At 38.3% G+C, this 265462-nt stretch overlaps 8 protein-coding genes and 1 long non-coding RNA gene across 9 annotated transcripts; 4 read left to right on the top strand and 5 right to left on the bottom strand.

The window, feature by feature from the left end:
* Positions 1–70099: 70099 nt before the first annotated feature.
* LOC139713322 (anoctamin-8-like) lies at positions 70100–87211 on the bottom strand. Its single transcript, XM_071625067.1, has 15 exons — positions 87110–87211; positions 86018–86261; positions 85096–85234; positions 84216–84429; positions 81508–81638; positions 80923–81084; positions 79734–79927; positions 78930–79080; positions 78091–78165; positions 77506–77695; positions 76530–76630; positions 75895–76086; positions 74811–74942; positions 72775–72885; positions 70100–71728 (listed from the first exon to the last, which is right to left on the bottom strand). Exons 1-15 carry the CDS (start codon positions 87162–87164, stop codon positions 71396–71398), a joined length of 2424 nt encoding a protein of 807 aa, XP_071481168.1. The 5' UTR covers positions 87165–87211; the 3' UTR covers positions 70100–71395.
* On the bottom strand, positions 87205–94701 carry LOC139713323 (uncharacterized). Its single transcript, XR_011709632.1, has 3 exons — positions 94611–94701; positions 90449–90516; positions 87205–87290 (listed from the first exon to the last, which is right to left on the bottom strand). It is a non-coding gene; the product is annotated as an uncharacterized lncRNA (long non-coding RNA).
* Positions 94702–102352: 7651 nt separating this feature from the next.
* LOC139713317 (MAM and LDL-receptor class A domain-containing protein 1-like) lies at positions 102353–140918 on the bottom strand. Its single transcript, XM_071625063.1, has 20 exons — positions 140786–140918; positions 139779–140135; positions 121678–121836; positions 119966–120234; positions 118524–118611; positions 117209–117361; positions 116464–116747; positions 113637–113727; positions 113106–113273; positions 112392–112654; positions 110800–110890; positions 109242–109430; positions 108513–108787; positions 107736–107829; positions 106904–107074; positions 106251–106525; positions 105182–105437; positions 103784–104052; positions 103133–103229; positions 102353–102597 (listed from the first exon to the last, which is right to left on the bottom strand). Exons 1-20 carry the CDS (start codon positions 140916–140918, stop codon positions 102353–102355), a joined length of 3927 nt encoding a protein of 1308 aa, XP_071481164.1.
* Positions 140919–148078: 7160 nt separating this feature from the next.
* Positions 148079–153902, top strand: LOC139713316 (ileal sodium/bile acid cotransporter-like). Its single transcript, XM_071625062.1, has 4 exons — positions 148079–148270; positions 151669–151862; positions 152244–152448; positions 153462–153902. The coding sequence occupies exons 1-4, from the start codon at positions 148079–148081 to the stop codon at positions 153900–153902; spliced, it is 1032 nt and encodes a 343-aa protein (XP_071481163.1).
* Positions 153903–157837: 3935 nt separating this feature from the next.
* LOC139713315 (ileal sodium/bile acid cotransporter-like) lies at positions 157838–169224 on the top strand. Its single transcript, XM_071625061.1, has 4 exons — positions 157838–158026; positions 161753–161946; positions 163355–163559; positions 168775–169224. The coding sequence occupies exons 1-4, from the start codon at positions 157838–157840 to the stop codon at positions 169222–169224; spliced, it is 1038 nt and encodes a 345-aa protein (XP_071481162.1).
* A 9532-nt stretch (positions 169225–178756) lies between these two features.
* On the bottom strand, positions 178757–215541 carry LOC139713310 (aryl hydrocarbon receptor nuclear translocator homolog). The gene is made up of 16 exons (XM_071625055.1): positions 215360–215541; positions 209083–209145; positions 202777–202824; positions 196504–196542; positions 193652–193809; positions 192584–192663; positions 191727–191819; positions 190888–191005; positions 189609–189638; positions 188634–188831; positions 186962–187148; positions 185965–186071; positions 185084–185234; positions 182163–182694; positions 181299–181455; positions 178757–180551 (listed from the first exon to the last, which is right to left on the bottom strand). The coding sequence occupies exons 2-16, from the start codon at positions 209127–209129 to the stop codon at positions 180244–180246; spliced, it is 2253 nt and encodes a 750-aa protein (XP_071481156.1). The 5' UTR covers positions 209130–209145; positions 215360–215541; the 3' UTR covers positions 178757–180243.
* A 5848-nt stretch (positions 215542–221389) lies between these two features.
* On the top strand, positions 221390–226968 carry LOC139713314 (uncharacterized). The gene is made up of 3 exons (XM_071625060.1): positions 221390–221432; positions 223523–225376; positions 226559–226968. Exons 1-3 carry the CDS (start codon positions 221390–221392, stop codon positions 226966–226968), a joined length of 2307 nt encoding a protein of 768 aa, XP_071481161.1.
* Positions 226969–231914: 4946 nt separating this feature from the next.
* Positions 231915–232403, bottom strand: LOC139713313 (uncharacterized). The gene has a single exon (XM_071625058.1). It carries the CDS (start codon positions 232401–232403, stop codon positions 231915–231917), a length of 489 nt encoding a protein of 162 aa, XP_071481159.1.
* Positions 232404–233337: 934 nt separating this feature from the next.
* LOC139713309 (N-alpha-acetyltransferase 35, NatC auxiliary subunit-like) lies at positions 233338–250348 on the top strand. The gene is made up of 16 exons (XM_071625054.1): positions 233338–233375; positions 235974–236044; positions 237045–237141; positions 238091–238280; positions 239132–239299; positions 239805–239915; positions 240955–241005; positions 241515–241598; positions 242010–242148; positions 243383–243561; positions 243899–244135; positions 246544–246642; positions 247511–247689; positions 248273–248480; positions 249191–249454; positions 250208–250348. Exons 1-16 carry the CDS (start codon positions 233338–233340, stop codon positions 250346–250348), a joined length of 2256 nt encoding a protein of 751 aa, XP_071481155.1.
* Positions 250349–265462: the final 15114 nt, after the last annotated feature.

The raw sequence follows: 265462 nt of genomic DNA, 5'->3' as shown, positions 1-265462 counted from the left end.
TTTCTATGTCAGAAGCAAAGAAAAGAGAATGGCTGAATCAGTCACGAAGAAAAGGGATGAAAATTTCATGATGACATCCAGAAAGACATACTGTCCTCCTCGCATATGAATATGTTGGACTTGTTAGTGTTCCAGTGAATGATGGTAATGATACAGATTGCAGCTTTTGAAACATATTCTCTCTGTCTTTTACTCTCATCCTTCTGGCTAAGGTATTCCCATCTGGGACATTGGTTGTAATCAAGAGTTTATCCACTGAGAGACTACCGCCTGACAGAACACACAGATAGTGATTGTAATTAGAAACTGAAGGGATTAGTGCTGTGCGTTATTGCATATTTTCAAGATTGTACCGTATGTCCCCAAAAAAACTACAATGGGACCCTCCGCAATGATATCTTTAAAAAATAGTAAATCAATCCAAGTACAAATTCAGGGTATGAAACTGTAACTCATTGCCCACATCTTACAGAAAACCCCATTCGATTTGCTTTAGTGGTCAAAGAGAAATGAGGAATTTTGTAGATGTCAAGAATCTCTTCCCTCCAAGTTCTGTCTATCGTTTTCACCAACAAAAGCAACAAAGTGCTAAACTTGGAAGAATCAGACTCACCACATACTTTACAACATTCCACATTTCTCTGTGACCGCTTCACCAAATTGATTGGGGTTTTCTGCAAAATAGAGCTAAGATGTTATAGTTTAAGACCCTGAAAGAGCATTTAGACAGTTTAATAATATTGGGTGTTATCAATGTGAACATTTGATTGTAATTTTTGTTGGGACATACTGTAAAACAAGGTATGACATCATGTACTTAAGTAGTATTTACAGTCTCCCAGGAAACAAGGAAACCACAGATGAACACATATTCTCCAGTCATTAATCCAAGCGTAATGTTCATCTAGTATTGGTCTGCTCTGACATTCAGAATCGTTATTATCATTTTGTTATGATTGTAACAAATGTTTTAATATGCCTGTTTTAAATTGTTTTGTTACTTGAATTTGCTTGAGTATACCAGAGTGGTGGGTGAATGTTCTTTCAGCAGAAGATATGTTAATAACTTTTTTCATTGCCAACAAATTTTGTTTCTCATTCTTTTTTAGGGGGTGGAAGTATGGATAACTGTTCTTTTATTTATAGTGTTTTTGTATATTATCAATGTAGAGTGTCATGTTTTGGTTGGAGTTTATATATTTTCATGCTGCTGTAGGTAAAAAGGAATCAGGCTGGTACAAAATTTCAATAATTTTTTTTTAGTTAGTTTTAAGGATGCCAGACCCCAGTGCACTTTGGGAATTTGATTCTTTTTTTTTTCAGAAATGAAGCCTTTTGAATATAATATTAGAGTATTTATTTTGCTCTTTTTGGATACAATGAATTGGTCAAGAAATGGACCCCTAAGACAATCTCATACAAATATGGTTGTGTCAGATAACATATTTGGATCCAGCCATAGTTTTTGTTTGTTTACATAACAGGGAGTGAATTGAAACAAAACCATCACATTTGGTGTATGATAAGCAATTTGACAAGCTCTAATAATGTGATTGTGATTGAAATGTATTTCTTCTTTTTCATGTATATAGCTAGGAGAATAAATGAAAGCCAAAGACTTCTGCATATGTGATAAGATTTTATGTGGAGACATTTTTCAGCTCACTAAAGAGGCTTTAAGATTTTTGTTGTCTGTGTCTGTGTCTCTCTCTCTGTCTGTCTGTCTGTCTCTATCTCTCTATCTTTCTCTGTCTTGCTCTCATATATTTCTATATTAGTGTAGCACAAAACTTGCCTAGGGTTTGTGATATATGTTTCCAAGTGAAGTATAAATAATAATCATGCACAGTATAAAGGAGCACAATTTGTGATGAAGGTGGTGTGGGATGTTGAATGTGTAGTGGCACATGAAATGTGTCTTTACACAGCTAGTATCATGTACCAGGTAGTCTTGCAATAATGTGCTGTAGTCTTTCATGTTCTCTGTTGATATTTTATGTGAGTGCTCCTTAAGATCTGTATGTTTTTCACTGCATGTAACATGCTCTGTTTCTCAGATGTAAGTTTTTGACATAGGCTGTCTTTTATGGTCAAGAATGGAAAAGTCAAAGTCAAATCAGAAATTCTGCTTCCAGGATTTATTGTCAATAAGTGCACAAGATAAAATGTATGGTTAGAAATATGTCATGTGTGTGGTGTTAACATGTTCAAATACAACCCATTACCATGGTACTCTGATGAAGCCACAAATGTTTGGGCGAAGAAAACACCAAAGTTGATGATTTGGATGAAAAGAAAAATTGATCTGTGTTTATCATAGTGTATATCACAGTTTGTTGGAGTCCTGGAATATTTTAATTTGGAAAAATAGTTTGGTTTCACACACAAAAAAATGAATAGATAAATTGCTGTGGCATTTCAGTCAACGTATTATACCTAATTTCTAGCACAGGTGACTATATCTAAAAGTGAAAGCTGATTTTCTCAAAAGTATGTAAATTCTGTGGTCCAACTAATTTTAAATTTCTAGAGAAAGTTTATGGAAGTATTATCAAGTGATACCAGGTAATAGTGTGTGATTAGAAAACCAACAAATCAGGAGAATGTAAATATTTCGGAATCAGAAAATCAGTGCTCAGTGACTCTATCAGACTTTCATGGCAATGGGCCACAAATGGCAAAGGGTACATAATGGAAGTGGTTTGAATTCAAACAGATTTTGTTCCCTTGGATTGTGTATGTCTATATGAGTATCTACCATTGGTGGCTGGTACGTTTGTAGACATGATGTAGCTCATTTTGTGGCCAACCTATTTCAAAATTTGTTTTACAATCCTCTTTGTACATTTGATTGAAAATTAGGAATATATTCTACATATTGCTGAGCTGCATATCTGTCACACAGTGAAATGAATGACTGTATTATGCTCACCACATAATTCTGCACACTGAATTTATGATTTTTAACATGACATTTTTGTTGTTTAAGCATATATTTTATCAAAGAGATAACAAAGCATTTCTACTTATATCAATCAACATCAGTACTAACTAGACAGATGCAAAATATAGCATGTTTTCATGTGAAGCAATATCTATCATAAGACGAAGAATAATGAAATTTTGTATAACTTTTTTTTATTTCATGTTTTAATCCAGATAGCAGACATGTGAATGTGATGACAGTAGTGGAAATAGATGCGAGTATGTGTAGTGGAAGTAGATGGGAGTATGTGTATTCATCTGACAGAACAACAACAACAATTTGATCCACATTTTAGTTTGGAGCTCTTCAAGCTCTTGTAGCTTTGGACATATGAAAGGAACTTGCTACAGTTTCTACCGCGCGCATGTGAAAATTAAAAGATTAATTTTGATGCTAGTTGGGATTTGCTCACTACAATATCATTTTGCTTTTTCTATGTCAGCTATATTTAATTGAACAGAATCACACATAACAATATCATGACAATTCTGAAAGGTATGAGTCATTCTCTGTAATTGAGGATTACCGAGGGGACATTGCCTCCCACCCCCATCTCCTACTTTCTGCAAGGAATGCTACAGGGGGCACAAGGGCAAGGTCCTGAACCACGGTTTATTACCACTTGGTGTACTATCAGATGGTCTACTTCCCAGTTCGTCTAGCACCACTACGGCTAAACTCATTTGGTACACTGTCAATTTCGACTAATGCCCGTTTGGCCTAATCCTCACTTAGTTTAATGCCCAGTTTGGCTAATTATCAATTTGTCTAATAACCAGATGGTCTAATTGCAATTTTGTCTCCTTGGGATTTCCCCCCTTTTGGTCTCAGAAATTGTGGGTAGTAGATGAAATGGGCATAGCCAATCTGGAAGTAGACCATCTGGTGATGAGACTAAGTGGCAATTGGACTAAATGGTTATTAGATGAACTGGTTGTAGACAAAATGGGATTAGACCATGTGGGTTGAGACTCAATGGCTATGGGACGAAATGGGAGTAGACCAAGTGATGGATGACCCTGAACCAAACCCGCTGTATACTTTCTCAACAATGTCTCTATTTGCCTCTATCAAATAAGGGCAGCTCTGTTGCCATAATGTCATCAGGTCCACCGAATAGTAAAGAGAGGTGTTTTATACCCTCACCATTGTTATCTGTTTGCATGTGAGATATCTCCAAGCCATTGCTGCATATTGAAAATGTGAAATACATTGTTGTGACGTATTGAACATATTCTTATTGTTGGGATTTTCAGTCTTTGTAAAAGCTCCATGAATAAGCCGTACATTGACATTATTTTCTGCAGTGATTGTCTATTTAATACCAGTATTGAGTTGTCAAAGATTCCACCAACGTGACTACAAATCACTGGCCTAATGTGCCTTGTAATTTTTGTCCCTTTCATATGCACTTGTTTAGTGCTACATGAATGTGTGTTAGTCAGGCTTTGAGCTGGGTGTGTTATTATTGTATTTATATTCATATCAAAGAATCATATTATTCTGTAGAATGATCATATGCACGGGATGCTTTCCTAGCCGTGGTAACCAACAAACCTATGTAAACATATATGTATATTTTGTTCCAATGCAATGTACAAATTTGCAATATATCGTCCTGACATGATTGTATTGAGAGGTGTGAGATCCTTGAAAAAAAGAAAAGAAAATGTATGCCTTATATTATGCCATAGTGAAAGTGAAGTAGAATTCCAGTGAAATTAAACGAGCAAACTACAGACAGGGTACTTATGATTACCCGTCATTAGAAATAAAGTGCTCAGTATTTTAGATGTTATTTCAGTGATCAAATATAATAATTATCTGAATTGTTTCTATGCAGTTCACATTCATACTGTGGATAGGATTGGATAGTTAAAATCATTTGAAGAGAAGATGGCAGAATCTTTTTCTGGCACAGCCAGCGGAGATTTTATGTGATACCAAGTACCTCCTTGATGAGACTATGGACCTACTTACTGCACACAGACTCATAACGGAGGTTTTTCTTTGACCCCATCACCACTGCTGCCACGGGTGCACGTCACAAGACCAACACCCACCTGTCATACAGCCCATGAGTTCGACACTAAGCTAATAAGGCCCACGAGACCGACACATTAAGCCCTGTGTTGTATCTGTCGAACTCGTGGGCTGTTTTTACCTAGTGTCGAACTCATGGGCTATATTTGCCTAGTGTCGAACTCATGGGCTGTATGACTCGTGGGTGTCGGTCTTGTGGGATGACCCCGCTAACACCTGACATTATGCGCATCTTGATAAGTACATTCAGATATTTGGACAATGACAATTGTATAATAAGCATTTCCATCATTTCGGTCTTTATTGGCTAAGGTGCCTTTTTAGACTTAACTGCCTTTGTATAAACACCAATGATTGGGAGCAGCAAACCTTAAACCATGACAAATTTTGTGTAACAAAATTGGTAATTACTGAAGTGGACACTTGTGGACGTGCATGTAACATTGCTAAGCGGTAAGACATTCATCTTTTCTACTGTTACTGTCCATGTTTACTCTGAAACAATGTGCAAAAAAAAGCTAAACAAAAAGCAAACAAATACTAGACAAGTCATAGTCAACCTGCCAACATTTTTCTTTCATATGTGCATTTTGCAAATGAATTTGCTGGACGGATGATTTCCCAATATACACTACAACTGCACATGCATTTTTCATGATTTGTGGTGAAGGGCATATGAGCTTACCCTTCTTTGGGAGGGATTTTTCAAATATTGAGATGTGGATCTTACAGACTGCTGTATGGAAACTAGCCTAAGCTTCATCTATGTAAAACAACAACAACAACAAAACACAAAATGTCACACACACACATACACACACACACTTTTTTTTCAGATTTTGACACACACACACACACACACACACACACACACACACACATGTTGGAGGTTATTCGAGAGCTTTAACCCATTTCCTACGGGAACCTGGTGGCTTATGTATTACGTCTATGGGGATTTCAGAATCCAGTATGGAATGGGTTGATATTGAGTTTTAACAATGAATCATCTCAAATGTGACCATGGCTTATCAAATGCCAGCAGTAGTCATACATTTTAAAACAGTATAGGTATACAGTGCCCTTTCAAATACAAATAATATTTCGTGTGAATCTCAATCATAAAATAAAGTATTTTTATTAGAAACTGTGTGATGTATAGTGTATTCCATGTACCTGTTTGTCTTTTATGGGTGGTGACATTAGTCAGTCTTTTAAGTTTGTATCTATCGGATCAGAAAGCTGCAAATGTTTGACCTCTAGAAGACAGAGATAGATGAATAGATAAATAGATAGACAGAGAGAATGATAGAGATAGAGAGAGAGAGAGAGAAGGAGAGATTGAGAGCTGTGATCTTCCCATTGTATTGGCTTGAAGTACAATAATATTGTTTCTGATTCACAGTTTAAGAGAATGTAAAATTTAAGGCAAAACTGGAATTGTGTACATGGAATGCACATGGCCATCCCTTTCACAATGTGATGACTAATGAGAGAGGATGATACCAGTATATTATACTAAGATATCTCAATCTCGAAATTGCGCCACCTTGGGCGTCCAAACAATCGATCAACATTTATAAAACTGCACAGTATTTTGAATACAGATCTCATCTGGGTCATTAGGCCTAGGCCTATAGGCTGTCATGGCAAAACTAGAATAACTCCCCATAAACCTTACAGGACAAGTCCACCTTGATATACACGTGGACTGAGTAACTGCAACAATATAATTGGTACAACACATCAGTGAAAGTTTGGGGAAACTGTTCAAAAGTTTTGAGTATTTTTAATGTCTGCACAGTCACTACAGAGTGAGAAGACTACCACAGTGTATGATGTAACATGCATAGAACGATATAAGGGAAATAGAATTTATACAAAGAATTTCACAAAATTAATTTTTTTTAAAGTGCATATTTCCTTGACTTGTCACTGACGTATGTTAAGAGTAGGCCTAATATTATATCCCCTGGCTTCTGAAAGAGGCTAGTCAAGTGTTCTTTTATTATGCTAGACAAGTTAAAAGATGTTGAATTTTCTTTAACGTTCTACACATGTGACATCACAAGCTGAAGCAGTTATCTCATCCAGCAGTAACTGAGCAGAAACTTCAAAACTTCATAACTTTTGAACGATTTGTCTGATTTTCCTCAAACTCTCACTGATGTGCTTGGCTAATATTGCTGCATTCACTCAATCCACATGTCTATTTATGAAGGTGAACTTGTCCATTAACAACACGTTTGAATAAGATCCTGTGGCTGATAAAGCACACACAAGAAATGTGACCTGGCACCAAAGTCGGAGCACTGAGGGCACCATCTCCACAAACTGATATTGTTTCCTACATGTACATAAACCGTCTAATAGAATGACTATCCATACACCTCCTTAGCAAGTCTGGGGTGTTTCACGAAGAATTTAAGTCAATCTTAAAAGTTAAGATCTACTTAAAATCATGTTAGGCCGTTGGCTTCTCGTTTTAATCTTATCTAATGTTTTCAGGATCCATTAAATTGTTATCGAAATTTACAGCAAAAAATGTCTGTCCCTTACTTTAATTTTGTTGATTAATGCTTGAATGAAGAATCTCAAAAATGTTCATTCTTGTATGAAGGTTAGAATATTGAAGTCACACACAGACTACCATAATTTTAAGTTGATCTGAAAGTTTCAGATCGACGTAAATTCTTTGTGAACCCCCCCCCCCCCCCCCCCCCCTTGAATAAAATCCGACGAGAAATGAGGCTGGTATAGCAATATAAAAAGATTATGACATGGCATCCTTTAAAAGTCGAAACAATGAGGGCGCTGTCAATGAAAACTTTTGTTACCTATAATAATCCCCACAGACCTCCACAGCAACTTTGAATGAAATTCGACAAGAAATGTGGTTGATAGAGCATTAATGCATACGAGAAATGTGACATGGCATCCAGGTGGGAACACTGAGGGCGTTGTCATCACACACGGTTGTGTCCTCTCCATCCCACATGTAGCATGACCTCTGTGAAGTAACAATTACTCGAAGTTGTTGAATAAATTAGCTTTTTTTTGGTGCAAATTTTGACCTGATGGTAACCTTTGACCCTGCTGTAAAAGGTGGAACAGTGGGAGCAGCATAACCAATAGGTATAGGTATCTGTACTTGATTATTATGATAAACTTACATACCAAATTTGAAAAAAAAAAATCGCTCAAGAAACAAGTCTGGCATGGCACACACAAGCAGACCCTGAAAAATTTACCTTTTTGTGTGTTAAGATGGAACAAGCGAAGGCACCATCACCAAAAGCACGTCTTTGATGTCTTTTGATATATATATATATATATATATATATATATATATATATATATATATATATATATCAAAAGGCATCAAAAAGTCAAATTCTGAATGATAATATTGATAATTGATATGATTTATATAGCGCCAAATCCACTCTGCAGAGTGCTCTAGGCGCGGAAGGAAAAGAAAGTGAAGGAGATAAAGGACATACAAATATCAAATACATGCAATGAATAGTCAAATTGAGGCTTTAAACAAGTGAGTTTAAAATGCCAGGTATAACCCAGGTATAACCCCTTCTATAGATGCCAGCAATTGGTTAGTCAGTGATTTATGTGTAATCTAGTGCCTATTGTAGTCTTTCATTATTTTGATGGATGGTTGATTTGTTGATTTTGATGTGTGTAGGGAAATTTAAAAAATTGCCAGCTCGAGGGGACTTGAGCCGCTCATTTGACTGCATGACTGTCCTTTTTTGGTATTGAGGTAACCATTTTAGTGACTTTATATTTCATTTCAGAGCACCATGCCACAAAACTGAACGAAAAACGAAACGAAGGAGCTTAATGGATGTACTCCATGCGTTTGTTTTGGAGAAAAAAATAAAAACAGAAATTAATGCAAAATTATAGAAATTAATTTTTATTGAAACGTCAATAGCCCACTTATAGTCAGAGTAATGGCACATGACGACTGTGGGGGGGGGGGGGGGGGGGGGCTGTAGAAAATGTGCGTGTGTGTGTGGGGGGGGGGATTCACCCCTCCCCCCCCCCCCCGCCGTAAGTTTAGGGTAAGGGATCCAAACATAGTTCACGACCATAATGTTGACTGCAACAATAAGTAAAAGTTGTTAATCAGTCAGATACAGGGCACCGTTTCATGATCACAGCACGTTAAAACTATGTTTATAACGTCATCCTAGTTACCACGGCAATTTACACAATTCTGATAGGTAGACCCTATGTGTAGGTGATTGGGAGGCGAAGAGAAATAACATTTCCGTGTAATCTAGGGTGACATATTCCATGCAAGGGTGTTTGGTAGCAGGGTTTATATCGTGCTTACTGTCGTGGACAAGGAGAACATGGTGCAAATCGAACTATCAATTGAAATTATGGTGTTGCATGGTCTTATCCACAAAACTACAGCCGCGCTGAACAAAAAGTGGAGTTCCACTTTGAGATATCTTGACGCCATCCGGAGGCAAAAAGAAAAAAATTGCAAACACTTTGATGAACTTTACCAATAAAGTTACACGTACTGATGGCATTACACAGAGAAACTTCTTAGCAACTTCACGCGCTCATGAAGTGCTAATGAGAAATGACTGGCGCCTGTCAGGTCGGCGGTGAATGTAAAAATCAACACCAAAACAGGGTTGTCATAACAACACCTAAATAAACATGGTTAAAAAAAAACAGATCAAAGTAAAACAAAGAAAATGGGTAGGCTTTTGGCTATTGTCAACGGCTGCATTTTCTTCCATCTTCGAGAGTGGAGAAAGAAAGTTGGAAACAGAAACAAACAAAACAAAAATTAACGTATTCTACGGGAACATTATGTTACATGAAATCATTTTTCTTAGCGCGAAACTTGTAGGAAATGGTCTTTCCAATGTTTTTTTTTTTGTTCATTTAAATGAAACAGATTAACTTTGAAATAAAGAATCAGTAAAGTAAAGCATAATATAGTATAGTATTGTATAATAGGAAAGGTACAGATGATTTTCTTTCTGTAAAGCTATTTCACTCACCTGACCATTTTCTTTTTCAAGGTTTTAAACAGTAAGAACATTTTGGCAATGTGACCAGAAATATCTTATATCAAATTCAATAACTCCTGATTGTATACTCAAAAAGTAGCTACCACGAGCTAATATACAATTTTGCCAAGATTACCAAAAGTATTAAAATGCATTCACACACAACATGTGTGTGGGGCGGTGAGATATCTCAGGCGGTGACCAAATATTGAACTCGGTTTAAGTTTCTAGCAGAATACGGGCCAGAGAAGGTCCTATCTTTTGGCAGGGAGCTATCAAATGTGGCGAAATAATAACAATAATAACTGTCTCGCATTGAACTATCCTGTCGGTTTGAATGAGAACGCTGATTGCGACTTCAAGGTGGTGCTTTCGGTCAAAAATACATGACCTATCTGCTATAGTATCATTCTAAAAATGATATTACATTCATCACTGCCGAAAGCTGGAAACTTCGTCTCTGGTAGGAAAGAGAACATCCTTCCTTTTAAGTTACCATGTAAAACCACAAAATAATGCAGCAATAATAAAGAAACTTGGTGCCGATCTTTCAGTCAAAGCATATCTTTCTTAATGCAATGAGAAACTTCGAAAATGATTATGATAAGGAACTACCTTTTGCTATCAAGTTTGGTAAAACATGTACATAGCATTATGCATCGGCAAGAGTTGGAACTATAGTTGAAATGAATGTAAATTTGCCAGTTTTTGATCCTAGCTTTTATTATCTTATCTATCAGATACATTCATTAAGAAAGTTACACTATAACTTTGCTATTCACAGAGGAACGAGAGTGTTATAAATATAGCACATTCATATCTCATATACGTTCATTAAAAAGTTGCAGCTAATCAAAAAATATTTGATTATTTCGTTTGACGAAATACATCAATCTCGAGCAACGGCTTAGGCGCATCATACATAAAGCGGTCACCTGTCTCTCAAACTACAGTCTCAAACACCTTTAATATGAATTCTTTCTTGATTTCAGTCTCTTAACTTTAAGCCAAAAAGTTAATTTGCATAATTGTGTTGTTTAGAATTAAGGCCATCGTGGGAGAAAAGTTGAATATCACGCTAAATTACGAGCACGTTTAGTAAATAGTTGAATTTGCCGCTTTGTCTCAACGTGGTACTCACAGGGAAAAAAGATACTTAGGACGTACTTTACCCAAAAGGTTACATTATAATAACATTCAAAGTGAGGGAACGTTTTACTCTATCAAGATCACGCGCTCATGAAGTTCTAATGATAAGTTCCTGGCTACTATCAGATTGACTGTGAATGTAAAGTATATGAACACGTATCATGGTTACAACGGCACACAAACATGAGTTAGCAGTAATAAGGAACAAAATGCTTGCTTTCTTTTTCAGAAACTCAGAAACTTCGAAAGCATTTACAGCCAGCCTTGCTTTGACTTTGGTAATCAGTAAGGGAAGAAATCTCCGATGACGGTAGTCAGCTCGAAGGTATAGGTTCGCTCGCTGGAGGCAATTCTCTGTCACAGCTTACATAATGTATAGATATTATTCTATATCCCCATGGTCTATTGCTCTGTATATATATCAGGAATATCTGTAAAGATATCATATTTATGTCAATGTGATTGATATGATAATTCATGTTTGACTATGAAAATTGATTTCGTCCTGCTCTTCTCGTGTTTCCCGCAGTTTCCCATGAAGCCACGTAAGTGCCCTGTTACCCCCTAACCCCCCCCCCAAAAAAAAAAACAACAACAAACAAACAAACAAAAGACAATCAGATAAAGCCTTGCTAAGAATTCGGTGATTTGATATGTTATTATGCTCAAATTCATTACAGATTCTTTTATTAAAGATCCGTCCTGAGTTTGAGGTTCCACAAGTTCTCGTGTTGTGGATTTGCCCTCTTCTACTCTGCTCAAAAGCTCCTTTGGGTAAGTCTTACAAATCCTTTTTGGAATAATATGTTCATCCTGTGAAAGATTTAGTTTTAAGTTGGATATACTTTTCGAATTGGTAGGTCTGTGTGTTCATTTTGTGTCAGGTTATGATGACATTGCAAAATGTAAAATGTTTTGTTGTATAAAACGTATGCATGCTTTCTGAATTCTATAGAGGATTTAAAGAACAGCTGTGCCATTATGCAAAGCCTGCTATAAGGCTAGGACAGATATAGTTATGTTGGAAGTTTCTTTATGAATTACATTCTTCTTTGTTCTCGTTAAGTCTTTCGTAAAAAAAAAAGATATCAAAAACTTTTACAAAGTAATGTACCAAGCAAGAATCCTCGTTTCTGTCATATTACAAATTTGCAGGAAAAGTACAGTGTCTATATTCATTAAATGAGATGAGTATTTAGAATTGCCAATTATTTTGGATTCCATGTAATATGGCACTTTCCATTTTTTACCCCATCTACCACGACTTAGTTGGGTGGAAAGCAAAAACAATATTCTTTGCAATGTTAATGTGTTTGAATAATTCACAGTGTGCCTTCGAATCTCACGAAAGCAGTGCCAACATGAGAGCGACAATTTCTCTGGTGATTGTCGGCATTGTAGGTGAGCCTTTTCTCATTATCTTACCCCAGCTCATATCCATGAGTTGTTTAATTTTCAATGAACACTTCCCCTCCTCACCCCCCAAACACATAGGCCAGGACATCAAAAAGGAAAATCAAATCGAGTATATGGATTATGTTTCGATTTCGCAGACGACATTCCTTTATACGCCAAAGACATCCTATCCATGCAGCAATGAACGCTTTATGCATGAATGCTTTTGAAAGGCAAAACTGTTAGAGAAAGAACTGCCACAATTTTTTTATTTGAGGGCATTGGGGGATTGCAAGCCTAACTATCTATTAATTAGTATACAATTAATGAATGTTTATGGGTGCAATGGTCAGTATATTTCATGAGGTCAAAGATGAATGTTCCATTCAACTCGGCTGCGCCTCGTTGAATGGATCAATACTATCATCTTTCTAGATTTCATGACGTCATATTTTGTCCACACAATATGATGCCGTAAATTCAAATAAACTCAAATATAGTCTCCTCATGCAGCGGTTCCAACACCAAAACTTTAAAAATGCATTACTTTTGCATCGATTGTCCGATTTTCCTCAAACTTTCACTGATGTGATGTTCTACTAATGTTGCTGCTTTCACTCAATCCCCATTTCTCTTTGGGGTTTGGTTTCTTTTAAAGCTTAGATGACACGAAAGGACCGTGGAGGATATCATCTATGTATTTGATTGACTGTTTGTATGTTTTCGCCCTTCCATGAACGACACGTTTGGGACGCACAGTGGGTGTGCGGTATCTCGTTGCGGATTCTGCCTCATGCCAACTTCTAATCGGCGCAGACGGTAGTGAATTTGAACCCGTTGTAAAGCGTATGAATCGGCCGCCCTTTCGGGAACTCGTCTCATGTCAGCCCAGACGGAAAAAGCCCGCAGGTACGCGTAACACAAAACATGAACAACATACGAAACATGAAAGAACATGACAGAACATGACATGAAATGGCAGGAAATGAACCAGACAAAACTACTCCTGTATGTATCTGGTGGTGAATAATCAAACAATTATTCTGTGAAAACCAACTGATTAGTGGAGACAGACAATACTAGGTGTTACAAAAAACATTTCCCACTTTTGATCCTTAATAGTTCGAAAACTACAGTGCGTATCAAAAAAAAAAAAAAAAAAAAAGGTAATCCAACTTTGGATGGCTACCATTTCTTAATTGTCAGCCATGGAGAGCACAATGTTGGTTGTAAAAAAACAAAGAGGCACTCTTCTTCTTTCCATTGGTACCTAATTATGTTGAAAAATGTCTCACATGACTGAGCACATGAACTCTAAAGACAGCAATGACAAATTGCACTTTTTCCAAGTTTGAGTGAACAATGAATGTCTCACTGAATGGATGAGATCTGTCAATGAAGTGTCCAAATAAACAGGCCAGCCTGTACGAATGCACGTTTGTCTTTAGGTTTGTGTTCAGGATTTCTTCTAACATTTTTAAAAAACCTGCCACATGGCCACGTACCCGTCTGATAACTTGGTCACTCCCACTACTAAGGCCAAACCCACACAGTCAATTTCTCTGTTCATATTCAACACATAGCTCGTATATAGCGACAAACTATGTTTTGAATATGAAGGGAGAAAATAGATCATGGGCTAACCTTTGTGGGAGTGACAAAGTTATCGAAAAAAACAAACATGGCCATGTTGAAAGTTATTGACGATATGTAAGAGGAAACCCTAAACAAAAACTTGCAGTCATGCATGCTGGCCTGTTAATCTGACTACTTTCATTGATAGATCTCATCCATCCGGTGAGACATTCATCGTTCCTTCAGTGACACTCAAACTCGGAAAAAGTGCAATTAGTCGTTGTTGACTTTATTAAAGTTCATGTTCTCAGTCATAAATTTTTCTTGTCAACATAATTACGTACCAATGGAAAGAGGAAGAGTTCTTCTTTCCTCACAAGTAACATTGAGCTCTTCATAGTTGAGAATTAAGAAATATAGTAGCCCTCCAAAGTTGGATTACCCTTTTTTATGATACGCACTGTATACATCAGATAACAATGTCATTGATACGAGTAATAGCTGAATAGCGTACAATTTAGTTGGAGGAGATTTGAATATGAGACCATTAATCAGTTTCGTTAAATTCATGATTAATTTTAAAGTTCCGGATTTTGGTCAAATTTGAACCCTCTACACAAGAACCAATGATGTGCATGTGAGTGTGTGCTTACAATGACCCTGAACAATAGACATGAACACCACGAATACCACCATTTATTGATCCACACATACTCCGCATACACAAATTACCTCTTCCTATAGTCTGACTGGCCCCTAGCATTTTCGACGACTCATGTCCCACTAGTACTAGTATTTCTCTTTTAAACTTGGGTATATATTGTTTTCCGTAGTACATGTATTACTGCCTGTTAAGTTTCTTCTCCCCCCCCCCCCCCCCCCCCCCCCCCCGTTGATTTCATGTATGTGGCACAACCAGTGTGTATCATTTAAGAGCAGCAATTAGTAGTTGCTCTGATTTGTTTTCGTTAACCCAGGTAAAAATCACACAGTCTTATTTTTTCTTTGGTTACAACAAAGTTAATTATGTCCATAAAGACATATGTGACACAGTTTTTATTTCTATAACCTTTGCCATAGCCATACAATCACACAAACGTTTTGCATTCCAATCGTCATTCTGTGTTCATGATTGTTTACAGTTTTGTTGAAAAAAAAAATAGATGCATGGGGAAAACACTTTGCAAGGAAAATCTGAATATGAATAATATTGCAAGAAAAAAACCACAATATACCTACTGATGAAACGGGTTGATGGGTAGAGCGAGTAGATTTAGAAAGTTAGATATTAGAAAGATTTCGCAAAATCTTTATGAACCATATTGTGTTTCAAAAACAAAATATTTGTCCCACATCGACAGGGCAGCAAATCACTGTCCGAAATATTAGCTTGTCAATTGAAGAAACCCGGAATAGTCCATGGGCCAAGACCCGAAAAATGGGTTGTTGGTACCATCTGAGGTGGCACAACCTTGTTGGTGTCATTTTGTTTGTCGGGCATAGATATGCTTATCAAGCTATGATAGCATTTCCAAATGAGTAGCTTAGTCATAATAAATGCATTTTTAACCAATTTGGTCTCGTATTTATATCCCTATACTTCTGAATCGAAACTAAACCGCTATACAAAGAAGAGCACTGCCTTCTGTATGTCCACAGGTGTTCTGTTGTAAACGCGGTGCGCTTATTCTTTATTCAAGGCAGCGAAGGGAATATCCAAAGGGTTATGATGTCCACAGCTGTCACGCAGTGCGCTTAGTTCTTTATCTAGACCAATGTACCGTTATCATATCTAAAGTTCCTCATAAAAGGGATTATCTATACTGTTTTTATACTACCCTATCAACAAATACATCAGTTTTAAACAAAAATCACTCTGTTCATTTACAATATCATTCATTATAATGTATCGTAGTGTACCGGTACATTGTTTTTGCATTATCTTATAATGTTGGAGGGAAATAAAGCGACATTGGAGTGATATCAGCGTTTCCACCGTAGCGTTTTCACCGGAAAATGATAAATGATTGATAAATACGGTAAAATTCACTAGGAATTGCTTTTGTTGTTGTTGTTGTTGTTTTTAGATAAAAGGATATACACTGTATCATACGCTTTGGATATTCCCTTCGCCGTCTAGAATATAGACTAAGCGCTGTGGACATCATAACCTTTGGATATTCCCTTCGCTGCCTTGAATAAAGACTAAGCGCACCGTGTTTACAACAGAACACCTGTGAACATACCATAGAGCTGCATTTTACAGCTCTATGGAACATACAGAAGACAGTGCTCTTCTTTGTATGGCGGTTAGTTTCGATTCAGAAGTATAGGGATATAACAACGAGACCAAATTGGTTAAAAATTCATTTACTATGACTAAGCTACTCATTTGGAAATGCTATCATAGCTTGATAAGCATATCTATGCCCGACAAACAAAATGACACCAAAAAGGTTTTGCCACCTCAGATGGTACCAATATCTGGCCTGGCCCATGGACTAGAAGTGGAATGAGAAAGAGGAGACTTTTTTTTTCGCTTGTTAGCATATAAACCCGGAAGTGGGCCCCACTTTTGAAAACGTGGCGCCGGCGGTGTATATCTGTTTGTAGTTTTAGTAAGTCATTATTCCTTCTCTTATGTATTTTCTGAGGGTCCCATATCGTACAAGCTTTGCTTTTTAGTGGTACCCTCTATTTCCATTCTCATCCGTATTATGTATTATGTATATACCTTAAAAGATACAATAAGGGTGGGATTTCACGGAGCACGCGAACGATTTGCGAAGGACGCGAATGACAAAATCCAACATTCGGAAAAGTTTTTCTCCGAATGTTTTCCGACAATGAAGCCGAAAACTATTCTTGCGCAATTTGTGCGACGTTTCCACGACGTATGTGCGAATGTCGTGTGTATCATTGCTAAAGTACAGCATGTTACGTACACGAAGAACACGCGACGGAAATGCGAACAACGAAAGATTTTCAATAATCATGGGAGAAAATGTACCCGAGGAGAGGTGGAAGCTGTCTTGAGTTGAATTTTTTTCTTTCCTCTATTTCTCCTTTCTTGCTCTCTCATTTTTCTATCGTGTGCTTGCCTACATTTTTTTTTTCCTAGGACCTATCTCCACTAGTAAAGCATTTGATTTTTTTTTTCAGTTCCTCCAACACATAATCTCTATAGTTCAAATGAAATTTTGCATACTTTAGATTAACATTAAGTGTATTCTGCAATTTTTTTGTATATCAAACATTTCTTTCTCTTTGTTAGTCTTTAATTTCTTTTGTTACTGTAGTTTTTAATAATTGTTTGATGTTTAGATGTATGCTAAGATTTTTATTTGTAGAAAACGTATAGGTCATACATCCCCCAAACGTGCGCTATACGTTCGCGAGAATGTCTCAAAAGGTACGCGAACAGTTTGCGATTACGTCGTAAAATGATCGGAAAAACTTCGCAGATTTCGCGTAACATACGCGAGACATTCTCCAAAGTTTCGGAGTCTGTTTGGGGTTTCACGAACATTTTGCGAACATCGCGCGTGTCTTGCGAAGGTCTTGCGCATATGACGAGGCTTTAAAGACACTTTCGAGAACAATTCACGAGCAAATCACGACCAAGTGTGCGGAAAAGGTTCGCAGAAAATTTCAAACTTTTTTGAAATTCTCGCCGAAGTAAAAACGACATTCTTAGGGTGGGATTTCACGGAGCACGCGAACGATTTGCGAAGGACGCGAATGGCAAAATCCAGCATTCGTATTTTAGTCTGCAAAAGTACGCCAAACGAACGTGAGGGTTCGGAAGCGTCGTCAGTTGTTCGCGAATGTCGTTTTTACTTCGGCGAGAATTTCAAAAAAGTTTGAAATTTTCTGCGAACCTTTTCCGCACACTTAGTCGGAATTTGCTCGTGAATTGTTCTCGAAAGTGTCTTTAAAGCTTCGTCATAGGCGCAAGACCTTCGTAAGACACGCGCGATATTCGCAAAATGTTCGTGAAACCCCAAATAGACTCCGAAACTTTGGAGAATGTCTCGCGTATGTTACGCGAAATCTGCGAAGTTTTTCCGATCATTTTACGACGTAATCGCAAACTGTTCGCGTACCTTTTGAGACATTCTCGCGAACGTTTACCGCACGTTTGGGGGATGTATGACTTATACGTTATCTACAGATAAAAATCGTAGAACACATCTAAACATCAAAGAATTATTAACAACTATAGTAACAAAAGAAATTAAAAACTAGCAAAGAGAAAGAAATGTTTGATATAATATATAAAAAAAATCGCAGAATACAAGTATGTAAAATTTCATTTGAACTATAGAGATTATGTGTGGGAGGAACTGCTAAAAAATCAAATGCTTTACTAGTGGAGATAGGAAAATGTGGGCAAGCACACGATAGAGAAATGAGAGAAAAAGAAAGGAAAAACAGAGCAAAGAAAAAAAATTCAACTGAAGACAGCTTCCACCTCTCCTTGGGTACATTTTATCCCATGATTATTGAAAATTTTTCGTTGTTCGCATTTCCGTCGCGTGTTCTTCGTGTACGTAACATGCTGTACTTAAGCAATGATACACACGACATTCGCACATACGTCGTGGAAACTTCGCACAAATTGCGCAAGAATAGTTTTCGGCTTCATTGTCGGAACACATTCGGAGAAAAACTTTTCCGAATGTTGGATTTTGTCATTCGCGTCCTTCGCAAATCGTTCGCGTGCTCCGTGAAATCCCACCCTTGATTTTGTCATTCGCGTCCTTCGCAAATCGTTCGCGTGCTCCGTGAAATCCCACCCTTAGGGTGGGATTTCACGGAGCACGCGAACGATTTGCGAAGGACGCGAATGACAAAATCCAACAAGGGTGGGATTTCACGGAGCACGCGAACGATTTGCGAAGGACGCGAATGACAAAATCCAACATTCGGAAAAGTTTTTCTCCGAATGTTTTCCGACAATGAAGCCGAAAACTATTCTTGCGCAATTTGTGCGAAGTTCCCACGACGTATGTGCGATTGTCGTGTGTATCATTGCTAAAGTACAGCATGTTACGTACACGAAGAACACGCGACGGAAATGCGAACAACGAAACATTTTCAATAATCATGGGAGAAAATGTAGCAAGGAGAGGTGGAAGCAAGAAAAAAATCAACTCAAAAAGCTTTCTTGAGTTGATTTTTTTTTCCCTGTATTTCTCCTTTCTTTTTCTCTCATTTCTCTATCGTGTGTTTGCCTACATTTTTTCCCCCTAGGACGTATCTCCACTAGTAAAGCATTTGTTCTTTTTTTTTTTTTGCAGTTCCTCCAACACATAATCTCTATAGTTCAAATGAAATTTACATACTTAAAGGGAAGGTAAACCCAAAGAACAATGTGGAGTGAGTGAAAGCAGCAACATTAGTAGAACACATCAGTGAAAGTTTGAGGAAAATCGGACAATCGATGCAAAAGTTATGAATTTTTAAAGTTTTGGTGTTGGAACCGCTGGATGAGGAGACTACTAGAGGATATGACGTATGAGTGGACAACAATACAAAGAAAATATAAAGGAAATTCAACAAAAATTCACTTTTCTAGAATTATGAAAGAGCAATGGACCAACCGCTTTCAGAAAGAAGGAAGAATAATTGCTACCCTTAACATATGTCAATATCAAGTTGATGGAATTTGTAATTTTCATGAAAAATGGATTTTTGCAGAATTTTCTTTATATTTTCTTGGTATTGTTGTCCACTCATACGTCATAACCTCTAGTAGTCTCCTCATCCAGCAGTTCCAACATCAAAACTTTAAAAATTCATAACTTTTGCATCGATTGTCCGATTTTCCTCAAACTTTCACTGATGTGTTCTACTAATGCTGCTGCTTTCACTCAATCCACATTGCTCTTGGGGTTTACCTTCCCTTTAAGATTGATTTTAAGTGTATTCTGCGATTTTTTTTTGTATATCAAATATTCTTTCTCTTTGCTAGTCTTTAATTTCTTTCGTTACTATAGTTGTTAATATTTAATTGTTTGATGTTTAGATGTATACTACGATTTTTATTTGTAGAAAACGTACAGGGCATACATCCCTCAAACGTGCGCTAAACGTTCGCGAGAATGTCTCAAAAGGTACGCGAACAGTTCGCGATTACGTCGTAAAATGATCGGAAAAACTTCGCAGATTTCGCGTAACATACGCGAGACATTCTCCGAAGTTTCGGAGTCTGTTTGGGGTTTCACGAACATTTTGCGAACATCGCGCGTGTCTTGCGAAGGTCTTGCGCATATGACGAAGCTTTAAAGACACTTTCGAGAACAATTCACGAGCAAATCCCGACTAAGTGTGCGGAAAAGGTTCGCAAAAAATTTCAAACTTTTTTGAAATTATCGCCGAAGTAAAAACGACATTCGCGAACAATTGACGACGCTTCCGAACCCTCACGTTTGTTTGGCGATCTTTTGCAGACTAAAATGCGAATGCTGGATTTTGCCATTCGCGTCATTCGCAAATCGTTCGCGCGCTCCGTGAAATCCCACCCTTAGGAAGAGAGAGTTTTGTACGAAGTAAAAAGAAAAACAAAATATTGGACGAGACCAGCGACCAGGCTACGAACTTACGAACGGTCTATGAACGGTCTACGAACGCTGGTTTCGTACGGCCGACTTAAGAAGATCTTACGAAATTGTCTAAAAATCGTTCGTACTGCGTTCGTAGCAGTTTATTTGTGACCGAGCCATAACAAACAATCTAGTAACGAAAACTATGAAAGGGAGGAAACGGACGTAAAGGAAATGAGAGCAAAAAGGGCAAGAATAACAAGTAAAATACATCAGAACATAACGAAATAGCCACCTGTAATGCGCTTGCAAGATTCCTCGTCACCCGAGCAACATAGTTACGTAACTGTAGGAATGCGCAAAAGTGCACATGATACATAATGATTCAGAAATTCGGGAATAGCCTTGACATGAACGACTCTGTCAGAAGAATGAAAAGCAAACCCGGAATACCTTTTAAACAATTATCGAATCTGATAAAGTAAAGGAAGTTCGAATAAAATTGCATGCTATATGATTAAACATAAGCCTTCACGAGGATTTTTTTTAGTTTACGTCTAAAACAATTCAGTGATGTATAGAGTCATGGTTATTCCAGAATGTAGGACCTGTGTGTACTATTGTTTCAAGCGCAAATGCAGTTCTTACTGGGGAAAAGTGGAATGAGTTTTCCTGTCTTGTAGGGTAGGAATGTATAACTTTATTCTTTTTAAACAAACATGGGAGTAAAAGCACAAGGTAATTCGTCTTTAGTTAAATGGTACATAACTATCCCAAGGAGTAAGAATATATATAGGGTCTATCAAAAATCTTTAATTGGTTATTACTTTTGAAAAGTGGGCTTGTTGGTGCTAAACAATTTGTACATTATTGGTAATCCTTATATCTCGCTTTTGTATTCTGATGATAGACTCCATGCGTATTTTGGAACGATTCCCCCAGGCTTGTATGCTATAATGGAGATACGGAAGTAATAAAGTCGAATATAAAGTACGTAATATATATATATATATATATATATATATATATATATATATATATATAATGTAATATATATATATATATATATATATATATATATATATATATAAACATGCTTAAACTGCCGCATAACACCCACATTTCTTGACAGTAATTTACATAGATGATTAAATTTTGTTGGTTCCTGCCAGTATTTCACTAAGTATTTCACTTATAGTGTCCCGTCTAAAAGACGCACAGTAGGAATGAGAGGGTCAAGAGTGTCGAAAACCAAAGCAAACTGTCGGAAAATCAAATCAAACCGTCGCGTGCCGTTTCTCTGATCTTTTCTTTTTTAATCTCTGAATTCGTTGTAATGGTTTTCTCTTTGTGTCACAAAAAACAGGGCAGCGCCTCTTCTTCTTGGATAATGACGAAGTCAGGCATATGGCAACACACACAGACTTTTTGGGGGATAGAAAAGTAAATATCAAGAAAGGCTTGAGGCAACAAGACCTGGCTGTCTCATGCCACACGCTATTTGTTGTTGGTATCGGTGAAAAGAGCTTAAGGGTGGAGGTTTTCACCAACCCAATGACTGACCAGCCGGGTGAACTTGTGACCTTACCAACTGGCGTCAGCTCCGACACCGCTAGCATAGTCGTCTCATGTGAATGATAAATGTAACGTCTGCAGAAGTTGGGCAATCTCTCATTGATCACCACGATCAGAATACATCATTGAATACCTGTAACAAAATGTACAAAGCGTTTTGGCGAGTATACGACTCTAAATTTTGATTCAAGGACATCATATCGCTGTCATGTATCGAGTAAAACTAGATCCTCATCGACGTAGATGTACATGTATATCATTATTTATTGTTATTGTATGTTTATCCACATATTACACAGTGGGGACGCCGTATGTGGCATACACAGTATAGTGGATAAGGCTATAAAGGATTCCCGATCGGAGGATCCTTGTTCGATTTCCGCTCAGTGCTTTTAGTCCTATACGACAAGATATAATTATGTTTTTACCCATCATGCCCCTCTTGATCCTTATGTTTATAAATGGGCACCTGGAAACGCAACAATGAAGAATCAATACCTGGATAGAGAAAATATGATGATGATGATGATGATGATGATAATGATTATGATGATCATGATCAAGATCATGATTATCATCATTATTATTCACTTATTAGTTTGTACATAACAAGAAATCGTCATTTTCTGTTAAGATTGAAGCCTTTTGGAATTAAATTATAATATATACATTGTTCATACAATGTAAAAGTTATTTAATGTAATGGAATGTTGCTCACAGAGCATTTGCATAAAATCCATTTCGTAATAAGAAGCTGCTAATTGTGTTTCTTGGACATTTCGTCGACTGATTAAGTCCAATGTACTGTGGAAATGTGTACCTGTACAAAGATGCACCTGTATAGCTGAAGACAATTTTCTTTTATCGATATCTGAGAAGAATTTGCATAAACAGAATTGAAGATTACTGGTTAGTCGATAAACACGTAGTCTTGGTGTAAGGTGTGTACACATTTTCACTTAAAGTTGATGAAAGTCTTGTAAAACCATTGCATTGTTTTTTATATTTAGTTCCAGCACATTTATTTTCATATTTCACTTCACATTGATGAAATACAATCGTTTACTAGAAAAAAAAAGACAAGAAAGCAAGACAAAAAATTTAATAAAGTAGACAGTGGATCATGACTAGAAAGTTTGTCAGCTTCCGGTATCTCAAGAAGATGTGACATTTAACAAAGGAGCCGGAAAGCGAAACTCTTGTAATCGCAAGTTCCAGGAACAAAATAATACCAATACGAATATGTGAATATGTCTTGCAATGGGGATATGACACAAAGTAGGCCTACCGGGGCAAAGTATTGATAACTTAACTATCACAAAAGCTAATGTAGCAAGGTGAAAATGGCAAAAGAAGTAAAATACAAGTAAAAGAATAACATCATCAAAAGAAAAGAATAAGAACTATTAGTGAAAAAACGCCTTGCCTATATGTATTCGATCATACCTACCACCGAGTTCATAGAGAATTCGAAGTGTGAGAATTAATGTTATGATTATGGAAGCATAAATGATGACACTATACAGAGGAAATGAAAGTGTACTCATCAAATTGATCGGCCATGCATCAAGAGAGGATGATATAAGATGACCGATTAAAGGATAGGTTTCTATGTCAGGCATGTCATTATCATTAAGTACCATTAATCTAAGTTTTTATTTGAAAATAAACAGAGGAGAATATTTGATTAAATCTCCGGGAAGGTCATTCTAGAATTCGGGTACGCTGAAAACAATTGTTTTCTGAACTAAGAGTGGAAGTGGAAGGTAAATTTAATATCTCTGTCTTGTGTAGTTAAGCATTGACCTCAAGGTTTTTCTGAAACACGACCCGTCGTGTGTAAACACGCCAGGAAAAGTCGTTGCCAGATATCAATATTGATACATAATGTTCCTCAGTTGTGTAAGAACAAATCAGCAATCTTGCGGAATTTGTTTTCAAAGAAGAAATGATTATCGTGCGAGTGAATATCAGCTAATAGGTTGACTGAACGAATAGCCCAGTTGTTGTTGTTGTTGTTTCTTCTTTTTTTTAAACTCTCGATATGTGTTTTGCACATTTCCCCAGGCAAGTACACGTCATTACAGATGTGGTAAAATAAACGTGGAAGATACATTTTTCAAAATATACTTGCAATGCTTTGGGAAAAATATCTTCAAATTCAATTGTCCCTGGTCAAAAAGGTTGTACATCAAAAGATTTCAAACCTGCCAAAGTGATTCCAGTCTATAGAGATGGTACTGAAATATAACCGATAGATATTTGTTATTTTTATACGTTGTCCATGGTATCAGTAAGCAAGATTAAAGACCCACAAACATTATTATATGAATGAATAAATGTACATTCATTACCTGCTATCCTGTAATCGATCTGGTTTTCGAGACTTACATTCGATCTACGCATTATTGCATTTTTGTTACAATGTGTATACATTATCGTATGAATGAATGAATTTACATTCATTACTTGCTAGTAATCAATCTGGTTTTTGACCCTTAAATTCTACACATTATTCCATTTGTGATATAACATTATTGTATGAACTGTACATCATTGTATGAATGGATAAATGCACAGTCATTACTTGCTATAGTAATCAATGTGGTTTTATTTTGTTTACATTATTGCATGCTTGATATAACCGAGTATATTCTTCAGAACATGAATGTAGGCCCCTTCTGAGAAACATAAACTCCGAGTCCAGACTAACATGCGCTTTAAAAGTCAAGGGTGGGGTGCTAAAAAAATTCAAAACAATCGCTAAAGCGCGTAAGCGCAAACGATACGCTCCAAAATCAAGACATCCTTTGTGACGTCATTAACACATCGTTTCTACAACGGAGTTGTTTTGAAGATGCTGAACTGGTGCGGGGCGGTAATACAATCAACTGGCTATGCAAGATTAATGACAAACACTAAAGTACGACGAGAAAGTATAGAAAGTATAGCCTGTTTTAAATTCTGAAAGAGTGACCGAACCTCATCTACTCTGTCGCAATGTAAAGAGGGTGACGAAGGTGTGTTAGTGCCGACATGCAGTAAAGACTGAACAAGGTAAAATCGCCTGTATTTTTTGTTTTTCGTTTCTCCATTTGATTGTTATCTATCTTATAACACTATACAGTCACAATGTAATCCTCTTGTAGATGTTTGTTAGACATGTTAGATGTCACAGTCTGCTGTGTGAAAGAGTATTAGAGCACTAGACACTCGCTGAAATACCATACAGCACTTGAAGTGGCTTCTATGATTGTCGACTGGACAATAAAATTTGAATATTGTATAATTTGATTAGAATTAGATTCCTTTGGGAAATTGGACCTCTTTTTTGTACTGTGTGCAAAGGGAAGGGAATTAATAATGACTTTAAGAATTGAAAAAAGCCCCCCAAATGACGTCTGCGTTTTCATTCAATCTACACATGGAAGAGCAATCTTTCTCCAAGTGGATCACGATAAGAATAACCATCCTGGATATTTACTTTGAAGGTAAATAAAAAAAAAAACACGCAATAATCCATAGCACTGCTATTATTCCAAAATCTCCTTGGTTTCTCTTTTCAATTCGGACGGTTGTAGATGCTGGAATTTCCCAAAGCAATACTGAGTTCCGTGCTGTATGTCTTCGCCGTGTACTGGGGCATCCTGGATGCCGTTTTCTCCCTGGTATTTCGCCGTGAGGTTGAGCCGACGGAACGGTGTACCATCTGCTACGTCAAATCGACCACTGCAGGGTTTGTGGGGCAGAGGCTTGCTCAAGCGCGCCAATGGTTCCCAAGGGTGAGTTTTCGTGTGATATACGCTTCTATATATTGCACTCTCACTAACACACATGCACAGCTACTGACATTGACTGATACAGCAGCAAAGAAAGAAAATGTGTACCGAAACAAAAGATCAAGCAAACACACACACACACACACACACAAATCCAATAGAACATATCCCCACGATTAATGTCATCATACAGGTATAAAATTATGTTACAAGGGCACAATACTTTCAGAACAATAATCAATTTTCGAATGAAACCAGCCTCCCCCTCCCCCCCCCAAAAAAAATATATATGTATTGTTGTCGATGTTAAATCACTTAACATTTCTAACAATGTTTGTTTGTTGGTTCATTTCCATCTGAGAAGATGGCTGGATATCCCATATTCAGCTACGTTAAGCTGGTCTTCCATGGCATGGGGTCTACTTGGATGTGAGGTGGAACCACTTCACCGGGTTAAACACCCCGCTCTTTGCGATGAATGAATGAAGCGGGATCTTCACGTGCATGAGTTGTTACTCTCTCAAACACGGGACCCCCATTTTATGTCCTATCCGAGGGACAGTGTGTTTTGCCTCTTGCTAGAGGGGACGGTATGCTTACACACGACATTGCTCAGTCCAGACTCGGGCTCGAACCCGGGCCCTTAGGATCGTGAGGTATATAGACGCGCTACCGACTGAGCCAACTCACCGCCCTAAAATAATGGTTAGTGCTCATGCTTACATGACAAATTTATATTTTGCCTGAAAATTAAATCTGACACCTTTTATGACCAATGATAAATGCATTTCTACTTTTCAGTGGTGTCTGTATACTTTGACTTTTTACTTCAATTTTGAGACACATTAACAGAAAATCCAACTTCAATGCAATTCAACTCAATATTTCTGCTGTATATTCCTTTAACTATTTGAAGTCTGTGCCTTTATGTATAAGCAAACATCTTTACAGCGTTATTTAGGAAGAAAAGTTGTCACACTTAAAGTTAATTTTTGTGTGTTTATAAATTTACAACAGTGTTTGTTTGTTGTTGATGTTGTGTCTGTCGAAAACTGATTACTATTCTTGAAATATTATGTCATGACACTTTTCTCAGACGGTATCAGGATATCACAATCCCAATCATGGCCTATATGAAAATAATCATTGTTTCTTCTTTTTGTGTGTCTTTTCACTGTCTGCATTATTGTCCCCGCCGAACGAGTCCGAGCAGGGGACTATGAAACGGGCTCCGTACGTGTGTGTGTCTGTGTGTCCGTCCGTCTGTCCGTCCGTCCGTCCGTCCGTCTGTGCGTCCGTGTGTGATCAAAATGTTCAATTTGCTACTTCTCTGTCATTTATGAGCCAATTTTGATTCTGTTTGATTTATATGATAGCACTACATGGGAGCTTTGAAACTTCTACACTGAATTTCAGTTGTGACCTTTGACCTTGACCTTTGACCTATATTGTACATTTTGCTTCAAAATGCTACTCCTTCGCCATTTCTAACCCGATTTTGATTCCGTTTGCTTTATGTGATGGCACTAGGTGAGGGCTTCAAAACTTCTACACAGAATTTTGACCTTTGACTTCTTTGACCTTTGACCTTGATCTTTTTACCTATATTGTACATTTTGCTACAAAATGCTACTCCGCCATTTGTAACCCGATTTTGATTCCGTTTGCTTCATGTGATGGCACTAGGTGAGGGCTTCAAAACTTCTACACAGAATTTTGACCTTTGACTTCTTTGACCTCTGACCTTGATTTTTGACCTGTATTGTACATTTTGCTACCAAATGCTACTCCTTCGCCATTTGTAACCCGATTTTGATTCCGTTTGCTTTATGTGATGGCACTAGGTGAGGGCTTCAAAACTCTACACAGAATTTTGACCTTTGACTTCTTTGACCTTTGACCTTGATTTTTTTACCTATATTGTACATTGGCTGCAAAATGCTACTCCTTCGCCATTTCTAACCCGATTTCGATTCCGTTTGCTTTATGTGATGGCACTAGGTGAGGGCTTCAAAACTTCTACACAGAATTTTGACCTTTGACTTCTTTGACCTTTGACCTTGATCTTTTTACCTAAATTGTACATTTTGCTACTAAATGCTACTTCCGGCGGGGACATATATTACGCACCGCGTAATTTCTACTTTTCCTTGTTCTTATACTTTTTCACTGGAACCTCAAGACTTGCATGATGGGATGACTATAGTACATGTAGCTCATAATTCGTGATATCTAATGGTTGATTAGGTCCATGATAAAATTATTCTAACCACGCGCTCTACACCATCACTGGTAATGATGCGGTAACCTATGAATTGATTTGCGTAGTGAATAGTCCTCGTAATGTTCGAACGGAGATTTCAAAAACAACAACAAAACGATATTGTGTATCTATCTCTTTCTAGGCACAAACGGGCAGCTCGAAGGAGTCTAGCAATACTTGCCCAGATGTCACACAATCACATTTGCAGAGCAGAGAGGTCGAGCTCGATGATGACAACGACGATGACATCGATGAAGAATACTATGATGAAGTAGAGCCGCCAAATCAGTCACAGCCTCAGCAGAAGTACGCGATACGATAATGAGTAACAGTGCATTCAAGGTCACGTTCAGATACAGTAACACAATCATCGAAAACATTCTATAGTGTATTTTCGTCCCAGTCTTTGTCCATTTCGCTTTCTCATTCACTCCCTCTCTATCCCTCGCTCTCACTTTTAAGCCTTCTCTCTATCTGTCGATCTATTTCCGTCATCCCTATGCCCCAGTCACATAGACATCCCGGATCACCCGGACCATCCCGGATCTGATCCGGATGTGATCCAGGGAGAGATCCGTGTTGACGCCTTGGACATCCTTGGACATCCGTGTATGTCCGTGTAGATGCGGGGACATCCGGGAGGCCAACACGGCAACTTTTGGATGTCAAAAACATCCGGCGTCATCCGGGGATTGCCGTATTGGCAGAGCAATCCAGGATGGTCCGTGTGGATGCCGTGTAGCTGCCGTGTTGATCCGTGTAGATGCCGTGTGCGTCCGTGTAGACGCCGCGCTCTTCCGTCCTTACCCGTGTAGCTGCCGTGTTGATACCGTGTGTACAGTCATACCAACGCTCGTCGACACTCCATAACGAGGTCGAAACTATCCCAGATCTCCCCGGATCTTCCCGGATCACCGTGTAGATCCTTGAGCATCCCTGTTTATAAGTGACTGGGGCATTACATCTGTAATAGGACATGTATTGTTTGCAGCTTTCCCTTCGCATCGTGTTTCTTTCGTTTTTTGATGAGTGTTCCCTTTCGGCCGGTTACCAAGAACTCAAACATCGTTTAGTTTTCTCTTACCCGTCTTACTGGTAACTGCCAATGGTCAGAAGCGTTACGAATTTTATGTCCATGTAAGATGATTTTGCGTATAATGATTTTAAAATATCAATGTCATTGCACAATATGTTACGAAACGATTGTCTATGTTATATTCATGAATTGTTCTTGTACAGTAAACTTAACTCTAAATTCCATATTCAAGTTGATTTCATTAACAGGAGTAAATTCAAGGGAACATAATGTAAATATAGCAGCCAAGTTTCTTGAAAACAGACTAAGAAAGTGAGTATTCGACAATTCGACGTTCGCAAAGGTTAGGCTTGGAAAGATCCCATGAAAAATAACATATTAGAGATCACACTTTTCTTTATATTTTCAAACAATGAAACAACACCATTGTCCTTGATGATATGAAATTTATTCCTTCAGCTCTTACCAGGTTACCCTGGCCAGCACTTTATCTGTTTTAAAGAGGGCCTTTCTAAACCCCTGGAAATCGTGTGGCAACGTCGTCAGCTTTGGCGGGAAAATCTACCGCCGCGTACGCCACTCTGTCGTCTGCCAACTGCAGCAGAGGGTGATAACACCCATGAGAAAGGTTTCAACGTTAGCGGCGGACAAATGTCGGGCTACTCTGGGGTTAAATTCCGCACTGTCGGCTCCGAAGGAAAATGCAGGGTTCTCGGGAAAGGATAAAGTATCAGCTGGCATTGCTCTTCGAAAAATGGGATCTGAGATTTTGCGTAAGACCAGCAGTCACCTGCCGGAGCCAGGAAAGGTAGATAGGCTGTTCCTGTTTAATGACACACACTACTTAAATTCATGGATTAAATTCATCTCCTTTTTTCACACAGACACGGTGACGACCAATCACACGAACCTTCAAGAAAACGTTAGTGATGTAATATATGAGAGAGAAATACTCAATGAATTCATTAACTAATGGAAACTTATTTTTAATAAATCACGTACTAACATCTTTCTCCCCCTCGTTCTCTGCTTTCAAGGATTTGAGTGCTTATAAATGAGTTCCCTTGAGCTGCATGCCTTTTCCAACTTACCAACTGTAAATTGAGTTTAGACAGATTGAAAACCAGACAACTGGTTGTTTCGGCGCTTAACTCAAAGAATAAAAAAATAACAAACAAGATGGTAATTATCTGTTTTTTTTTAACTTCCTTAATTCAGGAGAATTTTCAAACATTACTGTACAATATAATCTGTTTAATTGCCAGCTTTGAGGTCTTTGTTAGCTTTTTCATAATCTACATTCGCTTTATCGCAACTTAGTCTTGTTCTATTTTTTTTATTCGACACAATCACCGACGATGTAGAATCTAGTGGATGCCATGTCAGACATTCTCGCCAGTAGTCAGGCGATACGTCGAGAGGTTAGTGACCCTTTGCGGGGACCACTGGACATGCGCACAGATTGCCCCGTCTTCCTGGACCGACTCGCCCTCGCTGCGTTTCGAACTGGGAACTGGTTGCTTGGCCTACGCAGTACTGAAGAGTAAGTCAGCCCGTTCTTTGTTATAGTTTTTTTTTTGAATATCCTAAATTGGTCGTCCGTCCTTGCCCTGGTAGTGTCGTCTATACTCCAAAGCGGCCTCACATCACAATTAGTGTACAGGAAGAACTGAAAGAAGAAAAAGAAGAAAAAGTATATAAGACGGAGAAGATTCAGAATCAAAATGAGCTTGTTAATCGGAAGCATTCTCTGAGACAAAAAGTGCTAGCACTTTCAAACATCTGCTGAAATTCTGAATCCATTTCATGCAACATTTATTTGAGAAATATAAGTGAAACATTTTCGAGTGTCACATACAGTTGAGGATGATGTAAATTATGCTTATATTCCGCAAAACTACCGTTGCGGAAGCACTATAATAATGTCCATTATAAAGGAGAAAGTATATAGTCGTATGATACATGGTAGGTGTTAATACGAATTATGTGATTATAGAAATGATACCATGAGCAATTGATTTGCAATAGAAATAATCCGTCACATGATTTACGAGGTCTGATCTTGGGTTTTTTTTTAAAGAACATTTGAATTGATTTGACAATACTGGTAAAAACCCACAACGTAATGTCACTATGATCCTATTTCAGAACTTTGCGAGTCATACATTACATTTTACTGCATGCAGTTTCGCTAATAATGCAGAATCTTCACTAAAGACTATACGTTTTAATTGATAATTCTCGATGATCTCAATTTCAGACAAGAAATTGCATTTCTTGACGGCTACCATGGTCACCTACAACAGGTAAGCAGAATCAAGGCACAGTGTACCGACATACATCAAATGCATAACAATAAAACACAATAGTCGATGCACTGTTTCACAAATACGCCAATTTGTCGAGTTGATTTTTTCCATGAAATTAGAGAAGCATGATGATGTTTGTAATGATGGTCATTTTATAATATCAATAAGTGTTTTTACAGTGCAGATGTCACTTTCCTGTACTCAACCTAAAGGTGATACTTTATTACATATTATACGTTGTATTACCATTAGTTCGTATTTGGATATCATAAGTATGATATCACTTTCACCCTAATTCCAGATCCCATAAATTTCTGATATTTTTTTTCGGTCAAATTTTGCATGGTCAAGTACTTCTTAGCAAGATTACACAATGATCATAATATGCAACCCCGTTCATCCCTTTAGATGCAGATGCGCGCACGGAATATTGATTACAGCTGCACGATGGATGAAATCCGCGCTCCCCAAGGAAAGGCTGCTCTCTTGATTGATCTTGATACTCAGGTGAGAAATCCCGTTGTGTGTATAAATTCTATATATCATATTATATATCATATACACTATATGTTTCAGGGGCGGATCCAGGAATTCTGTAAAGGGGGGGGGGGGCGTGACTAATATTTCTGGTGCTATTTCCGGGTTTCATTTCATTGTTTTTCTTTTTATTTCTTTTGTTTTTTACGAAAAATAAGGGGGGGGGGGGCGTGCGCCGGTTGCGCCCCCCTCTGGATCCGCCACTGTGTTTCTAAATCAATATTCATGAACGTTCTGGAAACAGACGGAAGAAAAACATATACGTTGTATTACCATTAGCTCGTATTTGGATGTCATTATTATACATTGAATATCTCTTTTACCCTAATTTCACCTACCGTAAATTTTTTTTGGTTTTTCTTCGAATTTTGCATGGTCAAGTACTTCGTAGCAAGATTACACAATGATCATGAACAACCCCGTTAATTTTATCAGGACAGAAGATTTGAAAGTGTTTGAAGTTGCCTTTGTGGTAACACCCCCCCCCCCCCCCGAAAAAAAAAAGTTGATGGGATTACTCCGTTAACATTCGATCTGTTTCTAGTTAGTGGTAGAATATGAGTGAAATGGGGTCAAATTTTGAAAATGCTGCATTGGCTATGATTACATTTTTCGTGTAGAGATCACTTTTCTTGATAAAAAATTAGTATGTTTAGTTGCTGTGTTTATCCAGAGAGATGGGGCTTTATCCCTCCGGTTTATCTTTGACCTGTCCATTGAAGTGATAATGACCACATTAATGTCGAAAGGTCAATACACTCTCTCCAGCTCAGAGGACAAATTCTCGACATTACTCAGATAACCGGCTTTTGATAAATCATGGCTCTTGCTACATTTTGACCGGCCAAAGACAGCAGAGTCATTAATTAAAAGCTAATATAGAAATTGTGACTTTGAAACTTAGAGCTATTTTTTGATATATCTTTGGAAAGATTTGTTCAGTCAAAAAAGAGAAACCCTAAATAATTTTCAAACCTTCATTCATAAATCGTAAAGTGGTTTACTGTCGTACAAAATGCGTTGCAAAGTGATAATATCAGAATTTAAGGAAACGTAAACACAAACGAGCAAACAAACCTCACATAGATAGAACAGATAAAATACCACACAAAAAAAAAAGAATCCGTATGCTCACAAAGGCACAAACGTTCTTACCAATATGTTTCTCTGTATTCTCTGTTCCAATGTGTATACCCCCATTTTGCAGGTTACTGGACTGACGGAACATCGCAGCACAATCGTTTAACAACGAACACGATGAATGCGTAAATTGACTTTCATACATTGTGAATACCATAACAAGAACAATGGAACATGTCTAAAATATTTTTCACATTGATAATAGGATGAGGAAATAATCTCATTTAGACAGCATTGATACATGGGATGAATACTGTTCAATTCAATATACTTCTCAATTGGGACGCAGTGTCTCCACGCGGAAAGTGTTCCTGCACGTCAACAACGGCAGAAAGGCAAATCCATGATCCACATTCATGCCTCGCTACTCTCAAATATCTACTTTTTGCCAAATGATAAGTTTGGTGGATTTTCTTTTCTTATAACAACTTTAGGGCGGAGCTTGTTTGTAGCGAATTACCGTTTCCTGCCTAGATCCACTCAGCGCACCATAACAACACAGGACAGAGTTTGGCATAATAACGTAGCAAGCGACGCCAATATCTTTTATATGAAATAGAAAACATTGGCTAGATGATGATCTTTAGGCATTACCCTTATCTGTAATTTAGTGCATTAACATTTCAAGCGCTCGTAAAATATGAAATTATCATATTTGATATTTCCTCCAGTGAGAGTAATAAATGATTGATTGATGAAAGGTGATTACTGTCTGAAATCGCATGATGTACTGAGTATTTTGTTTATTTTTGTCGTTGCCACACAAAAGTCTATTGCCTGCCTCTCTCTCTGTCTGTCTGTCTGTCTGTCTCTCTCTCTCTCTCTGAATATGCCTTTGATTTTCGTTTCAAGTCGAGCACATTTGAAAGGATTGCTGATTTTCAGCTAAGGTAGCAAGAAGAATTATAACTAACGATACTGAGTATTAATGCCTAGATTTTTCCCAGGTGTCAGGAAACACTCCCATCTTTGTACAAAATAATGTTGCATAGACGCATAACCCCTTCTGTATCAGAGGTCTGTGTCGTTCAAAGTCTTTATCCATTTCTAATGGCGTCTCTTTTTACTTCCTATTGACTAGTGGGGACTTAACTCACTGTTAAATATAATGTCTCTTCTCAACGGCTCGGACCAGATCTTTATTCGAAGTAGGCTTATAAAGTCTCCAGGAACTGTACTCAACCCCAAAGCCAAACTGGAAGTTTTCATCGAAGGAAAGGTATAAAAGGATCGCGAAATCCTCCACTCTATGAGACAATTGAAGTCTAATTGAATTGAATTTGAAGTTTGTTATCCAATGCAATACAAATCATTGTACATGTTTTGCAGTTATGCGGTCACATGGAAAAAGCAAGGATAACAGAAACGTATAGAAAATAGCCTGAATGCCAATCGAGTATGGCCCCATGTTATTCAGGCAGTTACAAAGTATTTATGTTACTACCTGTTTCTTACTGAGCAGTAATGTGTTACCACTGTTATACTGTAAAGCCCGCCGCAGACTACACGACCTTTCGACCATGAGACCGGTCATGCGAGCTGGCAACGCAAGCTCTGTATAGCCATCCACTCCTGCAATGCCTGCTGCGCCCGGCCGGATGCTGCTTCACAAGTGCTATCTACTACTCTCTAAAAAAATGAGTGAAAATATTCACTCTTAAAGGAGTGAATACAAAAAAAAAAGTGAATTTAGAGTGAAATTGGAGTTTTTTCACTCATTTTGGAGTGACCTCATGGATCACTCGAAGATTTTGGAGTGATCCCTGAGGTCACTCCAAAACAAGTGAAAATGAACATTTTCACTCAAAATTCACTCGAAATTCACTCGAAATTCACACTTTTTTGTATTCACTCCTTTAAGAGTGAATATTTTCACTCGATTTTTTTTTAGAGAGTAGGTGTTACAAAAAACATTTCCCACTTTTGTTCCTCAATAGTTTTAAAACTAATCATCAAGTTACACTGTCATTGATATGAGTAATAGCTGAAAAGTGTACATATATTTAGTTGGAGGTAATTTGAATATGAGAGCATGAATCAGTTTCGTTAGATCCAAGATTAATTTCAAAGTTACGTTCCAGATTTTGGTCAAATTTTAACCCTCTGTACAAAATTGAACTTTACACAAGAACCAATGATGTGTATGTGAGTGTGTGCTTACAATTACCCTGAACAATGGACATGAATACCACGAATACCATCTTTTCAGAGCGCTGCTGACTAGGCTTCTGGACTCTTGCTCCAAGACACATGAATGCTTTATCAATAATTCATGATGGATTGCCCTGGGCACTGCTAGTCTGAATTCATGGTAAAGGGTAAAATGCATGCACATAAGAAAAAATAAGCACATGTCTTCATGTGCTTGCATACACTACATTTCAGGATGAATATAAGACAAGCACTGATAGTGGAGTTTCTCATTAATATGTAATTGAGCATTCCCATCCTGGCCATTTTTCAGGACCATTGTCTGGGTGTTAATCACACACTCCATATACACCAATTGACCCCTGTGCAAAGTTACAACTTTGTACAGAAGGTTGAAAACAGAGCAAATACGAAACCTAACTTAAAAAAGAAATCTTGAATTTAATGAAATAGATTTATGCTATCAGTTTTAAATTACCTCCATCAAAATTGTATATACTAGTCAGCTATTGCTCATATCAACATCAGTGTTATCTGATATATAGTTTTTGAACTATTAAGGATCAAAAGTGGGAATTTTTTTTGTAACACCTAGTGTAAAACTAGCATGCATGCGATAGATCGGAGACTAAACGTCTCGACGTAAATTCAATGGTTTTGTCATCAAAGTGTAAAACGTCATGTTTCTCCTGGTTGAATAACTTCAGAATAGTGATCAATTAGATTATCAGGATTCGAGACTAGGGCGTTAAAACTGGAAATTTCAAAACTTTATGTACAAATTATAAGGCAAGCTGTGAGGGAATGACATCTTTCCTTCACTATTTGCATATTCATATTGACTGTTTAAGAAGTGTTTCCTGAAAAATTAGTGAAATTTCAAAATGCCATATAAACTCCCCTATTTTTCATCCGCTTTTGATAAGATTCTAATTGTTGTGCTTAGAAAGTTTTGCTCCTCTTCAGACTGACTCTCAATTTTGCACTGGATTCCCCTTTGAGTGTTTGCATTGGGATGATTTTAGAAATAACAAGTTTGCCGACAGATAAATAATTGACAAGAGCCGTCACGAGCAGAGACGTGCCGCTACTGAAATCATTTTTTCCCGCCTACAAATCTCATGCCCATGGCACGTGCACACCGGTGGGCATGGTAACAATCAACTGGGATGTCTACCACGTAAAAAGGATAAAGTATCTAGACAGAATATTCTCTTGCATCAAGCACAAAATATACAGGTGCACATCGGTTGGATGTAAGAGTTTAGTATAAACAGTACAGTAAAGCAGACAAAGGTATAACCAAGTAATGCAGGCAACCAGAAGGACAGATATACAGCAGTCGAAATTCACAAGAGAGGTAAGCTGTTCATCCACTATTTAGTCGAAACTCTAGTATACTTGTCACCCATAAAGTCCCCCAAACCACATTCCTGTCGACGACTTTTATCATTCACTATACTCATGTTGTTTCAACGGTTCAGAATAATATGCCTCATGTTTGTGCCCAACTTTGGTAAAATAACCATGCCAGTGTATATTAATTTAAGCTGCAGAATCATCAAATGCCCCATCAAATCGCAAAATCTAAAACTGATTATTTGATCACCATGGTCAACACATGTCAGAAGATTAAGATAAATATTTCTGTCTGAATTTGGCAAATACTTCTTTCTTTTTATTTTTCCAGATTCCAGTGAATGTAGCAATATGTATATGAACACATTCACTCAAGTAATGAATTCTTGCGTCGAGTTTGTTTGTTGTTTAATTGCGACTGATCGACAAATTACATTTCATCAACGTAAAGAAGCAACGATTATTTAGTGTTTCAGTAGTAGCCATGATTTCAAAAATATATTGGATCCATATATACATACCAGCGTATGTATGGCCATGATTTTTTCTTCATTTTTATTTCTTATGATGGTTTCAACTAAACAATGACTCATCGGTGTCTATTTACGCCGATGAAGGGCAATTTGTCAGTCAGTTGTAATGAGTTCATTCAGTGTCTATAGTAGATATGAAGTAATTATTACTAACACCAAAAATGTAAACATCTTGTGACACAAAACTGGGACTTACGAAAAATGCAGGACTCAAAATATGTGTGTAACTGAAGTGTTACCATATTCGTCACACACACACACACACACACACACAAATCGGTTTCTTTTGAAATAATACGGTAGTACTACATTTTCAAATCTGCACTTCATTTGTTGTTAAGAAATAAAAAAAAATTCTGTATGCCTATATTTTTATTCCCAAAATGGAGTAGGGTGAGTTCACCAAAACATTTATGGCGTTATTTCGAAGGTTCATTATTACAAAGATTTGTTACTCAGAAGGTATGTTAATCCGAGAATGAAAATTTGGTCAATATTTCGAAGGTTTGTTAATCCTAGAATGCAATAAGTTTCACTATTTCTAAGGTTCGAAATTCCGGAAATGGAAAAAAAATGCGTAATATCGAACCTTTGTCACAATGGTTGTGAAGAAGGCATGCATTATGATTGGATTTAACACACTTAAAGTGTCAATTTGTTCTCGTTTGCTATATGAACAAATAATGTTGTGCCTTTTTTTGCATTTTTTTCCTGATTAAGCTTCTTTTCTTCAAAATTGCTCTCATTTTAATGTCATCGATATCTACTGTAGGCACCACTGTTTCATTTTTTTTTCTCTGTCAACATTTTAACGATCAAAATCATGTTCGCTATATTCGTGTCACATTACGTGTTCATGTCCGTTCGAATGAATTAAGCTTCAAGTGCATTGATAACGTGAAATAACTGTGACAACACTGAAACTGAAATAAGCTGTAATGCAACGATGAATATGATTTCCTTCTGTTTTTTTTCAGTTATGATATTCATGGCAGTGAGTCTAATTCTTGTCCTTTTGTCCGGTAAGTGAGCTATACCCAAGAATTTTAACTTTTGCTAACTTACTGGTACACACACCCAACACACACACACACACACACACACACACGCATATATACAACGAGGAATCAAGAAATAAACCGGTAATGCATTTTTTTTTTTGCCAATAAAGAATGAGTTTATTCGACTCGAATTTGCGGTGGCCTCCACCTTCTTCAGGAGTCTCGACAATGACGATACCAAAACACAAATTGAACATATATCGTAATTTTTGAGACTCCTGAAAAAGGTGGAGACCACCGTGAATTCGAATCAAATTCATTCTTTATTGGCAAAAAACGCATTACCGGTTTATTTCTTGATTCTTCGTTATATTGGAGCCAATAAGTGTATTCTCAACATTATGCATATATATATATATATATATATATATATATATATAGATAGATAGATATATATATATATTAAGTATAGGCCCTATGTCGTATATAAGATTCGATATTATGATGAGAATTGATTCATGTCATTCCTTCGTCATATTCGCATCATACTTGTAACATGAGTTAAGACGATCTAACGTTCTGGGTCTATTGCAGGAATGATTCCAATAAAAGATAGCCATTCTTTGCGAAGTCATTGTATGGAAAAGAAGAAAAAAGGTGTTGCGAAGGAGATGTATCAGCTGCGCTGTAACTCATCACGGTCGCTGAATCTTCCTATGTGCCATGAACACCGTGGAAAGAATTGCTTGTTTGGTTATACGTGAACCACACAATATTTTTCTATCTGGTTAAGACCCTTTCAAAGTGCTCGTGACATACCAACATACATTCCAAAGTGTCTACGATATACGGCTATCTATGGTAGATATAAAACAACCAAGTTGTGCTCTGTCGTACTTGCTATCTGAAGCAATGTACTTCTTAAGTGGCTTGACTGTTAAGTTAATTCGTAATTGGCTGATGTGCACTCCGGATTTGTCTTTTCTTGTTTTTCTAATTTGGTAAGGCACTTAACTCGTTTTAAAGAGGTGCAATGCATAAGCGTGAATTCCCAATGAATATCTTAGGTATACTGGAATTCATGTTGAAATACAGAATGACCTTGCGTAGATAGGTAACCAATATGGCCCATCAATTTACACTTGGGAAAGCGTCCATTGTTTTGTGCTGAGTGCATTATATTTCTAATGATATTGCCACATGGTAGGTTCTCATGAGCACTTTATTCTTTTTTTCGCTGTCCGATGGATGTGCTGGGAAGCACTATTCATGTGGATTGTAATTATTAATATGAACATTCCTGTTAGTAAAGTATAAATAATTATCTTTTTCTGCTCACGCGGAAAATGGAACTGCCCATAATACATGACTATGATAATGTGTCTTCTTGTGTGCGCGCGCGTGCGTGTGTGTGTTTTATTCTCGCCTATCGAAGTGACTCTCCAAATTTACGTCACAACAACAAAAAAGGCTTAGGCCCTATATAACCCTTTTCAAGTCACCATTCAGAATAAAACCATGACAAACAAATTCAAAGAGTATTACATGGTCATCATGCAGTGTTCTCTTCCTTTCAGGAGAGTTGAACTATTTAGATAGTGGTCTTTGTTTTGATTTTGTTCATACGCTGGTATAATATACTTTAGAAAGACACTTTGATGTTCATCATAGCCCATGCATGGAAATTTCAAAAAATTTTGGAAATTTCAAAATTTTGTATAACATGGTCATATCTGGTTTTGAAGACTTCCAAGAACATGAATAACGATCTGTTTGTTTTTTTAATAACTGAAATGCACTTACAGATAACATTTCATGTTTCTTGTATAAAAGGAGGTTAAGTAGGAAATGAAGTTACAGGTGCTTTCCATCCACCAGAACACCTCTTTCACTTGCCAATTTTCAAATGTCGTTAGAAGTGAGTGATTTTCCTGCCGCAGTGATTAAGACACGTGGGAAAACACACACCAAAACCTCATATGTATGATAGACCCAACAGGAATGTACGCGAAGACGCGTCATCATACAACACGTAAAAAAACCCTACACATCCAGATAGCACGGTTTTTCGATCATAGTTTATCTATTTCTGATTTCTGCAGGTTTGGGAATATTCATCGTCGAAACGGAGGGGATCCTTGCCGGTAAGCAATGTGGTTGGGGTAACGTCATGCAAAACAAAATCAAAGTAATACACGCTCAACTGGAAGGGGAGTATACCGACGACGTATTTCGTTTCTTCCTTGGACAAGAGTGGCACGCTCCGAAGAAAAAAAGTTGTGAAATACACGCGCAAGGTATCTGTGTAAAATCATTTGTAAAACCTTTGTAAAACTATTTTACATATCATATTATATAGGAATGTTATGTAATGACATTCCTATATAATATACATACAGTTGTCATATACACACACATACATATATCATATATACATGTATATATACATTATATATATTATATATATATATATATATATATATATATGTATATATATATATATATATATATATATATACACACACATAGGGTTGACATACATAATTATATCACAAATATTGAAAGGTGGGTTTGTATAATCCATGTTGAGACCCTTCCATGATTTACACACAAACACGTAAGTGACGGTTTATCTTAAATCCCAATTCTATTTGTCTTCATATTTTTCAACAAAATGTCATGTAAGAAAAAACACCAATGAATTATATACTCCACAAATTTCAAAGTACAAATTTAGTGAAACCTTCATCTAAATGTAAAACTGTCTTGATATGAATATAAGCGTAACGGTCTGTGTATAGTAAATGTACTCGTGACTATATAATCTTTCAAAGTAGACGTTGAATTGATGGAGCCTACATAAAACATGTGTTATTTCCGGTAATACGAACACTGCGTGATCATATTTTCCAGTTGTCAGAATAAGGGAATTGGTTTCAGAGTCATGCCAAGAGATAGTTCAAATAACCGCAATCGTGCATGTGCGTCAACATTTTCGATACATTTCAGAAATCATCAGCAGTCCTGATTAATGTGGAACTGCTGCCCATGACCCTCGAATCCTGTTTGTTTCCGTTTTTGATGAAATTTGTATTGTCTCTGCAGTCTAAGTTAGGGAAGACGTTTTCACTAACTCAAAAGTCATAACAGACATTTTATTTCGTTTGACAGATGAGTCTTATGCCGTGATGCACGTTCCTTGGGGTTACATAGGTTTTAGACACGCCTGAACTTCCCGAGAGATGTTAAGTGACAAATATATATATATTTTTTTTCTTAAAACGAGGGATAAACGTGGTATCTTTCTCAGGAGCATCCAGAAAGGAAAGAGTCATCAGAGGTGATTTTCGCCTAGTCGATGGAAATGGAACTCACAAAGGTAATGTTGAGGTCAGAGGTCATCGTCATGGAAACTGGCAACGTGTATGCAGATATGGAGACTGGGACATCGGCGTGGCCATGTCCATCTGCAAATATCTCGGCTATCGCGGGGCGACCGAAGCCTTCACGAGGAGCCCCTATTCGTCCACAAGTGGCAGCACACACTCAAGAGAGGGCGTTATTTTCCGATGCGTCGAGAGTAGGGAGACGGACGGTGGAATCGTGTGCGACACCGTGACCCCACTAACGTTGTGTGGACCGACTGATTCAGCGGGACTTGCATGTTGCAAAGGTGAGCTTCCAGATTTGCCCTCTCCCAACTTCAGCGCCGTTTGGAACATAAATCGATAGGATTTCTGACAAATACAAATTTATATGTATATGAATATATATATATATATATATATATATATATATATATATATACGATATTGAGCTATATATTACATGCCAATGAGTCTTATTACGCTTTTGAGCAAAATATTCGTCTATTCATTATTTACGTTTCCCACTGAAAACAGCTAGAGTAAAAAAAGAAATATCCAAGTAAATCATGGTTTACTAAAATTTTTCTTAAATTGTGTAAAAAGAAATGTACATTAGGCCTATATATAAGATATCAACCCTCACTGAATATAGATGTTAGATATTTAAAAAGTATTGTTGGATACAAAACAAACGTAAAATTTTGTTTGATAGGTTTTCTTGCAGTGATAGATGTGCAACTAATCATGAATCAAAAATATACGATTCTCTTAATGAGTTTTTGTTAACATTGGTCCAAATTTGGACCGTCAATGTGATGACATTTTGGTTGAAAGAAAAAAAAAACACGAAGATAAGAGGTATATGAGAGAAAGTTATTCAACAGCATTTTTAAACATCACAACATAAGAAGTGATAGATATTGCGCGTAGTTGATTTTGTAAAAAAAAAGGTTATTCATATTATCCGTTACTCTTTGCATTGATCTATGATAAATGATGGTATGCCGAATCAAATGAAATTAGCAAACGTGGTTTCAATATATAAATCTGGTCCAGAGGAAGAAATATCAAATTATCGACCAATATCGACTTGACCTGTATATTCAAAGGTTTTAGAATGATGTATAGATTCTCTAAAATTTTCAGATACATGCAATTATTAAATAAGTCTCAGTATGGGTTCCGCATGGGGTACTCCACATCTTTAGGTTTGCTTCAGTTTACTCATCATGTAATTAATGTATATGAAAATAAACAGATTATAGCTGGACATTTTCTGGATCCGAGCAAAGCATTTGATACAATCATTAGACCATTATTTATGGTAACATAGGCGTCATATTGAATTGAATTACTGAAACTGCACTGGTCTTACATTCGAGACTACAGTGAACAGTTCCAGCAAGTTTATTTTCATATTTCACTTGACATCTGTACGTGTAATAAACAAAAAAGAAAAACTACAAATAAGCAGTTAGCTAGATACAAAATATAACATAAAATTGGTCATGCCAAAAAGTGTGTCAGCATGATTTTATGTACATAAAAGACAATTCTTTATAACGCGGGAAATATGAAGGAACCGCAAAAGCAAAGCTTGTGACCGCGGGTTCCAGGAAAAATGTAAATTTGTTTTGCAATGGAGATAGGACACAAAGTACTAAAGATGAAACTATATGACAGCATTAAGTGAAAGAAATATGAGTAAAGTGCTTCAGCTACAAAACGTGCAATAGGAGTCATATTCATTTTTTCATATTATGCACATACTCAACCGATGTTTTCCTCTCTAAACAGTCTGCTAAGTTTAGAATATTTATGATGTACGCATTTTCCAAAATTGCTATTTTTATGTTTTTGTGTTCGCATCGCCTTCTCCATAGGATCTTTGCAAGAATATTTCACTTCAAAATCGGTCAATTCATAATCATTTTACAAGAAATTCTTCTGATTATCATCTCTCTTCTGTACGAACCTCTATGCTCAAAATTCTGTCTTCCTGTTTTACGAAAGTGGTAAATAAAAGAATTTGAACTTGAACTTTTCGTGACGCGCAGACGGTAAAAAATCAAAATGATCCCTCTCCACTCGTTTTGATTAACAGATGCACATGGATTGACCAAAGTGAGAACATCAAGTACCGAAGATATTTACAACTCGGCAAGGAGATTTTCCACTTTCCACTATGTTACTTTCTTGTTAAAAGATCTTCAGATACTAGCCCAGAACTATGATGTGGAGGCCAGACTCGATGTTAATGATTTCAAGGGAATGACTCACGTGGGACTTGAAGTAAGTATGTCAAAAGCTGATGAAGGTATATAATTATCAGCTCTCTCCAGTGCCAGATAAATCCATTGCTGCTACTGATACCGTCAAGATTGAGTAAGTGATTAAGGCCGTGTTGCACCTTTCCGGGTAAGCCTTGCGTTCGGCTTGCGAAGAACAATTATTTTTACTACCCGGAGGTCCCCGCGGATGATCCAGTACCTAGCTCGTATCTAACCGTAGTCGCCCGGTGCGCACGCAAATCTTTTTACCCGCAACCATGTTTAGGCCCTGTCACACCTCTCCGGGCAAGTTACGCGGGCTTGTTGAGTGTAGGGATTTTCCAGCATAAGGGAAAATTCCTAAGGGCGGACAAGGATTTGGGCGAGTCAGTGCATGTGTCTTACTTGCTGGACGCGTTCTATACTTAAATTCTACTTGCGGGTATACTGCGTGACCTGTGTACCAGTCGCGTGGGGGCTGACAACTCAGTGAAGGAATTCCTCTGAGTGAAGGAATTGCAGAAATCCCACAGAATGTCATTATCTTGGCTGCATACGGGACTGCGAAGTACCTGCGTGGGAGTTGCCTGCGAGGTGCTGCCGCTAAGGGCCTCCTACTGGCGTTCTGCGTGGACCTCTCCAGGCATTCCCGCGACTCACCCGGAAAATAAATTTGGTCATGCTCAAAACTTGGCTGTCGTTAAATCGGACTTGCGTGCGTACCTCCGGGCAACTACAGGCAAGATACGCGCTAGGTACTGTTAGGTGCAGACTAACTGCGGAGAGCACCGGGTAGCAAATTTGTTTCCCCGCAAGTAAAGCCGCAAAACTTTCCCAGATGCGGTATGACAAGGCCTTGAGCATGCTCAAAACTTATTCCGTGCTCAAAACTTGTTCCGAGGGAGTCTTGGGGGTTCGCTCGCAGAGGTACACGCAGAACATAGGAGACCCTTACCGGCAGCACCGCGCAGGCAACTCTAATGCTGGTACTTCTCAGTGACCGTAAGTCGCTCGTAACAGAAAATGTAGCTCTCACGCAGGTCACACGGAATGCACGCAAGTAGAAGGTAAGTAGTATATGACTAGTAGGTAAGAAACAGGTGCGAAACTCGCAAACATTCTTGTCCGTCCACGAAAATTCTCCTGCGTGCGGAAAATCCCTCCTTGCAACAAGCCCGGTAAGCTTGCCCGGAAAGGTGTCACACGGCAGGGAACGTAAACCCAAAAAGCAATGTGAATTGAGTGAAAGCAGTAACATTAGTAGAACACACCAGTGAAAGTTTGAGGAAAATAGGGCAATCGATGCAAAAGTTATGATTTTTTAAAGTTTTGGTGTTGGAACTGCTGGGTAAGGAGACTATTAGAGGTTATGACGTATGAGGGGACTACAACATGAAAAAAAATAAAAAGGGAATTCGATAGAAATTCATTTTTTCATGAAAATGACACATTCCATCAACTTGATACTGGCATATGTCAGGGGTAGCACGTATTCCCCTAGACAGAAAGATCCGTCTGTCCGGAGGACTCTTTTTATATTTTGCCATTAACGCTGTCCTCCGTAGACAGACGGAAGGTTGCAGTACCCATTGCTGTGTGGATGTTCTTAACCACTGTCTCTATGGAAAATTGGGTGAGGTACCTCACCCTTCTCGATTGCGTCTAATTCACGGCCCTAGGTCGGCAAATTTAAGCTTGTATAGTGAAATTAGCTTTTTAAGAATACATTAAACTCACCAGATTAATGAATAATCCAAAATTTTAGTAGAATTTTCAACGTAAAACACAGCCTGTCGCGTCGTTACGTTCAAACTGCAGAAACATACACTATGAATCTCTTAGCCAATCACATGCGAGGTAGTTTCTATGTGTTTGTTTTACTAAAACACGTACCTCGCATGTGATTGGCTTACAGATTCAAGATGGCGACTTACAGCTTGCGAACGGCGATGTTGCGATATCGATAAAATGTCTGCGTTATAACCGAGTTTATGTGAGTATTTCGATTGCACAATTGAGAAATTTATCCCAAATATTGCTGCATAATGTGTCATGTCATGTCAAACTTGTTTGAATGTAAAAAAGCTGTCAGAAATTTGGTTTATCGTAACGTTTGATCTGTGCGCGACTGCTCCACACAGGAGCCGCAATCATTGACTTCGGTCTGTATACGGAGGGGATCCGAAAGCCAGACGCAGTCTCCGCGGAACATTCCCCGACGGACAGATACAGACCGATCTTTCGGTCAAGTATTCCCCCTGCTTTCTGAAAGCGGTTAGTCAAGTACTCTTTCATTTTGCTATAGAAGTTATTTTTGTGGAATTCCTTTTATATTTTCTTTATATTGTTGTCCACTCATACGTCATAACCTCTAGTAGTCTCCTCATCCAGCGATTCCAACACCAAAATTTTAAAAATTCATAACTTTTGCATCGATTGTCCGATTTTCCTCAAACTTTCATTAATGTGTTCTATTAATGTTAGTGCTTTTACTCAATCCACATTGTTCTTTAATGTTTCAATAGTTTGAAAAGATGTCTAATAGTGGGAACGCTCGCTATTCATACGGACTGGGACTCCAAACTCATTTAGCATAATAAACTTTGAATTTCCTTTGTGTGATCACGGTTTATAGTGACCTCGTCTACAGCCACTATGTCTATTTTCCAATTGGTCTACTGGCATATCGTCTATTACCGATTCGTCTAATACCCATTTGGTCTACAACTCGTTTTGTCCAGTACCCATATTGTCTAATAGTCACTTTGCCCACTACCCGTACTGTCTAATACCCAACTCGTCTAAGGAGCATTTCGTCTACAAAACAATTGATCTAATAGCCAAATCGTCTACACTCACAATGTCTATTTGCCATGTCGTCTAATATCTATTTTGTCTACTACGAGTTAGTCTACTCCCACCTCGTCTACAAGTCATTTAGTCTACATTCACTTTGTCTAGTTATCATATCATCCAACCCTTAGTTTGTCCATATTATGGTCTATACCCATCTGGTCTACTCCCAACTCGTCTACTCCCAATTGGTCTACTCCCAACTGGTCTACTACCAACTGGTCTACTTCCAATTGGTCTACTCCCAATTGGTCTACTCCCAATTGGTCTACTCCCAATTGGTCTACTCCCAATTGGTCTACTCCCAATTGGTCTACTCCCAATTGGTCTACTCCCAACTTGTCTACTCCCAATTGGTCTATACTCGTCTATACCCAATTGGTGTACTCCCAACTGATGTAGTTTTACTCTCAACAATTTACCCAAACTGATCATTTCCATCTGGTCATGCTAATAATGAATATACCACTTTGTCTAGTGTCCAGTCCGTCTCACTGTCATGAACTATTCATATTAAACCCTGCCCTTGATTAGCACAAAAATCAATATTAGACTATTCTAGTTGTTAATTATTCCGCACATGCTGAATATAAAGACATACTAATCAATGGTGAGACATGACTATCCAGTCTACATTCTGGCCGTAAAATAACTAAATAATGATAAACTAGCTCAGTTACAATCCTCCATCACAAACGAATTGTCAGTCATACGAAACAGAATTACATTTCGATCGATCACCCCAGTCCACCCGTACCTCCGTGCGCATGCATGCAGCGATCTTGGCGGGATCCCGAATGAGGAATTATCGAGTACGAGTGTAATTTGATTTTCATTGCGTTTGGTACACTAGTGAAGGTACTAACGATCCGCGCGATGTGGGCGTGTAGTTGGATGGATTGACACCGGATGCTCGCGTATACTAGTACTGTGTTCCGTTTGTGTGTGTGTGTGTGTGTGTGTGTGTGTTTGTGTGTGTGTGTGTGTTTGTTTGTGCTGAGTTATACATGAAGTATGAAGTGTGTATGGTTTGAATGGAGTTTTGGAAATCTGCTTTGTAAGGAAGAGGATTGACACAAAGTGGAGAGAAACTGAACTGTTGTGTGATGTAACATTTGATTTATTTTTGAATAAATAACAACTTTAAACGTAAACATGAAAAGTCCCAATTATTGGGTAAATGGATGCAAAGTTATGGGCCATAATAGAAACTTGCTCAAAAAACTTAATGTTGACCTCAAAAAGGATATTGACCCCTGCTGGTGACCTTGGACCTTGTGTTGACCATTGCATACCTCAAAATTTTTAAGTCTGTATTACCAATCTTCCATCCAAGTTTGATTGAAGTTGGAGCACTTAATGGCACCTAGAAATTCAAGATTTTAATGCGTAATGCATTTAATCGTTTACATACATCAGTACGTGGCAGACAGAATAAAGAATACTGATAATGTACTTCTAATGTGTTCCTTTTCATTTTTACCATGCTTATGATTGTGTATCAAAGTTGAATGGATGGAGTGTTGAAGTTTGGACATATAAATGCTGCATGATTGCTTCTGATATAAATTACACATCCACCACAAAAATAACACAGCAAGTTTTTCACACTGTGACATTATCTTTTTTTCCTTAAAAACTGTCATAATTAGAACATAAAAATTTAAACCAAATGGGGCGCCAAGAGTGTTCAACCTATTTCACTGGGAAAAAAGAAACTGGATGAAGTAGACTTAAAATAACAACAACAAAAAAACTATAACTAGTAGTAGACCAGTTGGGAGTAGACTAGTTGGCAGTAGACGAGTTGGCAGTAGACGAGTTGGCAGTAGACGAGTTGGCAGTAGATGAGTTGGCAGTAGACGAGTTGGGTGTAGACCAGTTGGGTGTAGACGAGTTGGGAGTAGACCAATTGGGAGTAGACGGGTGTAGACGAGTTGGGAGTAGACCAATTGGTAGTAGACGAGTTGGGAGTAGACCAATTGGGTGTAGACCAGTTGGGATTAGACCAATTGGGAGTAGACCAGTTGGCAGTAGACCAGTTGGCAGTAGACTGACTGGTTATTAGACTAATTGACTATTAGACAATGAGTTGTAGACCAATTGGCTATTAGACAAAATGAGCTGTAGACTATTTTATTCATAGACCTTATGATTAATAGACGAAATGGTCAATAGACATAATGGGTGTTAGACGAAATGTGACTTAGACAAATTGGACATTAGATAAAATGGCTAGTAGACGAAATGACAATTAGACTAATTGGCATATAGACAAAATGGTTGGTAGACGAGTTGGTAGTAGACGAAGTGAGTTTAGACGAGATGGCATTAGACTAGGTGGACAGTGGACAGGGTGGTTGTAGACGAGGTGCCAATTTACCGTGATCTCTTTGCCAAAGCACGCAGGAAAACGCTAAACCTCTTCATTTTGTATTATACTCCATTATCATTAATAGAATTAAAATTATACATCGTAATATTATTCGCATGATTTTAAAGGAATTATGTAATTTTCTATACCACACAGCAACTTCAAAGACATAGCGAAGGCATGTGTAACAAAGCAAATTAGACCCCCATAAACAAAAACAATACGAAATGAAATTGAATGGACATTAGAAACACACACACACACACACACACACACACACACTGCACGCATATCTAATGTAGCTCCATGTTTCTATTGAACACCGTCTTTGTCAAGTGAACTTCCTCTGAAGTGATGGACCTCATCAGATCATGGTCACAGTGGGGCTTGAAGTAAAAATCCACCTAACCGATGCGTTGTTTTTTTCTCTCTCTGAAACACGAATACAATGTATCGGCCGGAAGACATACGAAAAGGAGTTCAAGTGATGACGTCATCGCCTCACAATTAACTCTCCTTTCTCCTTGAATCTAACACGCGTCAAAACAAAAATAAGTATGTAAATCTGTAATCAAATCTTTCATCACCATACATGTCATATCCTAAATGACAAAATCCCCTCTTCCCCGAGATCATCGATTAATAAGTCTACAAGCGCGATGAACAAAAACAAAAATAATAATAATAACATGGTAATAGATATGTAAAAATCATCTTAGCTAAGGATGTCATCTTGTTTGTTTGCAGGCCAATAGAAGGCTTGTATGGTTCCAACCAATATAATTATATTTTTTATTTAAAAAACAACAACGCGTAAGCATGTGGCATTCAAGAAATTTCAAATTCTTATTTCTCTTACTTTCATGAAACGTCCACACTGCTATGTGCATGGTTCTTGTTCGTTTCACTTATAATATGAACTTGAGGCAGTCTTTCACCCTATAGTAATATACGTGCATGCTCAAGGATGCAAAATATGCGTATGATTGAGGGATTACAAAGATACATATTTTTCTCTCTTTTCAGTTGATGAGTGGCAGGAGACTAAACGTAACTGGGATTGCCATTCGCTCAGGTGGACGATGCACAAATGCATACATCATACTCGATAACGTCGGTACTGTACTACTTAGCCATTCGACATGGGGAAAATCCATCTGCGGTTCTCAGCTTTCGGTATGTTAATATTATCAAGGAGGTTTGAGAAATGGAGTTCCAACCGGCTGTAAACATTCAAACAGCTGTCAGTTTTCTTTTGACGTACAAAAGAATTAAGATGCACATAATCAGGTGTCAATGTCGGTGACAACGATCATTACATCAAAGAAAGACTGCCGTGAACCATGGACCTATACATGGACTAGAAACGAAGGTCTTTCTTTTAGTCCATGGGCCAGGCCAGATATTGGTACCACCTGAGGTGGCAATACCTTTTTGGTGTCATTTTGTTTGTCGGGCATAGATATGCTTATCAAGCTATGATAGCATTTCCAAATGAGTAGCTTAGTCATAATAAATGAATTTTAAACCAATTCGGTCTCGTTGTTATATCCCTATTCTTCTGAATCGAGACCAACCGCTATACAAAGAAGAGCACTGTCTTCTGTTTGTTCACAGGTGTTCTGTTGCAAACGCGGTGCGCTAAGTCTTTATTCAAGGCAGCGAAGGGAATATCCAAGGGTTATGATGTCCACAGCGCTTAGTCTAATATTCAAGACGGCGAAGGGAATATCCAAAGCTTATAATACAGTGTATATCCCTTTATCTAAAAACAACAACAACAAAGCAATTCCTCGTGAATTTTACCGTATTTTTCAATTACTTATCATTTTCCGGTGAAAACGCTACGGTGAAAACGCTAATACAACGCTAATGTCGCTTTATTTCCATCCAACAATGAAAGATAATGCAAAAACAATGTACCGGTACACTACAATACATTATATTAAATAATGTTGTAAATGAACAGAGTGATTTTTGTTTAAAACTGATGTATTTGTTGAGAGGATGGTATAAAAACAGTATAGATAATCCCTTTTATTAGGAACTTTAAATATGATAACGGTACACTGGTCTAGATAAAGACTAGACGCACCGCGTGACAGCTGTGGACATCATAACCCTTTGGATATTCCCTTCGCTGCCTTGAATAAAGACCAAGCGCACTGCGTTTACAACAGAACACCTATGGACATCAGAAGGCAGTGCTCTTCTTTGTATAGCGGTTTAGTTTCGATCAGAACTATAGGGATATAAAAGCGAGACCAAATTGGTTTAAAATTCATTTATTATGACTAAGCTACTCATTTGGAAATGCTATCATAGCTTGATAAGCATATCTATGCCCGACAAACAAAATGACACCAAAAAGGTTTTGCCACCTCAGGTGGTACCAATAACCCATTTTTCGGATCTTGGCCCATGATTTTGATCCCATTATCACCTCCGCCACCCGATTATGTGCATCTAAATGAGTACATTCAGGTGCTTGGATAATAACGATTGTGCAGTCGTGCAAAGTCACTGACAAAAGAACCATTTCCCTCGTTGCGGTCTTATTTTGCTGAGGTACCTTTTCAGACTCAACTGCCTTTGAATAAACACCAATGAAAGGGAGCAGCAAACCCGAAAACATGACAGTTTTCCTATCACAAAATTTAAAATTACTGAAGTGGACACTTGTGGACAAGCATGTAACATGGCTCAATGATAGGACATTAATGTCATCTACGGTTATTGTCCATGTTTACTTACTTACAATTTTTTCCATTAAAAAGTAAAAAAAAATTAATCCTGGTTGAGCTAATTCCCTCAGTTGTGGGTGGGGGTATATTAATTACAATGAGTGATAGTTGTAGTTTCCTTTTTTTTGGGGGGGGGGGTTGTTTGTTTGTTTTGTTCTGTTTTCTTTTCTTTTGTTTTTTTGCTTGCTTGCTTGCTTGCTTGTCAGCTGTTGAACCTCGGAAGTGGCACCAGAAGTTGCGCTGAAGACCTTTTGTTCATTTTTTTTTGCTTGTTTGCTCACGAAACCCGGAAGTGCCCCCCCCCCCCCCCCCACACACACACACACTACTGAAACGCCCCGCCGCCGGCCTTGTAGCGAACCACCGGAACAACGAACTTTATTTCGTTTTCGGAACGACGTACCTTCGGAATATGTTACCGACAGAATAACGAACATTGGAACAAGGAACCTTCAGAATTACGAACCGTAACTAGACAAAAGTGTAGACGAGAATCTTTTAAAGGATTCGCCTTTTTTCTTTCGAATAACACCCATATTTCAAAAAAAAAATGTATATATATATATATATATATAAAACATCTACATTTCAATTTAAATCAAAAAGAAATTCAAACATATCAAACATAATCATATATTTAAAACAATGATTTGTTTACCTCAAGTCTTTTCCGCAATTCTGATAGAAACATGATAATCGCAATCTACATTCTTTATTATCAACACCATTATAATTTCGCAATCATCAATTTATTAATACACCAAAGAGTTATATACACAAAATCATAGTACCTCTTCCTTCTTCTTCATTGGTCTTCAATAACAGTGCATTATTGATGCTAACACATACATAAACAACTTGCTAAATTAACCAAGAAATATAACTCCAAAAACTTCTGTTCAGTTTAAATGTCATGAAAGTATGTGTTATATCCTCATCTATTTGACAAACATCACACTTTTGAATTATAACTTATTTTCCGCTTGAACAAATTCATCTTCTCTGGTAATGAATTATGTAACACTTTAAAATTACATTCTTTCAACTTCTCTTTTACTTCAACCAAATTACGTACAAAACAATCATTCCAAATTATCTTCATCCCGATACACTTTCCCAGAAAAGGCAACTTCTGGTATGTACTCCTTCTTGCTTGATCAATTGATTATAATAATACCTATAGATATTACATCACGTATAATCTCTTAGTGGAAGAATGAGCAAAGAAAATTGATTCCATAGGGATTCGAAACCAAGACCTCCGGATTGCTAGCCTGGTGGTCTACCGACTGTGCTATAGAATGCCCTATCTAGTTCAGTATTCGTCCCAGAAACCTAAATTCTCAATGCTCGGATGGTCAGAAGCTATAGCAGTGTTTATGTGTGAACTACCGCTTTCTATATAGCTCAGTCGGTAGAGCACCAGACTAGCAATCCAGAGGTCTCGGGTTCGAATCCCAATGGAATCCCATTTTCTTTGCTCATTTTCCTATTAATAGATTATATTCATTTCTGGTCAGTTTTCTTCTGTTTGCATTTATCACATATCTTCACATCTTTTCCAATTTCTAAATGTTGGCTACATATTGATGAAATATTCTGCTCTCAGTCAATAGCTATTTGTGTCAACAAGATTTTCGGTAAAGTCTGTCGTAGTTTCGTTAGCCTTTTGTCAAGGCCGTCTCGCTGTATGGTGAAGAGAGCCCAGCCGAGTGCTGTCGCGCCCGGCTGGGCTTGCTTCGTTCGCCCGTTACAGCGAGAGGGCCTTGACAAAAGGCTACAGTTTCGAATAATACAAAATTGCCCTTCTTTTACTATTTCTAACTGTCAATAATGGTAAGAGTTCTTCCATCGTTTTGTAAATCTCATCCAAAATAAGATGTCTTCCAGTCGCACAACACCACTCTCAAACCATTCTTTGTAAAACAGAGGCTTCTTTTTGAAAGCAATATTTCGGTTGTGCCATAAAACATTCTTTTCCACAAAGAGCTTTTTCTCAATATCCCTTTGTCCAATAAGGACCAAGTGGCCTTACTAAACTCCATGCGTATCATGGGGATAAACAGTTTACACGGAACTGTGCGCTCTATAAGAAAAAAAAAAAGGTTCAACTTTGCATCTTACGCGTTGCACAATAACAATAGAACTGCTAAGAGTGCAAGTTTGCACATTTCTAGCCAGAAAGGTGTAAAGTACACCTTTACACCTTTCAGCCTATGATAAGGTACTTGCGTGTGGACTGAAAGGTGCAAAGTTGAACATATTTTATTAGAGTGTAGGGCCGTATTCAGTACGGGGGTGCATCCCTTTTAATATACAAATGCTGTATACACTTTACTACATTTCGGTTAGAAAGCTGTACGTTTCATGTGATATGGCAATGACAATAAAATTTACATAGAATTTCACTGAATGTTGCTTTAATACACCTTATGTGGGACAAGTAAGGATAGTAAATGGGCTGTCATTGACAGAAAACATGAACAAATCCAGCAATCTGGTGCACACTTTGGATAAGATATTTGGACAAAACGCAAGAAAAATTTCACCATTTTGGGAATCATTGGGGACAAAAAGACATGTCCCCCCCCCCCCACAACCAGGATCGACTCCAGGATCGACTTCCCTGCATAAGAGTGGGCTTTTGCATTCTTAGAATACAAATACAATTGAAAGTTTCGATGGAATTTGGAAAGCTGTCAATGCCCGAATGTTACTAAAGTTTTTAATGGGAAACCAAGCGGGGAAAGGATTGATTGAAAAAGATATATCCCCTCCCATGCACCCGGTGGAACTTCTCTGTGTTTTTTAACTGAAGTGACAGACCTGGTGCACGCTTTAGATGGAACATTTGGAAATCTGTCAGTCTAATAGTGTACGAAGTCTATCGGAAAAGGAACGAACGGGGAAGGGTGTGGGAGGGGGGGGGGACGGTATCCACAACTTGCTCGGGAGTTACGAGGAGCAAAATGATATGTTTGTACTTTTATGGGGGAACCATCCCCCCCCCCCCATTGAAACCTCACATAATACCTCATGAGGGAACTTTAGTATTAATGAAAGATCCGCCGCACACTCTTTGATGAAATATTAGGAAATACGTCAATCTCATAAGTGTACAAAGTTTATCGAAAGGGACCCAGTAATGGAGCTTTTGCATGTTTATGATTGCAATTCAACGATTTGGTGCATATAGTTCTCGCGGTATTTGGACAATTTTCCATAAAGAAAGTTTGAGATTTGTCCTGATCTCGGGAATTGTTTGGGGAACAAATGATTTGTCTGCCCCCCCCCCCCAAAAAAAAAAACATTTTCATTGAGGCGGGGCAAATACCCCTTTTCACCCCCCCCCCCCCCCCCCCGTCGAGATAGGTTCGACGCCCCTGATCATCCCTGTATATGCCCTATAGAATCTGATGTATCCTGAGTCATCAGAGTCATCATCGTTTGCTGAATGACTCAGGAGATGTAGGGGGTTCAATTATGGCGCTATATAGTTTTTTTTTTGTTGTTTGCTTGTTTGTTTGTTCTTTTATTTGTTTGTTTTTTAGTCCAAGAGCATTAGGTCAAAAAAGGCCTAAACCTGGACATTTTTGTTAACAACCTGATATTTTTTTAGGATAGGTCCAGAAATATGTCTAGAATAAATACTAAAAGTCCTCATATATCCTCTTTGAGCGTTTTCCGCAATCAAAGATGGCGTCCAAAAAGGCCGCCATTTTCAAGAAATTCTTATAACTTTTCAACCAGAGAATCTAAGAACAAAGTTGAAATGTCTGAATATATGTTTTGAAGTACGATGAACTCAATTGAATACATTATTTAGATATATTGACGCACACAAGTACCGTAATCCAAGATAGCGTCCAAAATGACCGCCATTTCCTGAAATTCTAATAACTTTTCAACCAGGTAACCCAAATACAAAAAGTAAATACCTAGATATATGTTTTTAAGGATAAAGAACTCAATAAAATACATACAGTACTGTATTAACAGATGTTGATGCACACAAGTACCGTAATCCCAGATGGCGTCCAAAATGGCCGCCATTTTCTGAAATTCTTATAACTTTTCAACTATAGGTAACCCGAATACAAAAATTAAATGTCTATGTTTTTAAGGATGAAGAACTCAATGAAATACATATTAAGCCCTCCAACACGAGGGAGTTTTTATACTTGAATCGAAATGAAAATAATTATATAGGTTTTCCCATTCATTTTAAAACTTTTTTCATTCAATTTCACAAATTTTTACTTGTCGCAGGATGTCGGAAATAGGCCAATCTTACTTTCAAATGTGTTCTTCGTCGTTCATTTTCAAATAAAGTCCATTCAATTTAGTCATTTGGCATACATTTTCGTCATTTACAGTTCAAATTCGTCAGTCTCACTCGCAGCACTCAAAACAGCAGGATCGATTTCGTCTTTTGTCAATCATTTTCGTTAAATTTTCATTCATATTCGTCTCAATGTGATTTTCCAGTCATTCATGTATTGTAACCGTTCACATTTTACATTCAGGAGTTAACATGCACACAAGTGCCCCCCCCCCCACACAAAAGAAAAACAACACAGATACAGACACATACACAAGCAATCCGAGTACATAGGTACCTACTGATACAAACAGACGTACCGTCTCGCAAACGAAAACACTGACAAACTATGTTCTAGGCAAACATGATTAAAGACAAAATTTAAGTGTAGAATTGCAGAATGGATAACATAACTGCTTTCTAGGGTACAAAATTTAAAGTTTGCTTCATGCATTATGATGCAAAAACCTGAACATTACGAGTTAAAATTCAAGAGGTGACACTGACATACTGTTCTGGGTTATGACTTTTGACTGTCGTTTATCCTTCAATCAATTTTGGTTGGCAATCATGTTTTTCGTGTGTATTGTCTAAGCAAATAGTTAGGGAATAATGTGTAACGATACAATTTACTAGAGAAAGTAAAAATATGTCGGCTTAGTTGGTTGGTTCACCATCAAAATAAAGAATCGACAACATCTGACTAATTTGAATGAAAAATTCATGAAATTGTGTGAACAAAAACGAATTTGATCTTCACATTCTGCGATCCGTCAGCGGGAGGGATGGATTTGAATGACAATTGACGATTCTGAATGCTATGTCTTCGAAAATGTTTGACGAAAAACGAATTACAATGACAATTGACGAAATTGAAGTTAGGATTTGCGTTCCACCTCCTTCTCGGGACGAAATTGAATAATACATTTTTGAAATTGAATGACAAAAGTGCGAAAATGGATGGGAAAACCTATATCATTTACACATGTTTGATGGAATATTTGAAAATTGTTAATCAAAGGGGTATTTAATTCATGTCAGGGAAGATTCGAGCGGTGGAAGGGTTAGGAAGGGCAAATCACCCTCCAAAATGAGGGAAATAACTTTTGCATTTTGAAAGTGAAAAGTCTAGTGCACACTTTTTAATGACATATTCGGAAATTTGTCAATCTCCAAAGTGTACAAAGTCTATGGAAAGGGGCCGGGCGAGGGACGTTTAGCATTTTTATGATTGCAATTCAATGACAAAGTGCATATACAGCAAACCTCGGATAAGTCGACGTCGAGTGAGTCGAAAATCACTTAACTCGAAGCAAAATAAAAAGTCCCGATTTTTCCCTATGCATTTTCTCTAAGAAATATTTGGATAAGCCGAAGTACGAGAGTCGAATTTCGGCTGTGTCGAAGTAAAACATTCAGTCCCTTTTGTACAAAATACACGTAGTTTACATCACTTGAGCCGAAGAAGATTTGTCTGGCATTCTCATGACATTTAGAGGAGAACAAAAAAATCGGCATGTCGCAGAACCCCGTCCCTGGCCTGCATGCTGCAGGTAAGCATGCACACTCACCGTACCGGTATGCACGCATGTCGAATACGTACACATGTATACATGTAGGGTATACACACAGCACATCGATCCATATACTTTATCCATACACACAGCACATCCATACTTTATCCATGTCAAGCCAGAACTCCTTGGTCAACCAATCGCTGCTTTGATATTTTAGTGACAGGCCAAGTGGGCGGAGCTTGTTTGTGCGTGCCCGGCTGGCTGTATAGTTTTGTTCAATGGAGGTGGGATGGGCCTGGGAGAGTGTTTGTCTCAGGGTAGGTTGACAGAGATGGCTACCTACATTGTATGTTGCACCATAGACATAGCATACTAAGTATGCACATTGCCACATTAGCGCAGACATTCTCAGAACTACGCTTTGCTGTTGTTGTTTTTTTTTTATTTCTCAGCTACAATCTACGGCCTGGTGCACGGCACGGCACGGCTGGCACCGGCTCCTCGAAAGCATGGGCAGCCGATGGTCTTAACTACTAGTATTGATACAAATTCCATGTTCAATTTAGAACAAAATAAGAACATTATCTTCAAGAACAGACAAATTTGAATGCAAACACACACACGCACGCACGCACACACACACACACACACACGTGCATGCAAATGTACTATAATACATGTACATAACTGTGAGTCGAAAAAAAAAATCGACTCTCGCGAGAGTCGAATTTTACTTAAGTCGACGCATTTTTGCCAGTCCCGAGAGCTTCGACTCATGCGAGGTTTACTGTACTTCAGGTTGAATATTTGGAAAATAATGATTGCACAGGCCACCCTTCCCCCTTCCCCAAGGGGAGGGGAGGAGGGGAGGGATCCGATGCATTCAACCCAACCTATACCCATGTTGGGCACATTTAAAGAAAAGATTCCGCTGGACCTTCTGACTTATTGAATTCCTTACATTATGTTGAATTTCTTTGTCTCTTGAAACAAGCTAAAAACAGCAATGTTTTGATAAAAATGGCGACCATTTTGGGCAACATTTGGTTTTCGCGAAGAACTCGCGTGCTTTTATTGGTACTTACGTGCTTCATGATCTCTGAATAAGTATTTCAATGGATTCCTTATGTCTCAAAATATATATCTAGACATTTAAGTGCATATCGCAGTTACCTACTGTTGCAGGGTTAAATGAGAAAAACAAGAAATGGCAGCCATTTTGAAAATTTTGGATTTCTGAAAGTACTTAAGTGCTTTATGCAGAGCTTTATGTGTGTTTCAAATCTCTGAATAAGTATTATATTTGGTTCCTTGTGACTCAAAACGAATATTTCAACATTCCAAGTGTGTACAGGTGAAATCTACTTGCAAAATTATGAGAAAAAAAAAATCAGGAAATGGCGGCCACTTTGGACGCCATCTTGGATTACGGTATTTGCGTGCTTCAATAACTCTTAAAACGTATTTAATTGAGTTCTTCAAGCTTCAAAACATATTTTGACGTTTAAATTTTGTATTTGGGTTACCTGGTTGAAAAGTTATAAAAATTTGACAAAATGGCGGCCATTTTGGACGCCATCTTGGATTGCGGAAAACGCTCAAAGAGGATTTATGAGGACTTTTATTATGTTATTCTAGACATATTTCTAGAGCTATCCTGAAAAAAAAGCTTGTTACCAAAAAAGAAAAAGTCTAGGTTAAAAACTAATACTTCTGGACTATTTGTACATAATTATTTTGCGGATGGTCCCGAGTTGCGCGCGTCTTAGCATGTATACATGTAGGCTTATACTATTTGACGTTGTCAACGTCTGGACCATACCTTATGTCGATAGTACTTTTTTTCGCGAGCGAGCGCTTTAGAAAATTTTGTATACATATCCTAAAACCTAAATACTGTTAAGCTCTGTTAGCTCTCTGAAGGCGGGCGCAAGAACATCATGCAATATGCCAAAATTGATATAATCACATTTCTGCTTCTTCCTTTTTTTCAAATTTCAGGGGGGATGATTGTACAGGCCATTCCCCTTGGTCTATTTCGGGGGGGGGGGGGGAGGGGGGAGAATGCATCCCCCACCCCTCTCCCGGGATTTACGCCCATGGTAAATTACAACCAGTTATACTGTACCTAAAACTTTGGAAGGAACATACATGTGTATATATATTTATGTATATATATATTTTTTTTTCGGTTACGGTAAGGAAATAAAAAAAAACCACTAAGTCAAAATAGCAAAATCCAACCATCCAACCAAACAAACACACAAAGCAAATAAGGAAAACAAACCACGAAAAAAAAAAGATTATGTAATTCAATTAACAATGCTACTCTAGCCCAACTCATGACGAACATAGCAAATTTGGTATTTTGATACATGTACAAACATACTGATCAAGTGGTGTATTCTACAATACATGGACTTTTACACTTCAAACATGGTTTCATCACTGCAAGACTCGTGAACTACGACAGACTATAGTGTGCGTCTTGGAATTAGGCGGGTGTTTGTCTTTTGTTTTGTTTTTTGGGTTTTTTTAAGAAAAAATAAATCTCCCTAAAACAATTGTTTTTATATAAAAGTGATGTCTCATTTCATCTGCAGGTTCTTTCGTGTGGCAGCGGATCAAATTGGCCCAACGAGACCGAGGTGGTTTACCTGAGAAAATATCCCGTCCCGCTCTACGGACTTTTACTTTACATCCAAGATTTCGGGGACTGCGACTATGTGCAAGTTGAGTTGTTACATGTCATATGAAACGCGTTTAAATCATACCTTTTATCGATCGCACCTTTAGGGACATCGACTAGAAAGGATCGAAATGATCAGGATGAAATAACACTTACAAATATTGCTAGCCTTGTTTTAAAAAAAAAATCGTTGTTTAAATCACTGTTTCTATCGTAAAACCTTGCTCGATTAATATCAATGCGGTTGGTCTTTTACAAGTCAGAGATAGCTCACAGAGCTAAAAGAAACGGTAAATGACAATAATCTACATGTATAATCAAACTGACCGAGATAAATTTTTGTTATAAAATGCAATATGTAGGGCCTACTCTTCGTTTCTTGTCATAGTATATAATCCGAAGATTTTTCTGTAAATAATTGTAACCTTTTACGATCGTAATTCCATAAGGCATTTAAATTATCCAAGTTATGATGAAAGAAACAATTGATATTACAGTGCAAAAGACAAAAAGAGTTAAAGCATTATCTAAGCCAATGTTTAAAGTGAACAATCTTTTTTTTTCGACATCCGTCGTGCAGCGTGAGGCGTGCGTCATCGCAAGTCGACCTTAGTGGGTGTTTGTTTGTACATGACGGATTGTATAACTTTCTGGTCTTTCTTTAATTCCAAAACCCATGTTCAGATTATAAGAATTATTAGAAATCAATTATAAGAATCTTTATAAAGAGGCAAAGATCTTCATATTCAGACCAATGCAGTCAAGTCAAATTTCATGCAGATACTTTCGAGGTCAACAATACTGTAGCAATGGCAGTATAATGACGGTGCCATTGGGCACTAAGGCGGGATGGGGAAGAGAGGGTGTAAACAAGTTTGGGTGAGCCATGCATACCTAGCGATGAATGGACATTTCTTTGTCTCCTTCAAAATATATAATAGGATTTTTTTCTTTACTTTCTTCTGTATTTTTTTTTAATTCTTTTTTCACGGAATCGATGGAAGTCATTCTTAGAGGTAGGGCTGACAAAGTTGTTCAAGTGGTTCCGGTAGCCCAAAATAGATACAGCCTCAGTATGTATGAAGAGTTTGTCTGCCAAAAAAACAAACAAACAAACAAACAAAAAAAAAACAACGATTAAGTCCATTTTGTTCAATTCTTTAAATCAAGATTTTTCCGGTACTACGTTGGCGTAGCATGCGGATGATATAAAGAAATTTATAAATTCCGTAAAGGAGGAGGGGAACGCAAAAATTATTTCTGGTGCCACTTCCGCGTTTTATGTCGTTTTTCTTTATTTTATTTTTTTGTTTTTTAACAAAGAATAGAGAGGGGTGCGCGCCCGGTGCGCCCCTTTCCGGATCTCCCACTGCCTACATACCAGAATGTTTAACTTTCTGAAATCTATACACAAAGAGGAAAATGGGGATTTTGTGCTTTTCACTGTGTTTTGCGCTGAAAGCCCGTAAATCCACTTCTCACTTTGTTGAAGAAAAAAAAGCCGGTGTTTAAGTCCGTGGCGCGGTATAGAAACAGTGCCTTGCAAAGCTTACAAATCGAATTACTTCCTCAGCTTTTTAGAGGTGCTCATGAAATTTATCGCACATATTAGTTATAGGGTGAAGATGTGCTGGGCAGTGTTTTTTTTTATGTTTTGGAAACTATGACGGCATATCATGGCTATAAATCTGGGCACAGTTTTAGCGGATTGAACTCTTGACTTTCTCATTTTTTCGAGTATTGATTAGAAACTTTAGAACGCACATTGGCCCTGGGTTAAGTTGTGCAAATCACATTTCTTGATGTGTCAGAAACTACGTTGCCATGGTAACGGCATATTACGGCAATAGATCGGGAAAATATCAGGGATCGAAGAAGTTCCACATTCTTTTTTTTAATCTGTTCACAAATCTTGGCACAGATATTAGTGTCGAGGTAACGATGTGTAGGATACATTGGAAACTGCGTTGTCATGGTAAAAAACACATTACGGCAATATGGCACATGGCGACAAATCGGAAAAATATTGAGGATCGAAGAACTTCTTTATTTATTTTTCAAGCAAAATGCTTGGTACACAGATTAGCGTCAGAGTGACTATGTACTTTTGGCGAATGTTGCCATGGTAACTACATTATGGCAATAAATCGGGAAAAAATATTTCGGATCAAACTACTTTATCATTTCTTGAGCAATGCTCATGAGGAGCAAGAGACATCTATGGAAAGTGTTGAAAACTACGTTGCCATAGTAACGGTGTATCCTTCATATTCTAAAAGCTGGACAGTCTCTTCTGTCATATAATGCCCAATACTCGGTATTATCTATCATGTAGATCAGCACGCAGTCGCGACGTCGCCGGCGCGGCAGCCTACATGCTATCTCAAAGTCCGTATTGTGCGCGTGTGCGCATGATACCTACTGTAACAGCATGCATGACACAAAATAAGGCAGACATCTTGAAATCATCTGACACATTAAGACGACTCGTTGATTGGCTGACCAGCTTATGGAAACAAATAAGATGACATTTATTAGTTTTTGCAACAAAACACTGATCTTTAGAAAGAAATTATCAGAGTTATATCGGTTTTGTTACAAACTAATTTTATCTTCAGAGCAGTGCCGCAATTACTTAATAATCACGAAGGTATACATTGATTGATTTTCACGAAAGTGGACTTATCAATTTTTTTTTTTTTTTTTTTGCGAGGAAACTCTTTATAAACACAAATATGGCTGGGGTTGGGCTTGGAGATACCCCCCCCCCCGATCTATTGCCCAGGTTAATATTACAACAACAACCCCCCCCCCCAAAAAAACAAACAAACAAACAAACAAACAAACAAACAAACAAACAAACAAACAAACAAAACAAAACAAAACAAAATTGCATAAGAAGATGCAATCAAATATAAGTCAGAAAATCAGATATAGGCCTACGTGAGGTATCAGCCAATCAGAATTGAGTATTCAGAGACTGCAATATGTCTGATCTCTACCTCAATGCAACAGGACCCTGAGCAAATTTTAAGCAAATCACACCACCAATGAATACCGAAGAATGCACAACAAACAAAATGTTCAGTGTTGGATCTAATCAACTTCATTGCAAAATGTTACAGGAACGATACATGAATAACTAGATATATCGCTACGGCGACTGATATGCCTCCGCCAAAATGCATGGTTCTCCTAATAGGTCTATAGTACAATGTCTTGACAATGTGTGATGACAGTTTCACCAAATTGGCAAAATATTAAAATGACAGATTTGCCACAAATGTGCTGAATGTTCACTTTCCTAGAACTAGGTTCAATTGGATGAATGATTAAAATGTCAGAGTGCTGGTATTTGGGGAACTGATGATTTTTACTTGACTTTTGACCCTTTTATAAGTTTATGCATTGAGTAATTTTCAAGGTATTGAGAAAAAGTATAATTTCAGTATCAAATGGGAAAATAGCATTATCTAAACCTGGCCTTTGACCTTTGACCACACAGTTCCAAAGAGAATCACTGTTAGGTTGAACATGCATAAATATGTAAGTTTCATGATGATACCTTGAGTTACTTTTGAGATATGGAGGAAAAAGTGCAATTCAGCACTTTCACTTGAACTTTGACCTTTTGACCTTGGACTTTTTGGCAAGAAACTTCCCACAAAATATATATTGGGTAATACATGCATACATCAAGTTTAAAAAAAAAAACACCTTCAGGCATTGCATAAATATAAGGAAAGTAGTGATATTTTGAGGAGTTGACCTTGACGTTTGACCCCCTGACCTTTGAACCATGACCCCAACTTCCCTAGATAATCACTGCCCATTGGAACAAGCATATATACTAAGTTCCATGAAGATACCTTGAACCATTTGCGAGATATGGAGAAAAACATGAATTTTCAACCTTTTTTTTTCCACAAAATAAACTATGACCTTTGACCTTTGACCTCATAACCCTAAAATCCAAACAAAGTATTATCCCCCCAGGATATACCCTCATACCAAGTTCGATGTAAAAGCACCACACGGTTCTTGAGATATCGACAAAAACAAAACGGGACGGACGTACGGACGTACGGACGTACGGACGGATGACCCGAAAACATAATGCCTCCGGCCACTTCGTTGGCGGAGGCATAAAAATACACGTACAGCTGTGGAACTTGTATATCATACTGAAAGTAAAATGGCACATTTTTATGGTTATACATTGCATTATGTTGGTACATACATTCTACGCTGATGTTAGATAACTTAACCCAAAGACTGAGTGAATAAAATAGGTGACAAATATTTTTACATGTACTGAAATTACCACAGGTTGGTTCTGAAGGGTCATTGTTATTTCAAATCATTTTCATACTTTGATGAGAGATAATATTGCACTTTTGGTATTTCACTAACTTTAGAAATGCTTGATCAAAACAAGAAAACAACCAAAAACATACAGTTAACTTTCTCTATTCTTCATAGAAAGTATATATCTTTTTATATACTTTCTGGACTGCATGATGTCACTTATGAATGGAAAGAGTTGATTAAGAACATCTCTAGCCAATGTGTATGTGAGCTCATTATTTTTTTTCTCTCACTTTCTTCTACATGTATATAAAAAGGAAGAAGTGTTAAACAGGCCTATTCTAAACATGCTCCAACTGCTTAAAAACTACATAAAACAGATGCAGTCAGCTGTAGACTGTTTTAATTTGGAGAAAAAAAACTGCTTTTTTCATGGAGTTGTGGTTTTGCTAATCTCTAAAGATAAATGTAGTCTCCGCATTATCGCGTAAGAAATGCTCTGCCCGGCACTTACTGATTATCAAGCGCACACTACTGTACTATGCATTAATAAGTCCTAGAACAGGAGAAAGGGGGGAAAAGATGGAAAAGAGGGAAATACCCTGTCCTCCATATCCACTGCGATCCCTGAACAAATGAGCTTGTGTAATAAATACATTTGTAGAGGGAAACCTGATTACAATGAAGACCTATAACCATGACAATTCCCTTTTTATATCAGGTTTCTCACTATTTGATGGTACAAATACACAAAGATAAAAAGAGTTAGAACTTAACAGTCACCTTGCTGTAAGATTCTGTTATATCAGTTTTCTCACTATAACAGATGCATAAAAATAAAGGATATAAAGAGTTGTGACAAGCAAAAGGACCTTGTTATAACAGGGTTTTGTTATATCTGACCTCTTTATAACAAGGTTCCACTGTATACACTTTCAGGATGAATATTCCTTTGGGCAACTACAGGCGACTCCCATTAAGATGAAGTCCTCAGAACTGACAGTTTTGTATATCAAAATTTGCTATAGCAGAATAAATCAACTGTATAAATATGTTCAGATGATAATGTTGGGACCTGAACTCAACTTTCTGGATTAAAAATTTTCAAAATGTTTATAACATGAGTGCACTGTGATTAAAGATAGATGAAATGCTTACCATAATCAATAAATGATTAGCAATATGGTGTGATGAAGCATAATGACACATTCTAAAGATATTAGATTCAGCAGTGGCCAATAGGATAAAATTTAGTCAGTCAATAAGTCAATGACTGTTTGAACGATGTGTTGTGTTCTCAAAACTCGCTTATAATAAATACTGTGTACCTTGGTAAATTTGCCTTTCATTCAGTGTAGACTTCTTGTGCCATGGAACCACGATGGATGCATCATTAACATTCTTTAAATAATTCTTAAAGAAAGTGCCTGGTGATGCGTGAACATTTGATGGATGTACTAGCCAGTACTGCTAGAAATACAATGTAATGTCCTAAAGAAAGTGGGACATTGGAACATCACTGTAATCTTAAATCTAATATCCAGTGAAGCACATCAGCCTGGAGTTGCATTATCAAGTTTAAAAAAACAATAACAAAAGGAAAAATCACTGTGTTTGTGTATTTTGTGCTATAACACTGTTATCATATTGTTGAATATGGTAACTATTAAAGTAGAGACCCCCACAGGACAAAATAAATGAATGTTTTACACTTACATTACAATACAGAAATACAGTGCACATGCACAATTTGTACCATGATCATTATAAAGATAGTATTGAATATGATGAGCACACTGGACCAAAAAATGAATAAATAAATGAATAACAACCCACAAACAAATGTAACATGAATATTCATACATTTATCTCACAATGTTGACATATAGTGTGATATGATTACAGAAGTTATGCAGTGCTCACACTTTCTTTTCATACTTCACCAACTTTCAGTCTAGATTCTTGATCCAAACTTGCCAAGAGTGGAAAAATTTATGTACGAGTTTTAGTTTTAAATGCAAATGAAAAATGCCAGAAGATACATATTGTGGCATCTTCAATGTCTCAAAACTAAAAGCAAAAGGAAATGGGCAATTATGGGTGTCAATGACATCCAAGGCTTTTGCTACTCCAAGACTGACTTCTAATTTACCACTTCACTAATCTGCCACTACAATCAACTCTCTTATTTGTTTTGTTTTCTCTTTCATGGTTCAGATGAGAAAACAAAGTGTACCTGAACTTCCCTGAGATGAATGTAAGGACACTGTTTCATAATGTGGTCGCTCATCAATTCCCCTAAAAATGTTGAGTTTTGCCAACTGTGCTGTACAAAGATGTTCAGAGTGGATGAAGGTACACATACAATTAATTAAGTTTTGAAAATCATGCCATCAGGTATTAACAAATATTACCATACTGGTAAACTGCTTTTGAAATATTAGGTTGATACTTCACCGATGCATGCATATTCATTGTAAATCCAGACATCCAAAGATTTTTCACTCTTTTGAAGCATTTCTAACAATCATTTTCAACCATAATTTCCTTGTTTCACTGCTTCTGTTTTACATATATATCAAGAGACATTGGTGCCGGATGGGACTATGTGACTCGGGTTGTACAAACTGGAAGATCTTTGAGGATGCCTTCGAAAGTGTACTTTCTACAAGCACTGATGATATGCATTATACCATGAAGAGAAGATGCTAGAGTTAACCAAATGGAAGAACAAAGTCACTGAATTAAATAAGCAGTGTGCACAATTCCATAAATGTAACTGTTTTTTTCTTACATATTTCCTAGACAACTTTTCTCTTAATTTTTCTGTGACATAATTTTTTTTTCTCTCATCTTTATTCATTTTCTCCATCTCTTGCGTTTAATATCTAACCAAAGTATAATGTACCTATTTGCATTTTGATCATTACAAGCTAACAAATGCATTCGATCTCAAAGCACCTGGTTCTAAGCTTTTTCCCACATTTGTTTTTAGCACAGACAAATCCTCTCGATCCCACCACCATAAAGTGCCATTCACACTGTGTACCAGGGTATGGCCCACGGTGATAACAAAGTTAAAGAGAAGCTTGCCACTGGGACCTGTCCTGTGTCCATGTCTCACACCCAGCAATGTTTAAAGTCACATCTGAACTCCATGTCTTTGGATTTATGACGAGGCAAGAAGGTCATACTAAAGTAGTAAAATGGAAGTAAGAATACATTTTCTGGACAATTCCTTTACACAGACACCACAAACGAAAGACTAAAGAGGATCTACAAAATTCAACCACTTTTACAAAGCTAGTGACAACTGCACAACTGATTGATTTACTTCAACTCTGTACATCCTAAGAGAGAAAGAGAGAGAAAAAAAATGAGACAAACTTATGAGAAATTACTCACGTGGTTGAATGGAAACTTACATATATGACAACTTATGATCCTGACTCTTTGCCCTTTTTGTGTTTAGATATTTTAAGACACTTAAAGATTAGCAAGCCCTCTCAGGTGTAGCAATGTGCCTCAGTCCAACAGGAAGCCATGGTGACACAAAAGAGATGAATGAGATATGGTACTATCTACTCAATATAATCAGTTTCCAGACATCTGGGCCAATTAGGCAAAAAAACGAAACAAAACAAAAACAAAAACAAAATATATGAACAAAAAGCACTCCAGCAGGTGTGCAATCGATAAAGAAGAATAGTAAAGGTTGATCTTATGACAAGTGATTTGGCTCACACAGGAGGTCCTATGTCAGTAAAATGATGAACGTTTACGAGTGTAATGGACAGAATATTTCATGAGGTGAAAGATGAAATGACCCGCCTCGTTGAATGGATCAATAATTTCATCTTTCACCGGGTGAAATATTCTGTCCATTGCACGAATTAAAAACATTTATCATTTGCTTTATATAACACCTAAAATAGATCCTTGTCATTTGATGATTTATGAATTTAGAAACAAGAGAGAATGTGCAGGATCTGAGATCGAGAGAGTGCTCACTGAGCGCTTTATGCTAGCGCACTGTCGCATACATACTGCAAACGCAAACGTTTTACATGTGCAGTGAGCCGACAGGCTCTCGGCGTGCGTGCAATGGAGTAAATCGTATGGATCCAAAATTGCATGGTAAATGGAGCCACAATTGCACGAATGATGACATAATGGTAAAATGGGACAAATGATCAATAGCAAACAACCAATCAAATGACAAGGACCTATCTAGGTGTTATATAAATAAGAATATTGGTGTGTGGCATGGCTGATAGAATGGAACCATGACCATGCATGTATGTTCCTTGAACTCAAAGGAATCTGATTAATCATTTTTCACATAACAGGAAAACTTAAAAATGCACACAAACCATAACAATAGTGATAATGATGAAAATAATAATAATAATAATAATAATAATAACAACAACAACAACAATAATAATAATAAAAATGACTAAAAGTATAAAGGATTACACCTTGTGGCTCACATTTGTTCAGAGGCACATAAGTAACTTTATGTAATCTGTCATCATACATAAATAGAAGAGCTGGAGGGTAATGTAAAAAAAAACACAAAACCAGTTTTGTTCATCTCAATACATTCACTTAAATGCTTCCTCACTTGTTTACAGTGCACAAAATTTTGGCATTGTCCTCAAACAAATTCATTTTCATTCTGATTTGCAGCATACAATAAAAAATACTTTCATGGATGAGCAAGATAACCATGTACACATATCCCTGTATAGAATGAAGAAGCTTATTCACTTGGAATAGTATTTACAAATCAAACCGAATAAATTACATGTAAAACAGACATGATCAACTATAATGCTTTATACGAAGAGTTATGACATTGCAAAATAGTTCAACATATTTGAGTTGAATAATACATGAGTGCTGAATATCGACATGAACTGGTATACCTGTAACACCTACTGTAAGCTACAGTGAATAATTAACATGTACATGTATACAGTCTAAATCTATACTGCATTACACATAAATCTATATTGCATTAGTCATTTTTAGTGGCATATTTTACGTAGTATAAGTAAAATTGTCATTCTAATGCTTCTGCAAAGTACCAGCTGAACTCTGTCACTGTAGCCTTGAGTCTACATTATTTAAAACAGAACAACAAAAACTCATTTTGATACTTCTGATGCACATCTGACAAGATTTCAGCTACTAGACTGGGACGACACGTACCCATCAAATTTCTGTAATAAATCATCACATGTCCAGAATGAATGGAGACAGTTTTGAGAATACTGTATGGTCGTTAGTAAGACACTGAGGAATTTGACCTTGGGGCAATTCCTAGGCTGGCGGAGATTGTCAAGAATATTTCAGATTGCAGGATATCATTTCAAGTCATTTTGGTTTGCATTAAGGCAAAATCAGAAATTGTTATGTACATTTCATCAATAAAAGTCATCAGGAATGGATAGATCATCAATCTATTAGACACCACCCTTACCCTTCGGTGGCATACATGAATGCACAAATTGAAGCGTCAAGAAACAAAGTACAATGTTATCCTTTTATCAAAAGCACTGCAGGTACATCAATGTGGAAACTTTCTTTATTCCAGTTTAAGGAGCAATAAGAAAAATAAAAATACTTTATACAACTGTGAGACAATAACCTTGGAACATAACCCAAATAACTTAATTACATATGCACTTACCCCACCATCAACATATCATTTAATAATATTTAGTGATTTGTAGCAATTTTCAGCTGCAATTACATTTTATGCATGATCTAAACTTCAAATCCTTTCCATGACCCTCATCATAAACCCCACCCTACGTTCTAACCCAATTCTTGACCACATTCTTCATGAAATAAGAGAAATAGATGCACACATGAAATAAATATATTTTGTGCATGCTTTTCAGCAGACAAATACAACTATATCTATCGACCCTGTATAGGTTTACCATAAAATGGCTTGTGGCATCATAACAGTGTATAAGATGCCATGGTTCCAATACATGCAGCCCAATATACACTAAAATAAATGTACATTTATGCATTTCATTCATAAAATAATTTTCTTCAGAGTAGTAGGTGAGAAGCTATTATTACAATATGGCTTTTTTTGTTTTTTAAATCCAAATACCTTGGATGGTACATAATGCCACAGGTGACATCAGGCACACTGTCAGTTTCACAGCCAGGACAGGACCTTACGGCTTGTGTAACTGTGCACACGGGTTCTACTTGGTTTAGGATGAGTTTGTGGACAACTTAATCTTTTTCACAGCCAGCTGAATCTGGAAGCCAGGAAGCGAAAACATAGCAGAAGCTATTCATGTGTGAGGAAAGCACACTGGAGCCTTGTCATCATGCAGCTTCGCATACGCACACATACACACACTCAAACACGCATACACTCAAACACGCATACACTCAAACACGCATACACGCAATCACTCACACACATTAACTCACGCGGGGGTGCATGAGTCATAACAATCCTCTCCTGCATACTGCATTCCTGCTCTTCAGTCAACTTTCTTTTCCTGCGCAGACTTCTCAACCGGGGCAGAGTCACCTGCGTCCACCTCTTGATGAGCACCGGTCTGCCATTCCTCCAAGTCGCTGGTGGACACTGCCTTGTCACTCTTGCCTGCCTTCTCAAACAGCTTGAAGTTGGCCGCGGCTTCTGTCATGCTTGACGGCCAGACTTTGCCCGGCTGCGGCCTCTTGAGTTTCGGGGCAGCACCAGCACCTGTCCCTCCATCATCCTTCTTGGTGCCTTCCTCCCTATCTTTGCCAGTGGAAGATTCCTTTGCTTTGCCCTCTTTGGCACAGTGTAGTGCGGCAAGTTCCATTTTCTGTAGATATGGGGGTGGAATACTAAATCAACAAGAAGAACACCTGAAGTCAAAGGTATTAAACTTTTTCTTAAAGAAATTATCAAGGAATTTTATGCCCTCATAATGCTGAGGAAATTATTCCCCCCCCCCCAAAAAAAAAAAAAAGAGAGAAAAAAAGAAAAAAAAAAGAGCATGACTCATTCGAATCAGCTTTGTAATAAATTGTATTACTCATATTCATGAAACATGAACTTATTTATCTGACTGAAGCTACATTCAGGTACATACAGTAGTACATGCCTCAATATCATCTTCTGTTTGAACTTTCAAACTCCTGTTAAAAAGACAAACAAACAAACAAACAAACAAACATGTCTTGCACACATAGAACTAACATCAAAATCGAGTTAATTTGAATGCCTTAATCTGCACACACAGTTCAAGTACAAAATATCACACTTAAAACTATAAGTGAGCTATCTTCAGTATAGCCTTTTGCCAAGGCCCTACCACTGTATGGTGGTGAGCGAATGGGGGAAAACGGAGTGAACCTAGCTGAGTGCGACAGCATGGGGGCCTTTTGAGATTTGATTCGTATCCTTATGTTAGCCCTTTGAATTACAGATTTTTGCTCCCCAATTCAGGAGCAAAAATTGCCCCATCTGAGTGTATGTCTGCTTGAGCCAAATTGCATATGGTGAATGCATGCCACTGACCTCCAGAAGTGGTCAGTGATGCTTGCGAATGGGCTGGAATGCCAAGACAGAGGATGTCGGCAGCGCGTCATTCCATTGGCCGACCGGAACCTGTTCATATGATTATTAAGTAGGGTTCATGTCGTCATGAATAATAATGTGTGTAGCAGATCTCAAAAGGCCCTCGCGCTGTTGCTCTTGGCTGGGCTCGTTTTGCTCGCCCATTTTAACCACCATACAGCCAAAGGGCCTTGTCAAAAGGCTATCTTCGGTAATGCTTGCAACATCAACAGCAAATTGGATGGATAATTTTTTTTTTTTTTTGGGGGGGGGGGGGTAGGAAAGGGGGATAAGGAAGTGAGAACTGACCTTCAGTGCCTCTCTCCTGTTATACTCCAGTTTGGCCATCTCTATGGAGACCCAATATGGAATGTCCGGAATGCCCATTGAGATAGCCATCTTGACCGCCAGAATAACATGCTATGTAAACAAATGATATGGGAGAAAGTAATATGGAGCACAGAAAAATGTGCTGACAGGCACATAGACAGGAACATATGGTGTAAGAAGATATATAGCTTGCACCTGTACATTAATAGATTTGTTTACGTTGAATGGTGAGGGTGGGAGGAGTACACTGTAAAGACAAAAAACAGACAGACATACAAATGCAAAAGATGATGTGTACATTCATATCTCCTGAAGTGATGGACAACCTTAAAAACGATAATGAATAATACAGGGTGGCCCAGAAAGAACGGAACACGTAAGATCTTTATTTTCACCAATATTGTTGCAAATATGTCATTATTTTGCATACTATTGGAAAGGCCATTCTTTTTCCAATACAATGACACCAAGTTCTTTAATTTTGGTTAATGTGTTTTTTGTCAACCCTTGCAATTTTCAAAATGTGATCATTTGCACTCTCAGAGATACCGAAACCAGCGACAATTGGGCTTGTCATAGAACCAGTAGCGTTCACAGTGTGTGGAATGTGGGGCAGACGGTGTGATTGTCATTGTTCGCCCCACATTCCACGCCTTGTGAACGCTACTGGTTTTATGACAAGCCGAATTGTCGCTGGTTGTGGTATCTCTAGAAGTGCAAAATGATCACATTTTGAAAATTGCAAGGGTTGACAAAAATGGTCCTAAAATCACAACACATTAACCAAAATTTAAGAACTTGGTGTCATTGTATTGGAAAAAGAATATCCTTTCCAATAGTATGCAAAATAATGACATATTTGCAACAACATTGCTGAAATTAAAGATCTTAGGTGTTCCGTTCTTTTTGGGCCACCCTGTATATTAGTAGAACCCAATTATCTAACCATATAGAGAGACCAACCACCATTCAGATAAAAAGTGATATGTCTGGATAAGCCAAAATGCTCAAGCACAACTCTTTCCAGCACTTGGGAGGGGGCTTGGAAGACCATCAATTTTTAATAGGGTTAAGAGTACATATTCATTTGTGATTAAATTCTTTTGGAATTTAAGATATGCCTGGCTTGTGATTATGGTGAATGATATGAAAGAAAACATTTGTTATATTGAAACAAGAGTCATTAGAGGGTATATGAAATTCCCTCGTGGAATTATCGCCGTTCTGAATATATTGCGTAATGTTATGTAGCCGACCATGACCTGTAACTGTCAACCTGTACCTCGGTGAGAAAATACTTTACTATTCAGTAATCCAGGTGATCTAACTTTGTGTATTAGCGAAAGCATGACAGACCTCTCCCCTCTCCTTTCTCCTATCCTATCTCTATGCAAGTCATCCCTCCCCTATTTTCCTATATTATGTTATGTATTATGTATGAGGGCTGCATGCAAATCAAGCATTGCTTAAGCTGTAGCCCTTCAGCGTTATTCATGGCATCACTGATATGTTCTTTTGTACATTGTAAAGGCAATGAAGAAACTGTATTACTGTATAATTATTCTAAAGGTAATGAAGAAACTTACTTTGTTAGCAACTAATGTTTATGTATATCCATTATATGTATGATACCATCAGTGTATATGATATATGTATATTGTACCTGCATGAGCAATGATATAATGCAGGAACCAATAAAATAAAATCAAAATCAAATCAAATAATCAGAACTTGCGACATGTTCAAATAAGTCAGTCACACAAACACGACAGACTAACCCGTTGGGGACGAGTCCCAAGTATACTCGCGCAGGTGTCTTTTGGAAATGCGTGTTGTAGCAAAATCAGTCCGTCCTCAACAGGTTAAGAGATATCACAAAGGATCAGTCATCAGCAGATCCTAAACATAGCCATCACCCTATCTATCTTGATAGCATGTTTTATTCTTCATGATTTTACACTGCGAGACAATCTATCTCTGTTGGCATCTGGTTGAGCACCTTGGTATCTCCTTACCTCCAACACAACCACAAACATGAGGACACCAAAGGGCGTCAGGCTGGGGAATGCCCTGCCCACTTGACCAAAGGTTCCGAGCAAGGCACAGTTGACGATCACTCCCAAAATACCCATCACCTCCAAAGCTTGCTGCGTTCAAGACAAACAAAGAAATAATACATATACAAGAAATAAGCACTAAGTGTTATCTTTACCCTCCACTTTTCAGGAGATGTCTCAGACCATGTGTATTCACATGACCACACGATACTGAAGTATACAACAGTATAAACCCTTCAAGAAGACTTGAGGATGCATTATGTCGCAGACTTGTCAATAAAACAACTTTTGGAAAGTCCTAGTACCAACACTGCTGTGCTTTCTAAATTCTCTATTCAAACCAACGAAAGATACTGCAATCATATAAAATCCATATCTAGGCGACTGAGCAAACAAATTCTGCAGTATACATCTATACATTCATATTCAATATCTCAATGGTCTAACAAACACACTGGTACATGACCCCTCTTTCATGTACATGCCAAGCATTTGCGCATAACATCCCGGGTGCCGGGTAATACATGTAGCACACCAACAATGCCAGATGTTCATTTACAAGAAACCAGAAGAAGGTCAGCACTCACAGGGGTCAAGTATGACCACTAGCTCACTAATTGTGCTCACATGGACCACTACCTATACGCATTGTGCTAAATTCCAGTTACCTATAAAATACAAGATCCATTAACATGGCACCTAACTTAAACTTAGAGGCCCTCAGGGTGACACTATTGTTGAAAATAGCAGCTACAAAGTAACATAAAGTTATGGCAGCTCAGTGTGAACCTAACTACAGTGCTAGTGGTCATTACTAAAACTAGCACTCATACACCAATCCACATAATGAATCAACAGTTAAGAATTGTCAATTGCATTTTTTTTTTATTCACATGATTAACCTTTTGAAATTGTCAAATTTAAAAGCTCACTTCTTTTATGTCCGGTGTCAATGAATCTTTTATTGTTCTGTAACTAACAATAATAACAATAAATTACAACAGTGTCATCATTTGTAACTACAGTTCATCATTGCACATACTTGCCAAGATCCAATATTCTCCACGCGTTGTCCAAAGGGTCGGTGCATGCTGGAGCAGAGCTTGAAGGCATCGCTCCTGATTTCGATGATGTTGTTGATGAGGGCGCACATCCCCGCCATGGGGAACGCCGAGGAGAACAGGATAACGTAACCAAACTGGATCAACATCTCGAGGTAGTCATCAAATGTATCCTGGCAAACACAACAACAATGTTGACATTTTGCTGTAGGATGTCATGCAGATGCCTCCACATTTCTGGAAAATGGTTGTTCTTTGTATAACACAGACAACCAACTGCAAAATTTCAGGAATGTCTGACGTACATACGTAGGAATGGCAGCTACTTTTCTCCTAGTTTTGCTCAGTATTGCCTGGCGGATGAATACCATCTCTCCTTTGGTCTTTGATGTTTTTCATGTCTAAGGGCCATGCATAAGAGAGCAGCACAGTGAGTATTGCATGGATGTTCATACTGAGTTAAAAAGAAAATAAATTTTTACCGTAATAGACTGAATAATGAAATTACAGGTTCCTTCCTTCACATCTTGCGCAATCCCACGATCTCAACAAGAACGATGACAATCTATAGTAAGTTCTCCTTCCTGCTTGTTCTAATTATTCGAGGATTTCTCACCTCATAAGACTTCATCACCGACTCCAGCTCTGCCTGTGTGATGGTAAACTTCTCCTCGTCTGAAGACGTGGAAGACTTCCTCTCTTCAGGTGATGTTGTCTCTGTGTGCACAAATGAGTAATGGTGTGTCATGGTTCACAGGATGCTGTTTGCATGGAGATCAAAGGCTGAAGGCTCAATTCCCCCTCCCCCACGTACTAATAATCCACTTTACCATGAAATGATGATTGTGAATATGATAACTAAGGAAATACCACTACTAGTACAAAAATACTACAAAATTATGATAATAATAATAATGATGATGATAATATAATAAAATACTCTAAATTTACCATTACTAATAATGGTAATAATAACAGGCATAATAACAGTAAGAAGTATACTAATAATTTCAAAGAGAAGGAGGAATAATAGAAGAAGGAGAATGGAAATTGAAATTCTAATGACTGAAAGTGTGAAAGCGTAACTTAATGAAAGGAAGAAGTGCATCCAAACAAATCCTCACTTTATGAATTATTCACCATTTTCACCATCCCATTAGCATTGAAAACAACATTCTGGAGTCATTGTAATTATTGTCAAAGTTCAAAGTAAATTACAATTGAAGAATATTCTGTAAATGAAAACATATATTAGAATATGGCTAATCAAAAGTTGACTTCCGAAATGATTTTTGTTTGACTTACTGAAAGATAGGTTAACTTCCTGCAGAAAGCCTGCAAGTTACTGAAAGTGTTGGATGTCTCACATTGTATAAAATTCACAATTTTGCCCAGCAACATACCACAGTGAAAATCAAAAACCCACTAGTGTCTGAGTGTATTTGATAATAATACACTCAGACACTAAATTTGGTATAGAAATACTTCATCCACAAATCAATTCAATAAAAAAGAGCAAATTTCATTGATATTAACCCAGCTCATCAAATCAATCATACCAAACTTGCAGCTTTTGCTGTCCTGTATCGTACCTCGTTCTTGGTCGGGAGAATCCAGTTTGTCATCTCCTGCGGTGCTTGAGGTTTCGCTCAGCGTTCGTTCCACCTTGCTGGCTGTCTGGTAGGTCATCTGGTACACTTTCAGCGTCTCTGTGACGTACGGCAGAACTGATTCCTTCAGGTTGCCAGTCAGCTGTCTCAGGATGAATACTGTGGCTAATGTCTGGTGAATCAAAGGAACAAAAAAAAAAAAAAGATGCCTGTCCAAAGATCGGAAGGTCATCGGTTCGAATCCAGCCCGAGCATGTATGCCCATTATTATTACTTCTTTTTTTTTTAAATCATGGCTACTACCAAAACACTGATCAATTTAGTGCTTATCTATGTTGATATAGGGCACTTTGTCAAACGGTTGCAACAAAAAGAGAATGATACAAAGAATTAAGAGAGAGAAATCCTCTGGATCCGCCACTGCTCATTGTGTGAATGTGTGATTAACGTAAAGCCATTGCACCAACACTTTAGGAGGACAATAAAGGCAGTTCTTAATGTCTTCTCTGAAGCATAAAACTTTCATAACACTACTTGTATCAAACATATCATCTTACTACATTTTACCTTTCTTAATCTTGTCATGTCTTGCAACACAAAGGCAATGTAAAACAGATGTAGAAAATGGTTGATGAATTGCACCTGCAAGGAAGGGAGGTTGATAGAGAAAGTGAAAAGATGCACATTTCAGTGTTTTCTTTGATACTCTACCTAAAATTTTGTAAATTAAAAAAAGAAAAGTATCGTGTATAATTATATCAATATGTGTAATGCCATCATTTTTCTTTTTCTATTTGTCAAGTGTACCATTAAGATGAACATTAAACAATTTGGAGGAAATCTCTGACACTACTGGTTACATAATTATGATCATGTTTGAATCAATGCAGTACCACGACACTATTGAATCTAACTAGCAACATAAACCCATTTATGACAATTTTGCTGTGAAACCGTAAAAAAAAAATATATATTTCATATATATACATTCCTGACATAACTTGAAGAGAACCAAGATGGGTTTGCTTCATGTCTGATACTGCTTTTGGGCAAGCAAAGATGGAAATTTTGTTATTGCTGTTTGTGGAGAGGGGGAGTAAAATTGAAAATGTCCTCCTAGTTTTCATTATTGCTTTGAAAAGTCGTGTGGTTTAGACTCAGTGTCATTAGTTTAATGATAATAATAATCATCAGCATTTTCATTATTTAATGTTTTTCAAAGCTTTGTGGTTCCACACTCACAGTTACTAACTTGAGGATGAGCTGATGAGTTCTAAAAAAATGCCTTGAAGTTCCTAGTTTTCATTATCCTTTGGAAGGTCCTGTGGTTCTAAACCCGCTGTTACTACCTTCAGGTTGATTTAATTTTCTGCATTCTGTGCAAAGTCCTGTTATTCCACACTCACTGTTACTAGCTTCAGGATGAGCTGGTTTTCATGCATGCTCTGAAGTCTGTAGTTCTCCATCCTGTTCAGCCAGCGGGCGACTCTCTTGAAGAAAACATCACTGATGCTGATAGATCCTGTCAGAATGATCTTGGGAATGTATCCCACCCACCTGAAAATGAACACACTCAAATCATCACTATTGTTTCTTATTATGATGCAGTGTTTGATAATGACATTGGCATCGCAGACATGTGGTCTTCTAATAGAAATTACTGTATTGACTGAAAGAAACTGAAACTTAGAATTATATTCTTGATAATGAACAGAATTTAATTTCCAGTTTACATTGGCTGACCCCAGACCCATAATTACAGAGGAACAAATTCGTCTTCATAAAACAGTATACATTACTTTCATCATTTTTTTTTAACACAGCGTATTGAACTATCAAAAAGAATTCAATATTAAAAGACAAAATGGGATATTACTATTTGGTACCCTAGGGTACCAGAAACCACATCAGATGGGCATGAATGTAGTTTCTTTAATCGGGTAGAAAACCAACTTGTAGTCAAATCATTAGATTTGATATTGAGCCCACAAGGCTGACTAACTCTAGGAAAAACAAAATCACAAAAAGCTAGCCAGTGATAAGCAAATAAAACATAGAAAGAAAATGGTATCTAGTTTAAAGATGGCAAAGAATCTTTTGCAGAAGTGCTTTTAACAACAGATGGTGACTTCGATGAGAGAAGATTATTTGAATTCAGTCAAACTTTTGGTGGACGGGCACGAGGAAGGAGAAAGAAATCGGTTACTTACGAGGGGCAGCTTCCTTGATCGATGTGGAGGTTGACCCACTCCTGGAACTCCACGATGAGGTACATGGAGACAAACGTGATGGAACAGCAGAGGATGATGACAGGGAGCGTGACAAAGTAGCGGAAGACGTTCCTCTTCCAGCTCGGATAGTAAGGCTGGAGCTTGCCGGACACAGCACTGACCACCAGGTCACCCTGGTGTGGAGAGATATGATTTTACATGAGGAAAAATGACAGAGAGGTTTATTTTAAAGTAGAAAATTCACTCTGTGTTGTGTTCAAGTTGATTTGAATGACGAAAAATAAACGAAACACAAGACGAAGAATGGTGAAAACTTTACCAAAATCAGACATAAATCAGGAGAGCCAGGACATCTTAAAGTATTACACGTTTTCATAGAACAGCAACATACTGGACACAACACTATGTTCATTCCTGAAATTGGACTTCCTAACAATTTTGTGGGTGGTTAAATTTGCGAGCATGAAATACAATTCAATGGACATTAATATTTTTGTGTTCTGTTGAACTCACAAAAAGCACCCAACACAAAAAAAAAATTGTGAAAATAAAACCCCACAAAATATATGGCATATACAGTAGGTGACAATCTACATTAAACTGAAAAGACGAGAGCAACATCATTGACTCACAGTCTCAAAGTCACCTGCCCTCCAACCTCTACAAAATATTGACATCACATCTAATGATACACATTTTTTAGATTTTTTTTTCCAAAGCAGAGGACACATTGAGATTAGAAAGCTAATACAAGCCATATTCTCATCCAAGCAAAGTACTTTGTTGTGTATTTAGTCAGGCATCGGATTAAAAGACAAGTCTTCTTATTTACTACCCAATTCATCTAAAACACACTCTGTCACTAGAGCCTCAAAGAAAATGAACTTTCACCACTCTACAGTCTGCTAGAGGGATATCCATTCTCAAATTATGGGGGCTTCAAATTAATTTTGACTACACAAAATTTTAAATACGTGACAAAGCATTCTGACTTTGGCACATTCAAGCTTTTTCCCATCTGCTGTATTGTATTAATGACCTTTGACATGTGGACCCTTCTGCCCGGCCAGCAAGCATCATGGTAGATAATGATTTGCTACTCTTACCACTGCACACTGAATACTCTAACTACACACAGAATGTCACACAATGCTTTCTGTGCACTCACTTTGTACTGAGGCCTCGGCTCCTCGATGAGCTCATGCTTGGAATCCATCGTCCCCCACTGGTAGGCCAGGGCCGCGCCTTTTCTCTTCCACACCTCCAGGTGCAGGGAGGCCCAGATGATATTGAAGATGGAGAAGAAGACGACACTCCTGTCCTGACTCACCTGGCGTGAGAAATGAAGTAAGAAACACAAGCAAATCATCTTGATATTCTAAATCTTATGGGGCAATACACTTGTATGTGTCTGTACACTTTGCATTAACTCTAATTCTACTGGCATTTGGTTCATTCTCCACGACAAGCTGCCAAGAATATGACAGTCCCACACATAGGCCACTGTGGTGGCATGCACTGAAACCTAAAGTGCTCAAGAAATTTAGCAATCTGGAACTAAGGTTTACTGGATTTGTAAAAGGCTAAAGTTTGTTAGATCCTAAAGGGTGCCCCCCCCCCATGTGCACACACCTCAACAGTCAACATATATTAATCATGAAACAAAACAATGCAACACAAAACAGCATACACACACACACAAATCTATGATAGGGTGTCAGTATTACTCTTTCTAAAGCCTGAACCTCCTTACCTGATCTTCCTCATCCACATACAAGGTGACAAGAAGACCAAAGATTGCTGGAAACACCAATGCTTGTGTGTAGTGACCCAGCCAGGCAAAATACATGGCTATCTTTACACCAAAATAGTCACATACTGCATCTATCAAGTAAACAAATAAGCAAACACACAAAACATAAGTCTTTGAATCACATGATCAGAAAGAGTGTAATTCAATGCTCTATGGATGTTATAAACATTCCTTTAGCCTTACTGCGATTACTCAAGATCAAAGATAAAAGAGGCTTAAACTAGACATATCGCTACGGCTACTGATATGCCTCCGCCATAATGCATGGTTCTCCTAATAGGTCTATAGTACAATGTCTTGACAATGTGTGATGACAGTTTCACACAATTGGCAAAATATTAAAAGGACAGGTTTGACACAAATGTGCTGAATGTTCACTTTCCTAGAACTAGGTTCAATTGGATGAATGATTAAAATGTCAGAGTGCAGGTATTTGGGGAACTGATGATTTTTACTTGACTTTTGACCCTTTTATAAGTTTATGCATTGAGTAATTTTCAAGGTATTGAGGAAAAGTATAATTTCAGTATCAAATGGGAAAATAGCATTATCTAAACCTGGCCTTTGACCTTTGACCTCACAGTTCCAAAGAGACTCACTGTTAGGTTGAACATGCATAAATATGTAAGTTTCATGATGATACCTGGAGTTACTTTCGAGATATGGAGGAAAAAGTGCAATTTAGCACTTCCACTTGACCTTTGACCTTTTGACCTTTGACCTTTTGGCAAGAAACTTCCCCAAAAATATATATTGGGTAATACATGCCATACATCAAGTTTAAAAAAAAAAACCTTCAGGCATATTGCATTCTAAGGAAAGTAGTGATATTTTGAGGAGTTGACCTTGACCTTTGACCCCCTGACCTTTGACCCACGACCCCAACTTCCCTAGATAATCACTGCCCATCAGTACAAGCATATATACTAAGTTCCATGAAGATACCTTGAACCATTTGCGAGATATGGAGAAAAACATGAAATTTCAATTTTTTTTTCACAAAATAATCTGTGACCTTTGACCTTTGACCCTGTGACCCTAAAATCCACACAAAGTATTATCCCCCAAGGATATACCCTCATACCAAGTTTGATGTAAAACCACCACACGGTTCTTGAGATATCGACAAAAACAAAACGGGACGGACGGACGTACGGACGGACGGACGGACGGACGGACGGACGACCCGAAAACATAATGCCTCCGGCCACTTCGTTGCGGAGGCATAAAAATGACTGATGATGAACCAAACTAGTACAAAAATATTACTCATTGAGGATTGAGAGTCGTTTACTAGGTAGAGAACAGTTTACTATCAAATACAAAATTGGTAAATAGCACACATGTAATTACGAATGTTTGCCCTTCATCACAACTTAATGTGGTAATCTGCAAATCTATGTTGTTGATATGACTCCAAAGCACACTTCCACACATTGCACATTGACAAACTGTGGATCAATTAATATCTGCATTCTACAGACTAACTGGGCTTAGAATTCCAAGTGAGGGTAAGGCCTTTTTTCTTTTTTTCTTTTTTTTTTTTTTGCTTGTCAGCTGAAGAAACCCAGAAGTGGCACCAGAAAGTTTCTTTGTTTTTGTTTTTGTGGCGCCGGCCTTGTGTTGTACAGTTTTTTGCTGCAATTAATTGTGTGGTACTACAATATGTGATTTTTTCCCTTCACATCATTTATGAAGTACCTTCAAGTCCAAGCTCAAAAACTGCAGTTTACAATCAGAAAAAAAAATCAAGATAATCAGATAAGCATTGTGCGCTGATTGGATTGTCAAAGACCTAGTAGCATGGGGATACACTGGAGTGGAAAGGCTGGCCCCGACTTGGACATAATATTCAAGGATCCCCTTTGCTAATTATGCACAGCTTTATCACTGATCTCTATGTAAATACAAACACAGCTGAAGAATTTCAACTGGAGGTGACCATTACCGATGAGCATACGCTTCGATGCACACACTCGCCAATGGGCATAATTCGGGGGGAGGGGAGAATTCAAAGGGGGAAGGGGGCAGCGAATTCCCCATGCTACTGGGTCTCTGAGGTTTGTAAGCAACAGCGCAAGTGCCAGTCACCTGACATCAATGCATACACTGTATATGCCACATATTTCATGAGTCTAAATTTTTCGTGAATCGGGACTTCCCGACAATTTCGCAAGTAGTTAAATTCACGATCGTGAAGTCCTGTACTGAACGGAGAAATGTATACGTGTACGTCACATTCATACCGGCATTTGAGTAAATATTTTCATGTGTTTTTGAATTTCACGAATAGCAGCTGACTCGTGAAATTCGCGAAATATTCGGCGTATACAGTAGTTCGTGCACATCTTGTCAAACGATCATCCGTAAAATTATATGACGGTGACAAGAGTATTGTGCTCAAACAGGGTTTATGATGCTTCCTAGGCCTGCAATGCTACGATTTCAAGAAAAATCTTTCACCACCACGGCATTTCACAATGCCCACAAATATTGTACATGGCTCAGAAGAATTGTCTGACATATGCAACCAACATTCTCCCCATCTGAGGATTTGGGTTCTACAAGCCTCAGGAACAGATCAGGAAAACTATGTGACCTACGCTTTATTATGTAAATGTTATAGTGGGTTTTTTTTTCCCACTCACCGAGTGGTTGAGGCTTGAAGAAGGCTTGGACCCAAGTCTTCTTGAGAATCTTGAGGTCCTTTTGTTTGTGGAGTGGGAAAACTTTGGAGACGACACCTTTGGCTTGCAGCTTAGGCACGATGGGCTCGTTGTCGACAAACTTCACCTTACCCAGTTTGTCGCCCTCTACAGCACGCAGATTTTCAAGCATGTGGTTTATGATAGCTTGTCGTTCCTATCAGAAAGGAAGGACAAATTATATACAGTCAAGATATAAGTGAGGCACTTCTTGGTGAGACACAATGAATGGCAATATCTCTTTCATGTTTTCTTTCTCTTAACGAGGTTCAGTATGCAGATATATAACTGAATAAGTTAAAGCATTATATGGGATTGTTGAGTTTGGGTGTTAACACCATTTGTATACAGGTTTTGACATTAGCAGTGACCCAGTGGGCTGGGGCCACTAAAATATTACGTCAGGCAAACCAAACTTCTGAAAAATTCATCTTTTGGTGGCCTGATCTGGCAACTACAATTCAAAATGGATTTCAGATTTAAAGATTTTAGTAACCCAAATATGCCATCAGAGAAAAAAGTCAGTATTGAGCCCAGGGTGTTTCATAAAGCTGTTCGTAAAGTTACGAATGACTTATGAGCGACTGGTGATCAGTTCTTGTGCTGAATTATGGAAATTCTGATAAGTTTAGCACATCAGAACTGATCACCAGTCGCTCGTAAGTTGTTCATAACTTTACGAACAGCTTTATATTATATTCCTTGATAATATCTGTATCAAATAAGTGTATATTTGTATAGGGTAAAACCATGAAAGCACAGTTCAAGTCAATGTTTCTGAGCACTAAAACGTAATCTTTAACTCCAGCATTCAAATCTATACCTGTGACGAGAGAAACTCTTCCTGGTCGTCGATGCCTTCAAACATGCTTGCCTCTAGGCAGGTGAACTCCTTCAGACCTCCTCCATACTCCGTTTTCAGTGGCTTGCGGATGGATAGACTCTCGGCTCCCTTCAGGAGGCTGTATGCACAGGATGAGGAGGAAGCAATAATGCTCACTTGCAATTACCTGCATTTTGAGGCTCCAATCACATTACAGCTTCTATAGGCTGCAGATAGAAATTACTGTATGACTGGTGTTATAGATATCAGGTCATTAGGAATAATATTAAGTACTGATACTAATATGGTCTTATTTACTCAGAGTAGCCTCCTAAGTGTATAAAAATATAAGAAAACATATATATATGAATAAAAATTTAGCCCATTTCAGAGAGAATCCTAACTTGTGACTTTTTTTGTGAGTTTTGAGCTGGGGGGTCACATATAGTGACCAAGAGATATCACTCATCTTAGAGAGACAAAAGACTACTGCATGGCCGGCGGAGCCGTGGGGGCTCGGGCCCCCACTCTTTTTGTGCACATTACAAAGGAATACATAAGGTGTCATCACTTTGGGCCCCCACACTTTTTTTAATCCCGGAAGTACGTAAGTGGCACTAAATAGAATAGATAGAGATCTTGAAGTGTGAGCGCAGTAAGTTACGTTTTTCCACTGAAGACCTTTTTTTTTTTTCCTTTCTTTTTTTTTGCCTGTCAGCTGGAGAAACCCGGAAATGGAAGAGGAGAGACGAGCTGAGGACCTTCTTTTTTTTTTTTTTTCTGCTTGTCAGCTAGAGAAACCCAGAAATGGAAGAGGAGAGATGAGCTGAGGACCTCTTTTTTTTTTTTTGCTTGTTAGCTCATGAAACCCGGAAGTGGGCCCCCACACTTTTGAAAATGCTCCGCCGGCCCTGTACTGTACCTTTCAAATGACGCCGACAAGTACAACCCACAGGTGCCAGTGTGGGCGTGGTTCCTGACCGCCACTAGCAGCTCAGGTAGCCTCTCCTTCAGCCTGGCCAGGACCCACATGAGGACAGAGTCACCTGCCTTGGCTGGGAATATGACCACCACCTCGCAGTCCTGGGTGGGTACCGTGTGCAGCCAAAGCCTGTTGGCACGCATGTACTTGTTGGTGCGGGCAAAGTTCTCCCCAAACAGCTTCGCTGGTGGTAGTGGTAGTGGGATTGAGGAAAGACAGAAAAAACAGAATAAGAATGAAGGCAAGCCTTTTTCTAATCTTTTGAAATGAAATGGTGGATTAAGGATGACTTCATACATGGGAATTTTATCACAAGAATACAAAGTGTGTAATAGTGACTCCATGCATCACATCACAGGGTAATCATGTTTGGGGTGTAGACAGAATACACAGCTTATAAAAGTAGGGTTTCAGGAGTATCAACTGCTGCATTAAAGATAACAGAATAAGTGCATGGGCCTGTAGGCAAATACAATGTACGCCCAACATGGACTGTGAAAGGTATATTTCGAATAAAATTTGGAGTTATTCTGCATCAAAACCATTCGCATGCAGATACAACTACAGGGTTCTCTACCAGTGTTTATACAAGGTCATGATCAGCATGCTGAAATCTAAGTTTGATACTTCTGTGAAGATATTACCCAACTGCAGCATGTCGGATAGGACAAAACTATTCTATTAACTTTAATACACTTTACACTATGAGTACAGTGCTGTTCACATTCCGAGACAAATCAACTAGGTACTAAGAATGTTGGCACTACGGGTAGAAAGGCAGAAAGACGTAAAATTATCAACAGGAAGACAACAACAACTATGAAAATATGTATGTTGTAAAAAGCTAAGCTGCAATGCCAAAATCTGGTATTTTTTTTTGTTTTTTTTTTCTCTTAGACAACATTAATCCTTGAACAAAAATGACAATTATTGATGAGTTCTTCCTTGCTCATAGCTGGGTATTCAATCAAATTTTTATGCAGGTACATGTAGAATCCACTTCCTGGTGTCAAAACCAAGTTGCACACTTACCATGTTGCACTGCATCCTTTGCCTGTGCCTTCAGCATGGTGCTAGTTTTCTCCATGGCTGGTGCACCAGCGGTTTCTGTGGTTTCCCCCTAGCAGGGTCTCCTCACCGGCAGCCAGGGGGGTCTACTGGTTATTACTGGCAGGGTGGTGATGGTGGTGGTAGGAGGGGGCTATGGTAATGGCTGAAAGAGGGGTGCATTTTTATTATACATGTTGTACGAGGTGCATTATTTCTTACATAACATGCAGTGCATATATATAATGTGGAACAAGTGTGTTTAATTTCAGAAATAGTTCTGCTTTATTTGAAGTGTAGTGCCATGGATGGCTTTTCTAAAAACATGCATCTGTTTGAAGGAAAGAAATTTTGGGGCTGCATATATATATATGTATATACATGATATATATACACTGTATATTATATTTATATTTATCTATTTATTGTTTCTACCAATCATGTCATTATCTATAAACAGGCATCTGAAATTAAAGTGGAATATAAACTGCTCTCATGCAATCTGTGGTACACACAAACCACTCTTAGCACGACTATAAGTCTATTCTTTGATAAATTCATTGCATGGAAATATATATGAATAAATAAGCACACAAATCACACTTAAAGTTCTACAGTTGAGTATATAACTTCAAACATTGTTACTCTAATTGGACATGACTATGAAAACATCCCTCTGTCCACAAACATACCAATCACAGTTTGTACGCCTCTATCACCATGTGAGAAAATGCCACTGCAGGTCAGTATCACAGCAGGGTAGTAATATTGTTTATGATTATGGCATGAAACCCCCAACCTCTCCCCCAGTTCTCTGCAAACACAAAACCCCCATCACACCACAGAAGCATCGTCAGCTCAGTGGCAACTTCGTGGGGAAAGTATGGTATCTGTGACCAGTGTCACTGAGAATCTCACTTGCGACGACAGCTGCTTCTAATAAAGCAATCAAAACACGCTAATTGGCTAATGAAAGCAGTTGCCCTCCGCTAATGAACGTCATGCTCTGATGTCAACTGCAGGCGACAAATTACCTGGTGTTACCTGCATTCTATTGAGAGATCAAACACAACTTCTCCTCTACCACACATGCTCGGTATATTGGATGTACCTCGCTTAACTGCTGCGAAGAAATGGCTACTTTATAGGACACCATTTTCTTCATGACTGCCTTGTAGTATATGGTGCACTGCTCCAGGAATTAATAAACGGACTGCAGTGATTACATGACAGCAAACACTGTAGACTCACATCCAATGTAATTAACTTAAAATACCAGACCTCGTGTGGTGGATGGTTACTGAGATTGTTTGTTTGTTTGTTTGTTTTTTTTTTTAAAGGGAAAATAACAAGGGAAAATAATTCAGGGAAAAGCAATCAGCTTCGGGGCTGGAAGGCCGTATGACGATTCTGTCGTGACAGTGACTTCTGGCTCATAGTTTCCCATAACAGTATCTCTGACTGCTGTACTTAAAGGACAAGTCCACCTTCATATAGGATCAAGAGAATGCAGCAATATTAGTAGAACACATCAGTGAAAGTTTGAGGAAAATCCGACAATCCGTTCAAAAGTTATGAATATTTTAAGTATCTGCGCAGTCACTGCTGGTTGAGAAGACTACTACAGTGTATGATGTCACATGCGTACAACTATATAAGGAAAATAAAAAGAGAATTTCACAAAACTTTACTTTTTGAATAAAGTGCACATTTCTTCGACTTGCTACTGACGTATGTTAAGGGTAATATTATTCCCCCTTGCCTTCTGAAAGAGAGAAGTCGAGTGTTCTTTTGTTATGCGAGAAAAATGGAAATATGTTGAATTTTCTTTATTCTTTCTTTATATCGTTGTACTCATGTGACATCACAAGCTTACTTAGTCTTTTCATCTAGCTGTGACTGAGCAGAAACTTTAAAAATTCATAACTTTTGAATGGATTGTCCTATTTTTCTCAAACTCTCACTGATGTGTTCTACTAATATTGCTGCATTCACTCAACCCACATGTCTATGAGGGTGAACTTGTCCTTTAAGTAAAAAGCTGGGGAACAGTTAATCAATGGACAAGTTGATTTGTGGCAGAAAAAAAAAAAAGAGATACAATTTGTATCAACAAAACATTACCGGTACTTGCATCCACTAAGTTAAAGGTTGCACCATAGGCGGCAATGAAAGCATTTCAAGATGTATAATTAGTGTTACAACAGAAGGATTGATTGTCTTTTATCGGAAGCACATCATCCACTGACACACAGACAGACAGACACACAAACACACAAATACACATACACAAATCATACCAATATATCTTCAGTTCCCTTTTATAGTGGAAAGATGTATTTGCTTATTTGCTTTCTCCTGAATTAGGTTAATAACAAAGACCTGCAGCAGATGGCTTCACAAAGAGACTGTAGCAAAAAATGAAGCTGGCTCAGTCATGATTGCCTCCATATTGTGGGAAAAAATCTTCGTTCAACCAACATTCTATAGCCTAAGGCAATCTACAAACTTCCTGTTTACACAGTGTGAGCAAAGCAGCATAATGTTTGCGCTTTTCTTTAGCAAGACCGCATACAATCTCTTTGATACACTTGAGATGCATACTAATTAGCTGCCCCATTTACAATTAGCCTTAGACTGGAATGCCTTACCATGCACCAAATAAAAATAACCCTTAACATGCCATGTTTCTGATTTACTTGACTCCTACGGGGAGTGTCACATTAACATTTCCTCATACAAAGCAGATTGCCATCGTATGTTAAACTTACAAGCCACATATCAATTTATGTCTTTTGATCTTGGTGGATTACACTGCACCCATGCCTGATTCCAAAGTTGGATTTCACGCATGACTGCTCCCAGACATCCATTATTTCACTTATTTGCCAGGGCAGTCAGGCAAGATTTTTTTATTCTATTTCATTCAATTGTGGTTTTTTTTGTGTGTTTTTTTAAGTTACCTACTGTAATTCACCTAAGCCTTGAAATAAGTCTGTTGCTGGAGGATTTAGCACTGGTAAGAAACATTAATGGGCACATATTTTTTTATTTATAGTGTCCAAAAAACAAAAAACAAAACAAAACCCCGAACCTGTTACTTCTTCATTTTAAAACATTTTCCTACCACACCTTTTTACAAAGTGGAATGTAGTGATCATGTCTAGAGATACAAGTAGATTCAGTCTGTCTGTAGGAAATTGCAGAGCATGTAAAGAATATATCACAAACTGTTGACGAAGAATTCATATTACATATTACAATGGGCAACTTCATGGGCACTGGATAGAAAAGATTGTAAAAACATATATCTCTTTATCTCACCTAATACATTCAGAAATGCAGACTCCAGGTTGTGTGCCATCAAAACTGACCTGTACTTTTCAGATAACCTGCATGAAAAAGAGAAAGTAAAGCATCAAATTACTGAATTTTGTTTTTTTGTTTTTTTAATGAGAGAATCATAACTAGTTTTCTAAATGATAAGAATAGCTCATCTATAAATAGATAAACACATAAAACATTATGAAATGTCACTGCACAAAAAGCACAACATACAAAAACACAGAATCGCTCCAACAAAGTGAAATAAAAGTAGATTACCGGAAAGTCTACTTTATGCCAACTCAAAAGAGCGACATGAATACTGCCAAAGTAGCACGCATAACCTACTTCATGTAGACTTATTACTTTACCTTTAGTAGCCTTAATTTGTCATACACTGTACTTTTCAGCCTAATTTAACGCATTAGCTATGGAGAAGAAAATACAAGTTAACTTAGACATAAGCATGGTACCAGTAAAAGTACAGAAGGGCAAGTCCAAGATAAGGTCCCCTCAGAAGGCAAAATTTCATCTTTGCTCAATATTGACATGTTTGGTATCATTTTGAAGCTTATGAGTTGAAGTTTTGATTTCCATGGAGGAAAAAATTATATTACGTAAATTTATGCAAATTTCAAGGGCTTCATTTGCATAAATGTGAAACACAGCGTTACGTATGGGACATTTATAAAAATTCATATTAATTCAAAGGAAAGCAAAGGATATTTGATTAATATGTGGACATAAGAAGTTCATCAAATAGTTTAACTTGGTACGAAAATTTAGGGATTATGCAAATGATTATGCAAATTGGCTCGTGTCCTATCATGAGATGTCCCATACGTAACAAATTGAGGTCATTTTTTTAGGTTTTTTCTAAAATTGCTAAGGTTATATTAATGCCCTTTTGGAAAGTTCTAATTTATCATTTAGAGAAATTAAATACCATAGAAAAAAGAAAAAACAGTAAAAGGAATATTTTTTATTAGGCATTGAAATAATGTTACGTATGGGACAAATGCGTTACGTATGGGACATCCTCATACATAATGCATGTGAATGCATGTAGCTAGCTGGGAAGGTCTCTCAGTACACAAATGGTCAATCATCCTGAAGAAAGCATCCCAACATTGTAGCTACTTTTTGAGTTATAGACACTTTAAACAATACATGTACTTGACTGAACAATTTTCAGAAAGGGGGAGGGGGAAATGGCAAAATACACAATGAAAAATCAGCATCAAAGGGATGGTATAGTTTTTTTTTTTTTGTAGAAATGGGGATTCAGTTTTCAACATTTAATGAGATGATTGGAAACCAATTATATGAATTACTAAAGAGCATACAATCCTAAGACTACAGGAATTCAAAGTTTAGTGATGGAGATCCAATTTGGAATGGTTGTGATATAAATATATAAAAAAAAAATAAAGTAAAATGATTTTTTTTTTTATTGCAAGTGATACACAAATTGTCCTTATTCAGGTTTCAATAATAGCCACGACAAAATTCATGGGTATACATACTGAGGTGTGACTCGAATCAATGACCTGACTGCTAGACAGACATCATATATCTACTCGATCACTGGGGTTCCACGCAGCAGGTATTGCCTATTTATAAAAATTAATATTTCTTGTGTCAAGTTGTTTTTAATTGAAACGAAAAGGCAAACTGCCCTTCATCAATGGAAGTAAACACTTTAAACTATTCAATTTTTCAGTAGTAACTATCCTGATGAAAATAGGGCATACATACTCAGGTTGGTCATAAAAATATAGAATATGATTGAATATGATTATGATGGTAAATATTTGGGGAACATTGTTCCCTTGTCAATCTGGATCAGTATTTGAGTAATTTCAACTGATTCCATTTCAATATTTATGCAAAAATTATTTTGCAAAATACCCATAAACATGTCTCTCCACACACTAAACGAATGGGGGACAAAGGGCATGCATACTCAGATTGGTCATAAAAATATAAAAATATGATTGAATATGATTAGGATGGTGAATATTTGGGGAATATTGTTTCCTTGACAATCTGGATCAGTATTTGAGTAGTTTCAACTGATTTTACTTCAATAATTATGCAAAATACCCATAAACATGGTTCTTCACACACTAAATGAATGGGGGACAAACTGTCCCATACGTAACTGTCCCATACGAAACACGTCATGTCTGTCTTTAATTAGAACCTGTAATTAGAGCTTTTTGCCTAATGATACGAAACTTACCTGTGATAATCTTGAGTGTTGTGCCTTTCATCACAGTGAGTTACAAGTTGTAGAATGAAATACTTTCAGAGAGTTTTGAGGTTGAAAAAAATGTTCAAAAAAACAAAATTTTTCTGGTCCCATACGTAACGGCACATATTTTCTCTTCTAGAATATAATTGTGAAGGTCATTTTTCTCCATTTTTTGCATGATTATACTTCTCCAAGATATCAATCACCATGGTAAAGTTTAATATGATCAAAAGCCATTAACACTATTTTTCAGGTCATAAAAGTCTCTGAATGTCCCATACGTAACGCGCGTGTTATCTTGGACTTGCCCAGAAGAGCAGTTCTTAGTACTATCATGCTCTCATGATTGTTATTGTTGCCATTAATAATACTCAACAAGTATCATATTATCACAACCTAGATATTTCTAGATCACAAATGAGATCGCAATTAAAGTTTGGAAAAAGACAACTTTTGCTAACCTTGCTTGACAATTGCAAGCCCAGTTCATGTGACATATAGCACTCTTAGAGAAATGGCCCATATGTTAGCTGAAACTAAAACCATGAATAAGATAAATGAAAGCTTTCTCAAAAATTCTCTTTAGTTTATTTTTCATCACAACAGTTGTAGCATCAAAATCAAACTTAATGACTGCTTGAATGACTGAAGGACAACATGTTTCCAAAATATCCAACTTTTTTTCTGCATAAATTCAAAGCCGTCTTTGAGTGTAATTGGTGGAAACCGGAAAGGTTGTCCTTAAGAAGGATTGCATAAATGTAGGATCCATTTCAAGTTAGCCTGGACCTGGCATAATATGAAATCATGCAATATTGAAGGCAAAGTGTCAAATGTTGCACTGTGACGACTAATACTGCGACCAGCCCGAATGCTTCACGTTTCGGGCTCCCACAGTATAACTATGAGCTGTGTGAAGGAGCGCCCCAGGATTGCGTTCCCCAATATGTGTGGTTCCTATTCCATACAAATAGTTACTTTTAAACTTCAGATTCACTAACGTTTGAAATCCAGACAGCTATTCCTTGAAGTAAATTTGAGTATGATAGATAGGGCTTAGTAGTGAATGTGCAATATTTTATCTATATGTTTCTACATTGTAAATTAACAGCATGACAGTACAGACAGATTACAAAGGGAATTGAAACACATGGAAACCATTTATAAACATAACCTTGTTGGATGCCTTTGAATCCTTTTTGATGTTATACCGCATAGTGCATGACCACAACAGAATGAGAAATCATGTCTAGGCCTGCCCTTGGCCTTTTGCCAATGCAAAGAGGGTGGAATACATGTCATAGCAATCATACCGTAGAGCTACAAAAATGTGTTTTGAAACCTCAATACACCTACTACTGAGGCCCCCTCTAATATCACTTTTTTTTTTTTAATTCACGACATAACTATTTAGACTCTATCCATGTCTAACTGTTGTGTTAGTCAACTTCGTGCTACGTTATTGTCATTATTGGTCAGTGTGTGCACTGTAATCTTTGGTTGCCAGACTTGTAAGACACTCGGAGTCGTACAGAGGGATATATAAATCACCTAGCATGAGGCAAAGTATTCCATAATAACATGGTGAACGATGAACAAGATCAGACGTCTGTCAGTACAGTACTGTACGTTGCACTAGTAAACTCTGAACTACATGTACTACTCTGTAGACAGATGATGAAAACAATACCATGAGTAATCGACGCTCTACTATGGACTGTGCACTGTACTACAATACCGTTCGCATTGGTTGTGTGCTAGCGATAAACGAGAAGGCGAGGCGTATACATTTATCACGATTATAAACTAAATTTAGCTCTAGTGCTGTCTATCAGAATGGTCCACGGGAACGAAATGCTCTTCTGAAAAATGTGCAGAGAGACGTTAAAACACAACTTGTCTTACCCAAATACATCTGCATACCATACCGGATGATCTTCTTGCCGAAAAGGACTGTGTTGAGTGCTGCTCTCTTCTCTGTTTATACCTAGTGAAATGGTGTCCTATAGTAGACTGTGTACTCCGATCCGAGGGCTCATGAAGAGTGCCCGCGTCCCCGCCCGTCCGCCGCCCAGGCACCGCAGATTGAAGTTGCACTACACGCACTGGAACTACATGTACACATCTCTAGCAGACATCATTTCACTACGGTATCGTCAAAACAAATACATCTGGAAATGAGATGTGTACGAAATAACGGTTTACAGCGATCGTCTCTATAACTTCTGCATCACTGGTGTGAAATCTGCAGAGACTCATGATGTTGAAAGAATACAGGGGAATTGAGCGGAAACCATTTCCCCTTCATAATCATTGCGGCGCAAGTAGTTAATTTATATGTTTATCAATTTCTAAGTGTTTCAGGTATAAACATATTAACATGCTGTTTAGTGAATTATCATCTTAAAAATCACATCAAGAATTAGAGATGAACGAATATAATTTTGCACTTTTGTAACCGAGTCATTTTTCCCTGGCGTCGGGCACTACACGTGTAGATGGTGGTTTGCATCTGCTAAAGGAAGGAAGTTCCATCATTCTAGCAAGAATTGCGCCATCATTATTAAATCTTTTATGAAATGAGGCCCATGGGAGAGTGGATGATGACCAACATAGAAGAGATGAAATAAAGAGGGTTTGTAGAACAATCCTCTGGTATATTTAATTATATATATGTATGTATGTATATATATATATATATATATATATATATATATATATATATATATATATATATATATATATATATATGGGATGATGCTGATACTCGTACCGTACTGGCGCTTCTGTCACCTTTGGAAGAGTATACTGATCGAGACAATAATGAGGACAGAAGATGTCGCAGGATGCCGGCTTGTGGAAGTTTTCAACCTTTGGTCTTCGTCAGCTTTATTGTCTGTTTATATGAAATGAAATAGACGTTTTGAGCATAACAGATCATTTTATGGAGTAATGAACATTTTCAACATTGTTGAATGTTTTGCAATTGCTGAATGTGTCATGCTGAAATAGTATTTAATGTATTATGTTCATTACTCCATAATATGATCTGTTATATGCTCAAAACATTTATTTCATTTCATATAAACAGACAATAAAGCTGACGAAGACGTAAGGTCGAAAGCTTCCATCGCAGCTAGCCGGCATCCTGCGACATCTTCTGTCCTCATTATTGTTTCGATTATAATGTATGATATAAATATATATGTATAATCACTACGTAAACATATATCGCAAATATATATATATATATATATATATATATATATATATATACATATATATATATGGAGACTGGGGTAGTTATGGCCCCCTTTTTTAATGTCTATTATAATAACCAACATAATAATAACCAATATTTATATAGCGCTTTTTCTAAACAGACACAAAGCGCTTCAACAATTGTAACAAAATACGAAAAAAAAATCAACAGTATTTACAAAACAAAACAGAGAAAGTACAAAGCAAAACAAACAAACAATGACTTTACACTTGTCAGATCACTAGCAGTGGAGGCCTTACTTCTGGAACAAATAAGTTTTCAACAGTTTTTTTAAATTGATCTGTGTTAACTGCTGATTGGACATTTGTAGGGAGACTGTTCCAGGATTGAGGTGCTGCAATATTGAAGGCGAGACGTCCGGCTGTTGTTCGGGTTCTTGGGGTAGTTAGCACAATACGTGTGGTGGACCTGAGGTTATAAGTTGACTGGCGGATGTGGAGGAGCTCAGAAAGATACACTATTACTACCATTATATGAAAAGTTCGATAATGCTCTATTTTTGTAAGTACATATGGTCAATGTATACCTACAAAATACAAAAGAAAGCATAAACCTGTAACGTATAACCTTTCGTTTGCCCATTAATTACCATTGTGTTAACGACTTTGTGGGGCCATAATTTCCCCGTGGGTTGGGGTATTTGTGGCCCCTTTTATCATATCATAAAGATAAAATGAATAAAATAATTCATAAAGTAAGGGTAATACACTAAGAACTACATGGGAGCATGTAAAGGAATTATTTTCTAATCATACCAAGCCTCATTTACCCATTCAAATTAATGTACTGAGTTAAGTTCATCCAATTTTAGCTATGTACAGGCTACTAATTCGCATTTTGTCCTGGCACGCTGGACAAAGGAAGTCAATGGTCTAAAAATGCTACATCATCAGTCTATAATATAAAAGTCGATTCCACAATATCTGACTAATTTACAAAACCAACGGCTCCAAAGGCTTACTTAATACAGATTGCTTTCAGCCCCATTTTCCTCTCTTTTGAAGCATTAGTGGCATCTGTCTTATCTTAATTATGTGAATACTAAAAAAGCACATCAGAGTCTGTAATTTTATTGAGGTTTTGCCTTGGAATTCGTGGCATGATGACCTTGGGAGATGAGACCTTCAACTGAAAATATCCAAAACAGAACTGAAATGATATAATTACAATAATGTTCATAGAAAAATCACAGTAATGAACATGTTTATTGTGATTTTAAACTACAATGTAAATCTTTGATCTTTCTTGCATCCATAGATGTTCAAAGCAAAAATAATGCTTTTATATAGGGGACCGTAATTACCCCGAAGCACATGTCTCAAACAATGGCCCTCTGTTTTCAGTATAGATTAAATTTTATATAATTTGTTTCATTATCACCTCAGACAAGGTTCGTCATTATCAAGTATACAATGAAAAAGAATTTGGAAATGAATAGGAGATGTGACACTTACCTTTCTCAAGTGGAAAATATGCACTGACAAAACAGGTCCTCCTATCAAGATGCTAATAGCTAAATGGATGGATGTTGGGGCATAAGTGGTAGGAAATGGTCTTCTAAATACATGTACCACAGCTAATAAGCTATTTCAACAGATAGAAGATGATGTTAGGATACATTTTGTAGTTTATATGATGAGGGGCCATAATTACCCCGTGGCCACAATTACCCCAGTCTCCATTATTGCACTATTTGGTAGGCCTAACTTTATGTATCATTTTCTATACACTTAGTGAATGCTGCCTTTATGGTTACATGCAATGATTAAAACTTGAAAGAAAGACATGTAAACCACTCCACCGATTGAGAATTGTGAAGTGGTATCATGTCACTGAAGTCATTGCATTAGTTTTCAGCACTGAAGAGCGAGGGATAGTTTAGAGAGGGTGACAGATAACTTTTAGTGACTCAGCGCTCAATTTGGTCCTGCGGTAATGAAGTAATATTGTTCTAAAAACTGAAAGAACCTAATTTCAGTCTGAGTGTCCTTTTCTTTTGAGTAACATCAAGGGGCCTATTTTCACTTCGCTATTTAGTCCCGCAGCCCGAACAGAAACTGAAAGAAGAATACTTTATTATGCATCCTATAAACCCAGTGGGAATCGTTCATTGCTTTGCTACAGGACGCCGACATCAGACTCCCAAACAAAATGAAACCAACGTTTATTACAGCACGTATTTATATAATTATGACAATGAACATAACGTCAAGAGTAAAATGTGTATGACAATTCATTCATTTACAAAACGTTTAAATCAACAACAGGAAAGAGTAAATATACAAACATTTTTTTTTTGGAAAAAAGTGATGCTTAATTTGTGTAACATGAAGGGGAAAACTGAAGTCTCAGAGTACTTCTTTGTGATAGAGAACAGCAGTCGTCCACGCGTATCTAACCTCGTGGTTTTATATTAAATCATTTAGTTTTGGGGGTATTAACAATTCGGCATTGAATATTGTATTACTATGCTTGTGAAATATGAAATTTATGTTTGTAAAATGAAAAGAATAATACCTCGTTTTGATTTATGTAAAGATAGTATAAGGGAATACTATAATAAAGAAAAATTTATTATAAGTTGCAAGTGTTTCAGACACCTGTTTTCTTGATATGTATTATAAAATGGTCTGAGTCACGATATTTTATTGGTTGTTTTTCAAAGTATTTTATTTGAAATATTATGATGTATTATGTGTTCAGATGAATATATATTGGATGTAGAATAATAAATATCCGGGGGGGGGGGGGATAGATGATTTTGTTTTTAATTTCTGTGATTTATCATGTTATATCTTTTATATACTAGTACCTGTGAGTACCCTCAAAATGATTATAAAAATCTACATCTCCCCCTGCCGTGATAATGGAATAATGACAAATTTACTAGACGTAATACATACACGCCACACCCACACATCCAAACCAGGGAGGTGGGAGCGCCACCTCCCTGCACACAGACACACACAGACAGACAGACAGACAGACAGACACACACACACACACACACACACACACACACACACACACACACACACATATATATATATATATATATATATATATATATATATATATATATATAGATAGATAGATAGATAGATATACACACACAGTATTATTTGCTCGCAAGCAATGGTTTTGAAAGTATTTTCAAACAATCAACAAAGAGAGAGAGAAGACAACATTTGGGAGACTGAGGGTATATTCTTCTTCTATAATAATATTCATATAAATACAAAATATTTTCATGAAACTATTTCCGATACTCTTGCTAAAAATAATGTGAATCTATCGGAATACATACTGTAAACTTCTCTTTATATACAATGAAATAATCATATACTCATAATATATAGCTCTCTGGTCTTTTCATTCATGTGTCATTCATTATCTGCAGCAACAAAACAGAAATATTCACGGTGAAGTAGCTCTCAATACTTTTCTACTTCTTGCTTATAATTCACGCATCAGTTATCATGACACAGTATTACGTAAGTTAAATAAACGAGAAGGTGAAAGATGAAGTCATTGTCACGAAATGATGGAGGAGAAAGTGTCATTAGTGACTTTTAAATTGTCATTACAAATAACACCAGTTTATTGTTGTTTCCCCATACAGTTAAATGTGCGTCTGTGAAAAGAGTTGCATACGTGTATACCAGCAGCTTGATGCGAATTGCCTTCCACCTTAAATATGTTTTTAAGTATAATTTCATCTACGTTTATTCGGAAATGAGTTTTTGAAGTATCAAACATGTTAAACGTCAGAGGATATTCCCGTTGTTTCTCCATTTCCATTGTTAAGGAACAATATTATTTGACAAATAATCGCAACGACTTCGCATCAGCACTATTATAATCCCATCAGTCTGTTATCATTTACCGATGTATGACACCTAGCTTTGCTGTGGAGAACTTGACGACGCGCTCAGATTCATATTTATTTTACCAAACTGTGCTTCATTATTTCATTTCATTTTCATTTGGCTTGACCACTTATGCTATGACCACTTATAAGGAACCAATGGATGTTTATTACGCATGCAACCACACGGCACCGATGGAATTCAGTCTCGTCCGAAGGACGGATAGGCAAGTGACCAACTATGGTGGCGCAATTCTACTGCAGCATCACAGGACTCAAACCACAGACAACGTGATTAACATGAGTCCGTATTTATCTATTTTGAGCTACAACAGTTATAGACAGCAATATCAAGCTCGACACTAACAATGGCCCGGCGCTCCGGGGCCAGTAAAGATTGGTGTCGGGCCACCAAGTTTCAAAAAAGGCTCTCTGTTGGTGGCCCGATCGGCCAACTAGAATTCAAAATGAATCGTTGAGTTTGCTTTTGTTTCGGACCACAACATTGTCTTTTTCGGGCCACCAAAATTTAAGATTTAAAGATTTTAGTAACCACCGGAGAAAAAAATACTTACTGTTGAGTCCAGGCTATATGGCACTGTTATAGCTAATATTGAAATGTTGCACACTCGGTTTCCAAGACTATAGCAATCCCTATTATATTTTGTATGTCACCATAGCATAATATTATTACTTAAAGGACATATTGGCTAATTGACACTCAAATCGGCCACTACACTTCATTAAACGTTGAAATTTTTTTACACACTATAGATCTTTACAGTTCCAACTGATCAAAGTGTCATTGATTTAGTGCACGTCGCCAACTTATTGTCCATAATGGTATCGTTTGAATCTCGTACTATTCACTTGATAACCAAGCTTTGTCGCCTTAATGCGACCGGACGAATTAATTCAACATTGAAGAACAGGGAACATGAGAATTATTTCTGTTTCATACTGATTGGATGTACACGTACAACAACGTTTCCATTTTGAAAATCTGAGTATTCAAGCATGCTAATATAGCCCCTGATAGTGTGTAAATAAAGCTAGGATAAAGTTTGAGTTGAAACAAAATATCATCTTAATGCTTACAAAATGTGACAATAGGATATGTGAGTGAGGTGATTTGCTACTATGATAATAATTATTTCCAACAGACAGTAGAGTTGGAATCGCTCATTATAGTAAACATTGATTTTTGCTCATAAATCTCTTAATAGTGACAACATAATTCTCAAAACTTCTGTATGACGGATGACGGAGTGAGTTTTTTTTTTCTGTATGCAACAACGGTCGTCATCCTACGACTCAGTCGGTATACCAGAGTTTGAAAATTTCTGATTGAGTCATTACAGTTTTGACCAATAAATTTTGTCCGTGCTGCACGGACCTGGGGGCATTTCATGAAGCGTTTTGTTCGACAAAATTGTCGGACAAATTTGCTCTCAGCCAATCACATGCAAGGATTTCAGTAGCTTATAAAAGTTTGTCAGAAAAAGAATATACAATGTACATCTCACAAAACGCTTCATGAAATGCCCCCTGAAAACCAATATCGTATTTTTTTTCCATTGATATCTAACATTGATCATTCAAATTCCCACAGCCAAACAATGACGTGATAATTATTACCAGTTGCATGAAGCTAAATTGACTCTACAATATAACTGCTAACGAACGCTAGATAATGACTTCTTTTGTGCTACATTAACACTGTCAATCGTCTAAGGGTACTCATGTCTAACTCGTGCATTCTTGCCGCTGATCTCAACTCTCTATACCGGGTAGAGATCAGCGATTCTTGCACACGAAACTTGAAGCACCATCTTGATCTTAAGGAGGTTTTTTTTTTAAATCCCTATCGTCTGCATCTCTGGCGTCGGTGCCAAGTGAAGTACATAAACTCAAATGTTTGAATTACTTGATGGTACAACATCTATAAACAAGGTACAGCTGTATATTTATTGATTTTAGACTTCGCTGCTTTCAAAAGCGATGTGATGAGAGATGAGAGCTTTGGTTTCATTATTAAGTTACATAACTGCAGCTAATTGCAGATCGATCAACCTTAACTGTCTTGTATCAACCATATTACGATATCGACATATTAATGCGATTTTAAATCACATAGGCCTGTATATTTCAATAAACGATTAGACAAACGTGCGTGCGTATAAACGTTATTGCCCCAACTCTCCAAGACTGTCTAAGACAAAAAGGATTTGGAGCTCTAAACTCATGCAGTATCTTACACGGTGGTTGCACCGCTCACAGGCTACGAAAACATCAATATTCAACGACAAGGTGACGGGCGTTGACTAGACTTTGCTTATTCGAAGGTTTTCAGTCATCACAATAAGGCCATTGATTTGGACACGACACGTGACCACTATAATATGTTTCTACGTTCACGATCCGATCTCAGATTGCCACAATCAGAAAGGGGGCCAACGATTTCGACATCTTCGGCATTGCGCAGCGGTCCGTGTATCATGAGCGATATTCATCTACTTCATTCGCGCCCTCTATCGTCGAATCGTTGGCCAGCGACATCGTGATCGGGTGCTCGTCACTGAGCCGCCTCTGTAGGATTACGGTTTGGAACGGTCTCCGGATACGTCGTCGAAAATACAAGAAGATGACAATGACGATGACGATGACGATGATAAATACGGCGAGAAGGATGCCCACTACAAGAGTTGGGTTATGCGGGCTCTCTAAATGGCTTACATTCCCTGTGGCGAAAATGGGATATTATGAAGTAAAACAAATCCTTCGTCATTTTTTAAAACTACATCAGAATTGCCGTGACTGTAGCCTGTAATTGGATATCTCATTTAGCTCCTTACTTTCAACTTTGGGAGACATCCCTAAAGAGAAACAACAAATTTGTTTCTTAAATGTAATACTAAATCGTTTGCTGTGTCTAGAAACTCCCTTCCAAGTTTTCAAGACGAATTGATTACACAAGTGCGGAACCCCCATATTCGATTGAGGCACATTGAATTGTAACAAGACGAAGATAATTCACTAGTTGGACATCGATTAAATCAAAGCATATAGTTATGTCATACTTATCATGCTCGTGTTTAAGTAGAAAAGAAATATCTGGCACTCCCTGCAGGAACGCCTAATTAGAAACTACCACAAGACAAGAATATTTTGCATAATTTATTTCATCTCAATTTCCACCTGAGTTGTTCAAATGGAAGTTTAAATGATATATCTTCAGTCATTGATTTCATTTTCTCAATGGAAGATAGCTCTTACCTGATGCACATACTCCTTCAAGAATTGAAATATCATCGATAGCCACCGCTTCGATGTCGTTGTCGGTCTTTTTCCGCATTCTGGCCATGAAATTTATCTGATGATTATCAAGATGAAGAAAATTTTTTATGTTAAGATGTCAATCTCATTTTGCTATACAAGGTTGAAAAAATACCTTTACGAGTACCTATGGATATACAAGTGTGTTTATCTCTTTCATTTCTCCTGTATAATGTTTTCAAATGATCTCAACTATTGATTACATAAGTGATTAGATTTTTCGATTTCTCCAGTAGTAGGTCCCTGAAACCCCAACTGGGCGCTTAGTATGTTTCTGTTCATTATATCATTATCCTTTTTTAAAAATAAATTCTCTCTATACATATAAATTCATTTGTAAGATCGCAACTGCTGTTCTACATTTCTTACATGTTTATACAAAATGTAAAGAAGCAGTTGCGATCTTACAAATACAATTTTACAGAGGGAGAAAATTGATTTAAAAAATATTCTAGGACATCTTCACTATCTGCTCTAATAATCTCTTGCTTTCAAATGTTATCATCACAAACTTTAACAATGGTAAATATTTTGACAGTTTATAATCACTAGTCTGATAAGGTGCGGCCTTGAAGAAAAGACATTACTTACTCTAAATGGATTGAATTGTTCACTGGGCAGCAGCGAAATTGACGTCCTCTTCCACTTCTTTGATGCCACGAGTGTTTGAAGAAAGTGCGATGACCCTTCGTTCCCTTCCACGATCACGTTCACTGTAATTTCGCTGCTCCCGATGAGGATGTAATTGAACTCGACGCAGTGACCGACAGTCGGCACCGACGACAAAAACGGACTCGATATATTGGTAGTGGTTCCAGGCGGTATCGGTTTGTCTCCAACGAGAATGAACACGAACGCGTCTATGAGAACGAAAAAAAAAATATGAAAAGGCAAAACGTTTACACAGACATTTCCGACAACGACATCAACGATGCCGTCTGAGCTAAAATAAAAGACTTTGATACTCGCAAAAGGTATATACCGCTACTTTCCTCCAATTGGAATAGAATGCTAAAGACACTCGGCAATCATAATGGATTTTAACTGGTTTCTGGTTTGACTATATAGCGACTGTCGTCAACAAACAACGTGTGTAAAGACAAGGACATAATTATTTTTCCTCTCCGTGGAGCCATGTTCCATTTGAATCTGTAACGTTTCCATGCCCTGATTTTCTCTTGTATTATTGTCATAACCCTTCTTCTTCTAAATGTGGGGACGCTGTGGCATAGTGGATAAGACTCCCGACTCCCCATCGGAGGACCCGAGTTCGAATCCCGCCCAGTCGGGGCAGTGCTTACGTCCTTGGACCAAGATGTTTTACCCACCATGTCCCTCTCGACCCAGGTGTATAGGTGGGTACCTGGCAACGCTATAGGGTAATAGTAATGACAGGGCCCTCTGGTAGAGCAGTGGTAACACTGGAGAGGCTAGCCTGGGTAAATAACATAATAATAATATTATTATTATTATTATTATTATTATTATTATTATTATTATTATTATTATTATTATTATTATTATTATCATTATTATTATTATCATTATTATTAAAAACAAACAAACAAACAAAAGCTCTCCTAGTGGCTCGATTTACCTCGATGAAGGAACACTCATGTTGGGAACATGCCAAATCCTCGGCAACGAACGATGCAGACACAGAATTTATGTACGTTGAAAAGAGTTTGATCGCAAAACGAATTATAACTCCATTCTTCTTTTAGTTGAAATATTTGCAATTAAACGTCCTAAAAAGAAAGAAAATAATAAGAAAATATAGGATATTTTTAATCATAACCTCAATGATATTTCCCGTTATGTTACATGTGATGCATCACTGGAAAGGTTTTATTTTGCTCAATCTGATGACTTGGATGATGGATGGCTTAAAGATTCATGAAAATGGCACTTTAACTCATTTTGCGATCAAACACTTCTTTATTTTTATGTATAGATACCGCATTTTCGCAGTGATCGTTCATTCCATACCTCGTATGCCGGACTGGGAGAGCGAATCGAGCATGTTCTTCTTGGCCACAATGGCCGGCGTAGTCGAATCGTACCACGACCACTGGAAGTAGATGGACGGTCCGCCGCTCTCCTCGTAATTGCAGTCGTGCACCCCCTTGCTGAAGTCGCAGAGCGACTCGGACGGAAGACCGTCGCACGGTCGTCGAATGAATGAGATGTCGTCAATGGCGATGTCGCTCTTGAAAGAATCCCCGATGACGGCGTCAAATTTAAGCTTTCAAGGATACAGGTAATTCGGGAAAGATATCAAATAGGACTACTGCCTTATATATGTGAATGTGTATACTCACTAGAGAGTCATTCTGACTATGGAAACGAAAGTATTCGTGGTGACAGAAAACAGAAATGCAAATGTGTATCTTATTCTGCAGAAAAAAAATTACACCGTCATCGTTGACATGACTTACTAGTACATGATACCACCATTTTATTATTATTGTGTATTATCCATTATGTTCTTACATTGAGCAGTTATAACTTTGTCACGCATTTTCGTTCGGCTGTAGCCCCCCGCCCCCTACCCCTCCCTCCCGCACCCGATAACCGAGTATTTATTGGCATGACCAGACCTTGTGTTTCCCTTACCTCTTCCCAATTTTGGTTTCCCTGGTTAAGAACCTCACCTTATCAATTTGATTGCACTTTTTTATATCATGCACGCATGAAATGCTTATTAACGAATGAATGGTGGCAAGGACTGACATGGAACAAATTGACCATTTTGAACTATACGACTGACCAAAATGCTGCTTATTGTGTCAAATGAATTGGCGCACATACTGCAATTTGATCACCGACTTCCTGACAACACTGACTTCTACTTTTTTTTTACCGCGATCACCTTTTGACGGAATTAATTGTTCAACACATTAAATGATTAACCAGAAACGACTTGAAATTGACCTGGAATTGTATTTTTGCTATACATTATTATCATCACTGTTCTTCGAGTTTTGATATTACTTCTCGTAATCGTCATCATTATTACCAGCATCTCACGAACATTTTGAACTTATCAAAATGGTACCTGCAAGGGTCCATCAATTTCAATGACGTCAACGTGAGCTGGTAACCATGACGACATCGTCTGTCCATGTAGCCGGAGTATTTCCAGTCCGGACGAACCCGTGTGATGACCGGGCAGTAACAGGGAGACACGCAGTGAGCCCGTATCCACGCCGCTCATGTGGTAGAAAAACCGGAGACACATCGGCTGGTTGTTGCCGGCGATCAGAGGCGTGAGAAACGCGGCTCTGTCGCCGGGTCGCTGGGGCTGGGACGCCTCCGCGTAGAAATAGAACCCTGAGCAGGTGAACAGTAAAGAAACGTTATAGCTTTTGAAGCGCAAACACAGATTACGGTCGTGAAAACGACTCGGTTCTTCTTGTTCTCTTAAAATGTCCTGTGTGTGTATTTATAACATATAGACATATATCATGTAAACCGAAATGAAAAAGGCGTTCAAAGTTTTCAAAGTTCCATTATACCACGTATACCTTATTACGCTTGAACGCTCCATTATAGCTGATCACTGCCTGTCAGACCTTCGTAAAGTTAATTCAGATGACCAAGAAGACATTTAGCAAAGAATTATCTTCTTTAATCCTTGCCCGCCAGTCGAAGTATTTGAGGTGGGGTGTGGCATCGAGATAAAGAATGACTCAGAAAAGGGACCCACACCTTTGCTGGTGCCCAGAGTGTGATCCACCTCGGGACCTGTTCCCTCCGAACCCGTTCGTCCCCGATGGCGGACCCAGTCGAACTCGTCATCCGTCAGCTGGACGTAGTCACAGCCTCTGTCGAGCTCGAAGTCGCAGTTAGCCGTGGCTGGATATACCGTCGGGGATGTATCTAACCAAAATAGTGAAATAATGATATGACTCATACTCATGATACTAAAAAATAGAGTGTTCAGATGGACTGGGACAGAACAAGCAATTTTTTTCGGGGGGGGGGGGGGGGGGGTGAGAGTGCACTTTAGGCTCTCTCTCTCATTGCAATTCTGAATAGACAAGTATGTATGTTCAAAAGAAATTAAAAGACATATTTACTGGAGAGCACTTTTGATACAACTATATAGCTGCATGAGAAAATGATTTACAGACATTGGGGTTGTTTTATATTGAATACGAGATAAATGATGTGGAGAAATTGGAGAATGTTTTTTCTTTTCTCTTTTAGATATTTAGATACATGTAGATAGATAACTTAATGAGAAGCAGAAGGGAGAAAACCAACTACTTTAATTATTTCAGGTGATTTTTTTATATGATTAGTACGTGTTTTTATCATACGTATATATGGAAAATAAAAGTGAATCAAAAGGGAAAAAATACCATCATTTAACAAGGTTTTCTCCCAGCTTTAGTGGCTGACTTTACATAAGGGCAAGGATACAGACGGGTATGAACATGCCAGGTCGCTAATTCGACAGCAATAACATGACAAAATGTGAGTTCATAAGTCTGTAAGAGACAGAGATAATATATTTGATCTCAAAGAGGCGCTGTACCTGGGATTCCACACTCGTTCTCCTCGAGCATGATGTCGTCGATAGCAATGTCGCCCAATGTCTTCACTCGGCCGATGACGCCCTCAAAGACGACCTGCGGACAGGGAGATGAGGACGATGAGGAACAAGATTAGAAGAACAAGAAGAAGCCGCCGGAAAAAAAAAAACCCAAACCAAACATAAATGAAAATGAGGACGAAGACGATGACGACGACGAAGGTGAAAAAGATGATGATAAAGAAGAGAAGAGGGAGAAAAAAAGTACAAAAAACACACACACAAAATGAAGATGGAGGAGGAGAAGGAGAACAAGAACAAACTAGAGAAAAAGATTAAGTTATTCAGAGTAAAAACCTTTCAACTAACCAAGGGGATCGGTGAATTGTCTGTCTGTCTGTAGTAAACAGGAAAGTCCAGAATTCTTGTTTAGAACCGGAAAGAAAAAATGTGGTGATACAACTTCTCGTGATGATTCATATGCTTTAAGCTTGCAAATCGCAAGAAGAAAAGCGTGTGGGAGCAGCAGTAACAAAAAAAGAAAAGAAAAAAAAGATATAAAATGTGAAATTTGAAACGAGAAACTTCTTGAGGCATGACATACAATGTGACTTGAAATCATCTTTCTATATCTTTCAACCTAAACATGAATTTACTGCTAATTTCGTCCGGCTGCTCCTGCCACAACAACGTCTCTCAAAACAAAAACAACAACGACAACAACGTAATCTCTGTGTGGTCATCTAGTTGTCAAACTTTTAACACTGTGTTAATACATACACTAATGGCCGTTGCCATAGAGGGTTCGATTGGGACGTATGCCTTGATCCACTCGGGTTCCTGAGGGCCAAAGATGACGAGTTGGGGGTCGAAGGACCTCGTCTGACCATACGGAACCACGTACACGTTGAGGAAGTCCGCGTACTTGGAGGCCATGAAGTAGAAGAAGGTGAGGCAGCGAGGCTTGGCCGACGGATGGAGGAGGGGAGAGCGGATTCGGGCCCGGTCGTCGGTGCGAAGAAACCGCTGCGACGATTTTATGAAGGCGTAGTTTCCTGCCCGAACATTTCCGGAAAACAGCAATGACAAAATTATCTTTATTAGGCCTACCTTAGATGGCACGTGTATGTTAAAGAAATTTCTAAACATTTAGATACTAAAAATCACGGTTTCTTGATTTCTGAGTAGTGTAATCTCGTCTACTGAAAATTGATATTATGATGACGTATATTACAATCTTACATATCGCCTCCAAAACACCTGATCTTTTGCAAACTCTTCAGAAATTTTGCTGTGTTTTACTAGTATTTGTAAGTGTTGGCGGAAAACGTCACCCTACTTTCAAAATACTGATGATAGGACGATAAACTGGACTGGAAAATATAAAATACATGTATGTAGCTCTTGAGAGTAGCACTAAATCTGTGTATAAGCAGGGTCACGTTAGAAAAGAATTATAAGCTGACAACGCGTGACGTAAACCAGGGAAAGCTGTAAGTGCATGCTGACCTGTGCTGTTGAAGAAGGTGTGGTCAACCATGTTGGGCGTGTTCTGGTTTGTGTCTCCGCCTTGGCCAAGCCTCCAATCAAAGACGTCATCAGTCTCCTGGGTGAAGTTACACCAGCCCCTTTCAAACGTACAGGAGATGGAGTGGACGAGGGGCGGGATCGTCGGCGTCGTTGGGTCTTGTGGTGTGACTATATTACGAGAAGCAAAGACAGGGGAGAATTGGCAACATGCAAACGCGTGTGCACGCACACACACAAACACACACGAAACACACACATCCACACATACACGCACACACGCACACACTCACGAATACTAGCACTCTTTTTAAAAGATATTCTTCGTTCGATACAGCATCATTTTCACAATGAAATAAATACAAAAAAGGCAGCTATCGTATTTTGTACTATAGAGAGTAATTATGCTGCTTAATCACATACATTTTTTTTTAAACATTCACAGAAAATCCACATGCAGATTCATACCACCATGTATGCATATTAATGTCGTTACAATTCCGAGAAATAGTGTCGCATGTGCACCTTCACATATGTCTGTTTGGTTTCGCCATTGTGATGAAGCTGTTTAACGAAACTGTGAGAGGACTATATAGTACAGAGAAACTCATCATTTATTTCGTTTACACGAGACATACCTTATGTCCCATCGCACTTTGTGGGAAACAGAACTCTCTCCTTCTCCCTGTTCGAGGTTTAACCCTAAAAAAGACTGGGCTATTTTGATGCCTCGCAGAACTGGGGGGGGGGGGGGGGGCTCATTGCCCCCCCCCCCCCGCAAGATCTTGGCCATTGACCGCGTGATCGCAAGGAAAATTGGCACGCGCGTCACCCACAAGGTAATCTACAAAACTGAATAGGTAATTATTTCACAATTATTCAAATTTGTGCCAATTCATGCATGAAATCTGTAATTAAAAGTCCAAAACTCATAATTTTTGGTCTAGGTACTCTTTGTAGGGTTCTTATTGAATGTACATTAAAAAATGGCGGTATCAACTTTTTTTCTTATGTATTTAATTGTTTTTTAAATTTCTTATGTATTTCATTGTTTTCGACTTTTTGTTTTTATTGGGGGTTTTTTCAATGGAAATCATCGGCGACACTATTCCAATCATGAACAACATGAAATTAATTGATTTTTAATCCGTAAAAGTAAAGACTATTATATATTTATGAATTTTGGTCAGAAACAGAATTTGCATTGGACTTGTACATCACGTTTTTGAGCAATTTCGGGTCTGACATGCACTTACAAAATATTGCATAACTTCAGAACCGCGCACCCGGGCGTTGCGAATTTGGTCTTAAAAGTTTCGCAAGACATAAAAGAAAAAAGTAATGAAACGTCGCGGCGCGAGATTTTTACGTTATCTACAGACTTATCGTGAAGAATGTCGGGGGGGGGGGGAGGCTGAAAGCACCCCCCCCCCAGTCTTTTTAGGGTTAATTCAGCATAGTGAATAAGGTACTGATTCCTCAGCTATGGAAAAGTTTACTGATATAACTTATGGTGATAAAAATACTTAAGTTAGTATACCTTCCGGACACTCTGCGCTCTCGTATATCCGTACGTCATCGACGGCAATGTTGTCCCTGAACTTGGCGCCTCCGAATGCGTGAAAGACGAGCTGGAGAAATCGAAGAAAAAATCATTACTGTGTGGGTAAAGAGATCCAGATATATTAATGATCTCTGATTTCCAGCTCCTTTCAAAAAGTCTGCACTCGCTACCCATACGAATACCTTCCCGTTATTGCAGTTGTTCCTGGCAATTATTTATCATATTCTCATTACTTCCAAATGTGTCGCAAACAAAATTCCAAAATCACTACTTTTACAACAACTATACTGCTACTTCTACTACTACTACTACTACTGCTGCTGCTGCTGCTGCTGCTACTACTACTACTACCATCACTACTTACTTTACAGGGGCGGCGCAGCCGTGGGGGCCGTGGGGGCTCGGGCCCCCACACTTTTTGTGCACCATACAAAGGAATACAGAAGGTGTCATCACTTTGGGCCCCCACACTTTTTTCAACCCGGAAGTACGTAAGAGGCACTACAATGGGAGGGGAGAGAATGAGCTGAGGACCTTTTTTTTTTTTTTTTTTTTGCTTGTCAGCTGAAGAAACCCGGAAGTGGACGGGTAGAGATGAGCTGAGGACCTTTTTTTTTTTTTTGCTTGTTAGCTGAAGAAACCAGGAAGTGGACGGGTAGAGATGGGCTGAGGACCTTTTTTTTTTTTTTTTTTTTTTTTTTTTTTGCTTCTTAGCTGAAGAAAGCCGGAAGTGGACGGGGAGAGATGAGCTGAGGACCTTTTTTTTTTTTTTTTTGCTTATTAGCTCATGAAACCCGGAAGTGGGCCCCCACACTTTTGAAAACAGTGCGCCGGCCCTGTTTACTACTACACCGTATGTTGTACTGCTACTAGTACTACTAGTAGTGGTAGTACTACTACTTTTACTATTACTACTGTAACTATTAGCTTATTTTTGTATCGTTGCAAGCTCTCTTGATTATATTACTGCTGTTTTAAAGTTGAATGTCTGACCTGTTGAAAGTTAGTCTGATGAGAAAGAGTAAAATTTCATAAGTACAACTGTGCAAATTTGATCAAAAGCGGATAAATATCATGGATATAAAGAAATTGTGAAGTTTCGCTAATTTCCACCAACACTTCTCGTAAAGGGCACTCACTATGAGTATAAAATGAATGAACTTATGGTGTAACCCTCACAGCTTGCCATATAGTGTGTACACAGAATCTTGAAATTTCCATTTTTAGTCAAAAATTTTCATTCATGTTTTCATCTGACCAATTTCCCTGAAGTTACTCAGCCTGGAGTAATATGTTTATAACTTTTAAAGCAATCTTCTGTACACGACCAATGGAAACAAAAACTGAGAGGTGATGACATCATCAGCTAATTCGTATCAACTGTTCAAGAATTGCTTTGAAGGCATCAGCGAAACTACAATTTCATAACTTCCTTGATTTTAATCAGATTTTGATAAATCTTACTCTTTCTTTTCAGACTACATTCTTAATTTGTTTGTTATTCCGCTTTAAAGCTTGTCCAACCAGTGAAATGCAAAGGTGTAATTGTGTCTTTAGATGATACATACGTGTAAGGGATGGTTCGACGCAGGTGCCATGACCTCTGCCCTATGCCATTGGTCGCCTCTGTTGCCCGTGATGTTGAGAACCGGCCGGTCGCCATGGTTACCGTCCATGCGACTGATGTACACCTGTAGAGAATTGACATCCGTGCCGTACATATGATACCAGAACTCCACGCACGACGAAGCCCTCTGGGGCTGGATGGGCGGTGAAATGATTCGCGCGTCGTTCCCACCATTGGACGATCGCTCAAAGAAGATGTAGAAGCCTGTCATTTTGGTTGACGATATTCAAAGAAGAAAAAAGTCGTTAGTATTGAATCGTAGTTGAGAAAAATTTTTATTTTGATCTAAAGCTTTTGTCAAGGCTTTCGTCGCTCTTACGAACATAAATCATTAAGCATTAGGGTGATCGAAACAAAAAGTATGACAAACGCTTCTTGGATTATCACAAACAGTTTCACGAGAAACGATAATATCAAAAGCCGGAAGTGCTTATCTAGCTTATTCATTCATTCTTCCTTCATCAAAGTTGTCGATGGCCGCCACAGGCTGTGATGTTCGCAATGTCCATAAACCTCACATAGCACAATCAATCATAATTGTATGTACCATTGCGAAAAAGGCATGATTGTGTATATAAATTTTGTATGAAAAAGAGTAGAAACGATGATAATCATAACAGGACAAAAATGAAGAGAGGCAGCGAAAGCAACCAACCGAGTTCGTCACCCCTGGTGTGGTCAAAACTCGGGCCAGTAAATTCGATGTACGTCGCTCCATTACCCCACTGCCAATCTTCCGTGTCGGTCGTCGTATCCTGCGTGTAGTGACAGATGTCCGCCTCCTCGAAGTCGCATGATACGCTCGATACGTTCGCGTACACATCTGAAATGAATAATTATGAGTACCATGATCAATCCACAAAATATAGGTCACAGTGCATTTAGTCGATGTAGTGGTAGAAAGGCTCGATTATGGAACAAGACGAATGCAGGTTCGAATCCTCTTAGTGCGTGTGTCCCCTATCTCACTTTGCACCTTCCTATTAGTATTGGTTATTATAACTATCCTGTTCTAACGTAATTGGAATGTGAGTTACATCATGGAGCTATACAACACAGATTCCATGGTTACATACAGCGTGCCAAGTAATGCATCATTATGTAGCTAACAATTTCCATGGCGCTCGTTCTGGCTGTTTCAAATGGCACAATCTCGTTATCATCACGCCGGATATTGTATACTCACGATGACCTGGGCACGCCTTGTTCGTGACGATAACGTCATCGATGGCGATGTCGCCGTCATATCGTACTCCACGCGAAAAGACGAATACAATCTGCATGGGCGAAGAAAGAGAACTCGTATTAGCGAGGAGATCGCCATCGGCATCAAAGTTGGCGATATGATTCTGACCAATGAAAGTCACGCAGTGGGGAGGGTCGACGACAGGTGGATTCCTTTATCGGGCAAAATTCGTCTTCAGTAGATGAGAAAAATACCATTCACCTTACACTGACCAATAAGGGCACGCACTTAATATATACAAATGAAACAAAGAATGGACGGTGATATATTTTAGAATAGGGCGATACTATATGGAAATTCGACGCAACTGTTTGATTTACACTATGCTAAGTTTCGGATTTAATGTCACTTGATGCATACGTAATACAATGTACAACCAAACCTGGTGCATCCAACTTCATGTTGATATTTGTCCATACGAATAGTAATTAAAATACTGAAAATGAAGCTGTGATGACGATAACACACTATAATGATCTCTGATATACTTAGTGATACTAATTCACATGAACATGAGAAAGGAAAGTACTGGAAAGCTTAAGGAATTGTTGGCCAAGTATGCTGGGGAGATTCAACAAATTTTACTCGACATCGAAGCGAATGAAATTGTATCATAATTTGTTTGCTGGACGCTTGTAGCCGCCAACCACCCCCCCCCTTTCCCACCCAGACAATGAGAACCATGCGTCTTTTACTTAAAGCCTCAGAATTCAGGATTGATAATCCCGCGTTTGAATATACAACGTTCTCCAATTCACTTTGTTCGTTTAACATGTTGTCCTCTCTGAGAGAAGCGTAGAACGTCATTCTTTTTTTTTTATTTCCCCTCTTTTAATCAGTGCAGGAAGTGTCTTTATTCTCATGAGTGTTTTGTGTTTACGTTGCTGGTTGCAATTCAGTTCATTATTTCGAGGGTTCGTTAATCGGAAAATTAAAACAGGTTCGTTATTCCAAAGATTCGTTAATCGTAAAATGAAATAAGTTTTGTTTTCCGAAAGTTTGTTAATCCGAAAATGAAATACAGTTCGCAATTCCGAAGGTATGTTACGCACGTTTGTTTTTTTCTTCACTTTCATTTTTGGATATTTTGGATTCCTACATGGCCATAGTTTCGTGAGGTCATAATGTCGCGTCAAGAATATTTTGTAATACTTTAAATGTTCGTTGTCACATAACATACGACAATATGAAGACAGGTGCCACACTATTTTCAATAAAAGTAAGAGTTACACCCAAAGTTTTTCGATCAATATCATACAACATAAACTATCTACTGCACATGGTCAATGATAGCAACTAGATGGTGATAATAATTGCCGTGCTAAATGGATCGACAAAGTGAAACAAAACAATAGACAAAGATTACGGGTTCTTCAGTCAAACCATTAATGATAATGGTGACGATGATAGTTATGATGATGATAATAACACAAATACATACACTTATACTTTATATACACTATGCGCATATACATAGAATCTGCAACAATGTCACAGTATACTGAACGACAATTTAATGATGGGTATAATCATGATAATGATATGCAAATAAAAGAGACATGTCGATACAAAAAAATACTTTAAGCATGTTAATTAAGTCTCCATCACATAGAAACACAGAGCCTGGATGGAATGAAAATATACAATATTATAACAGCAACAATAACACAGCTAGACAACAATATTGCACATCTAAATGCAAGAGACCATACTAACACATCACACGACACGGCGATATACTTCAGCCATCATTCTGTTGAAAAGGGCAACAAAATAATAAAAAACAAAGAACAGTTTATGAAACGTTGCCAAATCGAAATGGAATTGCCTGACAAACTGATACAGAAAAAAATGGTAAAGGAGAAATATAAGGAACTTGATATACAAAAACAGACTTCCCCTCGTTTTTCCGGTTGAGGGACATTCATTTTCAGAGCAATACTACCGTCTATTGGGCGGCTTCGTTTTTTTTACTCTTTTCAGACAAACAAATATGCCGCCGTAGGCAATGGAAGGTGAATTATCTCACTAATGCTAAGAATCATCTACGGTTATTTATATATTCATGTCAAATAGATATAGTGGGTTTTTTTTAACATTGACGATTGTTCAGTTCAGTTCAGTTCAGTTGTCATATACAGCTGTTGAAATGGACTCTTAAGTGAAACGCCGCACTCTCATTCTATTTAAAAGCTGACGTTCTCACGTATAACATGATGGACTCAGATCCTGATATTACAGTAGACATTTTCATCAAACTCAGGCATGTGGTGAACAAGTAACGGAATTAAGTGATATTGGTCACACTGAAGTACGCAAAGACTAGATGAAGGGATGTCAGGTATCTCAAGTCACAAGTTTTCCAGAGACCTGCACATTAATCATCAGAAGATTTTCTATTTTAATGGAGTAAGAAAATAATGAATTCCCTCTTTCGCATCAATGATAGTAGAGATGAATTATAGCTAAGCCATTGTGACATCTTCAGGAAGGGTGACTATTTCGAGTAAACTAGTGAGGGAGCTGTGTGTTTATGAAGTTATTGCGCCGCCCTAAATTTTGTAAATATTATTTGAGCAGTTTAATATTTTGCAGAGTCACATTGAACTGTACCATTCCATTTAATACACCCTCTGCACTGAGGTCAGTAAAACTTTTACTGTTTGTTACAGGTTTACTTTGTTCATTACAATCTATTTGAAGATGGGTGGCTTTGAGCGGCACATTTCTGGCTCTGTTATTGGTTTATTACTGGCTGATGTTGTACCTTGTAATCCAGACGTGCTGTTATCGGTATTTCAGTGGCGCGCCATCGATTCCCGCGATTTCCCCTCAGAATCCAATTTGGCGCCATCGAATCCAGACTCGACATCTGCCTTGACGCGTTCACAATGTACACAGCCAGAGAGTCTACCGCCATCCCGTACATGTGGTACCAGAACAGCAGACAGTGGGACTCTCGACCGGACGGTACCCCGCGGAGTGTGGGCGAGATTATTCGCACCTTCTGGTTGAGTCCAAGAGGGGTCGCTTCCATGTACACATAGTGTCCTGCAAATTGCCATCACAATTACACAAGATAACAACGTAAAAATACCATTACCAAATATAATGATAATTTGAAAGAGTATAAAGTTAATGATATTGAGAGAGTATTCTCTTTAGCCACCCAGAATGTAACCAGCGACTTGAAGAAGACATTTGATATCAAATCGACTTTCCAAAAGCACATTGTTAGGTAAAAATAATGTTGAGATACTGCTACTAAATCAGATATGTTCGGTACTTATGAACATAATATTCATTACGGCGTCTGTTCGAGCAATGTATAAAGTAGTGAATTTGAAACTTTATAGCACATTAAGTGACTCAGAGTGAATACCGCGCAACTTTAAAGTGAATCCACTTTCAGTTTTATTCAAGACTATGGAAGGACGATGAATATTAATTTGTAGTGCTGCTGGTGCGTGCAAGATGAATTTGAGATAGGTTGGCGCTCAATTTGATCTTACCCGAGCTATTCCCGTAAGTGTGATCGAACGAGGGTCCAGTGTAGAAGCTGTCTGTTTTCCCGCTCATGCGCACAACATTTCCATTGTCTGTTGGATCCTGGACGAAACCGCAGAGTTCCGAGTCCACACTCTCGAAGGAGCAGTCAAAAACATCTACGTTAACGAGAAATTGTATGATCGATTGATTATTTTATTAACTGATTTGTTGATTGGTTGAATTATCACCTTATTGTTTGAGGATTGCAACGACAGATAGTCCATCATTACTCACTGCAAAGTCGTGAATACGAAGTGACAAGTAGTACGGTGCTGACGAGACACCGAGACTGAGGCACCTGGGAGGAGCCAAGAAGCACCGGAGGTGCCAAAAAGTACCATGAAGTGATTTACATAATAAATATATATCATGTCACGAAATATTAGGTGGTGTCGATAAGTACCACAGTTTAGCAAGAGGGATTCTGAAGCGCCAAGAATTTGCAGGAAGTGCTAAAAATTACCACGTAGTACAAAGAAGACCCATTAATTACCAAGAAGTATACCAGGCATACCAGCACACGCTGATGAAGTTACATGGAGTGCTCTCATTCGATCGTAGAATTTGACACTTCAGGGCATGATGTGTGCGGTAAACTGTCGTTTAAAAAAAAAAACAGCTTAAAGTTCGCTGATCATGACCTATTTACCTTGAGGATGACTGGGGGGGGGGTACATCTGCAATCTACAGATCTATGTTATTCTTCTTTACCAAATTACATTCACATTGCACTTCCTGTCTGAAGTCATTGTGGCAAATGACATCACAGCCAAAGAGAGGTAACCAACTCATTTGACCATTGATCTTTCACACAGAAAATCATAAAAATATATAATATCCTTCTTTCCATCGCCCATTCCTAATGGACACTCCGGGCTGAAGATATCATGGCTGGAAAGTGACATTTACATTAGCGAAAAATCAAATGACCTTTGATATTGCTATTTTGTTTCTTCAGCAAGTGAATTCGCATTGATATCTGTCCATCATACATTATACTTTAATTTACACCATCTGTCCCTTGCAACAAAATCATATCATCCGACATTGTATACATAAGCTGAAGTCGGGGCTTGAATATTCAGAAACATTTGACCGCTGACTGCTGACCACGAGGGGACTGACGAATAACCAACAAAGATTAAGCTCCGAGTGCATGGAGTTTGAAAACGGATTAACATTTTCCGTGCACCTTAGAAAATGGAGGGGGAGGGGGGGGGAGGGGGATACCCAATGTAAGCTAACCATTAGCAGAGATCAAGATGACCATACGTTTACCTTTTGCGCAGACAGATTCCGTGAGCTGCACGTCATCCACGGCCATCTCACCGCCTATGACGCTGTCGCCTGTTGCCTCGAACGATACCTACGTCGCATTGAGAGAAAGAAAGAAAAAGAGTCACAATATGCTGTTATTCTCGTATAATGATTTTTAAGGTACACACACACACACACATATATATATATATATATATATATATATATATATATATATATATATATACATGTATATAAATATACATTTATATATATATATATATATATATATATATATACATTTTGCTGGTCTTAATGGCAATTCAATTTTTCTTTAAAAAATTGTAAAATTCAGTAACATTGACGGATTATCTTTTCTCGTGTGTCATTACTGTTTATGCATATTTTATGATTTTATACTGATTTGCTATTCATAATCATTTCTGTTCAAGTTGCCAATGAAGATGAACATTTTATGCATTTGATTGTACGGTAAAACGTGTAAATAATTGAGCACTGCTGAAAAGGCGTGAAATCTACAAGTGGATATAAAGAAGATAAAATGAATTACCAAAATTAAATTTCACTGGATTCAAACTTCTTGTAGTGAAGAATTAGACAAATACATCATACATAAATCTGCTGCATTGTACACCGTGTTTTACCCGCACATTTTGGTCAAACGCCGTGACGCAGAATGTGGTAAGCAGGATACAGGATACAGGATACAGGATACAGGATGCCCATTGGGCATAATGGATAGCGCTTGGATTTTGAATGAGCGCGTCTGAACGAGTTATAGTAGTGAAGTGTAACTGATAGTGAAGAAGTATAAAAAGATACTCATCTCCCCCCTCTCTCTCCCTCCCTCTCTTTCTCTCTCCCTCCCTCCCTCTCTCTCTCTCTCTCTCTCTCTCTCTCTCTCTCTCTCTCCCTCTCTCTCGGTATGTATATTTATATATGTATATAATGATAAAATCTAAAACGGCAATAAAATGCTCCATCCTGCCGGGGAAGCGCATATTTGAAGAAACCAAAAGCACCACAGAGGTATAGTAATAGCATTCTTCATCATCGACCAGGATCTGTTTCTGAAGCAGAAATATAGGCCTACACATTAAGTTAGATGTGTTCTTATGTGCCTATGTGCCTTTATATATATATATATATATATATATATATATATATATATATATATATATATATATATACATTCTTTTACATACACATAGAGAGAGAGAGAGTTAATGAGAGAAAACTCCATATACTTCTTTGATATGCAGATATGCACACCTACACGTAAACGTCTTCCACGTACATAGGTGCATGTTTGTACATGTATGTATGTTCTTTAACTCATGATGGAGCATGCTTGGAATACATTCCCATCTGTAAAAAAACCACAAGAACAACAACTAATAAACAAACAAACAAACAAACAAACGTATGTATTGTATTCATACTTTGAAAGCGTTAGCCTGTGCAGGAATGTCTGCCAAGCCGCGGTGCCAGCCCGATCCCTTGTCACCGCTCTGCACCCCTACGTCGACCGACGTCGACTCCGTTCCGACTCCCGTCTTCACGCGGACGGTCAACGATCCGGGACTTATGCCTGTTATGTAGTAATGGTACTGGAGGCACGACGGGCTCGTGGTTGACGGCAACTCCGGACTCAGAATCTCTGCACTTTGACCGCTGCGCCAGTTGACGGTGTTGACGAACATGAAATGACCTTCCGTGTAAAAGCGACAGTGGTGGGGAAAAGGAAACGCATTTGGAAGAGTTTGATTCGGAAACGAGGAAAGCCGCCAAGAACCGCTACATTATAATAGTTTGAAACACAAGATATTAATGTTTATAACCAACGTGAATAATCATCATTTTACTGAACACTCTCTCACAGTTGATAACAAAGCTACTGTACAGTTATAAGCACGGCAACCATTTCCCCCACTCTTTCGAGTGATATCTAATTACAGAGTCATAGAATATTAAATATCAAACGTGGGCAGGCAGAGTTCCAAACGTTCAAATGCGTGCCCTTCAAGTCCATAGGATCAATATTAGCAAAAAGCACAAAATTCAGTGGGAATAAATGAGGAGATCATCCGTTGATTTACACAATGATAAAACAGAAATAAATACACTAAAGAAAAAATAACAATAACTAGGGTTTTTTAACTTTAGTGAATATGAGATAAAGGACAGGGAAGACATTGTCGTGTATCCTATTGGGAATTCAAAATTGCAAATACGACAAGTTTTGGCTGTTCAAGAATTGTTTCGCCAAACACTAGGATAGCATGCAGTCCATGTCCATTGGGCCTCTTTCTAAAGTTCAGTTCCATAACCTCCAAGTTTCATCTTGTTGCTGGTTTTTTTTTTCACCGTGTGTGTATGATATACAGATAACAGCCGCTTGAATCGACCCCACCCCATCTCAAAACCATACCAATGCAATGGATATTAATAAAACTACTTTTCATCTTCCTTAATTTCAAAACAACAATAACAAACAACAACAACAACAAGCATTCAATGGCTCTGAATTGAACATTATTGAATGATTTGACTTTTGTTCAATGCACTATATGAGCCATGCAACGAGTTGCAATTTCCATTTATGATAGGCCATAATTATGTAAGTTTTAATGACAAACCTGTAACGTGGCTGTAATAAATGTATCAACACAAATTGCCTAATGATGCATTGTAGGTTGAACGAACCAAAAAGGGGTAGGAGAGCTCAGAAAGAGTGAAGAGAGTGGTGGAAAAGAAAAAGAGGGAAAACGTAGAAGCATTTCGGTCTTATAAATGTTCCGGTCTGAAAATGCCAGTTTACTCTCATTTGTGGTCATTTGTGGAAATTCGATTCAGAGCGGATGACCATACGTTTCAAAATGCAAGCGTATCTTTTTTATAAGATCAGCTATGTCATCAATATTCCTGAATGGTAAAACAGTAACTTCCTTTGTATGTGGCGCTTCTTTTCATTTAAGAAGTACAAGTATGGCAGCCATCTAAAAAGGTAAAAATTGACATATGAATGACAAAAATACCAATAAAAAGGTAATTTTGTTACAGACTTACAAAGAATTTTGAACCTAAGATTATGGTGATATCATAATTCCTTCCGACAATGGTCAGCAACCATACCGAACCACAATAGGCTCACCTGTTGACGTGCCCGTGGAATGATCGACCAGAGGGCCATTGACGTGCATTCGGCTCCGTCCCTTCCTCCACAGCCAGTCGTAAGGGTCCACCCTGTTCTGGGTGAACCCGCCAAGATCCGTACCCTCAAAGTCAACGTTCAGCAAGGGAGAAGAATTTTCTGCAAAGAAAGAATGATATCTACTGTCATAAGCAAAACCCACATAAATGTGGATCTATTGATCGAAATCAGCAATATTACACATCAGCGAAGTTTGAGGAAAGTCGATCGGACAATCGATAAAAAAATATATGAATTTTTAAAGTTTCAGTGCCGTCATTGTTGGATAAGAAGACGACATACATCATTTCATGACGTCATGTATGGATGACGCTACCGAAACTTAAACAAGTTTATTCATAACTTGTGAAACAATTATCAGATATTCCTTAAACTTGGCTGATGTGTTTACTAACATTGCTGGTTTCACTCCATCCACATTTACATTTTTTTTTTTTTACTTTGCTTTGTCTTTGATTGTCCACATTTCTTTTTGTCCGATTACATGATTTAATAAAGTACATAACATAGAAAGCATTTATGTCATTATTACAAGGGAAGAATTAATATTATGACAGTATTCCCTTCATCTTCATGAGAATAATGACGCACAACGAAGAAACAGATTGGACACCATACAATATCATCAAGTGTAAATAGGAAAAATTACATAGGACAGCCATAACAGTAGCTATCATATTTGGTCCGTACACAGGTAAAATCGGCAAGGACATACAAGGAATGTTAAATATACGTTGAAACACTTAACCTCACAGGCACAAACATTAGACAACCATAGAGAAGAAATCAATGTCATGTGTACGATCACAACAACTAATGGAGACATGCAGTAATGAAGATGATGCTTAAAAAGATATGGAAGTCATAGTTCGTATCATGGTTAGATTAAATGCTGACTAGTGGTTAAAAACGAGTGCAATTACAGATGTTGACAGAGGTACTGTAGATTTTAAAGTAGAATATTGCCTTTATTCGGGCCGGAAATCCGGGAAAAAACTATTGATATTCCCTCACCGTTCAACAATGTCAAGCCATTGTGGCCAAAGATTGGAGGCGGAGAAACTCATTTAGAGCCAATGTCCCGTGTATGGTTCGTCAAATTTAGTGTATCCAGCTTTATGACTACAAGATGGGGAAATTGTATAGTCTGAAATACACCCGAGTATATAAATAGTTCGTCATGGCTAGAAAGAGCTTCGAAATAGTGTCGTCTGCATGAGGTATCATTCGAACGTTATATCGACTCAAGAATCTGTGAGTGATACCTATACAGGACAACGTGCTCCATAAACAACAGACTTGTAACAGAAGTCGAATATATGCACTAAGACCAGTAGCGGCCGCCTAAAACTGAAAATCAGTGCAAGAACAAAAATTATGCATCTTTGAAAACACTGTCATTCAGAAAAAAAAAAACATGAAATGTTTTTAGATACATCAACAATCATGTCTATGATATGAAATGTATCTATTAGTATTCTATTTATCACTTATGTTCTATCACATCAATATGATCAATAAATACATTTAAAAAAAATCGAAGACAAACAAGCCTTTAAGGGGTTAAAGCCAACACTAAGATTCTGAAATGAAAAAAAAAATGATTAGAGAAAGAGAGAAATATGTCAAAAAATGAGAATTGAAGGAAAGAAAACACACACAAGAAGAAGTAAAAAAAAACCAGAAAAAGAATAATAATTCGGTCACTCACTTATGTGTTTCAATTAAATTAAAATTCATGAAATAAATTATTGTGACCTCCTCTTAGGTCACATATGGAAGCATACATGCGGTCTCTTATGGGGCATTCTCAATCTCAAGCCCGATATCATATCGATAAAAAAGCTGAAAACGAATTAAGCGCTTGAAACCAATGCCTCACTCGAAAGAAGGGATATTTTGTAAACTGCCTTTGCTTTAATAATTTAATCATACTTCTTCTCTGACTCATGCATGGTGCGAGCTCGAAGGTCTCGATGGCCCAGCTTATAGTATTGGTGAACTGCGGGTGTGGGAATTAGGCCTAATTTTTGCCATCTTGTTCGTTACAAGGTGAGGCTTTCCTTCAGAGAGTCTTGCTATTTTGTTAACAAACTTAGAGGGAGGGTGATATCCTTCAAGCAGAATGATGAGCTAAAGGAATTGAATAATGCAATGTCCACTTTGTATATACCGCAAGAAAAGTAGGCATGCTCATCTATCTCTTTGAAAGGAACACTTCTTCTTCTTCTTCTTCTTCTTCTTCTTCTTCTTCTTCTTCTTCTTCTTCTTCTTTTTCTTCTTCAATCATAATGCAAGCATTCACTCGTATCCTATACACGACACTCAACAGATTCCCCCCTGACATATTAAAACCCTCAAAGAACACAGGTGAGTCAGTCATCATACGGATCCCTTTTATCTGACACCCTCTAGTCAAAACACGAACATCCCTGCATTCCTGACAAGCTATATAATTATGCACAAAAAATATATCGTGACGCAATACACTCAGTAGAATACATCAGTATAATTTACCTTACCTAGTTGAGATTATGATGTCATCTCTTTAGCATTATTGTATTTATATTGATGAATAGTGATTATATCGCATGGTCCCATCCAGCACAAACAGATGCACATGGATGCTGCATGTCTGCATGTGCACAGCTCTACTATACATCTTTCTCTGGACCACTACATACTGAAAAAAAAAAACAACTACCTTTTTTGAGAAGCAAATCTGAGCTAAATACCTGAGCCGTCAGTCCATCAGTAAAGCCATGGTTATGCCGATGATCCCTTGCATCCTTATTGAATCACACATACATACTGTCTTTTATGATTTATGCAACAACATAAAATGCTTTTATAAGAACTATGCTGCAAGATCATGATGATACCATACTTATCTTTTGCTTCTTTGTAATTTAGTTATATGTTTTGTTCAATTTTTTACAACAATGTAATTCTATCTTGTTTTGACGTTAGAAGCAGAATAAGAATGCAAACAAGCAACCCCAAACAAACAAACAAACAAACAAACAAACAAACAAACAAACAAACAAACAAACAAACAAACAAACAAACAATTCTCCGTTCTGTACGATGATTATCTGGAAATTAAAGCGCCTTTACAATGATGCTCACAGAGAAATATACACACTCGGGAGCCATTTTACACTCCTAGCCTCGGCAAAGAAGCTATTTTAGTCCATCCTGAACACTGACGTCTGTCTGAGATCAAAATACCCACAAACGGGATGCAGGTAGTCTACTTCATAGGAGCAGGGCCGTACACACAGCAGGACCGTGTTATAGCAGGGGGCCATTCCCTTCCCCTAGCGTTATTCAAATTTTACTTTGTCATTGCACGAACACTAATATATATAAGCACTTTTAAGAATGACAAAATTCAAATGTGACAAAAGGTTATTAAAATCAATACATTCAAAACTTTTGTTCGTGGATGGCTCTCTCCTTCAATGAAGATGGGTTAAATTGCATGCGTAATTCCTTCTCAGAAGTTAATCAACACAGTTTGAGGGATTGCTATCTCCTATAACTCTTTAAAACTAATGCTGACGTCATCAAAGTTGCTGTAAGTGGTGCAAAAATGCATAGACAGATAGTTAAGACAGTTAAGAAGAACAAGATAAGTTAAAACAACAACAACAACAACAACAACAACAAAGTGTAAGTTATTCAGTGTTAGAGATGCCCAGTCCTATATTGGTTTCTTGAGTGTTGTGAACCATGATTGTGATAATGATGACAATGACGATAATGATAACTTATTGATATGAAATGATAGCTACTTTACCCAGGGTAGCCCCTACATTGTCAGCACCGTTCTCACAAAAGGCACTGTCAGTTCCATTTACTACCCCCACATTTCCAGGCACGCATTTAAAGCACCTGGGTGTACCTGAGTACGTCAATAGTCAAGCAATCGGCTTTCGTAAATGAGCTGCCTTAGCTTTAACGAACATCCTCCCCCCCAAAAAAAAAAAAAAAAAATGCCTTCCATGAGTTTCAACTCATCACATTCAGTGAACACTTCTTATATTGAGCTATATAGTTAACAAGGAAAGCGGTCATTAGTGTGTGATTCAATGGCACTTGCACATTCTCCGCGAGAAGTCAGTCACATACGCGTGACGGATAGTACCATAGAATGGAATGCACCCGAAGAAATCCTCGCTATATGAGAAGAAGACGGTCGTGTGTCATCGACGAGGTGAGAACAGGTGATTGTCCATAGTGCTAACCTGTTCCCCCCCCCCCCACCTGTGTTCCCAATACATACAGAACCAGACAGAAACAGAATCTACGCTATAGGGGTATCCTTGCATTATGACTCAGTGCACTATGTGCAGGGGCGTCTAGGAAACTGCATGAGTGTGTATGAGTAAAGACGATAATGTTGCTGCTGTTAAAAGGGGGAAGGAAAAGAAATTCAAACATTCTGTTGATGTGAATGTTGTATGAGCGCCAAAAGTTCGTTTTCGCCATGCTGCGATAGGGGTGTGTACCCCCGCGAAGAGCAGGAAGTTGTGCATAAATTCTATCACATCGAAGAAATGAGAGCTCGGCAAAAATTCGATAACGGAACGGGAAAGCAGCATGAACGTTTCGACGGTACAGTGACAGTCAGTCATCAAATATGACGTCCTGTTAACCTATGTGGAAGACTGACGTCACAGTCTAGACAGATGTATTTCAGATACATATCAAACGCCCCAGCATAGTTATGTATAATGCCATAGATATTGAACAGAGTGACGTCACAGTCATACTAAGACAGATTTATTCTAGATATCCACTGAACGTGGCGTCTTTTAAAGGACAAGTCCACCTTCATATACATAAGGATTGAGAGAACGCAGCAATATTAGTAGAACACATCAGTGAAAGTTTGAGGAAAATTGGACAATCCGTTCAAAAGTTATGAATATTATAAGTATAACCATTTGCGCAGTCACTGCTGCTGGAAGAGAAGACTACTACAGTGTATGATGTCACATGTGTATACAACTATGTAAGGAAAATGAAAAGAGAATTTCACAAAACTTTACTTTTTGAATAAAGTGCACGTTTCTTCGACTTGCTACTGACGTATGTTAAGGGTAATATTATTCCCCCTGCCTTCTGAAAGAGAGAAGTCGAGTGTTCTTTTGTTATGCGAGAAAAATGGAAATATGTTGAACTTTCTTTATTCTTTCTTTATATCGTTGTACTCATGTGACATCAAAAGCTATAGTAGTCTTTTCATCCATCCGTGACTGAGCGGAAACTTCAAAAATTCATAACTTTTGAACAGATTGCTCAAAATTTTGCTCAAACTCTCACTGATGTGTTCTACTAATATCGCTGCATTCACTCAACCCACACGTCTATGAAGGTGAACTTGTCCTTTAAAGAAGACTAAATAGATAGATAAACAGTACTATGGATGGCATGTCCTATTGATGACGAACGGACTTTCCAATTAGCCCTACTTAAGAAATAGTTTGAAGCTATATTCCATTGAGGTACAGGATTTGTATATATAGGATTTTCATGTAAATCAGAGCTATCTCCGCTATCATTAATTGCTGAAGAAAGTGCTACCTGTCTCGGGTATATCATAGGCCCTATTTAAAGTATACATCCACCATAACTGCTTTATGTTCAAATTATAGAGTGACGTCACCCAACCAGACATAAATTTAGATAGTTACAGGTTGTTCAATCTTCACATGCGTAACTATAGTTTCAAATTGTGCAAAGTTGTTTGAGGTGATCATGCCAATTGGCCCCGGCGTATAACTGATGATGCCATTTACAGCACACAAAATCACGAATTACCACCTTTAAACGAAATAAAGATAAAGAGCAAAATTTCTATTCATCTGAAGTCTGTTAATTTTTCCCTGTGTCGTTGTGACCGAGCATGCACTGACGAGAAGAACGTATGTTGTTGAATTGCTAAATCATCGACCAGTAATGTTGTATGTTGAAGCTTTAGTAAAACTTCCACCATTCTTTTTGTCTGTTTGTTTGTTTGTTTGTTTGGACATGGCTTGAAATCGATTTGTAAAGCTTTAGGGAAACAATACGTCTATTCCTCGGAGAGGACACAAAATGGAGGGCCCGTGAAATCGAGGGTTCCACCCTCGTAGGCCTCTGCTGCAGAAAGCTGTTACCATCACACAGGAAGCAAAAGCCATATGCTTACAAGGCATAATTGCGTCACTTTCCATGCTCATCTTTATTCACAAAACAACAACAACAATAACAACAACAAACACACACAATCATACCTTAGGCTATAATATTATGAACTACATTGCAACGCAATGACCATGCATTGCACTGAGATAACAGTAACACATCCCGTCAAATAACAGCTTCAATTAATTTCTAGTAAATTCTTTTACAGACTGCTAGACCCTCTCTAACAAGTTGAGCTAGGCATAAGTCAGCAAAATAAACAAACAAACACACCAATAACAAACAAACAAGAAAAGAACTAAGCAAGCCTAATCCCCTTTTTCTAAATCCTCTCACATAAAGCTTCTTCGCTTCACCTAAAATGCCTCAAAATGAAATGCAACCATTAACCATTTCAAGAACACATATCCTACGATCTCAGACAGGTACTGAAAGAACTTATGCACGGGAAGTTGAATGCCAGCATGGCCAGGAAGACTCAATTCAATTAAAAAATCAGTTCAATCGATTTTCATTTTTTTCTTCCACAGAACATGATATATGGAAATTACAAATAATCTTGAGTGCACATTACTTAACAGCAAGATGAAAATTAGGAGAAATTTCCAAATTGAAATCATGTACATTTTATACGTAGTCTAAAAACAAGCATGTTACATTACATCTGGGGGTCCACTTAAAAGCAGCGCTTGTCACTGTGGACAACTCATGCACTCGATGCAAAAAACTTTGACTCTCTTGATTTAAAAAAAAAAGATATATAAAGTAGTTAAAACAGGACAGACAGGACGGAAAAAATAAAACAAACACGTTAAAACACAAACACAAAAGCATAGCAACATGGCATGACTGTAATGTATAAGTGTGAATGTAAATGCCTAAATATACAGATGCGAACTCCTTTGGTCGTTGTATGATTATTTTGATATGACGATCATGCCATGGAAGGGCACCAACTCTATTCTTTCTGATAAACAAATTCGCACACTTTTTTTTTTTCTTTGAGAGGGCTACACTATAGCTTCTGCTTGGAAGAATCCAAAAGATAGATTCGTCGATAATATGCTTCTAAAATGAGAAGGATGTAAGTATGCTTCGAAGACAAGATGCTTTATAAATTTTTACCTCAAATGATAACCATTGCACGGACAACAGATATCACTTCATAATCTCTTCAGTTTAAAAAAAAAAGCAACTAACATCTTTCAGTCTCGATGGAGCTTGAAAACACGCATAAAGTGGGAAGGCAAATTTAGAAACAATGTATTAATGTTGCCCGTGATTTAAGAGTGCGCATGAACAAATCAGATTGATGTGTCTAATCATTACCAGAAAATATCAAGAACAGCTCCTTTCAAAGCAAATGTGGACAATTAAATTGAGGATACATTATAGTTTCAGATACATATGCCCTACTATAAACGATGATGATACTGAAGATTATAACGCCACAGATATTGAAACTAACATTGATAACGATAAACATTTTAGTAACGATAGTCATGATGAGAACAATAACCGCAACGCTAATTTCCAATTCCAGCTACATCTCTCTGTACCATCAGTCAGTTTTTTTTGTGTTCTTTTTAAAGAACTATTCTACACGATCAAAAAACGTGGACATTTAAGCAATTAACGATTTGGTAAAGAACTTAGTGAAATAGAATTGTCTCAAATCTGTCTTTCAAGCATTTCCTCTTATCTTACCTGCCTTAAGCACGAATATTAAAGGTGTCTTTTAAAATACATCTTAATTAATCATCTTAATACCACTGGAAACCAAATGTGATTGCTTAATACAGTATGCAATATTGATGGAATTATTGAATTTTCCTTTTTGTCGAATTACGAGTGTTTACTTCAACAATTGCCATGACCTGCACGTGATAGTAATGAATATATGTCAGCTTGATCTCATCATAACGTATTCATACATTGTGTAGAGGAAAAACGGCTTGTTGTACATGTAAGCAGACGACGGATACTTTCATAATTACATTAAATAGTAGCAATCGTTCCAAAAAGACTAGGGAGTTCATCGCAATGTAACAAGAACCCGTGGGATAAGGCGGACTTAATTTCACATGTGAGCACATGACGGATATTATCATCGTATGGCATTAATGATAAAGACTCGGGGGTTCGTTACAATGTAACAAGAAACCGGGGATAACAGTCGGTTAATTGCAGGCTTTGAGTACTGGCTTCGTTTTCCGAAACCCGTTTAATGGCGTTCCACGAAAGTAATAACCCCATTTATCGAACGCTGGTAATAGGTATGGAGGGGGGAGGGGGCTAGGCTAATTGCACTAAAAATTTACCTGGAACAAAATGACATATTTTACAATGTGTCTCTTGCAATATCAAACAATGGTTATAGCAAACGTTTTCAGTATATGTTCCAAGAAATTAGAAACAAGTAGGAGGCTCATCTATGAATGATATTGACATATTCATTATAATTTTCCCCTAAAAACTACTGTGATTCGCTGAAATTACATTTGACATGTTCCGTTTGACGTCACGCGCTGTCAGCAGAAACGATGCTATATGATTTGGAAAGTTTCGTCAAAGATGAATATCGCCAGTAATTTCAATTCCGCGGCATAGGGAGCCAACTTTTTCTATTTCATTGGTCCACTGATATGCCAATTAGGGCATATTTCTGGTGATCAAGTTCACGTGGCAATCATTACGGTAACATGACTTCGCATTCTTGGCACGGCGTTGAAGTTGTACTGACAATCACAAAATCACACTGAATCAAATCTTTTAAAGACTCACAGTAGTACAGAAACGAATGACGCGAAGAAATGTGCGACTTGATCACAAATGAACGCACGAATGCAATCAAATAATGTCCGACACAGTGGCATTTGAGGCAACGCCCAAAGTGTTTACAAGTTTCCAAATTGAATTGAGTGCATGCAGTTCTATCGATCAACAAAATATGCTTGTTTTATGAATAGAGGCCTTCAAACACATAAAATTCAGTGTATTTCCCCGTGATAATCTGCAATGCTTTTGAAATTACACGGAAATTGCACGGAAAATTTTACCGAAGACATGTTGAAACTCAATTCTGATTATGATAATTGCATAATTATAACAATACATCAGATTATGTGTGAATGTATGTCATGTAATAAATGGCTTTAGTCGATACGCACAGTTAATGTAACGATAATTACCTATTGGAATGTGTTCGGAAGTGATACGCTCACCCACGAACGTGATTTAGCTTGTGTTTGGCATTTGCTGCAAATCATTCTTTAACCTATCCATGCCTCACTAAAGGCGATATGTCACTTCGTAGAATCTCGTCTAAACTTGAGCGCAAAATTCCCCGTTTATAAGCAATATATCGTCGACGAACATTTCTCAGTACGATCTACGTTTTCTATATCTATTTTCTATACAGAAAATCTATTTTAAAAAATGAAAATAATGTGAGGACAGCAACCGATGGAAAGAGAATTGCTTTTAACCATTTAGCAACTGAAGATCCTGTACATAATGGCCTATGGTTCCTTGGAAGGTACAGCAATATTGTCCTCATTTCCACAACTTTCTAAATAATTTAAAGTATCTCTCTTAATGTTTATTTGTGTCAATTATATCATAATTATTTGAAAGTCTATGGAGATTTTACCAAGAGAATGTTGTGTCAAAGAAGAAATTCTGACATACAGTATTTTTCTTGACCTTGACCTCTTTGAAATTACATAATTATATATTCTACATGGAAAAAAAAACAATCATAAAGCATAAAACTATATAAAAACGGACGGGCTGTTTCGGGCCGTTCAGTTGCTAATGAGATAAAGCTAGAAATGACAAATCAGCTGTGGTAACCTGAGCTGAAAATCACCTAATGATGAAAAAATGACATAATAGTGATCACTAGTCACAGTGTTTTGCCATACAGGAGCTGCCAGCATTTTCCCATCGTATCATTGAGGAGAACACACGGAAGTAGGACACCATAGTGGATCCCCAAGGCATCATACACCACAGTCCCGCTTGGCAAGCTTGGTGGGCTCTTTCAGGAGGTTTGCGAGCAACGCCCCTTTGTATTTGTTATCATTTACATGTGTGTATGTATATAGTATATAGATATAAATGAATGACTGAATTACTGAATGAATGAATGAATGAATAAATGAATGAATAAATAAGTAAATATATATATATATATATATGTATATATATATATATATATATGTGTGTGTGTGTGTGTGTGTGTGTGTGTGTGTGTGTGTGTATGTGTGTGTGTGTTGTGTTTGTGTTTGCGTGCTTGAATCTGTAGAAGTGGGTTGAATTACAACTAGCACTAGGAAATGGAGAGTTGATAAAAGTTGTACCAGAAAATTTGCATTCCAAAATTTTGATTCACCATTGCACCGTTCTATAGAGTATTTAAGGAAGGTTGCGAAGAAATGTTCTTTAACGAAAGTTTCCAAACACATTAACCGTGTTTATTGACCCCCACACAAACATCCACACGTGAGTTTCCAAAGGAATTCTCTAAAAGTCAAACCCCCGTGGGGCGTAAACTTTACAGTGTCATGTCATGCATGACAAACCCGAACCTGATGTACAAGTTCAAGTGACATGCCTTTGTTAAAAAAAAACTTTGTTAAGGTCTTACATAGAACTAGGAATTCAAGTAGAATAAAAGTCTTGGTTTTTCTAATTTTTTTTTTGATACGCAGAAGAATATCTGCAATTTGGATAAGATGGTGATGTCACGTCCCGTCCGACGAAATTGTATGCTTTTAATTAAATCATCAAGTCATTGAAAAGTAATTATGATCTGCGCATTTATATATTTTGTTGTTGCTGTACGAGGATAAGCTGCTTTAATGGCTAAAAATCATCGACAAAGACATCAAAACGTGTCATTTCCAAACTGAAATAATCGTTTTGAGGCGATGACATCCCCTCGTCTATTTTTTTGTTTGTTTTTGTTTGATAATGTGGTGGCGACCTATGCTGCTTTATATTCTCCCCCAAAGCGTACGAACATTTTTGTTTGATTGTTTGTTTTTTAATTCGTATCTCTTTGTCTCAGTCTGATTTCAGTGAAACTTTAAGACATCTCTTTGCTCGTTGACTCTGCTCTCTGAATCCAACTTGAACATGGAGTGGTATTTCCCTTTAAGGCCAAATAACTTCGGATTTGTTTATCTCATTTGGAGTTTGACTCCAATGTCACCTACGCAGTGAGAAAATCATCAATTCCAAGGTGACTGCACTCGGCTGCAGCTGAAATCAACATTACTTTCTGGATGACCTGAATTTCGTGTAGGATTCTGCGTATTTTTTAGAGTGACAAAAAGGGGGCCTAAGGAGAAGTAAGGTTTCAGAAGGCAGATTAAGTGATTTATCTGATATCGGCAGGATGGAATACAGTGTAGATTTAACCAACTTATCACTCTAATATCATGGATCAATTCGACCATGCGGTTGGTTTGTAAAAGAAAGATAAGGTTTTTTTTGGGGGGGGGGGAACGCTGAAGTAAATTTTGGTGGCAGCTATGGAAAAATAATTAACTAAACGAACAATCAAACAAACAAACAAACAAAAAAGCGAAAACAAGAATTAACTATATATACACAGAATCTAGAACCTTTCATGTAAACAGCTGTGACTTCATTCCTATTTTGCAACGATGAGTAGAATGTATCATACACAAAGTTTCCATCCATATTTCATTCCAATACTCTAAAAAATGTCCTTCTGTTGAGCTGGACTTTTGGATTTGTGGAGTTTTGGATACTAGTAGGCTGTAGGCCTATAGAAATCTCACTCTATGGAATCACGTCTAATAAGCGTCAATAAATCGTCGGCAAGAATGCCAGAATTATCGTATCCACGTTCATAAACGTTTCCCACTTTCAGGCCGACAGGATGTACATCCTATTATGTGTAAGTGACTGCAGCTCGTATATTAATATGTTTCAACACCACTCTCAGTACCATTCACTATATACGCGATGTCATAATAGTGCCTACATATACACCCTTCAAGACCTAGCTATGGTTATATAGTGGAGAATTACTGCAGAAATTGTCATCTCATCCACAGTAGATTGGCACCGCTTAATTTCATTGTACATGTTATCAGAGCAAGTTAGAAACAACGTTAGTTTCTTCAAAATAATTAATGCTTGCGTCGAGATGTTTTTATCATTGCAATTTAATGACTGACAGATTGCCCTATACATTGATGTATTTTATAAGCACCGAATTAATAAATGTTAAGTAGTAGCAGCCATGATAAAAAACACACGGTAATTTCACTATTACGAGCAAAAATTAGTAGAAAACTTCGTCAATTTGAGGGAGAAGCAGAATTCTGATGTATTAGAAAGTGTTGCCAACTTTAAGGTCAGTCTGTACGATAGTAATAAGGGTGCTCTAAATTTTGAAACTACATTGACTAATGTAGGATATAGATATACATATAATCGGCTACATTCTCTTTTTTTTACATCTACCTTGAAACACGCGCATACAACGAATTTTTAAAAATGTGACTAAAGATAACACAACAAATCGCAGTACTGTGGTTAAACTGGGTCTTTACGGGTTGAACTTGATTTTAGTTCTCTATAGGCCTATTATGCTCTTGAAGAACGCTTGCCATACATATCCCCTAAGAATTACGGTCGGTGTTTTCTTCATTGCCATCACGGCGGCAGATTAGCGTTTCCCCCCCACACTACGTGAGTCATATGTCGGGTGAAAAGTAACCATAATGTCACTGACAAGGACAATCGAGGCGATTTTTTACATGGTAAGTCTGTCTCTCCGAAGTCAGAACTGCTAAATAAAAAAAGAAAGTTACCGGCGAACTGCATGACCAATATTTTCTTATCTTTTTTGCTTTGTTTTCCTTTTCTTTACATGGTGACGTAGACAGCATCATGAATGGGTACTAACTTATGTGTGCTACACATCGTTGCGTTATTGCATCGCAACTGTGGTGGGTGGTGGTGTTGCGATAAGAAATTCACTTATTTCATACACATACACCCACGCGACGCACACGTGCACACACACATACACATTATTAAACAAAAATACGAATTATTATACACACAATATAATATTATGTGTACAGTCAAAATGATCCCCATTATGGTCAAAATAAACTCTTCACGCATGTTATTATTTCTTCGTTTATATCCTCGTTTGTTTGCTTGCTTGTTTTGTTGTTGGTGGTTGTGTTGACAGCAACTTGTACTTTTCTTTTATACTGACTTCCACGTTGAATCATAAAATCTCTTTGGTACCCACCCCTACGTGGACGCCTCCTAATAAGTGATCGTACACACTATACTACTCACTTGGAGGATATGAACGGCCCTTTCAAAAGTCAAACCGTGTCCCGTCGCATTAGGTATTGATGGATTCAGTTTTGTTTTGGTTATGTATACCCTATGAACATCTCATTTTAAGATTTTCGTTCTCGTTCTTTTTGTCGGACTGAGTTGAAATCTCAAGAATGTGCATTTCAATTGCCATGCGGCGACGTAGATACAGTTATTTCTTGGAGAGCAGGAGCGCAGCGGGAAAGGTCAGTCCCATTCTTCCCTCCGTCTGAGGAATATAGATATAGTTATAAGTCTTTTTTATAATAAATTTTAACGGAGAGGTGAGGCCAATATCTTACCCGTTTCGACTCTACATGAACGTACTACTTCACTCATGTATGACATTATGACAACACAATGGCCGCGGTGATAACGTCGTGAAGATTAAACAGCAATCGTGGTAAAAGTATCTAATTTGGCAAAATGCGCCGTCTGCTGATGAGTTGATTTCGGTAGACAGAAAAGTTCTCCCCAGTCGAGACGCCTTCTTATATAGTTTGTGCATGATCTTAAAGAAGATTGTGATACGAAGTATCACAATTGAAACACTGAATTTTCCACAACGTTGACTGTTGTTATTGGTTGTGTGTTTTAGCTGTCATGACTTTAGATTTAGTTTCCGTGTTTATACATCGACAATCAGCGGTACAGATTCGATGTCACAGAAAATTACTAAAGACAGCGTTGTTCAACGCTTTCCCGCCAAAGCGTAAAGCCTACAATGAAATCATAATACACGAACTTACAATTGCTATGATGTACTTACGTGACAGGACTGTCTGGAGAGATAACATTCCCTGAAAAAGAAACAGCCGCAGAAGCACCATAATACACATGTTGCCAGACTGAGCTAATGAATATATCCTTGCTCCGTACATGTTGGTACTGCGTTTATTCCCTCAAGAGCCTCAACTCTGGGACAGAATGTAACGTCTCTTGTCGTTGGAAAGATACAAAAGTCAATGCGAAGGAAACCGAAATATTTGCCGAAAGGATGAAAAAGCGAGCAGTGCTGACATACATATCTTAGTGAAAGTTTTATCCAACCGTGCAGAGGGTGTTGCTGGGTCTAACGTCTGCTCAACTGATGACGGATCCTACTGCAGCGAACTATCTGCCTGGGACGGTGCATGGCGTAGGCAGGTTCCTGGATATGCTGAGGTGGGGAGGGGGGGGGGGGGAGGGAAAGGGGGAGGGGAAGATGACGTCATGACATCGGTGTCACACTGTGAAGACTGCTTGCCGGATATATATCATGATCGGAGTTTTAGTATAACAAAAATTATTTCAACAATTTTCTTCATGTAAACGCGAAATGAATGAATGAGCTAGAACAAAAATTCCAATTTTCACTTAACAAAGAGGTAGTTAATATTAGTGATTAGGGCCTATATGACTCTTGAAATAATGGTAGCCTTCTAAACATTCTCCTTGTATTCTCTTTTGATACTGGAACACAGAGACAGAACAATCGTATGAATTATACATTGTATCAAGAAAAAAGTTGCGTGCTCACACTCTGAATCATACAAACTTTTCCTCATCGGACTTGCAACAGCACTGAGGGCGAAAGGCCCTTCCTAACATGATAATCGGGAGATAATGTGTTTGCGAGGGAGAGAAACTTGCACACTGCGTCCTTCCCCCTCCCCAGCTAGAAAGCTATTGTGGGAACCGATGGGGGGGGGGGGGGGGGGGGCTTCTATATCCACCCCCACCCCCGCCCAGTTGACTACACCCCCCGGGTAACGTCATCTTCCTGAAGTTCTGCAGATCTGTAAGCACCAAGAGCCCCACTATTTGACCTCCTTTTGACTCCAGCTCGTTGGGCCCCGGTGAGACCAAGAACACGATCGTATAGCAACAACCTTGGCTTTGACAGTCAGTGTTGATATACCCCTCCCCTATATCTTTGACTTCCAAATTTAGGATACAGTGTCAACAGATTCATTTACAGTTTCAGGCTCGGGAGCATCAATGTTGATATCACAGGTCAAGATGATAATGTGTTTGACTGTCTCTATAGCTCTAGCTCTCTCTCTCTCTCTCTCTCTCTTTCTCTCTGTCCCTCTCTGACTTCGTCGTCTTTCTCTGTGATCCAGACGGCGAAAAAAACACACGTAAAGGTGTATTGCATATAATTGAGAGTTTACAGGCTTTAGTAGCCATGACAACCTGATCTTAAACTTTAACACTTCATCCCTCTGACCCGTTGTAGCATAGGTGATGTCGAGAAACGAAAGTTGGTGCGATATACAATATGTTCCTGTTGCTGTTGCGAATATATCTGGAAACCACATAGAAACAGGTAAAAACGTATAAACTCATGGTCACACATGCAGAAGAAATTATCAGTGCATAACATTCATTTTTTTCGATTCCAGATAATTATGCTTTATTTCCATCAAAGAAAAATGTATATAGGTCAATTATCATGCCATTCATATGGTTTAAGAATTGGAAGGAAGTTCACATCATAGAATATGATATGAAATATATGTATACGTGCAGTTATTATAGAACGAGAAAACAATCAACATTTTGCAGTGGTAGCAACAAAACAAATAAAGCGATAGAAAAGAGTGACTTACTGAAAAGCGGATCTTTTAACATGATTAAGACGTATATATCACAAGAAAAAACAATAAAGCAATATCATACATATATACAGTGTATATATATATATATATATATATGCAAAATAAGTCTCCGTATAATAATAATAATAATAATAATAATAATAGACATTTATAGAGCGCTTTTTCCACTGGATGCAAAGCGCTATGACATGTCTTCCCTGGTCGCCATAGGAGATATACAAAATACCAGGCAGTGACAGTATAAGTCCAGTGCACATATAGGGACATCAAAATAAATAAGTGTTCAAGTTTTGTTTGAGAAGTATGGGTGAAGATTTGAGAAGAGGAGGGAGCTCAATTCCACAGACTAGGAGCAGAAGAAGAGAAAGCTGCATCTCCGGGTAGTTTTTTCGTGTGTGGTTGAGTGAAGGTAACGGATGATGAAAGACGAGTGCGCCTAGAGTGAGAGTGTCGTACCAGACACTCCCCAATGTACTCTGGAGCTCTATTGTTGACTACTTTGTAGACCGGTAGGAGAAGCTTGAAGGATATTCTTGCTTTGACTGGCAGCCAGTGGAGTTGACGCATAAGAGGAGTGGCATGAGAACGTGAACGAACATGGTACACTAGTCTAGAGGCAGCATTCTGAACTCTCTGTAAGCGATCCACATCAGCCTGACTGATTCCGCCAAGAAGAACATTACAGTAGTCGAGTCGCGATAAGACCAATGCACGGACTGCTGCGTGACAAGTAGAAGCATCAATACATTTTCTGATCCTCCACAGATTTCTGATGTATATAGTTTGCTAACTTACACAGATCTGTGAAACATGCATGCTCATCTTTGCATCAGAGGAAAAGATAACTCCAAGATTGCGCACATGATCAGATGGAGAGATGAGAGTTGTACCAAGAGCAAGTTTGATGTCCTGTATAATACAAGCTTAATATGGCGTTGGGAGGCAAGAACAAGAAACTCTGTTTTTCTTCATTGAGTTTCAGCTTGTTCAGAGTCATCCATTCCTGCACTTTACCCACATATCTGGACAATGCATTTAGAGTGAGTTTAACCCTGGAAGGGTCACTGGGGTCAAACTCAAGATAGATTTGCACGTCATCTGCATACATATGATACTTAACATTTTCAGCACGAAGAAGATTTCCAAAAGGACCGGTATGCATGGTGAACAATAGGGGCCCAATTACAGATCCCTGTGGGATGCCAACTACTGAAGTACACTCCCTAGACAAGTGACCAGACACGCAGACACGACTCCTTCGATTTGTGAGGTAAGAAGCCATCCACTGTAGAGTTGAACCTTCGATACCAAAAGTGTTGTGTAAGCGATCGAGCAGAATTTCATGATCGATTGTTATATCGAACGCAGCTGACAGGTCAAGCATTACCAGCATAACCTCTTTCCTTTTGTCAATGCTGCGAAGGATATCATCTTGGACTGTGTGGAGGGCTGTCTCGCAGCTATGGTTACTCTTATAGGCCGACCGAAAGGACTCGGAGAGATGAGACTCGTCCATGTACTGAACAAGATGAGATGTGACTACACGTTCGATGATCTTGGATCAGAACTCGATATTGGAAACTGGTCTGTAGTTCTTGAGAATGTCCTTGTCACATGAGGATTTCTTTATCACTGGAATCACAATAGCTTGCTTCAGTGAGTCTGGGAAGGTTCCTGTTGATAGAGAGACATTTACCAAAGCAGTGAGCGAAGGAGCAAGAATCGGAACATGCTTCTTCAGCAACCATGTAGGTTAAGGATCAAGACAGCAAGTCTTAGAAGTTAGCTCAGAAAAATCAAATTCATGTTGAGTTTGCTGATCTGCGTACATGGGGTTCAAGACCAAGTTGCTGCACTGGTTACTCGGGTCACAGCTAATATCTCTGACCTTATCAGCAAAGAAGGATGCAAACTGGTTACTCACATCTACTGGTGAATCATGAGCTGGTAAAACAGTGTCCTTGCGGTTGAGGATAGAATTAATGATTCCAAAAGCAGACTTAGGAGTACAGTCTGAAAGCTTTTCCTTAAAGTATTCAGATTTAGCAGTGAGGAGAGCCTTCTTTACCTTGTCCTTTGCGTCGTGGTAAGACCTGAAGTTCTCGGGGAATTTCACTTTGCGCCATCTCCTTTCCGCCCTACGACGTTCCCGACGGGCAGAGGATATATCTTCATTGTACCACTGAGGATGACGTCTGTGTTTGAATGTCCGCACTGTAACTGGAGCATGATGATCAAGCACAATCGTCACAGCAGAGTTAAAGAAGTCAACAAGTTTATCAACATCTCTACAGTCATCAAGAGAAGCACCCTCATCGAGCAATGTACCAAGATCATTAGAAAAATTCTCATGGTTCATATCCTTGTACTCTCTGAAAGTGAGAGTTCAAAATACCCGTGGCCTTGGTATGTTTAGATGAAGACATATAACATAGTGATCAGATTCATGGTTGTTACAGACCTCACTATCATTCAGAATTGACTCATCTGATCTGGTGATCAAGGGGTCCAAAGTGTGACCGAGTCTATGAGGGGGTTGATTAATGTGCTGGACAAGATCACATGACTCCAAAGCAGAGTTGATTTTACTCACGTCAGCTTGACTTGGACGATCAAAATGAACATTTAGATCCCCACCTATTACCAACTTTCCTGGAAGCAGATTAAGTTCCTTGACAAAATCCTCAAAGTCTGCAATGAATGTGGAAGTTTTAAATCCGTTCTTTGCTGATGATGGAGGCCTGTAAATGATCACATAGTGCACTGTTCGGGAAATGTTAGACACAATAGAATATTCAAACTAGAAACATTAAGTGCATGTAAAACATCCTCATTGTGTATAAGTTTGAGTTCCTTCTTTGCAAGGATACCGATACCACCATGATGCCCTGGATCGATGGATGCTGAACGAGATACCTTGATGAAAGTGTACCCAGGTGGAGTCAATTCTCCTGTGACGACTGTATCCTCGGTAGGGAGCCACGTCTCAGTGAGAAACAGCATATCAATGTCCTTCTCAAGAACAAAGTCGCACACAAACAAAGTGACTCTTATTACAAACAGAGTGAGCATTCCAATATACTACCTTGAGAATATCTACATCAACAGTTTTAAAAGCTTGACTGGATGGGCTGACATGTTTGAATTCACGTCTATGCATGTGACAGCCAGCCCGCTTGCCTCTCGCATGGAATATGCCATTTATTTTTCTTTCAAGACATTGTAAGCTTCTACAGGAGTTGTCCTGCTTGCATGACCTCTTAGAGAAAACAGCTGTGATCTGGTGTACTTGAAAGAGGTAGAAAGTCTTGGTTGAATAGCTCCATTGTTGCAGCAGTCTATTGACTGCAGATCACTACCCTCCATTTGCATGATAGTGTTCCATGTAATCTTGCTTCCACTGAGTGTCCATAGGCCTGTGGTGGAACATGTAGACATACAGAGCATAGACAAGGTAAACCAGGTCAAACTCTTGCTACTAAAATCCATGCTGGCAGAATGATGAAAAATGCTGAAACTTGTCCTGGAGGATCACTGCACTGTACACTAGCACTGGTAAATGTAAAATACAAAACTCCATTATGGAATTAATGACACAAATGGGATGACATTCAGGGAGCAAACTTTGCTGTGTGGCAGCAGGAATACAGCGCCCTCTACCTCCGTATGTACTGTTCAAGCATCTGATGATTGATATATAATTATGATGTTATAAGTATATAAAAGCGTATCATAAACAGAACCTGTTTTCCATTTTCTCCATTTAGAATACCTTGGACGGTATGGTAATCTAAATGCTAAAGCAATATTTTGTTTATTTGTTTTAACAGAAACTCAAGTCATATTATTCCTGTGAGTGCCGCCTCACTGTTTTTACCCCACTTATTTCTGATTATAATGATAGTATCCTTACCTCAATGTCATTTTTTTTCTGCCATATTGGTCACAATGGCTTCCGATGTTATGGAATTGACTGTTCAAATACATTTCATTTTATTTACATGCTTTGTACGCTATATAAAAGTGTGCATGGAAACATTTTCGTAAGACAAACAAACAAACAACCTGAGCCACTGAATTGGTTTTTATTTGTTTATTTGTTTGATTTTTTTATTATATATTATCATTGTTTGTATCGGGATATAGAGCACTACCTTCTGTTTTATTTCTTCTTTCGCCCTCTGTGATCCAAACTATGCTGGCGCTCCAGTGACAGTGAACTTTCAAATACAATTTTGTTTGAAGTTATACAATTCCACCTCATACTTCTGTAAAATTGTGACTGTTATTATTATGATGCCTTCAATCACATTTTCCACGCACGCGTGAATCCAAAACAATGGCCAGATCTCAGTGATGCCTAGAACATACGTTACACGCTGTCGGTGAAATCATGGAGCTACTACTAGTATGTAGTAGCTCCATGGTGAAATATTAGAGCGTCGACGGTGGCCACTTTAATACGCGGCACAATCACAGTTCCTTCCGCCCAAGCCTCTCTTCTAATTGACTCGCATCCTGCGCGAAGAGGGGGACAATTAGGCCAGCGGATGATCGCAAACTGCCGTATAACAAGCATATTTCATTTCTTCCTTCTCAGATCGTAAGTCTCTACAGTATCCCACATAATTCTTTTTTCGGGAACCTGCTCGTACGATGTTATTCACGGCTGCCTAAAAAGTGGCTATTTCATATTAGGTCTTTAATAATAGAGAGCAGTATTGTGAGGATCGCAATGCGCTTGGCCTATAGAAACAGTAAATCACCAACAAAATGCACCAATCTGACAGCAGTGTTGTAATAAGTGCACGCAAACTATCGATATCGAAATGTTCTTAGTATTTTATTATGTTTTATACGACGACGGAAACTCTATACCATGTATACAGAATGTAATAATGGCGCGAGTGTTCAATCAGTCTGTTCAGCAACCTCTTTATAAATTACAACTACGTGTTAGGCAACTGACCCCTTCCACCAGATATTGGACTCATCGGAGGCTTATCTGATTCCGAAATTTCTATTAAAAAAATAGCTTTTCGAGCTCAATAGACACTCGTATCAATTAAAGGCTTATCAAGTGTGATGCCAATGCCTGAAGATCTCAAGAACCTGAACTCGAGTTAACCTGTGCCATAACTGTTAATCACCGGACACTCAACAGACTGTCATACTGGACGTCGGGTGGACACGCCCGATAGCCGCATAACACAAACCTGAAACACATCGGACCAACTCGACACTGATATTACAGATGTAAAAAGAGCACAGATAGAAAAAAAAACCCATGAAGGGAATCTACGCAAAGCTGAAGCTCGTAGAATAACAAGAGGAAAATGTGAGTTATTAGCATCAATGTGGAAATCGGAAATGAAACTGACCAAAATTTCTATGTTGAGGCACAACAACAACGTAGAATACTTAGACAGTATTGTTGAGACTTAATTGTTGCACACTGCACCTACAAAGAATACCTCCTTACTAAGTGTCAAGGCATCCCTGTACATGGTCAATAAGCGCAGAGAGAAGGCATCAAAAAGGAGAGGGCGCCATCTACAGATGGAGATCTGGGAAACACTCTGTCGAGAAGGGCTTTGTAAGGTTTTTGTAACTGTTCTGTTGTTAGTGTTCGATGTGTTGTAGTCACTTCATATTTATACTTCTGTCTGACCACATAGTTACATTTTCGTACTATGTTGATACTGGTTGTGAGGGGAAAGCATATTACAAGCTCTGCTTTTTTCGCTTCCCCTCCAAATTCCATGCTCGTATTATAGGCATTTTTTTTTTTTTTTTTGTCATGGAAACGTACAAATTTTACATGAACAGGACCTCAAGATACTTCAGATATTGAGTTCATTCTCCTATTAATGCCCAAATATCTTACAAATATGGAACTGAACACCAAAAGTTTTCCGGCTGATAATTAACGGAAGAGAATGATTACATGGGTAATAACTTCAGGTCAGATTCAGCAAATTTGCTAATGACTTTACTTGATAGAACATGAGAAAAACATAAAAATCGAAGGCAGTTTGTGGTGTACAGGCGTGCATTAAAGATTGTGGGGATTGTTGAGCGATGGGTTGAGAGGCTGCACAAGTTTCAAAAATACATTTACCACGTTAGCTTGAGATTCAGACAGGGGGTTCAATATAGGAAACTATGATAGAGGTCTATATCATGCAGAAGGACGGAGCACGATCAGACACTGGCGTAGCCAGGGGAGGGCGATGGGGGCGGTCGCCCCCCCTAAGATTTGGACCGGGGATTTGGGAGGCGGAAAAAAAAATGCGTGTATACTGTATGCATGCACATGAAGCGGGTCTCCTTTGCAACCTTTCATCAAATAAGATATTTTTTTGAATAGTTCACCCAAAGTGTGCACCAGATCGTTGAATTTCAGTTCAAAATATGCAAAATTTCTCGTGCTTGGGAGGGGGTATCCCCCTCCCAAACCCTCCCCCTCTGTGCCTCTTTCCCTAGCTAAGTACACTTTTTAGATTTACAAAAAATTCTGAATAATTCTGAGTCCACAAGACTTATATTCCGAAAACTTAAGGTTCCCTCATAAGGGGAATTTCCCCTTTTAATCGACCCTTTCCTCCCTCAGTTCCCCCCCCCCCATCAGTTTTTTTTTTTTTTTTAGTGATTTTCCAAATGTTGATTCCATCAAATATGCGTATACGAGATATCTCAATTTCAACCTTGAAAAGATAAAAGCTCCATCGGAAGGGAAGGGTGGAGATAACACTCGCCCACGCCTTCTCCCTGCTCCCCCCCCCCCCCCCCCGCCATGCAAAGAAGTAGACTGTGGCTATACCCAGATCGCTTTATTTCAATTCTAAAAACGCAAAAGCTCCGCGAGCGGGAGGGGGAATCCCCCTTCCCCTAAGCTCTAGACTTTATACATACGCACAGATGGTGCACATTCGGAATAAGAGCTAAATTCACACTTTTAACACTTCGATGAAAAAGCATTGCACCAAAAATGTGCACCAGATCGCTGAATTTCAGGTCTGAAAACGCAAAATCACCTTCGTGTGGGAGGGGATATGCCCCTATCTACACCCTCGCGCTTTTTCTGTTTTATTGCTGAACAGACAGTGTTCATGATATTCAGTGCAAGAATTAATACAAGAAGACTAGTGTATTTAAATGATACCATTTTATGGGCAAATTGTTCAATAATAATCTACACTAAAATATCCTGCTACCTTAAACAAGTGGGACTGTTTCACGTCGATAAAACGCGCAAAAACATTCATCAAATTGCACCATTTGCAACATCAAAATGCAAAAAGTTCTTACTGTGGGAGGGGGACACCCCCTCCCACACCCTCCCCTCCCCCCTCGCTTGTTCCGCTCGCTCGGGTTCAGTCGCGTTCATGACATTCAGTGAACAGAATTAATACAAGAAGTGTGTTTAAATTATACAATTTTATAGGCAAATTGTTCAATAATAATCTACACTAAAATATACTGCTACCTTCAACAAGTGGGACTGTTTCACGTCGATAAAACGCGCAAAAACATGCATCAAATTGCACCATTTGCAACATCAAAATGCAAAAAGTTCTTACTGTGGGAGGGGGACACCCCCTCCCACACCCTCCCCTCCCCCCTCGCTTGTTCCGCTCGCTCGGGTTCAGTCGCGTTCATGATATTCAGTGAACAGAATTAATACAAGAAGTGTATTTAAATTAAACCATTTTATAGGCAAATTGTTCAATAATAATCTACACTAAAATATACTGCTACCTTAAACAAGTGGGACTGTTTCACGTCGATAAAACGCGCAAAAACATGCATCAAATTGCACCATTTGCAACATCAAAATGCAAAAAGTTCTTACCGTGGGAGGGGGACACCCCCTCCCACCCCCTCCCCTCGCCCCTCGCTCGCTTGCTCCGCTCGGGTTCAGTCGCGTCCATGATATTCAGTGAACAGAATTAATAAAAGAAGTGTATTTAAAATTATACCATTTTATAGGCAAATTGTTCAATAACAATTTAATCTACACTAAAATATACTGCTACCTTAAACAAGTGGAACTGTTTCACGTCGATAAAACGCGCAAAAACATGCATCAAATTGCACCATTTGCAACATCAAAATGCAAAAAGTTCTTACCGTGGGAGGGGGACACCCCCCTCCCACACCCTCCCCTCGCCCCTCGCTCGCTCCGCTCGCTCGGGTTCAGTCGCGTTCATGATATTCAGTGAACAGAATTAATACAAGAAGTGTATTTAAATTATACCATTTTATAGGCAAATTGTTCAATAATAATCTACACTAAAATATCCTGCTACCTTAAACAAGTGGGACTGTTTCACGTCGATAAAACGCGCAAAAACATGCATCAAACTGCACCATTTGCAACATCAAAATCCAAAAAGTTCTTACTGTGGGAGGGGGGACACCCCCCTCCCATACCACACCCTCCCCTACCCCCTCGCTCGCTCCACTCGCTCGGGTTCAGTCGCGTTCATGATATTCAGTGAACAGAATTAATACAAGAAGTGTATCTAAATTACACCATTTTATAAGCAAATTGTTCAATAATAATCTACATCAAAATAAACTGCTACCACAAACAAGTGGGACTGTTCGACGTCGATAAAACGCGCAAAAACATGCATCAAATTGCACCATTTACAACATCCAAATGCAAAAAGTTCTTACCGTGGCAGGGGGGACACCCCCCTCCCACACCCTCCCCCCCCCCCCCCTCGCTCGCTCCGCTCGCTCGGGCTCGGTCGCTTCGCTCCCTCGCAGACTAACCGCCCCCCCCCCCCCCCCCGAGATGAAATCCTGGCTACGCCGTTGCGATCAGAGCTATCAGTTCTGAACCATGCGATGATGTACTACCATGAATATGGACAAGTTCGGGCCATTCAATGAGTGCAAAGCAGTGCTGAACACCGAATATATTGCAGTTCCCTAAAAATATAGGGGGTGATTTTATTACGTTCCTCACACTTTGCATATCAATGTTAGAGCTCTGTCAAAATCCGACAATGTGAGAAGGAAGGTCGTCGTTATACCCAACTGAAATCGTGGCATTATTTCACACATTTTTATCGCGTTTTCGTTTTAGTGCGTGAAATGTATTTTAAAGCAAAATCGACACTTGCTTCAGGCATATGCACTGAGAACTCTGTTTTCACTTGAAAACGCTTTTATGTATAGCAAGGGTATATACGCGAAGCATTTACATACAGTGACAACTCAAGCGATGGGAATTATTGTTCTTGGGGTGTTTTTTTTTTTAGGCACTGCAACAGTTGCACAGTTCACAGAAGTTTAACAAGTACCTAATCTGGTACTCGTTGCACTATTCTTTTTCTTCTTCTTTTTTTTAGCATGCGTGTGGTTGTGGGCTGATGGTGGTGATACATTTCGGAAATGATGTCAGGTGTCAAAAGAAATGTCGGATCTAACACAAACAGAACATAGAGCAACAAATGCAGATGAACAATGTGTTTGTGTGTGCGTGCGTGTGTTTGTGTGTGTGCAAAGTGCAGGAAAGGGAAGGGAGAGACAGGGAGAGAGAGATTTGAGGACATGAAAATAACGGGGCCACACATGCGGGCAATACCCATTTCCATTTATACAGCTCGACCCTTGGTTTTCTTTCTCGTCGTTGATAGTGCTTCTCTTTACAGGTAGAAAGTATTTTCCCCAATTATATTTCTCAACCTCTTCTTTTGAGATCTCCGAAGTGTTACAGACGAATTCAAGACTAAAACGGTGAGTTTCGATTTCTTAAACGTTTCATAAAAAGTTTAATACGCTTTCAATGAAACACATTTAGATTCCCATGTAAACCGCTTAGCTTATAGTTATAAGATATTTATTATAAAATGAAGCACCAGCATGCTCATTGTCTGTTGTGCAGGCAACAATCCCGATATTTCTCCCTCGTATGGTAGCTTATGTTGCATTGAGTGTGCAAGATGCAAAGGTAAGTGTCTGCTAAACTGTATCTAATCAGTCATCATAATCGATTGATAACACTGTGGCATATGAACGCTATATATACACAACTTCCAAACCTTAAAAGAGGCGTGTTTTATTCTAAAGTTTGAGTCTCCTTACGAACTTCCGGGTCTTCTCTTCCAAGTTTGTCTACTTCCGGTCATCTCACCCCGCAGCTGAGGATGACGCCAACCACATCTTATATGGACGTCGACGACTACTGGTGGAATGGGACTGTGAATGAGACTGATGTCGGACCAACATCCCACATCGCGGCGATGAAACTCGCCCACAAGATCGTTCTCACCTCCATCCTCCTATTCATCATGCTGGCCATGGGGTGCACCATCACGCTGAAGGATATTAAAGATGTGGTGAGTGACAGAATGGCAGCAATTACGATTAGCCTGATTTCCTTTTTTTTAACTCTGTTTGTCTCAGATGTGTCGAGGTCACAGTTTCACTTGTTTTTGTTTTAATGTGAATCACTGAGTTACATTTCACGCCATAACCAGTTTGCTACATGTATGTTTTTGCTAGTTACTGTCATGTGATCATTGGACGATCATGATCACTGAATTGATATATACCGTAATTTTTAACCGTAGAAGACCAATTTGAATTTAATTAAGTAATTAAGTCAATCTTGGACCGTTGCGTAAATTTTATTTTGACAAGTGACATCGTTTATTTTTCACCACTGACATCGAGACCTACATTACAGTCAGCATATTTTGTAGGATCATCATACATATACATGTATTAATGTTTTAATAAGACAGAAACGGCTAACAGTCGAAACAGTTTTTTAATCGATTCAGATTCGAGATGCCTCCAGAAGCCCTACAGGAAAGAACACAAGTGTCCCACAGTGTGAGAACCACAGTGTGAACACAGTGTGAAATCTCTTCACACTGTTTAATTGAGCGTTTTAACAGTGTGAACACAATTATTATTAGTCGTCAATTCACAGTGTGAAACAAAGCATTACTATGTGAACAAAGCATTACTATGTGAACACTCTGTAAAAGCCAACCACAGTGTGAAATCATCTTCATACTGTTAACTTCGAGCATTTTCACATAGTTGACTGAACACACTGTGAACACACTGTGGGACACTGCGTTCTTTCCAGTATAGGGAGGCATCATTAGCTCTGTGTCACCATGCAACATTAGGAGCTATAGTTCATGACAAGATTAAGTTTTCGGGGTTTTTTTTCATTCTATTCCATTTATTCTGTAATCTTTTCGTAGTACACAACAAAATAAATCCCAACTTTTTATTTTTCTGCAAATAATATTATTTTCACGCGCGACTGCGTAAAAATATCAAACCAAAAATGTAGAAAGCAACAGAAAGGTGATGAACGGTATTATCAGGAGCAAAATTCTACGGGGAGAAGTACTATAGATTTCGAAGTGCTGGCCAATAAAGAAAGAAAGAAAGAAAATCATGTTTAGAATGAAGGCACTGGCATGAATGTAGGCCCTACTTGAAAGTAGCATAGCTCGTGCTCCTTTGATTTGCTGCATGTTAAATATTTTATAGGAGAAATGAGCTTTAAGTTTGGCAGACGTGGGTCAGCAATACGATTCTTCAATACCACGTCGCAATATTTCTTAATGTACCTTATCAAAAGTAACTTAATATACACAGCGCAAAGAAGGAAAGATTACTTATGTTATTGAAGAGGTGACCCGATACCCTCATCAGTAGAACTTTATATACACAGGAAAACGCAGCAGTGCAGTCAATCAGTACGAGTACGACCCAGTACACTATACTATAATGTTCCAACGGGAATGATAGTGATGATAATCATAATCATAAGAAGAAAAAAGTAGAAGTTCCTATCTAGATGACAGCTGTTTCAGGGTTATTTTGAAATCCTATGCTGGAGTTTTCCGTGTCTCTTGGTGTGTCCTTTCACCCTTTTCCTCCCCTTCCCGGAGGAGTAAAGAAGTAACACGGTATAGGCCTATATCCTACCTATATGTGGTTGTGCCTTCTGCTTCATACGCCCTGGAGTAAACATTGGTAAACCACTTCGAAGTTACATTCTGTGCATGAGCAGATAAAGGTCACTTTGAGAGAGAGAAAAAAAACCACATCCGACATAATGAGACACGGAGAGCTGAAGTAAGCAATGTCATGAGCAGTTCCTGAACGGTTTGTTGACGTCGCAGTGAAAGAACATTAAAAGTTTGATCGCAAAATGATTTCACTCTATTCTCCTCAATTTGAGATTATTTGCGATTTAACATACTAAAAATGTAATAAGAAAATATAAAATATTTTTAATCAAACTCTAAGAACATTCCGTGCTCTGCAATAAGCGAGACACCATTGGCAATATTCTATTTTGTTCTATCTGATGATGAACTTACTTTAAAATGATTAACAATGGCGCATAACACTTTCAGCAAGCAGGCTCTTCATCATTAAACATTCAACCACTACGTAAATGGGTGATATACAGCTTTACAACTGTTTCGATGTCATGGTTTAAAATTTGGGGTACTTGAACCATCACGCATTGTGAACCATGGATCTGAATCAACACCTGCCGGATTTTCCTGATAAACAGGTCAGATGGAGCTGTGTTTGCACGAACAGTTCATGACAAGCAATTGAACTCGAGGGACATGAGGTTAGGCAACATATTCCCACATTTAGATAGTATACTTAGGAACTACAAGTCCCCCCCCCCCCCCCCCCCGCCGAGATTAAGTCAGACGAATGGAAACTTCTCTGGTCATGACCCCAAACCTATTTGGGTCATGTCAGAAACTGATGATACAAACCATGAATAACTTTGTAATGAAAACTGTAAACTCTGTAACTGCAAATTTTACAGAAGTGCAAATTTATCATTGGGGAGTTTTTTTTTTTTCTGCGGGAATAATTTTTGTGTTAGGCTTGTTGTCCCGAATCGGTTCTTTGAGTGTAAACCTGAGTTTATCAACATCAGATTCATAGTCACCTACAGTGGATTCAGCACGACCTCTTAGAACCTGGGATGATACACCCAACCAGTGGTTACAGTGGCGGTCTTTAACCGTCGTGTAAACTTATCCCTCAAACTGAAAGATCTAGGGCTCTTTCACTCTGACTGGACTTGCGATTGCTCTGCTGCGTGCTTGCAAGAGCTAGTGAAAAGCGATTAATGGGCCATAACGTGACTGAATTCAGTTTAGACGGAATTGTTTCACATAAGGAAAGGCCATTCTATTTTCATTGTCCTATCACCCAAAGAGATAACAGGAAACTCAAGCACTACATTATTTTTTTTTTCATTTGCTGAGAGCACCGGTTAGGTGTTAAGGTCAATAATGATGTTCATGATTCGTAAATACCAAGCATCATGGAAGAACTATGGTAAAGTTGAAAATATCGCTCTGCACTTGATGTTGGTGTTCTGAATTCGAATCTTGCTCCGTGCGAAATTGGATCCTTTGAGAATGAAGCTTTTTGAAGTAATGATACAGCATACATGCAAGAGACAAACGGTGGTCAAATCATACAGATTGTGTGGTGCGGAGTAATATATGGCAAGTGAGATGTAATTTGTCACTATTAAGAAGACGCAGCTTTCAATATTAGCTGGGAAGGGAGAAGTGAAGGAATTAGAAGAAGGTATATAAGGCGGGGATCGGAAAAGCTTGCTCCTCTTTCAACCTGTCCTTCTTGTCTGTAATATGTCCGACAAAACTATTGTCCAATATTAAAGAAACCTTAATCAAAGAAATTTCGTTCTTTCCTTCTACAGCTACGAGTACCGACAAGTGTCCTGATAGGCATGTTATGCCAGTTCATACTCTTGCCTCTAACGGGATTCTGCCTCGCTCTGGCCCTGTCGCTCCCGGCGCACTATGCCATTGGGGTGCTGGTGATATCTTGCTGCCCAGGGGGAACCGTTTCCAACCTCTTCACCTTCTGGACTAACGGCGACGTCTGTCTCAGGTGCGCTCAGTCATATCCTGCAGAATTTGATTTCATTATGTTCAGACATTAAATCATTAATTTAGATTATCTTTGTCGTTGTATAAAGGTGTTATATAGGAGCTGATGGTATCGAAAGAGCTCATGGGGGCACTACTGTGTTTATCTTATGTAATAATTTTCTGAGAATTCCCTTTATCGAAATAAGGTTTGATATCCCGAAGGTTTTTTATTCAGAAAAAATTAGATAAAGTTTCGTTAGCTAAAGAAACCTTTTTATTTTTCGAATTAACGAACCTTCGCAATTACGAACCACCCTATAACAGTGCTCAATCTATATTTTAACAAAAACAGATAAACGGTATTGATATAATAGTCTTCATTATCATGACACACCCGCAGTATCTGCATGACGACCGTCTCCACCGTGGTTGCCATAGGGATGATGCCCTTCAACCTCTTCATCTACAGTCGAGTGTGGACCAACGACAGGGCCATCATCCCATTCGTGAGCATCTTCACCTCGCTCGTCTGCATCCTGATTCCGGTTGCCATAGGGATGCTCATCAGATGGAAGAGGAAAGAGTGGACATCTCTCATCGCACGAGTGAGTACACTGCTTTTTCTTATTTAACATTACATATCTGGCGATATACGGGATGTCCCGTAGTTCGCACAAATGCTGCAATCACCGATCTATAGATACGAGGTAATCAGAAGCAGAAATGACTTGGACGATGATACCATTTTATAGAGCTTTTCACACCCGTAAACTTTGACCTAACATCCCACAGTCCCTTGCCTCGCTTCCTGTCACTTTTGTTTGGATCAGCATTCACTTTTGAAGTTTACAGCTGATGGAATAAGTCTACATCTACATGAGATCGAACAATCCCTAGTGTCCTATATATTAGCGATCGATAGCGATATTTGGGGGGGGGGTTGTGGGGTGTTCCTTTCGGGGCTAAGATTGCTGTAGAGGACTATACATGAGTTTTTTCTGTTCCTTTCTCACTCGTTAAATAAAACTTAAATAACAACGAGACACCCAAATAAGTTGGACACAGTGCATTATTGTGCAGAAATATCGTAGAAAGGTAGACAAAATCTACAGCCAGAAATGGGAGTCATAATCTGATATCGTCATAATATAACACGAATGATATCACCAAACTAATTACCTCAGGTTCTCATAAACGTCAGTCAAGGATTCTAATCTGAGAATAGTTTGATATTTTGATGTAATGTTTCACCATCTTAACATCGACATTTACTAACAAATAACAAACAAACTGCGGATTATTTCAAACAAACAAAAATCGTGAAACATTGAAATGACTGGCATTGATAACACATAAAAATGGAACGTTTCGTCTACACTTGAAACCTGCTGGAGAGAGGATAAACAGCAGCTGAATGTAATTATCATTATTAATATTATAATTATAATTATTATCATTATTGTTATTATCATGATTATGATTATCATTATCACTATTGTTATCATTATCATTATTATCATTATTATTATTATCATTATTATTATTATTATCATCATTATTACTATCATTATTATTATTATCATTATCATTATTATTAATCTTGTTTCATCTGTTCCAGGTCGGAAGCATTCTGGGATTGCTTGGGATCTTAACCTCCATAATCCTGACGGCACTCATCAACCCTTCTACCTACCGCGTGGGCTGGCGGGTCTGGATCTGCTTGGTTCTCCTGCCGTCGTTGGGGGCGACAGTAGGCTACGCTCTTGCTTTGCTCCTCCGCCGCTCAACCGTCCAAAGCCGGACCATCGCCTTCGAGACGGGCTTACAGAACGTGTCCCTGGCCATTACGCTGATCCTGCTAACCTTCAAAGACACGCCCCATCTGTACACGCTGCTCATCTACCCGTCGCTCTACGGACCGTGCATGATGTTCGAAGGCTTCGCAGCAGTGTTTGTCTACAAACTAGTGAACCGATGTTCGGAGCGGAAGTGGACTCAAGCGCCCAAGGTTGATGACGTGGATGACTTCGGTTATGAAGCAAATATGAAATCCATCTAACAGTAAACAATAAAAATCATGATCCACCATGATTCGCGAGGAAAATGTATACTCTTGCCTCTAAAATATACGAAATGATTAATAATATACAGAAATTCTGCCTACCTCGTATATAACTGTAAAAACTCAAACAGCGGTGGCCTTATTTGATTTCCTTCACCAGAGCTTGTAATAAGTAATGATAAGTCATAAGTAAATAAACAATGAATAATAATCATTAAATCATTATTTTGTGCATACTCGTACAGAAGGGAATTTACTTTACAAGGCCCTGTTGGCTTTATTCAAGTTCTCTTTTTCATTTTCACAGATATATGTTAATGATTGATTATCTTTTTTGCATACCGTATTGTAAAATGCAATGGTACTATTGTATTGTTTAATCAGAAAATGAGATGAATAAACGAATTGAATTGAATTGAATTGAATTGAATTGAATTGAATTGAATTGAATTGAAATGAATTAAATTGAATTGAATTGCATTGCACTGAATTGAATTGCTCTGTCCTTCACAAGGTGTTGACAATGCCGTGCCAGTGCGCCCTGCCGGTGCACAGCGCAATCTCTATTTTGATCGTATGCAAAACATTGAGGACTATCAGTATCTTCGAACTACTCTAGTTTGTAGATTTTTTCTGAGCAAGTTTTACTTATTGGGACAAGAATTATCAAGTTATAAGCTCTGAAAATGCAACAACGCTTTCATTGGTCATAAGCAAACAATATAAACGGGACAAAATGAAATCATCGAATTGACTCTTTATTCAATAGAAAGAATAAAAACTTATAAAAAATGATTATACCTATACTTAGCATATTTCAATGAAAGTAAAAATCACGCCAAACCTTGTTTTTAGGTTATGCTGGGAACTTAAATCATATAAATGTAAATTGTAAAAATGTAAAATTGAAAGAGAAAAACAGAAAACAATTTCTTATTCTTAACAAAGAAAACCACTCAAATTATAGGAAAAGACATGCACAAATTCAGAAATATCGATGTGTTGAACTTCATCATCTACCGATACTTACAATGCTGCATTAAAATCTAGACATTTTTTTTTTATTCACCAAGGATTAAATCCTTAATGATATCTCTTGTGTCTATTGTAATGATCATAATGGGAAAAGCCACATTGACAAAAATAGATCTTTATCCTGATCAGGTATCGATTTTGTGTTAATCATTGATAGAATTGGTTTGATTGGGTATATTAATGTCACTTTTACTCAAGAAAAAGAGATGAAAATCTGCACATGGAAACTGCATATTGTACTGATGATGATATCAAATTCAATTGTAACATGCAGTCCTAAAACGTATAGAATCTGTTTGAAAGGACAAGTTCACCTTCATATTATGCATCAAATTACCATTTCGTTAACGAAATGATCATTTCATCGACGGAATGACTGTTTACGAAATAGTCATTTCGTCGACGAAATGACTATTTCTTCTCATTCAGCGGTGGCGGGGCACTGAAACTTCAAATATTCACAACTTTTGAATTCTTCCATTTTCCTCAAAAGTTCACAGATGTGTTCTGTTAATATCACTGCACTATGTATACGAAGATGAACTTGTCTTTTAAGTACACAACATTGCGCGTTGGACATTATACATTGTATATGCGAAAACTTGTACCCTACATGCATGATTATGATCATTAAGACACTTTTACATAATTTATCTGTGCGAACTGCTGTAAAGATAGATATAGTATTATTATCATAACAATGCAGTATAATAATTAATTTTCAGTACATTATAGAATGGAGCACAGTAGAGTAAGTGCCATCTGTATAGAAGCTATTAAAGTTGTGTTTGTCTATTCGTGTTTATATTAGGCAACTGTGCACTGCAATTACAATAATTATATTTGTATAGCGCTCTTATAAAGTAACTATAAGTTGCTTCGTCACACCACTATCTACTGGGCATAATCACATACACATACATACACATATCGCGAATACTTAATAAAATATAATTTAATTTTCTTTAAAAATTGTATATACTCAAAACAATTTCAAGTTTAAAAACCAGAAGCAACTTCTCAAAATTTATACAAAGCCCTCCATTTCTCTTCCCCCTCTCGGTCGCTCCGTTCTCTCCCAAATATCTTCCATGTTTTGCCCCACCCCCATCATTAAAATGGAACGACGCCCCCTGGTGGGGATGATTGCTTTAATTGACTTTAATCAAGAAATTGAGAAACGCAGTAGCTACGAGGAAATATCTACTACAATATTATACACAGAAATGGGTATCCATGATTTTATTACAATTTCATTGATTTCGTTTGCGCATTATGCAGGGCGGCGCTACTATTTTGAAAGTGAAGGGTGGGGGGGGGGGAGGAGTGTCAAAATCGTCTCTCAAGCAAAAAGAAAAACAAAAGAAAAGAGAAACAAAAACAAAAAAGTCTTCATAATTTTGAGGTACGATTTTCTGCCGAAAGTCGGCTGACAAGCAAAAATTATATAAACAAAAACAACAACCAAAAAGTCTTCATATTTTTTGTACAAAAGAAAAGTGGGGGGGGGGGGGGGGCGCAACCCCCACAAAGCCCCCCTCCACACACACACACACACACACACACACGGTTGCGCCGGTCTGGTTATGGGCTTGTAATCGTGATTGTATGTGATGGTGTCTATCGCCGATCATCCCCCGTCACTCATCGGTACGGATTTACGCCGGTGTTATAACACCATTGCCAAAACACATAAACTGTACCAAAGAGAATGTCATCAAAAAGAATATCGTCAGTAGAGTAAACACTATAAAAAAAACAATGACAGTCACGTGATGGCAATTCAACCATCAGAAAATCGACATTATGCACGACGCACTCTATATAAGATAAACGCTTGTGCGTGTGGATGTGTATGTGTGTATAATTATGTGTGCATAATAGTATCTTTCACATCTCATCTCATACACTTTAAGCAATCGAATAATCAAAGTTACATGCTGATGGTATGTTATCAACCGCCTCCTGTAGTTGTCTCTCCTCTGCAGTAAACTCTGCTGTACCGCAATGAACACCCGCCCCAGTGTGTTGACGACGATTGCTTGCAAAGATTGCTACTATATCCGGAAAGGATTTCATCTGGTTTTCTAACGAGTTGACACTCTATCATTGCAAACTCTGTAAAGCCCCATAACTGCAGCATAAGACGGAACGTATAGACTATAGCGGTAAGTTATGTTCTCAATCATACATTTCTAAGGCCTAGATACATTTTTGCACATAATTATATTGGGTACTAGAATCCCTAATTCTCTTTAGAAGATACTTCTATCTTAATTATTTGACTCGAGATTACACGTGGCATGATATATGCTACATTTTCTATATCAGTGCGCTAAAAACCAGTCATATTATCTTTACAAGTTTACGTATTAGGAAAAAAAAAATCAATCCGTATGCGGTTGAAATCAACGTAAACTCCAGTAATGGATCCAGGAGGGGGCGCACCTGACTCGGGGCCCCCCTTTATATTTTGTTGAAAAAAAAATGAAAAGAAAAACAATGGGGGGGGGGGGGCGGGGCGCGTGCGCGTGCGCCCCCCTTTACGGAATACCTGGATCCGACTCCTTTTTTCTTTTTTCTTTTTTTTTTCAGCCAGTCGATTCTTTTTTCTCCCCAGACTGCAAAATCTTTCTTGAGCATAGTTCATGTATGAACTCAGAAGTATAGCCATGTCGCGTAAGTGATTTAAACTTTTGTCTTCATCACGAATACGTGAATGACCGGGACAAATGATAGTATATGGTAACGTGCAGTAATATTCGTGATCATGTTGATACAGACTTTTATACGCACGCACAGACATTGTCCAAGGAAGCGTCTTCATTGCGGGTACACAGTATATGCACAGGGGGAAGCCGAATAACGAGGAAATCTTCCTGGCATAACCAGCGACAATGACAGCACCCACGATCACCATGGATGTGGACGTGGACGAATACTGGTCGAATGAGACCGTGATCGTCGGGCCGCCAGCCCACATAGTGGCGATGAAACTCGCGAACAAGATCGTGCTCAGTGTCATCATGCTCTTCATCATGCTTGCTATGGGGTGCACGATCACTGTCAAAGACGTCAAGGACGCGGTGAGCTTAAGCATGAATCTTTCCCACCCCCACCCCTATTTACTTCTCTTTGCAGTTGACTCAAAGAGGAGAAAGTTTATCATTAAACTCATTTTTCATAATTTCCGTCAGACTGTGTCGTAGCTGTAAGGATTAAGCGATATCGATATTCTTTCATCGTCATCCCCCCCCCCCCGCGCATTGGGACGCTCATTGTAGTTGCCAGGTAATGACTGAACTGATTACTAGCATAATCATGGTCATCTTTTATAAATGAATTAGACCATATTCTGAGGTTTTAATAGTGATAGTATCATCCGATTTGCACAAGTGTTTGTGGTCTATATCACCGTGTCATTATCCAATTTGCAGAGTAATTATACTATTCTGTCTATATGGATCACAGTCATCTTGTGTCTCCATTTAAAATGTCATATCACTCTATCTTCCAAAGCCTCAAATATCATGAAATCAAACAGTGAGAATTGATATACAATTTCATCAAGTTTGTATACTATCATAATACTTCAATGACAGATGAAAAAATTGTTTGAAACGGTGTCACACATTTTCAAGAAACAGTCGCAACATGGTTGACGATGTATATCTCTCATTGTCTTTCACGCACAATCATGACGCAAGCCTTCATTAAAATAAAACATGAAATATAACAAACATACCAAATACATATTTTGTATGCCTATTATTATTGTATTAAAAGCCCAATTCCAGCGACCCAATTGTAGGAAATACATGCACTAGAAAAAAAGTAAACAAATATTTTTTCCATGGTGAGGTTACCTTAGACGCTATAGTGGACGTCAGTTGACCGTGTCAAATGCATAATAATCATCAAGATTTCACAGTCTGTACATCCAACATTGTTTCCCAGGATATGAACTAACCAGCATGCAGTTGAGGTATTACAATGATGAATGATAATTGAAGGGGTCGGTGCAATATAGTGCTAACCCATACAATAGTGATTTTGAGATAATCGCTGTTGAATCTTTGGAAAGTCCATACATTGTACATTAATAAAACATGAATGCATGCATTTTTTACCATCTTATTGGTTGAATTCAAATATGATATTTTCACGGAGGTTAGAGTGAAGGATAAGGATTATGAAAATGCATGTAACTCAATTTTGACGAAAGTTCAATTTTGACAAAAGTGTGGGTTAGCACTATATTGCACCGACCCCTTCAATTATGAGCAAGGCATATGGCTACTCTAGTGGACAAACAATAATCTTCTGCCCCCCCCCCCCCCCGGACAAAGCACAAATAAGTACTATATACCAAGGAAATTCAAGATAAACGAATGAATAGGCACAGATTATGTGGAGATAACCTCTTTCATCGCATTGCGGCGTATTTCTTGGTCATAATCCACTCCCATAAAATAGGACTAGTTTATTACGACCTTTGCATTTGCCACGTGAGTTCAAAAACTGAACGATAAAGGAGAAACTAGATAATCTATGTTGAAGGGCCTAAATGAGTGCAGTGTTTTTAGTCTGCGTAATTTGTTAGCAGCTTTTCGAAGGCAAGAGGGAAGAAGCAGATTAAGAAAGAATTCAAGTCAATTCAAATCAAATTCCATTTCCAATACTACAAGTTTTTTTTTTCCAGATACAGTGTACAACAATACAACAAATCAATGTAATACAAAATATGTTATCATAATTCAATTCAATTCATTTATTTTTCATTCTTCTTTTTCCAACCAAACATAACGCATAATATATTTGGAATTACATCATAAACATAAACATTCGACTTTGTAAAAGATAAATGATACAAATAAACAAAAGAATGCATACTGGCAAAAAAGTACAAAGTTATGCTTCAGTTGAGAAAAAAAAAAGAACTGAGAGGTCCACTAAAAATCATATACATACGATCCCGGAAAAGAAAATGACCAATATTATACTGCACGTGAAAGTTGTTGTTTTTTTCTTTCAGGACCATGTGTTATTGGAAAAGAGAGGCTCATTCGTATAAGGATAAATGCATGAATAAAATCATGCGTTTGCAATAATTAGAGGTTTTGACGTTTTGATGCGGATGTTGTCTCTGTGGTTAGTTGCTAGATTTTAACGTAAAGGCATGCAAATTAATTAAAGAAGGTGTTCTTACCATATAATTATGTAGATTTGCAGGCGCGTGCCAATCTTGGGTATACACACGTTTATATTTTATGGTGTAAAAGAGTTTTGGATAACAGAAAATGGTGGGTTGGAATTAACAAAAGCGAACTGCAGTGAGTAAATGAACTATCAAATTGACCATGGAAACGCCTGCACATGCACAAGAATGCATGATTGGGTGCTTAAAGGAAGCAGAATAATTTAAGAGAAGAAGACACGCATACATTCTACACAGGAAAACTTGTCAAACAAGTGGTATATTGTAATGGAATGACACTGGAATATATAATGTGAGCCTCCTTGTACGTCATCATCCTTGGTCAGTGTATTATGTTTTTCGGTTTGTCAGAGTATTGGTTTATCTTATCAAGGAACACAATACATTTCACAAGTCTTTACATGATGCTATTGATTTATATCAAATGGGTTAGTCAAATACCGGTTAGTGATTGGCTAAACACAGTCACGTGATGGAGGCACATTGGTTTATACGTTCGCCCATGGGCAGAACTTTTTTGTAATGTTCTCCCATGGGAAAACATTTTCACGTAATAAATGACAAACGATACCAAATGATTGAACGATCATATTTTCACGCAATCGATAGGATAAATTTGCCCATTCCATACAATATGAAAAAGCAGATGACCGATTATTGTAATGCGTACGAAAGTGTGATAATTTGACTAACCCATATAATATAACAGATGATGACTTTTGTTGTCGGGAACATGTACCAAACGTTTCACCCTCAGGGTTTGAAATGCTATTTCGGGAGGCTATACGTCCCTCAATTGCATTTCAAACCCTTCGGGTGGAACATTCGGTATGTTCCCTCCCCCCCCCCCCCCAGTCATCATCTATATAATGTTCTACATGATGTCAAATTACACAAATAGTCTGGAATGCCCCTTTGATATTAATTAGTTATCCATTGCAGTAGACGGCGAGCACTGTGTACTTTTATACAGTCGCTGGTGAAGTTGATGTAACAAGTGAGACATACGTGTTCGATAAGAACATACAGATCAAAATACAGAATGTCATAAAATAATGCAAGGTTGCACTTTAACCATATTACCTTTCCTTACTTTTTTCTTTTGAGTTTTGCTAGTACATATAGAGGCGCTACAGCGAGCAGCTGGCACCATTGCGAAAGGGTAGCAGAACTTGTTATTTATGTTATTTATTCATTTATTTGCTTATTTATTTAGTTAGTTAGTTATCTATTTGTTCATTTATCTATTTATTTATCTGTCTGTCTGTCTATCTATTTATCTATCTATCTACCTATCTACTATCTGTAGATCTATCTACAGTATCTTATCTTATTCATTCTTGTAATTTACAGGGGTTTGGGGGTCCAGGGGCAGCAGGCGCTTACACTGGAATAAGGAGGAAAATATCCCGCCATATCCCCTCCCACAGTTCCCCAACTCACGTTACATTGCTGTTATTATCATCATCATAATCATTTTAAGGCCTAAACTAAAATCCCTAACGATATAATCCGAGCCACTATAACTAAATGCATTCCCTATAAAAAAGTAACTTTTTAAATGAAAATATTCCTTCATCCGTATTATATCCAGCTGCGTTTTCCAAAGAGTGTGCTGATAGGAACACTGTGCCAGTTCGTACTCATGCCGCTAACGGGATTCTGCCTCGCTCTGGCCCTGTCGCTCCCGGCGCACTATGCCATCGGGGTGCTGGTGATATCTTGCTGCCCAGGAGGAACCATTTCCAACCTCTTCACTTTCTGGGCCAATGGCGACGTCTGTCTCAGGTGCTGTAGTGATCCTTAACCCTTCCCGTGCCAGGCACTTTGGACGTGTGTACAAGGCTATGGGGTTTTCTGTGCTAATCAACACTCAAACCACACAAAGATGTTGCATGCCAAAAGGAGAGCATGGCATAAAGCAAAATGAACGCACGCCATGCAATACATAAATTTCGTTGTGAAATGTATCTGATAAAATATGCGCAGGCCCTATATGCCCATCACAAGTGAATCGTACATGGCAACTCCAAGAATTGTCGGACACGGTAGTTGCACTGCAAAAAGTCCGGTGTTAAATAGTGAACACCGAGCTGGTGTTAAATTTTCGGTGCTCATTTATGGTATTAAATTAACACCCTCGGGTGTCATTTCCAAATTTTAAACTGTTTTTGAAGAGTTTCTTAGTAACTGCACTTCTTGTTGATTTTTATTTTAAACAAGACGATCAAGAATTTTACATTAAAATACTAGATTTTTGAAAAAATGTGAAAATAAATTTACACCAAAGTAACACCAGCTGGTGTGGTCTCTTATTGAAGCTGGACGGGTGTTAAACCATTGATATTAACACCAACAAATATCAAATCAACACCATGTGGTGTCATTTTTGAATTAACACCAGTACAGTGTCAAAATAACACCAGGTACAGTGTCAAATTAACACCACGAAGTGTCAGGTGACCACTTTTCAACACCATCACAGTGCATTTCTAACACCTGTGGGTGTGGTCCTTTATTGAAGTTTGATCGGTGTTAGATTTAACACCCGTGGTGTTAAATCTAACACCGATGTTTTTACAGTGTAGATTTCTGCTATTTGCAAAGTTTGCGCATGAAAAGACGATACACTGACCCCTTTATCAAATATGTTTATCATGATTATGATGGACCGCTAAGTGAGCAAGCAACGTGGTTGACCTCTTATGTCTCACAGAGATAACAAAGTTTCGGCATCCATCGATCAATACTGGAAACTAATCTTCACATACTTTGCTTTCATAATGCAGGTTGTTTAACCAAGTTTTTTTTTTCTTGAATAAGAATTTAATGAATTAAAAGTTGTCCATAGCCGTCTGCTGTTTACATTATAATTATGATGGAGAGTAATGACCGAGTAGTGATGTTGTCAACATATTTTCCTTCCCCTCCGCATCCTCCTCTACCAATGGAAGCTGTATATTAAGTTCGCCGCACTATTTTCTACTTCCTGATCGCATCCTCCTTCTTTCTCCACCTCATTCTTGGTATATTGTAATATCGTTATGTAATCAATCAGCATAGTCACCAGTGTCATTATATAAACCATCCTCACTCCCATCAATATGCAGTATAATGACAATAAACATCATCGGCGAGGGTGAATGAAAATATATCGATAGTGATTCTCTCCATCACAATGTAACAACCCCAACAGTATCTGCATGACGACCATCTCCACCGTGGTTGCCATAGGGATGATGCCCTTCAACCTCTTCATCTACAGTCGAGTGTGGACCGACGACAGGGCTATCATCCCATTCATGAGCATCTTCACCTCGCTCGTCTGCATCCTGATACCGGTTGCCATAGGGATGCTCATCCGGTGGAAGAGGGAGAAGTGGACCAAACTGATCACGAGAGTAGGTATAATCACAGGGTTGGTAGCTGTCGTAGTGATAATCATAGGATAGTTTCCTTTCTTCTAGCTCAAAACATATAACTTCCGAAAAGTTATGATAGGAGAAATTTTCGATTTGGAAAGGCAATTTTGAAACTACTCTCATAGCGATTTTTCATTTATTCATTCATCTATTTTTACTTACTGTTTGTAAGCACACTGATATGTTCCCCAGTTACCTTATTCTTACAGCAACGTATGTGGCCTACGTCTCAAAAACTACACTGTAATATCAATCACTCAGATATAATACTGGGTGTTACAAAAATCATTTCCCACTTTTGATCCTTAATAGTTCGAAAACTATCAGATAATACTGTCATTGATAATGATATGAGTAATAAATGAATAGTGATGTAAAATTTATTTGGAGGTGATTTGAATATGAAAGCATAAATCAGTTTGATTAAATCTATGATTAATTTTAAAATTAAGTTCGAGAATTTGGTCAAATTTTAATAGAAACCACGTAATGTGAGCGCGTGCTTACAATAATCCTGAACAATGGACATGAATACCACCTTTTTAGAGCTCTGCTGACTATAGGCTTTTGTAGAGGCCGCACAGAAATGCCGTTAGTGCTAACAGCGCACTAGTAGTACCGATAGCGATGTTTTGGCCGCACAGAAACGTAATGTTAGTCGAATTCACTAACAGCGCTGTTAGCTTAACATTTCAAGACCGCTAAGAAACTAACAGCAGTGGTAATTAATAACTCACTAACAGTGTCAAGGGCACCGATAGTGACAAATTTTTTTCCGTGCCCTGAAACTTATCTCCCTTTTTATGCTAAGGAGACCTACTTCGAAATAGACCTAGATGTCTTAACCTAATTAAAAATGTGAATAATAAATAGAACACTCCATAATTATGTGTAGTATGTCTGTTATTAAGAAATATATCCCCATTTCGCAGAGTCATGTATACGTTGAAACCTTTAGAAAGAAAGAAACAGAGGCAGCTAGAGAGAGAGAGAGAGAGAGAGAGAGAGAGAGAGAGAGAGTTAGTTGAGGGGGGGGGGGAGGGGAGGGACAGAAGAATATATAAAAAAGACAATCGACATGACAATCTACTGTGTAGGCCTATGTAGCTTCTCCTGCTTGTTATAGTTGTATAATTATGGGACAAAACCAGAACCTGTACTTTTGACCCTTCTCTATCGCCCATCGTCTGCTATTTACCAATTCCTCATTGCATTACAGAAAATATACTCATCTATTTATAGTTTCGTACTCCTTTTTTATGACACCGGACATAAGGATACCAAAAAATCAAAAACAAAACAGAACGTCTGATCATTATTATTGTGATTGGTGAGATACAATAATTATTAACCCGTCCAAACGTTTGTGCGCAAGCACTCTGCGTGATGCTCCGGTGTTACGTGCGAAGTGTGCGTGATAATTATGACTATATCTATATTGTGATATATGTATTCATGGCATGTAGGTCTACATTTTTGTATTGTGTACGTGTATTACAGCACCTTTGCTCGTGTACTTAATACATTTTACGGTCTTTTCCATCTTTATATTGTTTACATATTTTGTGTTGAACTTTGCGGGGCGTTATTTTACAGGTTCCTAGGCTACCCTATATGACATTGCATTTCTTTTTTAACCTCTAGCCAAGCACTGAATTTACAGGACGGAATTGCTCCAGGCAGTTAAATTATTTGTACTATGTTAAACGAAGGAGGTATATACTATAAGTTGTCTCCTTGGCTAAACAGTGACAAGTACATACTCACCACCATCCTCTGTATATAGGCAGGCGCACATTATGCCGCCGCTGTTATGTAAATATGAAGATTAATTTCTGCGTATTCTGAATAGACTTGAGACCCTCTGTATACGAATGTAGGCTATAAATTTAGCGTAAATATTGGAAAATTGACAGAATATTCAAGCCGTATTTCAATGCAACATGATGTGTCAAAGTCGAATGTGAACAAGAAACAATATTAGAATTGCAATATGATGGTATAATCATGCGGTGTAATAGTAAATTAATCATAGCAGAAGGAAATTGTTACTCAGCATGGAAATCATAGGTCACCATGACAGTTGATAGAAACTGAATGGAGCTCCCATCACACAGGAGAGCGCGCCGGAACATTTTTTTTTTTTTTTTGGGGGGGGGGGGGGGGGGCAAAATCTCGACGGGGGGCACATTATGTGACGATGTGAGATCCTCGGCGAAGGAGCGAAGCCACCGAGAGGGGAAGGAAGGGGGGGGGGGGGAGGGTGTGGGAGGGGAGATACCCCCCTCCCACGTTATAGGGACTTTTTGTAAAAACACAGTATAAAAGTCCCGTTTATAGATCATTTAAAACAAATTTCTAGGGAATTAAACATAGTAAAAAAAAATCACTGCGAAGGACTATGATTTTAACTTAGGGGGGCACATTAATTTATGTGACGGTGTGAGATCCTCTGCGAGGGAGCGAAGCGACCGGGTAGGGGGAGGGTGTGGGAGGGGAATACCCTCTCTCATGGTAGGGCCTTTTTGTAAAAACAGGGTATAAAAGTCGCGTTTATAGAGCATTTAAAAACAAATTTCTAGGGAATTAAACATAGTTTATAAAAATTACTGCGAAGGACTACGATCACAACTTATGAAAACTTCATTTTACTAAATAGGGCCTACGGGCAGAGCGAGCGAGAGCTTCGGAATGTACATAGACTTTCACGTCTGATCAACTAAATTTTGTATTACAATGTATGCTATTATCAACTCAAAATAGCAGAAGTCACATTTGTAATGCAATATCCTTTCAGAAACATTTATTCATGCACATTCATACGCGAGCGAGAGCTCAGCATCATCGTAAATTTTCGTTTCTCACGAACGCGTACGTACACTGATAGCTGCTTCTAACGATAATCCTTTATTAATGAGCCGAAACTGTTCGAAATGTTCATCAGGTTCATGATAAAGTCACTGAAATGTTACTAATTCACCATCTTGGGATTGGTCATTACCTCTTAAGATTTTTTTTTTTAATGCGGATGAGCTGCTGGGTGCATTGCGTGCATAGGCCAGGTCAGCGCCAGGCATGCATTGGTGAGCCACTCTCACTTTGCCATTCGGTTTTAGTCTGAAATGTATATTCATAGCTTAAAAAAAAAACCACGAACAAACAAATGAACAAACAAACTAAAACACAACCCATACAACACCTACTTAGTCCAGACGCTATTAACACCACAAGATGTGTGAAAGGTTTCGGACCTCAACGTCTTTGAGCACTTTACTATTTTGTCACACACACACACGCGCACACGCACGCACACATGCACACACACACACACACACACACACACACGCACACGCACACACATGCACACCCACACACACACACACACACACTTTTTTTTGTTTTCAGTGATCTTTTTATTAATTCCATTTCCTTTGAGAATATAACAATTCAAAAAAAAATTACACACATTCTACATAACATCTGTCATAAATCATGTAGATATTCCTACAGTTATGAGACATAATCCATAATCCATAAAACAAGAATAATCATTCAATTCATTTTAAGGCAGATATCAAACAGAAGAGAGGAAATAGAATGAATTATCCGATCATTCCTTTTTAACTACAAAACAAACAAACAGAATTCATATATGCAATTGTGAGCAATTTAGCCAAACACTAAAAAAAAACAGGAAATGAAATTTCTATTATATCAAAAGAACGATGACAACAACAACAACATAAACCACCCTCATTCCCACCTTTCCACCATACCCAACCCTCAACTACTCATAACTTTAAACTTTAAACACACACACACACACATACGCACACACACACACACACACACACACACACGCACACACACACACACACACACATAATACTGATCGCATTGTTCGAGCAATGAAAAATATTCATACATTGCTCGAAAGCTTAGAAGAAAAGGAAAAATGAAAGGGTTTATTGCAGGTATGTTTCAGGGGGCACACTCGTCGAAGGACGCGAGGCTACCATCTATACACTAAATGTACATATGAGTGTAAGTGCCCAGGGCGAAAATTTTGCATTTTTCAGTTGTGAAATTGGCAACTTTTAGACAAGAAAGGTGCCTTTATTGTTCATTTTGGTCTCTGAATAATTGATTAATTATTTGTTAGAGGGGGCACATGGGGGGGGGGGGGGCAAAAATTTTATTGGGGGGAGGCAAGTGCCCCCCCCCCCCCCCACTTCCGGCGCCATTGCACACAGGCAATCTGTAAATGAAAAAGGGTGATCAAAAGGTAAGATAAAAGCAAGGCATCGGGGCAGCTTGGGAAAAAATCGACAATTTTTAAAGAAAGTTAAGACCATACGGAAGATTAAACTGAAGATTAGAGGCAACTTATTGTGAATGAGGACGAGAAGGCGAGAATTAAAGGCGACTCTGTAGTCTTCTACGACCGCATTCAGTGCTTTGTTCAGGATGGATGAAAAGGCAACTATGATTATATTAGGACTCACGAGAAGGCGCAATCTGCAGGTTCGTGCGGAAGGTGAAAAAGGCGCAAGGCGCCTTCTAAAAGTCCAAAAAACCGAGAAAGCGATTTATCAAAACTCTCTTCTCTTGTGTCGCTATTCAGTTTATGACTGTTTCTATTATTTGCTTTTGTTTTTGGTTAGTGTTTTTTCAAAGACAGACATGAATGTGCTACAACCATACCAATGGCATGTGGCCCAGTGCCCACTTCAACCACACGTCAATGTCAGTCATTATCCTTTTTGAGCTATCAACACAAGCTTAGTATAAAAATATGCATGATTTATATGATTTTATATATATGTATATATATATATATATATATATATATATATATATATATATATATATATACATATATATATATATATATATATATATATATATATATATATATATATATATATATACACACACAGACGGTATGCGTTTCTAAGAACTGATGATGATGATGATGATTATCCTCGTCATTATTGTTATCATCATCATTATCATATTAGCAGGAATATGATATAATTTTGGCAGGCTCTCCAATACGCATAATTAGTCCGTGAAGAAAGAGAGTAGAAATTGCTTGATATTACTATTGATTCATCACAATCCATGACACTGAAATTATTGGCCGATACATGAAAAGCTGTATTATTTTATTCTCTGAATATATCTAAATCAGACTGGAAGTATTTTCGGGATGCTGGGTATCGCACTATCCATCACCCTCACTGCCCTCGTCAACCCGTCCACGTACCGGGTGGTCTGGCGTGTCTGGATCTGCTTAGTCTGCATGCCTGCCGTGGGCGCCACATTCGGCTTCGCGCTTGCCACGCTGCTCCGCCGGCCGACACCCCACTGCCGGACTATCGCCTTCGAGACAGGCGTCCAAAACGTGTCCCTGGCCATGACGCTGATCCTCCTCACGTTCGGGGACACGCAGTTTATGTACAACGTGCTCATCTTCCCGTCCCTCTACGGACCTTGCACGATCGTCCAGGGCTTCGTCGCCGTGTTCATCTTCAGACTTTTCCCCGGTCGACATCGCGAGCGAGAGCAGGACAGAGAATACCAAGGAAAGAGCGAAGAAAGTTTCGGCCTGCAGAAAACCTTGAAAGAGACAAGAGTTTAATGGACGATTTTTCGTAAAATAATGTGTGCACGATTATCTACAGTTGTTTTGTTCTAACCAACTTTGTCGGTAACGGATGCGGCAGTGATGCCTACGAGGCCGCAGTGTGGCCAGCGTAAAAATGGGCTTGTGCTACAGGTGGCCCAAAATTATGCTCAGTTGCCATGAAATAATGCGACATCATATCAAACGAGGAAAAAGAAAAATTATCTCGCCATATTATCAGCTGACAAGCAAGCAAGCAAGAATGGCCGAAAGAAAGAAAGACAGAAAGAAGACAAACAGAAGGAAAGAAAGAAAGAAGAAAAAAAAGTCTTCACATTTTTATTATTATTATTATTATTATTTTTGCTGCAAGTGCCAGGGGCACACGAGTGCAGTGGTGCCTAATACAACAGCATACTAGTTTAGTAAGGTCTACGCGTGGGTTCAGAGATTTAAAAAAAAAAAGAAAAAAGAAAGAAAGAAAATAATGATGTTAATGGCAACCGATATTGGCATATTATACTATTATCATGATGGTCTCGTTCCAACTAAGTCAGTCAAGGTTAGTTTTCCACGTGTTTGTTATCATGTTGCCGACGAGAAATACAACTAGATCAAGAGGACTGATTCAAAACGGAACTGTCACAATAAAAACAAAGAACACTAGGATATTGTGACTTTCTCGTTCAAATTGATCGAGGAATGTTTCCCATATCATGGAATCGGAATGCAATCGGGCAGAGAGATATTTTCCATATCGCGGAATCGGAATGCAATCGGGCCACCGTTCTTTCCCTACCCTCCCTTTAACTTTAGGAGAGCTAGACGTGTTGCTATTGTAGCACGAGTTGCTATCCTGGCATCTTTTATGAGATGGGGCCCTGGTCTTAGTGCTAGCTAACCACACGAGTTTTGTTCATTATTATTTTTTTAATGACTATGTTGTGTTCATCAAGCAGCCTAACTACCATCCAATCAATCAAGACACATCTCCCATTTCACAACAGCTCAGTTCCCTATTTATATTACCTCTGACATGCGACAACCACCGACAACTGTCCACGCTGTGATACTGTGACAACATCGCAGTTTTATCTCCGAAAAGCGGGGCGAATACAGTCATATTCTTCCCAATTACAAAAGCTGATAGTTTTACAGAAAAATGCAGTACGTATTTGCACTGGCTCTGCATATCAAGCGCCCACACCTGAATTATTCATATCATTCAAAACTATGAGGTTGGTAGTTATGAATAAGATGCAAATTGCTTTGTTGATCCAACGTTATCATTCAAAAGCTCTTCCTCCGTATTTTATGAAAATGTTTGTGATAAATGCTGATGTTCACACTCATTATACTTGATTACGCCATCAGTTTCATACCTCAATATTCATTACGGTATACTGGACCTGTATTGTCGAATGACTTGAATGTGAACCATGTTTTTAATCTACAGTTCAATGATATAAAAAAAAGGAGTATAAAAAGATGCTTCTGAATTCATATTATTATTGATGTTCTGTGTGAAGTACTGGTTTTACATCTTGTGTGTTTTATATGTATTTCGATTATCTTATTTTTTTTTCTGCAGTTTTTTTTTTTTCACTATTAGGTATGTACAGTTTTACAAGCCATATAAAGGCTTTCTTATGTAATTCCATTTCCATCATTGTAATAATTTGTGCTGACTTGTATTGGACATGTATCAATACTTTGTGTCATCGGGTTAATTGTCTTGATTTGTATGTTATGTCATATGCTTCTTTTATCCTTGTCGAATGATGGAAATACTGTAAATAAAATGAAATGAACAATGAAATGAATTGTGTCAAAGTCGCATAATCTTTCTATTTTTTGAGCGCATAGGGACATTATGCACTACGTGTTATGTGCTATCGATAAGCACTGAACTATTATTATTATTATTATTATTAATATGATGATGATGATGATGATGATGATGATGATGATGATGATTATTATTATCATTATTATTATTATTATTATTATCATTATTATTATTATTATTATTATTATTATTATTATGATTATTATGATTATTATTATTATTATTATTATTATTATTATTATTATTATTATTATTATCATAATCTTTGAAATTGAAAATGAACTAATGAAATGAAAAGTGAAAGAAACGTTAGGTACCAGAAAGGAACACGGAGAGTACAGACCTCCGCCAAGCAGCTCATTTCCTCTCATATTGTGATTTCCACCCTAAATTATAGCCCTACATTCATATCAATCGGCATTAGTGTATTATATTCTCTGACCATCAGACATTATACCCTCACTGCCGACAAGCTGTCGCTATACCTCCGCCACACTTTCTGGCCAACAGGGCAATGGTTCTGAGGGCCGCAAGATCAAAGGCGCCATCTAGCGTTGAGGATGGACCCAATCAAGAATAAAGAATCCTCCCCCCCCCCCCCAATAAAATAAAATAAAATGAAAAAAAAAAAAAAATCCCGGATCTACATGGTCATCCATATCACTACCAACATCTAATCGTCTGTTCCTTGTGTTATTATTACCTTTTTCTAAAATGTACATTGAAGGAAACCAAAACCCAAAGAGAAAACATAAAATTCATTTTTCATGAAAATTACACATTCCACCAACTTGATACTGACGTATAAGGGTAACAATCATTCCCCCTGCTTTCTGAAAGCGGTTAGTCAAGTGCTCTTTCATTATGCTAGAAAAGTGAATTTTAGTGGAATTCCCTTTATACTTTCTTTATATTGTTGTCCACACATGACCTTATAACCTATAGTAGTCTCCTCAACCAGCGGTTCAAACACCAAAACTTTAAAAATTCATAATTTTGCATCGATTGTCCGATTTTCCTCAAACTTTCACTGATGTGTTCTACTAATGTTGCTGCTTTCGCTCAATCCACACTTTTCTTTGGGGTTTGGTTTCCTTTAAAATCTATTTATAACTTATTTGAGTTATTTGGCAAACACACAGACAGACAAACAAACACATGTTGGCAAAAACTTAACATCCTTTGTGGAGGTAAACAGGGCCACATTCCACACTCCAGACAACAGGAGAAAAGTTAGGGTAAAACTGAACACAATTAAATCACACACAGTGCAAGTGAAAACAGCTCAGTGTTAAAAAAGCACCATTATTGTCCACAAGTTTTTGCTATGCCCTGGGCACATGTAACTTTGTGCCACTGTCAAAAAAAAAAAAGAAAGAACTAGAGGGAAAACAGAGAGCATAATTCCACAATTACACAAGATGAAATTACTTGGTAGACATAAGCAAACAACATTTACACAGACAATCTTTAATCTTCACAAATCTCTACATCTCCCTAACTAAAGGTATAGTTTCACAATGACAGTAATTTTCAAAAACAGTATACATTGTATTAACAGACAGATTGAAATCATAATCTAACTACACAAATTAATTTAGAAATACTGATACAAATCTGTTACTACTCTGCTTTCTTTTCAACGCATTATGATGAAAAACAATAGAAATAACACAACAATTTGATGAGTACATCAATGCTAGGTAAACAATACTGACATAACCACCTTTCATCACTACAAATACACTTTTGTTTGGTAAAGACTGAGTAGAAAATTATTACATGTGGTAACATCATTATATGACGAGTTACTTGCTGAATAAGCCATTATCATCAAACATTTCTGCCTGTTTCTGCCTCCTCCAGTGCTCAGGTGATCTTTTAATTTCAACTGCTCCAGGTTTATATTCCTTTGCCACACATGTTGTTTTCTATATGCCAATCATTGCTACACCAGGCAAGCCTTGGGCAAACCTTCCACAAGATTTGTGGCCGCCATGGATAACAGTTTGTTACAGAAACTAACATGAAAGGGTTGATCATATATCTTTTTAAGGTGCTACACTGCATCTTCAAAAGAAAATATTCTGCATACCACATGCATTCCAGTATTCACCATGTCCTTTGACATCAAACATCATGTTAGGCATGGCAAAAAACACAATGGACTCATTGTGGAATGAAAGTATGAAATGAATGAATTTTAGTGATTTCTTTAATGGTGAACATGTCCCATCATTCAATTCATAGCTCAATTTGTAAAAATGATTTGAGAGCTAACCATTATGCTGTTTTTTTCCCCAAAAGCCGCATCATCCATTTAAGTCATACTGAAAAGGAAATCCAAACCGAATAACATTTTTCATTCTGTATAATTTATATCATGTTGATATCTAACGCACAGTGCCAAATTCTGGTAAAATCTGATGGACACTGGGAGGTGGGGGGGGGGGGGGGGGAGGGAGGAGGGCAAATTATCAGTCTATGGGAAAAGAAGCATTGGCTTTCTTATCTCTGGTGCTGCCTGCCAGTAAGAAGAAATCTGACCAAGTTCAAACTCAATCCAGATGACGATTTCCAAGAACATGATGAAACCAAAACATAATCAACATGAGTCCTTGACTTACTAAATCATCATATATTGCATAAGAATTAAGTATGCACCAGGCATTGCTTTGGTTATGCTAATAAACTGAGCATAAGATTCTATTTATTCATGAATGAATTTTACACACAGATCTCACACAGCCTTGCAAGAAAATGTATTGAATGCTCATGCAATTGTCTATGCCCCTACTCCAAATTCTCTTGTTCTTCCAAGAAGCAATTTTCACCAAATCATTATCGTCCATATAATCACTTGTTCCCACAATTAAATCATGCCCATTTGTTCCACCTTAATACACAAAGGTTACCCTTCTACATATGAAATCAGCACATTGTGAACTGTGATGCTACAACATGTACACCCCCCCCCCCCCCCCCCCCCCCCGTCATTTCATTGCAGAATGTAAAACCTGTCATGTGGAATTAGCCACAAATCGCATCACAAGAAAAGGAGTTCTCTTATTACGGCTTCATACAATCTGCTGAGCATCTGTGTCCCGCACAGCTTTAGATCCACAGAAACCCATGAACAACAGCTAATGGCTAAATGGTACCTCACAAAAGGGATTACCTACAAAGGACACATGTACACTCTTGTAAAGCTCCCCAGGGTGTAAGCACATGGTCTTTCACATACATATATTCATATTTCATCATCTGTGAGACTACCTGGGCCCCATTTCATAAAAGATGATAGGATAGCGACTCTTGCTGGAAAGACAACTTCCCATAGCAACAGCCAATCAGGCCCCCGTTTCATAAAACTTGTTATCACTGACATCTGCCACATTTGTATGACAAATTTGCTCTCAGCTAATCAGATGCAAGGATTTCAGTAGATTGTAACTACTATCACAACTTGTCACTGATAACACGTTTTATGAAATAGGGCCCAGGAAGCTGGATTCTTGTCATCATCATCATGTCAACTGCCCTTCCAGCAAGAGTTGCTATAAATTATCAACTTTTTAGGAAATGGGGCCCTGGTGGAACTGAATTCATATCTGCACAAGATTTCATACACTAAACTGTGTGTGATTGTAATTAAAGAAGCTTGGACAAGAAAAACGATTTAAACATCTACCAGTAAATGATGGCTGATCTGGAAACAATGACAATGTCATCTTCATCTTGCTTATGTGTCCTATTGGCAACATTGGTATTCTGGATTAAAATATATTTCATCTGCAAGAGATCATGCCCCACACCCCTTCAGACAAGAAAACAACAGCTGATGCCTGTACATGCCTTGACAAGGCTTTGATGTTAAGCAATCTTAAGACAAGAGTCTGCATCTATGTCTTTCAGGATGTATTCCCTGATATTTACAATCAGACATCACATTAGCTTGATTACTGTACTAGACTGAAACCCAATATGAAACGTAAGCAATAGCTCAGTACTCAGATTTCTTCGTCACAGAAGCACAGATAAGATTTTCATAAAAAGAAGGCCATTCTGCTTTTGGCATATATAAACCTGTGACCTTCAATCACTTATCTCCATTTTCCCACATCATATACATGTACACTGTAGATTTTTCTCTGCAATGGGAAATAGTGGGTGTTACTGTGTAGTTTGCAGATCAATTATTCTCAATTCAAATGATCGCATACCAATACCAGGTAACACATAACCTTTTTTAATATTAAACATACAGAAAGTATCTGATGATGAATAAGTATGCAAACTTAAGATATATCTTGAAGTAAAAGTTGACTTCACTGCATCCTTTGTGCAATGTAACTCAGGAGAGTAGGGCCAATGAAATGTTCACATGGATACTAATAAAATGATTGGCTGAGAGTTATCACATGACCAGTCTTTCCATTTGACTACAGACCCAAATTTACTTTTCACCAAGCATTAGTACATACCAATGACTTGTCTGCTGCATAGCTTTGGTATGCGTGTGTGGTTCAGTTAGCTTGGCGCTGGTACTAACCTCAGAATCTTGCAAAAATGGCTGTGGCTGTTTAACTAAATTATGGCACCATTTTAAAACCGAAATGCACATTACTTGGCCAGGCATTAGTAAAACTATCCAGCCTCTGTAACTTTCGAATACTCAAAATCATACTACTCGGCATCGCCTTGTGCTTTTAGACTGTTCCAAATGTACAATCGGGTGGATAATTCTTACTAACACCCTGTGTAATGTGCATTATTTGCATACTAATATACACACAAGTTGACTCCAATATCACTGTAGTGTTAGCTTTAATACAGGATTTGAGCATTCACGTGGCAGTGATGCCCAGCATGTTATTATAGAATGTGTGGAAGTCTTTTCTGTACAAATGACATGTGACAACAACCAGCAGATTAAAAACATGCATGGAACATGTACATAACAAGAGTACATGTATACTCTTTGAGCTTATGAAATAAATATTTGGAAAGTACCATTTTAGACAATGTATACTTTTCTGTGTGATTTCTTCTCCCATAAATCATTAAATCATACACATGAATAATGCTTGAAGCACAAATGCATCTGTATAATATGTATATCTTCGCCTGTATGACTGAAAAGTCTTAAAAACAGCTCATTTCACATTAAAAAGAGTAAATCATGATATCACATTACATCATTCAATGAAAAAAGATGACTGACTTTCATATGTCTCTCCTCTTTTCAGTTTTACTCAAACTTTTCCAAATTTTAAGTCAATTAGTTTGGAAAAGATAAATAAAATTATGATCTGCTGAATTTCACGATGGAGCAAGATCATTCCAAACTAGAATGTAATTGAGTTGTAACAGAAATACGTGCTATTCCATCTACATGTACAAAGAAATATACACAGAACACATTCTGTTCAGGAGAACAGACTGAGACAGTAACAAATAGAACAACAACAACAACAAAAAGAATATCTGTACTTTCCAAATTTCTTTGAAAAGTCCTATATGCAACTCTTGTGAGAACAACAAAAAGTTACATAATACTGCAGAGACATGAATCTCTATGGGAGAAACAGGAATCTTCTAGAATACATTCAACATTAGCGTCTCTAGAGGAATTGAATATACTTCAACCTTTAGGCCTGCAAGCTGTCGCAAATGCTTTTAATATGAACTATTAACATTCTTTTCAAAGGGGCAGATTCATTACCTTTGATGAATTCATGTATTAGACCTTCATGGTTATAACTTCCTCTGGATGTATTGGATTGTGAATATGATAGGATGGGATGTCTGTCCAGCAGGTGACACAGCATGTTTTTTGTGACCAGACAGCCTTTTTTTTTTTCTTCTTCTTCTTCTCAACAGAGAAATAATTCTACTACTCTTTGACATTCTTTGAAGGGCTTGGCATAGTATTTACGACATACAGGTACACGAAATTCATGAGCAAACACAAGGAATGTGCATCAGGGCTGCCAGACTAGCTGTTGTCACAGACCCTGTATGAATGTTACACATTAAAACGAGTGGACACACCACTTATACGATGCAAACAGGGAATTTGCTCGTGTTCAAAATCTGCTAAATGTTGCATCCATGCCTCACAGTAAACAGCGATCTGCATGAAACGTTGGAGTCTGTCAGCCATGCCCCGGAGATAGTTTAATGGGTCGCATATCCATTATGAGAGAGATTGGAAGAAGGAATCAGGGATATAGTTGTGCATTCGATACATCTCAGTGGGCAAACACAATCCTCACATCACAGAGTCTGTCACATTCTTTTTGTCAGGGATTGATCAGATACTGGTGGGGGGGGGGGGGGGGGGGTGGTTTCTTTTGCATCTCTCATTTGCTACATACCAATGATATCTTTCCCTTGCATGTCCTGTACGACATGTCTCTCACCCCGTCCCAATAAATTAAGAAAATCAAAACAGTGATCAATACTTGTTCTCGATCTAGTTGCTGTACAAACATAAACAATAAGACGACATTTACTTCACAATTCACCGTCCAGTGAGACACAAACCAAACTCCACACCCAACAACAGCGTGAGATCAGAAATCACACAGCCATAGCCACAATCAAAAATATTTACAATCTGACCGCCTTGATCTGGAAAGATGCATCTATACGAATAGAATGCCATTGCAAGGCTAAGCCATATCTATGATTTAAAAAAAAAATCAAATGTTTATCAGAAAGTTCAAATTGCACCGTGGCATAGTCTGATGAATTAATTTAAAAATGTAAATTAAAAAGTGATACTATGATTCAGAAAAAAAAAATTCAAGGTAATTTTACAGTGGCAAGATGGGGGAGAGATATACATTGTAGATTACAAGAACCAAGTGTATAAAAGCAAGAGCAAATAAAAACTGCCGAACCTATTTACAACAGAAAGTATTACACTAAACCACGTAATGTTGCACCACAAAACTGAACAATGACGACACTTAACAAGGTGGTGGATATCAGTTTCATACAATGAGATAACTCTTTGGTTACTTCCGAGAGAAACGAAGAAAAGAAAAGAATGACAAAAACACCACATCACTGCTATCTACACAAGTAAATTAGAAGACGGTCTTCTCAGTGTACAACTCCATCAAAGTTATACAACCTGTTGATGGCATGAGGCCATGCATTACCACAATTATTGTCATGGATTATTTGTGGCAAAATGACATTTTGTTCGGATTAAACTCTCTTGTGAACATACCACATAACTGTTTTACAGCAAAATTTTGGTCATAATTTACCATTTCATTCAAGAAAAATATATTATTTCTTAGCGAAGTACCTATCCAGTACACACATTGTGATATGGTAAGAGACTACTGGGGTGGAGGAGAAGATTCAAGAAGAAAAACAAAAAGAGGAGAAAAGAAGAATTTTTACAAAATCAAGAATTACTTTTTTTCCTCTGGCTGACAAAGTATTCACTAAAATATTACCTCTGAAAGGAGAGTAACTTTCATCTCATATCCTACAAATTTCCAATAAATTTCATTTCAAATTGGCAATCAGCATCAAATGGTTTTTATCAAAAGGGTTTTCATTCATGATCTGCGCAAAAGAGCTACAACCTCGTGCACGGCGAATGCAAATACAAAACACAATCTATAAGAAATATGTATATATTAGATATAATATCAGTCATAATTATCTTCAAAAATAGTTGAGAACAAATGCAATCAATGCTTGGCATTGTGAATTCTGCAAACCTAAATGAATTGGCAACCGTCTTATCTCAGTTTTATTTATAATTTTGTGCTTGTGACAATCAAATGTTCCCTCTCACTTCTCTCTGTTCTGATTGAATTCTCTTGACATTAATAACATGATATTCTTTGAACCAAGCGAGATGGAGCAAACTTGAATTCCCATGATGACTAGTTGCTGGTTGTCATGACAACAATGCACTTTTTACGTGCAGAAATATCTCGCTCTATGTAAATTATGTCAGCTACAAACATAGCATGAGAACTTAAAACTTTCAAGACTCTTGAAAGTCTTTCACAGCAAAGGAAGTTGAATTTTGTCTGTTCAAATTCTTACACTGACAGGGTCTTCATGCAGAAAATAGTTTCAACATTTCCTTACATAACATTCACTGATTTTATGAAAAATATCAAATCTGTTACTTTGCAATAGAATGTCACTGCACAAAAGAAATAGTTCTGGAAAATTAATGCAATCTCTGAAAATTCCACGCAAAAATTCTTTTGTGTGATAGATTTTCATGCAATGCCATATCAAGTTTAGAATATATCCTTGTGGGGCAGTGTTTATTTTCAACAGAACACTCATTTTCAATTTTGTCACACCATTGTCAATGACAACAGTATATCTTCATGACTGCTCACTAGACTTGATGTGATACAGAAGTAGGTATCACAGTTCAACTCTTTTTTCACCGACAAGTTCACCATTGTTTCAGTCTACCGCATTGGAAACTCTGCCAGAGAATCTCCTAAATTTGGGGGACATCGGTCCATCATCATTATTCCAAAGGAACTCTTATCTCTTTGTGATGCAAACAAATTGGGGGTGTGATGAGATGCACATAACTCTGTGAAATGCACTCAACAAACCCCAATGTTCGCACTCTGTGAAATGCACTCAACAAACCCCAATGTTCGCTTGATTGCAAGATCAGGGAGTCCCAAAATAGGCCAAACTCAGACTTGACTATAAGTCACCTCTAGCATGTTACCTGTAAGGTTTATGAGAAGCTCTGGAGACTTTACCACAGCTCGTAAAAATACTCTTTTAAACTAGGCAAAATCAGCAGACTACGCAGTCAAATCTGAACTGCCTGTGTATCATAGGGTTAGTTTGTAGATGTATGAACAAGCACTGCCAAAACAATTACAGCAAGCATATCAAACAAGAGATATATGAATGAGCCAAATGAACTGAATGAATACTTGTTTTAGCAAGCCAATATCGATATTTCAGTCATGAGATTATTGAAATTTGGTCAAACCCACATCTTCACACATCTCATGTCTGCCTCTGCATGCCTGTGACATTCAGGCTACACACTGACATCTCATTCATGTATCTTTCCCCTGAAACTTGTCGTGGCCTTTGAGATATCCTTGTATGACGGGATATCCTAGCACGCTGCTACGAGAGGAAGGGGCGCCTTTCTTTTGCTACTCGGAGAAGGCGGGAAATATGTGTATGTCCTGGAATTCTTCCACCTGCTGAGAGACCGGGTAGCCTCCCGTGGTGGCCTGTTGCCCCTCCAGCATGCGGTAGATGTCAGCCGTGAATTCCTCCTGGCCCGTAGGGGGCTGGGCCCCACCCCCGCTGGGATTCTCCGCCCCCGTTGCCGGGCCGCTACCCGCTGACTGCTGCTGCCACTGCTGTTGCTGCTGTTGCTGCCACATGCCGTGGTCGCGGCGGGCTATGGAGCTGGAGTCACCGCGACCGCTGTACCCCATCTGGGTGGTCTGGGATCCTGGAGTACAGAATGGCACAGTAATATGGAAGCTCTTCAATACATCAAAGCTATTCACTGATTCCTTGATGTGTACATGACAGACTGTGAGAAACGTATCTACTGTGTGGTGGATATTAATACAATCAAACCAAAAATTCCCACTGCCTTGGTTTACAAAGCAATGACTGGGTATATCCTGTCATTTGCATGGCACAATGTTCTTGTTGACACTAAAGTGCTGACTGGTGCTAGTTGTGTAGGGCAAACCATAAAAGCATGAACTCATGAAAGTAGTTTAGGATCTCACCTACGGACTATGCAAATGAGCAAAGAAAGATCCAGTAATGAATGTATACAGTCATAATTATACATTGGAAAAGTGTGCCGAATTTCAAGCCTTTTTAATCCATGAACTAAACATAACTGAATTTGATTTGAATAACATTTGTGAATTTTGCCATAAGGTAGAGACCTCTGTAATGTGTGAGCAGTAACTCTCTCACATGTGAGATCCTCTGGTTTATGAAAGTTTAGCACATGAGTGAAAACTGTGAAGACTTTAACATGAGTAGAGGTAATATGGGCTTGATTAGAGACCCAAGAAAAGAATTGTTGTATGCATGAAACTTTTGCAAATTTTGTGAGGGGCCAAGATTTGCAAACGAAAAATGCATGCGAAAGGTATTTCTACACGATGCAATGAATGCCAGTGGCAAATTTGCAAAAGTTTCACGCTGCTATTAAATGTTTCTGGTTTCACAGTACCTTGTAACGATTTGTCCTGTTGGTAGGCAAAGCCCCTCCCAGCTCCTGTCTGCAGCTGGGTGTAGGAAGGGGCCGGGGATGAGGACATGCTGCCGCTGGCCTGGGGGGTGAAGGGAACGGTGGACTGACTGCTGACTGGTAGGGTACTCTGAGAACTCTGCAAGGTGACACACAGTAATATTACACATATGCATAAAAAGAAAAAAAAAACAGACTCAAATGCAGCAAGAATTATGCAACAATGTGATGATTACAGCACTACATTATTTAGTACTCCTTCAGGGAAACTTTTTATTTCTTTATTTTTTCTGTTTTGGCTGATAACTCACAAACAAGGCCTGTCAACTCTTGAAACTATGACATGTGTGTGTCTTTAACATGCATTCTTTTCATGCCAACTTCTGGTACGGTTTTGGAGCACATTGTGAAGTGGACCACTTTTGGCTTGGTATAGTACGGTACAGTATACTTTAGAAGCGTTAAAGCGCTCCTCTGGTGCAGGTATGCAGAGACTCCAACTCTCCCGTTTTCGACGGGAGATCTCCCGCCGAAAACCCATTTTTGCAAAATCTCCCGTTCTCCCGTTTGAGATTTAATTTCTCCCGCCCTGGCTCTTTGTCTCCCGTTGGAAAGGATTTCTTACATATTTCTATCGTATGTTGAAAAAATAAGCCTCAGATAGCACCAGAGAGCATCTAGAACCCTGGGAATTTCGCGCTTCGCACATATCAACTTTGAGTCTCCTGTTTGCTAGGGGTTTCAGGCGGGAGAATCTCCAGATCAGAAGGTACTTTGGGTTGGAGTCTCTGGGTATGGTATGGTACAGTATGCTTTAGGAGTGCGCTAGAATGCGGTCTTACTTACCTTGATCTGTGCTGAGTACTGTGATGGTGACCAGCCCGCCTGGTTCTGCCCATAGGCCTTCCTGGAATCCTCCAAGCTGCTGGCAGCTCCCAAGGAACTCTTGGCCCCTGCACTCTCCTCCGCGCCCGTGCCACTACGACTGTATGGCTGGCTCGTCCGTAACTGGTGGTAGCCGGATGAGAATCCCGACGCGGTGCCGGCACCGACGTGTCCCCGCCCGGACTTGTCGGCCGCCATGAGGGCTGGCTGTTGCTGCTGGGATTGCTGAGCGGGGATGAGTCCCCCTGTATACATTCCGCCGGCAGTGGAGGCATCCTGCCCCATGCGAATTCCTGTCATGGAGGAGTCTGTCTTAGAGCTGGTGCTGGGCTTGTCGGCCTGCGTGGCCGTGTGGCGGTCAGCCAAGGTGTCCGTTGCTGCCGTGGCTGAATTAGGGTAAGCATCGTAGGCTGTCAGGGAGGCGACTGGCTCCCCAGGGGCCTTGTGCTTGGTGCTGTCCAACTCTGGCCCTCCATGGGGCTGTTGCATGTTTCTAGGTTAAAACAATGATACCAAGTAAATACCATGTAGTAGCAAAGATTATCCATGTACTGTAAAATGAAAAAAAAAATTTTTGCAAATTTCGCGAGAGCCAAGATTCGCGAAATTAAGATGCACGCGAAGTCTCTTGTCTACACTATATGCATTGAATGCCAGAGGCACTTCGCAAAAATTTCATGCCGTGAAAAAGGCCGTCGGCTCCATTTTGCGAAAATTTCATGCCGCTATATGTTTTACAGTATTCAGATTTATGGACACTTCCCTTCAGGATGTAGCAACAAGCTATTTGATTTATCTCTTCATACTCACTCAATCTTAAATACTTGGGAGTCCAGGTTGAAGGCTTTAATAATACTAGTTACAATCGTGACAAGCACGCATCACAGCAAACTTTTTGGGATTCTCAAGAACAAACTTTTTCATGAACATCTCAGTGTAAATATGATTAGATATGTCAAACATTTGAAAAGATATCTTCCCACAAGTATAGTCACTTCGAATTTACATCAAGTGCGGTAGTGTTAAGCATACATCAGGTAAAAATCTCTATTTGAGCTTTAAATTCACCAAGAAAAAGTCAAATTGATATCATTGTAAAATTACAACATGTCCAACCCTACCCACACTTTAATTTGCACAAAAATACCTTCAGCTAATAAGAAAATACTGAGGAATAACGGAAATCCTAAGAATTCCTTTGTCATTGTTAACAAAATCAAGAAATTGACTAACACGATAGATAGCAAATGCCTACACTACATAGTCTGTATGTTCTTCGTGGTTTGAATTTTTGGGATAAGAATCAAACATCCCACTGTCAAGCAAGCAGTATTTTGTTTCAGCATTCGGGAAACATGCTCTCTTCCTTTCTCTAAATTCATATCATACTTCCTTCCTGTACACTTCATTTGGTTTTTCTCTTCAGTATTGTCTACTTCACGGAGCAAGAAGTATTCATGGTGACTAAGTCAACAATGGGCCAAGGCTTCAACAGAAAAGACTGGAAACTGTGGTCTCCTGGTACCACTCGATAATACAATGTAGGACATAGGAAGAGTTTGATCGGAAAATGAGTGAAGGGCCATTTTTAAACATTTTAAAGTAAGTCTGTAATCAGATGGAGCAAAACAAAACCTTTCCAATGATACCACATGTGTTACATATTAACAAGGAATATTCCTGAAGCTGTAATTAAAAACAAAAATCCTGTATTTCCTCATTAATTTCTTTGGTTTTTTTTTGCAGCTTCAAGTGCAAATATTTCAAATCAACAAGAATGGAGTAAACGCTTCAAACTCTTCATATCAAGAAGAGGACTTTTTGGCTTATGTGAATATCAACATGAGATTTAAGAAAAGAAATATAAAAAAAAAACAGTGTTAAAACACATTTTCTCAAGTGTATCAAATTTAATTTGATATCATTTAGCATCAGGAAACTTACGGAGGAGCTAAAGCTATTATGGTAGTCAACTTAATGTACGTATACAGTACTTTGATCATTTGCTTTTTTATCCCTGAAAAAGTAACATGGGCACATTTGAATGCACATTATTATCATTTATTGCTAAACGAAAAACCTCACCATCAACAAAAGCCCTCACGAATGCACTATTGCAGCACATATTGAGGAGGGGAGGGGGTGGATTCAACTTATGTCCCTCCGAGTTTGTTCACACAGAGAATCACCACTCACTGAGACTACACATGGAGTGACTGAGAGGAGGCATAACTATCTGGTGCCATGGTGAGCTTCATCAAGTGTGCGGTACACTGTAACTTCTAGCATACAAACTGTATGCATAGTGCACACCACATTCCACTCCTGGAGAGCTCTAAACCTTGATGACCATTTACAGAGTTTAGAGCGCTTCAGGAGCACTCTTGAGCCAAGCATTTAAAGAGGCATAACCTCGAGCACTCTAGGGCCCAATTGTCTTTTCATACAGAGTTCAGAGGGGTTCAGTAGCACTCCTGGAATGCTCTACATGTCCTGTATAAATTGGGTGTTACTGCAGATTAATCATGAATAGCGCCATCTTGTGGTCCGATTCTTAATTACAACCATGTAGAACTTGAACATCAGTTTGATGAGGTGAGAAAGTCACACAGTGTCATTTGGTGATGGAAATGGTTCGATGGTTGAGGAAGTGTACAGTCTTTGCAACGTTGGAATCAATAAAGAAAGGTCATCAATACAAATGGATCGTAGTGATTCGCTGCATGTTTGTAAGTGAGTACCAGAGCATGTATGAATGAAAGTGGAAGTCAGGGGACAGATGAGTAGCATGATTAGAAAATAGCCAAAGAAGCCCGGTTATATTAGCAACATGCAGTAGCCATTAACCAGAATTTACATTGGGTACAGGTTTGTCAACATACTTGATAGCTGTGTTGGTGCACACAATGTACTCCACTTCGTCTGTGTATGGATTCTGGAAACTGAAGCAGCTGGTTCTCAACCACACGTATTCACGATTCTTGGACTGGAACCTATACATGAGTGACAGCATCTGGCCTTTCATCTTCACCGCTGTAAATGGGGGGGGGGGGGGGGGGTAGAAGACCAGCAAAAGAAAACAAAATGAGAGTGTGCACAACACTATCTAAAAAGAAAAACTTCATATCAGCCACATTCACACACAGGTGTTACCGATTATAGCCCTGCAATAAGATTTTTTTTTTTTTTCATTTGCCACCGTTCGCAAACAAACATGACAAACAAACAATAATCACTCAGCTGTAAAATCATGCACGCTGAATCTTTAGACTGTGTGAATTCCCAAACAACGACCAGAATGTGATGCTGGGCACCCTAGTGTACAGAACTAGTGTGGCAAGTTGCATTATGAGATTTAAAAAAAAAAACCCAAAACAAAACAAAACAAAACAAAACAAATCAGTAGTTTCCTTGTATGCAAATTATGAGGGTTAAAAAAAAGAAAATAGGTTGGGTGGGTATTTGCATCAGGATGAGTATCTTAAAAAGTTAACAACATTGTGTGTCCACACACAAATATTCATGGCTTCTGCATCATGATGCCATACTCAATTTTCCCAATCTTTTAATTTATTCATTTTGTTATTATTATTATTATCTTTTAGGAGTATTATGTCAATGTGTGATGGGCTAGTGGCTGGACAATCATGATTTCAAAACAAATAGGTAAGGGCTAGAACCCTGTCAATGAACTCGAAGCCCTGCACAAAAAAGAGAGAGAAAAAAAAAGGAGAAAGGAAAATGTAATTGTAGTCATGTTTACCTCGCTCAAAACTATCCTTGAGGTGGCTTTGGTTTTCTGGGTGGCAGAATTCAAAGCTGGACTTGCCCAAAAGCTCCTGGGGCTGGTAACCTAAAACACCAGTTACTCTGCAATGACAAATTGAGTGGAAAAATAGAGTTGAAATTGGCACAGATGTATTAACATACAATAGAGACACTGCTGTGGAACATTTAATGTTATGTTGCAGCTGCGTCCATGATGCACTGTGACTATATCTCTGTGCTGAAAGTTAAAAGTTAAAGGCATTATTTAGCATTTGGAGATGAAACAAAAAGTCAGCTTTAGTGCTTCAAATAAGTTATAAAATGTGAGTTAGGGATAGAAACAACTAATATAAAAATTTGAACCAGTATAATCGATGTTCAGTACTGTTACATATACAAAATGTGAAAAATAGTTTTAATAAAAATGTTTTCAGACTAAACCATCTACAGTTATGGTTTAATGAGAAAAATAGTGATATCTCCTTTAGGCTTTATTGCAAAAATGTTACATGGTAGGATGTTTTGTGATACGGCCGACCTACACATATGCATCAAATGTGATATCTTGAACATTTTTCAAATCACTGCTCCCAAAGGTAAACAGGACCTTTAATTGGTGTTCATGTTGAATCGAATGATATGCACACCACTAACAAATTGCTATCTGCACTACATGTATATTGAATGAACACTGCTATGTCTACTAGTATCTTCTTAAAGTACATTTGTATTTAAACAGTAAAACATAAATTCCATGCCCGGAATATTTCTGTATTCACAGTAATCACTGACAAACCTGTTTACCTGTCCCTTACCATACATGCTGTTTTTGTTTCTGGTTTTAATTCTATAGGGAATTACTACATATCACAGGAACAGTTTAACAATGATTCTGATTCACATGAACCAAACTACCTGATGAAAAGGAATATCAGGTGCAGTATTTACGTTGTTTGATGGTGAGAGAAAATAGCTCTCCTTTCGGCACTAACCTCTGATCTACAAACGTAAATTTGCCGTCGATATTGTGCCGCGAGATGAACTCGTTGGGTGTCCCGGCGCCGCCCAGATCTGCACAGTTTGGCGTACTCGTGACTTGAAGTCGACCAATGGCGACAAGGCAATAGTGATTTGTGCTCTGACCTTCAGAATCCCCTTCTGACTGGTCGATTACCATACCTGCAAATAGGATGGGGAGATGAAAGAAGGCATCATCACCTCTTGGAGATCTACTCTACTATCATAAGCATGTATCATAAAATGGGCTTTAGAATTTCTGCAATCTGATTGGTCAATTGTCATGCATTGATTTTTACTGATTCACACTGAGCCATGCGTCCGGTCAAATCCGAACACATGCCCATGTGTCCAGTAAAATCCAAATACATGGCTCAAGTCTTGTGTAGTGTTGTAGATGTACTGGACGCATGATGAGGAAAATGGTCGTATTTCAAGAATTTACGGGCCCATTGTATGACACAAATGATGCACAGGCCCATTTCGTGGATCAGTGAGAATTGGATGCTCTCGTTTGACTTTGGAACAATCTAAAACCTACTCGCTGCACTCGTGGGTTTAAACAGTTCCATCGCGCATCCAATTCTCACCGATCCACTCCGTCCTATGCATCATTTGTACACTATTCAATGTTTTAGTAGTACCCATGATAACAATCATAGGCATATATACTTGGGCTAGACTCGCACCAATGACCTGATTTTTATCATGGCTACTACTAAAGCAATGATTAATAAGTGACTGTTAATACATCAATGAAGGGCAATCTTTAAATCTGTTGCAATAAAAACAAGTTGATTCAAGAATCATTCATTTGAATAGTAGACTATGTTACTTGGTGCACACACAAAGCAGCTTTGAATACAGAGCATATAGCTCAATGTTAACAAAATCTGAACACAAATCAACTAGACTCACTACGGTGAGCATATTTCATGGGCACTGCTACTACCACATGGCTCAGAGCAGTGACTAAGCACAACTCTACCCACTGATGGTCACAGTCTTTAAATCCCTTACATCAAATCTATGCATTACAATTTAATACTTAAAATACATGAAAACAAATTCTCACACACTGTCACCCTTTTTTTTTTTGACAATAAGCTTTATAATGTTTAATTTGTTGCTGCTTGAAATCACTATAAACACGAGACTTCACAATCCTCTACAACACACACTTCAAGTCCCTTGACAACTCAACTCTACTTAGCAAACCTTATGACTGCCTTAAAAGCCTGTCTCTCACTTTCATTTGCAAGTTTCATTTTGTCAGAATCCTTAAAACGAAAGGGGCATCTCTTTTCATTTGATGTATTGACTGACAAAATCATACTCTGCCCACATGAAGATGTGAATAAATGTTGTAATTGTGTAACTGGGTTGGCCAATCAATTTATCAATTCTTGTGAAAATGGATGCACTTGTCACATTTTTGTTGACGGTGGATCCATTCAGTTGCAAGTGTGCATCTTTACAATACCAATCACATTCTTTGAATCAGAAACTGACAGACGTGATTGGTATTGTATTGCACAAGGGAGTCAGAGACATCCTATAAGGAAGCACCTTATCACGGGTCAACATGAATTGCAAAGTTTGTCAACCCACTGATGAACCCTGTCAGTGGTAGTGGGGTGGACCTACCTGCAGAGGGGGGCCAGTTCTTGATGTAACCGGTACAGTGCACGACGGCAAACTGCTCGCCGTCCTTTGGTGAGCCAAGGCTGCTCCGGTTGCGCAAGTGGCAGTAACGGCTCAAGGTCATGGGGTCTATTTGAGCGTTGCCGTACTTCATGCGGCAGATGAAGCCACGCCTTGATCCCATGCAGAACCTCATAGATGCTATGGGTTGAAAAAGAGTACAACGTAGGATGGAGGCACACGGGAAGGAGTGCTAGAATATGAGTATCATCACATACACTGTTTATGCAATTCCACAAATAACAAGTCGACAAAACACAAGTAATAAACTGTTAACAAAGAAACGCTTAATGTTAATTGATTTGACCTCAATTGATGTACAGAAATCACATTCTACTGCCTGCGGACATCACACAATGAATGAAATATGGGGATATACTAGGTAGAGTCACTTGGCAGCTATACTGCCTACACTGGTTTGCACTAAAAACGCAAGTCCCTGTTTAAGACACATGAATTATCCACGGTCTCTTCCACAGTGTGTTATGTTCAAGTTACATGCCAATGATGGAAGCACCTGCCAGAAATTGAATGTACTGTATTCTTCTGTATTTAAAGACTGGGAAGAGCTTGTATTATCCCGGTGGAACTACATAGAAATAAAGGGGAAAAAAACACACCAGATTTTGCAGTATTCTGATGCTTTATAATCATGATGAACATTCAAGGCAGAAATCATTCAATGACCTTCAACAAAGTTTGCTCAATTTTCATTCAGTTTGGTGCTGTGTTATAATATCAACTTCATGAAATAACTTTACATTCACATGTTTCTCCAGTGTTTGAGAACAAACAAAACAGTCTTGGGTTTGAACGTGAATTTGTAATCCCCAAACATCTCTAGTGGGGGAAGAAAACAACATCTCTAAAGATCTTCGGTATAAAGTACGGTATGAACTTTAAAAATGTATGACTTACACTGATGTCCCTCTTTCTTGACAGTCCCAGCTGTGAAAAAAGGAAAACAACATGATGGAATCACTGCCTAGCTCATTCTATGCACAGTGTCTATGCAGAGTACTGCTACAATGCACTCTGTCACTTGAAGGAAGGTACCATTTAAAGGTAAAGTTTACCATTGGGAGCAGTGATTTTAAAAATGTTTGAGTTATCACATTTGATGCATACGTGTAGGTCAGTTGTACCACTAGACATCCTACCATACAAACATTTTGCAATAAAACCTAAAATATAAAGAGATATCATGATTTTTCTCTCTAAACCATAACTGTAGACAGTTAAGGCTAGAAACACTTTTATTATAACTATTGTTCACATTTGTATATTTACCAACACTTAATACTGAATATCCTGATTAAAATTTTTACATTGGTTGCTTCTATCCCTAACTCACATTTTAGAACTATTTTGAAGCACTAAAGCTGGGTTTTTGTTTCATCTGCAAATGGTAAATTGTGCCTTTAAGTGCCTGTGTAAAACTACAGTCTTACAAGGATAATAAAAATGATATGTTGATATGCAGTGGATCTACTTGTCTGGAAATTGAAGATTCTTGTTCTGGTTCAGACTATCTTTTAAAAGGTGCAGTGCCATACACAAAATCCAAATTACTTTATGTGCATACTGGGATGTGCTGTGCACAGTTATTTTTTTTTTTTAAATTGTAATTTTTATCATTTTTTTCTCTCTCTTTCATTTGGGGGGGGGGGGGGGGGGGGTGGGAGATGAACGAGAAAAAAAACCCTGAAATACATGTATATCAAGTCTTGCCAAGTCAAAGAAGAGCTAAAGACACTATCATAATGCTATTTAACTGCAAACAGAATCTGGAACATGATTTTAAAAAACTTAGGAAATGTTGCATTTTGGTAAGGTTTTGTGTGGTTGTGTAAATAAATCACATGCCACCGAGATAGATGCCTTCAACATGATTTCTGGCAAAGTACTATATGGTGTATCAACACAGAAATACCTTCACTGCACGTCACATGATTATCTTGATAAAATCTGTCAGAATGACTTAATTTGAACAATGATAAAATTACAAATGAAATAGAAAATACTTCTTCTGTAATAGAAGCATATTAGAACATGTGTCCATGCTCTCAAAACAATCAGCCATTCAATCAATTGTATTCAACTAATCCAAGAGTTGCAGTTGGCATGAGTTAGACTAGAAAAATCTAGACTATAAAATATAGACTGAAACTTAATCCTAGATTTAGACCAGACTCACTCTTAAGGTCCAGGATCCGCCCACTGTTGTGAGGTTCAGACGTGGAGAGTTGTTCCCGCACTTTGTCTGCATCATCCGGGTGGACCAAGTCATAGATTGAACCTCCAACCCACTCCGTCTATGCACAACGGAAAAGGTATCAGGATGTTTTGAGTCCAGATGAGAAACTCATGATATACACTTGTAAATCTTCTGTGCCAATGCATGCACTTATAAGTGGCATGCACCTACACTTGTATATAATATGTCACTGAAAAACATTTTGAACTTTGAATCTTGCATGCTCTTTTTTTAATTCCTCGTAGTGCTTTTCTGGAAAAAACAAAAACAACAACAACAACAATACCACATTAAGACTGGTACTGCACAGGAATTTAAAGGCCTAGATGTGACTAGGCAGATTATGTGCAGACAAAAAATTAGCCCAAACTGAAGACTACTTGAAGAAAGAAAGAAGAGCAGGCAGACTTCACCTTTAATATCTTCTGTGATTAAAATTAGTCAATATTCTCCATGTGTATGCGTTTGCTTGTAGTGGAGTGGCAATTTGATATGAGAAAACACATTTATTCATCATTTCAAAACAGTATAATTAAAGGATTTTGATTCTTATAACTTGAGAAGTGCAGCAGTAAAGTTATGTAGATTTGGGTGTACAATTATGAGAATATAAACTATGATGCGCTTCTGTGCCAATGAATCAATGCCCTTGGCTTTTGCACCCGCTTGGAATAATAATCCTACTGCTTAGTCCCACACATTAGTTCTGGTGTTGCAAGAACAGCTCTCTGACTGTGAATTCACAGAATGGGGGATGGAACCTGCAAAAATTCATGTACCTGTGGTTGATTGAGGACTGGAGTTATGGAGTCTGAGACGTAGATGATTCTTCCACTCTCGCAAGAGGTCACGAAGAGAAACCCGTCTGCAGCCTGCCAACAAAATGCAGCAAATATCAGATGTGTGAACCGACAGTATGCATCAAACTTAAGTATGTGAAATGTAAGATGAATATGCAGAAGAAGAAGAGATTATTCTAGGGTAAAACGTGTACATCTCAGGAAGTCAAACATGTGTGAAAAGCAGCACAACATCATGGAAATTATTTCAAAATGCTTATTATCTTTTATTTGATAATTAATTTCTCGTAAATTAGAGACCCCACATATTGATTGTAGTTGGTAGCCCACAGTGGTCATAAATCCAAATTTTACATTTATAAAATGCAAAACCCTTCCAAAAAGTAATATCAGCGTGGCATACTGTATTTGTTACTTCATTTTACGGAATGTACGCTGTATATGAATTCTCCTGCATCTCCTCAAGTGTGTAGAAAATACTCTTGACAATCATCCTCATATATATCCTCACACATTAGTGATTGCAGTAAGCACAGCCAAAGTTGGTTTGCTATGGCCATGACCTAAACAGGCGCTATCACAATCTGCATGCTTGCAGATGGTTGCAATACTCTCATGAGCTGAAGAAAACCATCATTTTAGTTTGAAATGTAGCATCATGAAAGTATCAGTGATGGTTTTCAAGCTGGCAGAAAAAAGTCTGACAGGTGGAAAGGGTGAAATCTTGAGTTTACTCCATGCACTCATATTCATCCACCTACAATATTGCAGTATCAATAACATTCTCTTTTTTTCCCCTGGATGATTCGATAACATCTGAATGATGCTAGTCTAACCTCAAGGATTAAATGCTTCAGTTCCTGGTCAGTCAGGAAAGATGGTTTATAGGTCCCTTCCGTGGTGGTGTTTCCAGTGCCTGAAACATACATTGTAAAGGAACAATAAAATGCTTTTCTGTCAAAACAAAACATGAAAAATGAAGGATTCTACCTTACAAGGGTCATAACTCTATGTGTGCCATATTCGCATGCCCGACTCAGTCCATGGCTTGCCAACTTTGCATATTCTGCTCAAAATGCACAGCTATGCACAAACTGATCGATTGATCACACACTATGTCACATTACATATAGCTTGTAGTGCATGGTGACTGGAATAGCATCGTTCCCAAGAGATTTTGGGGGGTAAATTCTTATTTTCTGTCGAGGTTGTGTCTTAAAAAGAGTAATGTCTCCCAGACCTATGGGTAATCATGACTAAAGAATACAATTCTGCAGTCTCCTCTTAGGTTCTGAATACTGGCCATTTGCAAGAAAAATAGCCACAGCTTTAGTCGTAAGATTTAGGTCACAGCACTTCTAAAAAAAAAAAAAATTACTTGTCTTTGAAAAACAAACTGTCTTCCAAAAGTGCTCATGCATTGCAGTCATGGAATAATGAGGCACACAGGGGGATTTACACAGTGACACACAACTTTCTCTCAAAGCCCTTTTAACCCGTTGAGGACGGTTTGATTTTGCTACAACATGCATTTCCCATAGACGCTTGCCCAAGTATACTCTGGACTCGTCCTCAACGGGTTAATTTTCAGCCAAGTATTTTGAACACACTGGTGTCAAAACCTGCATATGAGAGCATTTCTATGGCAGTCGGAGTCCATTTTGAAAGTGATTGGACATCTTCTCAATATTTGTGGCAGTTCAGGGGGGCGTTTCATCAACGAGTTCGTCGGAGGTTTTCACCGACAAATTTGCTATCAGCCAATCAGACACAAGGATTTCAGTAGCTTTTAACAGTTGTCAGTGTAAATCACTGACAAAAAGTTTCATGAAACGGTCTTCAGATTCTTTTTTGTTTTTTGTTTTTTTTTGGGGGGGGGGGGGGAGGGGAGGGGTGGGAAGCACCTCGTAGTGACTTCATGTGGGAGACAGCCATGCGGAGGATGGTCAGCTTGTCGGGTTTCCGGGCGAGGGCACTGCAGGATGGCACCATGTCCGACAGCTCAGTGATGTACGCTGTCATCTTGTTTCTCCGTCGCCTCTCAATTTCACTGTGATTCTCCCTGGGAAACAACAACAACAACAACAAAAACAAAAGGAGACGAAACTACATTGGTAGATATTACCAAATTATACGGAAAATAAAGTTAAGGTCAATACTGCATATAATGTATAATTTGCTACACATCATATTTGCTTCAATAATTAGAATGATTTGATACCGTATCTGAAAGTTATTCAACATTTTCAGTTACACAAATGTTGTGCATTCAGGCATAAAAACTACATGTATATAACATACATGAATTGGTGAATGCGTCAGATTTTGATAAATACAATTGGTGCAGGTCAGTACAATACAAAATGAAACAAGGAAGGAATCAAAAGGATAGTACAAATCTTGCAATGTTCTTACACTGAGAATAAGAAATAATGTAAAAGGATCTAAACTGTCCAAAAGCAATTTTGAATATTCCCTTCAGATATATTACAAACTATTAAAAACTGTCAGTCACGAAACATGTGTACAATTTGTACATGTGTCTGTATTAAATATTATAGCAAATGTCTGATACAGTGCACAAGCAAAACATGAAACAATTGAAGATATTAATGACTCTCTGTATTGTAGATAATTTCATACTCTTGAAAATACTGATACAGGTTAATCATATGATAGCTAAAAAGATTTTTTTTAAAATCCAGCATGATGATAACACAGTGATAAGATTTTGCTTTTCTTGTTGGGGTATTTTTATTGTTATTTTTATTTTTGGCATAATATGTACATGCCCTTTGTCAATGATTTGAAAATAGATGATTGTAGATTGCTCATGTACATTATCTTAGCATTACTTTGGCACTTGTGTCATATACGTACAAGGTTAAGCTTATGATAACAAAACCATGTACAATTGTACATGTAGCTCCACATTTTTTTTTTTTAAAGCTACCATGTACTCTACATGTACAATCAAAGCTATTACAAATTTAATGTTGCATTCGGGTGAAAGACTTTGTCACTGCAGTGAACTACATGTGTAATACAATGTGCAAATTTGCCCAACAATTCCTTGAAAACAAAAAGCAGCATAGGAAAAATAAAATGCTGCAATTCCTATATTTTCTGGTTTCACACATATATTGCATGTCAGAGACTTGGACAAATTTGCAGGTTTTCACTGGGAAAATAACAAAAACATGACTGCTCGACTTTGGTTCAAAGGGCCAATACTACTGTACAAACAAGTGGTACTGCTGCACGTCTCTTGTTTAAACAAGTTGTCTGTGTTTGTATGTACTGAATGTATTGAATTTGGGAGCACATCGTAAATAATGTGCACGATGCCTGTACAAAGTATCTATCAGGCATACTTCTTCCCTTACCGGTAATCTTCCAGTGGAGGATTATAACACTGCAACCATCAACATAAACTGCACTATGGATTTATAATACAGGAGTGCATAGATTGGTGTGCTTATAGCTTGTTGCAATGAGTAACAAGGTGACATTGAAGAGGCATCATATGTAACATTAATTTGAGAGCCATGGGACAGAGAATCACGAACGCTGCCCACATTTTTACTGGTACAGACATCCGGAGTACATTGTAACATCACAAAAGAGATTGACTTTGAATGGATCTATCCTCCCATTGATAAAGCATCTCTTTTTTGCTTTGAGTGTGTCCAGCAAGCAACAAACAAAATTTATCCTGTGCTTCTTCACAACTGATCCTTTTTCAACCTATAGAGAGATGGTCATTTGGCATCAATTGCTGATTGCATTCAAAAGTCTGCTACAAGCAGGCAATGAGTGAATTATATCTTGCCATTTATTGTTCTACTGCCTTCTGTTCTGGGCCACAAGATGAAACCTGATTTTAATGGCATTCATTCTCATCCAATGTGAGAATTACATCACACCAGCTTGAAGCCTCTCTTACGAACGAATATTCTACATGCAAGTACATGTACATGTGTACTTCAATCACACAGATTTGTGTTTTTTTTTCTATTAACATTCAGTACAAGCCGCAACATCTATCCTCTAATAGCACGACATAAATGTACAGTGGATCTCCCCATTCAGTGAAACTTACTTTATACACTGTAAATCTTTAGGCAGATCCTCATAAAATCCACCAAGATTGTAAAGCGATAGCACATACTGTACACAAAGGAATGAGACTTGCTGCAATGTCTTCGCTATAAATACTTTCAACACACAGCAGTCAGAAAAAAAAAACCCCTGAACATACCATTTGTACACAACTCGAAATTCCCGACAACTTCTGCAGTCTATACTGCAGGATTTATGACATACATAAAAGTATCGCAGTCTCTGTTTGTAATGAAGGTGATAGCTCATAATTTTATGTACAAGTCATGCTGTGCATATGAGTTTTGTGATGTCATCATTAGTATTACACATTGTGGCTGCTTATCTTCTGATAGCTGTAATCTGCAGCTAATTTAGTTTCCCATAGATGTTTTTCAACCAATCACACAGTTTCGCTCGTCAGAGGAATTATGGAAAAAAATTGAAGCACCTTCCTTTGTCTTCTGATTGGATAATACTCTAATGGGAGGATTCTTGCTTTTGCTTGCACTGCCTATAAAATAAAATAATAAAAATGATAATAAAAACAGAAGTAGGAGATAGTCAAAATTTGAGAGAGCCTCATTAGTGTCTTCACTCATCATATAGGCCAGGTATGTTGGCCTGTGAGAGTCTCAGGGTTAATTTTTCTTACCTGGCAAATCTCTCCTTGTCAGGCTTGTCTTCGTCCGTCCTACAGTACCAAAAAAAGGAAGAATAAAGAAATCCGGGGTTGGACAGATATTCTGTTGCTTTCTCAGATTTGTCACTTCTGCTACTTTCTGTACGACTTTGATTCTAGTTGGTGATTTCAAGGGTATTCCATCCCCTTGCCCCCTCCCCCCCCCAAAAAAAAAAGAAGAAAAACATCACGAAATAAAGCAAAACAAAAATGCTCCAGATCCTAAATCCAGCAAAGATGTGCATCTTAACATATTTCATACCACCGGATAATAAAATCTATGTGAAGATCTTTATTTGTAGAGCTGAACTGTGCCATTTTTACGGTGGGCTCTTAGTGCGGAAATGCAGTGTACAGTGTGTCAAGGCACAGCAATCCATGACACACTTTTTCCCCCCTCAGAGTGGTGCATGATTGAATTGTGCAGAAAAATTGGGTCATAACTGTGACCTGTACACACACACACACACACACACACACCAGACAAAGTCCCCATGTGCAGTCTTCCACTCTCTTGGTATTTCATTTTCTCAAGATGCTCTTAGTGAATCTTGAGTGCAGAGCCTGTGTGATGATGTGTCAGTTGGCATGGAAACTACGATGCACCTCCTCCAGCACTAGTACATGTTCTGTGGTCTTGTATTTATATTGATAACATGCTAATGACTATTGTACAATGTACCTCAACACTGCACACTACAGTGAAACATATTTTACAGACCTGTACCGAAAGGGACAATGCAGAAACTCACTACATGTACAATCAAAGACCTGTGTGAGTACCAATTCACAAAAATTTGATGTAAAGTGCTGGTTTTGTCCGTATTTTTGATGGAAACAGTCACTTTGGGCAAAGATGTGATGATCTGACTGCTATTCGTAATCTACATTCCCTTCACACAGCATATTACACTACTTGTATGAAGCTACAAGCCATATATCTAATATTCTTGTTTTTATCTCTAAGATTTATAATGTTTTGGTACAATGTATATGGTAGTGTTGTCTGGAGCAAATTATTTGTATAGGGCCCCATTTTTTTTCTCTCTCTCTTCTTTCTTCCTTTAAAACAACAACAACAACTACAAGCCATCACACTATTCACACACATCTTGTAAGTTCCTTTACTCAATTAATTCATATCTTTGAAGACTTACCTTTCTTCTAAAATCAATAAAGTTTTGTAAATCACAAAGAGAGCCTTCTACATAGATTATTAAATGCCAATGCAAATATTATCAATAATTACAGTGTACAGCTGTATTTCCTAACAGTTTGAAGGGTGTCCATGCAGGTGTTCACCACATTGGGCAAGGAAATGCCCTACTGTACATGCATTCAACTTGATTTACAGTGAATTTGGTTGCTCATGGCAAGCATGGTATACTGTAGGTTTACAGCAAATGGGTTGTTTATATTTCATCTTCAACTTTCAAAGGAAAGAATTAATTACACGGGGAACCGGTCAACATCAACCTATTGGAACGCGATGGGGCTCCACACAAAGTCTGAGGAAATTTCAGAATATCTCAAGGAATACATGTGGGTTTACAAAAGTGTATACTCTCCAGAAGCGACCAACACACCAATTACACGTAAGGTTTGCGAGAAAGTGGACAAATGAAGTCGGACAGATTATGCCAGTATATGATTCATAATACAATCCTGTGGATGGGTGAAAGTAACTTTTCTTTTCCATAATCAAGTGACCATGATATCTCTCGAGTAGAATGGCAACTTTGTTTTGAGTGTCTACAAATGTTTATTGCTTCAAGGCTTCTATTGTCATATCGTCATTGGGGTGACAAGATCTTGTGTGTCACATTTTTGTAAAAAATCACTTTTTTTATTGTCAAATAATCAGTTCAGTTTACATTGGGTGATGTCCAGTCTAATTCCTAGCTGTCTTACGCCCAAAACATAGCCACTGCAGTACATGTCAAAGAAAAGGTGATCCTATTTGTTAAAGTGCTTTGGCTGCATTGTTTTATTGTTTTATTGTTTGTTTGTTTTTTGTTTTTGTCTTTTGCTCTCCTGAACATTTGACATTTTTTTAGTTATGAGGTTTTGTCACTCCAACAGGGATATGGTTCTTTATAGTAGTTTTACTACTAAAACTTTGTTTTTGCACTTTTGACAATCCAATGAGTAAATCTGTTCCAATGAGAAGCATAGTTTTAGCAATGAATTCAAAATATTCTGCTACTGTATACGCTATAATTTTCGCGTACATAAATTTTCGCGAATTGCCGCTGTCACACATTTTCGCGAGTGGTTAAATTCGCGTCTGGGGGACTAGAGAAAATATGAAGTGGCAAAGAAAGTGTGAATTTTCAACTTACTAGCAAATAAGAATGATAAGTACTAGTTATACACTGCATGAAAAAAAACTTACCAAACTCTGCGAACTAGTATAAAGTTAGAATTCAACATTTTTGAAGTGGTTAAGTCCATTGCGCTAGATTTCTGACGAGTGGTCCCCTTGCGATAATGGATTGGCTCTCTACAGTATTCGTAAGTAGACGTGGACGTGCTATATGTACGTAAACAAGCTTAGCCAGTATGATCTGTTCGGTAAGCCATGACATGGTATACTAGTACTGAAATGTTCGTATCATCTAGGCAAGGGATTCATTTTGGAAGGTAATATTCATTTTGGAAGGTCCTCATAGGACTAATGTAATCAATCTTGCTGAAGATGTACAGTACCACAGGCGATGTAGCAAGGTTATGAAATGATGACCTTTTCTTTTTGCCAGAAGTGCTGCAATCTTTAACCTTGAACTTTTGCCAAACATTGTCATTGAATGTACTGTAAATACTGTAATTGTGCATTAATTTTTCTACCTTTTCTGGTCTATGAAACTCTGATGCCACTGAAAAGTCCTGGCTTGAGTTACAGCTGACAAATAGCATTTTAGCCAAAGTCCGAGGACCTTTGACTTTTGACCACCAAACCAAACCAAACCAAACCAAACCAAACCAAACAAAACAAAACAAAACAAAACAAAACAAAACCAAACCAAACCAAACCAACACAACACAAAACAAAACCAGTGCATATACAGCTACATAATAATACATAGCATATTATAGTGTAAGTGTAACTGGGCTAGGTGCCATGAAATCCATACTTCTGCCGCAAATGTAAATTGTGACACAATGAAATTTAAGATGGATGGACAGACAGAGGGACAGACAACCTGAAACACAATGCATCCAGCTCCCATCCAGGGTGGAAACATAATAATATTGAAATGCTTCTTTGGTCTACATGTACCACGCAAGGTGGCTCTCTGATTGTCCCATCACAATGAAGTGGATATGATCTCGTCTCATAATTGGATTAAAACACCTGTCATGTGTCATGACATGATGATGACTGAATCACGACATACATATCATATACATGACATAAAATGCAAAATGTCCCGACAGATCCGAGCACTATGAAGGTCAAACACAATCACAAACATAACCTCTAATGATTCACCAATGCAAGCACTAGGTTACAACTGAAATATAATGATGTAATGATATAACATAATGACGAAGTCAGAAATGCTAAAGATAAAGTTTCAGAAACCTTTGAAAAAAAAAACTTTGACTTATTCACGATACATGTAAATTTCAAAATAGCAACATTTTGAAAATTTGCTAAAAGGAAATTCTGACAAGAAAATCATTTTCAACTAACCTATGGAAGGTGAATCTTTAACAATAGCTTGCATTGTTTTTGTTTTGAAAAAAAAAATCTGATATATTTTATTGAACACCAAAAACAATGTCTCATTTGCAGTATTTGTACATGATTTTCTTCTCAGTCTTACTGGTAGAATGACCAACATACTGGGAATTCAAGTCATGCACATCACAGAGCTGAATTTTCAAAGTTCAGATTGAACATTTTCTTCAGTGTCATTATTTGGCCTAAAGGGTAGTATGTTCTGTATGAAGAAGCATTTTTAGATGTAGACTGTACATGCAGTTATTCTTTTTTTTCCAATAAAAGATGAATTTAGATACTTTCTTACAGTACCTAAATCCTAACCACATATTGGGCAATTCTATTTCATCTCTTCTTTTAGATCAGCTATTGTATGCAGGGAACAAGCAATACAAATTATGCACTCAATGTATAATGCTGCTCACATGGACACCAGTCTGTGGGACTACAATGTACACTGTATGTGATTGAGATTGAAAACCTTTGCCTACAAAAAATGGTCTACTCGGTCACTGGAATCTTAATCTTCGAGTGATTTTTGTCAAACCATGAATACAAATGAACATGAAAACTGCATTCACTGTCTGTCTATCAACATCATATGAAAAATGAAACAGAAATAGGAAATTGAGGACTTTACTCTGGTGATTTCCCAAATTGTGCTGGAGTTGTGACTGAGTTTTCTATCAGTCTGTACAAATTTGATCAACCACTGAATCATTGACAATTGTGAACTCCACATGGAGATTGCGTCATGTTGTTCAAGTGTTTTCATTTGGTTTGCACTCAATGTACTGTATGCATGATGGCTTTGGCAATATCCCACAAATGAGCTTTGTTCATACTGCAATGTACACGAGCAATACACAACATTAAATCCCCCAGAGAGAACATACTTGTAGCTCATGAGCTAACCACAAATTCTTGTCTCTTTATAACTTTGTATTTTGCACATGCTGTGTGTCATAATAAAGCAAATGTGAGAAAATTTACTAGGACACTTGCCCCAAAGAAAATGGGCAGCAGAAGCAAACATGGCGACATACACATACATATAGATGTATGTATTAGTCAAATTCTGGCAGGTTGCATTTAGTCTTGTCCCATGTTTTTCTTGTTCCATCTGGCATGAGATGAAACAGGTTGAATCCATCAATGGTCATAAGACACACTTCTTTGGTTCGATGTTGTATCTTTTTTTATCATAATTTGAATTATTTATTGCCAGTATTTTGCAAAGTAAAATAAACAATCTTCTTCTTTATTTGAGCCTAATTTTGGTCATATATCATTATTTATTTGGTGGTAAAATTGCTAAAAGCCTTGCCACTGCTAAATTAAGATCTGATCCTCAAAGTTGCAATATCTCTTTCGTGTGTAGAAGGTCAGTCTTGTATTTTTTTACTGATTTTGTGCAAATGTGATGAATCAGTTTCATTTATGTTTTTCTTCTATTAAAGTAAGATACAAATACATGTACATGTTTTGTATATGCAGAGAAATCGGAAGTGTCAATTTAATATTCTAAACAAGATGATGAGTTCTGCAGCATAATACAATAGATATTATTTTCAGGCTGAAATAATAACTTTTTTTCATGTTTTGTACATCTCAATAATTCAGACCAAAAATGTACACGTAACCACCAACTAAAGTGCATTTTCTTTCCATGTTCAGGTGGGTTTCAATGAATAAAGCAAGATCAAGTGAACAGAATGACAGTGAAGGTTTCATCAGAAAAATAGAAAAATTGTGGATATTTTTTTAGTACCATAATTTCAGAGGCGTACAGTTTGTAAAGTCACAACACACACTCAAACTACAGCCTGTAGCAGACATGACGATGTAAACACCTTTAATACAAGTCTCCCTTTGAACTGTCCACACACATTCACAGCATTTTTTTTTTTTCGTAGACAATCGATGAATCTACATGGTGTAATGTCCAAGTATCACTTGCATCACATCATTGTGGCCCTTAACAGCTGAGCAAACATGAGTTTTTGGTGTTTTTTTTACAGACGTTGCAGATGTTAAATCTTCTACCATGAAGTTACAAACATAGTTTCAGTTGTATTTTTGTGCACAAACCAAGGGTCAGTTGTGATTTGATGAAACCATATCCTCTTTCAATTTGCATGTATTTGTTGAAAAAGTGTGAAACTTTGAATTCCATAACTTTCCTTTTTCCGATTCGATGTAACTATAATTCTATACTTCTGTTCATGTTGAATAGAGTGTGGAATTGTATTTCAATTGTATATAGCCCAAAGGCAATACAATGGGGCCCTCGTTCTCCACGGAGATAATACAATATCTAAGGACATGGTTTTTTTTTTATTTCACAGTGCTGAACTAAGAGCTCAACAGAACCAAAAAGATATGAATGTCATCTTGACAGCAACTACATTGTAACTGCCAGCTTTGACGAAATTGTTAGAAATAGGTGTGGTTGATGTTAACCATTGGATACACCCACTGAGTGACCCAACCAAGAAAGGCTTCACGTGTCCACTCACCTAGACAACTTGGAAGAAGAGGCATCATCATCATCGCCATCATCAAATCTGAAAGGAAAACAAAAATTGAAATGAATACCACCACACATGCTCACACCACGAAAAAATATCCTGATGCCTTTTAATTCAAGTTCTTGTACTTTCAGATGAAACCTCTAGCTAACTGTAGAGTCCCAACTACACGTATTCAGAGAGTGGACATAAAATTTTTTGATGCACAGTACACTGTAAATTGTTCGCAGAAATGTTTGAACTCACAATTAAAAACAGATCAAGGAGTAGGTGTAGAAGATTATTCCATTCCATTATGAATATCTCAATTGATCCTCTGGAATCCACTTTCTCCTGACCCCTCAGGTGTACAGTGGACTCCCATTATAATGACGTCCTCGGGACCAGCAGTTTTCTTTCGTTACATTGAAATTTTGTTAACAGGAGAAATAAACAATAAAAATACATAGAGTGGATAATGTGGCAACCTGAATTTTTACTTAGTTGTAAGCAGAATTTCGTTTAACCGTGTTCGTTATAACGGGAGTGCACTGTATTCCATTTTTATTCTAAACACATGCCCCATAGAAATTGTCTATTTTTGCTCTCAAATAGACCCATAAGAAATGTGAAAAACAATGCTGTGATCACCCAATTTCAGTTGGGTAATGATAAATGTGTGAAATATTACATGTACAAGTAGCCAAAAAGGTACACCGACAGTACTGCAATCTTAGACGATACATGTCATCGTGGTTGTTCAGTTGTAATGTTGTATGATCCATTACATATTGGGCTGAAGCAGCATCCATCGATCTTCTGTGCATGAGTTAATCACATGCAGCTTTTATACTTCTCAATGGTGTTGGTGTAGTTAAACATGCATGATAATGATAAGGCACAAATACATGTACATATGTATAGAAACAAAACTCTAATACACATGTATGAAAATATTGAGGGAAAATGCTTGAAAAAGCAAAAGTTTTATAAATTACAAAAAGTTCCCCAAGTTTAAAACAGGACATTGCAACACTATCAAACTCCATACGATTTTTACCCTCCCCCCCCAAAAAAAAAAAAAAAAAAATCTCAATTTTCAACAAAATGGCCTTATCAAGTTTTCTTGGCTTTTACATAGGCCTATGTGATTAACAATTGTATGACTCTATCAAGGTGATATGATGATGGGTCAATTATCACTCAAAATCTAAGAGCTTGATGATGCAGATACAATTGTACAATGTACATTTGTACCAACACTCCCCATGTTCTGGGCTAACTGCTATTAAAAACAACCCAACTACATACATGTACTGTGTTTCATTATTTTCATTACGGATGGGTAAAACTGGTCTTCAGACCAGTGCTCACAATCTCAGCAATGACTGCTCACACTATAGACTAGACACAACATTATGTACACGTGTATCAACAGCAATATCAGTAGTATCAGGTATAAAACAGAAACAAGTTTGTCCAAAAAGCTTTCACTGATCTGCTAGGGAATATGTTTCATTCGACTCAAAGGTACAGTTCACCTTTGGGAGCAGTGATTTAAAAAATTTTCAAGTTATCACATTTGATGCATATGTACAGTGTATAGGTCAGTTGTATTACAAAACATCCTATCATATAAAAATTTTGCAATAAAACCTAAAATATAGGGAGATACACTGTGTTTCTCATCAACCATAACTGAAGACGGTTTAATCTAGAAACAATTTTATTATTATTGTTCACATTTTACTTAACATTGATTATCCTGATTTTTTTTTTTACAATTACGGTTTCTTCTATGTCTAACTAACATCTTAGAACTATTTTGAAGCACTACAGCTGGGTTTTGTGTTTCATCTGCAAATGGTAAATAATGCCGAAAATGTGGAATACATCCAAGCAACTACATTGTACACAGCGTCATCGGAAAAAGACACTCAGCAGATCACACATCATATGACATATTGTCAATTTATTCTCGCTTGAAATCATGCAATAGGGAGAGCGGCCCTTTAATTGTCCATCTCTATTCATGTCAGGAGTGGCAGGAGGGCTCTGTAGGCACAGGTCTGAGATCATCAGTACGTGCCTGAGCATACAAGGAGCACGTTCGGCCTTTGTTTGCCCCTGGCTTTTTTTCTCAAGCTTCAATTTAGCACCCTTCCCCTCAATAGTGGCTTTTCTGCACACATGTGGCATATGTGTATATGTGTGTGTGTGTGTGTGTGTGTGTGTGTGTGTGTGTGTGTGTGTGTGTATATACTTGTATGTGTGTGTATTCATAGAGTGAATGGAGTAAAAATGAAATAGAGGGGATATACATACAGTACAAAGAAGGTGTCGGGGATACTTCACATCAGTTTCAACTCTCACAATCATACACAACTACCTGGACAATGGAAAATCAATTTCATCTTAAATAGAGAGGGCTTTCTTCCACATAATAATACATTTACATTGTACTGTCATTGATTATTGATTTGTGTCTCTCACTCTACAATTACAAATTTATGTAATCTTCGCTGCATGTTTTCACGCATGGACATCCAAGATACATGCAGAGCTCACTATTATACCAGTACAACTACAGATTGTACAAGGGGCGACATTTTCGTGTGTTGTTAAATTAGTGGTCCAACAGTGATTCGCAAAATTCGCGAAAATAAAAGCTATACAGTACATATTATACAAATTGTAACTACAGCTGTACTAGCAATAGCCCTGGTGGCAACTGCAGCTGCACACTTTATGTGTGTCTTCTTCTTCTTCTTCTGATTAAGTCTGCCTCCTTCAATAGGCTGAAGATTCTTGCAGACTGTGTTATTAACATTATAATACAGTTTTTACAGAAAGCACATAACAAATTTGAAGAAAATAACTAGCCACTGTGATCAACCGTTAGTCGGTTACGGAATGATCCCACAGATGGCGCTGAAACAATTTCCGATGACAGGGAATTCCAGCTCCTTACAGTTCTTGGAAAGAGCGAATGGCGATGCGATTCAGTTCTCGAGTATGGTACCTGATAGGAATGTGGTTGTGTGGCTCTCGTCAACTGAGTAACCTCTTTGATACTATAGTCCTGTGCTGAAAGATGAGTAAGATTATTGTGTATTTTGTATTTTGTATTTTTGTGTATTGTGTATTTTGTGTGTCTATGGAAAGGAATCCATACTGTATAATGAGTGGAAATCACGTGCCAAATATAACAATTTTTCCTGTGGTGAGCCCTCTTACTGTATAATGCCATAGCAAACTTCCTGCTCAGTTTACAATGAAAAATCACACTTCTGTAATATTTTCTGATTACGTTTTGGGTGGTTTATGGCACAGTCGCCTCAAAAATTTTACCAAAATACACTGTACATGATATTTCTTTATGTCATGATTTTTTGCTGGAAAGTGTGAACCATCCTACTCTTATTTGGTGATTGCAGCATGCCGGAATATCACAATGACATGGTTTACATCATGTAAAACCTCATTGTATGGTAACAGCACAAACAAATGAATGGCACAGACTGTATGCTGTAAAAAAAGAACAATTCACAGACTGTATGCTGTAAATGCTCAAATTTTCGGGGTGTATTAATTTTCGCGGATTTCGCACTACATGTACTTTTGGCTAGCCCGAATTCTAAAACCTGGGAAAATATCTTCATAATACGTTCCCTGCATATTTTAAATGGGTTGACAATCATGCAGAGCAAATTCAAGAACTTGCCGACATGTATGAATATATTTTTGAGCCACTCGGCGCGAAAAATTAATCGCATGAAAATATGGATGTGCACAATATTAACTAACCTACACAAGTGATTGCACTTTGACTACTGCAACTGTGTGAAAGCTCCTGGCAACCATCAGTAGCGGACTTAAGATGCTCTCTTTCTTTCTCTCAAGTCTCATCTTTCTTACCCCCTCCCCTCCCCCTTCCCCACCTACTCTCCATGTCATACAATGGGGGAATTTGTGTAGAACAGAAAGGGGAAAAAATGGACACACGTGTATGATCAATGGGGCATATCACGCTGGATGATGAAGATTTATGATAATGAAAGGCAGGCAAGATGCAAAATTGCTGGCTATCAAAGAAATCAGCTACCACAGAGTTCTGAATTCCAGCCCTGGCAATGCAGTTACGTGTACCATTATTAAGATTTTTTCTTTGTCTATCTTATTGGTCTCCTGTTGTTTTTTTTTCCTGCTGTTGTTGAGAGTAGATGGAGATAATATGCATAATTGTGATAGAAATTGAGTACGACGCTGGATTCAATGGGCCATTCCGCTGCAATCTTGTCTAATGACAGAGTAGCAGAAGCTAGTGCAATCTGTCCCTCGCATACAATGTAGTAATTTAAACACATCATGTATTCTTCCAATACCTTATCTCTTGTATCTCATGTTACTTCATCATAATGCCTTTTGAATAGGGAGAACAACTGGGGTTCTTTTTGTAGTATTATACGACTGTATGTCAATGGAAGATGTTTGAATAGACTCTTTTTTTTTTGGGGGGGGGGGGCTAGGGTATGAGTGGTGCTCATCTTAAGTACAATTGTATGTGTGACATCACCTTTACTATAAAAAAAAAACAAGAATAAAAGGGAAATCCTTCTGAATTAATCGCCAATTTGAGCATTTTACACTTGAAAAATGTTTTTCTTCTCTGCCACTTCACTCTTTTCTATCATCAATGCATAATTCATACGCTCACATTCTGTCAATCTAAAATGGACCAGGAAATATGAAATATAAGTCTCTTCAATGGAACATGCAGGTATAGTAGACTCCTCAGGTGTGGTACCATATACATCAGTAAACAGGAGCCATGTAAGCCCTAACATGTCATAGCTTACTCAAACCAATCACAAACTTTACTATCTTACCCAATGTAAACACAAACTACGGCTTTGATCCTAAAAGCACACTGTGCAATCATTATGTCTAACTTTAAGCCCTACTAAATTCATCATTTATTTCAGTCTAAACCGATGAAAAGAAAAAGAAGAAAACTGACAAGCAGTTGCCTAAAATGTACATGAAGAAAATTCTGCAGTGGCCAAATAAATTTGAGAAGTAAAAATTATCCTTTCACATGGACAGTTTGTCCCATCAACTTTCCATGTGTCAAGAACATTCTCTATGGTACAAAGGAAGCCTACAAAGAAAGTTTAAGTCTCGTCCCTGGATTATGCAAATTTTGGGTGCGTTTATTCAAAAATTTTCGGTGGCTGAATCATGATCCTAAACGCGTTTTGAGGCATTTTCGGGCATTAGATTTAGAAACACAAATTTGAAACGCATTTGAAACCGTGATCGCCTTTCTGAGAGTAGATAAACGCAATGCCCTTTTGAAACATGTTTATATCTCAAGGTCAACTCCCGCCGAGCCCGGCCTTCATTTCACTGTAAATGTGCAAAAGGCCAAATGTGGTACCAAAATCTGCTGCACATTTGGCCAAGCTCTGGAGGTAGTCTCAGCCGCGACTTACAACCTTGTAGCCTGGTCTTTTCTCACTGTAAACGCAAACTGGCCAAAATGCGGTACCAAATTGTGACCGGCGCACTCCAAGTAATAATCGCTTGTTTACAAGCAGAGCGCCACTACTACAAAATATCGAAATGTCTGAATCAAAAGCTCGGGCCGAGCTCTCCACTTTAAACGGACAAAATTGCGGGGCCGAGTACCGCAATTGAGGCCGGGCTCAGCCTGGGCTCGGCTCGGGCTCGACCAAGCCCTGCACTGTCAACGGGGTCTAAGTCAAATCATGGATTTGCTTTAAACAATCTTTGTAAATTCAGGCCCTTGTGTTCAAGAAGATGGTATACTGGTACACCAGAAAGAAACTGCCTCCTGTTTGATTATTGACTGTTTTCTTTCTTTCTAAACACAGCCTTTGCACAAAGCTGCCGTGCAGTGTTACAGTAAGGAGATTGTATTAAACATCTCCAAACATGTACTCATGTGGAAAGAAACATACCCTAGCAGTTCAAATAACAAAAAACTACATACCGGTATATCACATTCTTCTTTTTTTTTCTCTTCAGACCTACTTTGAATTTGAATGTAACAGTTGAATTACCATACAATGTACATATCAACTGCTCTTGAAGTGGTCAAGCTGGGACCAGCCTGAATTGTTTTATGCTGCCTTTAACCATCTTATTAAAGACACCTTAACTAGAAAACTGGCCGGGTTACCAGTGGTAGGCAGAGAATCAAACAAAACTCAGGCCAGCAGGCCACCTCTGCATGGGGGCATGGTACCACACTGCAACCTGTTCGCATCCATTAGATGATGTAACACTTACCCTGCCTTGCGTTTCCGCGGCTGTGGGGGAGGGGGAGGCTGCTGCATGTCTCTGGGTCTTGTCCTGTTGAGAGGAAATGAAAGGGAAGAGATAACATCACCTTACTGGCCAATACGAATAAAACCACTCTCCCCGACTGACCGACTGCAAAGGGGGGTGCATGAGAATGCAGTACTATGATATTATGGAATGCCTGCTGTAAAAAGAGGTCATACCGTGTGCTAAATTGATTTGGGCATGCACATGTAGGAACCTTGTGGATGTAAAAGGGCAGTCGCAGACAATACAGACATAAATTGCCCTGTTGTATGGAAGATTATTAGAGTCTAAATTAGAATCACCGTACATTGTAGATCCCAAATGTAATTAGAAATGCAATCTGTGCCCAAATTGCAGAAATTAAGTCTGAATGTTCATGCACAATATCAACATAGAAAAGGATATTATGAAAACAATAACCTTCCAATATTAGAAGCCATACAATGTACTAAACCAATCTTGTATAATGCCACATGTACACTTACATATGGTACCAGTATACATACACTATAAACTATATTTAAGTCTTCAGTAAGCACACATTTAGGGAATGCGCAAAGTGGACATCGTACATGATTTATGTCTGTGAATTTCAGTACCAGTTAGGTTTTATTTAGATTTTTATTTCTTTTTCTGTTGTACAGACCCTAGGCCCCATTTGCATGAAACTCAATTTCAATTTTGCTGTCAAACACTGCTGCGGCTCAATTGTGTACCACTGAAACAAAAATGACTTACAATGTACACTATTGTACTGGTACTTTTTGTACACCACAAAGGGATCTTCCATGTATATGTAATGAGTACAGTGTATGAAACAGAGCAAAAAGTCCCCTTGTTATGTCGTGTACAGTATGTTTCCATGTTTTGTTGTGGATTCAGGATCCTTTGCTTCCTCTCTCACTGTTTGAAAAACACACGAGTGGAAAGAACTAGTACTATCACTTCTGACATCACTAACTGAGAAGTTTGAACGACAGCTACACTGTATGATTGCATCACGTTATATTCACTATAGAGGGTATACTTGGTACTGTACATACACTGTTGTACTTTTGGTATTCACCTCATTCCATTTTTGCTGCTTAGGTAGGAACAGCACATGCTAATGGAAATCACATCTAGATCAATAGACCTCTTTACTATTGCAGGGTGACCCTTGTATTAAATACAATGCACATTGTACATGTACTGCATAACATGTAAGCTATACAATGTATATTTGGTGACTCAAATTTTTTGTGAAATGGGACTTGGCAACAATTTAAATTTGCAGTCATGGAGTACAGTAACGAATGCAGAAATGGACGCATGCTTGTCGCATTCATGTCAGAATCAGAATTAATATTTTCACGTGTTGTTAAATTCGCAAATAGCACCAGACTCACAAAATTTGCAAAATACATACACTGTACAGCATACCCAGTAGTACAGTGCAATACATGTACATGCTTGGCTTCCTTTACATGATTGTTCTCTTCAGCAGCAGCATATTTAAAAAAAAACCACAACACACACAAACACACGTAAAATGGGATCAATAAAAAATGAATCTGTGTCTAATATGTACAGCATTGATAATGCATACTAGTATATTAGGTTTAATCTTTGGTGGTTTCACAATTACATGCAGCTTTAATTGTACGTTTGCACAGAATATATATGCGAACTAGGCATGTCGTTGACTCAGTTGCGCTTGCGAATGTCGAGCGTGGTACATACATGTACGTACATGTAAAGAGTTTAAGTTTCATTATCAAATGATAAAGTTCAAAGCATGTCAGCCTTCTATAAAACAAATAATGCACATTACTTATAGCCGGAATGACCCACCCTCTGTAGCTCTGGACAGTCCAAAACATACTCGGCATCCTCTTGTACAATGTATGTTCAGACTGTTCCAAGGTTACTAGTACTATCAAGTGCATAATTCTTACTAATGCCCTCTGTAATGTACATTATTTGTATTTACTAATTTTACATTTTCCACATTTATTAAAGATGGAAGCTACTACAGTATAGCAATAGAATGCCTTGAATTACTTCATTTGATTTTCAAATTGAAATTCACCTATTACAGCAGAGAACTGACTAAAAGGGAAATATGGAGCAATTGATATTTATGTAGATTTCCTGCAGAAATGCCATCTACAACCTGATAGTGACAAATTTTCTGATGAACAAGTGCACAGTGCTTTACAGTGTGTTAGATCTCGACATTCTAGATCTAAAAACTGTTTATAGAAACAAGAGTAGGATAAAGGGTGCAAATGCAGTTTCCTACTCATCAAGATACATCGATACACCGTATGTCACCACCCAATCCTTCTTTTTTTTTTTAAATCAAGAGACTGTATTGACAAAGGGAAGGTATTATGGTACAAAAATGGCAATAGCTGAAGAAACTCCACCGTTTTCTACTCACACTGAACATTCAAAGTCACTTGCCCTGTGTGCACTGATGACAGGATATGGTAGGACATGTTGTCAGTTTGTGTTTTTAGAAAAATTTCCTTTGAACTTATCAAATCTATTATGTACAGCTGTATAAGATTTACAAGATTTATTTAGTTTTTATGTACATTGTAGCGACCATTTTTTTTTTCATACCTCACTCAGGGGCTGTAATGTATTTTTCCAGCTTACTTCACGGTATTAAATCTGTTTGAACTTCAATAGCACTTACCACTACATAGATGAGATGCAAGAATCATGTTCTGCCATGTCATACATTGTATCTAGATCTATAATTTATTTTTTTGAATGGACAGGATTGCTGAAATGTCAAAAATGCATCTGGATATAGGATTTAACCCAAATGTATGTCCTACAAGAATACTTTGATAGTGAGAAATAAAGTGAACAATATTGGTCAATTCAATTGTTATTTATAACAGCTTTCTATTGAAGCACGTAAAAGAATGAGAAAAAATGTCCTTGCACACTAGTGAAATACTAAAAAAAAACCAAGAAAGCAATAAAGTAAGACTTTAAACACAAAATCATTTCACTGTCTGACTCCAAAATATCTCTGAGAAAACTTTGATGGAGAAGTACAGTGAAAACTACATGCCGTTTAATACCAAACACAGTATTGAGCTGTTGATGATGCATTCACAAATACATGACACAGGAGAGACAAAAAGAGATGTACAGTTATACACGTATAAGTTGTATTAAAGGTTGTACTTCACAGCTGCACTGCTATTCTCTGCTTCATGGGAAAGCAGCAATGGGAGATTTAAAAAAAAAAAATTACCAAAACGCCACTTTAAGTTTGTACACCTACCACCGCAGTTGCTAACTTTAACCATCATCACATGTCCTACACTTTTCAACAGTGTGTATGGTTTCCTGTTGTCAGCGTCAGTGTGAGTGAAATTTGTCAACAGGCAATGTATTGTGAGCAGAACACAATCAGAGTTTCTTAAAGGGGAAGGCTAGTAACTGATCAATGGGAATCAGTGGAAATGCTGGGAGATGATTGTTCCAATCCTTATGGGATTCATTCAAGAGTTCATTGTATGTCTATTGTTGTGTGAAAATGATTTGCTTCAGAACGGTCTCATATTCAAGTAATGTGCAGATTAATGCTCCGTCACTGACCAGGGACGCTAACCTGGAAGCATTAAACTGCACATTACTTGAATATGAGACCATTCTGAAGCAAATCATTTTCACACAACAATAGATATACAATGAACTCTTGAATGAATCCCATAAGGATTGGAACAATCATCTCCCAGCATTTCCACTGATTCCCACTGATCAGTTACTAGCCTTCCCCTTTAAGGCAGTTTAGGTATATTGCTATTTTTTTTTCTGCCAGTTAATCTACTTTCTACCCCCCCCAAAAAAAAAAGTAAAAGGGTTTATCATAAAACAAAGGATTTAGTAGTGATGAATCTATCAAACATTACACTAGTGTTTAAATACAGTCAATATCATGACGCATTTTTATTCATGGAGAGTATGAAACTGCATTTAGCTCTATTGCCAAGTTTTAACACACAGAATCTGCATGATCTAGCCATCTACATTAGAACTCGAAGAATCAAGAATGCTTTCAATTTTTTTTACACTGTACAGTCATGTTGAGAGTATTGGTTAATACCATCAGATGTGTAGGCCTACCTGTGTACGCACATTTTTTTCAGCGGCCCTGTACGTGCATTGACATTGAATGTGCATACACTGAAGCACCCGTTCTGAATTATGGCCAGGGCGGATGGATTCTGGTTGGTTATCATAGCGATTTACAGATGATGTGTACTGGTATAAATTGGGGATTTTCTGAAATTCTAGGATGTACTTAACAAAATCAAAATTGAGATAAAAGAAATTTCAAATATTCAACATAGGACCTACATCGTATGTACACTGTTGTAGATAAATAATTTTGTAGGTATTAATTTAGTTGAATAAATGTTGCAGAAAAGCTTCAGTCTTAAATACATTGTAAGTGGCCAAATTCTGGTTGGTTTACTCTATGTTAGACATCTTGTCGACTTGATAAACAGAGAATATCATTTATCATACTCGTAAAATATCAGTGCAGTGCACTGAGTAACGAGCCCATGATTGGTACAGCTCCATGATTGGTACAGCCTAGTATTGTTTGCAGCCTAGTATTCTTTGACACACTGAAGCTAATAAATAATTCTTAGCCTTGTATGTATGTTTGAAAGATGTAGCCTCTTACCTCTGAAAATAAGCAGTAAACAGGGCAACAAAGACCAGTAAAGCTAAATTTTTTACAAAAAGTTTTTGATCTTCATGACCTCTTGCCAAACTAGATTTCTAGCTGGAAATTAGCAGGTGAGCTAAGATGCAGTCCTCATTTTGGACCGCTGTTTACCAGTTGTTGTGCACTGAATGGTGAATATATATATATAGTCATCTTTTGTGCAAGTGAAGTTGGTCATGATGTTCAGTCAACAGCAGCCAGATTACTAATGACTAGTGAGCTCATAGAGGTATTTACATAGATGTACATATTACTGTCGGCCTTGCCTCCAGACAGCGCTGTGCCATGATTGGTACACAGGTACATGATTCTTATGGGTGATAATGTTGATGTGTGCAAATGAATGAAGTTGTACTACAGCACATACAAATCATCTGTGTGTACCAATCAAGGGTGAGGTGTCCCAATCATGGCATCAAAGAAGGTAACATACAAAACATTTTTTTTTTCAAAATTTCTTATGTATAATGTAATTTGTATAATTTATGTAATTCGTATATCTTAAATATGCATTTAGAATGTTATTATATTGACACACAATGTTCCAAAAGACACACTCAATACTTCATCTAGGAACCATAGCACAAATACTGTTTCAAAGTGTGTTACCAAACTTGGGCATGTTACTCTATGTATTATTACACTAGTATGACCAAGCGTCGTGGGATCGGACAGGTGGGGCCGGACACGTATTGTAAGTGTGTCTGTAATGAAAATGACGCACCCAGGAATTCTCACGCCGTTTTCAGAGTATGTTGTCTAGTACACGTATATGAGGAGTCTATATCAAGTCTTTTGAGGTAAAGAAGGGTGCATATTCTATGTAAAATGGGTAAACGTTTAAGTTTTCACGCGCAAACTTAAGTGTCCGGAAACACAACCCCCCATCATACTAGTACAGATACCCATATCACTATCAGCAAATCAGTACCATGCACAACACACGGTCACTGCACATACACAAACACAAAAAGTCAACCCAACCAACTAACCGTTACACAGAACTACAAATTACAATGTGGCGAGGAGGATGCGATAAATAGTGTAGAAGAGAGAGATACAGTAGGCCTACAGTGTACTGTACACTGTTTGACCTGGAAAATCAGCTGCAGAGAAGAGCTCTCTATCTCTCTAAACTCGAGTCGTATACCCTACATACAAGCAAATGCAGAGCAATCTCTGCATTTTTCCAGTAGGCCTAGGTTAGCCCTACGGCTACGATAGATCCGGTAATAAATAAAAGGGAACAACTAGATCTAATGGCATGCCGTAATGGGGTACATGTAATAAGGTAATTAGTCTGCTATTCATATTCTATTAGATGGATTATGGGACATAAATTACAGAAGTACTAGTGTAGCATAGCATAGCCAAGGGATAGGCTGCGGCTGCAACCATAAACAATGAATGGAGACCATCTCGAATACCCATCACGGTGTTGTTCATACCGTACACGAGTAGGTAGTAGAAGGTTTCCTACAGTCGACTTACGATTTGCGGAGTTGATAATCAGTCTACGATATTTGTATCACCAAATCTGACGTAATCACTCAACCTCACAAGAGACTGAATTCAGCGTCGTGTTCGATGTCCCGATCCGTACAGATCAACCTTAAAGGGGAAGACAGCTCACTGACGTACAAGCTTTTAAGCTGAGAATCATTGCTGGGTTGTCATTGATTATGGAGACTAAATCTGCCAAAGTATAAGCTCGAAGTTGTTATCCCTTTACTGTATGCAATATGCTTGGCAGATCGTATCGGAATCGAGTGTACAAAATACAGCTGTGTTCAGATCCTCAGTCCTGTGTGTGGCTGGTAAGCTATCGCAAGATGGCGCTAGTCCTTTATTGTTCAGTCTGACATCGAGTTCGGAAACTGTAGGTAAACTTGGTAGAAAACGGTGAACTTCCAAAATTACACCTTAAACAGTTACCATGGGGGGCAGCGTAGGATGTCATCGTCATCATTTCGGATACACAACAACAAAACGAATGTTCTATGACGCTGTGGTCGGGTGCAGATGCGACTTATCATAATTCATTTAATGCGGCCTTGAATTTAGAGATGGCATTGATGTACAACTACATGGGAAGATCATTCCATAGATCCAGTCCCGCATGGTCTTGGTAGAAAAGAGTACGAGTGCCTATCTATTCTGGACTCGATTATTATTATAGGCATCAGGTGTATAACGCCGACTTGAGCAGTTAGAGTTACTGAGATGGAGCTTGGTTAATGTTACTGGGGATCCCCCTTGTAATTCAAGTAAAACTGGCTCCATCTGGCTTTCCTACTTCTATTATTGTTTATTGTTTCCCCACTTTTAGACCTTTTTTTTTCTTGCTTGTCAGCTGGAGAAACCCAGAAGTGCAATAAGTGGAATAAGGTTACTTTTTTTTTTTGCTTGTAAGTTGAAGAAACCCGAAAGTGCCAGCAGAAGTTGCGCTGAAGGTTTTTTTTTTTTTTTTTTGCTTGTTAGCTCATGAAACCCGGAAGTGGTTCCCGCCCCCCCCCCCACACTTTTGTAAATGTGGCGCCAGCCATGACATCGGTAACACTGGCCACAAAGCGAGCGGCTATTCTTTGATCTATGGTCCAACATCTGAATGTAGGGCACCTATTTGGCTTGATATGGATCGGTGACAGCAGATGCATATTCAAGATGCCGTCGAATAAGAGCTTGGTAAGCTTTACCTTTGCTACCGGAACTGCACTGGTGAACATTCCTCAGGAGAATACCAAGAACTGTATTAGCTTTATTGACGATTGTTATACGCCGATAATGTGACTTCCTAGAGAGATCATCAGAAATATCATTAGTAGCCTATTACTCCAAGGTATGTTTCTGAACTTGGGTTTCAGGGTTGCTCCGAGCATGGTGTAATTTGTGGAGGAGTTTAGGTTTCTTCAACTCCACGGTTACATTTCTTAGGGTTGAAAGTCATCTGCCACTTGGAGGCCCATTGACAAACAGTGTCCAGATCTTTTTTGTATAGCTTGTTACAATCCTGAACGTTTGAAACAGCGGTGCATATGATGCAGTCATCCGCAAATAGACGTATATCGCACTGAAGTTTCCTCAACGATATCATTAATGTAGATAAATGAGGAAGAATAATGGAGCCAACACAGTCCCTTGCCGAACTCCCGATCTGTTACTAGTATTACTGGATGCCATTGGAAGTTTCTCCATTAAATGCTGACACCTTGTTGTCGCTTGGTCAAGAACATACTGATGCAGATGAGGACCTTATTTCTAACTCCATATAGTGGTGTAATTTTTATTTAAGTTGCTCATGAGATAACCAGTACACAATCAAAATCTTTAGTAAAGTCCAAGAGTTGCAGCATCGATTTGCTGTGAGGTGTCGATTCCTTCCTCATAACTCATAACTCATAACTGCAGTTTGGGAAACAGGGCGATAATTCTCTGGATTTTCTGTCAGTGAATGTGCTCGTGCCTATATGGCAGGGTCAAGGGTCAATACTCACTAGCGCCCCGCCCCCTTCGACGTTAGGAATCTAGGAATGAACTATCGGAAAGCCATGCGTTTTTTATTTTCTTTGCCTTTTGCTTTCTTTACTTTGTTTTCATTTTCCACCCAAGCCTCTGGTCCCGTTGTCCATGGCTACTGTATGTGTAGTTGAGTTTAGTTACATACAGAGAGGATATTTGAGGGCGATCCATGCCATCTCCCTGAATAGAACAAACCAGACAATGCTTTTACGAAAAGTGATAAAATTATGCAAAATTATTAAATTGGTCGCAACCACACCCCTCCCACACCTTGAAACTCTCCAGCATGGGCTTACGCAAAAATGTTATTTGAAAATATGACTTTTTTTTTCGTTAAAGGGATTGTACAGTTTTGGTTGAGACCTAATTTCAGGTTTCTAACATTTTTTGGTGAGATAATGAGAAACCTCTTATGAAATATGAAAGAACATGTAATTCTATGAGGAATTCAACGTTTATTTGAAGAAAATTGGTTTTGATATGGCTGAGATATCCAAAAAAGAAGAAGATCGATTCTAATAAAGTGTGGGACCCACACTTTATTACGATCGCTTTGTTTTACTTTGTTTTTGGATGTTTCAGTCATTCCAAACCGGATTTTCGTCAAATAATCTTTGAATTCCACTTAAAATAGTATGCTCTGTACTACATCATAAGTGTTTTCTTGGTATCTCGCAAAAAGTTATAAAAGCCCAATTTTCATCTCCACCAATACTGTACCATCCCTTTAAATTTCTTTCCCTAACACCCTGCAATTCATAGTCGGTATATAGGCAATTAAACGATGACTGCAACAATAGATTCAGCGCGAACGACTTGTTCTTATATTCCGATATGATGTATTTCATGGTGATACCTTGATTATGAGACTCTTATATCCGAATGAAAACGCAACGCACATTTCTATACTTAAAAAAAGAAAGAAAAAATCTCTCCTAATAAGAAGTGCAGCATCAATTTTATTCTTGTATACGTTTCACAAGTGGATATAGTATGAAAGACTATACATTTTTATCTTTGTTATTGCATGTTTATGACAAAATATTTATGTGATTTCTTCCTGTAATTATTTTGTGCCATTTCAGTCAATGTGAGAACCAGGGCCCCATTTCATAAAGAGTTTATTTGAAGACAATTACTCTTTGCTGGAATGACTATCGTCATGGTAACGACAAGAATACAGCTTCCTGATTGGTTGTTTGCTGTGGAAAGTTGTCATTCCAGCAAGAGTTGTCATCCTAACATCTTTTATGAAATGGGGCCCAGGTTCATGATAATGACAGATCGATCCGGGGTTAGGTACTGGCTGCCGTTCTCAGGAATTTGTATTTAAAAAATCCAACAATACCAACAGAAACCAATAGAAATCAATAGAAACCAACAGAAATGCTGTGTTGGTTTTTTATTGGTGATATGGGATTTTCGACGTGTGGGAAGTGGTCGTTATGTAAATCACTTTATCAAAACGAAGAAGAAGAAGAAGAAGAAGAAGAAGAAGAAGAAGAAGAAGAAGAAGAAGAAGGTGGAGGAGAAGAAGAAGAAGAAGAAGAAGAATAAGAAGGAGGAGAAGAAGAAGGAGGAGGAGGAGGAGAAGAAGAAGAAGAAAAGAAGAAAACTTAGATGTGTTAAACGAAAGGAAGGACAGACAGGTATAGAAACAGATAATAGCTTTTGATCAGATTATGATATCCCCCGTCTGTATGAAAAATGGTAGACAATACCAGCAAGGTGCCCGCGGCTGGCAATTCACGAGTACGTTTTAGGTCACTCAGTACTGCGAGCACTGAGAGCAGCTGTTTAGGGAGGGAAAATAAATGATTCTTAGTGTGGGTTTCATTCTGCACTCTAGCTCTTAGTCATGGTGTCTCGTGATCATAATGTCGCAACGCTTCACAAAAAAAAATCACCAGCCCGGAACTATATAACTACCATGACGACGGCTCTAGTTCCGTGTATACTAGCTTTGTCATCGGCAATGGATGTCATGAGTAGTGCCTGTCTTTGATATCAAGTAAATTTTCACTCACGGATGCATCCGGTATATGATATCTGTACCGGTATTGTTTTACCACGGAAAATATGTGATAAATTTGGGTTTCCAACGGAAGCCAATTTCATTTGTGCCCTGATACTCAAATGTCGAACATAACTAACCCATGCATTGATGAAAGGAGTCAGATATTGGGCATGTAGGGGAAGCCCACAGTCACGGCCTGACAGTGCCTTATTTGTGCCGTACGGAAGCGTGAATCCGGAGTTCGCGGTGCTTATCTGGAAGCATTCATAGATTTCTACGCTAACAGGACCACATCCCACGCCCTGACATACATGTCAAACAGTTGCCACTGTCTGTGTGCAGGTGCAGAGAGCTGAGCGCGAATACATTTTGGCGCACCCATTTGCAATATCCCATGTACATGATGTACAATTGCGCTCAAGTGCAAAGCAGATGATGCGATACAACAGTACAAGGGAAGGACTGATGTTGGATCAATAATATTGAGACTTTGAGAAGCCGAAGGTATGTTGTTAACCTGTCGTGAGTCATCGCATATTATGAACTGTTGTGAATAAAAAAAAATCGATAGTTTATATTATAGACATACGCGCGTACTTGATCATGATGCAGTTATTGAAGGAAAGTGGACCTTTTCGACGAGCATATCGATCGTGAATATACTAGATAGAGTAAGTATATCCACCCTGCTCGTGAAATATACGTTCTGAGATCTCACCAACGAATAGCAATTCCTTACGAATGAATCTTCTTTGAAGACAGTGTGTCTCAGACAGTACGGAGTATGGAAGAAAAGGACTACAGTACGATCACGGAGCTCCGACATTGTAGTTTATAGCTCTATATTATTTGCTATATTATGATTATGAATGTTTGTGTTAGCTGCGTTGTAGGCTCTACATGGTGTATCGTTTCAATTCAACGGATTCGTTATATGGCAGTAAAGCTCACTAGGAAAAATATATACAATAGTGAGCGCACATTTCCGAAGCACGATCGAGTGTCAAATAACTTCGCCTGCAGGGTACTCGAGTATGCTTCTAGAGCTTAGAATCACATTGCGTTTTCTCAAAGCAATGCATTGGCAAATAAATGAAAAAAAAAATATTAAAGGGATGGTACAGTTTTGGTTGAGATGGGTTTTCAGGTTTTCAAAATTGTTTGATGATTTCTTTTTTTTTTGGTGAGATATTGAGAAACCTCTTACGAAAAATATGAAAGGGCATATTATAATTCTTAGAGAAATTCAAAGTTTACTTGATGAACATTGGTTTTGAAATGGCTGAGATATCCTAAACAAAGCGATCCAAATAAAAAAAGATGGGACCCACCTTTCATTAGTATATTTCGCTTTGGCTTACTTTGTTTTTGGATATCTCAGCCATTTCAAAACCGATTTTCATCAAATAAACTTTGAATTCCTCTTAGAATTGTATTTTTAAAAACATTTCATGCAGTGGTTTCTAAGTATATCTCACACAAGAAAGTTAATGGCATTATTTACCATTTGCAGATGAAACAAAAATGCAGCCTTTAGTATAGTGCTTCAAAATAGTTCTAAAATGTGAGTCAGGGATATATAGAAACAACCAATGTAAAGATTTGAATCAGTATAGTCAATGTTAAGTATTGTAAAATATAAAAAAAATGTGAACAATAACTTTAACAAAAAGGTTTCTAGACTAAATCGTCTATACAGTTATGGTTTATTGAGAAAAAAGTGATATCTTCTCATTTTGTATGCTTTATTGTGAATTTTTTATATGGTAGAATGTTGGTGATACAACTGACCTAGGCATAACATTATATGCATCATAATGTGATATTTTGAACATGTTGAACATTTCTTAAATGACTGCTCCCAATGGTAAACTGTATACCTTTAAAAGCTGAATCCTCATCTCAACCAATCATATATCATCCCTTTAAACATCAAAGCTGCATGACATCTGATACGCAGTGGAAGGACTCTGCACTTATCAGCCATGGCTATGAATATCAATCTCTACACCATCAGACGCGTGACGGGTTTGTGAAATGGCTCAAGGATACACTACGAATTATTATATCTCATCTGCTTAAAGCGGTACACCATATTGTGCTTTGTTCGCACTGAACCGAAGCATATTTTTTTTTATGTTAAAAAATAATATATATATATATATATATATATATATATATATATATATATATGTATATATATACATATATATATATACATATATATATATATACATATATATATATACATATATATATATATATATACATATATATATATATACATATATATATATATATATATATATATATATATATATATATTGAATGGGTATATGGGAAGGCATTTCTTTGTGTAATGGTGTAAACTCTGACTTATATATAAAATTCCATTTAAATATCTCAACTGCTTAAAGTGGTACACCACATTGTGCTTTCTCTGCACTGAACCGAAGCATAGATTTCCTGTGTTTTAAAAAAAAAAATATGTATATGTATATATATTTTTAATGGAGTAGTGGGAGGGCATTTCTTTCTGTAATGGTATAAATACTGACTTACATTTATGAAAAGGTCCAAACCGTGTGCAGACGTGCTTTGACAACTTGCTTCCACAATAATCCACGATCACCACATGCTTCCTGTGAAATATCCTGTAAAAAGATAAGCTCTGAACTCTCATGCGGTTTACGAACAAAAACGAAACCAATCCCTGAATATCCACATATCATGCTTAAAGAACATTATCATGATTGTTTGTATTTACAGGAGGTGCACAATTTTGCACTGGGTTATGAAATTACTTTTCACTTTGCCAGCTTGTAATGTTCATGTAATCATGGAAAAAAAGTGTATAATAATGATTATCTTGTACATATATTTCGTCACCTCCAGTTAAGACGATAGGCTGGTTTGTTTAAATAGAATTTCATGATACAATTTCAAGTGTTTTGACAAGTGCTAAGAGGATTATAAAGTAAAATCATTGCTTACTTTTTTTCTCATATTTACAAATAACATATTGCTTTCATCTCTTAGTTTCTTGATGTCACAAGTATGATAATACATGTATAAGTATGGAGTGCAAAATTTGTACGTAAGATAAACAATTTCATAGGGTGTTTGTGTTCAAATTTATGAAGTGTTCAACCCGCCTCTTTTAAAGATCACATATGCATAATTGAAACATAATGCATCATTTTTCGAAACAGCGCTGATGCATAAAACAAGTTTGTGGGAGGATTGCATGAACATACATTTTTGTGTGAAGTTTCAATGGCTTATATCAGTATATTTAAGAGCCCGTCTGGTAACCTACATTGTAATCCCTCCATACAGCTTTTGAAGAAAGGTCACACGTACGATTGCGCGTTCGGTATAAATAGTCTGCGTTCAACACCTTTGATCATTAACCCCACGTTTTTCTCAGTCTCTGCAATATGATCATTCATAATTAAGGTGTATATTTATATAACTGTATAGTTATGTACTTAAAACATTGATAGAAAATGAAATAGATAACATGGCTAAAGAGATATAGAAAGAAAAAGACAGTTGGAAGGGAAAATGTAAGATAAATTTCTCTGCACTTTCTTCTATTTCACCACAGGAAGACATGCCTATCAACAAGAATCAAAGCTAATGGCTGGTGTCATTATGTGGGTAGTTTATTGTTGCATGGATAGGTGGTTTCGCTAAGAATGAAGAATAATGAGTTTCACAATGACCGGATTGAAAAAGCTGCATGTGAAATACAATGAAAATAATATTACTGGCAGCATTTGACCTTGTCGCATCAAGAGCATAAAAATACAACAAATCTAATATTGCTCGTAGTCTTGTCCCTGACTTCCTATGTGAAGAAATCAGCCGATTTTATTTCCGTCACTTCCATCGTAAGACTGATTTCATATTTTTTTTCTGGCATGACGTCTAAAATGTAATCATTACGACAGAGATTTCTTTCGTTAAAAAAGCCAACCAATAGCTGAATATTGCAAATCAGAAAAGAAGAAAATGGACGAATCTCAAAAACTGTCGCTGAAAAATGGGACTGCTTGGTTTATCATATTAGTTGCTATTGACGTTTCTCTGTCCATTGTTCCCCAATATTGCAGGCAAGACAGTGGCCGCACAGTGGCGCAGTGGCAACACAGGAAGAACGAACATGCCGGCGATTCGGACACAGGTCTCGGTCTCGAGGCGCCTTGTGATGGCGGCCCTTTTATTGACCACGTTTCTCACTCTCTCCACCATGGTGCTGTTCAGCCATACTAAGAGGGAAACTCCCAATCAAGCTCCCGTCAGTCGCGTTTCTCGTTCCTTGCCGAACATAACCGATGTTCGGTGCCAAATTCCAGACTCTTTCGTCAATGCTACCACTACCGCGCTTGTGGAAGAGTTAACCGGGAATTACACAGTCATGCTGAGAATCAACATCACTGCTGATTCAAATGCAGACATGATGGAGCGTAACATGTGGGTGTGGTCTTTGGGAACGAGGGGTGAAACACTTCTCACGTTTCCCTACAATTACGAGCCATTATCGCTTAACACGCTGTCACCAGGCAATCGGCGAGTAACAGTTCACTTGGGAGAGAGCCCATTAGGGGTGGGGCAAAACGACACCATGGAGGCCTGTCTATTTGTAGCTCTATCAGACATCATACGGAATGTTCGGATGACCGTTGAGGCAGCCGGTGGGTCACTTCCTAACTCTGAAAATGACCTACTTTGCAAGGAAAAGAGCACAGCGCAACCTTCATTCAGAGGGTCCCTAATTCCTGGTTACAGTCTTTTTGAAGTGCAGTCGAGTTTTTACTATGATTGCTTCACAAAAGAAGTTACATGTTCCATCGTACCTTTGTCGTTTGGGTTGACGTATGGAGGTATGGCAATTGTGTGGATCATCGTCCTCCTGATATTTATAAGATCGAGACAAAAGAATGGCTGGACCGAGATAGACGATGTAGACCCAGAGCCGATACAGCAAAATGAGAATGATCCGTACCTAAACATTTTGAGGATTGGCTTCATCCCACCTCTGATTCTCTTCTGGAGGTGGCGCCAACAAAAGTACCACCAAATAGTTCGTGCCGTCTATTGGGGAGTGGTCTTGGCCTTGCCGCTGGTGGTGTATGTCATTGCCTACGTGTGTCACGCCGTTTCGATGAAGGACGAATACAACTTTCGCAGGAGTCAACTCGGGCAGGACTACTCGACACGGGAAGTGGTCCTTGATTATGTGCTGGCTAATCTGATGTACCTCATGGGAATGGGGCTCTTCTTGTTCTACGTCTTTAGATACGATGTCGACTTTGACTTAGATCTGTACGACGAGCTGCGGGTTAATAAAAAGAAATTGAAGTACTACATACCGGTAGCCCTTCTATGCTTCTTCCGCTTCTCAGCCAGCGTAATACTGCTCGTGGAAATTGTAATCCTCACCCTCGCCGGCATCGCCATAAATCTCAATCACATCTACCCTGCCTGGATCAATATTGCTGTTGCCGTCGTTGCATGCGTGGTGTCCGTCGTCTCGTTTTTCGATCACTACCAGCAGCTCTTCAACCGGGTGTACTCGGTCGGGAAGGGAATCGACGGCGGAGGTCCAGAGCACAGAATCTTCAGAACTCATGGTCCTCCACAGACAAAGTTTTTCATCCGGTCCTCCCTCCTGAGAGATATCATGAGGAAACGCCTCCCGCTCATTCTCCACTTATTCAGGACCCTCAGGCATCTTGTCATTATTCTTGTCATCCTTGCCGTGATAGCTGTGTTCGTTATTATCATCGACAAGGAAACGAACATCCCCAAGGTCGCCGAGTACATCATCACACTTGGGTCATTGCTACTGGCTGGGACGGGGAAGTTCAAGAGCAACCCTTGTTCTTCGACAGGGAAGGATAAAAATCGCTACCAGGACAGGCTCTTCTCACTCGAGGAGGATCTCCGTCAATACGCCCAAACAGGTATACTGCTCCTAGTATATATCGTGGATTAATACCAACGCTGCTTTATAATAAATAATCCCTACAATAACTCAGCGTTTACAAAAAACAAACAAACAAACAAACAAACAAACAAACATACAATCAAACAAAACAAAAAACCAAGACAAATATTATTTTGAAAGTGGAATACATCATGTTTTACGAAGGCAGCCCTCTCATGCAAAGAGAACAGTTTTATCCAACCAAAGTTAGTTAGGATCGATTGTTTACTCAAAATTATACACTTAGCTGTTGACGTCACAGATTTTGGTATAACGTCAAAATGACAACACTCATATTCACTGTGCCATCTCGGACAGGTTGTGAACACTCGATAAAATATTCGTCATCTAGTATACCCTTGTCGCTATTAACAAATAACAATTATTTTGCTTAAAGTAAACGGTGGAAGCAATTTTCTTTGACAATTCATCATAAAAGTTATGGACTTTAAAATAATAACGATATTAAAAACTCCATAGGATCTATTATTGCGAGACCACTTGTAAGAAAAGTCATGTTTGGGCGACTTTGTAGCTTAACCGGATTTCTAATATAACATTTTATTTTCACTCATAACTGTTTGGGAAATAATATATTTCATTTGTCATTTATAACACTATTATAGCAGGCAATTTGTTAGAATGTTACACACATCCCGTATGATTTTAGTTCATGCCATTTGTTGAAATGGTCATTTCAAGAGGAAGTTAAGGAGACCTTGACCTTGTTTGATGAGACCTACTAGAGAGTATTTTTGTGCCAGTATGCAGTTGATCATTACCATTTATCAAAATCTATCCACCATTTGTGGTAATTGCGACACAGTCACTATGTATACACAAAACTTTGTATCAGTCTCGTCTCAGATTCTATTAACTATGTAACTTGATATTGTAATATAGATCAAATGTCACTGTGGATTAAAGAAGCGGTAATCTAAACCAAAAATCCCATGCAGGGTCAACATGACAGTTTCATTCAAATAATTTTAGGCGTCTTTTATTGTATCTTTAAATTGAAGAAACCACAACAGTAACACTGAACAAGAAGCTAAGGCTTAATCGGCTGTTGCGTCTAGTGATTTGCTCGTGATATAATTACTTCTGAAAGTTGTCGCGATCTGCGATCACCTTTCCATTTCCCTCTCGTTTCAAACAGGAGAATTTCCCCCTCCAAATCCCATCTGGCCATCTTGGTGCCCCACCTGCCAGGCATCATGGTGTCCCTCGTGGTTCCCCACCTGCTGTACGAGGGCAGGAGGAGGACGAGAGAAAGTTGGAGAGGAAGAAGAAGTTGGAGAAGGAGAAGGGGGAGGGCGAGTTGGAGAAGGGGAAGGAGAAGGAGAAGGAGAAGGAGGAGGAGAAGGAGGAGGAGGAGGAGAAGGAGGAGAAGGAGAAGGAGGAGAGGGAGGAGGAGCAGGAGAAGGAGAGGGAAGACAAGACCACCAAGTCATCGATGTGCCGCCCGACAGATCTGAAGAAGACAGTAGTCTTCCCGCCGCTGCAACATCCGACGTGAAACCCACCGCATCTCCATCGGGTACCGCTCCGGCCACTGCCTCGGTCTAGTGAGCATCACCCATCTGCTCCTGTCCCCGTTTCTGTCGTTCCCATCAGCCAAACGGAATCTCGCCATGAATCTGTGCTGTGTAAACTATCCTGTGGCAATTTGGCATTTTTTATTCGTCTTATAATCAAGTGATCATCAATTATATTTAAGATCACTGCATTGAAAGGCGTTATAGTGCAGTTTATAATCTACATATTAATCTTACCAAGGAGGTACATGTAGTACCTCCTTGATCTTACTAATGTCTATAATTGTATAACCTTAAATCGTTATGGGCATTGTATCATGATCAATCACGGAATTAGCATGCATATAATAAATATGCGAATGTCTTCGTTAATACATACAACGCCATTAGGGACGATAATGATGTAGAATAATTACTATCCATCTTGCCTGTTTAAGAACAAACCTGTTTTCGTGATATTAGCGATTAATAGGAAGATACATTATATGAATTTGCATGTGGAAATAGGTTGCAAAATGCCGCTGGGGAGGGCTAAGATTGAAGAAGATGCGAGATAATGAAGAATTATTTACAACACTGTCCTACCATCCCAAAGGGATCGAGACGAGATCTACATCATACAGTTGAGTGACCCGCACCTTGTCATATGTTTATGCATGTAAATCGCATTTCGTCATTGAAATTCTATGAAATCCCACTCACGTACAGGAAAATGCTGAAGATTCAAAAGGAACCACAAGTTCACTAATCGATACCGGAAATTTCCAGATATTCCAGTTAAACGAGAACGATGCGGAATAGTTATGTGCTTTAGGGGCCCGCACCTCGTTACCCCGTGCTCCCATAAAGACCGTATGCGGGAGACCGTGATGCTCCCATAGACAAAGCTCGTAAAAGACGTGTGTGGGTGACCGTGATGATACTCATAACAGGTACTCCTAATATAGATTTAAGATTTTCAAGAAAAACAATTTTCAACTTGGACTTTCAAATTTCAGCTCAGTTTCCTTGGTTGTAGTAACCCTGCAAAGTTTCAAGCGTGCTGAACACAGTCCTGGGCATACATTTTTGTTCAGTGCGCTTGTAGCAATTTTACGCAGGGTGACGGTATTAGGGCCCCTGATGGTATGACGAGGCGCGGGTACCTCACTTTGCTTTAAAATCATCCGTTGGCTTGGTCGAATGCGTCGGACAAGCCAACTGCTAACTATTTTTTTTTTCGGCCGGGAACAAAAGCAATTACAAATGCTAGATGGAAACCAAGTACCCAATGAAACCAACTGATCTTATCTGCATTGTACAGTATATCACCGGATATAACTTTTCATATATCACCGGATATAACTTTTCATTAAAGTATATACGTGTAGGCATAACGATTATGATGCCGAGTTTTGAAAGTTGTTAATCAATTTCAATATGATGCCTAATCATGATGATAATGCAATTTTTGTTTTAGTTTGTATGTGTGTTCTTTATTTTGATATGCAACTTTTGTTAATACTCCATTGTACGCATTATTTTCAAACTTAAGCATAATCATGATAGATAGTAAATGAGCTGTTGTGACGTCACAGAACTTCGTCATCGTAAGCAAATCCTCTAATGACCACGGTGCTTAATCCCAGGGGGGAAATTAGTTTGAATGTGTCAGACTTTCGTTACTGAGCTGCTTTTCTGCCCACCTGTAAAGCAGTACCTGCATTATAAAGTTCTACACTCGTCAGTGCTTCTATATATCTTCCTCAGAATTTTTATAGTGATAATAACACTGTATTTTCGCAGACATGATAAAGAAAATGTCGTTATTTTCGAAGAATTTCGTTTTGACAGAAAATAAACATTGCCATAAAAGGTAACCATAGACACGAAATACTGTATGTACTTGTACAATACTTAGGTCTTCAAATGAAAATAGACTGGAGTTGGTCGGTGAGACGAATATGTTGCGCTGAACAGAATCATATCACATTAATTTTGGTAATGTTCTGATGCAAACAGAAACATTAGCAAAACATACAAAAACGGGATGAATAACTTGGCATTATGCAAAACATCGTGAACGTAAATAGGTATGACACATTACTACTGATTTTCCTCTTTCTAAAACTTAGTGATAGATACTTTGGAATATCTGTATAAATGTGAATAAAGTAAAAGTAAAGCGTATTGTACAAGGGGCTTCAGGAACTTACAATATATGCAAGTGGCCATGGCTATGCATATTGATCTATCGTTATGCATTACATTTCATCACATTTATACAAAGCATAGGACTGTACCTTTAGATAAGGTCAATTTTCTGTATCAACTTTGAGTGCCTTGTCTGACCATCAGTGTACTTTAATTGGGTGGAAATTCGATTTGCGGAACGTTTCGAAGTGGACAAAATATGTTAGTGAATAGAAGATATAAGATTGAAAATGTTTATACGTTCTTGTTGTCGAATGTAGCAATTATCGTCTACTGCTTCATTATTCTCGATGTAACTTATATACTTGACTTCCAAATGACAGCAAATCTACGTGGGAAAGCAAAATTAATGAGCAAACAAACTGATCGAAATCACTTCTGAAAGAAAAAAAAAAGAATATTCACGGAAAGAGGACGTGAAGGGATTGTTCCCTTTCGGAATGTGAAGCTTATAGTACTTTTTCATGGGTGGAACCCTTGAAAGTTGTTCGGGGTCCTTGCCTTAAGATCTTGGTGTCGTTTTATTGTATTTGTGTTTGTCCTTTGTCTAGTCCATGCAGAAGATATGAAACGATACGTATACAAGACTGTAATAAGAAAAGAAAATTATCTTATTGAGAACTTTCAGTAGTCATAACAAAATGTATGCATGTAATGTTTAGAAGCATATGAATGTTTGATAGACATACATAACTCTCCATTGGGGAGAGTTCCGAAATGTTTGACTTGCCTTCGATTTTAGCTCTCTTGAGCCTAATGCTAGAGTGACCTTTTATAGTATACGATTATTATTTTTTTTTTGTCATTGCCCGGCGTCCGTCGTGCGCCATACGTTAAGCCTTTGATATTTTAAGTTCTTCTTGAAAACCCCATGACGGATTTTCACCACACTTGGTGCATAGGGTAATACCATTTCAATTTGTTCAAACAGGTCACATGACCCTTCTTGGGGTGGGGCTAAACTTCGAATATACTTCGAAGAAAAAAAAAATCTGAAATCGAACCTTTTGCCACTCCAGTTTTTATTTTCTGTGTCTTTCATAATCATGGTATGTTTGTAACAATCAAGATGTAGTCATGATATTATCTTATTTCAGTCAGCCATCTTCTGTACTTACTGGAGGCTCTTTGTATAAGTGTATCTTTCTTTGTGTTCGAAAATAAACGTTGACATTTTTTTATTGTTGTTGTCATTTGCAATACATCTGTGAGTGTACTGTTATCATTACTTTGTTATGTCAATGCAATGATTAAACTTCATCATACTGATAATCCAATAAGAAAATAAAAAGGTCAAACTGAAGTTTTCTCGTGAATTTGATTAAAAAAAAACTCCAACAAAAACACATACAATCTTATATACATGTACATGTATCAACATATCCAAGTATGTATCCCACGTTGTGTATAGGTCTACACACGCTTTGATATTTTGATGTACACAATGTAGGCCGACATTCAATGAAAGTAGGGCCTACAATCATAAACCTGTCCTTTGGCATTACCCGCATCAATCCCTATATAGGAGACCTCCTGTAAAGATCAATGATAGGTCCTACTAGTTATATAGGCCCCTATCTTGTAAATACCCCCCCCCCCCCACCCGCCCACTCAGGTTTCATTCTGTACCGCATGCGCGTTCCCAATTTTTCGGAAAAGGGTCGGGGTTCACTTCAGGGGGGAAAAATCCCGAAAATTGTTAAAATAGGAAGTCTTAGGGCCTACAGCATTTTCATTGAATTAATGTTTTAATCAGGGGTGGTTTTCCAATCTTTCCCCAACAGTGAAATAGAGTCCCGAACAGGGTTAGTTTCAACCCCCGAAAAATTCCGGGGTAGTGCGGCTAGAGTTTGTGTTTGCCCCGATTCTCCCGAATGTGAATTATTATGGATTGATGTGTTCAGCTGCAAAACACGCCGGACTGGCCTTCTTTTTCCAGTGAAGTACATCTTCTCTGGTATGATACGGATCCAGACACTGTGGCCGTCCATGTATGTGAAGGGCTGACATTGTGGACACTCTTCCTTCATTTTAGGTGGCATTAATGTACTGTATTTGATTGCTATCTTCACATCCCAAAACCTGTGAAAGGGGGTCATTTACATAGCTACCCTTCCAAAAATCCCGTGATAGGAGGGTCACAATCCTGACCCATGATATAGCCATCCCTAAAGGGGCATATCTCTGAGAATCTGGAGCAAACATCGCATAAAAATGTAGATTTTCTAGATAATAAATGTTATGTGCATGCAGTTGACCGCCTGATCCAGGGGTGGGAGCCGGGCGTAAATATTACTGTACCAGGGAGGCGACGGAGACTCCCTGGTAAATACTGTAATGCAGTCTTGTAAAATCTAGGGCCTCTCTCTCTGTTCTGCCATGGACGTCACTGCCCGTTGGCGATCACTGATGCAGTATGTTTCCGCCATCTCCCTCTATCGTCGCACGAATGCAGCAATGTAGATCCTCTCTCGCCGACTAATCCAGCCATTGCAGAAAGAAAAGTGAGTCGCTGTCGTCCACGTGATCTCTTCCCATTCACAAATCCAGACAGGACTAGATGTTCAGTTTGCCTCTTCCTCACGACATGGCCCAAAAACTGCATCTGGCTTTTCCTGATGGTGGAGAGCAGCTCACATTCAGCCGACACCATTTCTAGTACTTCTGTGTTTGATTTTCTTTCCGTCCATGATATTTTCAACATTCGCCTGTAGCACCACATCTCGAAACTTTCTATTCTGTGTCTCATCGGCTTATTAACTGTCCATGTCTCGGCGCCGTATGTCATAGCTGACCATAAATAATTATGTATGTCTTCAAGAACCGTTTCCTTGTGGCGATGGACAATTTGCAGTTCGTCATCACCTTGCGCATGTTCTGAAACGCTGTCTTTCCAATGCCAATTCTACGCTTGATTTCTTGTTCTGAGCGGCTGTCTGAAGTCAGCAGGCTACCGAGGTAATTGAAAGATGACACCTGCTTCAGCTCTTGTCCATTTATCATAATCGAACATCGAGGTGGCTGTGCAGTTTTGCTGAAGACCATGGTTACTGATTTCGCGATGTTAATCGATAGCCCCTTTTCCTCGCTTGCTCTGGAGACAACATCCATCAATCCCTGCAACTTCTCTGCACTGTCAGCTAGAATCACCGTGTCATCGGCGTACCTCATGTTTGTGAGTTGACTGCCTCCGATTGCAAAGCCAGGTAATTCGTCGATAGGCGTCCCATTGACTCTGTGTATAAGTTGAACATGTATGGCGAACCAACACATCCTTGTCGCACACCTCGCTCAATATCCTGCCAATCACCAACTTCTCCATCATGCTGTACCGCAGCTGATTGCCTCCAGTACAGGTCTGCCAACAACCTTTTATCTTCGTCATCAATGTCTAGCTTGTCGAGTGTCTTGAACAATTCTTCATGTTTAACCTTATCAAACGCCTTCGTGTAGTCGATAAAACATACATACAGATGTTGCTGCTTCTCTATAGCTCTTTCTGCCAAGCGGCGAATGACGGAGGAGTGGGTAAGCACTATCTGGGCACCCGTCCCGCTTCATCATGAATATTCATCATCTACATGTATCCGTAATACCGTTGAAATACATATTTTTTTCATTTCCCGGCAGCGTTTTTACATTTCTCGGCAAAACTGAACATTTTTCCATCTCCCGACGAGACGTTTTAACATTCCCCGTTGGTGCAATTTTTCGAGATTTTTACATTTCCCGGCCATACGTTTTGCACGTATCCAGCGTTCTGCCATTTACTAGTACAGTATCTTACTGCGTGATGAATATTCATGATGAAGCGGGACGGGTGCCCAAATAGTGCTTACGACGCAGTAAGATACTGTACTAGTAAATGGCAGAACGCTGGATACGTGCAAAACGTATGGCCGGGAAATGTAAAAATCTCGAAAAATTGCACCAACGGGGAATGTTAAAACGTCTCGTCGGGAGATGGAAAAATGTTCAGTTTTGCCGAGAAATGTAAAAACGCTGCCGGGAAATGAAAAAAATATGTATTTCAACGGTATTACGGATACATGTAGATGATGAATATTCATGATGAAGCGGGACGGGTGCCCAGATAGTGCTTACCGACGAAGATCGCCTACTGATCTTTAAACGAAAAGACGCCCTCTCGGTTCCGTTAGCGCAAGTCTAACTGGCTGCTAGCTATTTCCAGATGAATATGGCCAATATGAGCGGGCAGACTGGGATACAAGTTACCGAATCTGGGTAAGAATCACCTTATTAATCTCTCAATGTTCCAGTTTTATAAACGGCTGAAGCCGAATTCTTTACCCAATTATGTGCTCCACTTCTTTCTGGGTATTAAGAGTCATATTGACAGCATAATTAGTGCTAATAGAAGTTTACAACGCGAGTTGCCGATTCGACGGCCTCCGAAAACGTGTAGTCCCATGCGTTTATTTACATGTAACTTTATCCAGAGAAGTGTAGTGGGATTTGGTTTTGGGGGATGGTCGGCTTTGACTTCCCCTCCTATTTACTGTACCTCACGACCTTAACCAGACCCGGACTGTGACTTTAACCTGACTAGGGGGTCACCTGACTGACACATCCAACTCTATCAGGTGACAATTGACCCCCATGACCTTGACTTATAAAGTTATAGCTTGATGACTTGGACTGGAACTTCACGGATCGGAAACTACACAAACCTCCTGAAGATCCCGTGAAATCAAGCGCATCAGGCCGATGGCGTTACACGTAGTCAGTAAGTATTTTACGCTGTGAAGTGGACATAATTCCCACTTTAGAAGTCATCTTGTTCAGATATGACACGACGAAGAAGCCGAGGCTAGGAGTCGAGTATGCCATTGATTGGCGTAAATACTCAATTCTGAGTTATTAAAACCAACAGCAACAATATATGACACGCGCCTAAAATCAAAATAACAACAACAATATAGTCCATTCATCAAATCAGTGGCCTTGGGCTTGGCCATGATTTGGATGATGAGTAGTGAACGTTTGAATCAGCGTAATTTGCCTCACTCTGATCTTCGCTAGCACTGTAGCAGTGTGACTAGTGAATCATTCATTTTATAGTATCATCTTTTCTTTTCTTTTTTTTTTCACGCAGACATGTAGTGTCACAAAATCAGATTAGAATAAAATCAGAGAGGACCAAAATGGCAGAGGATTCATCAAGATCAGACCTAGATTCTATTTCTATCCAATATGGGAAGTGATGCGTGATGGAATTTTGAACTTTGAAGGTTCATGTGTTGTCATGAATTGTCAGTGATAGATTTATTAGTTGCAGCAACATGCAAATGTAATTACACAAGTCTGCTATTAACTGTTAGACCTGTGTTGTGAATCTTTTTTAATACTGTCCTTTCTTTATATGATATAAGTTAAAGAGTAAAATTAGCCCAACCAGATGCTGTTAGTGTTAGTACACTGTGTGAATACAGCATCTGACAGTCCAGGCACGCACCTTCAAAGTGGGGAACCACAAGTTCAAGATTCAAGATTCAACTTTATTTTCACTTCCATCAAATAAACAAAGAAATTATATACGTTGCATATGTACAGGATATTTGTAATACTTGCAGAACATAATTTGACAAGGTACGTATGAAAATGAGAAGTAGATGCAATTACATCTTTGTTAATATATACATAAAGCGTATAATACAAGTCAACTAAGGATGAGGATGGAAGTGGAGGGTCCCACTAAGAAGCAGAGCTTGTACGATATGGGACCCTCAGAAAATACACAAGACAGCAATATAAAAACAAAATAAAACTACCCTACTGTTGCACAACACAACTACAAAACTAATGAAAATTTATATGTTTCTTATAGAAAAATGTATACGTTACTCATGTTAAGTCCATGCTTGTAGTACAGAAGGTTCATAAGTCCATAGAGAGCCCACATTAAGTCCATTGAACAAAAAATGGCACTTTCTAGCGCAGTAGAACAGCGCAGGAGTCCCCAACCGTTGGGGTTCATCGTTGCAGAATTCAAAATGGCAAGTTGACTACTCAGCAAATTATGCGTGCTTTTGCTTGGCTCGAATTGCAGCGATCTATTTTGTGCGTGCGCTATTTGGTAGCAGCATGCACGGTCGACAGCGTGACCTTTAAAAGTGCATTCAAGTCGAGTGAACAGATGTACTGTTCGCAAGTGCCGCATATAATCATCATTATCGGTAAGTTGAAAAATGTGCATTTCAATATTGATAGCATAGATATGAAGTCTCATTATTGAAGATTTGCATCAGATGAGTTTTAGGTGACAAAAAAATTATCTAAAAGTATGAAAATTTAAAGCGATTGCATGCGATCGCTGAACTCTCTTCGTGGTTGTGGGTCATGACTGTACAGCCCTGTCGCTACTTACAGTGACTGGGCTGTGTATAGTTAGAGTAAAATGTACTTTATGCATTGATCTTATTACTGAAGACTTTCAAAACCTAAATGTAGTACTAACAATAACTTATTAAGGGGAAATATTAATACCGGTACTAGAAATCATACAACTTGTATAAATTATCATTCCAAAACATGATTTAGATGTCATGTTTTAAGTGTACATGCCTTTTGCAGAGTTATGAAGTTATGACATCATTGTCTTTTTCACTTTCCAATAATGTGGCTGCCACCAATATCACTACTCGGTGAAAACATGTGAAAGTTTCAAATTTCATTCAGATTTGATTCGAGATTCTGAAAAAAAAAACTTCTGCTTTTCACTCAGTTCATAATATTTTTCTAATTGTCAAATTGAATGTTGAATGAAATCACACTTTGAATGTCTGTAAGATGATTTGTATTTATATGCTTTTGTCATTCCAGTTCAGAAAGGCCTTTACCAGCTGACCCCTTTGATGAACATGATGGCTGTGCTTTCACTCATCATTTGCCTAGTATGTGTTCATTGAATTGATCTTTAATCTAAATGAGAGGATTCGGATGTATTTCACTCTCAGCAAAACAGTTAAACAGCGAGAAATTGAAATCATTGAAAGGATATCTGATTGGCCAAGTGAAATGAGACATCAAAATATGCTTGAGCCCTTTTTTTTCAACTGCTAATGATTGAAATGCCTTGAGGTTTTCTTGATAGTTTTGACTTCTAGCAATGCAACAAAACTGCACGAACTTGCTGGCTATCAGGCACAGTCATAAAATGCTGACAGTGATACTGGTATACAATTGGAGTGGTATTTCCATTACCAGTTTATGTGCAGTAGGTCCTACAGTACCTTCCACTTTCAGAGATGTTCTACAGTGAAACTTAGTCTATGAAGGCTAAGGCTCCTACTTTTAATTTGAAGAAATAGTAATAAAAAAAAAGAGCAAAAAGGAACCTCAACTTGTAGTTGATGTACAGAGAGGAGAAATTCGCAGCATGGTTCACATAGTTGACTTTTGCCTCAAATCTTACTTGAAAGATTGAAGGAGAATTCTGTACTGGTATTTTACACATTTTTTTTTTTATAGAAGTTGTCCCTGAATATGATGAAATGTTTAAAGTGAATTTGAGTCTTTTTTTCCTGTGATTCCTTGCTTTTGTGTCTTATTTGCTTTTTTTTCCCCTAAACAGTGCATTCCTCAAAAGGTGAAAGAGCATTAGAAATGAAAGTGGGAAATGAATTCTGATTTATCATCCCCCCCCCCACAACGATTATACAATGTAGTATCCTTATCCATAGAATTATTGTGTGGAATTCACCAAACAGACAAATAAAACAGCAATGACAAAAAGCACCAATAGAAAAATAATGACAGATGAATTGGCAATATTTTAATACAATTTAGTGTTTAGGAGAAACTTCAGTTAGAAAATATTATTATTTCTTTCTTTGTTTCTCTTTTCCGTTGCTTCTCATGTCTCATCCCTTTACTCTGTCTTGCTTCTTTCAGGTAGACAAGATGTTCCCAGGAATTGGAAGAATATCACTGAAGAGTTCAATGAGGCATCTTCATACCTCAAGCTTGGGGAGCTTCTCCATGACTCCATGTAGGTTTCGTTCTGCATTGTTTGTCGTTTGTTTGTTTGTTTGTTTGTTTTTCAACTCAGAGCAGTGCTGTGTTTTAAATAGATGCTCTCTGTTTGCAAACCCTCTCAACATCCATCAAATTTTATTTTTGAGATGTTCATTATTCAAGAAAGAGGATACGCCTTCATATGTATGTCTCGCCTATTTTACCTTCACATTAATAAATGCTCACTTTTACATTAAAGAGACTGTACAGTACTGGTTAAGGTGGGGATTCAGGTTTATAACATTGATAAGTGAGATAATGAGAAATCTCTTATGAAATAGGAAAGAGCATGTAATTTTAAGAAGGATTCAATGTTTATTTGATGAAAATTGGTTTTCAAATGGCTGAGATATGCACACACACAAAAAAAAATGATAATAATAAAAGGCGAGAGGCCACGCCTTTTATTAGGATCTCTTTGTTTCGCCTTGTTTTGGGATATCTCAGCCATCTCAAAACCGATTTTCATCAAGCAAAACGTTAAAAGCTAAATCCTCACCTCAACCAGAACTGTACTCACCCTTTAATATTTGATATCAAAAGATGAAAAGATGACTAACTTGTAAAAACAGAAATATATCATTGCATTGTGGGTCAAGTCAAAGCCTGTCATTTTTAAAGACTTACTGATGTAATGAAAGAGCTGGCCTGATATGCCTTTCATGAGGAATCTGAAAAGGAAAGGCAAACACAGATTTTTATCATCAGATTTGGCTTTTGGAAATTACAAGTCTTCTGAAAAGTGTTGTGAATATGTGCACAGTATGGAGAAAGAAAAAAATATTTAAAGAGAGGATGCAAGAGAAATAACAATGCAAGGAAGAAGGAAGAAGAGCTGGAAGTTTGGTCAAATCAGAGAGAAAAATAGCAGATGAGTTACGTTTTAAACTGGTGCCATTTTCTATGGTTGTTTGCCACCAAAGCTTTGGTCTCTTTGAGGCCATGTCGGCCATTGAGATGATGGATCCGAAGATGGATGCGGGCATGATGTGCAACCAGGCCGGGCGCAAGGTCCTCAACCTGCAGCAGTCTGTGGATGCTGGGAGAACGAAGGTCAGTGACCTCACCAACGGCGAACTCATCGGAATAATGGACACGACATTTGCATGCATGGTAAGAGTGATTTCTTACATCCCCTCCACTGGAACATGCACACTTACAAATAAACTAAGTGGGCATAGTATACCTATTTTATCATACGTAGGTGGATCTCCCGTGAGATATCATTGCAAAGGTCAGGTTTTCTGATTTTTCCATGTAAAACATTTGTGAACCTCACCAGAAGGTATGACTAATTGAATGTAGAAGATTAAGTATGAGAAGGGGGAGAAAGGAAATTACAATGTAATACAAAATTTCACTGTCTCGTGCTTCATCACTTGAGTTTATTTCTGATGAGTTTGAAATTACAAATAACAATCTCTAAAGTGCCAGTGGAATACAGGACACACTAAGGCCATTCTTGGAAGGGGGATAAATAGACATGGCATATAAGCCAAGAACTTGTCCCTTATACTGCATACCTCTAGTGTCTTTGTTTTGTGTGCTGAGAAACTGATACCTTTTTTGGAAGTCTTCTGTTCGCTTTGCTTTGATGTTGTATTCGCTTAGATCAGTACGATAACCATAATTGAGGAATAAATGTTTACAAGACATTTAGGAATTTTGCTTTGAAGCACTCTTCTATGTGAGCACATTGAAGAGGAGCAACAAGATTACAAAGTACATCTCAACCCTAAGTAAAAAGATTGACAAAGAAATAGAAAATAAACAAGTGAATAGGGAGGCAATGGGGTAATGTGTCTGTGCCTCTGTTTGTGTTATGCGTTTCTGTTGGGTAAACACCTTTGCTGTTAAAGAAGAGAGGATTTGTGGTAACACTATGTGGTGTTACCGCAAACCTCTCTTTCTCATTTGCATCACCGTGCAAACTTTCAAACAACACCGTGGCTGTTGTTGCCCAGGCAACGTGGTTGGAGGGACACTCGCTGGCGCAGACCGTGTTCACCAACCTCTACACCCACAACCCTGAGCTGATCGACGACAGGTGTCTGAGGGCCTTCTCTCTGGTCACCTTGAAGCTTGTTGAGTGCATCAAGGACAAGGTCATGAGGGCGGGAGTCTTTGAAGAGGTCAGTCAATTTGGCAAATTTGAAGTCAATTTGGAAGGGAAAAAACACAGAATCAGGGGAGTTGATGTAAATATATTCTACTGCTGTATGGTGAGCACTGGAGAAGAGTGAGACAAAATAGAGTGAGCAGTTTTCTCAGTGTTCTTCTCACCTGACCGGTGCAACTAAAACTCGCTTTTGGGCCAGAAAAATGATTGTGTACGTGTCTGCTATTGAGTGTTTGCCCTGTGCCCTAACTCCCATTTGGCAAGTGGATGATTTTTTTTTTCTTCATATTTTTGATTTTTTTATGCCCTTAACTGTAACACAAGTCTTAAATGATCAGGTAATTGACACTAGTTGTTTGCATTGATTCAGAATTATGCTTACCAGCTGTTCAAAATGACAGAGAAATGGTATTATGAAACAGTCTCATCAGGCTTATTTTCATACACTTTGCACATCTTGCCAAAGGTGTTGAAGTTTGACTTTTCACAGAGTTGTTATCTGTTTAACACCTGTGCAGGAGGACTTCCAGTCAATGACATATGGCTTCAAGCTCGCCCACAATGTGACAGAGCTGAGAGTGGTGGGAATGCTGAAAGAAGTCGAGGAGGAGTACAACAGGAAAGTTCGAGTAAGAATCGGCCACCTGCTGCCCGTGTGGACATTCAGAATGTCACATGCTACTGCAGAGGAGATAATCACATGATATTTCATGGTCCTAGAGGGAACAACATATTGTATAGCCTGAGCTGGGACTGTACTGCCCAAGTTGAAGATGTGTGTAGATTCATGGCCACTGACCCTATTTCCACGCTCACCATGTGCTGAATGAGTTGACAGCTAGATAATGGTACACAAAGAATGCAATGATGTCACAATATATCAAAGTATCAGATTTGCCAAGTCTTCTTGATTTTGTGGGAGGCTCAGTGAATCAGATATATCAAATATTTGGTCATGTCTAGACAATAAGAAAGCCCCCCTGATTTGAGTTATTACAATTGCGTGCTGAGAGGCATGTAGCAAAGACATGTAAGAAATTCATTGATACTGTAAAATGAGGGATGTTCGCGTGCATTTTAGTTTTGCAAATTTTGAGAGAGCCAAGATTCGCAAAATCAAAATGCACATGAAAGTTCTTGTCTACACTATACACATTGAATGTTAGAGGCAACTATCTTAAATTTCATGCCGCGGAAAAGGCCGTCGTCTCCAATTCACGAAAATTTCATGCTGAGAAAAAAATTGTGTTTTGCAGTAGCCGTTTGGAACCGCCCTGATTTTGATGTGTAAATGTTGGCAGCCCTGATTTATACTCAGTTTTTAGCCCAAGACTAATAGCTCCTGCTGCACTGTGTATCAATAATACTGTAAAGGGCTATGATATACTTCTACACACTTCTTTGACTGTTCTGTCACCCATTTCATACGGGAAGGAGGAGTGCTTTGGAAGCAGTTCCAACTTCCAAGGAGACAGGCCTATAAGTTTAAGGTGCTCTAGGACAGTGCTTCAGAATTGCTCCAGCAACAGCTAGCAACAGTTTTACGTAGTTGCTTTTGTCTCATAGTGATTTAAATCCCCAGATGTCTTAGACTGACGAAAGTTCTCTGAAATTAAGTACCTGATAATGTTTCCTGTCAAATGATCATGAATCTTCATTATTTCGTAGAGTACAAGAGCAAGGCAGGGTGAAGACAGAGATACTGCCACAGAACTGGAGGTTAGTCTTAATTCTATTGCTTTTGACTATCTGTTCTATCTGCTCATCATGAATGCAGTGTTCTTACAAAGACTGTCGCTTGGTGCACTTTATTCCAATGTAAATTGAGAGGTATAGTAAATTGGAAGAATTTTGTTCTTCTGTTTTGAATTTGATGACTGTATCTGAGGTTGCTCCTTACAAAGTGTATTTGTACAGCTTGATTCAGTACTATAAAAACAATAATGTCTCTCAAAAATAGGAAGAAGAAAGGTTTGTTTCCATTCGTATAACTAATACTATTGAAATCTATCCTGTATAACAAATTGTAAAATATGTAAGCATTTAAAAAAAAAAATCATAAATTTTCTATTCATTAGAGTATGCCGTAACTTTGAGGAAAGAGGAATATAAAAAAGAGGAGGGGACACACTTCAAAATGGTCTTGGTCAAATGCTGTACATCAGTATCTTTGACAATGAACAGTGCAAGAATGAGTCATAATCATATTAAACATTTTGTCTTTGCAGCATGAACAATGTGTAGGTGTTGTCTCCAGAATCAAATTCTGCAGGATGTTTTACTCTGCACTGTTGGCATTCAACAAGAGAGAGGTAAGACCTTGTGCAAGATATCTTTGCGTGGACTTGGCTGTTGTCAGTTTTAATGATAACAAGGTAGCAGGTAACAAGGCATTTTCATTTTGAAAGGTCGCACCGTCATAAATGATGTAACTTCATAAATAATGTAGTGAATAGGTATGCTTTGTGATTATGCAATTTAACACATCAGGGATCATTCAAAGTGTTAAAGGGAAGATGCCCTTCAACCTTAACTTTAATATGCTGCCCAGGAACAAGTTGTGTTGCCCTGAAATCAGTGAATGTAACATTTACTGCATCAAGAATTGCACAGCCATGCACTTGTCGGTTGTATGTGTGTGGTGAAAATGAATTCTATGAATGCCAACATCAAAGGAATCCTGTGTGGATGCCCTGATTTTCTGCATCCTTGTGACTTCCCAGGTCAAACAGAGCATTGAGGAGGCCAGGAAGCTCTTACTCTTAGCCCAGGACCTCCTGCCTGTCATAGAGAAGACCGTGGAGCTGGGAAATCCCCTGGAAACAGAGTTAGAGACCAGCGAGAAGCTGCCTGCCACACCAGGTCTGCTCCAAGCATGTGATGATGATGATGGTGGTGGTGATGGTGATGATGATGATGATGATGATGATGACGATGATGACGATGATGATGATCATGATGGTGATGATGGTGGTGATGATGGTGGTAGTGATAATGAGGGTTATGATGATGATGATGATGATGATGATGATGATAATGACAATGGTATTGATAGTGATATTGATAATGATTATGATAGTGATAATGATAATGAGGATTATGGTGACAGTGACTCTTTGCGATGAATGAATGAAGTGGGATCTTTTTATGTGCGTGTGTGGTGGCTAACACACACACGGGACCTCCATTTAATGTCCTATCCAAGGGTCAGATGATGGTGATGATGAGGGTTATGATGATGATAATGTTAATGATATTGATAATGATTATGATAAGGATGATAATGATAATGATGATTATGAGGATTATGGTGACGGTGATAGTGATGATGATGCTGGTGATGCTGATGATGGGGATGATAAGGATGGTATTGATGGTGATATTGATGGTGATGGTAATAAGGATGATGTGTAAAATGATGATGAAGATGGTGCTGAAATAGTGATGACATGATAAAAGACAAAACTAGTAGTGATGATGAGGAATGATATCGCCAAGTTGTAACTGTGGTGAAAGTAAAAAGATGGATTGGAATAATGACTGTAATGATGAATCAAATGATAATACTGAAATCACGATAATAATAGACATTGACTGATGCTTTTTAGTGCACAATAATGACATGAAAAAGAATTGAAATTGAAAAAAATTTGAGATATAATGTGTCAAAGTGAAAACCCATTAGAGAAACATCACCCAAAATTCTTGTGGAGGTACTAATCAAGACTCGAAACCTGAAGCCATCCAGAGGTACTCTTTGTAAGGCTGGCATCCCATTGGAGATGAGTTTAACCCGTTGAGGACGGTGTGATTTTGCTACACCACGCATTTCCCATAGACACCTGCCTGAGTGTATTCGGGACTCGTCCTCAATGGGTTAAGCTCTTTGTGTTCTCTTTGGCACCATTTGCTGGTAATTGTCTTAAAAACTGGGAGAAATCTGGAGCTGCCCAACATCCTCTGTAAATTTCAGTCATTTTTTTTGGTGATGATAATTGCAGGTAACATGCCTCTGTTTCACTCTTGCATGTGCCTGCAAAGCCTTTGAACTAAATGGACAGCACCCAGTGGTCATTCTTTCCTTCCTGTTTTTCAGACTACCCAAATATGATGGGATTTGAGCCCCTGGTCAACCAGCGTCTGCTACCTCCGACCTTCCCTCGCTACGCCAAGATCATCAGCCGGCAAGATGCAATAACCTACTTTGAAGGGCTAGTTTCCAGATTAAGGACGGTCTGCGAGGTCACCAGCGTGACCTCCTTTCATTCCATTGTGGTAAGAGCGAATTTTGATACTTCAAGACAATGGTAAATCTACAAGGAGAGAGATATCTGAGTTTAGATTCCTGTAGAAATTAACAGGAATATTCCTCTGACAATCTTACTCTGTGTCAGTGTGGTAACTCTATGAAGGTCTTGTAAGTGTATAGGAGAAAGCAGAAGATTGATATTGATACCAAAATATGTCAGCCACATTGATATATTTCACAATAACATGTTGTACAACTGCATAGCTTACCAGGAGTAACCAAATACATCTATACCCATGAAGATATATTCTATGAGCTGCATTATCCCTCTTTATCGCATTCTGTTTCTCCTTCATGCATCAGGATTTCTTTGCCGAGTTCAGCAAGCACTGCCCCTGCGTCCTGTCCCGCTCCGTCCTGCAGCAGACCTTTCTGCCGTACAACAACAAGAAGGTGTTTGGGGTCGAGTTGGTGCAGGAGGCGCTGAGAGACGCCATGAGGGGCTTCGTCTGCCCCCCTGTGCTAGCCCAGCGCTCGCCCATCTACAACAACGCCCAGGCCAAGGAGCTGGCAGACTCCCTGCTTCTCCATGCCGTCAGGGTAGGTCCGACACCGTTGGGATGCTTGAGGTTGGGTCTTATGTGGAGAATAAAGTATTATCTTGGATGTAAAGTGCATTGAGAGTTCTGTCAAATCTAAAATGCACTATATGAAAATATATTATTATGATTATCATCATCATCATCATCATCATCATTATAATTACTATTGCAATGGGTCTGCATGCTGTCAGGGTAGGTCCGACACCGTTGGGATGCCTGAGGGTGGGTGTAGCAAGTCGCCTTCTGCAGACGATTATCTGTCATTTCCCATTCGGGATTTATCAACAAATTATTGCAGAGATGCTGTTCACCAATTGTTCGTACCTCTGCATTGCAAGAGCGTTAGGATATGCTTGCAATGTTCTCGGAACTTAGTCAGAAGTAAATATGTCCGTTGTTTGCATCCCTTGGTATTGAGTGGAGCCCATTAAAAACTTGGCAAAGTGTTAGATCGCTGGAATGACTTGTTGGAAGGTAGGCCTCGGGGCGTGTTAATGTGGCAAGATATTATTTTTGTTGTGTAACAAACTACACACCAAACACACTCTCATCATACAGCCATATTCCAACGTCTTGAGTTGTGATTCGACTCGATTTACTAATTGTAATAACGGGCGTTGACAACAGAATATTTAAGTTTCAATACTATACACGCTTTATTGTCGTGTACATCATTATATCACACGCAGGTGATAATTATAGGGTATTTCCCCCAGAATATGAATCAATCAGTGTATTGGTTATTTACGACTCTCCATGAGCAATCACACCAAATTATATTTGGTCAAAACGTTTAAAAGGAGGTCTTAAAATTGAGGGGACATACATATGATTATAATTATTAGGAGCGGTAATACAAATAAAAGGGTGCATAAGTTACGAACCACCGCGACAGTCCGAACAGAGTCCCAAGTCGCTTCCAGCGTAAAATAGCGGCCACGTCACTCTCCAAAGGGGACCTCAATCGCGATCGCGAACTGCAGTGCGCACTGCCACGATGAACTCCGGGTCGAGATGCTGACGTGTACACGTACTGTCTGGAACGGGACCGGTGTTCGCCGCCTCGTCGTCGCCCGGCACTCACATCAATAGCGTTGACATCGATTGTTAAGGATGCGATCCCACTTGGAGATGCACAATAAATTTACGCTAATTCGTGGTGAGCTGGACATAGATGAAGTTCATCCTTAGTCATTGACGACGGGGTTGTCGATGGGAGGAGATGCGAGATGATGAGCTTTGATGCAAGCCTCATGCAGCGTCCGCAAGTATGACAGGAAGGCATCTCATCTTCGTAGTAATTGTTCCACAACTATTTAGAATTAATGTTGCTTGAAACATGCACCTCACCGATGTGGTGTATTGTATGAACTCCAAGAATTATAGTACAATGTAAAACTGACTCAATACGGGATGGACTTGACTCTGTAAAGCATAATATTACATCTCCCTTTTGTATCGGACGCAGGAGAGCGATGGTCTATGTCCATCTCCTTTGGAGGTTGAGGAGCCAGAGTCAGAGAAAAAGCTATGTCCACGGTTAATGTTAGGGAAAGGGGGCTACGTGGCAAGTATTATGGGATAAGCCTACGTGTACCTTTTTACATAACCGTGGTCAAAGGACTGGTCAGCAAAAATTAGCTCTTTTGATTCTTCTTTTGCCATCGGGGAGCGTCCGGAGAGAGTAACAAGATTATATAATACCGATTGAAATAGCTCCCTCTCTCGGCCGGTGACTTATAGTCAGACTAACGGGGTACGTGCTGCTACAGACTCATTGTTACAGGAAGCGAAGCCAAAGTTCATGGTAGGCTTAACTGTGCAAACAACTCTTTGTGTATATTTATCAACTCTCGGTGTGAGCAACATTCTTTTACAGGATATATACCAGCCCCTACAGCATGATAGTATGCCAGGATACAGACAAGACACAAACAGTACCCCATACACAATACACAATACACAATACACGATACACAATACACGTATGCAATGATGCAAAGCACGGAATTAACACACAATACACAATACACAATACACAATACACAATACACATATGCAATGGTGCAAAGCACGGAATTAATACACAAAACACAATACACAATACACAATATATGATTCAAACTGCCTACTGTACACAAAATGCCAACATGATCACACATACAGAGACACACATGCACCCTACAGTACACACAGACACTTGACCTTTGACATGCATTATTTTGAATGATGCTACAACTTGTACATTTCTGACCCTCATTAGGATTTCTGTATATGATGTACGTGTAGATATCCCAGTCTTTGTACATTTTACTATGAGAGTAGGTGTCTACACAGCATCCAATCTTGTCATGTTAAATTGTTACCTGAAAGTGACCTTGTATTTGTCCACCTCCCCTTTTGCAGCCCATGTGTTCCTTGGTCCAGATCCATGGTCACAACCGGGCCCGACAGAGGGACAAATTTGGACAACTCCTGGAGGAACTGGCTGCCCTTCAAGACCAGGTCAGATATATGTATTTCTTTCTTTTTTTCTTTTTGTGCCAGCTTATATCCCACTGATCTCAATGAAATGAAATTATATCCATATGGTGTGATAGTGGTATTTTTAAAAGTAGACTCTCTATTTCTACTTCTGTCATTCTTTTTTTGACCACACCTTACCACACCATATCATGGTTGACTTGATAATGTACTGTGAACTGCTGGACAGAGCTGATCATGACATGTTTTTTTTTTTTTTTTTTTTTTTTTTTTTTTTTTGGGGGGGGGGGGGTTTGGGTGTTTTCTTTTTGGCTTTTTTTTTACAAATAAGAATTAAAAGTCTCCCATTTGCTTTTCCTGGAAAATTAGCAGGTTTTATGTGAAAATCATTCTGTGTAGGGTGGAGAATATGGGCTGCCGTAAATACACTGTACTTATAGTATGCCAGCAGTGTTTCAATACGATTTACATGTACAATTCATACAGTATGTAATACGTATGTATGTCTGTGTATGTCTGCTTGTATGTTTGCATATGTGTCCATGTGTATGTATTTATGTATGCATGCATGCATGCATGTATGTACAATGTATGTATGTATGTGTGTATCAACTGTGTGTATCTATGATTATATGAATATATGAATTTATGTTTTGTCAAGAGTATTAACAAATGATTTACATTTACAATTCTGTGTGTGAGTATGTCTGTATGTTTGTGTGAATGTGTGTATGAATATATTTGTGGATTTGCATTTGAGTGTGCATATTTATATTGTTTGAGTCATATGTTTTATTCTCAAATTCTTATTCATATCTTCGAGCTTTGCTAACCTGTGTACTTGTAATTTTCCCTGTGGAATGTACTCTCTTCCGCTGGACCGATGCAGGCAGAGAAAGTGGACGCCAACCTGCACACTCTGATGTCCAAGGCAGAGATCAAGAAGACGTATGAGGCATCCTTCAGCTGCTGGGTGATGTACCACACGCTGCGCACTATGATCCAGTATGTCCTGTCGGGCTTTGAGCTGGAGCTTTATGCCATCCACGAATACCACTACATCTTTTGGTGAGGCTGGCATCTTTAAAGGCATAATTTACCATTTGAAGATGAAACAAAAACCCAGCTATAGTGCTTGTGTCTATGGCAGGTGTCTATGGGAAATGCATGTTGTAGCAAAATCAGTCCATCCTCAATTGGTTAAGCAGATCCCAGTTATCAGGTGAACACTGTAAAGCTGTTAATGGTAGTTCGAAGTGGTGAACTGTTGATTGATTTTGAATTCGAAGGAAAGTTTAATAAACAACATATCATTGATAAGACAGTTTAAGCCATATGGTGTTTATACACATTGTCATAGCCCGCTACTAAAACCAGTCATGTCTCAGAAACCAAAGTTTATGTTTTTCTCTTCATTGTTAGTGTTTCATAAGGTACAGTACAATTTTGTTTCATTAATTTGAGCCCTTTGTGAAATCTTACTAGCATTCTAAGCCAGCGTATCAGACATTCATAGCCTGAACTGATATTTCTCTAATTTTCTCCCTAGATTAGTCCATGGAGTGAAATGGTGAATTGTACCGTGTTTCCAGATATTACTGTAGATAAATAACTTCAGTGAGTGTAAATTGTTACTGTGATTGTATCCCAGGTACCTCTCTGACTTCCTGTACGCCTGGTTCATCTCGACCCTCAGCCAAGCGGACAGCATGCTGGGGGACCACGAATCCCAGTACGCCGAGGCCCCGGGTAAAGGTCGCAGCAACAAGAAGAAGGGCAAGCGCAAGAGGTCGCGGCCGCTGGAGCGCGAGCTGGCCCTGAGCAAGGCGCTTCAGGCCCTATGCTCAGGCTACTACAAGGTATGCAGCCGTTCCCACGGGGGGTTTCAAACCTTCATGAGTACTTGATTCATTGGGAGTTATTGCTTTACAATTGTCCTAACCAATGAACTGTTCATTTTGCATGTGTGCTTCCCTACAACTTGTTGGCACTGCCTGCACATGGAAGACAGAAATTTACTGCAAATCACGTTGCACTGTAGGATCAATGAGGACATTGAGAATATTGCCAGTATATTGTTATATTATTTTTTCTGTCCAGTACTATTGGTTCAAATTTTCTTCATGTTAATTTTTCTTTCTAGGTATACATAGGCTCCTGCATTATACAGCCGCATGTAGATATGGATATGATATGGCAGTGACAAATAAAAACTAATTCTGTTGTTGGTATTGTATATGCAACTCTAACTTTGTGGCTTCAGGTGTGACCCTCTCTCTCTCCCCCCTCCCCCCTCCCCCCAAAGGAAAAAAAAAATGCTCTGATCCCTACCTGTCTCTCAAGAAAAAAAATCTAAAATGCTGCTTGTTCCAAAACATGTCATCTTTCATGTACCTGTGTCTTTTGTGTTGGTCTCCTGAAGAAAAAAAAGAGAGTGAAGTCAGATAGGTAACTTAAGTTGCATGCCATGAGAACAGAAGCCTGTCTCGTACTGCCGTCTCTGTCACTTTGACCATGCACCCCAAACTTCACACATGTTTCCTTGTTCTCACACCCTACCAAAATGCAGGCAGTTGTTGGTTTCAGACTAGACGGCAAGATTCAGCAGCCCAACTCAGAGTTCGACAACGAGCGGGTGCGCTTTGAGCACCGCTTTGGAGCGTTCACCAACATCTTGACTCCACCCCTCGTGCAATACGACCAGTTCTGTGAGATCACCAACCCCAGGAAGGGGGACAATGTGCCCAGCCCGGTTGCCCTCTATGGCACTTCCTCGGAGCTCTTTGCCCATGCTGCCGAACTCTTTGACAAGGTTTCAAACCAGGGCCCTGAGGTAGGAACAACCAGGTTGTGACGTACAGTTGTAATAGTAGCCCTCTTTTAGTAACAGGCTATGTCAATACATCTATGAAATTGAAGCTGTGAAGACCACACGTTGTATTTAAATAAAGTTTCTTGCCATGCCCTGCTCCATCGGTAGAGTAGAGCCAACACTTAAAATTGACTGTGAATTAGAAAATGTAATGGCAAAATTAACCAAAAGCTGACTACAACCAAATGCAGCTTGATTTTGAGCCATTCAGAATATGGCACACATATAGCTGTAATCAAAATATTTCATGCAAGAGGACTGGGCATTTATGCTCATGACATTCCCCTGCCAACAAGTAACAGGAAATCATTTTTCCCCCTATCTCTTTGTTGCCCCCTCTCCACCCCTCTTTGATTTTGTTTTGTCCCTGTGTTACTGTTAGCTTTGTTAGATAGTCTACTTAAAGAGTGTGTACAGTTCTGGTTGAGGTGAGGATTTAGCTTTTAATGTTTTGTGAGATATTCAGAAACCACTCTATGAAATGTCAAAGAGCATGCAATTCCAAATAGTAATAACAGTGGTGATGAAGCTGATGCTGATAAGGAAGATAGTAATGATAAGATTATAGTGATGATGATGATGATGATGATGTTGATAATGATAGCAAAAGTGAATAGTGATAATGATGATGATGATGATGATGATGATTTGCATGATAGTGATATGATGATAATAAGTGACATTGCTATGGAACATTACATCTCTCCTTTGCAGATTGTCAGTCTGATCAGGGTGGCCAAGACCAACACGGTAGTCCTTCGCCTCCTTGTCAGGGGCCACAAGCGGGACTCACAGGCCCCTCCTGAATTCGACTTTGGCACCCACCGGACTTTCCCCATCATAAAACTCGTCTGAAGAAGGGACTGCTCAGTCCTCCTCTGATACACAGATGAATTGGAGGATATTACATAAACTACGTGAGGAGAAGATCGATACCAGGGTTGGTATTGCTTCAAGTCGTCATAATCATCAAACGGAAGATTAGATGACCTGGTAAATCTTGAGAGATATAGACGATATGCCGCATTGACAGACACTTTGGATTGGGGTAGTGCACTTTGCTTATATGGACCGTTAAGTGAATTGCATTGGAGTAGGAGAAAGACTCAAGTGCCAGGACCGTCAAAATGTTTCCTGACACAGAAGAGTGAATGTGGGTAGTATATGGCAAGTGCAGTCAGGATATCCCAAGAGGCTCTACCCCTCCAGCATGCAAACAAAGGCTGCTATGTTGTCATACGATGAAACACCTGATTTCAGGTCACTCACTCACTCTTTCAGGTAGGCTTTTCAGGGCAGCTTTGTTTCAGGTGTCAATCAGTATCGGACGATGCGATTGGAACAAAAATGGGAGTTCCGTCCAATGATATGTGATTTTATTTGCGTCATCTGACACTTGAGAGTAATCAGCAAAGATTTTCATCTGTTTTACTGTGCTTTTCACTCTTAATTGCTGACAAGGCTTTACAAACTCCTGTGCCCTATTGCTTTGGTGAGCAAAACACTGCTCATACATTCACAGGAGGTGAGATGTTTCCATATGTGTCAGTCTCGTCTGAACTAAATTACAAAACTTCAGACGACATGGTATACATTCTGTTGGATTTTTTTTTTTCTGTCTTTTCAGAGTCACTTCAAGAAAGGGTTCTCCTTTAATTTACACTGTGTAATAATTTTTCAATGTGAAAGTTTGAGCTGAATTGGAAATTTGACTACACTTGTTAGAGCCTTATAGCCAAAAAATGGGCTCATATCTTTCATATTCGAAGGGAATCTCCAAGTGTGTCGCACATCCACCGATAGAATGCAAATATTTTCACAGAAAAAAAAAACCCAAACAACCTCAACACAACATCCTACAGATCTGAATTGATTTGAAATGTATTCATAGCTTGGGCTGTACCCGAACAACTTCCAAAGTTAATCTCAAAATGATGTTTTGCTAGCCAGGGGGTGTTAATTTTTAAGATTGTGATGCACAATTCTGTCAGTTAGTACTGGTGGATATAGAAAGAAATGTTTTCTATAAGAAAGTATATTTGACATTTATCTTGCCCTGAACATTCAATTATTTTCTATATTTTTATGTCTCATCTCTGTCATTTCTGGTACATCACTCAAGTAATTTTTTTTTTTTTTTAAAAACTAGATACCCCTGAAAATGTACGGTCCATTTTTATTTATTTGCCTTTTTTTATGCCTCTGCCAAGCAGTGGTGCCGGAGGCATTATGTTTTCAGCTTGTCCGTCCTACCGTCCATCCGTCCGTCCGTAATGAATTTTGTGGACTGCGTAACTAAAAAACCTTTTGAGGTATCCTAATGAAACTTGGCATGTATGTGTATTAGGGGGTGAAGTTGTGCCTATCAACTTTTGGGTGCACATACTCAAGGTCTAAGGTCAAAAGGTCAAGGTCAAATGCTTAAAATTTCACTATTTCCCCCATATCTATGCAATGCCTGAAGATATTTTCTTGAAACTTAGTGTATACATGTATTACTCAATTAAGATTCTCTGGTGAAAGTTTGGGGTCATGAAGTAAAAGGTCAAAGGTCAAAAGGTCAAGTAAAAATGTTAGAATTTCACTTTTTTCTCTGTATTTTGGAAATTGTTCAAGGTATCTTCATGGAACATAGTATTAATGCATGTACTGACTGGCAGTGATTATCTAAGGAATTTGGGGTTCATGGGGTCAAAGATCAGGGGTCAAAGGTCAAGGGCAACACTTCAAAATTTTACTATTTCCCTCATATTTATGCAATGCCAGCAGGATTTTTTTTTTTAAAAACTTGGTGTATGCATGTTTAACCCAATAGAGATTCTCTGGGAAGTATGTTTTTGTTTTTGTTTTGTTTTTTGCCAAAAAGGTCAAAGGTCAAAAGGTCAAAGATCAAGTGAAAGTGCTGAACTTACAATGTACTTCTTCTTCCATATCTCAGAAGTGGCTCAAGTTATCTGGAAACTTAGTACATATTTATGCATGTTCTGCCTGACAGTGATTCTCTTATGAATTTTAGGGTCAAAGGCCAGATGAAAATGGTAACAATTTACTCTTCAATACAGAAATTGCACTTTTTCTCCATACCTTGAAAATTACTCAATGCATTAACTTATGAAAGGGTCAAAGTCAAATATAAAAGTCCTTATATCCCCAAATACATGCTCTCCTTTTCATCCAATTAAACCTAGGTCAAGGAAGGTGAACATTCAACACATTTGTGACAAACATGTCATTTTAATATTTTGCCAATTTTGTGAAACATGTAATCACACATTGTCCACATGTACTATAGACCTATTAAAAGAATCATGCATTATGGCGGAGGCATACCAGTCGCCAGCGACATTTCTAGTTTTTTCAAAATTTCCTGTGTTGGATGAAACTTGTGTGAGCTACAGAACTGAATTTCCTTCATAATGGTTTTTATATTAAAGGTAGAATAAACCTGTCTCTCATTGGGATCTATTTTGGTCATATACCAGTGTATTTAGGTCACAGAATTGCTAAATTGTTTAATTATCCTCAGATTGGCAACACATTTCCAGGAGATTGAAGTTAATGATGATCTCAAGTGGCAAATTGTTTGAGTTTTGTTGAAGAAAAAAAATTTTTGAGAGTCATTGAAGTTGATAAGTTTCATTCTAGTTTTTCTCACATACCAGCAGTAAAATTCAGAGTTGCCAGAGTAATGATAAGATGATCATTCCTGCCACATCACTTTGCAAGGACGGGATTGGTTAAGTGGGGTTTACTGTAATCACACTCAAATCCCCTTTATTTATTTTTTTTTTGTCCCCCCTCAACTCCATCTAGTTAATATCCATCTCACTTGTGAAAAGAGGAAAAGTTGGCTAAGTTTGACAACATGGAATTTTAGAGCATTCAGTGATCTGTGCAGTCAAATACATTCTTGATTTTAAAAAAAAATATTGCGCTGGTTATGATGGCCAGAGAAAAAGCCATCCTGTACATATTTGATTATATTTTATGACCAGAAACAAGCTGTTTATGAACAAATGTATATTGCATCTTTCTCCCAAGGAGCAAAAGTAAAATGTGTTATGGTTATGCAGTTTGAGGTTACTCATTAAAAGGAGATAAAAACACAATGTGTTTGTGGAAATGTTGCTCCAAGATCACCGGCTTCTACGCACAATGCACCATTCACTCGTCTGTAAGTGTTACATTGTTGACCTTGAAATAAAATTTAAAAAAGTACATGTAAATGTATTTTGTATTTTCTTGCCCATTTGTTACTGTGTCTGGTCAGTTGTGTCACAAATATGGGATGATGCGTGATACCTGGTGATTGAATTGAACTGAATGTGACCATAAACCTTGCAAGAGTGGACATTCATGCCACTGGTTAAAATCTGTCGACTTAAACTTGTATGTTGACTTACACAAGTTACCTTCCCAGTCACCTAATATATCTGATTAATGCATTTAGTCGTAGCATGAATGCTGTATACACCATATATTTTGCTGGGATTTTATTGTGGCACATAGTGCAAGTTGGGTGCTATTTGCCAATTTAACAACACACAAAAATATTAACTCTGATCCCGACATGAATGCGACAAGCATGCATCCATTTCTGCATTCGTTACTGTACTCTATGATCACAAATTTAGCCACTTGCAAAACCATCATCATCATCATCATCATCATTGTCATTACACATTTCATCTTTTGGGTTTGCTATTTGTTTTTTTGTCCAAAAAAAACCCTTTTTCCTTCTTCCCGCCAAGAGATGACATGATTTGATATTGCATTTAATGCCTTTTATTTCATCTGTTTCAGGGTAATTATAATCTGGTAGGCTGTGACTCAATATTTTGTGGATACTACCAGACTTGCAACAATGGGTACTAAACAGAGAGAATATGAGCTAAATAACATGAATGAATACACAGAGACAGGCAATTTGCTTTTTGAAATTTTAATATTAAATATGTGACATCTGTGTGTATCTTGTTAGAGTCAATTTCTGTAACTTTCCATGTACATAATATACAATGAGTGCACAGTTTACATTGTCATTACACAACATGAAAACAAAGTACAGTGTAGTTGAGGTACATGTAATTAGTACAAACACTGGTTACAACTTCCACAGAAAGCTGTCTGTGACACGGACAAAAATAATAGGCCTTTCACCAGAGGGACACCATATTAATGACATTTTATGACAACGGAGTTGTGCGTGTGAACTCTGTCCACACCATAACATAATAACACTTATATGACAATCAGACTGAAAAAAAAATATCAAAAAAAAAATATCAAAATAAGGGGAGATTTTTAGAAAACAATCTCTCCATCTACTGGCCCTAGATGCAACTAAAAATGTGCTGCAGCTCAGGTAGCTCACAATCTCTTTGCAACTCTGGCCTGGTGCAAACCAGCTAAGTGGAATTGGCAGCACTTGCTAGGCCTCTGCAGTAGCCTATCCTGTCATGCACCTCTTGATATCTTAGGAAGTACAAATTTTTAAGTCGGTCTTGTGAGAGGCACGTTCGTTGGACACCACTCAAGCCCGGTCAGGAAACAGACTGGCCGTACTCTGGCAACAGAGGGCCTGTACAGCACATTCAAGTTTGTCTCGAGGAATATATAAACTACAGTTATGAAATCATATGAATATTTCACTTTAACTCGTGCATACAATACATCCTTCCTCAGAAATAGAGTTGGTCTTCACATAAAAACTGTGAACCTCTGTTATACACATATTAGTTGGTCAGTCAGGAGTAATTTTTTAAAAATAATTTTATAGTAATTTTCTATAGGCATATCACATACTTTTACCCCATATTTGCCTCCAATGTAAAATTCCCCCTTCTCAGAATTCTGTGCCAAATACTGTAAAAGTGAACATTTTTGCACTGTGGAAATTTTTGTGTGCTTCGCGCCACATGAGACCAGCCCAAAAATAAAAGCACGCAATTATTTGTGCTTCTCATATACATGCAAAAATATTTCATCTCTGAATCCACAAAATCAAAACATGCAAAAATTCATTTTACTAAATTTGATTGCAAAAAAATTACACAAAAACGTCCACTTTTACAGTACTTTCTTCACCTCACCACTCTCAATCTACACAAAGAAAGCTGTGAGTAAACATCTTAAAAAGAGACAGGTCACTTTAGATACACAAATTATTAGTATTAGGCATTGTTTACACATAATCCATTTTACAAAACCAGTGAATACTTGCAGCGTTATGTGGAATGGACTCCACAAAAGTCTCTTTAGTTTTGATAAGATTTGCTGCAGGAGAATAAGCTTTGCTGCATGAGTATTTTTGAATAAATTGTAAATTTCAAGGCTTCATCATAAAGGTTGAATAGATACGGTTGATGAGTACTTTTTTTTATAATACTACTATAATATTTCCTTTGGGATATACATATCATGTTTAATGTAGTTTATCGAAAGCTTAAAAGGCTGATTATTCCTCTTAGCCAGTGACAATAAATGTGACCCGCTACAACAAAAGGATCCTAAAGTCGCTGACGGGCGAGCCAATCATGGCCCAGAAAAATTCTATTTTCAGGCCTTTCCTTTTATCACTTAGCTTCAAAATTTCGGCAGATGATAGAAGATACATTAGACTACAAAATTATGTTAAAAACAGAAATCCAAACGTTTTGACATATTTTGGTGATCTGACTTCAAACTCGATTTTCTCAGCTCACCCGTCAGTGACTTTAGGATCCTTTCGTTGTAGCGGGTCACAAATGATTTGCTAACAGCAAAACTGAGCTCAACATTCCTTGCAAAGTACTGTTTGACTTGAAGAATTAATGGGGGGGGGGGGGTGATACAAAGAGAAATAAATTCTCTTTTGTAGAATACATGTCAAGTCTCCTTAAGTACTGTAGTAACAATACAATGACACACCTGATTCACGTACCGACAGGGAAAAAGCATCAACATTGGTACTGGGTTGTAGTTGTACTTGGCAGCACTACACGTTTACTTCCAAAAGTTTTGTGATTAGATGAAAAATCCAGTGGGTTAAGATGAACTACTTGTCTATAAAAGGGAGTACTGCTGGCTGTACACTTTACTGTACACTTTAGCTCACCAAATTTGTTTCCTGTAATTTCACCTCTCTGAATGAATGAATGACAGTTTTGTCATTAGACGGTTGCAATCCGAGCAGATCTCAGAGTTGACAAAGCAAGCGTCACTTCAAATTCTGAATTGTAAAATCACTAACTATCAAAGATCAACTGATCTACAACCAGAACGAACACAATTACTGTGTGTCAAATGTCGTTAATTTGTCAGTGAGCCAATCGACCCCTCAAGACCCTGTGATGTCACAGTACTCAAAGTGGAACTCCACTCCGCCCGAAAGCTGTCAAAACAGACAGACTCACTGGTAGTAGAAGTGTCAATGAAATTGGGGATGAATACAAATATTTGGGACCTTGAAAGCTTCGCAGGTTTCATGATACATGGACACTAGTCACAACTACATTCATAAATGCAAATGAAAATAAGACGATGGTCGCATTGCCCTGCAATTCTCCCATGGGTTAGTATACAAAAATATTACAGAAATCAAATGTTTGGTCTTTCAGTTAATCAAATACAATCATCTTATCTAATTTGTGTATGTGGTTGTGACTAGTATCGCTGTATTGTGCAAACATCAAAAACATTACAATTCCATGTCTCTTCCTTTTTTCTTTTTTTTGCCTACTCTCACTGTAACTTTTACTGTTGTGTATATTTGCTTTTACTCTGCTTGTAACAGTCACCTCAAACAGAGGGATGAATTTTCATATTTAGGAGAGGTTTCTATTCAATAAGTAACTTTCTTTCACAGGGCTTTCAGATTTCCACAAAAACAACATCTGAAATGCACTATCTCAGACAATTTGATTTTGAAATAAATACATTGCTCAAGAAGAAATCTTCACATATTATATGAGTTATTATTATTATATTTCTTCAATTTTACATGAATAGCTGTAAGCCATCTTCGCAGCATAATTACAATTTTGTTCATTTACTAGTTCAATGTATACATTTTATTCATCATGTAAAATGGTATGCCATGTTGAGATGCTATTTCCCCTCACGAGTTGTCACTTTATACATGTCTACTAATGCCTAGCAGTGGATTCAGAAATGACAGTCAATAATTTTGAAGGTAGCTTGAGTTGTGGCAAGAATAACAGTAGGTATCAATCAACTTCTATTCCCACCCCCATTAAGAAATAGATGGAATGGGTTTGCATTAACCTCTCACAGTAACGAAATGAGGCGACAGTTGTCTTAGAGAGATGGCGAGATGTACACGACAGCATCACGAATCGATGAGCATCACATTCGAACCTCGCCTTTAAGGGGTCAAGCCTTGCGATCACAACCAATCATAATTGACTGCAGTAAATGCATGCAGCAGGTCTCATCCCATCCATGGTTACAAGAGAGAAACCATCAACCCATTTCATATAAGATTCTGCAATACCCAAAAAAGACTCGTACAAAATGATATGCATTCTATGCAAATTCATGGCCAGATGGATCCGTCTATACCACTACACCAATCAGATTCAAATCTCACATCGATGGACATTACATAAAAACAACAAGTACTGGTACACACTTCATGAAAATACACAAGTTTTAGGTGACCAATGGAAACCCACACTTCCATCAAATGTACATCAACTGTATGATATATGGGACATACTATAACAAATGATACTTGATGTTTATAATTTGCTCTGTACAGATCTTGATATCAGAGATGTTTGTCAGTTGGGTTAGCACAGTCCACAAATCCTCATGGAACTTTTGACAAGGCACTACTTTTATTTTCTTTTTTACACCCTTTAATCGATTCAGGGTTCGATGACTGCATCATGACCAATTTTTTTTCTTCTGTTTCACAGAAATAACACCAAGAAATTTCAGGCAAAACAGTATGCTCAAATGTGAATTCATTTTTTTTTTTCCTCTTTAATAAACACAATTTTTACTATGGTGTGACCACTCTTCCTTCATCACGCTGAACATAGCAGGTTGGGGAAAGAGAAATTAAAAACACATAAGAATTATAATGCTTTTTTATGTGCTTTACATCATGATGAGTTTAGTTTGAATGCACCACACACTATCATGATTAATTATCCTTAGAAAACATTACTTGTACTTGCATACAGAACTGTACATTATTACCTACGTTGTCATTGACCAATTATTATGAAAAAAAAATTTTTTCCCCCTCCCTTCTCTCTCTTAAGCACCTCATAACTGTTTACAAGAACAGGGCAATCCATCGTGGCATCTGATCTTCATACATAGTGTTTTCTTATCTTTCTCTGGATATTTTTGAAAAGTTGCTGTCTGGTTTTAATAGCTCTGCTGTGGCATTGTAATTACCTGTGACACAAGAGAAATTTTCTTTTATAATTGTGATGAGCTTCATTCATTATTTCTTCAACATCCCAAATCCCCCCCTCCCCAACAAAATTACAGGAAACTATCTGCAAACTAACAGGATTGTCAATGCCATGACTTTCATCCAACAAAAACACTAATCTGTGAGAAATACTCTCAAATACAGCACAACTTGGGGATAATGGCTCATCCAGAATATTGCACGAACAATCCTTTTGCATTTTCTCTTTCTTCCATCTCCCCACCCCCTCTCTCTCATCCTTTCTCCCTCCCCTCTCTCCTCCTCTCCTCCCATACCCCTCACACATCCATCATCTCTCCTTCCCCTTTTCTCCTCTGTCAAATAAACATTGTACATCCTTATGATTTTACTTGAACACATGTATTATATGTATGACCTCCCCTCCCCCCCCCCCCCCCAAAAAAAAAAGATAACAAAAATTGTACTGAAACGCATGGATAGACTGTGTCAGATACAGAGGTTCAGAATACTATCATGAGACAGATCTATATACACCTTCAACACAATTCCACTGACACCTAGTTGAATTGTTGTACGTGAATGATGGTAGATATTGGATTTTACTAGTGTTGCCTTCATTCAGGGTTGGCAGGAGTTAAAGTCACAATGGCAAGAGGAGATTTTGTGTGATTAAAATAGTGGGGGGGGGGGGGGAGAGGGAAAAAAAAACCAATTGCCTTTACAAACTATTTTTTTTGGGGGGGGGGGTGGGGATGAAATTCCACATATTTGTTGATAAAACTCTGCTTTGCTCTTCTCCTCCACCCTGGCTGCTCCTACCATGCCCCTGTAAACTATACAACAATTCAGAAACACCTTCCCTACACTATACTCTGACATTAGAAACGGTTATTGACAGAGACTCCAACCCCAAGCTTCTCTTAAGTAACCCGTTGAAGACGGGCCCCGAGCATACTCGCGGCAAGTGACGATGGGAAATGCATGTTGTTGCAAAATCAGCCCATCCTCAATGGGTTACACTGGAGATTCTCCCACCTGCCCTTCCCCCAACAAATTGGAGACTCAAATCACGAAAACAAAATGCACATCAACAGCGCGAAACGCGACGTCCTTTGCAGCCGGGGTCAAGGGTTTGCTTACCAATGCTATCACAGGGCGTTAATGCTCTGGGGTCATGGATGCTCTCTGGTGCTACATGTATCCTAGCCTTATTTTTGAGCAAATGACAAAACTACAGTTGGGTGGGAAAAAATACATCTGAAGTAGGAAACACATAGCTAGAGTGGGAGAATTTGAACTTGAGCAGGAGGGAGCACGAGGAGATTTAGTAAAAATGGCCTACAAGCCGGAGATCTTAGGCCAAGCCGGAGATCTCCCACTGAGAGCGGGAGAGTTCTTAGACTCTGCATGGAAAAAAGGCTGCACAGCTTTAAGAAAAGTCAACATATTCACATGTACTTGTACTTGTAAATCATCCATATTACTTTCAGTGACAAAATGAAGATCGGCATGTGTCTGCACCTCATTTGAATGCTGTATGTACACAGTTAATACATTTCAATTCAAATATTTCTGCACATCAATTACCAGAGCTAGGTACAGACTTATATATATATTTTGTTTTGTTTGCAAATGTGGCAGGAAGGGCATGTGCAATGAACAGTTGAACTCTGCTGCAATGGGAAGAAGAATAAACAGAAGAAAGTTGTAGTAATGAACACAAAAAAATCTCTCTTTCAACTTTTCCAAAGAAGACCTCTGACACTTGTTCCCCTGTGTCACATAGAATATGATATCATCAAAAGTAGCATCTTTAAGCTCAATGGTCCCTACTTTTCAACCAGTCAGATGTTGCGGGAGAATTTACACACACGCTATTAAGAAAAAGAACGGGTCACAAAATTACCGACCGCCACTCCATCGCTAATGAATTCCTGAGTCCCCGTCTGCAGGCACAGCGTGGTTATGAAGTATGTACTTTCACAATGGACATACCATCGGATGTGCACTGTGGAGGTGATGAAGGGTTGATGGGGGAAAGTGGTGTGTTCAAAGCTGCCGACATCTATCAGGCTGAGCTGTCTGGTAGCAGAGTAGCAGTATGGGATGTGACCACTGAGGGATCCAGAAGGGCAGAGAAGACCAAAAACAAACAAACAAACAGACAAACAAACAAACAACAAAAACAGCAAAAACTACCCATCCCACAGTACTCAAGGAGTTTAAAGAGTTTTTTTTTTTAGAATAGCCACTGGATAACTACAAATGAAACAGCCTACAAATACTCAAATTGTGAGCAATGTTGTTAAATACACGGCATGTAGGGCCCATTTCACACAATTCCCTTGAAAAACAGAAAACCTCCCAAAACCAACATCAAACCAACAGTTTCCATGAATTGACAATAAAACCTTGACAGACAGATCATTGGATTTCACAAAAGCTGAAGCAAGACAGTCAATATGTGGTGGCTTGCACAGACAAACAGAGCATGTCTTACAGCAATTTCATTATAAGAAAGTAGTATGCCAAGTTGATAAAATTTGAAGAAAAAAAAAGAAGAGAAGATAAACATGAACATCAAATCTGGAGCAGAAATTGGTTAGTACTATTAACAATGACAGGCATCTGACAGCTCAATCAATTCTACAAACAGGACATTTTGCACATAGGCGCTTATTCTCTCTCTTTTTCTCTCACAAGAAGATATTATTCATACCTTACAAGTTACACTCTTGATAAGTACATTCGAAAAATGAATACACTAATGCAATATCACATGCTTGTTCGCAGACCCGGATACAAGTTTTCTCGATAATACCATTTCTCAATATAGTACAGATGTGGTCAGTTACATTCAAACCACAAAAACTCCAAAATCTGACGAATGGCTGAATACAAGAAATTTGATATCTGTTTCATAACAGAGAGCAATTAAGATATCTTAAATACATTGTACCTCCTGTCTTATGTCTAGGAATGTTTTGATATTGAAAATTTTTCTAATTTTACAAAGCACATAATTTTAGCAACTAAAATTGACCTTTTGTGTTCAGTTTCCTCAATCGCCTAAAAGCATGACTGCATCTAAATTTTGAGGCCTATCTTCTAAAAAAAATTATGTTCATACAGTATTTTATTATCTTTCTGTTTCTGTGGAAGGTTTTTTTTTTTGAGGATTCAGCTTAACACACTTTAATAACGATTGGAAAGCACAAAAATCGACAGAATTGAAAAAAAAAAGCAGCAGCAGGAATCAATGTTCAGGCCTTTTGTGATGACAGGTAATAATATGCATACTTTGGACAGCCAGGTCCCTTCCATTTCCTGGTCATGCAGAAAGTATGTTAATTAGCTCTTCTTAGCAGGGGGAATCTCGTTATAACAAGGACCTATTGACAATTCCCTTGTTATATCATGTTTCTCACTACATCAGAGTACAAATATAACGAGATATCAAGAGTTGGGTCCCACAAAATCACCTCATTATATGAGAGGCTTTTGTTATATATCTGACCTCTTTACATTGAGGTTCTATAGTACTTGTACATCAAAAGGGGTACTGACTCTTGATAATCTTAATAGTACACTGGAGATGTTAGGTATGTTATCAACTGCATTACTGGCATACATCGCACACTTGAGACAAACGAAAAAGGATACATTAAACTCTTGACAATGTCGAGACAAAAAGACGCTCACATGACAAAATCAATATAGCACATTTCATAATTTACAAGCTCTTTAGAGAGACCTTCATAATGCTCTTTAACACTACACCGAGTACAAACTTGGAATGCAAATGCACGCTCCTTCTTTCAGTATATGCTATGATCATATCAAAAAACGATGTGAGCACCATTATAAACCTTGAAAATTTTCAATGATTGTCAAAATCTTATTACCCACTGACTATTAGTTTTGCCTCCAATTCATTAAAGTTCATTGGACAAGTACTTACCAACACCATATAGCACACAAAAACTCTCAAAAATTTACCGTGATAAGTTAAATTGCTGTAAAAAGTTCTACCTAGATATGACAAATAACCATGGAGAAAAGTTTAACATGATGAAAATATTTGACAGTCACAGACAAGAATGGAAAACGAATATGAAGACCTTTTATGGTTCATTGCTGTTAATAACCAATTTTCATCCAATAATGATCTTTCTTGCAAGGTGGTTGGTATTACAGTATAACACCTCTGAAATATACAATTACATCTTTAATATTTTCTTTTTAAATGTATTTTTGAGTGGCTTGATTTTATGTAACCTAAAGAAGAGAAAGATATTAAAAAAAGAAGAAAAGAAAAAAAATATATAATTTCCCCTGATATCTCCCCGATTTCCCCCGAGATATATGTGTCCACACCATGTTTCTAGTTAACCTACTGTTTGCTGGAACTAGCTGTAGATGTACCGTATATCAAAACTATGGAATATCACAGTCTCAGAGGCAAAAAGACTGATCATCTGAAATTCAATAAGTCAAAGCACTCACATTCTTTGTCTGGTCTCACATAAATTTCTACAGGCCCTCCTAATCGAAACACCTGTCATTTCTTAAATTTTGGAGGTTTTGCAATCAGCTGCATGAATATTTGCCTTGTGGGTAACACAACAATTTGTGGTGGTGGTAACTTGAGGCTGTTACCAGGCACACCGTTCAACGACAAGAAGAGGACACAGCTTTTTACGGAAATAGCCATATTTTGAAAATTTGTTGACAAATCCTTGAGAGATGTAATGAGCAACTACATTCATACCCCCATTCCACAGAGATTTTCTCTCATCGGTCATTTATCCGAAGCAAAGTTTATCGCTTCCAGCAAACCACCAAAGTGTATCGGATCACAGTCCGATAAATCCCACTTGTGTTGGTCGACTATTAGGTCAGTGTCAGACATGTCAGGCGGTGATCCAATGAGGCAAGATCATCCGACGAAGATCACACATCTGACACTCACCTGATACTCGACCAACCAAGTCGGATTCATCAGATTGCAATCCGATACACTTCGGTGGGTGGCCGGAAGCAACAAACTTTGCTTCTGATGAGTGACCAATGAGAAAAATCTCTGTAGAATGGGGGTATTATGGAAGGGCAAAATGATGTCAAGTCATATTACGACCTCGTTTCCACCCCACTAATACTTGAATTAAAGGTGTTTCTAATAGTCGGAGCATTTCTGGATGCAGATGTAAGTCAGCATTTGACCCTCAGCGCACCAACTTATCACACAAGGGATTTATCAAATTGTCTCTTGCCGTAAATATGAGCTATATGTGCAATACCCAGAGACTCCAACTCTCCCGTTTTCGACGGGAGATCTCCCGCCGAAAACCCAATTTTGCAAAATCTCCCGTTCTCCCGTTTGAGATTTAATTTCTCCCGCCCTGGCTCTTTGTCTCCCGATGGAAAGGATTTCTTACATATTTCTATCGTATGTTGAAAAAAATAATCCTTAGATAGCACTAGAGAGCATCTAGAACCTTGGGAATTTCGTGCTTCGCACACATCAACTTTGAGTCTCCCGTTTGCTAGGGGTTTCAGGCGGGAGAATCTCCAGATCAGAATGTACTTTGGGTTGGAGTCTCTGAATACCCCACATTGTCGGTAGGCTTGACTCTAGACATGGCCTGCTTGACAGGCCTAAAATTAAAATACACAAAGTCAGCAAAGAATTTGGTGATCAGTAGATTTCTGGTATTGATATATTAAAGCAGAAATAAACAGTTGTACTGACGGAACATTCATCATTATCAACAAGGCACCAGCAAAGGATGCCATAGAGTACCACACAGACAAAACAGAGAATATCCTTGTCTTTTCTCTACATTAAAAGTGACTGTAGACACTTGGAATTTTGACAAAGGCAAATTTTTATGGACTGACAGTACAATGACTTGTGCCTTAAATCCCTCTGGAAAGAACAACAACAAGAAGAAGAACAAAAAAGAGCAACCTCAACTTACAATCATGGCTACTTAAAGAGATGCAAAATTGGACATGGGCAGTTGTTGTTTGAGTCTAGCGATACAGGCAAGATACAGTATTCTGTAGTGTTTTCCACTGTCAAAGTCTTGAAAACCAATATTGCACCAAAGAAACAGTAATTATATTCCTGGCTTTCAAAACTGTACTATACTGTAGACCGACTGCTCTCACAACAATCAATGTGACTGCCCAGGCGAACTTCACGAGTACACCAGTTTGACATGACAATCGCGACATGATACCTTTCAACAACAACAACAAAAAACCGAGAGAAGGAAAAGAAGAGACAAAATAACACAAGAAAAATGTATACAAAAAGTTCAGTGATGGATTGGTCGATACAAAATAATCTTTTTCTTTTTTCTTGATGGTCTTGTCTTTCTCAGAAATGCCAGACAGCACATGCAACAATCTTTGTTAATATTTCTTGCACATGAGAGCTGTCCTCCACCCAAACTAAGTTTCCTCCACAGGGAGTGAGTGTAAAGGGTTAACATCACAGGTAGATAAGGCTTCGCTCAATTCCTCTATCCTGGTACCTCTCCCGCGATCAC

Source organism: Diadema antillarum, unplaced genomic scaffold (genome assembly GCF_040938485.1).
Source record: "Diadema antillarum isolate AM-2024a unplaced genomic scaffold, OU_Dant_1.0 seq00001947_RagTag, whole genome shotgun sequence".
NCBI lineage: Eukaryota > Metazoa > Echinodermata > Echinoidea > Diadematoida > Diadematidae > Diadema > Diadema antillarum.
Note: the sequence above shows the minus strand (reverse complement) of the source record. Positions and strands in the feature narration are given on the sequence as shown.

Excerpts from the sequence above, each read along its gene's own strand:
- LOC139713314 (XM_071625060.1), top strand. The coding sequence starts at position 221,390 with ATGGCTATGAATATCAATCTCTACACCATCAGACGCGTGACGG. Across the intron at positions 221,433-223,522 it reads CACCATCAGACGCGTGACGG|GCAAGACAGTGGCCGCACAG; the intron begins GTTTGTGAAATG and ends CCAATATTGCAG. Across the intron at positions 225,377-226,558 it reads CCGTCAATACGCCCAAACAG|GAGAATTTCCCCCTCCAAAT; the intron begins GTATACTGCTCC and ends CGTTTCAAACAG.
- LOC139713309 (XM_071625054.1), top strand. The coding sequence starts at position 233,338 with ATGAGCGGGCAGACTGGGATACAAGTTACCGAATCTGG. Across the intron at positions 233,376-235,973 it reads ATACAAGTTACCGAATCTGG|TTCAGAAAGGCCTTTACCAG; the intron begins GTAAGAATCACC and ends TTGTCATTCCAG. Across the intron at positions 243,562-243,898 it reads CCTCCTTTCATTCCATTGTG|GATTTCTTTGCCGAGTTCAG; the intron begins GTAAGAGCGAAT and ends TTCATGCATCAG.
- LOC139713317 (XM_071625063.1), bottom strand. The coding sequence starts at position 140,918 with ATGCTGTTTCTCACTGAGACGTGGCTCCCTACCGAGGATACAGTCGTC. Across the intron at positions 140,136-140,785 it reads AGGGCATCATGGTGGTATCG|TTACAGTGCGGACATTCAAA; the intron begins GTATCCTTGCAA and ends ATCATGCTCCAG. Across the intron at positions 113,728-116,463 it reads CAGCACGTCTGGATTACAAG|ATTGTATTCGTCTTTTCGCG; the intron begins GTACAACATCAG and ends TCGCCCATGCAG.
- LOC139713322 (XM_071625067.1), bottom strand. The coding sequence starts at position 87,164 with ATGGAGAAAACTAGCACCATGCTGAAGGCACAGGCAAAGGATGCAGTG. Across the intron at positions 78,166-78,929 it reads TCATCCTGAAGCTAGTAACA|GTGCAATTCATCAACCATTT; the intron begins GTGAGTGTGGAA and ends CCTTCCTTGCAG. Across the intron at positions 71,729-72,774 it reads ACAGGAGAGAGGCACTGAAG|AAAATGGAACTTGCCGCACT; the intron begins GTCAGTTCTCAC and ends CCATATCTACAG.
- LOC139713316 (XM_071625062.1), top strand. The coding sequence starts at position 148,079 with ATGACGCCAACCACATCTTATATGGACGTCGACGACTACTGGTGGAAT. Across the intron at positions 151,863-152,243 it reads AACGGCGACGTCTGTCTCAG|TATCTGCATGACGACCGTCT; the intron begins GTGCGCTCAGTC and ends ACACACCCGCAG. Across the intron at positions 152,449-153,461 it reads GGACATCTCTCATCGCACGA|GTCGGAAGCATTCTGGGATT; the intron begins GTGAGTACACTG and ends CATCTGTTCCAG.
- LOC139713315 (XM_071625061.1), top strand. The coding sequence starts at position 157,838 with ATGACAGCACCCACGATCACCATGGATGTGGACGTGGACGAATACTGG. Across the intron at positions 158,027-161,752 it reads TCAAAGACGTCAAGGACGCG|CTGCGTTTTCCAAAGAGTGT; the intron begins GTGAGCTTAAGC and ends TATTATATCCAG. Across the intron at positions 163,560-168,774 it reads GGACCAAACTGATCACGAGA|ACTGGAAGTATTTTCGGGAT; the intron begins GTAGGTATAATC and ends TATCTAAATCAG.
- LOC139713310 (XM_071625055.1), bottom strand. The coding sequence starts at position 209,129 with ATGCAGCAGCCTCCCCCTCCCCCACAGCCGCGGAAACGCAAGGCAGG. Across the intron at positions 191,820-192,583 it reads TGAAGCATTTAATCCTTGAG|GCTGCAGACGGGTTTCTCTT; the intron begins GTTAGACTAGCA and ends TTTTGTTGGCAG. Across the intron at positions 185,235-185,964 it reads CAAGGATAGTTTTGAGCGAG|CGGTGAAGATGAAAGGCCAG; the intron begins GTAAACATGACT and ends CCCCATTTACAG.
- LOC139713313 (XM_071625058.1), bottom strand. The coding sequence starts at position 232,403 with ATGTGTTGGTTCGCCATACATGTTCAACTTATACACAGAGTCAATGGG.